At 56.4% G+C, this 274440-nt stretch overlaps 10 protein-coding genes and 3 long non-coding RNA genes across 20 annotated transcripts; 6 read left to right on the top strand and 7 right to left on the bottom strand.

The window, feature by feature from the left end:
• Nucleotides 1-3233: 3233 nt before the first annotated feature.
• Nucleotides 3234-15581, bottom strand: SARM1 (sterile alpha and TIR motif containing 1). Its single transcript, XM_067565954.1, has 9 exons — nucleotides 15017-15581; nucleotides 8057-8675; nucleotides 7592-7804; nucleotides 6908-6999; nucleotides 6114-6349; nucleotides 5861-5963; nucleotides 5211-5400; nucleotides 4961-5082; nucleotides 3234-3457 (listed from the first exon to the last, which is right to left on the bottom strand). Exons 1-9 carry the CDS (start codon nucleotides 15469-15471, stop codon nucleotides 3328-3330), a joined length of 2160 nt encoding a protein of 719 aa, XP_067422055.1. The 5' UTR covers nucleotides 15472-15581; the 3' UTR covers nucleotides 3234-3327.
• Nucleotides 15582-19853: 4272 nt separating this feature from the next.
• VTN (vitronectin) lies at nucleotides 19854-25218 on the top strand. Of its 2 annotated transcripts, XM_067565956.1 has the most exons (9): nucleotides 19854-19869; nucleotides 20052-20230; nucleotides 20814-20933; nucleotides 21478-21792; nucleotides 22248-22387; nucleotides 22725-22881; nucleotides 23436-23588; nucleotides 24309-24593; nucleotides 25024-25218. In XM_067565956.1, the coding sequence occupies exons 2-9, from the start codon at nucleotides 20173-20175 to the stop codon at nucleotides 25140-25142; spliced, it is 1347 nt and encodes a 448-aa protein (XP_067422057.1). In that variant the 5' UTR covers nucleotides 19854-19869; nucleotides 20052-20172; the 3' UTR covers nucleotides 25143-25218. The 2 variants fall into 2 exon arrangements, with proteins under 2 accessions (XP_067422057.1, XP_067422056.1); XM_067565955.1 differs by lacking the exon at nucleotides 19854-19869 and having other exon boundaries at nucleotides 19888-20230.
• Nucleotides 25219-25366: 148 nt separating this feature from the next.
• Nucleotides 25367-33293, bottom strand: KIF12 (kinesin family member 12). Its single transcript, XM_067565957.1, has 17 exons — nucleotides 33237-33293; nucleotides 32782-32847; nucleotides 32438-32516; nucleotides 32224-32345; nucleotides 31700-31775; nucleotides 31332-31466; nucleotides 31033-31168; nucleotides 30388-30479; nucleotides 29803-29944; nucleotides 29531-29649; nucleotides 29076-29180; nucleotides 28557-28692; nucleotides 28263-28392; nucleotides 26975-27107; nucleotides 26329-26465; nucleotides 26007-26149; nucleotides 25367-25678 (listed from the first exon to the last, which is right to left on the bottom strand). Exons 1-17 carry the CDS (start codon nucleotides 33284-33286, stop codon nucleotides 25572-25574), a joined length of 1908 nt encoding a protein of 635 aa, XP_067422058.1. The 5' UTR covers nucleotides 33287-33293; the 3' UTR covers nucleotides 25367-25571.
• A 1728-nt stretch (nucleotides 33294-35021) lies between these two features.
• On the top strand, nucleotides 35022-37414 carry SEBOX (SEBOX homeobox). Its single transcript, XM_067565958.1, has 3 exons — nucleotides 35022-35176; nucleotides 35277-35437; nucleotides 35601-37414. The coding sequence occupies exons 1-3, from the start codon at nucleotides 35062-35064 to the stop codon at nucleotides 36036-36038; spliced, it is 714 nt and encodes a 237-aa protein (XP_067422059.1). The 5' UTR covers nucleotides 35022-35061; the 3' UTR covers nucleotides 36039-37414.
• Nucleotides 37415-42759: 5345 nt separating this feature from the next.
• TMEM199 (transmembrane protein 199) lies at nucleotides 42760-48262 on the bottom strand. The gene is made up of 6 exons (XM_067565961.1): nucleotides 47963-48262; nucleotides 46360-46433; nucleotides 46092-46181; nucleotides 45506-45548; nucleotides 44749-44861; nucleotides 42760-44557 (listed from the first exon to the last, which is right to left on the bottom strand). Exons 1-6 carry the CDS (start codon nucleotides 48165-48167, stop codon nucleotides 44462-44464), a joined length of 621 nt encoding a protein of 206 aa, XP_067422062.1. The 5' UTR covers nucleotides 48168-48262; the 3' UTR covers nucleotides 42760-44461.
• An 8-nt stretch (nucleotides 48263-48270) lies between these two features.
• On the top strand, nucleotides 48271-56480 carry POLDIP2 (DNA polymerase delta interacting protein 2). Its single transcript, XM_067565960.1, has 11 exons — nucleotides 48271-48520; nucleotides 48668-48749; nucleotides 49400-49497; nucleotides 50360-50456; nucleotides 50973-51048; nucleotides 51744-51851; nucleotides 52116-52252; nucleotides 53250-53276; nucleotides 53475-53600; nucleotides 54017-54096; nucleotides 56008-56480. Exons 1-11 carry the CDS (start codon nucleotides 48366-48368, stop codon nucleotides 56120-56122), a joined length of 1101 nt encoding a protein of 366 aa, XP_067422061.1. The 5' UTR covers nucleotides 48271-48365; the 3' UTR covers nucleotides 56123-56480.
• Nucleotides 56481-56838: 358 nt separating this feature from the next.
• Nucleotides 56839-59027, bottom strand: LOC137164918 (uncharacterized). Its single transcript, XR_010923236.1, has 2 exons — nucleotides 58528-59027; nucleotides 56839-57871 (listed from the first exon to the last, which is right to left on the bottom strand). It is a non-coding gene; the product is annotated as an uncharacterized lncRNA (long non-coding RNA).
• A 167-nt stretch (nucleotides 59028-59194) lies between these two features.
• Nucleotides 59195-67306, top strand: TSR1 (TSR1 ribosome maturation factor). The gene is made up of 15 exons (XM_067565962.1): nucleotides 59195-59306; nucleotides 59401-59501; nucleotides 59646-59862; nucleotides 59975-60109; nucleotides 60764-61194; nucleotides 62016-62175; nucleotides 62722-62888; nucleotides 63234-63439; nucleotides 63914-64076; nucleotides 64382-64492; nucleotides 65033-65165; nucleotides 65699-65815; nucleotides 66084-66224; nucleotides 66677-66751; nucleotides 66898-67306. The coding sequence occupies exons 1-15, from the start codon at nucleotides 59201-59203 to the stop codon at nucleotides 67074-67076; spliced, it is 2442 nt and encodes an 813-aa protein (XP_067422063.1). The 5' UTR covers nucleotides 59195-59200; the 3' UTR covers nucleotides 67077-67306.
• A 2208-nt stretch (nucleotides 67307-69514) lies between these two features.
• SMG6 (SMG6 nonsense mediated mRNA decay factor) lies at nucleotides 69515-209440 on the top strand. Of its 5 annotated transcripts, none has more exons than XM_067565964.1 (19): nucleotides 69516-70131; nucleotides 73823-75593; nucleotides 78576-78768; nucleotides 81793-81903; nucleotides 82647-82753; nucleotides 84042-84120; nucleotides 86087-86197; nucleotides 86964-87161; nucleotides 104468-104529; nucleotides 109835-109980; nucleotides 139730-139846; nucleotides 140476-140644; nucleotides 150311-150512; nucleotides 189483-189659; nucleotides 193722-193868; nucleotides 200977-201130; nucleotides 204822-205033; nucleotides 205414-205495; nucleotides 207741-209440. In XM_067565964.1, exons 1-19 carry the CDS (start codon nucleotides 70008-70010, stop codon nucleotides 207869-207871), a joined length of 4293 nt encoding a protein of 1430 aa, XP_067422065.1. In that variant the 5' UTR covers nucleotides 69516-70007; the 3' UTR covers nucleotides 207872-209440. The 5 variants fall into 5 exon arrangements, with proteins under 5 accessions (XP_067422066.1, XP_067422065.1, XP_067422064.1 ...); XM_067565963.1 differs by having other exon boundaries at nucleotides 69519-70131; nucleotides 193719-193868; XM_067565966.1 differs by having other exon boundaries at nucleotides 69944-70204; nucleotides 193719-193868.
• LOC137164969 (uncharacterized) lies at nucleotides 134267-136134 on the bottom strand. Its single transcript, XR_010923251.1, has 3 exons — nucleotides 136053-136134; nucleotides 135146-135232; nucleotides 134267-134379 (listed from the first exon to the last, which is right to left on the bottom strand). It is a non-coding gene; the product is annotated as an uncharacterized lncRNA (long non-coding RNA).
• Nucleotides 209441-213860: 4420 nt separating the features above from the next.
• LOC137164923 (hypermethylated in cancer 1 protein-like) lies at nucleotides 213861-218625 on the bottom strand. 2 transcript variants are annotated; one of them, XM_067565970.1, is made up of 2 exons: nucleotides 218473-218625; nucleotides 213861-216430 (listed from the first exon to the last, which is right to left on the bottom strand). In XM_067565970.1, exons 1-2 carry the CDS (start codon nucleotides 218522-218524, stop codon nucleotides 214515-214517), a joined length of 1968 nt encoding a protein of 655 aa, XP_067422071.1. In that variant the 5' UTR covers nucleotides 218525-218625; the 3' UTR covers nucleotides 213861-214514. The 2 variants fall into 2 exon arrangements, with proteins under 2 accessions (XP_067422071.1, XP_067422072.1); XM_067565971.1 differs by lacking the exon at nucleotides 218473-218625 and adding an exon at nucleotides 216977-217042.
• A 2546-nt stretch (nucleotides 218626-221171) lies between these two features.
• LOC137164922 (hypermethylated in cancer 1 protein) lies at nucleotides 221172-227587 on the bottom strand. Of its 2 annotated transcripts, none has more exons than XM_067565968.1 (2): nucleotides 227230-227587; nucleotides 221172-225184 (listed from the first exon to the last, which is right to left on the bottom strand). In XM_067565968.1, the coding sequence occupies exons 1-2, from the start codon at nucleotides 227279-227281 to the stop codon at nucleotides 223248-223250; spliced, it is 1989 nt and encodes a 662-aa protein (XP_067422069.1). In that variant the 5' UTR covers nucleotides 227282-227587; the 3' UTR covers nucleotides 221172-223247. The 2 variants fall into 2 exon arrangements, with proteins under 2 accessions (XP_067422069.1, XP_067422070.1); XM_067565969.1 differs by lacking the exon at nucleotides 227230-227587 and adding an exon at nucleotides 225731-225796.
• Nucleotides 227588-227796: 209 nt separating this feature from the next.
• Nucleotides 227797-245158, top strand: LOC137164924 (uncharacterized). The gene is made up of 7 exons (XR_010923237.1): nucleotides 227797-227949; nucleotides 234893-235936; nucleotides 237941-238146; nucleotides 238791-238863; nucleotides 240957-241029; nucleotides 242766-242995; nucleotides 244909-245158. It is a non-coding gene; the product is annotated as an uncharacterized lncRNA (long non-coding RNA).
• The last annotated feature ends 29282 nt before the right edge of the window (nucleotides 245159-274440 follow it).

The following is a 274440-nucleotide window of genomic DNA, read 5'->3' on the forward strand; positions in this document are numbered from 1 at the left end:
AGGTTCTTGTATTGCCCTCATCACCTGAGCACCTTCTGCTCCTGCATTAAGCAACATGACTTAATGTTGCCGCCTCTGGTTTATTCTCTCTCTCATCCTCTTTCCAGGGGGAGAGTGTGGGCCGTGGAATCTTTGGGTGGAATTCCCCCGTCACTGTGTTAGAGAAGGCAGGCCAGAGCAGTGCCTCTGGCACTTGCAAGGGGTAGTTTGAGCTCTTCCTTAGCTCCCTGGGGAGTTTGTTCCACAGTCTCAGACCAGCAGGTGCCGTCTCCCATACACACCAGCTTTATCCACGGTGCCTGAGAGATGGAGTTGTTGACCACGGTCCTCACCCCATGCCTTTAGACCTGTACAGCTCCTTGACCTGGTTCCCTTGGCTATGGGAAGCCAGTGTAGAAGGTGGAGGACAGGCCTGAGGGGCTCACAGTAGCCCGTGTTGCTGAGGAGATGTACTGCAGCATCCGGTACTATCCTAAGGCCTGGTGGTTCATGCCTTCCCAAAGGACGAGTTCTGCTGGCTCAGTCTCCTGATGAACAATAGTTGCCCTCTTGCCCTGAAATCCATGCAAGTGGCACAGGGCCAGTGCAGCATACAACAGGCTCTGCCCCTGCATTCGCCATATGGGGAGGGGACTCCCAGGATCAGATGGCCTGAGTAGGGCCTGCAATGCTGCTGGAGTTGGACCCTCCAGTCCACTCCTAAAGTGACATGAGCTGGGCTCCTTACCCCACCCTCCAGGCATGGGTGACAGGGAAGGTGCAGGCCTTAGAGAGCAGAGCCTCGGCAAGCCATGTCCCTGTGCCTGTGGCCCTTTGTCTCCGTTCACATCAGCTGCAGACACACTGCTGTGCCTCCCCACCCCGTCACTCGCTCAAACCCCAGTGCCTCTAATTGAAAGGCATGCATAATTCAGAAACCCATCATCTACATCCATGAATAATGAATACTTGGTAAACGTTCCTTCCCCTGCATCCCATTTTCTTTTGACCCCTCTTGTGCGGCTGGATCCCACCAGTTTGTGGGCAGAGAGGGTCGGCCGATGTAACTGCACCGGCAGCATTGCTAGGACCAAGCAGCCCATTCAGCACTCAGTTGTTGCTGTACAGATAGTGCTATGGAGAGGCATTCCTGACAGGGAAGAGGCACCCGTGGCTTTAAATTGAGGAGGGCCTGACGCTTTCTACTTTCCATACAGGTTTAAAGCTTTTGCTTTGCCATCTGCTGTGGCTGCTACACAAGCTGCATGTGAATGGAAGCAGGAAAGAGCAGGCAGGAGAGCTGTATGTAGTAAGCACAGAACACGGCGATGAGAAAGTCCTGTCCATGGTTCCCTGAGCAGTGCCCCTCTGTTGGCCCTCTCGTCCCCCGTGTGCCAGCTGGAGCTGGAAGCGTAGCTCTCTGGGTGTGCAGGGTGGGGCGTGGCACTGCTCACTGACGGCTGGGCTTGGTGTTGCCCTGATTAGGCAGCTTCAGCCTGCAGCGTGGGGAACCCTTTGGCGGAGACGAAATCTCATCCAAGAACAAACCCTGGATGGTTCTTGCATCAAAAAGGGGCCTGCTCCGCAGCAGCATCCAGCAGGAGCCAACGAGCCTCAGGCACGGCGGTGGGATGAGCACCCAAGCTACGTTTGCAGAGCTGTGGGGCGAGGCACAGGCCCCAGCACAGCGTGAGACCATCTTGCACTGATGGCCGGACCCAGGGCTTCACTGGGCACCCGAAGGTGCCACAGAAAAGGGAAAAGTGAGGCAAAGAAGCCCCTGCGTGTGAGCTCCAGCTGCAATGCAGGCTGCTGAGCCCATGCCCCCACCAGTGAGCAGGGCCCAGTGTGCCCAGGACAACTGCTCCTCGCCCACAGCATGAAAGGTCCTGCTGTCAGACGACCCCCTCCCAGGAAACCCCATCTGTCTGGCAATGGCCTCCGTCCCATGTCCTGTAGGCGGAGTAGCTGCTGGCTGATTTTGAATGTGCAAAGTCTGGCTCTCGTGTGGAGAGGACATGGGGGGGAAGGTGAAGAAATGGCCTGTTACTTAACGCTGGAGCCAACAAAACGTAAGAGCAGCCCTGAGCTCAGAGGGATGCCCAGCCAGACCCATTGGGCTGTATGGCAGCAAGCTCCCTCTGAAAGGAGCAGATGCCATGACAAATCTGTAACAAAGAACAGAGACCACAGGAATAAAGCACAGCCACAGCCCACTGTCTTGCCAGTGTATAATGATCCCACGGGTACAGTACAGAGCTGACGTCCTTCCACACCCCGCCCAGCAGTGCGTCCTCAGGCTCCGACAGCACCTTTAAAATGGCACCAGAGTGGGGGCAAACATGGAGATGTCAGCTGAGAAAAACCAGATGCACTTGGTGAAGGCCCCAGGAAAGATTTCTACCTGCTCTAGAAGCAAAAGGCTACCCAGGCTTGACGGCGAAGGGCTGCAGGGGTGTCATACTGCTCTGTGTGAGAGGCCACAAGGGGCAGGCAGAGCTGCTGTGGGGCTGGCCTCAGGGGAGGTGGGGGAGGTCTCCACCATGCAGGTCGTAAGGTCCTGACATAAAACAAGGGGATTTTTCCAGGGCTTTGCTTTCATTTGGCCTCTCCTTCCCACTGGCACTTTGGGATGCCTCTCGCTCCCTGAGCTGCTGCCCTTGCTAACGCTGCCCAGACCCCCAGCAGGGTGCTTACGTGCAGTGGTGGGGCAGCCACCTGAGCTGGAGTCTCAGGGCAGCCTGTGCCGGCTGCATGATGCTCCCGTGTAAGTCCTCTGTGAATACACAGCTCATGGGCCACTTCCTTTCAACTGCCCCGTCTCCCCACCCACAGCGCTGAGCAGGGATCTGCTTCCCTCCTGCCTGCACACCTCTGGGCTGGCTGCAGCCCTCCCCTCCGTGCCTGGGCTGTGTCTGCGCTCTGCATCACCTTCTCTTCGGGCGGGGGAGGCACGGGCCTAGGGAAGGGGAAGAGCTGTCTCCCTGCCCCTGAGCATTGGGAAGGGCCCTCTCGTCTGCCCCGGGGGATTGCAGTGCTCACTGGCTCAATCTGTACCAGGCAAAGAGTACGACTGGCTATTGGTCTTAAGGAGAACATCCCTTTCCGTGCCAGGGGCTGCGTTCTAGGCGGGGAGGGTAATTATAGTGTATATTCTGCGGCTGCCCCAGCACCGCAGCCTCTGCACGGTGCCACTTCAGGGAAGTGGGCCAGGTCCTTCCGGGACGCGCCCAGTGGACAGTGCTGGAAGCAGGAAGCTCTGGAGGGAAGGATTTAACCCCACTTGAGGGGGGCGGTGGGGGCTCTTCTGGGACGTCCCTAGAAGATATGGGGCAGCCCTGCCTGGCTCTAGGTCTGCCCCAGGGGGGCTGCACACTCCAGGCTGTTCTCTGAGCCAGCTGAAGAATCCCGTGACGAGCGGCCTTGGAGGAAGCGGATGATCTTCTCAATCGTGGCCTCTTGGTACTCGTGGGACCACCTGCGCGCCGGGAAGGAGACGGACGACAGCTGTTCAGTGGACTAGGAAGACTGCAGGTGAGTTCAGCATGCTGGGCCGTGGGCGCCGTCAGATCCCTCCCCCCCCGGGCTGCCATTGTGAACTCAGTGCCAACTGGCGGAGGGCAGGGTGTGTAAGGATGACAAGGAAATCCTGGGTCTGGTATTTGCATAGAGCGTGTCATGGAAGGTTTCTGCTGAAAGCCTGTCCTACCCCAGGCTGTGCTGAATGGCCAGGTGGCCAGATCTGGGAATGACATACCTAAGGCTTGCAGGGAAGGCAGGTCACCCATAGGCAGTGTTCCTACCGTCAGGTGCCACCACCTCCCCCTGGCTGAGCCGTGTGCGTTGAGTGCCTGGCCCTGGGCGGCTAGCAGCATTCGGAGTCAATGCTAGCGCAGACCTTGCAGGGACTGCCGAAGGAAAAACCACAGGAGGTGACCAGTGGGAGCGGGGGCCTGTGTTCACGCGATCTATCTGGGGGTGCAGAAAGAGCCTGGCACCCTTCCCTGAGGGAGGGAGCTGCCGGCAGGCGTGGCCTCATGAAAGGAGGGGTTCAGCCAGGCCAGTGGGAACGCAAGGAGAACTTGGGGGCGAGCAGCACCGTAGCAGATGGGGCCTCGGGCTCTAGAATGCGCGGGAGGTTTGGTGGGGTGGGGGACCCTTTGTTTCCACCATTTCCACTGGCTGCTGTGAGAATCGCTGTTCTCTGCCAAATACGCTGATCTTTGCCCACTCTGTAAACGAGCCTAGGAGCCGGGTGCTGCAGAGAGCGGGGGGCTCAGGGGTCCCGAGGCGGCTGGGGGGGCTGGTCCTTTGGGAATGCTGCATGCCCCGGGGCTCAGGCCTGGCCAAAGCAGGGGGTGCCTGGAGGAGGCGGGGGCCAGAGTGTCCTGTTTCTCTAGTGGAGAGGGGAGTGCTTGTGTTGCCTGTGGCTAGTGGGGGCAGGGAGCTGAACCCCTAAGACATAGGCAAGGCTCCCTCAAGCTAACAGCAGGTGGTAGCAAGGGGCCTCGCAACCCTGGGCACCGCTGGACAGCATGGCAGCCATTCAATGCGCATGGGCCATGGGCACGGCTGGGACTCCAGCCCTTCCTGGGATGCCGTTCAAGGGGCCACGGGTGCTGCACCAATGGAAAGCAGAGCTCAGAGGAGAACACCAGGAGCAGTGCAGGCGCTGGAGGGACTGGGTTAGGAGGGGAGGTGTAGGAACTCAGTCCACCTAGCCTGCCTGAAGAACAACAGGGCCACGAGACCTGTCTGCAGGTAGCTGAGGGGTCAAAGAGCCACAGAGGTACAAGAATTATTTCAAGGGCGACCAGGAGAGCGTCCCACCTGCAGAGAGACCTGAACTCATGACGTTCCGGCGCCTTCATCTGCTCTCTCACCCGCTCAGCACCTCACGCTTGCATCGCCGCTGCCCACGCTTGACACAAGTCAGCAGCTACCACGAGAGCCTGGCCCTGGGACAGGGCCCCACACTTACTTGATGCCATTAAATTTCAGGACAGCCCGCATGTCCTCAGGAAGCTTCTGTGGATCAGGCCACTCAAAATGGTCAGCCACAGGGATGATGTTCTTCCCGCAGCTCAGGGCCGTCACGATCTCCTGATGGGAAAGCCCAGAGTTAGTCCATGGCTCCCGCACGCAGCCAGAGCCACCTCCAGCCCCTCCCACTCCTGTGGTGCCGCCCCTGGGGCATGGCAGCTGTGCCAATTCTCCTGGAGCGGTCTCACCTTGTGCACCCAGTCCTTGCGGTCAGGGTCCCCCATGCACTTATCCAGCGTGTTGGGCGACAGAACCAGCACGAAGTTGCGAGCACTCATCACGCTCTGGATCAGCTTGTCCTCAAACTTCCCTGCCTGCAGCTTCTCCACGTCTATGAACACGCTGAAGCCATGCAGCTGCAAATGGACCTTTAGCAGGCTGGGGGCAAGAGGGGCACAGGATCATCAGGGCACCTCATCTGGCACCTGCAGTTCCCCTCCTTCCTTGTCATCTCAGCCAGAGGCACCATGAGATGGAGGAGCAGAGACCAGGCTTCCACAGAGCCAACTGCTGCCCTCGAGATGGGCGTTGCTGGCTCCGGCCTGCAGAGGCTGCAGGCGCCTGGGGCTGTCCCAGAACTCACAGCTTTCAGCTCTGCCTCTGGCTGGCCCCTGGCTCCCCTGCCCACGTGGGGTGTAGAATGAGGAAGGTGCAGCTCAGCCTCAGCAGGGAGGCGGGCTGGGATTTGAGGGGCTGAACGCCCCTTCCAGTCTGCTCTGGTCTTAATGCGGACAGTGGGTGCAGCCTGCGGCGCTTCCCCTCCCTCTGTCTGCAGAGAGATCCTGGGTCATTCCTAAGCCATCGCGTCTCCCCCAGGACGATCCCCCTCCGCACCCACCTGGCGAGCTGGGACCCAGTGCTCCGTCGGTAGCTGATAAACACGTCGGGCCCCTCGGAGGTGGATTTGCAGCCACTGCACGGCAGGGGAGAGTGAAGCATTTCTAGATGTGAGAGTGGATGGCAGCGAAGAGTTAATGGTCAGGCAGCCGGCAACCAGACTAGCCCCATCCGGACCCCTGACCCCGTGGTCTGACCAGTGACCAGACTGACCCCCGAACATGCCCTCCCTGCTGAGGGGAGCAGAGCCTTACCCCTGGCGGCAGAGAGGATGCGGACGCGGTGGAAGCCCATGTCGATGTGGCAGTCCTCCTGCAGCTGCTCCTCCGTCACACGGTGCAGGAAGTTGCGGTCGATGCCGCACGTCACCAGGTTGTACGTGTACTGGCGGAACTTGGGGTCGATGCTGCCCAGCCAGTCGGCCAGGTTGCTGCGGTCACAGGTGGAGTAATTTGCATAGGTCTTCAACTCCGTCAGCTCCCGGAGAAACCTGGCAAGTCAGCGGAGGTAAGCATAGGGATTTCAAGGGGTCAGGCAGGGACTTGGCCCACGCGGGAAGAGAAGAGAGCATGCAGATGTCGTGGTGAAAGGTGCATGAGAGAGACGGACAGACAGACAGATGAATAACCAGTGGAACATCTCTGCATTGAGGTGTGAAGGAGCAGGACGTGCAACCAAGGGAGCAGAAGCCGGGGTCAGTCTGCAGCTTTCTGAGTAGCACACAGAGCCCCATCCCGGTCCTCTGCTGCGAGAGCCTCTCCCTGTCCCGTCCACCCACTCCCTGGGACATTGGCCACCCCCTGCACCCAGCTATTGCACAGAGCGGGCAGCAGGGGGTCACAGAGCTGCAAGAGCCCAGGCCGGTCTCAGTGCGGGGTCAGGACCAGCTGTCTCTGCAGCCCCTGTCACAGCAGGGAGAGGAGGAGAGAGGCGAAGGCCTTTGCGCTGGATGCTCATGCTTGGGGAAAGCTTGCAATTGTCGCTGCAGTGACGGCTGCCGGAGAGGCCAGCATGCCCCTGTGCAGCTTTTGGGACACAGGGGTCCTACCTCTTCCGGACAATGCTAGAAGCCATCCCCAGATCTGCCTGCAGATCCACCTCAGTCAGTCTCAGCAGCAGGTCGCCATCCACCTCGTGATCCTGCCCAGAGAGGAGATGTCAGGGCCGCCCGCCCAGGCCTACCGCACAAAGCGCGTGGAGCCGAGCCAGGGAGGAGGCTCAGGCTAGGGACAAGGATGAGATGGCCACGCAGTGTCCGGTGTGGAGCCCACACGGGACCGCCAGTGCCCTAACCCCAACCCATTATCTCTGCTCATCAAGGGCCATGCAGACCCCCGCAGCGACAATTACCCCTCCAGCCTACCACTCTCATGATTCCAACATGCTCTGGCTGTCGGGTCTGGGTGCGACGTGACACGCAGGGGCCTATTGCCCCAGCCGTGATTGGGCAGGAATTCTCCCTGGGACAGCAGGACAGACTGCAGTGCGAGGGGATGGAGCCTGCAGCCCTGGCGAAACCAAACACTGGCCTGTTCCCTTCCAGCTCTCCTCACGGCTGAAGGTGCCAGATGGAGATGCCGGCTGGCGTGGCCGGAGCCTTGAATTGCTCCATTGCTCTGGATGACAGAGTATCTGCAGAGCTCCTTACTACAGCCAGTTACAGGATGGGTCCTTTGTATGTTCCCGGGAAAGGGCCTTTGCACTCTCCCTCTCCCCGCAAGCATGGCCCTACCAGGAAGCTCTTGCAGTATTTGTTGAATCCAATCTGCTGCAGCCACGTCTGCACCTCAGTGGGTTTCCAGCTGGAGACGGTGGGCAGGATCCGTGGAGGCACTTCCTCACCCATCATGCGCAGCGTCTTCTTGGCCAGCGATGAGGTGGTGGTGTTGGTGGAGTAACACACGATCCTCTTCAGGCTCTGGGCAGCCCCGATTTCACTGAAAATCTGGGGACAGAAGAGCAGGAGCCATCACATCCTTCCCCATGTGCCTTCCCACTGAGTCCTGCCGTGCAGTCCTGGCACACGGGCATCCCAGGGCGAGCGCAACACCCTGACAGCAGAGCTGTGAGCGCCCAGGGGGACCAAGTGATGCCCATTTCCCAGAGGCTGCAGGGCTTCTCCGCTGCAATCTGTGTCCCTCCTCCTCCCACATCTGCTTGCTCCAGGTAACCCTCTCCCTCCAAACCCAGCCTTTACCTTGGTTTTCTTCTGTCTGGCTTTGATGGCAGCCTCCGTGCACAGGTAGAAGACAGCGATGCACTGTGCCTCCAGCCGTGAGCTGTCCAGCAAGGGCACGAGTTGCTGCAGGTCCTTTGCTGTCCTTCCCTGACTGTTGTCGCTGCTGTCCAGCAAGTCGCATGCAAACTGCTCGGGGTCCAGAGAGGCGATGAAGGGCTCCACCAGCGCCAGGGTTCCCGACCGCTCCACCTCCTTCTCGATCTCTTTGTTGGTGGCCAGCACCGTGATGGCCAGGCATGCGTGCAGGCGGATCAGCTCGTCTTCTTTGGAGAACACCAGTGGGAAGAGCCACTCTGCCGTCTTCTTCTCGATCATCAGCCGCTGGTTGGCCTGCCCCCCGTACATGGCGCAGTTGGCCAGGGCCATGGCACAGTGGCGCAGGACAACTGGGTCGGTCCAGCGGCACCAGTAGAGGATGGCGTCCAGGCCACCGTCAGATATGAGCTGGTAACAGGTCTCCTCGGTGTGTTTGAACATGTGCTCCAGGATGCCCGAGAGGCTACGTGCCAGCTGGGGGCTGTCTCGCTCCTTGGTCAGATTCAGAATCACCCCCAGCCCAATCCGGGCAATCCGGTCCCTGGGAGAAAGAGAAGCGAGGGGAGAAGGGGGTGAAAGCAAAGACACGGCAGTGCCAGGCCCAGCAGACGCTGAACTCAAGGTTTACACGGCACCAGGAGACTGGCGTTTACCCCAGGAGGGACAGAGGTTTCTCCTGGCAGTGGAATGCCTCCAAGTGACACCGTCTCCTGTGTCGACTGGCTGTCAGGAAGAGCCTTACAAGTCTTCTTGGAGCCCGGAAGAGCTCTGGATCCCCCTTAGGAAGCAAAGCCCAGAGTCCCAGCACCGTAGGGATCCCCTCCCCCATCCCAGGCCAACACATGAGCAGCAAGTGCGTTCACTCCTCACCTGACTCCTCTCCCCCAATAAGGTTTGTCCCTGAAATTCTCCAGGCACCCCCATCTTCTCAGCAAAGCTCCCACCAGCCACTTTCCTGCTCGCAGATTCAAACCCTCTTCATGGGTCCTCAGAACCCAGATTGCCCAGAAGGGCCCATTATGCCCCGCTCTCTTAATGTTCTGGAAGGGGACTGGATCCCCCCTGCAGCCAACAGGAGAGACAGCCATAGACACACACCCTCTGAGCAGAGCCCCACGCTCACCCACCCCTGGCCTGGGTCTCCCTGTCAGGTTAGCCGGATTGTCCATGATTCACTGTCCCTTGTGGATCTCAGTCTCCACTGTGAGCAGGAATCTGTAAGAAGGACACGCTCCCCTGGTGCCCACGGACCCGCTTACACGTCTCTCCTCAGCTGGTTCTGTCTGTCTGTCTGGCACAGGGGTTACAGCTCTCTGCAAAGCACTGTGCCCACCAGCTCCATCCCAGCTCTCCAGGTTTGCGACGGCAGCAGCGGGAGGGGTGTTCCAGGCCATTATGGTACCGCTAGCAAAGCCCTTATTCAAAGGCTCATGAGTTTGTGCTTCGCAGGCACATTCCCTGTCTGTGCTGCTTGTTTCCCGTCTCACTACCTCTGAGCCCACGGGGGCGTTTGCTAAATGAAAGCGGGGAGCAGCCTCTGTTAGCAACACTTGTTCCCCAGCCAGGTCCCCAGGACTTGTGCAAGGGCTGTCTCGCTACGCCACAGAGCCTGCCTGCTCCCCAGCACCCTGGCCGGATGGGTTACTTGAGGCTCGCAGCTCGTGCCCAGGGCTCATTACTGATCTCCATCCAGGAGCTGTGTAGCATGTAATGGGGTCACGTCGGTGTCGAACGGTGAGTGCCATTGTGTTTGTGACTCTGTGTCCGTGCCGTCTCCTGTTCTGTGTTCTCCTGGACGCGATCAGTCTGACAGGCCACAGTCCGACCTGGGGCCCAGCCCAGGAAAGGTTCTGGACACCTGGTTGAATGAGTGTGACTGAGGAGTCGTGACACGCGATCTAGGGCCATCACAACTGGCCGCTGGCCCAAGGACCAGTGAATTGTCTGGGCAGATGCCTGCCTGGGGGAAGGAGATGGAGTTTCTCAGCCTGGCCACGTGGCAAACGGACAGAGACTGTATTTCAGGTGGGAGGCCTTGCTATGGAGGGGGAGCCATCCCCCAGGACATGCTAGAGGAACTGGCTTGAGGGGGGCAGGAGGGATGCACCCTGCAACGCTGCCAGTCCTCAGTCTCCAGGAGGTGAGAGATCGGGTGGGGGTTTCAGGGTTTTTGGTACTTGCAAAGAGCTGCAGCTCTCTGGTGCGTTCAGGGTAAAGTCGATGCGGTTAGGAAGCTCCTTGCGTTCCTGCCACACTGTCCCTGAAGGGGTTAAATGAGGAGCCCAGAGCACCCCAGTCTTGGTGGAAAGCTGGGAGCGCACGTGTAAGCAGCCAGGGGCTCAGGAGGTCCAAGCTGCTGGTGCCAGGGTCTGGGGCAGCAGGACTCTGGAGTCCCTCATCCTAAGGAAGGGCTCAGACAAGAGGCCAGAAGCTGGAAGTGAGCCCTAGAGACCCCGAGCTGGACATGGGACAGGCTCTGCACAGCCCCTGTTGGCACGTGGGCCCTGTGTCTGGCCAGGCTGTGACAGAGCGCGTGGGGTTTGTGGTGGGCGGCACAGCCTCCGCCCCATGCCCTCAATAGTCGAGTGCCGGGTGCAGGTCCCGGACGCGCATGGGCTGAGCAGGTGGTGGAGCTGGAGCTGGGCAGTACTTATCATAACTCCGGCCAGTGGCTGGGAAGACCAGCACTGGGCTGCTGGGCTGGAGGCTCAGCAGAGTCCACCAGGGCTGGCACCTGTCTGTACGTTTACGGACAGGCAGTAAAAAATGTACAGTTTTCACACTGTCCATAAATGAAAATGTCCATGAAACGGGGTAGCAATGAAACACATCGTATTTTGACATTGATTGTCACCCTTCAGAATTCCTTCTTGTATCATAAAACTGCACTGACCAGGACTTGATCCGTTTCCTGTTCTCTGTCATTGCACAGGGTCAAAGACCCCGACTGATCAATTAACTGCAGTTAAAACAACTGCGTAATTCCAAATTCCTGTGTGCCGAGTATCGCAAGTGAGTACACACTTTTGTGACATTGTTTATGGTATTTTTAGTGATGTCAGTAAAAAGTTTTACTGTGTCAATAAAAGAAAATCAACTACAGATCTTCATGTCAGTAAAAACTAAAATGCAAAGTTGGCAACCCCGCGTGACAGCTGCTCTGCTGCTCCATTCGAGAGTTGCAACCCGGGCCCTCTTTCCCACCAGTGCAGGCGAGACGGGCGTTTCTGGGCAGCTCCTGTTGTCTGTGCTGCTCACAGTGACCTTGGGCTGAACTTGGCAGCGACCAGCTCAGATAGCTCTGAAAACAAACTCAGCCTGGGGCTGGGGTCCAGAGTCCAGGACCTGCCACGCGGTTTACAGGCTGCCCAGGTGCGTGGGATTCTCTGGGTCCTGGCGAGGGCCGGGCTGTCGCACTGAGCTTGTTGCAGCATAGGAACTGTTGCAAAGGATTCTGGGTAGGAACTGCTGCAACTGACGGCTTGTGTGGCCATGGCAGGAGGCAGGCTGAGAACCTTAGTTTCATTTGACGTGCTGGGCTCAGCCCTGGGCCCCCGCAGTGCCCCTGTGAGTATCCCCGGGGCTCGGCCTGGCAACACCCCCACAATGACATTCTCAGCCTGCGTTTGCTAGGGGCAGAGCACGGCCGACTGGGCTGCAGCCAGGGAGCTGGGAACGGAATGAACAGACTGGTCTCCCGGGCCCCAGATGCAGGACTTGTGGGGCTGGCTGAGTCAGACAGCAAGGCCACATGGCCGCTCCCTCTTGCTGGGAACCGAGGGGCCGAATTCAGACTCTGAGCTGACGTTTCCTCCCCCCTTAACGACATCCTGTGCGGTTTCCTAATTAACCCCTTTGCCTCTCTGGGCCTCACTAGTACCACCAGGCTCCGTGGAGGGAGCAGAATAGGCTGTAAATTTGGTTGAGCCCCAGCCTCCACCACAGGGCAGCTGCAACAGCTGCTGATGGATACATGACCACGCAGTGTTTGCAGAGGAGACATTGCCCTCCAGAAATGCCTCCTGCGCCTGCGCTGAATGTGATGTGTGTGCTGCAGCTGCCAGTCCCACCGTGCTCACGCAGATGCGTGTGCAAAGGACGTGCCTCGTGCATTCACTTTCTAAGCAGGTTACTATGGATCCTGCTGCCTGCGCTCCTGTCCCAGAAAACCGAGTCACTAGTGGGGTCAGCCAGCAGGGCAGACCCGCGTTGGTGGGAGCTCTGTGACTCTTCACAGCGTCAGGGTTTGCATTGTCCAATGGCCTGGACGGGTGAGAGCAGAGACAGTCCAGGCTGGGAGCAAGGAACTAGCCCTGAGAATCTGGGCAGCCAACACAGGGGTCAGGGAAAGGATTTGGGGATAATTGGGAGGGAACCAGGGAAACCATCAGCCTCGCTCACAGCGGGGGCAGAAAGGCCAATGGTAGCAGCCAGGTGGGAACCGCGAGCAGCGTTCTGGGCAGATGAGCTGAGGGCTGAGGCCGTGTGCATTTGCCATGGGCCTGTCATCTGCAGCACTGACACCAGGCCTGGGGCGAAGAGCACACCGAACGCACAGGGAGCCAGGGCTTACAGCCAAGTGCCCAGCCCCGCCATTCGGCGTCCAGTGGACAAGGAGAGCCGCTCTCTGGCTCAGGGGAGGTTGCTGTCTGTGCATAGCGCAGACACGGGGAAGTGTTGGCTGGCTGAGGTCAGTGGCTGGGATGAGACGCGCCCTGCGGGAGATGATATCACAGCCAAGCCTAGCAAGAGACGGTAACAAAAGCTGCAGCAAGCGAGAGGATGGTGGCACGTCTCACGCCAGGCGCAGAGCCCCAGCTGTGCCACCTGCTCCAGAAACCTCTGCTCGGCTAAACCCGCGAGCAGGCAGAGCTGTGTGACAGAGTGTGGAGTGCGGGTCCTTCAGCCCCCAGCTGGCATTTCACCCAAACGGGGGCAGCTGTCAGACCAACCCAGTACGTGCACTGGGCCATGCAAGAGGTGTCTGCTCCCGTTGCTACTGATGTAAGGGGCAGAACGCCTTGTCTCCCGCCTCGTTCCTGAGAGGGCTGAGAACTGTGAGACCCAGCTAGCTGAGCCCAGGATGTGTTCTGAGCATTTGGACCTGTAGCTCCGACAGCCAGAGTGTGAGAGCAAGTGTCAGCCGGAGAAGAAGCTTCAGCTGTTCGGGGTAACTCATCCCAATGAATGCACGATCCGCTGGGTGATGCAGTGCGTGTTCAGGGGCTGCGCAGATATGGGGGACAACACAGCGCCACCCAAGGAGCTGACACGAGAGAGGGGGTAGAGCTCTGAATGCACACGCTTAGAGAAGGGAAATCCAAGCTGTCCTGGATCCTGTACAAACGTGCTCCCATCGCTACATTGGAGACGATACAGCTTCACGAACTCGTCTGCCAAGCCCGCAGGACAGTCTAAGGACTGGGCTATGCTACAGTTTTCTGGACAAAAGTCTGTGGACCATGAAACTGACAAGAATGCTGGGCAGCCAGAGCCCAGCTGCCCCCCACTTGGCTGGAGAACTGAGCAGTTGGACCCCGCTCCCAGCTGGGATTGGCGCGAGACGCCCCAGGCAGCTGGACTGGGAAGCCCCCAGAGTCGGGAGCAGCCCGCCAGGAGACAGTGGGGAAGCCAGGCTCCCAGCAAAGAGCTGCTGGCGGAGCTGGCTCCTGATAAGGACACACTCCACCGACCCAAGGTGGGCCGTGTGGACATCAGCCACCACAGTAATTACCGCAGTGGCTGTGAGTCTTGGCAGTCCTGAGCATGGCCCTGCAGAGAGGCACTCCTGTCTCCTGGAGGATGTTCTCCTCCCACTCGCTGCGCTAAGACCCCAGCTAGGAAGCATCACCCCCAAAGGACCTGCTGAGCTTTGCTCCGGGAGCTGGTCGCCTGCAGGCCCTTTGTGCTACCGAACACACCTGGAGGCCTCCCAGCCAGATCTCTGACCAAGACAGAGTCCCTTGGACTTTGCCTCATCCCCTTTCTCACGACCACTGTGGTTGCCATGCCGTATCCTCGGTAGGCTCTGCATGTTCAGAGCTGCAGCTGGTGGTAACTGCAGCCTACAAATCTCTAGGGTTCGGACTCAGGGCCTTGGGAGGCTGACTCGATCCACCTTAGCGCAGGAGTGTCCTGTCCTCCAAAGCCAGCAAGGGCTTTGCACAGGCCTCTCTTGTGTGGCTGCCACCTCTCCAGCCTCGTGGTTAGGGCCTTCTGTTCAAATACATTGGCCCCTCTATCTCTGTGCTGCGTCTGTACAGCACCTAGCGCAGTGGGGCAAATGTGGTGTCCCTAGGCACGACCATCGTAACGCCTCTGCAGCATGTGTTGTCTCCTTCTCACCTGCCGAGGCCTGAACAGGGCCACCGGGTGTGACAAAGACCCAAAGCGGGTGACACACAAATGTGCCATGCTGCTGGGTTCACCCCTGCTGCGGGAATGACTGGCAGTTTGTATCCTGAGCTAAACACGGTCAGCAATAAAAGGGAGGGGACGGGGTGGAGGGAACTTTGGGGCTGAAGGGTGCGAGAAATGTGTGGATAGACATGGGGGTTTCTGCATTGGCTGTGTGCAGAAGCAGTGTCTGTTGCGGTGTTTGTTGGTGTACGATATATGCTGTGGTCTGTGTCCGAGGAAGGCAGTCCCCGCGTGTGTGGTGGTCTGTCTCGTGTGTTGTGGTGTGTCTCTGTTCTGTGGGGTGTCTGTGGAGTGTGCGTGTGTGTTTTGATGTGGCGGGTGATGTCTGTGTGTGGGGGAGTGTGGGTCTGCTGGGGGAAGGTCTGTGCTGTGTGCGGTGGGTGGGGAATGCTGGGTGCTGTGGGGTATGTGTTATTGGGAATGTGTTGCTGTGGGGGAGGGGGGTGCTTTCTGCAGGCTCACCTGTTTTCTGCCACCAGGATCTGCTCCAGGAGTTTCCCCGCCTGGCACTTGGTTTCCAGCTCTGTTGCCTGGAGCAGGTTCAGCAGCAGGTCCAGGCCCCCCTCCAAGCGGATCACGTCACACAGAGCTTTGGCCACGTCTCGCCCCAGTGTGGGCATCACCCAAGCTTCCTCCACCAGCTGGAAGATCTCTGTGATCCCCTTCCTGAGATCCTCAGGTTCGGCCGCCTGCTTCATGGAGGAGATGGCCAGCTGCAGATCAGGTAGGATCCGATCCAGAGCCACCTGGACATCCGTGCTCACCCCAGGGGACACTTCTCGGTGGTTGCGGGTGGCCCCCGCCCCTGGCCACCAGCATGCATGGCTCATGTACTCAGGCCCCATCAGCCTGTCCGAACTGGACATGGCAAAAAACCGGCACAGTTTATAGATGGAGACGAGCAGGGTGAGAACCATGGGCAGCCCCTAGCGCAGCATCTCAGCTTAGCCTCCACCGGCTGGGCCACGGGAGCCTCGGCCACCAGACTCCTCCTGAAGAGCAAGACGGTAGCTGCAAAGCCCTGTGCATGGGCCCCGGGGCAGGCCACGGCCAGAGGAGCCAGAGCAGGAGACGCTCCTTGCAACGGAGGGGAGCTGGAGGCGCTGGGAGGGATGGATGGAGCCGGGCTGGGTACCAGCCGCAGTGCTTGGTCTGTGCCAGCTCTTCCGCCCTCCCAGCCCCGGATGCTGTTGCCGCTGCCGGGATGCGGAGCTCTCAGGGCCGGTGAGTGAATGGCAGCTGTGCCTGCTCCGGGCACATCCGGGCGGGCTCCTCCTGCTGCCCCGTTCTGCATCCTCCCCGCTTGGGATGATGTCACCCGTCTCAGGCCCCACCCCTAAAAGGAGGGTCTGTCCCCATGGCAACAACACCCCTTCCTCCTGCTGCAACCAGAGATGCTCTGGCAATCCACTGAGCAGCGATGGCAGCCTTCCCTGCAGGCCCTCCTCACCTTCAGCCTCCCTTCTGCGCCCCCCAGCTAGCCGCCCACCGGCACCCCCTCTGACCACCCCATGCATGTCTCCCCCACACACTGGGCCCCCATCTTCCCCTCCCCATGGACTCGGGACCCCTCTATCTCCACCTATCCTGAGGCACCTTCCCAAAGCCCCTGCCAGCTCCTCTCTCAGGCCCATGGGAGCCGAGAGCGCTTTCCTTCCCCTGCACCTCCTTTGGCCCCAAATTACAGCCACCCTCCTCCAAGATGAGGCTGTGCAGCCTGGGCCAGAGCCCTGCACTCTGGGAGCTGTGAGGGGAGCCCAGAGTCCGAGGGGCCAGTAGGGGCTCCAGCAGGCCGACGTGCTGACAGGCCCACCCCATAAACTCTTCCGTGTGGAACCAGTCGAGCATGGTTCACGGGAGGGAGCGGGGTTGCCCCTTACTCCTGGCCAGCTTGGGCCGGAGCAGGAGACAGCAGATCGTGCTTACCTTTCCCTCTGAAACCCCCATGAAGCTGCAGGCAACAGCCCTGGCCCTTTTGTTTCCTGCTGCCCCAGGTACAGGTCACACCCGCTCTTTGCTGCAGCCTTATAGAGCCATGGGGAGGGATGGAGACAGCCCCTCCGTTCCAGTGCTGCCGTTTGCTGTTCTGTGCCTTCTCCGTACAGCTGGGTGCGTCACTCTGTCTGCCTGGCCCTGCACGTGGACAATTCTCTAAGCAAAACACTGGGCCAAGCTGTCCTCCTTCAGACTGGTGTAAATTGGGGTAACTCCATTGCTCAGGATTTACACCAGGGTAGCTGAGAGCAGGATTTGACCTGGTACCTTCTTTTCGTACCTAGCCCAGACACACGACAGAAAACACACTGGGTGTTGCACACGGGCAGAAAGGAGCTGTTCAAATCCTTTGCAGCTGTCTCAGTCTGAGACTTAAATTCGAGTTGATGTTTTGGTGCCACAGCGGTCACTGGTAATCCTCTCTGCACCGGCGCAGAGGGACAGAGCCGGGCGGGGGCGGGGGGTCACAGGAAAGGGCCGTTAACGTGTGGCAGGAGACAGTAAACGACGAGCTCTGGACATCACAGGCCTATGGGAACCGGTGAGTGCAGAGCCGCAAGGCGTTTCCTAGCTGGCGATTACTACCCGGCGCTGGCCATAGGTGATCTGAGATAGGGGGCCACAGAGCAAAGGGGCTGCTCCCTACAGTACGTGTCCCACGGGGGTGGCTGCCTGGTGTCTGCATGTGTGTGTGTCCATCTGTCCCTAGGGACTCACTAGCCGATGCAGTACTTATCCTTCTCTTCGCTATCCCCCTGGAGACGCTGCTTTCCCTGCCAGGCACAGGGCGTTGTGACAGCCGTGGGCTGGGGCTCAGCACCCACCTACACCCCGTGCACTCTCCAGCAGGGAGAGAACCTCAGGTCAGTCCCTTCGTCTGGACGTTTCCTCTTGGCTCTACACAGCCTTGCAGGGAGGACACCGGGCTGCCCGCTGGCAGGAAAGGAGCCTGGGTGCAGGGCTTGTCATCCGCTTTCCCTGCCTAGCATGGTGGGCTCCCGCCCGAAGGAGGAGAGACGCTCCTTTAGCTGAGTGCATTGCTTGCGTGTGTGCAGTGTCCCTACAGCGGGGCGGGGCGGGGCGGGGCGGGCGCTCTCTACCGTGGCAGGTGGGGAGGCAGCAGTGGCGATTGGGATGCCTGGTGCCTTTGCTTAGATCTGCAGTGCCCCTGGGCTGGCTGAAAAGACTCTGCGGTGCCTGCTCAGGAAATGGGCACCGCTAACGACGGGCCATAGCTGCCCGGGTCTTTGCCAAGTGGGGAGGGATTGCAAAGCCGCATTCGGCTCTTCTTAGCCAGGGTGACCATTGATTCCACCCCAGACAAGACCCTGCCAGGATCAGCATCTGCACCCTGCCTTGCCCAGCCCCTGCCCGGCACAGCTTTGGGCCAGGCTCCCCCAGGCAGAGGCACAGGCTAGAACCCCCGTTGCAGCAATGTGACTGTAAATCAGGCTCTGCCACCCGACGGGGAGACACCAACTCAGAGAGACTCGTTTTAATCATCGACTCACAGAAATGCCGGGCTGCAGGGGACCCTGAGACATCATCAAGTGCAGCCCCTGTGCTGAGGCAGGACCAAGTAAACCTAGACCCTCCCTGACCCGTGTTTGTCCCGCCTGTTCTTAAAAACCTCCAGTGATGGGGATTTAACCACCTCTCTTGGAAGCCTGTTCCAAAGCTTAACTCCCCTGAGAGTTAAAAAGGGTTTCCTGGTTTCTAAGACAGTCTCCCTTGCTGCAGACTAACCCCGTCACCGCTGCCCTGCCTTCGGTGGACAAGGCGAAGGATCGATCACCTGCTCTGTAGAACAGCCCTTCAGACGCGTGAAGACTGTTAACAGGCCTCCCGCCTCCTTCTTCTTTTCTCAAGACCTTTCCTCAGAGGTCAGATTTTCTAAACCCTTTATCATTTTTATCATATCACTTTTAAACCACGTGACGCATAGGAACATAATTAGCCCTTTATTGCTGAACTAAGAGAGAACCGGTGAACCTGATCCTGCCTTTCACTGCGTTTCCCACTGTGCCATCCTCATGGTGATTCCTGTCGTGAGGCCTTGCGAAGACCATTTGTCTCGTGGAGAATGCCTTCAGCAACCCCCGGGTTGACTGCCTTCCTGGTGCAGGACGGGAGGCTGGGGCAGATCTGTGAGTTCCCAGGTAACCTTGCCTCTGGCGCTCAGCCTGCAGGAGGGTTGATAAGCCTGACAAACATGACTTCAGGGACAGATAGCGCACACAGATCAGTCCCCAGCCTCTGCAATCCCAGCAGTTTCTGTCACTTATTAAAGATCAAAGTGTGCAATGGCTCTTCTGTAGCCACCTGAGATTCCCCACAGCGGGCGGAGCAGCCTGTCCCTGCTTTGCAAAGGGGGCGCTGCCCCATGCTCAGGCTGGGCCTTGTCAGCGTGCGGGCTGAGCCCAGATGGAGCCTGGAGCCTTGTGTCATTTTGCTCCTTGCCTCCCACTAAGTAAAGGTGGCTGGGAGTTGTCAGGAGCAGGAGGAAGAGCTGAGTTCATGTTAATTAGTAACAGAAGATCTGGCGAAGGGGGATTGTGGGAGCAGAATACACAGAGCTCTGTGTACACATTGACCTGGAGAGTGCAGCGAAAATGAGCCAGGGGCTGGACGTTGCCGCTTGGCCCCCGGCTCCAGTCCCGGGGAAATAGCGTCTCCCAGATCCTGCGCGTCTCGGTGGCTAGTGTCAGCGTCGCCAGTCAAAAATCATGAGTCAGGCCCAACGAATCACGAGACTGGCTCAAAAATCACCAAGAGATTTTACCAGTCTTGAATGTTGGGTTCTTTCTCTTTGCTTGCTGGTGTCTGGGCTTTTGGGGGTCACTTTGGTCACATTTTCACACTTTTCACTGCAAACGTGAGGTCTAGAAAGTTACTGTCTCTCCAGTGGAAGCTGAGATTCTCACATGAGCCCTTCACTGCAGGAGTGGTGTTAATATTGCCAGGCTGACAATCCACTGGCGAGTTGGTAACATGGAGGTTGACCCCTCGACCAGTATCTGAACTCCCTGTCCCCTGTGGGCTGCCATAATAGTGAGGTCTAATTTCGGTTGCTGGGTTTGGTGTGCGGATGGTGGTGGTGGCCTGTGACACACAGTCAGACGAGATGGTCCGATGGTCCTTTCCGGCCCTACACGCTATGACTGTATGAAAAGGCTTCTCCTGTCCAGCTGGCTCCAAGGAGAGCAAAGAGAGACTCGCTAGCCCAGCTGCTGATGTGTTTGGAAAAGGCTCCCAGGCCTGTGCCAGCCAATGGGTTGCAAACCTGGCTCTGGCTAGCACAGATGTACCACTGCTCGCGGGTTGGTGTGCGCAGGGATTTGATTTAAACCACGCAGGGTCCCAGCAGGCTCCACAGCACAGCCTGGGGCTGGGTTTGCCAAGGGCTTCAGGCCCCTTAGAGGTCTGAGTGTGAAGAGGGCAGGGGGCGTCAGTTCTCTGTTGCTACTTTGACCTTCTGACTGAGTTTGTTTTCTCCCTGGAGAGGGGCAGGCTAAGCAAACAGTGAGTTCCTGGGACTCGAGGCTGCAGCCCAGCTCCAGAAGCAGCCACCGCAGCCTGCCTGAGCAGTCAGCCAAGGTTGGCGCTCCCAGCCACTCACCGCGATGCTGCTGGTCCCCGCGCTGATCCTGGGTTTGTTCTGCGGGGCCTTTGCAGCTGAAGGTGAGTCTCTGCTCTGCCCTCGGCCTGGGCGCCCTGCAGACAGGCAGTGAAATTGCTCCCTAGCGCTCGCTTTTGAGAGAGAGCAAACGGGGGGTTGGGCTTCTAGAGCCTGGGGCTAGTGAGTCCTCCGAGTGGAACCAAAGGAGCCCAGGAAAAAGCAGCAGCCAAGCTCCCAGCCAGCCTGCTGGGTTCTCGAAGACGTCAGGGGTGCCAGGCACCTCGGGGAGCCTGGACATGTTCTGTGCACAGGCTCTGTAAAGGGGCGGGCAGCCGCTGAGGCCCTTTCCCCCCACGGCAGCATTAGTTACACAGCGCCCCTGAAAGCCGGGAGGTGAGCAGGAAGGGTGGGGGCGAGGGGCCAGTGACAGACCGGGGCAGTGCCCGGGGCTGGCCTGCCACATACATGCGGCTGGGGCACGGCAGCCCTGGTGACGGGGCTGAAAATGGCTGTGCCGTTTGCACCCGCATCCAACCATCCCTGGCTGGTGGGAGAGCCGCTGGCCGCCCCCGGGCGCGGGCTCGTTGCGCCGTACGGAGGGGTCGCTGCGGCTACGCTTGCCTTGCTAGTGGTTGGCTGTTGCAGAGTCGTGCGTGGGCCGTTGCCAGGATGGCTTCAATTCCCAGTGGAAGTGCCAGTGCGACGCCCTCTGTATGTATTACCAGAGCTGCTGCAGTGACTACGCCAGCGCCTGCAAGCCGAAAGGTACCTGCCCCCCTCCGGAGCCCGCACGTCCCTCCCCCAGGGCCCATTAACAAGCAAGTCTGCCCTGTCCATATAGGAGGTGGCAGCCCCTGGCTTCCTGCCGTCGCCAGCGGTGGGCTGGTAGCGGGAGGGGAGCCGGGCTGCACCAGTGCGAAGGTCCGGTTTACGAGCGAGTTTTGCATGGGGCGATGTGCCTGGGGTCTGGCAGCCCGGCCAGCACAGCACATGGGCACCTTGGCCAGACAGCTTCTAGCAGCGGTTTTGGTCAGTGGGAAGCTCCATGAAGGGGCAGGTTGAACCTAAGCCCCCTTCACTGAGGGGCCCTGGTGAGTTTCAAGGCTCTGTCCTCGGGGGCAGTGGGCCTGGGGGCTAGAGACTGATTCAGGGGGTGCGGGGGGGTATGTCCGCTTCTTCCCATGCTGAATTGGAACGCTCTCCCGGCAGCACGGCAGAGCCCCGGCAAGGGCCAGGATGGCCAAGTGCCCAGGGCTGCTTGCTGGCTGGATCGTGCTCTAGCGATGAGCCTCTCTTGCCCTGTGCGCAGTGACCCGCGGGGACGTGTTTGCCTTTCCCGAGGACGACTACCTGGACTACAGCACCGACGTGCCCGGGGGCAAAGACATGGTGGTGCCCAGCACTTGGACAGACCCCCCAGCCACAGCCCCAGACCTCGTCGCTGCTCCCACGTTCGATCAGATCACAGAGTCGGTGCTGGACGGGCCTGAGTCAGGCAGTGACGTCCCCCCACTGGGCCCGACTGGGCCGGCGGAGGAGGAGGAGGAGGAGGAAGAGCTGTGCAGTGGGAAGCCCTTTGATGCATTCACGGACCTGAAGAACGGCTCTCTCTACGCGTTCCGAGGTACTGGCGCATGCGCCCTGGGTGCGGAGCAGGGGCTGCTGGCTCAGCGCGCTGGAGAGGGCGACACTGGGCACGGGCTCACGTCTGTCTTGGGTCACTCCCACTGGCCGGGCGCTTGGCGGGGAGGGTGGGTCTCAGCCCAGGGGACGGGACAGGTGGCCATGCCCACCAGACCCACCCTCACAGCTGGCACCAGCTGGGCCCTTGTTGGCAGCCTGGACTGACAGGCCTCGGCGACGGAGCGCCCCGAACACGCAGAACTGGGCTGCGCCGGCTGGGCCGCGCCGTGGGGTTGCTTGTGTTGCCGTGGCTGTCCTGGGCATGGCGAGAGGCTCCGGGTTGGAGCCAGCCCCTCACACTGTGCGCTCGGGGCAGGAAGACAGACTGCAAACAAAGCGGTGCGGGGGCTGCCCCCACCCTCCCCCCCACAGCTCCTGTCTCCCTTGTCGTCTCAGGGAAATACTTCTACGAACTGGACGAGAAGAGCGTGAGGCCCGGCTACCCCAAGCTCATCCGCGACGTCTGGGGCATCGAAGGGCCCGTCGACGCTGCCTTCACACGCATTAACTGTCAGGGCAAGACCTACGTTTTCAAGGTGGGGCAGCAGGCAGGGCTGCAGCGGCCTAAAGTCCTGCCAACGCTGACTCACGGCCTGACCTGAGCGTGAGCCACGCCGCCCCATTGGTCTGTGGGGCGTGGGCAGGCTGGCGTTGTGCCCGGCAGCGGGCGAGCATGGGCAGGGTCTGGCTCAGCTGGGGTGGACGCGTCGCGCCAGGGAATTTACGCAGCTCAGGGTTGTGGGTTCACGTCCCAGAGTCTTTCTGGCTCTTGAATGCAGCTCCCCAGGGCGGGACGTGCTGCCTGCGTCTGCCGGCAGGCCCGGCCCAGCAGCATCGCCCGCTGATGACCCTTCCTCGGCGCTGTCCCCCCAGGGCAGTCAGTACTGGCGTTTCGATGACGGCGTCCTGGACCCGGACTACCCCCGCAATATCTCCGACGGGTTCCAGGACATCCCCGACGACATCGACGCAGCCTTCGCCCTCCCGGCGCACAGCTACCATGGCAAGGAGAGGGTCTATTTCTTCAAAGGTAAAGGAGCTTCTTCCCCGGCCTGGCCCGGCTACCTCTCCCAGCCGTGCTGCCCCCCCAGGCCCAGCTCTCCCCGTGCCCACTGGGGCATGGTCCCCCCCACTCAGTTGGTGCTGAGCCCCAGTTGCCCACTCGCCCCGCTGTTCTCCATCGCTGAGCAGCGCGCTGGGCCCAGTCCCACAGCTGTGGGGCCCTCGCCTGCGCACCCAGGCAGAGGGGTGAGGTTAGCGCTGCACGTGGTCCTGGCACCCAGCTGTTCTGCAGCCACCACGCAGAGCTGTATTTTGCTGCCGTGAGGCCACGGGTCTCAGGGAACCCCTGCCTCCAGGGGCTGGCGTGTTACTGACACACCCGCTAGCACAAGACTTGTAACAGAATGAGCAGGGCTGGCCAGCGGCTGCGTGCCGGGGCGCGGCCGCTGCTGTGCTGAGTGGGATGCATGGAGCTGCCTGGTGCCGACTGACAGCCGGCGTGGGAAGGAGGCTGTGCCCTGGGCCCCAGAGCGGGCCAGCTGGAGGGCCGCCCCCCTGACAGGCTTCACGTCTTGCTCCTAGACAAGCGTTACTGGTCGTACGACTTTGCCAACCAGCCCAGCCGTCAGGACTGCGAGGTGTCCTCCCCGTCGCTGGTGTTCGACCACTACACGTTCATGCAGGGCGACAGCTGGGAAGACCTCTTCCAACTCCTCTTTGGGGACACCACGGGCGGTAAGGGGGGGAGAGGGGAACAGCCCAGCCGAGAGGTCTCTGCACCCAGCGGCTTGGGACGGGGAACCAGAGGCCACGAGCAGCATCCCTAGCAAGTGTGAGCCACACGGGGTGGGGCTGTGCAGAGAGGAAGTGACACAGGTCGGGAGTCGGGCAACCCAGGACAGGCAGAGCGAGGCGCCTGCGCCGGCTCTTAGACCCCAGTGCTCCGCACGGGGACCAGCCCCACCCCACACAGAGTCACGGGAGCGAGGGCCTTGCAGCATGCACCCCCACCCCGAAACACCTGCACACCCCAACCCCATGTCCCCAGCCTGCCCCATACACCGCCCCCCCCTGCCCCCACCTGCTGCCCCACACACCGGGGTACTTCACAGAGCAACCGGGTCGGGCAGTGCTGCAGGACGCAGCTTGGGGCTGTGCTAGTTAAACAGAGCGCGGGAGGGAGCAAAGATGGGTGGGAACCAGTGCTAGGCTCCAGGCTGGCTCAGCAGGCTGGGTCCTGCCATCCCGTCTCTGCCCAGACTCGCCTTGCCCTGGCACGGGGATTGGGGCGTCTCTGCTCCCCAGCTCCTTTCCTTCCCTGTCCCGGAGGTGCTGGGGCCACCTCTCCGAGTGCTGCCTGTGGCAAGACCATTCGGGCTGCTGCCCTCTGGCTGGGCCCCGCACCCCAGGGAGCCGTGCGGCCAGGCCTCCTGACCACCCTGTGTCTTCTGCCAGGTGGGGCCAGGGGGCCATGGCCCATCAGCAGAGAGTGGAGGGGGGTGCCGAGCAGTCTGGATGCTGCCATGGCCGGCAGGATATACGTCTCTTCGAGGACTCCCAGCTGGTCTCGCAAGAGGAAATCTCGCCGGCACCGCAAGCGGTTCAGGAGCCGGCGGCCAGCGACTCGCAGCTTCTGGAGCTGGCTGCAGGATGAGTCCGACTCCTCGGATGTGGACCCTGACTGGCTGCCCGGCGGCTCCCGGTGCCAGCCCATCCAGAGCGTCTACTTCTTTGTGGCAGGTGGGTCCATGGCCGTCAGCTCACCCAGCTGCTCTCCCAGCTGACTTGAACTATCCCACCCAGGGCTTGGCTCTGGCTCTGCCATGGAGACACGGGGCTGCCCTGCGGTTCTGCGGGCCTGACTGTGAGCGATGGGGCCTGCGGCTGATTTGTGGAGAGGCTGATGCGAGCAGACGGGGCGCCGCACGGCGGGGAGGGGAGCCGGAGCAGCTGGGACCCTGGGCAAGGAAGTCTTCCCAGAGAGGCAGGCTGGGCTCTAGCACGGGAATCAGGCGGCCCTGGCCAAAGCTGGGCGGGAAGCTTGCAGAGGCCGGCAGGGCCCGTTCAGCTCCTGCTCTCAGAGCTGCGGGGATGGGTGGGGTGAGCGGTGCCTGGGCGGCTCTGGGGCCCTGTTCCCGGGGGAGTGACATTCACGCCTTCTCGCCCTCAGACAAGTACTATCGCCTCAACCTGCACAGCAAGCGCGTGGATTTCGTGCGCCCTCGCTACCCACGCCCCACCGCGCAGTACTGGCTGGGCTGCCCGTCGCCGGGAGAGGGGAGCGCCTGAGGGGACGGGCTGCCGCCGCCCCACCGGAGCCAGCGCGCCGGGTCTTTCGCTAAAGGCAAATAAATGGGGAGCTCGGTGTCCGCCCCAGAGCGCGTCTGTCTGGGGCAGCAGGAGGGTCCTGGGCATGGAGGGGCAGGCTGCATCGCCTCTGTCGGCATGGCATGGCCAGGCCTGCCTCCCTCGAGCCAGCCGGGCCCCGGGGCCCGCGACAGCTGCCGGCCATGCACCCAGGCGTGGGGCTGAAAGCGCTACCGGGGATGGCTCAGTCCGGGGAGGTGAAGACCCCGCTTAGGGAGGCCAGGGGCGGCCGGCTCCAATCCGTGCTCCTCCCTGTCCATGGCTCAGGCGCTTTCCAGGGCCCATCTCCCAGGCTCCAGGGTGTCCCGTCCCTGGCCAGCAGTGTGCCCCACCGCCCTGTCCTCAGCGTCCTCACTCTCGGGCAGCCCCCCTCCAGCCGGAGCCCTGGGGCAGCAGGCAGTAGTGTGGGATCTGCTCCTTCAGCGCCTCCTCCAGCTGCAGCCCGGGGCCAGCGCCTGCTGCTGGGCGCAAAGCACAACGGGATTAGTGCCAGCCTGCCCCTCGGCTGCAGGGGGCCAGCGGCCCAGAGCTGGGGGAAAGGACACGACGTTGAGCTGGGCCCCGCCCAAGCCTGGAGATTCATGGCCATGGCGACTGGGAAGCCCCTGCCCCACGTTTCCCAGCCTCCCTTGTGCAAAGCATGCTGGGAAAGACTCGCAGTCTCTGCCCCCGAGGTCTCCCTGTGGGGAGCCAGGACAGCCCAGTTCTGACCCCGCCAGCCCACGTGGGCAGGAGCCAATCGGGAAACCGCCGCAGCTGCCCGAGCTCCCCGCTGTCACTGCTTACCTTGGCACCCTGGCTCCCCTGGCAGGGGTGGGGCTGACGGCACAACCTGCCCTTCGGGGCTTGGGGGAGGCTCAGGGCCCTGCGGCTGGACTTCTCTCAGGAGCAGGTACGAGCCAGCAGCGCTCTTGCTTTGGGCCAGGCTCCTGCAGCGCAAGCGAGGTCTGTGCTGAACGCTGGGGCCAGGCCGCTTAGCCGAGGCTGCGTGTGCAGCGAGCCTGGGGCCACCTGTCCCCACTGAGCCTCCGCCCCGCAGCAAATCCCGCCACAGCGCGCCTGCCTCCCCAGCCACAAGCGCCGCCGGGCGCCATGGCCGCACTCTCACCTTCTCCTGCAGAGTAGCCCAGGGGCCACAGGGTGTTGCTGGGGACAGGGCAGAGCCGGCTTCTCCCAAAGGCTGCCCTGGCCGGCCCCCTGGAACCTGGACCGGCTCTCGGCAGCAAGCACCTCCAGCGATGGCAGCTCCAGCAGCAGCTGGAAAGAGGAGCAGAGTCCTTAGGCTGAAGGCTGCCCCTGCCTGTTCCCAGCCAGGCTTGCAGGGGGTCGCCCCAGACCTGGGAGCTTTGGCAGGGGCGGCCCGGGGCGGCAGGACAGCCCAGCAGTGAGGGCAGATGGACGGGGCACACAGGCGTGGACAGGAGCCAGTGCCTGCAAGGGGACGAGGGCAGCCGAGGGAACGTGGCCCAGGCCTCCAGCCGAGAGACCTCCCCGTGTGCTGGGGCTTAGCTCTGTGCCAAGCTGGGTGCACCAGGGCCAGGCTGGAAGCTGCAGCAGGTGCCCGGATGGAAGGGAGATGGGAGTTCAGGCTCCAGGGCCCGTCCGTTCCCGGCCCTCGGCCCTCCTGCTCTCCACAGGCACTGGGCGCAGGCTCGGAGGCACCCAGGCCAGCATGCAGGACATGAGCAGAGCCCTGGTGCTGCTGGGGCGGGCCAGGCCTCGTGCGCCGAGTCGGACAGGAAGTGGGGACTCACATGGCCCCCCGGGGCTGCGCAGGGGGCTGGGCGGGGGCAGCGCAGAGCCGGGCTGCTGCAGGAGCCGTGGACATCTTCAGGGGAGCGTCTGCCCTGGCCCCAGCTGCTGAGGGCCGGGGGTGGGTCGAGGTGCCTGGAACACAAACGAGGCAAGTGGGATGGAGCAGGCAGGATTCCTTCCAGCTCAGCTCAGCCCAGCTCAGCCCAGCACGGCACGGCTCAGCGGCAGGTGAGGTGAGTCTGAGTCCTGGACTGAGAGCAGCACCTGGCGGGCGGGGTGGGGCATGGCAGGGGTGTCCAGTTTTCAGCGATTCGAGAGGGGGCCCCCCGCTGCCCCATTGCCCCTCGCCAGCTCCGTGAGCGTCTGTGCCAGTGCACAGTGCCCCTCCCGGGCAAGGTCCCGGCTGCTCGTCAGCTGGAGCTTCTCCCTCCTTGGCCAAGCCGGAAGACAGGGAGGGGCGAGCGCAGTGAGGGCCCCTCGCAGCCGTGGGTGCTGGGCCCCCCCCGTCCATTCACACAGGCGCTAGCGGGGCACCCAGGACGGCACACGCACAGGCCATTGCAGGGCCCAGAGCTGCCCTGCTCATTGTGCCCCCCTCCCCCAGTAATGCGCTGGCCCCCCTTGCCGGGTGTGGGTGGGCAGGACAGCGAGCGCAGGCTCATTCGCCCTGCCTAGCTGTGCTGGCTTTGCGGGGTGCAGGTCCCGCTCTGAGCTACGCCTGGCCTGCACCCCCCTTCCTGTGCCTGAGAGCCAGGCCTGCGGAGAGGGGCAGGCGCTGGGGCTCTGCCGGGAGGAGGGAAGGGCCGGCGGTGGTGCCCGGAGGGCAGGGCACGGCAGGGTCCAGGGCCTGGGTGGGAGATGTGGGGCTGCTAGTGAGCCCCTGCCGGAGGGCTGGGGACCGCCTGGCCTGAGGCTGAGCCCCTGTGCCAAGGCAGGAAGCGGGACGGGCGAGTCTCTGGCTTGGGGCAGTGGCTCCCAGCCCTTTACTCCCCTGGCCCGGCGGGAGGTCCCTTCCCTGAGCCTGAGGCGGAGATGGGCAGGGCCTCGCTGCCTGGGAGAGTCGCACCCTTGCAGGGCAGCAGCTGGTTTGAGGGGGCTGGGGAAGATGTGGCATGGCCTGCCCACCCCATTGCTCTGCCCGCGACCCCCGGCCTGCGTCCCAGGAACCAGGCAGCACCCGGGGCTCCCCGCGCATCAGGCTGGGGGGCAGCGCGGGGCCGGCCTGCCAGCAAGGTGCTGCTGAGCCTCCCCCGGCCCAGCCCTCGGAGGGGAACATCCTGCGGCTACCTCAGCTGCTCGGTCTCCGGCTCGCACGCCTGCAGGAGGCCATAGAGGCTGCGCCTGGCCGCGCCGGGTGCTCTCCTCTGGGCCCCGCTCTGCCCAGGGGCATGGCTCCCTCCCGGGCACTCGGGCAGCCCTGCGAGGAACAAGAGACAGCTGAGCCCAGCCGCTGGGTCAGCACTCAGGCCAGCGCCGGGGGGTAGCGGGGCCACGGTGCCCCTCTGTAGCCTCCCCACTCCGATCCCCTCGGGTGGCCCTTGATCCCTCTGACCCTCAGCCCCGCCCCCCAGCTGTGCGCACTTGTGGGGGCTGTGTGGGTGGCCGTGCTCTCGCCCAGGGTCCTGGGCAGCCGCAGCTGCTGGCGTAGGGAGAGGTTTTCCACCCGCAGGGCCTGGATCTCTTGCTCCAAACTTTGCAGCAGCTTCGCCCGGGAGACCTGGGAAATGAAAGGCATGAGGCTTAGCGGGGAGGGGGGTCCCACAGCTCAGGGAGCAGGCCCTGGCCACACGGGGCTGCGCCTGGGATGTTTGGGTGGGGTGAAGGCCAGAAGTATAACTGGGTTCAGAAGGACTGGCTGAGTTCCTGCAGGACAGGTCCGTCGGTGGCTGTTAGCCGGGGGGGGGCAGGGAGGCAAGGCCGTGCTCTGGGTGTCCCTAGCAGGGGCCGGATCACGTGAGCGTTGCCCGGTTCTGTTCGTTCCCGCTGACGCACCTGGCACCGGCCACTACAGGACACGGGGCTAGGCAGACCAGGCACTGAGCCAGGGTGGCTGGTCTCCTGCCCTGGGACGTCCTTGTGTTCAGAGCCCCCTGGCCTTACCCGCTGTGCCCGAGGCGTGGTGGTGACCTGCGTGGCCCGGCGGGCGAAGCGCAGCGTGCTCAGTGTCTCTGAGAGACAGCACGAGGCGGGGGAGATGCAGGCGACCTGCCAGACAAGGGAAGAGGTTGAGGGGTAGCCGGACCCTCGGCAGAGGGCTTCTGGAACGTCTCCCCCTCTCTCCCCCCGTGGCCCCAGGAGCTGGGGCTGTTCCTTGCAGTGACGTGACAGGTTCCCCGCATACAGTGGGCACAACCACCCTTCCCTGGAAGGCGCGTGGAGACCCTGACACAAGCAGCATGGAGGCAGGCGTGGGGAACAGCGTAGGGAGCCCTCGAAATGGCACCAGGCACCCGGGACAAGGCAGGCTCTGGCCCTGCTCCGTCCCAGCTCTGCAGCTGGGGGGCTCGGGCTCCAGGCCTCCCCCTGCCCAGTGCAGAGATGGGCCAGGCTCCTACCATGAGCGTGATCCCGGATCCGCCCAGGGGCTCTGCCAGCAGCTGGGTGAGCCGGCTGTCTCTGTAGGGGATGTGACGCCGCCTCCGTCTGGGTGCCGCCAGCAGAGAGATGCAGTGTCCTGCCGGGAGGACAGGCCATCACTTGCCTTGGCTCCAAGCCTGGAGCGCACAGACCAGCTCCAAGGCACAGCCCAGCCTGCAGCCAGCTGGGGCTTGCCCCCAGCACCAGGCCAGCCTGGCCCCTCTCTCTGGCCCGGGTGCAGAGGCCTTACCCAGGGCCAGGAGACTGCGGTTGATGTTGCTGGCCTCCACTAAGCGCGGCCCAGCGGAGCCCGTGTCCTTCACCCGCTCGCTGCCGGCCAGGTCCACGAAGCAGAGTGCGCCTTGCTGGCGGGCGCTCAGCTCCGGACTCACCTGTGGGGGGGGAGGGGCCTTAGCTCTCAGGTGTCCTCCATGTGCCTTCAGGGACACGCCAGCCCTGCAGCCTGGCCCGCGACCTGGGAGCTGCAGCGCACCCCCACCCCCCGCCAGGCCCAGCCAGACCAGGGACAGGCAGAAGCACCAGGCAGGCATCAGCCCAGAGCAGCCTCCCAGCAGGTGCCACCGTGCAGCTGAATCAGGGCCAGGGCTTTGGCCGCCCAATATTCCAAGGGCTCCCCATGCTGGAGTCTGCCCCCGAACTCCCCGCAGAGCCCCCTCCGCCTGGAGCTGCCCTGCGAATCCAGGCCGTCCAGTGCCACATGCCCCGAGGACCCTCTCGCTAGCCCACTCGGGCACGGTGCTGCCAAGGCAGCCGGCCCCCATGGGCGCAGGGTGGGCCAGGCCGGGCCCCGTGGGCTGGGACACGAACGACTCACGGCCTCGCGGCGGATGTGGATGGTCAGCAGGGCGTGGCTGCGGCTCGAGTGCCGGTTCAGTGCGTGTGCGGCGCTCTGCCGTCTCCGGGCACCTGGGAGCAGGAGGCGCAGGCAGTTCAGAGCCGGGCGGGACGTTAAACAGCCCCTGCCCTTGCCCTGCTCCGGGGCCTGTGCTCCCAGGGGCCCAGATTTTGCTACAGGCGGCCCCTCTGCCGCTCCAGGGATGCGGGATGGAGACTCTTCCCTCGGCGGCTGGGTCTGAGCTAGTGCAGGCTTTTCCCAGCTGGCCGCTGCCTGTCCCCCCGGGCTGCCAGGCCTGTCCTGGAGAACGGCTGGTGGCCCAGGCCAGAGTGATGCCACGGTGCGAGCAGCACGCTCCAGCACCAGACAAGTCTGGGCTGTGCCAGGGTCTGCTCGTGGGAGGAGCAGGGACCCTGCGCCCAGCCTCGTGGCCCCCCATCACTAGCCACAGCAAAAGGGAAGTCACTAGCCCCCCAGCCCCCAGTCACCAGGGGCCCCTGGTGCACTGGGCTCATTGCCCACAGTCTGCAGAGCCCTGGGGCTCCACTCGCGGGCCGGCCGGCCTGCGCCCTCTGCCCTCCCCAGAGCCCTGCGGGGCTGGAGACCAGATGCCCCGTGCGGCACCTTTCTGCAGCAGGTCCATGATGCCCTCCAGGCTCTCGAACTCCACGGTGAGCAAGTTCTCCACGTAGAAGCCCCTCGTTTTGCTCCATCGCACGGGCAGGGGCCTGAGAGGCCCTGGGCTCAGCAGGTCCCTCACCTGGACAGAGGAGAGGAGCAACAGCGGGTGGGAAGGGACAGGGACGCCCGGAGGACGCGGTGAGTGTGAAGGACGGCTCGGCCTGGGTCTCTGTCTGTGCCCATTAGCCGGCCCTGCGCGTGGGTCGGGCCAGGGGCTCCGGGTGCTGCTGGAGGGGCCCTACCTGCTCGTTGTGTATCTCCACGTAGGAGGCGCTGAGAACGAGGCCGGGTCCGTGGCATTGGGTCTGCTCCAGGAGACACACAAAGGACCTTTGCATCAGCCCCAGGCGGCAGGGAGACACCGGCTGAACCTCGCTCTGCAGGGAGGGGAGGAGACCGGCTGGATAGGGATGCCCTGAGCTTCCACCCCTAGCCAGGGCTCCTGCCCCGTGCCTCACAGCGCCCCCTGCTGGCAGAGGTGGGCACTCCCCAGCCAGGCCCCGCCCCCTCCCCAGCCAGGCCCCGCCCCCTTCACCATTGTGCCCCCTGCTGGGAGAGGGGGGCTCATGCACCAGGAGGCCAGCAGGGCTCTGAATGGAGGGTCTCTTACCTGGGCGACGGGTCCCATTAGGGTGTACGTCTTTCCAGAGCCTGTTTGTCCAAACGCAAAGGCAGTGCAGGAAAACCTGCGTGGGGGGGGCAGAGGCGCTGCTGAGCTCCTGCATTGTTCCTTGGAGGGTGCAAGGGCGCTCTCTCCTGGCGGAGCCGGGTAACGCAGACATGCCCAGTGGTAGGAACAGCTGGTGGTGGCCTGGCCCCAGGCACAAGGTGGTGCCTGAGAGCAGGTGTGGGTGCAGGTGTGGCTGGGGTGACTCACTGAAGGCAGCTGCGGGTGTGGGCTGGATGTTGCTGGGGAGGGCGGCCACAAATGGGCGTGGGGGCTGGTGGCTGCATGCGCCTGGGGCCGGGGGGAGGCCGGGCTGAGGCGAGGTGCGTGGCGATAGACTGCTGCAGACGGCTGTTGGGGTGAGGGGAGCAGGGGGTGGTGCAGGGGGCGCAGCAGCACGTGCATGGCTGGCTGGGGGCTATGGGGGAGGGGGAGCACACTCTCCAGTCAGGGTTGCTCAGACTCACCCACTTGTTGCCAGCTCTATGAGGTGCTTCATCCCGCTGCCTTCAAACACCCCTTCCTGGGACGTGCCTGCATCGAACGCTGCACTTACCCTGAAGGCTGTCTCCTGCCCGGCCGCATTCACCTGGCCCAGGGAGAGAAGAACTGGCTCAGGATCAGGCCCACTCGGCCCCCTAGCTGCGACCTCTGCAGGGCAGGGCAGGGCAGGGCACTCACATGGACCGTGTCGTCCCCAAGGCAGTGCACCACGCTCTGGGCCCCTCTGTGGCGCTCTGGGCAGGTCAGGGGCCGAACCCTAGCCAAAGGGAAAGGCGTCATTCACTGTGCGGCGTGCAGGCACCCCCCTCATCCCAGGTGCCGGCCCTAAACCCGGCCTTTGCCCCTGCACCATCAGCCTGCCTCCTCCTTCAGCTCCCCCCCCCATCCTATCTGGGCCACCGGTGCTTTGTGGGCAGATTGCTGCTCTGCTTCCCGTAGCACCAACATCCAATGAGTGACCACACGTCCCTGAGCCCCAGGTCTCTGTCCCCAGCCTTCCCAGCCTCTTCCCCTGCCCTCACCTGGCCACCACCCGGAGGTGAGTTTCCGTCCCGGCGCTGGGATCATCCCGTTCCCCTGCTGGGCTCCTGGGGAAACAAACAGCGAGGGGAGCAGGGATGTGGCACCGTCCCTCTGTGACAAACAGCCCTGAGCCAGCGGGCGGCAGGAGCCAGGCTCACGGGGCCGTGCAGCCACTCAGGCTTTGGGCTCCTTCGCTCTGGGCTCCAGCGTCTCCCAGCCCCTCACCAGCTGCAGCACTGGCACGTCCCATGCGCCGGGGGCTGCTGCCCAGGGAAGGGGTTCGCAGAGGACTGCAGCACCAGGTGCAGAGGACTAGGAGACTCCAGGGTCCCTAGCGCCCTTTGCCTCCCCTAGGCTGAGAGGATCTGTGGTCCTTGCCCCCTGCCAGGACTGGTGCCCGTGTGTGGCCCCAGAGCGATGGCATGGCATCCCCGCAAGCTCCCGGGACTCTTACCGCTCAGCTAGCTGTCGTGGCTTGGCTCCTGCACCCGCCTTGGGCTCCATCGCCAAGTCCCACAGCTCTCCTCTGAGGGGAAAGCTACAGCCCTTCCCCAGCCAGAACCAACGCCAACCAGCCCAGAGCTGCCCAAGCAAAACAAGTGCCAGCTCCCCAGTTAAATATTCACCTGCTCGCCCATCCCCCAGGCCCTTCAGGCTGGGTCCTGGCTCAGAAAGCAGCCAGCTGCCAGGGAGGCGCCTTGAGGGGGCTCAGTCTGAGCCCACCTGTGGCTGGAAGTTGTCCGGAGCCAGCCCCTTTCACAGGTGCCCCGCCTCGTTGCTGTGGGGCAGGAAGAGGGGCCTGACCTCCAGCCAGTCTGGCAGCTGCAATCAGGCAGTGCCCGCGGGAGCCTCGCTGCACAGCTCAGGGCTGGCGGAAACGCAGCCGCCAGACAAGTGCCAGGGACATTGCAGAGCGCCGCGTGGCAGCCAGGAAGGGTCCACAACTCGCTGGCCCCTCCCTGCCACGAGGGCCCTGCACACTGGCGGTGCTGGGCGCCCAGCGAGTCCTGCCCGCCGCAGAGAGGCCTGGTGTCTCCCGCCCCACACAGACCAGGCCAGAAACACTTGGTGATGAGCTCTGCCTGCCCTTGGCTGGGAGCCCCCCCACCAGCTGGCAGTGCCCCACGCCTTCCCACAACCTCCCCGCTGGCACTTACACCAGAAGCCTTGCTTTGGTCCCCTTTCTCCCTTTCTCCCCTTCCCCATTCTGCTTCTCCGGCTGGTTGGCTAATTCACACTGAATCCACCTTCCATCAGATGCAGTGAGACGGGGTCCGGGGAGGGACACTAGTGGAATGGCGTAAATACAGAACAGAACTATTTCTTGGACAAGTCAGCCTTTTCTGCGTTATTATTGGTAATTCCACCACTTCCATCTGGTAATGGATCAACGCCATTGCTTGAATTCTTGTTGGTCCCAAGAGACCTAAAAAACTGACTCTTATTGTCCTTAACTCTGCTGGCCTTAGCTTCCTCTTTGGGTGCCTTTGCTTCCCTTATCAACTTTCTACACCTCCCAGTTTCTGATTTATGTTCATTACTGCCAAATTCCCCTTTCTTTTGTTTGTGCCCCAGGAGGTGAGGTGAGGTGAGGTGAGGTGGAAAGGGGGCACAATAGGATCTCCTGGGTCACACAATACATCACCCCTTCCCTCCCAGCTGCTCATACTGAGCCTCCTTCCCCCGCTGGCTCACAGTTTTGCCTTTTCTCTTTTTCTTTTAAAATCGAAACCCCGGTGCCTGCGCACACCAAGGTGGGAGGCAGCGCCCGGCTAATTCCCCCTGGGCTCAGAGGAAGGGAGGCGCTGCTGCCCAGTGCCTGGGCGCTGCGTTCCTCAGCCACCCTGACAGCCCCTGGGCCAGCTCTTGCTGTCCACACCTGGCAGGGCAGGGCCTGGCCGCACGCCCCGCAGGAGGAGGGAATGCAGCAGCTGAAAAGTGGCCTGAGCCCTCGGGGGCCTCAGGGCTGGGAGACAGCAGGCCAGGGGCGCTGGGCGGCTCAGGGCACCGGGGCCGGGCTAGCGCAGCCCGAGCCTGCGGAGCCCACAGACAGCCGGGTGCCTGGCAGGGGGCAGTGGGCAGGGGCCGGGCTGGGATCCCCGCCGGCTGTCGGAGCGGCGGGATCAAAGCCGGCTCCGCGCAGCCCTGGGCGGTCCCAGACACCTGGGGGGGCGGGCTGGGCTGGGCTGGGCTGGGGGCGATAAAAGGCCCAGGGAGCCGCCGGGCGGCCGCGCTGAGCCGGCAGCCACGGGAGGCAGCGCGGGGACCCCGGCAGGAGGATGAGCGGGGCTGGCCCCGCGCCCGGCCCGGCCCGCGCCCTCGGTCCGCTCCGCGCCTTCCCCGACGGAGCCTCCAGCCGCTGCCCCGCGCCCGCCCGGGCCGAGCCCCGCGCAGGTGGGTGCCGGGGGCGGGCGGCGGCGGCGGGGGGGGGGGTTCCCGGGACGCGGTCCCTGGGGGCCCGGGCTGAGCGCTCTGCCCCACTTCTGCCCCGCAGGGAGCCGCGCCCCGGCGGGGCCCCGGCGGAGGAAGCGAACCACGTTCAGCCGCGGGCAGCTGAGCGAGCTGGAGCGGGTCTTCGCCGCCCTGCCCTACCCGGACATCGGCACCCGCGAGCGCTTGGCCGAGCGCACGCAGCTGCCCGAGGCCAAGATCCAGGTGAGCCGGGCCGGGCCGGGCCGGGCCATGCCGCGCCGGGCGCACGCGGTGTCTGAGCCGCCGGCTCCGCGCCCGGGGTCGGGTCCCGCGGCCCCCCGAGGCGGCGCCCCAGGGCTGAGCCGCGGCCCGGCCGCCCCGTCAATCACGGCCCGTCTCTCCCCAGGTCTGGTTCCAGAACCGCCGCGCTCGCAGGATCAGGAGCGGGCAGCTGGAGCGGCCCGGCGGCAGGAGGGCTCTGGCCCGCAAACCGGCCCCCTCCCGCCCGCTGCAGCCCCACGGCCGAGGGGCCAGAAGCCGGCCGCTGCCGGAGCTCGGCCTGCCTGGCGGCTCCCCCCAGCAGTGCCCGGGCCAGGCGCTGCCGAGCCCGGCCTCCGCTTTCCAGGGGCAGCCGCTGTGGGAGGAGAGCCGCCAGCCCCCGCGCAGCCAGGGCGGAGCCCCGCGGCCTCTGGCCAGCCCCAGCCCGGCAGCGGGGCAGGGAGCGGAGCTGGTGGCGGGCGAGGGGCTCTCCTGCTGGGACGTGTTCCCCGCCCAGACCTCCCTCGGGTACATCTCCGACCTCATCTACAACGCAGCCATCGTCACCAACCTGGGCGAGCCCTAGGCCTGGCCCCAGCAGCGGGGGCGCTCCAGGGGCTGCGGGGGGGGGGCTGCCCTCAGGCCTGGACCCTCCAGCTCCTGTGGCGTTTGGCGCGGAGCAGCTGGCAGCAGGCACTGGGTGAGACCGTCCGACCCGCGGTGCCAGCTGGGACCTGCTGCCCACGGACATGGGGGCAAGCGAGGCCAGGGAGGAGATGCTGCCACACCTGGGAACCGCCCTGATCTGTGTCTGCTCCTACCCACCACGGCATCTAACCACTAGGCAGGGCAGCCATCACTGGCCTGGACAGCAGTTGGGCCCCGCATCGCAGGACATGAAGGGTTAAGGATCTGAATCCCTGCGGTGGTACCTGGCTGAATTAATCTGGAGGGAGGCTCTGTTCCCAGGGGTTAGCAGCGGGCTGACCTCTGCATCCTGGCTTTCTTGGGCGTGTGTGCTTCAAAAGCAATTCCGCAGCAATAATAAACGAGTAGCCATGCCCTCCCTGGCTTGGCGCTGTCATTTTCATTAGAACCGAAGTATTATTGCACTGACTCCTTAAGATCTTTGCAATTCCATCAAATATCGAAAGGCAGGTCTGTGCCGCAGGCTGGCAAAGCGGGGCTGCAGCCTGGGCCTGCATATCACAATCAGCCGTAATACCAACTAATCTGTCAGAAAAATACCTTAATCTCAGGCTGTATTTGCAGATGATTGTGGAGGGGCCTGGCCATGGAATTTATCCACATTACCTAATCCCGGTGCCATGTCACATTTCCAGGTTACAACATAGATTTGCACGTATCAGAAATATTAAAGCATGTTTTTAGAAGGGGCTTAGCAGACATCAGAACATTAATCAACAGTGTTAGCGCCTGGCACGCTGCCCACCTGCTGCCCCTCCTGGGCCAGGCTGGGCCTCTGGGAGCCACCGGCCTCAGCAGGCTGCGGACAAGGGGGAGGGGCGGCAGCACTGGTGAGATGGGGTCAAGGCTCAGGCCTGCCCCAGTGGGGCCAGTGTTGGTTCCCCATGGTCAGCAGCAAATCCAGCCTGTATGTGCAACGTGGCCTGCAGGGCATAGCGTCCTTCCAGCCCCCCTCGGCCTGGCAGCAGTAGAGCCCATGCAGGCTTGTGTTGCGCCTGGGAAGGCCCTTCTCTTTGCCTGGCAGGTACTGCAAATGGGAGCATGGGGTGGGGGAAGCCAGGTGCCTGCCTTCCTCTCTCAAGCAGGGAATCCCTCTGCTGCCTGGTAGCTTTGCTGCCAGCGATCACTGCAGGCCCTGCTGTGTCTGATACCTGGGTGCAGGGACATGTGCTGCTGCCACTGCTGCTGGCCCACGCTGAGCTGGGATTCTGGGCCAGGTTTCCAGCCGTTGGGGGCAGGCCTGTAAACTCTTTACCCCAAACCCCTGCAACAGCGGGAGGCCCCGGGCCCGGCCAGACAGGCACTGCACAGGGATCGTGGCGCTGACAGACCCAGCCCTGCTCACCTGTTGGGGGCTATGTGCAGGGTGAATTGCTGAGCCCCAGCGGCAAGTATTCAAAAGCCACGAATCAGGCCCCCAGAGTCACAAGCCTGGCTTAAAAATCCTGACATTCATCAAAATAACGGTGGGCGGGAGGGGTCTCGTCTCTGCTGTTGGGCTGCGTCGGCAGGGCGCACGTGGGTCACGTTTTCAAGCTTTTCTCTGCACCCAGGCGGGCTGGACGCTACGCCTGCTCGTTTGCAATGAAAGCCGAGATTCTCCCTAATCCCAGGCGCTGGAGCCTTAGGAGCAACATCCACTATTGCAAGCTGCTCCGCTTGACAACAGTCGCTGGGTCTCTCCTGCAGCAGTAGCGGCGTCTTTGATTCTGGTGCGGAGCAGGGAGCAGGATTTCTTACTGTGCTCAACAGGCTTGTGCTGCTGGGGAAACGCAGAACCCGGAACTCACAGCTTGGCCGCTACGGGCTAGATCCTGCACTGCTGAAGTTGATGGGAATGGCCCTGCACCCTGAGAGAGAGAGGCAGTGATCTCAGGTAGTCTGTACACTCTGCGCATAGCTGTGCTGTGTTTGCACTGAGGTGGCATCTCCGGGACTCCCAGTTGCCTGGTGAGTCACCTTTCAAAGCTTCATTTGTAACTCCAAGACTCCCAGGGCCCATCACGTCTAGGGAACAAGAACCAGGAACGGACTCACTGGGCGCCCTGCGTGTGCTTCCTACAAAGCCATACCATTGAGCCACTCCCTGGGGCTGCGAAGCGCGGGGGGCGGGAGCGGGGACCTCCCTGCAGAGCTGCACGGACAATTCTAGGTGCTTTTTGGAAGGTCAGGGAATAAACCCCCAACGTCACACCTGAAATAGAAGCTGAGTCCCCACACGCACCGATGTGGCTGTGACAGGTGAGCCGGGGTGGAGGGGTCAGAGCTCAGCTGGCTCCTGTGAGGGGGGTTCTGGGGCTCAGGTGCTGCGGGCTGCTAACAAAGCATGCTGGGTATAAAAAGGCCCATTTACCTCCCTGGGTCTGGGCGCGTGCAGGCAGGGGCTAGGCTTTGCTGTTCTCTTCTCTGCCAAGTGGTGACAGGGCAGGGCAGGCTCAGCTCGCCTCCCTCCAGGGAGAGAAGGGGCTCCACGTGTCATGACAGGAGCAGGACAAGGGGCCAGGTAGGAGCCTATGCAGAGTGGGGCATTACTGAGAGTGGGTCATCCAGCCCCTGAGGAGACGTGTAGGTCAGGGCTTTTGTTGTCCCTCCTTTTGGATTGTCTCAAATTACCCTGGAAGGGGGAGATTTTTGGTTCAGCAGGAGGCTAAACCACCCAACCACCGAAGAACCGGGCACCAGCTGCCTCAGACGATAGCCAGGTAAGTGCCCCTCTGCGGTGGGACAGGTGGAAGCCTCACCCTGAAGCCAGGGTCTACTTAAGATGGACTCAGGCAAACTGAGTGAGCAGCTGGGTGAATCCTACCTAGACAAGCGTAAGAGGGAGCTCAAACCATGGTGCGAGCCAACAGTCTGCCCGGCTTGTGACCTGCACGGAGCAGGTCTCACACGCCTTTTATTGTACACACGCAGGGCTCGTTTGCATTGCCTAGACTGGGTGAGGATCCAAGCTGCTGGAGCTCCTGTCAGACGGCTGCAAACCATTGCCCGGGATGTACTTAGAGGCAAACACGATGTTACGCAGCCGACCCTGCGCCAGCGTTTACAGTGCCAGCACTTGCGGCTCTTGCTGGGCAGGGCAGACGCCCATGGGCTTGGGCTTTAACAAGCCTTCCCTTTCGCCAGGGATCGTTCCTGGGGGCGGAGGCCACTCAGCTCGCTCCCCGCTGGGGGGGGGGGGGATGACAAAGGAAGGGAGAGGCTAGTCTTTGTCCCAGTGGCACCTGCTGCATTAGCCCCCCTTCTCCCCTGCCATGAAGTGGGGCTGACCAGAGCTGGGGTAGTTCATAGATTCCAGGGCCAGAAGGGCCCATTGTGATCGGAGGCTGGCTGCCTGTAGCGCACAGGCCAGAGAACTGCCCCAACTCTTTCCTCGAGCTGAGCTTTTAGAACAGCCCAGCTGTGATGGAGAATCCACCAGGACCCTTGGAGGAGGAGAAAGGCTGGTGCGTGGGTTGATCCCAGGATGACTGAGATGCCAAGAGGCTGCACCAAGCGAGGCATTTCCAGTGGAGCTAGGGACGTGTTAGCACCGTTCTACAAAGCGCTGGTGAGTGCTCGTCTGCAATACCGGGTGCAGTTCTGCTCTCTCGTGTTTTAAAGAAAGAAATTCAGACTGGAACAGGTGCAGAGAGAAGCTACTAAGCTGATCAGCGGAATGGAAAATAGCTGGTCTCTAACCACCGGAGGAGTGATGTTCTGGAACTGCCCGCCCATGGGCGCAGTAGGGGCAAAAGCCCTAGCTGGCGTCAAGGCCGAGCTTGGTACGTTTATGGAGTGGATGATGTGATGAGGCTGCCTGCAATGGCACGTGGCCCATCTGACGCTAGCAGCAAGTATCCAATGGCCAGAGACGGGCACTAGCTGGGCAGGTGCTGTGTTACTAGAGAATTCTATTCCAGGAGTGTGTCTGGTCGGCTTGCTGACATGATCAGTCTAACTGATGGCCAGATTTGGGAGTGGGAAGGAATTCTGCCCCAAGTCAGTTTAGCAGAGACTCTGGGGATTTTTGTTTTCCTGTGCAGTGTATGGGTCACTTGCTGGTTTAAACTAGAGTAAATGGTGGATTCTCTGTAACGTGAAGTCTTTAAATCATGAGTTGAAGATGTCAATAATTCATCAGCGGGGATGGGCCTGCTACGGAAGGGGGTGGGTGAGGTTTTGTGACTTGTGATGTGTAGGTCAGATGAGCAGATCACAGGGGTCCCTTCTCGTCTTAAAGTCTGAGTCTAACTTGTTCCAATGGTTAATTACTCACAATTGAACATGCACACCTTACTTCCAGTCTGAACGGCTCGCTTCAACTTCCAGCCACTGGAGCCTGTTAGACCTTCTGCTGCGGGCCTCGAGCCCATTTCTAAATAGCTGTTCTCCACGTAGGTACTTCTAGCCTGTGCTTGTCACCCCGACCCTTCCCTTTGCTAAACACCGTGACTGAGCTCTTTGATTCTGTCCCTACCAGGCATGTTTTCTAATCCTTGACTCTTTCGCGTGGCTCTTCTCTAAACCCTCGCCAAAGTATCACCATCTCCCCTGAATTGTGGACACAGAACTGGACACAGGATTCCAGCAGCGGTCGCACCAGTACCACATACAGAGGTAAAATAACCTCCCTCCTCCTACTCGGGAGTCCCCGGTTTATACATCCCAGGATCACATGAGCTCTTTTGTACAGCATCACACCGGGAGCCTGTGTTCAGCTGAGTATCCACCACAACCCCCAAATCCTGTCCAGAGTCGCTGCTCCGTGGGATCGAGTCCCCTGACTTGTAAGCATGGCTGAGTCTTTGTTCCTAGACCTGTATGTTTACAGTTAGCCACACTGCACACACATTGTTTAGTTGCACCCAATTTTATCAAGCGATCCAGATTGAGAGAGAGAGAGAGAGGTCGACCTATTTTTGGTTGCCTTACAGCCACTGCATTAATTACTGTGGTGGCTGATGTTCACACTGCCCTCCTGGGTTGGTGCTGCGCGTCCGCACCAGGAGCACATTCACCCACCTAAGAGAGGCCGTGTGGGGAGCTGACAACCTGATCGCTCAGCTCCGCTGGCAGCTCCCTGCCAGGAGCCAGGCTGCCCCACAGGCTCCTGGAGGACTGACCCTCCCCGTTCCCTGCCAGGAGCTGCAGGAAGCGGCCCGGGGCTTCTGCCCAGATTTCTTGCCAATTTCATGGCTGCAAATTGACAAGCATGATGGCCAACAGCCAACGTAAGGAACGCGGTGTCTACATTGACGCTGCGCTGCCCTGACTACAGCGACATAAGCCCTACACCTCTCGCTGAGGTGGTTTGATGTCAGCATAGCAGAGGAGCTCCATCCCTGGGAGGAGCATTTCAGGATGCACACCTCCACAAAACTCTGTCATGTAGCCCAGCCCTTGGTCTAGGACAGGCTGGGCTAAGGAGTCAGACCAAGGGTCCATCTAGCCCAGTATCCTGGCTCTGACAGTGCCCAGTGCTTCAGAGGGATAGCGCAGAACAGGGCAATTCTGAGCAATCCATTCCCCGCTGTCCAGTCCCAGTGTCTGGCAGTTTAGGGGCACCCAGAGCACAGGGCTGTACCCCTGACCATTCTGGCTAATGGCCATTGATGGACTTGTCCTCCATGAACTCCTCATTCCTTTTGAACCCAGTTATACTTCTGGCCTTCACAACATCCCCGGCACAGGGTGTATGCGCGTTGTGACGAAATACTTCCTTTTGTTTGTTTTAAATCTGCTGCCTGTTAATTTCATCAGATGACCCCTGGCTCTTGTGTTACGTGAAGGGGTAAATAACACTTCCTTATTCGCTTTCTCAATACCTGTCATGATTTTATAGACCTCTATCGTATCCCCCCTAGTCAACTCTTGTCTAAGATGAACATTCATAGTATTTTTAAACTCTTATGTGGAAAAAGTCCCATGCCGCTAACCATTCTTGTTGCCTTTCTAATAATATCTCTTGAGAGGGGACAACCAGACCCACACCCATTATTTAAGGTGTGGGAGTGCCATGGATTTATATAGTGGTATTGTGATATTTTCTATTTTATTATCTCTCTTTCCTAATGGTTGCTAACACTGTTAGCTTTTTTGACCACTGCTGCACATTGAGCACATTTTCAGAGAACTATCCACAATGACTCCAAGATCCTTCTTGAGTGGTAACAGCTAATTTAGACTCCATCATTTTGTATGCATAGTTGGGATTAGTTTTTCCAATATGCATTACTTTGCATTTATCAAGATTGAATTTCATCTGCCATTTTGTTGCCCAGTCACCCAGTTTTGTAAGATCTCTGTGTAACTCTTCACGGTCTGCTTTGGACTTAACTATCTAGAGTAATTTAGTTTCATCTGCAAATGTTTCCACCTCACTGTCCACCCTGTTTTCTAGCTCATTTATGAATATGCTGACAAGCACAGGTCCCAGTATAGATTCTTGGAGGACTCCACTATTTACCTCTTTCCATTGTAAGAGGTAAATTGTAGAACTGACAGTTTGTTCCTACCCTTTGTTTCCTATTTTGTAACCAGTCACTGATCCATGACAGGACCTTCCCTCTGATCCCATGACAGCTTAGTTGGCTTAAAAGCCTTTGGTGAGGGACCTTGTCAAAGGATTTCTGACAGTCCAGGTACACTATTACCTTTATCATACAGACATTTTTTTTGAGATTACTAGTTAGACAGCATCTATTTTTCATAAAACCATGATGATCTGCATTAATTACATGACCTTCTTTTTGTTCTCGATTAATCAAGTCCTGTATCACCCACTCCATTATCTTACCTGGTGTCAGTCTGGCTGACAGGCCTATAATGACCCGGCTCATTCCGTTTAGCTTTTTTAAAATTGGCACAACATTAGCTAGCTTCCAGCCTTCTGGAACTTCCCCAGTGCTCCACAATGTATTGAAAATCAACATTAATGGTCCAATGAGCTTCTCAGCCAGCTCTGATAAAATCTTTGGTTGCAAGTTATCTGAACCTGCTGGTTTAAAAATGCTTAACGTTGGTAGCTTCTGTTTAACGTCCTCCAGAGATACCAGTGGAATGGATTTATCACCACCATATGATGAAACTATATAATGTTTACTGAACACTTCTTCCTTTTCTGCATTATTATTGATAATTCTACCATTTCCACTTACTAATGGACCAATACCATTGTCAGGATTGCTTTGTTCCTTTTTAATTCTGCCGGCCATAGATTTTTCCTTGTCCATTTGCTTCCCTTATACATTTTTTACAATTCCTAACTTCTGACTTGTCCCTATCCACTCCCCCTTCTTCCATTTGTTATATTTTAAACCAAGTCAGTTTTTTAACCAATACAGCCTTCTTCCTTGATTGCATCTTTTTGGGCAACGTGTAAGGTGTTCTTAAATGTTTCCCAATTACCCCTTTCATTCTTCTGCTTAAATTGTTCCTCCCAGCTGATCTGGCTGAATAGTTTTCAGTTTTGTGAAACTGGCCATAGTAAAGTAACATATCTATATTCTTGGTCTGGCCTGCCTTCTGACTGCGCCTGATAAAAGTCACGATCACTTGTACCTAAGCTAGCATTAATTTTTAGTGCTGTGATCAGTTTCTCTTTGTGTTAAGATGAGGCCCAATAAAGAATTCCCGGTATTGGCTACAACACCTCTGGAGTGAAGTTTCCCAGTATGGGAGGAACAGTTTGGGATGAGGTGTTCTCGTTCTTCTGGGGAGCAGCTGTCTGCACAGGGGAGAACACACACAGCCAGGAGCACACGCAGTGCTCATCCCCTGCCCAAATGCTGCTCTAGCCTACAACAGCCCGCTAGAGCACCATGCAGGAGTGCAAAGAGCATTAAAGAAACCAAGCGCAATGGCTGCTGCAGACGCGGCTGGAGCAGCGTTTGGGATAAAGAGGACAGACACCCAGGCTGCTCAGCTACGCAGGGCAGGCATTTCACGCACAGCGTCTCCTCCGTAGAAATCTGCCTTGAGGCAGAAGTGAGATCGTTCTAATGCACACAGAACAGATTTATTTCTAACAAGGGGCAGCAGCTTCTGAGCTAGAAGATGAGGCAGCATTAAGCTCCCCACTCCTCCCCATGCCGTTCATGTTTGCGAAGCCTCGGATCGCTGCTGACTCTTCTGTTCTGTGCTGTGAAGTCTCCGTTCAGTGCATCTGGGGATTCCTTTCAAACATGGCAGGCAGGTAAGTGACATGGGGTGAGGGACCCGATGGACCAAAGTCAAACATACCTGTGGCCAAACTAATAACCCACAGGTGAGGAAAAGACCTCCAGCATAAGGATCACAGTCTAAGTGAAAGTACCCTGACTACAGTCCTCCGAGCTCCCCTTCCATGGTCCGCACCATCACATATAGTTCAGCCAAGCCCACCACTGAGGCCACGATCACAGCCAACAGCACACGCTGGGGGTGACAAGAAGAAATAAATGAGCTTTAAGTGATGCTGCTGGAGCATTCCCATCGGCTTTCCATTCTCAGGGGAAATGGCATTCCTGCCCATTCCTTCCAGTGTGCTCTGAACACTCCAAAGAAGGTTCAGGAAGGAGAAAACAAACATGGAAACTGTAAAGTCCAAGCTCTCTGCTCACACTCACCGCTGCCATTTCTGTGAAGATGTACTGGCTGCCCAAGTACGTGCAGGCAAATGCGGCCGCCACTGTGACAATGAAGTTGAGTATGGTGATGACCATGGCTTTCATGGACCTAACTGGAGGCGAGGGGTTGGAGAGGAGGGAGAAGAAATGTCAGCGTTTGCAGATAAAACCTGTTTGCCATAAGCAGCAACGTGAGAGGGTTTGAAGTAAGCTATAGTATCGCTACATGAATCTGCCAGTGCCTTCCCTACTGTTCGACAGAGAAACACTCAAGAATAAACACGCCGGGAAGTCTGAAGAAACTCCTCCTCTCTTTTGAAGAAGCAATTTCGATTTAAAACATTAACAAATTAACCCTTTGCCTGCACTGCTGGGCCCTCAAACTGCAGAGGGGAATAGAATCAGCCAGAGAAGCAAACTGGCAACAGAAAGCTGTCAAAGCTGGCCAACATCTCTTCTTTAGGCACCATAGTCTCCTCTTCTGATCCAAACTGCCAACCCCTGAGGCTTTTCAAAGTCCTTCAAACTCTGATGTGCCATATAATTTTCACCGGTAGTTATTTAATGGTTAGGGTAAATAGGGACCTTCTTTTTAAATTAAAACCCATCTAGTGAAGCACATCCTGCTATTCAGAGCGGGTGGGGCTGCCCTCAGTCTTTGAGGATGAGCAGATGACAATTTATTTAATTCTCACAACTGGTTTTTTGCCTGCTGGGCATACACTGCCTGGTTTCCCCTTGTGTTGATACAACTCACCTTGCCTTCCCAAGTCAGCCAGAGTCCCATACCGGTTCAGTTCCTAAGACAAGAAGAACAAAGTTTAAAAAAAAACCTTATTCCACACTGGAGACAATCACGACAGAACACGCTGCATTGCTACCCCAGTGAGACTAACACTATATTTGATTAACAAGCTTGTGTGGGTACCACCCTGATGTCCCAGGTTCCCTTGTTTACAATATAGATTTGGCAGCCCTGTTTCTATGAGAGGGAGAGTCTTCCAGCACTTCTCTATTTCTCCCTTCAAAGGCCTCATACTGCAGCAATCCTCACTCTAGTTGATGGACTCTGCAGCCCAATGATACTTGCGATAGGCCAGTTGGGAAAGCAATCTGAGATGCTCTCCTCAGAGAACTGAGTTACTTTTGCCTCTGAGCTACCAGACCAAAGAGCCTAGGACCCACATTCATCTCCGGCCATTGTCACCAAATAGCTGTGCTGAGTCACTTGTTACTTTAATATTGATGGTGATTTCACAGGGTCTGGTAAACTTGTATAATTGGTGGGGAACAGACTGGCCAGGTTTATTCTTATCTGGTATCTTCACTGCCTTTCTTCATACCTGGCAGTTAATGTTTCTTGTTATCCGCTTGTATTCTTCATTGGCTAGCTTAGTCTTTATCTTCTCCAGACGGGCCACCAGTTCTGGGTTCTGAAAAAAATTAACAAGAGAAACTGCAGTGAGAGCGGAGGTGCCATGAATTGATTCTGTACTTTTGTACATTTCTTGGCACATGGAAAACATCTAGCCTTAGCCTTCCTAGCTAAGAGATGGAGACAGTGTACCAGCTACAGTGGTAGCTAGCATTTATTCCATGCTTGTTACGTACCCTGGGAGGTTTTTCCACTTCAGGGAGATAGATCTCACTGCCTTCCAGTAGCTCATGCAGATACACAGGAGAACCTACAAGACAAAGAGTTCCTCTAAATCCTTTCAGTTGGGAAAAGCAGGCAGAGCAGTGAAATGTAATGGCCAGGTCATTCTCTGGATCTCTTACTGGTAACATCAAGGATGCAACATGGAAATGTCTTCAAGACATGAGGCAGGGTGTGCGAGACAGAGTTTAAAACAAAGTAAAAACTATTTTAAACAAAACTGTTTTCGTTAAGTTAAACAGACTGTCACTGAGAACAATAAAAAATCCTGAATATTCCAAGTAAAACAGCAGTCGCCTAGTACAGGAGTGAAACGAGTCAGGCTAGTTTCACAGGTCCAGGATGAATGAAATGCAACTAGTATTATAACTGGATTTCAAATTAGATTTGAGCTCAGGGTGAGCAATGAAGGTATTAATTCTAAAAGCTATAACTTTAGTTTAGTTTTTATAACCAGAAAAACTATAACTTAGGCCACATCATGCCCCATGAAGTCAGTAAGTATTAGCCTCATTTCACAGATGAGGAAACTAAGGGGTAGAGGTTACGTGATTTGCCCAAAATGGCAGAGCCATGGAAAAAGCCCAATTCATGCAAATAAATCCTGTGCAACTATGAGCCCATCTTTCCTCCATTAGGGTAAGAAACATGGAAGAGGTATAGACATAATGAGGTGGCTGTGATATAAAAAAGGTGCTGTGGATGGCAGGCATTGGAGAGAAGTCAGCTCTTGTACCAACACCGGCCACACTGTTGGAAAGGGCAGAAGTCGATGGTTCTAGACATGGGAAGGGTGGAGAAGGGAAAGACAAGATTCATTAGGGCAGATGAATCAAATCCATGGAGATTCTTCTAGACAAGAATGGAAGATAATTTGGAACTGGAGTCTGAAGTAACAGCGAGCAGTCTGAAGATCGTGTAATGAATGTGGTCATGTTTCTTTGTACGTGACAAATGGAGCAACAGCATTTTGCGGAAGAGCAGGGACTTGGGGAGACCACAGAGAAGCAGGGGATAACAGAGATGACAGGAACCAGGAGAAGGATTTCAGCAGAGGTGAATCAAGGCTGTGGCACTCACAGGAGACAGAAGCGAGGGTCAGTTCTAGGGTCCCATTATTGGGGGGGGGGGGGGAGTAGGTATTTTGGTGGCCCCAGCTGTTACTTAAAAACCAAATAACCTTCCAGGAGTCCAGGGGCTAGTTAAACCCCTGGACAATCTTAGATTGTAAGAGTTTGCAGAAGCAAAATTTGACTGCTGTCTTCTGTGTGGCTTTATCATTTACGTGACGGGCGAAGCCGGGCCAGTCGGCTGCTGTTCCACGGCGCACAGTGCATGACTTTGTACGTGTTTTGGCCTTTCTGACAATAATTTGGGGCCCCTTGAAGATAGCTGGGGGCGGGGGCAGCAAATGTCCCCCTTGTGGACCCTCCCCGCGCCGGGCCTGGCTGGAAGCTCCGCCAGGGGCGTTCACGACCAAGCCCAGAGACAGCCCTGAGCCGGCGGGACGGTCAGCCTCAGGCCATGGCGCCCGGCCGGCGGCGGCGCCTCTCTCACCTGCCTCGCGCAGGGCTCCCTGCAGCTTCCTGAGCAGGCTGAAGGGGACGAGGGGGCCGCGCCCGGGAGCCTCTGCCCCCAAAGCCGCCTCCAGCTCCGCCCGCAGCTCGCGGGGAAGCCGCCCTAGCTGCCCGCTGTCCAGGGCCCCCACCAGCCGCGGCCCGGCTCGCACGGAGGACGCCATCTTGGGCAGGACGGGGGTCATGTGATCAGCATGACACACCCGGTGCCAAGGGACGGGTCCCGGATGAGCCAAAGAGAGCGGCGGCCTCGCCCGCGCCGCGCGCAAAGGGCGCTGGGAAGGCGGACGTTGCCTAACGGGCTGAGGGCGGCCGCGCGCCGTCTTGTGGGCCGGTGGCGGTGTCCGTGTCCGTGTCCGCGCTGCTCGGGCCCGGCGGGCGGGATGTCGGGCTGCGCGGCGCGGCGGTCCCTGGCGGCGGCTCTGAGCAGGTGCCGGGCCCTGCCGCTCAGGGAGGCCCCGAGCCGCGGCCTGCGGGCTCTGTGCGCGGGGGGCCCCGGGGCCTGGCAGCTGCCCCCGCGCCGCCACCTCTCGTCCAGGTGAGGCCGGGCCCGGGGGGCGGGTGAGGCGAGCGCCGGGCTCCGGGGCTGCCCGGCCTCCTACCCCCGGGCCCCCTGCCCCGCCCCCCCTGGGCCTCCTGCCCCCTGCCCTGCCCCCCCGAGCTCGCTTTGCGGTTGTTTCCCCAGAAACCGGCCCGAAGGCAAAGTGCTGGAGACGGTGGGCGTCTTCGAGGTGCCGAAGCAGCACGGCAAATACGAGACGGGCCAGGTAGGTGTCCCCGGGCCGCGCCGCCTGCCGGGGGGGCCTGCGGGGCCGGGCTGGGGCCCGCTTCGGGGCGCCTGGCCTCGGGCCTGTCTGCGGCTGGCAGCAGCGAAGCAGGCAGGCCTTGCACGGTGAGATGGCTGCTGCCGCCGGGTCATTTCGGCGGCTCATTTTCCAGGCGAGAGGCACTGAGGCTGTGCAGGGACAGCTGGAACCTCCTGCCTCTGCTGGAGACGCTCAGATCTGGTCCTTCCTTCCTGACTGGTCTCACTGCATCCGAGCCCACGGTGCTGCCTGTGCCGCCGCCGACGTCGCCTGCGTATTTCGTTGTCAATTTACACTTACTATGGCCAAAGTTGAATGCCTTACCTCTCCTCCCAAGCCTTCCCCACTCCCTCCTTCTTTGTCACCACTGTCCTCTCTGTCACCAGATCATAAAACGGAGCCTATCTTAGATTCTTTCTTCTCCCCTGCCCCATCCGTCCAGGCTCTGTCCAAATCTTGCTCATTCTCCTTGCATAGTAAAAATAAAATGCTGCCTCTTTAGAAATGTGAGGTTGCTGGCCCTTTCCTTTCTTTTCCATGAGTTTTAATCTCTTGGCTGTGGTTTGCACAGGTCCGAAGTTTATGATTTCTTCCCCCCACCCTCCCTTCAGTTGTTTCTTCACAGTGTGTTTGGATACCGAGGAATAGTCCTGTTTCCCTGGCAAGCCAGGCTGTATGATCGGGACGTTGCTTCTCCGGTCCCAGAAAAGTAAGAATTCCCATTGTTCGTTTGCTCTCATGCTGTTGTTATATTTAAGCCTTTTTCTGTTCTTCCTGATCTGGGTCACTGAAATTTTTAGGAAAGAGTGGGGCAAAGCCTCAAGTGACTTGTGTGTGAGCACAAATCTGGGAGAGATCTGTTCATATTCAGAGAAACTATTTTGGTATTAATTTAGACTAAGTAAAAGAGGGGAGGAAAGTTTCAGGGAATGGTGTGTGTGTTGTAGAAAACAAAGAGGTGGTGGAGTTGCACGTTAACAAAAGAGACTCCTGTGCTCTCCAAGGTGGATTTAGATGCAGCTTGCTGTATAGGTTCCTAGTGATTTGGATTGGTTAGCATTGGCTCCAGTCTTGGCTAGCTAGGCTCAGTTCAGAGCCTCCTTGTCTTTCACTTCCACTCCATGCAGCTGATGAACCCAGCAGTGAGTCTTATGGGACAGGGGTAGGACTGAGGAGTGAACAAATAGAAAATAAGGGTGGAGTGAAAGCATTAACCCAGCTAGGAAGCCTGACTGAATAGCGAGACTCTTCTCAGTCTCTGTAAATGGGGCGATCATGCCACTGGCATGGATGTTTTTGGCATCTCACGTCAATTATTGCTGTATGTGCGGGTGGTGTGAAATAGGGTGATTGGAGATCCCAACGTGTACTCAGAACCCCCTTTCCTTTAAGAATGGACTTATTGCTGATAGCAACTGTTTGCACCCTATCCATAACATCAGAGACGCAACCTGATGTGTGACAAACCTCACTCCCACTCTATCAACTTGCTGCTGGCAGGTTTAATCATATTTGTAGGGTGCAGGCCAATGAAAGGAGTTCTTGCACTCAGAGTTTGTCTTTCTCTTTAGGAATGAAACTGCAGCAGGTCATGGATCCAAAGAAGTCAAAGGCAAAACTCATACCTACTATCAGGTGCTAATAGATGCTCGGGATTGCCCACATATAGTAAGTGTCTGATACCCTTGTTCTTGGTACCCAAAGGTCTCCCACTTCTATTCATTCCTTAGATGCAGACAGCAGCTGTCACGAAAGGCTGGGAGGGTGCAGTTACTGTTGTGCTTCTGTGGTGGCAATATTTGGAACGGGGGTGACTGATGCAGTTTTACCAGATCATCATTCTGCTGGGAAAGATGGTCAGAAGTGTTTAACCATTGCTCTTCTGAGCAGGTCAGATTTCTTCTGCCTAGGTTAACCTCTTCCCTGTGCAGGAGTATGGGTTCTGTGATGTTTGTATAACACAGGTTAGGTAAAAGCAATAGGTAGCAACAAAATCCTCTTTTCAGTTTGTTCAGATTGTGATTTACTCTAGGGCATTAAAACGAGAGAAATGTTTGTTCTGAGCTGACCTGGTTACATAAAATAAACGTACAACCTTGAGAGAAGAAGAAGAAAACTGCAGTCAGGCTGGAAACTGGCCCACTGTATTGTCCATTTGAAGCGCTAAATCCCCCTTATTTTCAGTCTCAGAGATCACAGACAGAAGCAGTTACGTTCCTAGCAAATCATGACGACAGTCGAGCCCTCTATGCCATACCAGGTGAGTAAATAGTAGCTCTTAAGCTTTATGGAGAGTGCAAATTTTCATAAGATCAGGCTAGAAGGATGTGAGAAGTATCGTCGCTAGGGTGGTCTAGGAACAGCACTTCATAGATCTATCCATGCAATGCCCTGTCCTAGCTGTAGTGTATAGGCCTGTTGGAGAGCAGTAGGGTGTCTGACATAGATACATGGAAGAGGTGTGTTCAACTGGAGTCAGTGGCCAGGCGAGTGCGAGAGCCTTGACTGTTGCTCAGATAATTTGAGCTGTTGACACCAAGCCCACTCTCTCTACTTAGAAGTAGATGTACTCAGTTCCTACACCCTGCATTTCTCACTGCTCCTTTAGTTCTAAGGCTGTTGGGTCTCTGTTTCCCCTTCTGCTTGTTCTCTACTGAAGTCCTTGTGTGATAGTATAATCCCTTCCACGGCCACTAGTAGTGTCTCAAGCAGAGAACTGGCTTTATGTAGGAAGAAGTATGTATCCGCTTTAGAGAAGGTGGTAGGAGAAGACGCCAGGAATTATTGCCAGCATCTGTAGCTGTAGGTTGAAGGTAATTGTGCTAGTTTAGATTTCCTCTGCCAGGCACTCTTTCTTTACTGCTTATTCGTGTTGTTTATTTCCCAGCTAAGATGCCTCCTGTGACTCTCCCTTTGCTGATGGCATTTGATGGCTTATTTGGGTTTCTTCTCCAGGTCTAGACTATGTAAGCCACGAAGACATCCTCCCCTACAGCTCCACGGATCAGGTGCCAATCCAGCATGAGCTCTTTGAGAGGTTTCTTATGTACGACCAGACAAAAGGTAACTTCACACCCCTTGTGCCTTGCCCTAGAGAAAGCCTCTACAGAGCCAAGTGCTATAAAGCATGTTCATAAGGAAAGACAAGCATCTGTAGCTCACTGTCTTGTCTGCAGTGTAATACCAGGCTGTGGTGAGTGAGCCAAGAGGGGCTTTGTTATAACAGAAGCATCCTAGGTTGACCTTTCTAACTATGTTAAAGCTGCTCTGTCTGAGAGGTGGCAGTTCAGTAGCTTGCCTATAGTGATCTCTGTCCATTCCCTGCAGTGCCGCCATTTGTCGCAAGGGACACGCTGTGTGCGTGGCAGGAGAAGAATCATCCCTGGTTGGAGCTGTCTGATGTGCACCGAGAAACAACTGAAAATATCCGTGTCACCGTCATCCCCTTCTACATGGGCATGAGGGTAGGGCTGGCTGCCATTGTTACCCTCCGACCCATTAAAACGCACCATCCTCTCTGACGGCCAGGGCAGGTAGCGCCATTTCTGAGAGGCATGACCTGCTGCAGCATCTTGTTTTTGTCCTGGGACCCGACTCCTTGTCGTCGTTTCAACCTCACTTACCATTATCCCCTGTGGTCATGAGCATGGAAACAGGAGGCAAAATGGTTATAGGGAACATCGCCCTCAGCCCCTGCGTGTTGTTACTTGAGCGCTGTGAAAGGCGGGGGTCTGTGGGAGAGGTGCTGCTAGAGAGCAGGTGAGAATTTCACACATGCCTGTATCATTAACACGGCCTGCAGGAAGTGTAGGTGGGAAATGGATGTAAAATGGCACCAGAGCAGTCTGCACCAAGCTGGTTTGTCTTCTCCCTGTGGCTAATAGGAGTGCCCTGATTCAAGCCTCTGGGCTTCAGCTGACACCTTCTGCTTCTTAAAGTTGATTAGGACTTTGCTGCTTGGGGTTCAGGTAGCACACTAAGGAAGCTTGTGTATTAGCCAGCTGTCTCCTGGGGTGGAGAGCTGGGAATTTACGCATACAGTTCAGTTTCAAAATGAACAGTGCCTCAGGACCAATGGGATTATAAGGCAGCCTTGGACCACAACAGGGGCAGGCCCCGATGAAGCCAAGCTTCTGGAGAGCCAGACTGGTATTATCCCATCTGATAACCACAGCATGTGGAGTTGGGCATCTCCTAACACAGCCCAGAGGGTGTGATGCACATGGGTACACGGCTGGTCAGTGCTCCAGTCACTGGTGGGTCACACGGTGACATAGGTGCTCTGGGCGGTGCCACGCTGGGAACAAAGACTAACTCCTGGGCGAATTTGGAGAGCGCCTCAGTCTGTGCTCCCCGTGGCTCGCCTGTGTCAGTCTGGCACTGCCAAGTCCGTGTCCTGTATGCTTGTGGTGTGCTCACGGCTGAAGGGCATCTATTAAAGTAGTTTGTTTCCCTTGACAGGAAGCCCAGAATTCCCATGTCTATTGGGTAAGTGCCTTTTGTTTCTGCAGAACAGCCTAAGGAGGGTGTTTCTTTGCTGTGGGATTCTGGAAGCCCCACCATTGCGACGGACAGATTCCTCAGGGTGGGTTCTGAGGGAGGGTGGCTCTTGGTTGGAGGCTCCTGGCCTATTGCTTGCTTGCAGCTGGCTCCAGCTCCTGGTGACTTTGTCTCTCGCCTCTCTAGTGGCGTTACTGTATCCGCTTGGAGAACCTTGACAATGAAGTGGTACAACTGCGAGAACGGCACTGGAGGATATTTAGCTTATCTGGCACCCTAGAAACTGTCCGGGGCCGAGGAGTTGTGGGAAGGGTAAGTATTGCCTGATATCTGTCCGGAGACAGCTTCAATTTGGGGCACTCGCCCCGGGTTGATTTATCAGTATGCAGCTTAATGGGCGCTTCCAGTGAGTGCAGTAAGTGTGCGCTATGAAAGAATCACGCGCACGGTTCCTTGGCTGTGTGCAGGACGGAGCTGCAAGCCTGATCAGCAGAGGATTGTTCTAGTTCACACAGTCTTCCAATCATCCTACTATGGAACTGAAATGCTGTGTAATGCTGGTGCTGCTGGTTAGTGTGTGCTTTATCCTGGGGTGGGGATGGCAAGGAGTGGAAAAGAGGAACAATTGCTAAGCAGCATTTTGAAATCTGAGGATCTCTGTTAATGGCTGGCTGTGGAGAAATCTAAAGGTATCTGACTTACACAGTGGGGTGTCTTTGCGTCCTTAGGAGCCAGTCTTATCCAAAGAGCAGCCAGCGTTTCAGTACAGCAGCCACGTCTCACTGCAGGCATCCAGTGGTCACATGTGGTAAGGAACATTCATTGTTGTAGTGCGCAGCAGCACCAGTGAGGGATTAGGACCCCACAGAGACAGTCTGTCCCAGGGAGCTCACCGCCTGTGCTTAGGACAAGACTCAACAGCTGGGTGGGTGTGGACAAGGTAACTAAAAATGGTGCATGTTTCTAGTGATAATCCCAGGTTAACTCCAGGAACCCCTGCTGCCCATGAGCCCTGGCATAAGCTCCGAGCTGGTTCCTTCTTCCTCCAGTTTGTATCAGACTTGTGAAAGAACTGGACTCTATCCAAATTCTCTGCTTACCTGCTCTGTCCCCTCTTCCTTGTTGAGTGCTAGATGCAGTGTTGTATTGGGTCAGGGTTTCAGCTTTTGTTCCCTCGGGCCTTCACTAGCATTTCCTCCAGTGGGCTGTGCGAAGGGGAGTGCAGTTTCCCTGTGCAGTGACTTTCTCCTGGAGTGAGTCTGAAATTCAGTGTGCAAAGAGCTGGCACTTGGGACTATTCCCAGTTTACGTCCCATGTGCGTCATCAGCTTCACCCGCATTAAACGCTAACCACCCATTCATTAAATCACTAACTATGCATGTTGTGATGTGAACGCTCAAGCCCTATAAAGGAGAGGTGTCACACGAAACCTTTTCCCCACCTTTGAGCATACCTTTCTCAGAAGCTGGGAGCTGCTTTGCAAACACTTTTCTCTGAGCTGGAATATGTACTACAGCAGATCTGTCTCTTTAGGTGAGCCCTTGCTAACTCAGGCTTTCACCTTGCATGCTTGGGTGTTCCCGACTGGTTGAATGAAAGCTCCCTTGGGAGTAGACTACATCTCATTGTAGAGCTCTCCCTCCCCAAGTCTGAAAGGAAGAGCCAAGGGCTCCAGAGCTGGGATGCCATTCCAGTAATGGGGAGAGGAAGAGGCTGGACTCCCCAAATCACCATGGCTTTCTTTCTAGTAGATGGTCTTCTCAGGTGCTGATGGATCTGACTGGGAGCTGCTGTTTTATCTGTCAAAACACCACTTCCTAGGTCACAGCCTGCATTACGCCAGGCAGTTTGCTTTCCTGAGGCAGTGGGAGATCTGCCGGGGAGTTGACGTGTCTTATCTGTGTACAGAAATGTGTGTTCAATTCTTAATCTTCCCCGTGTGAAGCAGAAACTTCATTTTTCCAAGCTGCCAGTGATGGGGATAAAGGAGAGATCCCAGGTCGCTGAGCCCTTGTGCTTCTGATGGCAAATAAGAATGTGAATTTGACCTAATTTGCAAACTAAATTTGGGCCTTGTCCACACTAGCACTTATGCTGGCAACACTTTCGTCGCTCAGGGGTGTGAAAAAAACACTCCCCTGAGTGACATAAGTTTTGCCGGCATAAGTGCTTGTGTGGACAGCGCTATGTCAGTGGAAGATGCTCACCCGCCGACATAGCTACCGCTGCTTGTTTAGGTGGTTTTATTACATTGGCAGAAGAGCTTTGTCTCGCCAACATAACGCGGCTACACATGCGCTCTTACAGCGGCACCGCAATTCTGATACAGGTGTGCTGCTGTAAGTTAGACTAGCCCTCTGATGGCCTACTGTCGTCTCTCTCCTGGTGCCTGGATTGAGGAGTGTTGTCCCAGCTATCTGGGGTGTATCTAGGCCTCAAAGAGCCTCAGACTTTTCCGCTGTAGGGTGCCTTGTACTACGCACAGCCTGTTCTGTGCTGGGAATACGTGAGAGATTGTTAGAAATTGCCTAGCCGCCTTGTAGAAGACAAGTCCCCTTGGCCCAGAGAGTCTTTCCTGCTGATGGGATGGGCGTGCAAAGACTGGCTTCAGGGAGTGCAGAAGGGTTGGTGCCTCCCCCAGGAGATGCCATTCCATTGCTGTGCTGGGAGGGGTGTTGATGCATTGGTCTCAGTCTGGTCACTGCCTTTGTTTTGCAGGGGTACTTTTCGTTTTGAGAGGCCTGATGGCTCCCACTTTGATGTCCGAATCCCACCCTTCTCACTGGAAAGCAACAAAGATGAGAAGACGCCCCCCTCTGGCCTTCACTGGTAGAGCAGTCTAAGCACGGTACCCAAAGAGAACAGTTGTGCAGGGCAGATTTCTGCTTCCCACCCTACTGCAGCCAGGGATGTGGGACTTTGGAAACATTTTAAACCATTTTGTTTTAACCATTGCTAAAGTGGAGCTTTTGAACTTTAACACTGGCTCTTCTAGGCTGCTTGTAAGCATCATAAGCTGTATTAGTTGATCCTTTCCTCCCCCTGCCTGGTGCTGACTGGTGCCTGAGTGTGGGGGATTTAGAACTGTGCTGCTGGGGAAGATGGGCCCACTCAGCAGGGTGGGACCCTTCCCAAATGTTTTGTGAATTCTCTGGAATGTGAGGTTTCTCTTTAATAAACTGGCCCTTCTAGTTGCAGCCCATCTTCTTTTGTGCGCCAAGGCATTGGTATCATGGCCTGCTTGCCCCAGCCTGGCACCTGAGTGTTGCTGCGCAAGCAGCGTCAGCCCAAACCGCTCTGCCTTGCTCTGCCTGTGGAGGTGTCAGCTGGCTGCCATGTGAGTGAGGTGCCACCCCTCACGCCCAGAGTGTGAACACTTCACTGGAGAAGCCTGTTAGCCAACCTGTGGAGCGCAGCATTTGCAGCGGTGTCACTTGCCAGGGCTCTGCCCTGAATGGCAGCCAGGCCCATTGGTTAGAAGGGGTGCAAAGGGGTGAGAAGCACTGAGTGTGGGCGGATGCCAAGCACACTGTGTCAGCTCTTTACATGTTCTGAGAAAGCAGCTGCACTCATTGTGGTCAGCACAGCCAGTTAAAGGTCACACAGGAAGGAGCCCCTCCCCCATGCCATGCATGCACTCTACCTAGCTTTGGAAATGTGCCTCTCACTGGCTGCTGCCGACAGCCACTTCCCTGCAGAGTTGTGACTGCGAGTCACCACACTGGGGGTGCCCTGGTTTCTGTCCTGGGCTAGCAACTGCTGCTTTGACAGACAAGTTCCGCTCTGGGAGGCAGGGTAGGTAGAAATCGGTCTGTAGTCTGGCTGCCATGAGGAGGTGTCTGATGGGCAGTGCAGAAAGACCAAGTTCTAGTTCAGAGCTTTATTCCCCAGTACATGGGTTTTGGGGTGGGGGTGACTCTCAAGCTGCACAGCTGAACAAACCAGGTGCTGCTTCTAATTCAGGTTGGCTGTAGGTCAGTGTGTTCTCTTTTTGCTGGTGCTTGTGGATAGCTGTGCAGGCTCCTCTTGCATTTGAAGGTCCCACACTTCCCCAGGAGCCAGAGGTTGTTTTTCTGCCGGTTGGGAGTGAGGTCTGAACAGCACTGAGAATCTGGAGAGGGACCTGCAGGAGTTGGGGATACTGTGAAGGCTTTTGATGCGACACCAATCCCCAGGACACTTGTATTAAGCCTGCAGCTGGTAACCTCAGTAGCTAGGCTCCTTCTCTGAACCTACCATGAGTAATCAAAGTGAAAGCAGAGGGTGTGTATGCAGAATATTCAAAGATCAATGGTTTATTGCTTCCCTGGCGTGTCAGGTGTTCTGGGTGATGAGACTTGTCCTATCTTCCTTTCTCTATGCAGACTGGACTCTCTGCACTTCCCAGTTTAACAGGGCTGTGGCCAGGAAATGAGCTTCTATTTCACAGAGACTTTGGATCTGAGCAACTAAAAAGCCATTTTTTCTCCACACTGTTCTTCCAGCCCCCAGGAACAGCCTTGTTCTGTGGATGTGAGGAAGGCGGACCGTTCATTTCACAATCCTGTCCAGTATGCCAGGCTTTGGTGTGTACTGTGGCCTCCTGAAAGAACAGAGTTAGGTTAGTGGGAAGGGCGTAGTCACCTTTGTGCAGAGGCAGAGAGGCTTCCAGGAAAGGGGTAAAGAATGGCCAAAGCCCTGACCAGCCAGCCTGTAGCTGCACAGCTCTGGTGCCCAGTGTGCAGTAGATGCTGTTTGAATTCACCTGTTGTTGGCTAGCTAATGTCAATGGGCATGAGCCAAAATGAGATTTCCAAATGCCTGGAGTTATCAGAGTAAAGGGAAAAGCTGTGTGAAAAGAGGGAGTTTGGAGCTGTTCCCATCTTTGCTAGAGCAGTCAAGTGCACGTGGTGCCTGGCAGCCAGACTTAATCTAAAACAGCTGCTGTCAGAGGGGGCGAGATGCACTCCTGGACACACATCTGCACAGGGCTGTGTGTCTGTGAGTTGCGATGGGAACTAGGCAGGTGTGACATGGGGTGCAGGGCATTTCCTGGGGGTGACTAATGAGGAGGGGTTGATGGCATTGGGCAGCACTTGAGGCGAGAGGGTCAGAGACATTTGCTGTGGGACTTAATGCTCCTTTCCTTGAAAGGTTCCCAGGGCTAGTCTGTCTGGCTTGCAGGGATTGTTGTGGGGGAGTGGGGATAGTTCAGGCTGAACTCCCGTCCCTGTGATTCAGGAAGGGCTCCGTCTTTACCATTCTTCTGAGGGGCGGCTGGGCAGTGTGTCGCTCCTGTCCTAGGCTCCTCTGCCCGGCTTTGCGCTGGGCAGTTACAGCTGATGGAGTAGGAGAAGGCAGTTCAGGCTGTGGCTGTGCCCCTATTCACAGAGCAGAGCTGGTCATGACTGCGCGGCCCCTTCCTCCGGATGTGCAGACACGGGCCAGGGCGTGTTTTCCTCTGGTCTCCTTTAATAAACCATCCAGGGATTGACTGCCCGAGAGATTCTGCCCGTGCGGCCCCCAGGGGGGAGGGAGGGTCCCTACAGCGTGGGCTGGCTGCTCCGTTCCCCGTGCGGCACTGTTGCCTCCCCGTGGCGGTGCGCTGGGCCCTGGGGAGCGGGGCGCCGGAACCCCTTGGTCCCGCTGTGTCTGTGAATGGCGCCGGAGGAGCAGCGTGCGGGGCCGGGGATGGCGGAACCGCCCCTCAGCCTGCGCGCGGCGCCCTCGGAGCCCGCCCGCGGGCAGGGCAGGGGTCGGTCTGTCTGTCTGTGTGTCTGTCACGGAACGGGGAGGGGCGGGGCGGTCGGTCGGTCACTGACTGACGGGACTCGGACCGGAGCCGCCAGGCCGGAAGTGTGGGGTGCCATTTCCGGTAGCGCCCGGCGTGTGTTGGCTGCTTGCCCTGGAAGCGGAAGTGCGGAGAGGCAAGATGGCGGCGGGCGAGGGGGCCACGCACCGGGCCGGGGCCTTGAAGCAGCAGAACAAGCCGCACAAGGGGAGGAAGCAGCGCGGCAGTTCCCAGCGCCGGGCGGGAGGTGAGGCCCTGCCCGGCCTGGGCCCTTCCTGGGGCCCGCCCTGCACTAACCGCCCCGCCGGCCCCGCGCTGACCGCCCCTCTTCTCCCCCACAGGACGCGTCCCCGCCAAGACCCTGAGCCGGCGGCGGCGGGACCTGACCAAGCCGGACCGGAGGCACCAGGCCCTGCAGCTCCGCAGGCAGCGCAAGGAGGCGGTGAGCGGCGCGCGCAGGGCGAGCTGTGGGGGTGGCTGGGCCTCGGTGAGGGGAGGGGCCGTGACACGCGGTGGGGCCCGGAGCTGCCCCCCCAGCAGTGATGGGGAGCGGGGGGGTTTCAGCGTCAGCTCCTTCTGTTCACAGGTGCTTACGGAAAAGCGGAACCTGGGCGGCAAAGACGGGCCGCCTCACCTGGTGGTGCTGCTGCCGCTGCATGCTGGGCTTGATGCCCAGGACGCCTTGAGGTTGCTTCAGAGTGAGGAATCTGCCATTGTGCACAAGGATGAGAGGAGAACAGAGGGATTTACGCTGCTCTGCCCCCGATTTAAGCAGCGATGGCGCTTTGTGACAGCACACGTGGGTAAGGGAACCCTGCAGAGATAGGAGGCTGCATGCTGGTTCCTAGTGATCCCCTTTATTCTGCTGAAATTCATCATGTCTCATTCTGCAACGTTCTAATATTGTGTTTCTAGGGAATCTTCATGCTGTGTTAGACCTGGCAAAAGTAGCTGATACCCTGCTGTTTGTACTGGACCCGCTCGATGGCTGGGACAGCGCTGGAGACTACTGCCTCTCTTGCCTCTTTGCCCAGGGGCTCCCCAGCTATGGTAGGTGAATTAAAAAGCACAGGGAACCCCACGGGGTTAGGAGGTGGGTGTCTAATGTGTTTTCAGAATTCCTGACTGGAAGCTGGTGCAATAACCAGGACCCCCATATAGCAGGTAGGTTGCCCATGGATCTTGCTATCTAGAACATTTGAGTGTAGATCAATTGATCTAATGTCATCAGTCCTCTGTAGCCTCACGCTGTGAGTGCACCCCTGTTGGGTTAATGCTGGTGGTCTAGAGACATAAGAGGCATCTCGGATCCAGGCTGCCACCTCCTTATTGAACGCTTGTTAGCATTTTGACCATTTAGCTATGCCACATGATGGGGTTTCTACCTCTTCCCTTGAAAGATTGACTATTCCACACATGAACCCCATCAGTACATCCCTTGTGGCTAATGCTGATGATCCCTGCCCCAGCAAATGCTTTCTCAGCGTAGATTGCCCTCTTCCCAGTTTGTAAGGTGATCAAATGTCTGTATTCTGAATGGATGAAGCTTCTTTTTTAACCTACAGTGTGAAAGTATCACCTAGTTGATCGCTTCTGGTTCTGAAAATATTTGAGCTCATCCATCTCGTTATTTCTTGGCTGTAGTCAGCAGAAGCATTTTGAGTTTTGACTATTAACTCTGCTGTTCTCTTTACTGTCTGCTAGCCCTTGCTGTCCAGGGAGTCACTGATCTCCCACAGAAGAAACAGGTGGATGCTAAGAAGAAATTGGGCAAAGCTATTGAGAAGCGCTTCCCGGAGGCCAAATTCTTCCCCCTGAACACTGAGCAAGAGTCTTTGTTATTGCTGAGGCATCTTGCTACCCAGAAGCAGCGGCATCTTGCTTTCCGTGACAGGAGGGCCTACCTGCTTGCCCATGATGCTGAGTTTGTGCCCAGCCAGGATAGTGACTTGGTGGGGACCCTGAAGGTATCTGGCTTCATTCGGGGACGGCCCCTCAATGTAAACAGCTTGATGCATATCGTGGGACATGGAGACTTCCAGATGAGTCAGATTGATGCCCCTCCAGACCCTTTCCCTCTGAACCCCAGAGTGGTTAAAGGCCAGCAGACAAAGGGTCAGGACATGGAAATACAGGTATGTGGGTGTTCTCAGCTCTGAGTGACCCACTGAGCATTGTCTGTTCCCTGGTAATCATTTAGAAGTTGCAGGATCTTTGAACCAATGTTATATGCAGTTCAGTGTTTGTTCACTTACTCAGCAGATGGGTAATAAATCTTTATAAAGGCAAAACATTTAGCAGGTAGTGATCAGTTACACACAAGTAGGAAGCTCATTGGGATGCTCTCATCATAGTTGCTTTCAGTACTGGACAATATAGCTCTAACCTCTTTGTTACACACACTTATTTATAACTTTTTGTTATCTTTATTTATACATATGTATTAGTCTTTCATTGCCATGTTAATTCAGTGCAGGTTTTGTGTTAGTTCAAGCTCATCTTTACTCTTTTTTTTTTTTAATTACTTTATCTTTTTTTGTTCTCACAAACATGTTTACTCTGCAATTTCTTACACGTGCAATTCTGCTTATGCTGTTAAACATTATCAGAACAGACTTAAAATCCACAGCAGGCTTCTGTCAGGCCTAAAGATGCCTTCACTCCCAACATTCAGCACCTGTGGTTATGCAGTCAGGCTGGTTCAAGACAGGGCTAAGCTTTAGTCTCTCAGTGACACTATGAAAAGCTATGGACTACGGAAGCTCTTTGGACAGAGCACAGTGTTTATAAAGGGTGTAAGATGTGCTCTGGGTCAGTACGTTCTTTCTCGCTAATGGGGGGATAATCTTGGGTAAGGAGTGGTTGTGGAGGGGCTAGTCTCTTGCTACAGACTGTGATCTGCATTTTGAAGTGGTGGGTTCTCACTTAATGACTGTCTCTTCCTTCTGTCTTCTAGGATGATTCTGTAAACGGTGCTGTTGAGATGGAGGCAGTCATTAAGGTCCTGATGACGGTGGATCCTAGAAGACAGGAATCTTTGCAGTCAGAAGTGATTCCCGACCCCATGGAGGGGGAACAGACCTGGCCCACTGAGGAGGAACTGAAAGAGGCAGAAGGTCAGTGCTGGCAATATTTCTCTAACCTTTCCTTAGATTATTGGTGAAGTTCTTACTTTTTACCATCTTTAGCTGAGACATTTAAGATGGGGCTTGGTATCTGGCTTTCAACCCAGGACCCTCATGACCCCTATTTCCAGCCTCTATGTCTGACCATTGGACTGAGTAGCTTTTCCAGTTTAATTCTGAATTTGGGCTGGCCAGATCATTGGACAGTATGTCACGGGGTCCTGAGCATCTGTCTACTGATGGCCGTAGAGAGCAGGATTACTCCTAACTGCTGTGTGAGAGAATGAACAGTGCTCTCCCATCGTGGCATTAGTGACGATGAATGGTGAAATCCCATGGAAGTGTGGGATGGATAGATGAATTCTGGTTACTGATTTTTGCCCAGGGAAGGTACACTGCTGTAAATCTCTCCACATGCTTAATGTAACTTGCTCTTCCATATGATTGTCCACATGGCTGTAAAAGGGAAATAGAGGCACTGTAGATAAAGAGCTGGGGAAGGCCTGTATGGTACTAACCACGTGGGGAATCTGGCAGATTCTCTGAAGGAAAGGAGAAAGGTGGTGAAGGTCCCCAAGGGAACATCCAGCTACCAGGCTGCGTGGATTGTGGATGATGGAGGGGATGGCAGCGAGGAGGAAGAAGAAGAAGAAGAAGAAGATGATGATATGGAGGATGAAGATTTGATGGAAGAGGCTTCCCAGGTAACAAGAGGCTAATATTGTAGGTTGTGTCCAAGTACTAGTGGGCTTGCCACCCTGCAAACCAGCTGTCTGTTCTTCCTACACCCAGACAGGCAGTGTAAGGACACAACATACAGCCATGCTGGTGTCTGCATTTCAAAAGAGTAAAGTCTGTTGCAGCCATATGCACCTTTGTATTACTCCCTCAGTCATAGTCAGCTACCCTCTGATCTAAACTCTGGTGGGGGCTGTGCTCTGCATGGTACAAGAAGCAGGCAGCCCCTGCAGTGTTTCATGGGGTGCCTGTATACGTGCACTAGCCTATGGACTCTGCACATCAAAAGCAGTATGTGCCATCTTTGGCAGGCTGGGGAAAGCAGTGAGGAGGAGGAGGAGCCTGGAGAGGATGAGTGTGAGACCATGACTGTAGGGGAGTCTGCACGGGACGACCTGTACGATGAGAAGCTGGATGAGGATGAGGAGCAGATGTTGGAGAAGTACAAGCAGGCGAGATTGGATGAAATGTTCCCAGATGAGGTGGACACACCCCGCAACTTGCCTGCCAGAGTCCGGTAAGAAACCTCATGCCAGGATGGAAGGAGCGAGTGTGCTGGTGACTCTCCCTGGAGCTGTCCTGGCTTTGAGTCAGGGAGTGTGGTAATGTCCCTGGTGCAAAGGGGAAATGGGACTGAGCATGCTTTAGTTTGCTTAGTGAAATTGGTGGGGTTTTCTTGTAGCAAGAACCCATGTGGGTGGGCACATCAAACTAGACCCTTCACCTGTGCATGTCTGGTCCGGTGAGCTGGTGCAGTGAAAGTCACCTTCTGTGACTCATTTGGGGTGCTGGTGGCATCAGCATGTTCCCGACTCTCTTCGTGTCCAGATCTCTCCCACGAGCAGGATGAACTGCCCTTTGCTCTCTGAGACCCCCATGTGCTGAGGGTTCCTGTAAAAGAGTCATGTAGATACCTTGCCGCCTGCAAGGACATTTGCTTGCTGGGGTGCTGTGGGATTTGTTGAGTAATCTCTGAAACTCTATCCTACAGGTTCCAGAAGTACAGGGGGCTCAAGAGCTTCCGGACTTCTCCATGGGATCCTAAAGAGAATCTCCCCAGGGATTATGCCAGGATCTTCCAGTTCCAGGACTTCTCCCGAACCAGGAAGCATGTCTTTCGGCAGATAGAGAGAGAGGAAACTGAAGGGGCTGCGGTACCTGCCTTTCTTTGGCCAATTTAGTCTCCATTTCTCCTCTGTGGTGTGGTCCACCTCTCACCCTTCCCTGCTGTGTTTCCTTGTTCTTGGGAAGGGAGGTTGGGTAGTGAAGTTGCTGCATTGTTGGTCACTGGCTAGGCTTGTTCCTGTGTTGTAGAGTAAGCCCGGATAGTGCAGGGGTCCTGTTTTCTCTACCCCACAGCCTGTGCGCTCAGGGAACTCCTCTCATATCCTCCTTGCTCCTTCATACTTTGACAGGTGGGAAGCTGCATTAACTGTTCTCTGTCCTTCTCTCCCGACAGGTTGGCTGGTACGTTACGCTTCACATCTGCAATGTTCCTGTCTCAGTGATGGAGAGTTTCAGGCAGGGAATGCCTTTGGTCCTATTCTCACTGCTTCCCCACGAGCAGAAGGTGAGTATAGCACTGGGCTGTAACCTGCTATCGCCCAGAAGAGCTGGAAAGCCACTCTGCCTCTCACATGTGGCTTTCCCTTCTGTGGCTGGTACAGGCTTGGTGTTCTCCTGGGCTCCCTGGGGCCTTTGCTGGGATGACAGGGTCTGAGTGCACAAGGAATCCAGTTCAAATCTTCTTGTGCTGGTTGGAGTTGAAACTGTTTCCTGCATGTCCTGGGGGTCATACCAGAATAGAATAGAGATGCCTGTAATTGTTTTAAGACAGAACATCTGAACCTGGCTGAAGTTTTGCTGATTAACCCTTTATGGCTCTGAGGCTTCTCTGGTGGGGATGGAGGGTGCCTCTGGTGTAAAAGGAAGATCTGGCAGCCTTTTTTGACTGAAGCACCTGGGCTGTGAGGTGTTGAGACCATCACTTCAGGCGTCTGGCCTTGTGGAGCTTTTCTGTAACATCCCTGGTTTCAGCCTCACAACCCTGCAGCTCAATGTGAGCTCGGCTTTTGGCGCTTCAGCGTCGCTGTTCTCCCTCTTTCTGCAGATGTCGGTGTTGAACTTCGTGGTGAGGCGGCACCAGGGCAATAGTGAGACAGTGAAAGCCAAGGAGGAATTGATCTTCCACTGTGGGTTCAGGCGCTTCCGTGCCTCCCCTCTGTACTCCCAGCACAGCTCAGGTGGGTGTAGGAATGAATTAAATATACAGAGGAGGGCCCTTGGCTCCCTTTGGCTGGGGTCTCTGGTAGGAAGCCTGTGATGTCTGAACCTGGCTGAAGGGACTCTGAAGACTCGTGTGTCTTGGCTCTCAGGTGTCAAGGGGAAGGGAACTGAGTCCATCTGTTTGAGCGGGATGGATTGGCCTGGCCAGTATGTGGTTCCCTGGGACTGTGGGAAGTGGTGCCGATAGGGCTCATCCTTGCTCAGGACTGGGCGAGGCTCCATGGTTTGAATTGGTGATCTCCTTTTCCAAGGCATTGGCACTCAACAGGAAGGGGGGCCTACGTGTGACCCCGTGCTGCTGAGGTGGCTTCCAAGGCTGAGCAGCAGGAGGAGGGAGGGACGGACCTGAAGAGGGTTCCCTGAGCAATGTGTTGATGGCCCAAATTAGTGTGCCTTGTGGCTGGCCTGCTGCTGTTTGTGTTGGATACTGGCGCTCCCCTGCGGGCACTGGCTGGTAACTGAGCTTTACTGGGTGCTTTCTCTTTTCTAGCTGATAAGCACAAGTTGGAGCGTTACCTGCGGCCTGATGCAGCCCTGGTGGTGACTGTTTATGCTCCCATCGCTTTCCCCCCCGCCTCGGTGCTGCTGTTTAAACAGAGGAGTAACAGTAAGTCAGGGAGGGCTGAGAAGGTGACTGAATGAGAAATGAAAGCTCATCCTAGCAGCAGAGGTTTCCAGCTTCGACTGACGGAGCTGGGTCCCATTCTCCAATACTGCATTCCTTAATCATCTGTCAGGGGCTCTGAGCGGGTTAGCATTCCTGTCTCCTCTCCCTCGGTCTCTGGAATAATGGCCCTGTCTTTATTCTTGCTGTGGGGATTGCCCTGCACTAGGACCATTGAGCAGTAGCCTTCATATCGCTCTGTCCTCCACAGGAATGCACGATCTCCTCGCCACCGGCTCTCTGCTCTCCGTGGATCCAGACAGAATCCTCATCAAGCGGGTGGTGCTCAGTGGTCACCCTTTCAAAATCTTCAGCAAGACTGCTGTGGTGCGGTACATGTTCTTCAACAGAGGTGTGTGTGTGTGTGGGTGGCGGGGGGATGGTCAGGGCGGGTCCTATGCGCCTCTAGAGACCCTGCAGTTCCATAGGAAAGGCTGTCATGATTTCCAGTAACTGGAGCCTTGGAGCCCTTGAACTGCAGAGCTGGGCTCAGTGTGAACACTCTGACACACGTTGACGTGACCCAGGTAGCTCAGCAAGGGTCCCCTGCCCTGCAGAGAGTCTCTTGTGCTCTAAGCGCACACATCCATGGAGCAGTGATCCTGTGTCTGTAGGTGAATGCACGTGATAGCTCTTTGCCAAGTGTGCAGCTGGTTGCCTGGTGCATGCTACGTCCTCTCAGCTGCTCTGGGCAGTAGTTCAAGCAGCCTGATTCCTGCCTGGTTTGCTAGTTGTGTGGCAGGGCGTTGGGAAGTTGGAGACTAGCGTCCTTTTTCTCACGCGTCTCTTGTCTTTGATCTGCAGAGGATGTGCTGTGGTTTAAGCCGGTAGAGCTGAGGACCAAGTGGGGCCGCAGAGGACACATCACAGAGCCGCTAGGTAGGCATGGTCTGACATGCAGCGTTGCACTACTTTCCTCCCATGGTGCTGGGCCATACTTGCTGTCACTGCTCAAATGCTGCGCTTCCCTGGGCTGGGGAACAGGCGAAATGTAGCTCACAGCTTCTGTTGCTTTCTTTGCCTAGGGACTCATGGTCACATGAAATGCCATTTTGATGGGCAGCTGAAATCCCAGGACACGGTGCTGCTGAATCTGTACAAACGTGTCTTCCCTAAATGGACTTATGACCCGCATGTGCCGGAGCCAGTACCGTGGGTGAGAAACGAACACCAGCTCCTGGTGCATGAGGTGGAGATGGAATAACCCTCCGGGCCTAGTGTGGCTGCTGTGATTTGCACCTCCTGTACTCCATGTGTGTGCTTGGCTGTTCCAAGCCTCCGGTGAGAAGCAGGGAGAACTGCCCTGGACGTGTTAGTGCTGTGCCTTCCTGGGGTTTCCGTGCAGCATCTACTCTGTCTGCTCCAGCCTCCCGTGTGCCTCATTTCAATGGTGAATATATTTTCAAGCCAATTAAAGTCCAAATGCCTAGCTTTCTTGTGGGTGGCTGGATTGTGTCCTTGTGCACAGAGTATCTGCCAGGCCTGCATGCTTTGTTCATTCTGTCCCTCCTGCCAGGCTAGAAGCTCCAGAAACTGCACCAGGGATTCTGTGTTTCACCCCCACCCCTGCAATTTGCATGAAACTTGAGAGCAGAGGCTGCCATGTGGCATCAGACCAGGGTCCATCTAGCCTATATCTTGTCTCCAACGGTGGCCCATATCAGGGCTTCAGGGGGAGTGTACAGAACAAGGCATTTGGAGTGACCCACCCACCTTCCCTTCCTGGCAATCAGAGGCTTAGGGTTGCCTTGGGCATGTGGCTGTTTCCCTGACCATTTTGGCTTATCTAGTTCTTTGCTGAACCCAGTTATACTTTGGCCATCAGAACATCCCATGGCAATGAGTTCCACAGTTGAATTGTGTGTTGTGTGAAAAAAGTACTTCCCCTTGTTTGTATTAAACCTGATGCCTATTAATTTCATTGGTACTGGTTTTTATATTGTGGGAATGGGTAAATAACACCTCTCTCTCTCCTTTTTCCATACCAGTCATGATTTATAGACCATCTGTTTTCTAAGACAACCAGCCTGTATCTTCTTAGTCTCCTCGTATGGAAGCCCTTCCATATCCTTGATCATCTTTGTTTTCCTTCTCTGAACCTTTTACGCTATTTTGTTTTTGAGATAGAGTAACCAGAACTGGACACTGTGTTCAAGGTGTGGGCACACCATGGATTTATATGGATCATGATGATATTTTCTGTCTTATTTCTATCCATTTCCTCACAATTCCTAACATTATTCTTTTTGACTGTTGTTGTGTGCTGAGCTGAAGTTTTCAGAGAACTATCCATGGTGACACCAAGATCTTTCTTGAGTGATAACAGCTAACTTCGAACCTGTTGTTATGCATAGTTGGGATTATTTTTGCCAGTGTGCGTTACTTCGCAGTTAGCAATGTTGAATTCAACTGCCAATTGTGAAAGCACCTTCTGTTACTCTTAATTATCAAATAATTTTGTATCATCTGCAAACTTTGCCATTTCACTGTTCTCTCCCTTTTCCTGATCATTAATGGATATATTGAACAGCACAGGGCCATGCACTGTTTACCTCTCTCCATTCTGAAAACGGGTAATTTATTCCTATATTGTAACCAGTTACTGATCCAGGAGAGGACCTTCCCTCTTATCCTATGCCTACTTAGTTTCCTTAGGAGCCTTTGGTGTGAGACCTTGTCAAGGGCTTTCTGACAAACCATGCAGGCTGTATCAACCTCCTCCACAGCCTCAAAGAAATCTGATAGATGGGCGAGGCATGACTTCCCTTTACAAATGCTGTGTTGGCTTTTCCCTAGTAAATTGTTTTATGGACTGTGGAGCCTGTGGGCAGGGCGGTTCTGTCCTAAGGGAGCACAGGCTCAGATTTTACCACCCCAAGCTCCTGCTGCTGAACTAAAGGGGGCTCTCGAGCACCGGCTTGGGCTCAGGCAGGAGACTCATTCCAACGGACTGCGTTAGGAAGGGGGTGTGACCAGGCTGCTGAGCAATTCTCTGGCTCCACCTACCGATATTAGGTTTCAAGGAGCAGCTGGTGCTGCTTGAGATTACCAGGTTCCCCCACTTCCTTAGAAATCACAACCCTTTTTGCTCTTGTTTTATTATTACAGTAATGTGCAGAGGCTCCACGGTGCAAACACAGCTCCAGGCTCTAAAGAACAGGCCAGTTTCCATTCGCTTTGCTGGGGGGCCTCCTGAGCCAGGCCAGGGAGCCTAGGTCCACATTTCCTCCACCATGTGAACGTTCATTGCTGGGAGACCAACCAGAACTGCTCGGAGAGCACAGCAGCCACTCCCATGCTAGCTGTTGGCTCAATGAGCAGCTTCATCCTCTCCCCTGCTAGCTGTGTGGCATGCTGGTGGGGCCGAGAGGAGATCAGTCACTGGGCTGGTAAATACTATTCCAAAGGTTCTCCAACGTTTTGCTGGGACCCTTTTGAAAATGTCAGGCTGTGATGACCCCCTCCCATGCCATGCCACCTTTACAGCATGAGTGGAGGCTGACAGCTCAGGACCCCCTGAGGGGTCATGAACTCGTGTGCACCCTCCTGCTTAAAGTGAGGGACTAAGTGTGCTATACCTCCTTTTCACACAGCTGGTGGTGATGCTGTGGGGAGGCAGGGCACAGCTGTGGGCATCTGTTGATACAATGAGGGGAAAAGGCTGGGACACTCCATTGCCCTAGAGAAGCTCTGCGTGGCTGGTCTGCATTTCACCTCGTGCTATCCCAGCTCAGCTGCCTGTGCCAATACTGGAGAAAAGGGGGGGAGCTGCTGCACTAGGGGAACGGGCTCCAGAGCCGCTCTGCGTCAGCGGGGCTAAGCCCCTGCCACCACTGCGCTCAAGGCGCCGGGTCCATCCCGCGTGGGGCAGGGACCCAGCCCGGCTCAGCTGGCCTTTACTGCAGCTCCCCGCCAGCGCGGCGCGGTGGGGCCGGGGCCGGCTCCTGAACCTTCAGCTCCTCGCGGGGGGCTGCCGTGCTGGGACCCCTCCCCCGGCCGCACGCCCCGAGATCCCGGGCCTGGGGTGACACGAGTGGCCGGGACTGTCACGCAGGTGGCACACGTGGGCCATCCGGGGGGGCGTGTCCGGGCGGCGCGTGCGCGCTGGAGCAGCCGGAGCAGTTGGAGTGGGCGCATGCGCGTCAGCTTTGGGCCCGCCCGGCTGCCGTCCGTCCGCCCGCCCGCCTCTCGGTCGGGCTCGGGAGCGGGGGGCGGGGCGGGGCGGGAGCGGAGCGAAGATGGCGGCGGAGCTCGAGCGGGTGCGCGTCTCGGCCGCGGAGCTGAGGGGGAGCCTGGCGGCGCTGGGGAGGGCCCCGGGGGGCGGGGGCCGAGGTGAGACTTCAGGGCCTGGCGGGCCGCGCCCCTCCCCGGCCGAGCCCCGCCGCGACCCCCGAGCAGCCGCTCCCCGGCCGTGCCCGGCCCCGCGCCGCGAGCGAGGGAGGGAGGGAGCGCGGCTAGCCCGGCTCTCCGGCCCGCCCGCGGCGCTCTCACGCGGGCTCGCAGGTCGCGTTGGCGCCGCCGGGAGCCGGGCCCTGGCCGTGACCTGCGGACTCGCGGGGGAGCTGCCGCCTCCTCGCCAGGACCTGACCCGGGCTGGTCGGCTCCGGGGCGGGGCGCCAACGGCCTCCTCCTGCGGCTGGGCCGAGCCCCGGGCTCCCCGCCTCGTGTCCGAGCCCTGGGCACATGGGCCAGCCGTGCTGGGGCGGCGCTGGCGGGCTGGCCTGAGCCCCAAGGGCGTCAGCGCGGGGTCTGCCGCGGCCTCCCCGTCACCCCGGCGCAGCCTGCCGGCCTGGGGCCCGCGTCAGTGGGGATGCTCGTCTCCCCGCTTTTGGTGCGAGCGCTGCGCCGGGCTGGGGAATGAGCTGACTGCACAAGGGAAAGTGTGAGACTGACTCTGGCCAGCGCGCTCCTAACTGCACAACGTGAATAAACTGACAACACAGAAGAATATTGCACCCGCGCACACACCCACTCCCCCCAGCTCTTTCCGCTTTAGGAGGCTGAGGCGCTGTGTGTAACAGCAACAAACAGCTCTCTGACAGAAGTTGATCACATCCCTCTCCAAATAAAGTCTCCTTACAGTGTTGGGTGCAGGGAGTTAGTTGTAGGGCCTCCTTCTGGATCGGAGTTGTTTATTTCCACTTCCTGTCTACTGGACTGTGTCTCCCCTCATTGTGTGCTGCTCTCTGTGCTAACTTCTCCCGGTCTCTGTGCAGTTTGGTTTTGTCATCCTATGTGAGGGCCACCTCTCCATTTTTGGAGTTCAGTTTACACCAAAGAAACATCCAGCAGTGAAATATGTAGGGCACAGAGAGGGTCTTGAGTTTACATGTTGCTCAAGTCCAGAAAACTTCTGTAAACGCTGAAAGGAGACTGTGTTGGGTTGCAGCTAGCCCTAAATGTGTGAAAACTGAGAGGTGCTTTCACCTTTGGGCCAGAAGCAGCTGCACAACTTGCCTCTGCATTGCCCTGTTTGAGAAACAGTGCATTCACGAGAAGGTCAAGTCAGTAATCCTTGTAGGGTACTCCGAGAGCTGCATGTCCCTGCAGTGGTATATCTGCATCCTCTTAAATTCCTTCTGCTTGCTTCCCAAGTGCAGGGCTGCTCAGGCCCAGCTGCAGGCCAGTGGTGTCCAGTTAGGTTCTGCAAAACACTTGGCCTGCACTTCCACCTTCTTTGCTGGCTGCTTATGTTGCACTCGTCACTACTGGTCTCCATTTCATTTTGCTGTATGGCCACCCAATAGCTTCTCAGTATATCACTGTGTTCCCAAGTACTTGTTCCCAGAGGTCTCCACTGATAAAATAAACGAATGCCAAGAATTCCAGTCATCCTCTCTGCCATTTGCTTCCCTGTCTGCAAAATGGGACTAAGTCTTACCTGACTCATGGGGACAGGTGAAGGGAGAGTGGGTTGTGAGGTTTAATTAATTCAAGTTTCTACAGTGCTTTGAAGATGGAAACTGCTAGCTAAATGTAAAGGACGACTAAAGGCCATCTGCCCCATCATTACTGCTTTTGGATGCCCTTCTCTGTTTGCTGCCCTGCAGGGTTAATCAGCTCTTGAAACTATTCTTGCCTTTTCCTATTTTCCACTGTCAGCTTGTGGGTGTAGCAGAACTTGAATGATTCTGTCTAGGCAGGTGCTTTATGTGTAGCCTGTAATGTCCAAAGCATCTGACAAATTGACTGTAGTTTCATCCTTTGTAAAGCACTTTGGGATCTACTGATGAAAAGTGCTATATACAAATTTGTTGTTATTAGCTGGATGGCATGGTGGCCCACAAGTCATTCCCCTCTGAATATCTAGACTGGTTTTGAGCCAACTAATGGGATCAGCAAAGCAAGTGTGTGTTTGTATTACAGAAATGGTTATCTCTGCTTTGCTCTGAAGTATTGTGAGCAGACTGGAGCTTTGAGACTATTAAATGTTGGCTTCATGAACGCTGAGTTGTTTTTTATTCAAGGCTGCTTGTGTTGGAGATGTGGCAGTGGGCTGCCGCAGCACAGAAAGCTGCACTTGCAACTTGTTGATCATGATTATATGGTGTAGTTTCCTGCAAATTATCCCAAGCATTGCTGCTGTCAAAGTTAAAGCAATGAGAGTCAGGACTGCTGCATCTCTTCCTCAAATTGTTAATCAGGGAGCCACTGAGATTCATTTGAGACTGATCTAGAAGTGCAGCCACTACCTTGACATCCTCATTTCTCTCTGGTCTCTCTGACAGCACTGTTGTCTGGTTAGAGTGAAAGCAATTTAATACCACATGGTTTTTATGGTGGTGCCACAGTAATCAAGCTATTATATGGAGTATGAAATCCTCCAGGGAGAAACATCAGGTTTCACACAGTTAAACAAACTCTGCCCAACTATCTAGAGTACAAGTATCTCGAGAAAAAGTCCATGCTCATCATTCCCATTTCAGAAGATTCTCCCATCAGCACTCTGTCGTCATGGATGCAGTTTACCCAGTGTTCTAATGACAGAAACCTCAGAACTGTCTCTGAGATTCCTTTGTTTGTTGCTGTCTATGAATTGGTGAGGCTGCTGGGAGTAGATTAGTGAGAAAGGATCTATAATCTTCATTATGTTTGCTTCAGAGGAAGGTGTGTTCTTGCTTTGAGTGATTTCTCTCTACTGGGTACTGCTGAGACCATCTGAGTGGTGGGTTTAGTTGGTATGAAGTAGAAACCATTCTATAACATGGTGTAAAACCCCAGCCCAAGATATAGATTTAGCCAGAATAATGTATGATAATGCCGCTGCATGCGATGACTTTGTTTTACACAGTATTTTTCATACCAGCCATGTTCTTTTAAGTACTTCTAGTATTAATATCATTATAGAGAGAGAAATTTAAAGAATTTGGGCAAGGGAGAAAAGAAGTCTTCGGTGTAGAGTTGAAATGAGATGTCGTGTGATTGAGACAGGGAAGGGACAGGAGCTGTTCTAAATGGCAAGAGCTGCAGAGGGGAAGGCACATGTACCAACAACAGGCAGAGCAGAGAGTGAAATCAGGAAAATAGCAGCAACAAAACTCTGAATGTGCACTCTGTTCTGAGTCTCCCAGTCTATGCTGTCTGTTTCTGAGCCTGTAAGCTGCTTGAGGCTAGGCCTGTTTTGTTTGTGTTCTGTACAGTGAGGGGTACATTTGAGGTGCTTAACAAATATGTATCCTGAAATAAGGCCGCAGGCTGAGTCATAGGTTTCCTCTCTGCCTCCTACTCTTGCATTTCTCACCCCCGCTCTGTGAGATTTCAAGTAATACCCAGATAAAGAACTTGGGCTCTGATAGTCTCAATTTTAAAACTTCTGCCCCTGTTGGAGCTACTCTGAGATCATTAAAGACTCTCTTCACATTTATCTAGCATTTCTCTGTGTCTAAGTCTTATCCTGCTTTGCTGTTCCATAGCAGGAATAACCCCCACCTTTTTATCTCTTCTTTACAGAGAACATGAAGGAACTAAAGGAGCCCAGGCATCGTAAAGATAACAGGCGCCCAGACCTTGAAATCTACAAGCCTGGCCTCTCCCGGCTCAGGAACAAACACACACTATTAAAACAGGAAACCTCAGGGTGTGAAGGGGCCAGATCTGAGGAATCCAAGGATGAAATTGCTAGTGACAAAGATCCTGCTGTTGTTAGAAAGGGATCTCAAGTAACTGGAGATCTCAGCAAAGGTGACAGCCAGAAGCACAATGGTCCTTCCCAGGGAAACGGAGAGATGGAAAGTAAAGCTGTTTTTCACGGCCAAGAGAATTTGTATAAAAACTCTGTCCCTGATGACTGGTGTCCCAGAATCATCAGGAGAACCAAGAAGCCAGACCAGCAGATCTATCAGCCTGGGAAACGCCTGCAGACTGTTGCCAAGGAACTAGCCATCCGGCCAACAAATGATGAAGTCATCAGTAAGATGGAGCAGTTGAGAGTTGAAGGAGATGAAGAGACTGAAAAGGACATTGGGAAAGGTAGCAAGAGCAGCAGAACTAAAGTGAACACAGAGGAGAGAGAGGGAAGCCTGACTAGTGAGGGAGTGAAAACCACAAGGGGAGAAAAAGGAAGGCGGGTAGAGCGGGCTGACAGGGTCAGGAAATCAAGTGATGACTTGATCCAGGGGAAACTGGGCTCTACAAAGCGATATTCCCGCTCTGACAAACGGAGGAGCCGGTACCGCACCTGTAGCACAAGCTCTGCAGGGAGCAACAACAGCACAGATGGAGCCCCACTGGCTGATGGGGGAAAGAAGCGACAAGAGCGGGCCAAAGAGAGAATCCATCCGAAAAAACAGCTGTCTGCTTCCTCCACTGACTCTTTGGAAGATGACAGAATTGGGGATACAGAAGCTTATGGCAACAGCAGACAACCAGAGAGAAAGCATCCAGAGCAGAGCCGAGCTTCTAAAAGTGAGAGCGAGTGGAGCAGCAATGGGAAGGAGGTCAAGGGAGCCCTGCGCGTCCCCTTCAATAGCAGGTCTGTGAACAGAGACATCTGTGTGGCAGACACAGACAAGAAAAAGCCTCCAAAGATTTTTAATGTAAGTGACTCCATAGAGGCTGTGGAGATGAAGGGCAGGGAGCCTCAAGGGAGAGGTCGTGGGATACTCATCCTTCCTGCCAACACGGACCTCTCTGCCAGTGCTGCAGCCTCTCCTGAATCTACTCACTCTGGGCCCAGGCTCCTGCTTGGTAGTGGTGGCAGCAAAGGTCCCAGAGGCAGGGGCCGCGGAGGCACCATCCGCAGGTTGTGGGATCCGAACAACCCAGACCAAAGCCCTGCTTTGAAGAGCCAGACCTCACAGCTTCATTTTCTGGACACTGATGATGAAGTGAGTCCCACTTCCTGGGGAGAGGCACGCCAGTCACAGGCCTCCTACTACAAGTTTCAGAACTCTGACAACCCCTATTATTACCCCAGTCCAAAAGGCCAAGGTCCTCAGTATCCCTATGGAGGATACTCTTTGCAATATCAGATGGGTCCCAGTAGCAGTGTTTACCCAGGAACTTACTACCCTGGCTATCCAGGCCAGGCAGGGCAGTATATCTGCAGTCCCCTCCCCTCTACCCCTTTGAGTCCTGAGATGGAGCAGCAGATGAGGAACATACAGCAACAGGAGCTCAGCAAACTCCTCCGAGAGGCTGGAAATCAGGAGCAGCAGCTCAGCAACCTGCTTTCCAGAGACCGCATCAGCCCTGAGGGTCTTGAGAAGATGGCACAGCTGAGGTTTGGAGCTTTCCCTTCGGGCTGTGCGGTCTCAAGCTGGGGGAGGGGATGAGCCAGCATTATTCCCATGGGGTAAATGTTTGCAGACATGTTTGATCTGTTCTTGGGCACCTGCCTGAGTGGGGCAGGTGGTCAGGCCACTGCCCAGCTACATGCCAGAGGGGTGGGAATGGCTCTTGTGACAAGCCATGTCAGCAGTTGTTATGCTAAAGGGTTTGTGTGTAACTGAGTGAAGAAAACCCAGGGAGAAGCTTTGGTTCCACTGGCTTTGCAGAAGCAGCCTTGTAAATGAGTAGGGTGGCCTGACGTTGGGAAGCAGCTCTCTGGGCTGGTGGCTGAGCCTCAGCTTCTGATAGTTATGTAATATCATTGCTGTGTGGAGAGGAGAGTTGTGGGGGGGCACACTCAGATCCTGGCTCCTGGGTGTTTCCTGGCGTGGTGACTGGGAGCAGAGGGACTCCAAGCCCTGGTGCGCTTATGTGCTCTCAGTTTCAGCCGTTCTGGTAAGACCACTGTATCCGTGACTCCTGTCCAGCAGGCGGTGTATTCCGAGCCCTATCCACAAGACAGTCTGTTATCTTCATTTCCTGTCTAAGTTTGATTGTGAGCGTCTCAGGGCAAGGACAACACATTGGTATCGTTTCTGGGAGGCTCTGGTGCTGTCTAATGCTGTGACGATGCTGGCAGTTTTAGAACCGCTGTCACTGTTCAACTCTGTGCCCTCCTGTGGGAATGGCCTGAGGCTGCCATGCAGTGAGGAAGAAATGAAATTGGTGTGTAGTTAGCTTAATGACAGCAACAGCTCCTGCTCTCCAGCTTTCATGTTCACTCTGTGCCCTCCTTATTTGCAGGGCTTCTCTGGTGACTTGTTTTCATAGCTGACGACAGCAAGTGAATTAATTTCTAGACCTGTTATCCGTTTTCTGGATTCACACAATCCAAGTTCCATGGAGGGATGTGACAGGACTTTGCCGTGTTTTCAGCATATGGGCCATCCTTGAGACAGCAGTTGCAGCAGCACCTTATCTGTTGTCAAACTGCCTGAAGATGCTAGTGGTAGTATTCACATATTTCAGGGCCAAGTGCCCCAGCTGTACAGCTCACTTGTGAAGGCTGTTTCAAACATATGATGGTAGAGTACAGTATGCACAGACAAATAGAAGTGTGATGTACTTTGCAGACATGAGAGCCAAGGGGGCAAACACTCGTGTGTCAAGGAGAACGAATACACATGAGTAGCCTGGGAGTGTGGCGGCTCAGAGCAGGATCTGATTGGGATCCTAGGCCAAGGAGAAGATGGCATGGATCACTCTGTCGCCGTTCCGGCTGAGTGTTTTCAGAGGGGTCCTCCCTGGGAACCCCTTGGACTGTATGTTGTCAGGCTTCCGGACTTGGCTGAAGTGTTGTAGCTTCATGTTTACCAGTCTCGGGACATGGTCTGAAGGTTGCTGCTGCTTTGTGGTTCAGAGGATAAGAAGGAAATGCTTTGGGAAATGCTGTACAAAGGAAGGATAGCCAAGAACTCTGGCCTGTGCTCTGTGGGGCGTGTGGAGGGGTCTGTGGCTAATGGGAGACCCTACCTTTTCTGCCTCCTTTGTTTCTTACTCACCTGTTTTTTGTTTCTGACTATTTCATAGATGTTGACAATGAGGGGGCTGGAGAACTTGTTTATGAGGAGAGGGAAAGCGGCTCAGTTGGTATAGATTGTCACTTAGCTAAGTGACAAGTTCTTGTGAGGTGTGTACTAGGGATGTAAAAATAGGTTAATTAAGAATCTGTTTAAACGTTCTAAAAATAGAATGTTTAAACAGTTAAATGCATTGGAGGAGGGATACTGGGCTTGGCTCCTCACTGCCAGGCGAGAGCTGCCTAGCTGCGGGTCCCCCCTGTGCTGGAATATCTCCCCCCTCCCCCCCCCCACCAGCAAGAGCTGCCCAGCTGCTCTCGCTTGCAGGGAGCCAAGCCCAGCTGCCGCTCCCTCTCCCCCAGTTTAAACGTTTAGGCTTTTACATCCCTAGTGTGTACACCTGGGAAGGAACAGAATTGGCAAAAGTGGTCCAAGAAGGTAGAACTAGGAGCAGTGGGATGACGCTGGACAAAGGAAATGCAGCCTGGACGTTCGAGCAACCTTCCTGACTGTGGGATGCATCAGGCTGTGGGATCATCTGCCAAGGGCTGCAGAGTCATTGACAGCTTGAGAGAACATAGTGGAGGGAACAGTTCTGCCCTGGCAACTGGGGAGATATGGAGGGAGTGTTCTGATTTCTATGGCTTTGAGTCTCTTTCTCTTCTTCCTTCCCGTTAAGGGGTCTAACTGGAAGGTGTAGCATTCCCAGCCATAGTTAATCACAGAGAAATGAAAGTGGGGGGAATGGAGGTAAAGGGAATAAAGTCTCTGGTTCTGTCATGTATTTGTGACTTACGTTTGGTTGGGAGGAGGGAAGATCAGCGCATCCTTCTTTCCACGGTAGAGCTTCCCCTGCCTTCTAGTGCCTTGCATTCTCCTTCCCTGACCTCCACAGATAAACTTAGAGCTCAGAATGATCATGTATTTCAGCACTAAGGCAGCAGTGGGGGAAGCTGCTGTGTATTGGATCATCATTGAAAGGCTGTACCTTCCCTTCTCAGATCTAAGATTCATGCCTGCCTGGGAGATCCCAGTAGAGAGGTTGTAGCAGAAGCACCCTCTCTCTCTGCCAGGCCCTACTCCTTTCAGATTCCTTCCTGTCCATAAGGAAGAGAGAGACTCCTTTCAAACTTGCCCTCTTGGACTGGGGGAGTCTGCAGGCGTGTGTGGATGAGGGGATTCATTTGCTGTGTGATGGAATAGTGAGAAGTTGCTGGTGTCTCATTCCTATGTTGGAGGGGAAGTAGCCGGCAGTTTAGCAAATGTTCCCTGGCAGCTCTGACTGCACTCATACTAGCACAGCAGGGCGGGTGCTTGAGTTGCTCTTGTGTCACCCATTGGCTCTCTCATTCTAGAGCGGAGATGCTCCAGTTGTATGAACGATGCATCCTAATGGATATTGAGTTCTCTGACAATCAGAATGTGGATCAGCTGCTCTGGAAGAATGCCTTCTATCAGGTGATTGAGAAATTCCGGCAGCTCCTCAAGGATCCGGTAGGGGAGAACACACTGGAAATTCGGAACAAACTGCTTCAGCTCCTGGATGAGGTAAGAAGAGATCACCTGTTTGAGCCTGGCTAGATCTTTGAGAGGAAGTAGTTTCTAGTTGGTAGGGCAGGGATGTTGTGAGTCAGTACCCGGAGTTCTGCTCTCAGCTCTGCAAGCGGCTCTGTATGACGCTGGCCAGGGCACTGCTTTGCAGGGTGGATTGATTTAAATCAAGTTTCCCACTGATACTTCTTCACATATTTCTTAAACAGTGGTGCAAATGTGATCACTAAAACATGTTCATTTACCACTCAATACAGCATTTTACAGCCTCTAGGAGGGTATACTTTGTGTCATTGTTTAGATAACTTGGTTTTTATTGTTTTAGGAAATAGTACATAATACTCATTACCTGTGTCAAGCTGCAGATGCAGCAGCAGTACATTAGGAATGGCAAGAACTAAATCACGCAAACACAATAGCACTTATATTTTATTAAACTACATCTTAAATGTTACATCCATGTTTCACATTTGCAGCAGTCTCCTGAGCTGACGGCTGTCCTTAAACTCTTTTTTTTTTAATTTTCAAATGTTATTAACTCTAACAGACAAGTCATCACAACACTAAACATACGATGTACTTAACACTTCTACAACTAGCTCTCATCTTCCCCACTCCCACTGTCATTTTTATTCAGAGACCAAAACAGAAATATGAATTTTCCTGCTTTTTCCACTCCCAGTCGATTTCTTAGCTTTGAGTGAATAATACCAAATGATAAAAATATTCTCTCTGTGCCTGCAGAGGAAGCTATTGCTGTGAAAAGTTGGCTTAGCAACTGAAGGAACTCTGTTTCAAGGTGTCTGGCTAATGATTTCCACCAATTCAGGGGAGTGACTTTTTTCAAAACATCATCAGTAAACATATACTGTTTCAATGGTTCCGCTCTAGCCCTGAAATGTATTATGACTGGCATAATTTAGGAATGATTTTGAGATGCCCATGCCATGCATATCCTCTATATTCCTCTTTAATCCAATGTTAGATACTTTGGATGAGATACTTCCATCTATTTTATCACGGTTTTCTTCACAAAGTTTTATGAGAATAGGCCAGTTCTTAACAAATTGTTCAAAACAATCAACCGCAGAATTCCATCAAACATCTTGAGGGAGAATTAGTTTGGATCCTCCTTCTCTCTTCAGTGAAGCTGAAGCAAAATGGTTGTTACGAAAGTATTTTGCGACTTCAACAACATTTTCTTTTATTCCTGGAGAAGACGTACTTAAGTCTTTGGCTAAAAGATGCATTAAACGGGCACTGCAGCCGTAAGTTACTAAGGAGCATCCTTCCATTTCTTCTTCTAAGTATCTTCTAAGTATCTTCTCATCTTTGCCATGTTTGCAGCATTGAATGAATAATACCAAATGATGAAAATATTCTCTCTGTGCCTTTAAGACAGTGTCTTAACTAACTCCTCTGCCTTGCTTGGCCCAGCTCCACCACCACATAAGCACAGAACAACAACAATCCTGTCCAGCCTGTGTCTGTCGTTGCACATGGGACTTTAGTCTGCTCAGAAACTGAAAGCCCAGAACAAGAGCTGGTAGTTAGGCTGGGCAGACTAGAGCCATTAATTCATTTTTATGAGACTGTAAGTGTAGGGTTAGCATGTTTGTGATGAGATTTAATTGTAACTGCTGTTTTTTAAATGAGAGAGAAATTTAGTATTTTATTGATGATTTTTAAAAAAAATTAAAAATCCGATTTAAATTAAAAAAAAAAATCTGATTAAAAAAATTTTTTTTTTAAAAAAATCATTGATTTTTATCTACCCTGCTTCTTTGCTTTTGGGCTTGTCTACACGAGACCCGTGCGCCAATTTAACTAAGGGTATGTCTGTACTGCATTCTTCTTTCAGCAGGGCGTAGTATACACATGCGTATTGCCTTACTAGCACTGGTATAAGTAGCAGTGCAGCCGCTGGGGCTGGTTTAGAGGAGTAAACACATGCCTGAAGAGTCTGGGTTTGTACTCAGATACATACCCTGCACCCCTCTATTTGCCCAAGCCACGCCTCCCTGCCTACACTGCTCTTTTAGCCGTGTAATGTCCTGCTGCCTCCCGCCTGCTAGGGCCTTTCCCCACTGCAGGAAAAGACGCTGTTAGTGGGCAAAGGCTCTGGCAGGGGGTAGGCAGCAGCTCCCCACTCCTGAAGCCAGTCTGTGCTGCACAGAGCTGCAGGAGCCTTTTCCTGGCCGTAGGGAAAGGCTCTGCCAGCTCTCCCTCATGACGTCTTTCCCTGTCGAGGAAAGGCTCAGTGGCTCTCTGCTGCTGGAGCCTGTCCCTGCAGTAGGACAAGTCTCCAGCAACAGGGAAAGGCTTTGGCAGGTGTGAGTTGCTGAAATCTTTCCCCTCTGCCTCCCTTCTTCCGGAGCGTTTCGCTGGCACAATATAGCTACACGCTGCAGTGTGGACTCAGCCTGTTTTCCAGGGTGGCGTGGTGTTATAGGCACCCTGCCCGCTGTAGTGTGTAGTGTAGTTGTACCCTAAAGGTGTGATTTTAAATTGATTTCGTTAAACTGATGCAACAACTGTGTGGACTGTCTTGTTTATTATGGTTTAGACCACGCTTATTTGGTTTTGCTTTAAATCAGTTAGGAATTAGTTTATGCTAAAGCAAAATAAGCCTAGTTTAAAATGAAATAAGAGCATCCACACAGGCTTTTGTACTGATTTAATTTAATTGGTTTAAATCACACCTTTAATTAAACCACTGCAACTTTCAGGTGGAGACAAGGCCTTCGTTTCCTCATCTGCACAGTGGGATAATACTGCTCTGCCTCCCAAAGATGTCATTGTTAGGAAGATGCTTTTAGATCCCTGGATGAGAGATCCTAGAAGAAAGGAATTTTTTTTTTAAAAAGAAACAAATCCCCCAGGGAATGGGGCTCCCTTCTGCCATCCAGCCAGCAGTGCTGGCTGTGGGGGAACTGGCCTCCCACAGCTGTGACTGGCAGACCTTGGTTTTGTGCACGTGATCACTGAGGGACATGACATTTGTCTGCTTGTTTGTTTCAGGGCACTGTTTTCTTTGACAATTTGCTTCAGAAGCTGCAGATGTCATACCAGTTCACACTGGAGGATTACATGGATGGGATGGCCATTCGCAGCAAGCCCTTGCGAAAAATGGTAAATGGGCTTCCCTTCCAGGACATGTTGCCCTTGTCTCACAAGAGCTCTGTGCCCGCCCTGATGAAATATCTATCATAGCATCATCAAGAGATGGGTGGCAGTTCATACAGATGACAGCTTATTCTCAGGAATATTTGCTTGGTTGTTCTGATCAGCCACAGTTAAACAACTCCAATGAGTTTATTGGTCTCATGTTTCTTTGCAACGGAGAAGAATTTTGCCTTGCCCCAGCACTCAGACCAGGGCTGAGAGAGGGAGTGGGTGTTAGAAAGACCCATAGTCAATTCCTCATTTATTGAACATCCTCTTTGTATCAACGTTGAGGCCAGGCCAATGATGGGAGTGACAGAATAGCAGAGCCGCTTCTGTGCGACCTGGTAGCATGTCACCCCTGGGCAGAGGAGCAGAGTGGTGTTCTCAGCCCAGCTCCATTTCCTAGTGGGTAGCTGCCCACATCACAGCTCACCCCTGATCGGCAGTCTCAGCAGAGAGCCCAAGGACTGAATGAGCCAGAACTCCCCTGACTCCTCCAGGGCAGGCCTGGGGTACGTTTTTGGGAGGGGAGATGGGAGCTTGTGCTGTCACTGCACATGCTGAACGTGTGCCAGGTGCTTTCTTGCAGCCCCTTTCTCCAGAACTCCATCTCCCCAGTGGTGTGTGGAGCCCTTGTGTGCTGCACACCTACAGATGAGCAATGGCTGCAGAGTTTCCATAGCGTGTATTGAATGTTTCTTTTCAAGGTGAAGTATGCGCTGATCAGTGCTCAGAGGTGTATGATTTGCCAAGGGGACATTTGCAGGTACAGGGAGCAAGCGAACGACACAGCAAACTATGGGAAAGCACGCAGGTACTGTACCCTCCCTCAACCCTAAGCAGAGCTCTTACCGTACCTAGCTACAAGGGCATCACCTAATTTCACACCCAGTTCTGCCTGTGGCCAATGCAGACCTCCATACGTCCCATTTTATTGCTGTCCAACAAGATGAAAAGATGCAGGGGATATTGGACAGACTAATCTACGTCCCTAAGAAGCCAGCTCGTTTAGTTGCTGGATTCTGTCCCCCAGCCAGGGAAGTGTTGCCGTGGAAGCCATGCTGGGCTGGTCTCTGAAGTGATGGTGGTACAGAATGTTGGCTCTGGCAGTGTGGCTGGCTTGTTTTCTGCTGAGCTCTGGCTGCCTGCTTCTCACTAGATCTACCCATGTGTTCTGGCTGCAGCACAACTTGGTGGCACCTGTTGCCTCTTGTCACTCTAGTTTTGCCTGTGATAAATGCCCTGTTGTGATCAGGGCTGTAGGCAAGGCAAAGCCCAGCATGCACTGCAGATAATGTGGCATTGGCAGTGAGGGGCACAGGCTGGAGAGAAGCCAGGCTAACGTGGGCAAAGGGAATAGAGCCGTAAAGCCTAGCCGGGTTTGTCTGTAAGGGAGAATGTGCAGAGCAGGGGAACCAGGTTAGCCACTGCAGCTTTCTGACTCGTGGTAACATCTGCCTCATGTTCTGGTGGAGTTCTTCTGTGCGGGGTGAGAGAGGGGAACAAGAGGCTCACCTCCTGTCTGACCAGCCCTCTCCCTGTGGACAGAGTGGTGTACACTGGTGAGCAGATACACCTGCTGAGGAAGGTAAAATAAAGGGCAAACTACTGTTCAGTCCAAGGCCCTTTCCTCCAGGGTAGCTTTACCAGCACAAAAGAATTCAAAATGAACAAAACAATGCAAAATGCATGGTCCCAGCCAGCAGAGTCCTTTCCAGCTTCCACTGGGTAGCCTTGCCTGGCTCCCTCCTAGCTCTCCTGCTGAGTCCCACTGGAGAGACTTTCCTCCTCATCTTCAGAATAGGCAAGGAGCATCCCTTGTCCTGATCTCCAGCAGGCAGTCACATGACACCTAGTCTTCTGGTCCCGCTCCGTCATGTGCCCTGTCTGGAGACTACAACTCTGCAAGGGCCTAATGGGACTGTACCCGATGTGCTGGCTGTGCATTCGCTCACAGGCCCTTGCCACTTGTGCAGAGGGCCTGCTCTTCTTGGCTGTACCAGGGATGAAAGGGAAGGATTCTCTTTGTTATTAACCGTGGTCTGGGTCTCTGAAGTGTCTTGCCAATCACCTGCTGTGTGTGTGTCTCTCTCCCCCCTCAGCTGGTATCTGAAGGCTCAGCACATTGCCCCCAAGAATGGCCGTCCATACAATCAGTTGGCTCTGCTGGCTATCTACACGGTAAGACCCTCTTGTTGCGTGTGGCACAGACACATTAAGTCTCCTGGGGAGGTGGCATGTGTGGGGGAGCACCTGCGCCATGCTTGTCACCACGTGATCGGCAGTGCTGAGAAGGGAGTGAGGGCACTGTAGGTAAAAGGGCCATGTAGCCAGATAGATGTGGGCAGCAGAAACTCCAGTCCTTGGCCTGTCTGCAGCTGTTGGGCTCGGGGTAGTTACAGCTCAGTTACATGCTGTGTTCTGAGAGCTTCTATGTGAGTCTGAGTTTGGTTCTAACCAAAGGAACCTTTCTAGCCGTATGTGCCACGTTTCTGTCCGCTGAGAGGGTTTACTGTGTAAAGGTGGCTGGCTGGCTTCTTTGCCCAGCTTGATTGCTCCCCTGAGGATACAGTCTCTGTCCTAGTGAGCTCACATCCTAACCAGCCCTGTACTGAGCCTGCTAGCAGTGGGCTACAGAAAGACACAGGGCAGCATGCTCACTGGGGACATTAGGGTGCAGTTCTTTAGGGCTGCGGTTGGGGCAGATTTTATGCAGGGCACCCCTGGCACAGCATCTTCAGTGCCCCCTGCCTACAGCTGATCTTTGTGTTTTCCCTGCGAGGGGGAGGAGAGGGGCTGGCTGGGCCAGCTCAGAGTGGGGGGAGGGAAAAGGGCTGGGTGACCAGCTCATCCAGCTCCAGGAGAGGGGGAATATGCTCACCCCTGGGCTCGGCTTCTGGCCTGGCCAGAGGGCAGGACCTTAGGGAAGAGTAGGAGGAGGGCAGTGGATCCCTGGGAGAGAGGAGGAGGAGGAGAAGCAGGGGGCAGGCCAGAGTCCCGGCACTCATGCAGGGCACCCAAATTGGCCATGGCACGAGCCTTGTTGGTCCAGGCAGTAATCTGCCCCTGTTGAGGTGTCCCTAGAACGCTGGCATCTCGGCACAGGAAATCCAGCCTGACTGTCTGTCTTGTTAATCCTTCTGTGAAAGGAGGCCTTTGGAAAGGGTGTATTTTAAGGAGCATTTAATGGTGGACAGTGGAAGTGTCAGGCCAGAGCATAGGGATCAGCAACCAAACATCTGCTGAAATGGGTGACTCCGAAAGATGCCATTTTAAAACAGACTGGCTGGAAATTGATTCCTCTGTCACAGAGCAGGTTCAGAGATGTGTTCCCCTGACAACCGCTGATGACCCCCCTGCCTCCTGGAGCAGAGTGCAGAATCCCTGAGTTCTCTGCTGTGCTGTGGGTGTCTGTGTGGCAGTCAGTGTCCAGGAGAAACTCTAACTCCTGCGTGGGTCTTGGTGGGTACAAAGCCTTTTGGGGCACCCTTTAGCAATGACCCACGCAAATAGCCCTGATCCCAGCTGCAGTAAAGGAGATGCTGACAGGAAGGATAGTCCAGTAGTTAGGGCTTTAGCCTGGGATTTGGGAGTCTTGGATTCAATTCCCAGCTCCGCCACAGATTTTCTGTGTGACCTTGGGCAGGTCCCTTAGTCTCTGTGGGCCTTGATTCCCTCTTTGTAAAATGGGTATAATCGCATTTCCCTATCTCATAGGGAGGTTGAGAGAACCAACTGCAGATTGTGAGGTGCTCAGATACACTGGTAATGGCAGGCACGTAAATCCCATAGACAGACAGACTTGCAGCGTGAGGGACAGAGTGAGTGTGGGACTTTAAGTCAATACTCGATAGGGTCACCAACTAAACGGGCCCTTTCAGTGCCAGCTTGGCTGGAGCTGTGGCCTTGGTCTGACGTTTTACTTGCACTGCCCACGGTGCACAGGGGCTTGGACTTGGTGCTGGTGGCTGCAGGTAAATGTGTTCTCCTGGGGAGAGTCCAAGGCCCGATGGTGTCTGGGATGTGCCTGCTCTTTCTTTAGATCCGAATGACAATCTGCACTTGTGGGTGTGCCAGGAGGCACTGGGGTTGGGCTCATGCTGCATGCTCCAGAGTGATGTGGGTGTGTCTGGTTGTCCTTCTGCAGAGGCGGAAGCTGGATGCTGTCTACTATTACATGCGCAGCCTGGCCGCCAGCAACCCCATCCTCACAGCCAAGGAGAGCCTCATGAGCCTGTTCGAAGAGACAAAGCGCAAGGTGAGTCCTGGTGCTGGGCTGCCTCCTTGGTGCTGCTTCCTGGTGCGCCTGGCTGACGCTGCGAGTGCTAGGGGTGTATTGTCCTTGCTCTGGGACATACGGATACAGTGGTTGGTGTGGGGTTGGCACATGGCTCTTGGACCTGGATTTGGCTCTTGCATAGTTCTGAGACATTCATGTTAGAGGGTGGGAAGGAGACTCAGCTCCTTTCCTGTTTCTTTCCAAAGAGTGGGGAGTGGCTCAAGCGCTCACAGATATGCTCTGCAGCTTTTCCACCTCTGGGTGACTGGTTAAAGTGCATCTTAGCTAAGCAGTGACTGAAAGTTGCTTCAGTTCCTAGTGGGCCAGGGACCCACCTCATGAAAGTCACCACCGCACTCTGGCACGCTAATCGGTGGGCTTATCCAATAGGTCAAGTGTTGAGATGGGCCATGGAGACAGAGCACCCTTCCTGTCGCTAGAGGTGGATGCTCCGGATCAGAGGTGCGACATGTTAGTCCCTGGGGAGCTTACCAGGCACTGCTCAGATGGTGCAGGTGTTTCGTGGCTAGATTAACCCTTTCAGACTCCAAGGCACTCGGTCTAGCATCTTTCACCAGCTCAGCACCAGCAGCCAAACAGCGGAGCAGGCAGCGAACTGCTGTGGTTTGCAAGCTGGGGGAACAGCTGGCCTTTGACAGATTCTTTTCTCTGTAAACGAAATGACGACTTATTTTTCCTGAGCCTTGATCCCAGAAGTTTCTGAATCTGTGTCTTGTCTGCACAGGCTGAGCAAATGGAACAGAAGCTGCATCAGGTGCTGGAACTGAGCCCCAGCCGATGGGGGAAGGGCAAGAAGTCCACATCCCGACAAGTTGGAGAGGATGCCACGCGGCTGGAGATCTGGATTCATCCCTCCCACCCCCATGACTCCGGCAGGGATTCTGAGCAGGACAGCAGTCTTGGGAACCTCAGCCCCAGTGACGTGAGTACTGAGGAGCACTGCAGTTGGCTTTGGTGTCATGTTTGGAATGCAATGGAATGACATCGGATCCGTTTTGCTTTCTTGTTGCTAAATATTCCAGTGTTTTGGCTTCTCTTCCAGCTGTGCCTGGGTTAGTCTAGGGAGCTGGTGACCTCGTGCTGCTTGTGTTGAAGGCATGTTATCATCACCTGTCCCTTGGTAATGTGTAGTCATGTTCTGTTCATGGAATTGGAAAGAGACAGATGGAAGAGGCATCAAAAAGCTTCCACTGAAGGGTGGCACAAACGGATGGGAAAGGGAGAGGTCAGCCATTGAGGAGCTGTGGATTGCTGGTGATCCTCCAGTCTTTGTGACTTTTCCTGGGAATGGGACATTCCCCTAGAGCCAGCTGGTTGGAGCCGTTCTCAGGAGGAAGAAAGCCAGGGACTTAACTTCTATTGTGGGCATAGCACGTATGTTGTTTGTACTGCTGGAAGCTGGATGTTTTCCTTTCCTCCTGCACGGGACGGCTTCTCTCACAGGTCCAGTCTGTGTCACTAGCCAGGGCAAATCTGGATGAACGCCTTTTGTCAGTATGGCCCGTGAACGTGTCAGCTGAAGAAGGCAAGTGTTAGGAGGACACCTGCTTGGAGCTTTTCGTTCCTCTAGCAATGCCAACGTTTGCTTGGCATATCTTGCATGCAGGAGACCAGGCCTAGGAGCACTGAGCTGCCTCTCCTGAGATGGTTGCTGGGGGGAGCCCTGACTAGGGGTGGGAGACACTTTCTTCACACAGTCCGGGGCCAAGAGCTCCACAAAGATTGTTTAATTGCTAGAACTGGTTTGCTGTCTTCATCTGCACTAGGCATCCTGAAGTCTCGTTGTGCTTAAGGAGTTGCTATGTCCCTTCTGAAATGCAGTTTGCTGGCAATGTCAGCACAGATTGGGGGCCTGTTTTTCTTATTAGACTGGGACTGATCCATGTGCTTGAGACACAAGGCCTGGGAATGGCTTTTCCCATCCCACTGCGCTAATGCAGGCCTGTGCTCGTTGTTGCTGCCAGAGTTACGGAAGTGAAAGCGAGGAGAGCTGAGACGGCAAGAACATATTACACCTGGAGCAGTGCATGACGCTCTCCTCCATTCGTTCCCCTGTCCTCTCTGTCACCCTCTCCTCATTCATCTTTTCCCTGTGCTCCTGCTCTTTCTGCTAGCACAGCGGTTGAGGAATGCTCTGTCTTGCCACTGTGTGGCGCTGTTTCTCCGCCTAATGAGGTTGTGCCAAGTACAGCGAGTGAGTGAGACAATGCTGATCTTAAGAGAACCTCAGCCCTTGATCACATGAAGCATGAGCCCAAATTAACTGGAGGTGCGGGGGGCAATGGCTGTCCTGGGGGAACATGTGCCAGTATTTTGGATGCTCTTTTATAGACGAATCTAAACTGTTTCATTGCCTCCGTGTTGCCTTCCCCACCAGCTTTAGCACTTGGCCAGGTCGGAGCTAAGCAGCGCTCTCTGTCCTCTCTGCTGACTCTGGGGTGCTTGGCCCTGCATGCACAAGGCAGCTGCTTCACCAGCTCCCAGTCTGCACGGAAGCTGCATTTCATTTTTGGACAAGAATGGGATAGGGCCAGGGCAGTTTTATAGGGAGTTTAGAAAAGCAAAGTCTCCTGACTCCAGAATTGAATGTAGTCCTGTAAAATAGCTATTGTATTATATTATATAAGCATATTCTACATGGCTCAGGGAACTGGGGAAGAGATTCCGATGCCTGAGCCTTTCTTGTCTAAATTGTTACTTCAAATCAGCCCAAGGCAATGGTGACTAAAAATGGTTATCCTGAGTCTGTTCCCTGGTATGCTGCTGTCTGCATCATAAAGCCACCACTTTTGGACCCTTGTTGGCATGCTTGGCAGAGAGGCCACATACTGAATGTTTGCTCTGTGGACAGAGGCCTTCGCCCCAGGACATGCATACTAGCGCTGACGTGTGTTCTGCATGTTGTTAGTGAGCAGGGGACTCTGCTCAGCTCTGCACTTCCTCCCTGCGTGGCCTTGGGCCAGCCACTTTCCTTCTCTGTGCCTTCCTTTCCCTTTCTGTAGAGTGTGGATAATGGCACCGTTGTAGGGTTAGTAGAGCACTTCGGCTGAGCCCATGAGATGAAAGGAGCTGGAGAAAGACACATTGCTATACTGATGATCATTATCGCTAAGAAGGGTGACGTGCAGTCCTGTAATTTGCCTATAGCTCTGTATAAATAGCTGGTTGGAAGTTTGGTGTGGTTTCTTCTCCCACTATTTACCACATGACGTCTTCCGGTGGGCAGCAGAGCTCAGCAAATGCAACACCTCTTCCTTCTGAGTCCCAGGCATCCTGGATTTGGCCCCTTTCTCTGTTGGCATGGAGGCCTGCATCCTGAGGGCAGCCTCTTGCTTCAGGCTTTGGCTGCTGTTGGCAGACAGGACACTGGGCTGGACGGACCATTGGTCTGACCCAGTGTGGCCATTCCTATGTTCTTATATTACAGAAGGCAAAATCCGTGCGTGGGTTATAATACTGCCTTTTCGTTTGAGTGGCTTTTTCTGGGCGTGCAGCCGTCTGGTGTTTAGGTCTCTGTGTCTTTCATTCTCCAGCTGCACAGAAGTCTCTTGGAAATGTGTAGCATGGAAAGGTGCATTGACACTGTAGCCCATGGCGAGCTGGTGCACTGGCCCACTGATGGCTGGGTTGCCATGTGCCTAGTCCTATGCAGGGAAGCAAGGAAGTGGCTGACCCCATGAACAGTCCCATTGATTTTAGGTTTTTACAGCGAGGTAGTGCACAGTGAGCCCCAGGGCTGGGTCCCTGCTTCTTGACTGCACTTGCCTTGCGTGTGTCGATTGATTTAAAACGAGATACTCAGGTGCAGCTTGGTGATCACACGGCATGTCAATGGAGCGCGCAGGCCACGCTCTCTCCATCCCTGAGAAAGTGTTAATGTGACTCTGAGCTGGAGATTTTAATCACCCCAGTCAGGAAGTGTGGAGTTCCGGTTCCCACAGTGGCCTTGCCTTCTGGTTATGCATTGCAGGAGACTGCTCCTCACATTATCATGCAACATGTATGCAGAAATGCAACATGCTGCATAGACGCAGCTAAGGTTACAGCAGAGAGGCATTGTAATAATAATTCTTTGTCCCTCTCTCAGAGGCCTGACTACTTTACAACCAATAATGAATTGAGCTCTTAGACCCTTTGTAAGGTAGGACAGTATCATACAGCTGTGAAATGTGAAAGTTAAGACCAGAATCCTGGTTCCCAGTCCGTGCTCTAACCACAAGGCTTTTCTGTCCCTGGCACAATATTTGAGTTATTTCTTGACTAATGTGTCCCTTGCCCAGTGTTGTGGCCCTTGTAATGAGAGACCTTTTTGTAGGAGCACATACGTGCAATGGGGCAAAGTTACAGTTGCAGAGGGAGTTCAGAGCTCTGTGCAAGCCTAGCTCTTCGCACAAGCCTTCCTCCTCAGCAGCAGCAACTGAAGAACAATTCAGCCTCCTTTCTGCAGACAGGCAATAAAACAGCAGCAGCAGCTGATTAAAGGAATCGGGAGAACTGATGCCTTCTTACAGTCTAAATGGAGTGGGATTCTTACCTTTGTACTCAGTGCCAAGAAAGATACTAAGGTAACGGGCACATTGGAAATACCTACGGAGGGTCCTCATTCTTGGGGATGAATGTCTCAGCTTTAACGCTGCATTAGCATAGCTCGTTGCACAGAATGTCCTTGATTTTGCTCTTAAGTCTCTAAATGACTGTGGTGGGTGTGAGTGCTGGTGGTGAGGGAGTGAGAAGGGTGCGTGAGAGCTGGGTGCGAGGGGAAGGGTAGCTGTCAGAGCATGAACTGCGCTGAATGTCAGATCTGCAGGTGATACCTCTCTTTGTAGTGCCTCACACAGTCACCTACAACTGACTGGAGATGGGCTCTGGGCCCTTCTACCCTCCTGACCTTTCCCGAGTCTCTCTGTACTATGCTTGATTGGAAAATCAGCTCGTTGTAAGGTCATGAGGGAAAATGCTGATCTGAAGCTGGAAATGGTGCTTTACGAAAATGCATCATCACCCCTTTGTCCTTGCAAGGCAGTTGAGGTCAGATGGTTTGTCCCTGTACCCCATCCTGAGACCGTGTCTGAACTCCACTGCAGGCAGGCCTGCCTTGGCTACTGGAGCTTGCCAGAGCTCGCTTGTCTCTCTGCAGCTCTCTTCCTGGCTGGGTACAAGTTGTTTCTGTTTGTGTCAGGACATCTTTGACTGTTTTGATCTTCCCTCCTTCACCAGTGCTTCCTTTCTGAATTATTCTCTTTTACCCACTTTTATTTCTGTCTATGCTTGTCTAATCCACCCATCACCGTGGTGTCTAGACACCAGATGCATCCCTGCAACCATAACAGTAATCGAAGGTGGGAGGAGGCACTTCCTGTGACTCGGGCTGTTTGTCCAGGAGCAGTGAAGAGTCCTGTAGGTTGCCGGGGCTGCATGCTGCTTTCATCGCAGGGCAGATGCCCTCAGCAGAGAGCAAGGTCACTTTCCCAGTCAGCTCCCCTGTGTTTCACATCCGTTTTCCATGGGTTCCATTTGCTGTTTATCTCCATGTGCTTGGGCGCTGGGTCATTTGGGTGACTGGGGCTGCAGGGCAGTGGCTGGTTTCCTAATCTGTTCAGTTTCAGTCTAAAGTCTGTTCGGAGTCCTAGGTTCTGTGTCTGGTGATGGCAGTTCATAAAGCCGTAGAATAAAATCCTCTTTGAGCCTAGTTGAAGAGTTTGGCAATACTCCTGTGCCCCAGATCACTGCTTCACTCTCACCTGCCACCTGGACTCAGCTACACACCGCTGTCCCTCTTGCCTGTTTCTCAGTCCCACCCATCCTGTCCACACTCAGACTGGGGATTGCCCTCTTCTCTCTCTGGGAGTGTTTTATGTTTCTGGGAGCTTGTCACCATATTAGCCAAGAGCCTGTTGAAATGACACCATCATTGCACATACGACTATACCACAGAGAAGTACCCCCTTGCCTGTTGAAGTAGTTGTGTGTGAAGGGAGCTGCTGTTCTCATCTGCACTGTTTCCTGTAGCTCTTTTCCTCTACACATATTTAGAAATAAGTGACAGACAAAAGTCAAAATGGCGTGTTATTCAAATCCTATAGCTGCCCCATTGCAGAGGCACATGAATGAGAGCTCCACTAGGGAAACACATCATTTCTGACGGTTCCCTCAGCAGTCTGTCGTCAGGCTAACAGGAACTTGTCTTCTCAGTCCTAGTGCTTGTGCTAGTGCGACTCTGTACTACCTGCACAGTTCCCAGTGGATGAAGAAGAATGAAAGGCGAAGCCTGAAGTTCCCAAGCCACTAAAGAGAGTGGTTAAATCTTAGGGTGTTGGACAGACAGGAAGGTGAATATAAGCTGAGCTTTTGGATGGCAGGAGGAAGCAACTCAGCCAGCCATGTTCGAAATGGAGCTAGCGGGACGGCTAGCAGGAAGCTTTGGGGTCAGCACAAAGACCTGAGGTCATGGAGATGCTGTAATACTCACTGAGTAGAAGCATTAGAGGCCGTCCCTCTCAGGAGCAGAATGACTGAGATTTAGAATTTTGGGCACCGTAGGCAGAATCTTCTCCAGCTCTTCGGTGCTGCTGCCATAGGACTCGGAGAGACTCTGGGCCACTGAGTGTGTCCTGGCTTCAGGCTGTTAGTATAGCTTCCTGCTGCGTGCCGGGCTACATTGAGAATCAGCCTGTTCTGGTTTCTACAAGAGCCTGAATGGAGCAGGATAATACCTACTGGCAAAGGTGCCAGGCTCCGTTTTACTGCCTCTGGGCTCGGGTGGGGAGCCTAGGAAAGTGTTTAGGGAGCTGAGATCTGGACAGTAAGTTGAGGTATTTCCAGTTTAAACGGTGCAGTCAGGAATTGAGGCATTAACCCTTTGATGCAGCAGGCTCTGTGCATTCTCCCCATGCTGTTCTCTTGGAGTACAGCTCTACGCGAGGTCACCCAGCATGTATGCACTGGGAAACCTCCAGGTTACACTTATCTCTTGAGTGACTGCCCCAGATACCGTTCGCTCAGTACTCATGCTTTTTTAATCCTTGTAGGATGTTCACCCACAGCCCTGTGCTCCATCTCTATGCAAAATCACAGCGCGTGATGGGTTAATCAGTTAATCCAGCTAAGCCTGGGCACTTACCTAATAGCTTGACAGCTGTGGACCCTCCTATTCGTGCTGTATGCTGAAGCGCTCCAGAGAGGTGGTATAAGTTTGTCCCCCAATGTGGATGGCTCCTGGTTCTTTGACAGTGCATGAGCCAGTGTTTGGGGTATATGCAGGGGTTGTGCTCCCCACAGCACAGCACCTGATCCAGATGACCACAGGGCCTTGTAACAGGTGCTAGAACATTAGGGATAGAAGTGAGTCTCCGGTGGATCAGGAATTCTCTCTCCTGTGCATGTTGGCCCTGAATATCTCCAGCAAGGGTGACCCCTGGCTATGCTGGTTGCCCAAAGTATTGCTAGATTTATAATGCGCTCTCTCATATCTGATTTGGGGGAGCTCAGCTGTGGCCCATGCATTGTGTTGTGCTCTTGCAGACAAATAAGAGTAATGTTCCCTGTCCTCCTAACTGCATTACATTTAATTATATCAATTATATTCAAACTCCTTGAATTCTGTTCCCTCCCCACCACTAGAGACCTGCTTCCTTATTTTCTTCTCTCCCACCCCAAGCAGACTTCTGTCTTCACCCCTGCAGGCTTGCAGGAAGCTGTTGGGTTTTGGTTACTCACTTGTGGAGGTCAGATCAAGGTCTGGGGTTTTTTCCTTTGTGTTTAGGAAACGGTTTACAAACTGTGTGTCAGGAACAGGGGAACACGCTTAGTGTAGGAGGCGTGTGAAAGGGGCTTCTCAACCAGTTATTTTCTGGACTTGAATTAGTTTTCTTCTCTGTCTCCCTACTGTAACTTTTTTCTTCATTGGCAGCGTGAGCACCTCTGAGTGCATCCCCCAGCCTGCAAACTCTCCGTCTCCTAATGTGACCTCGGTCACCAAACCACCTTGGGCTTTATTTTTACTCTAGCCGTTTTGTTTCGAGCTGTGATGTTGGTTTCTTTTCTCTAACAGAGAGAAGCCTTCTCTCGGGAGGAAGCAGAGTGTGCCAGGCTGCAGTTGAGGCTGGTTAAACACTAAAACCACATTCCTAGCCTCTCTGGGCTTGAGACGTGACATAAGCCATGCAGCGAGCACTGGCTTCTGCTCCTTCTCGCCTGCCAGTTACACACCTTCCCATGCTTGCACAGAACTCGTTTTTGTTGTTGTTCTTTTTATTTGAAAATATTTTTAAAGCCCTCCTCTCCTGTCTCACCAGCACTAGAGATCCCCTCAGAATCAACACCATTTCCCCACCTCTGGGTTCTTGATCTCTCCTAGGGGCTTTCTCCAACGTGCTGCTGAAAGCTGTCTCAGCTCGCCATGCTTGATTACCAATATATCCTGTGCATGCATGTCAAGTGGAACCCACATGTTGCTTTCCAGCCCACTTGACCTTTTGTCACTACCCAGAAAGTGAAGACTCAGTTACCAGTAAGAATTTCCAGAACTGGTATTGATTTTTCAGACCATGTTGGTGGATTTTTTTTTAAATGTGAGAAGCAAGGTAGGGACTAACATAGCTCGAAGGGGAGAGATTGTGTGACGTGCTTTCCTTCCAGCGGTGGGCATCGGCTTCTGCTGGGTATTCTGGGACATAATGACGGCTTGGAAGGGTGCCATTGGGAAGGGTTTTTCTTACATGCCCAGAGCTCAGAAAGGCTTGGACAAGCAGGTAAAGTTCTAACAAGCCCTTGCTAGACTTGAAAGCCAAACACAGTCTTCTTGAAAGCTCCTTTGCCTTGATTCACTCTGATGCCATGTCTTTCCCATCACTGCTGATTAGCCAGGGATTTGTGTGTGACTGAAGCCCCACCTTCTGCTGCTGCATGAGTCCATCCCTCTGCTCTGGGCTCTGGAGTGTGGCATTGCTGAGGATGGGAGGAGGAAGTTTGCACTTTAGGGCTAGATGGGGTAGTATTTGGCAGTGTGAGAAAGGGGCTCAAGGGCAGAGTGGGCTAATGGGCGTGTCGGGAGATTGGTTTGTACATTTCCCAGAATGGGGCAGGTGCTTGTAGGCGCAACAATTCTTCTGATGATTGTTTTCGTTAGTCTAAGAGCTCGTCTACATGGCGCCAGCAAAGTGCACTAGAGAAGTGGGATTTGTACAGCACACTAATGGATTGCACTCTAATCGCCCCAGGTAGACCCTCCTGGTATGCTCTACTAGGTATCCAGTTCGCATTAACATAGTCCTGTTTCAGACCTTTTCAGCAGCTAGGACAGACTGAAACCTGGTTTTCCAGAGACTTGGTCCTAACAGCTTGTTTGAGTCTCATATGATACATGTTCCAGTGTGTGCTCCTGGCTTTCACAGAGGATCAGTCTTTGAATTGAACCCCCTCCATACCACGCTGTCATTGTGTTGCTACCTGGACAGGTTTCACACCCAAGGAAGAAGTGAGCCTCACAGCTTGACCTCTCCTGACATCATCCAAATTATTTGTCACAATGTTGTTTTCCTGGACAGGTTCTTACCCTGTTGCAGGAATGAGTGAGAGTCCTGTCTCCTGGGGTCCCCTTCTGTTCCTTTTTTGTGACCCGTAACAGTGGGACGCTAACTTAGGATGGGGGACTCTGACAGCCACCCCTTGGAAATGGCCGCTCAAACATCGGTTTATTCACTTGATTGGCTTTCCTTGGAAATGTCATCCTTGTTTTCTCCCTGTCAGAAATTGGGTCACCAGCTGAGCAGCACCACATGGCAGTGGCTCTTCACTCTAAGAAGTGCAGGTCCAGCACAGAGCTCACAAACAAACAGGTCAATCTGTTTAGCTTATTATATAGAAGGCTAAATAGCAACTTGGTCACAGTCTGTAAGCATGACACGGGGAGAAGATGTCTGACTATAAAGGACTCTTTCGTCTAGCAAAGGCATAACAAGATCCAACTGCTTGAAGCTGAAGGTAGAAAAATTCAGGCTGGAAGGAAGTAAGATGCACATTTTTAACGGTGAATGTAATTCCTCAGTGGAACAGCTCACCAAAGGTTGTGATGGGTCCTCCATCACTTGGAATCTTTAAATCAAGATTGGATGTCTCTTTTCTGAAAGAGCTGCTCTAGATCAACCGCAAAGGTAGGGCTGGGTGCAGGAATCATTGGGCAAGGTATTCAGAAGTTCGGATGGGATGGTCACAATGATACCCTCTGATTTTAAAATCTAATAAATGAGTCCCTCCTGCTTCTCAGAATCAGTGTTCTCTGAACGATCATTTTTGTATCTGCTGAGTTACAGGAAGGGGGACTCCTGCTCACTGCTGGTGAAAGTCAGGTGGTTTAAATAGTGTTTGCTTAGCAGTGAGCCATGAAATCTGTCGTTCTGTGCCCTGCCCTCCACTCAACACAAAACATGCAGACTAGGACAAGGAGTGGGTCCGCCTGGGTCACTTGTCCTGCTGATGTCAGGACCCACTGCTCCATCCTGGACAGTGCAGCCATATGCAGCATCGAAGTCCCGAACAACCTGCAACACCAGCGCCAACTTGTAAAGAGCTTCTGCATTGACAAGGAACCTGACATCTTATCTGAGGAGTCTCTTTGACATATTTGACAGAGGCCAGTGCTGGGAAGGAGAACACTGGGTACTATTAGGACAGTTTTCACTGATACATTTTGTACAATGTAGGTAGTGGTCACGTACATTTGGTTGTTCGGAATTGGCGAGAGCAAATGGAGTCTCCATTGGCTGGTGTCATTTTACAAATAGTCTGTGTACAGGGTTCTTGCTCATTATCCCACCAGCCTTACAGCAGGACCGGAGGGTGCGCTGCGAGTGGGACTGGAAGGCTTGTTTTTTTCACTGCAGTTTCTCTAAGTGTTTCTGTTTCCTCTGCTGAGATGCTAACTTGTAATTTTCTTACAACACTAAAATCTGCCATAGAATCATAGCCTCCTGCAGCTGCAGAGCTGTGGGGCAGGTGAGCGTGTCAACATTCCCTTTGCCTGTAGGGTATACAGGTGTGTGTCTGGGACTTTTGGGCTATGGGCCTCTTTCCAGTGGTGCCATAAGCCCCAAGAAATTGGGTTTTACTTTTCTGTGTAATTTCTTATCCCAGATAGTCAAAGTTCTAACCAACTGTGTGTGCACACACATTTTCACATAAGGATCACTTGTGCCAACACTGAAATGCAGCCAGTTCTGGGGTAGGACATGGAAACAGCATTACAGAGTGACTTAGGACAGGAAAGGAAGGAGAGTTCTGTCTCCATTTGATATTGGAGGAGAATTTAGTCAGAATATAATTACCCAGATACTGGAATTTGGACACAATGGGAGGTGCTGCAGATACTGTGTTGCTGTTATAAGGGATGGATGGGCCAGCGCTAGCAAAGGAACTGACATGCTGAAGAAGCCACCTGTGGAAGAGAGAATCTTATGAGGCGTGATGGAAAGCCTGGCCATGTGTCCCTGAGCAGGCAGTCACATCTCCCCAGCCTGCCTGCAAGGAACACTGCATTTTATTGCCCAAGTTCCTGAGCAAGGATGCTGTGCCTGAAAATGGACTGACTCTACTAATGGCTGGTCACCAAATAAATCCGCCAGGCACCAAATGTTGGGGCAGATGTGGTAAATGTTTTGAAGCTGAGCTGTGTCGTTTAGTGGTCTGCATCCCAAGCCCCTCACCATTGAGGACACCCTAGACCTAGGAGAGCTGCCTGCCATGCTCACAACCTCCCAGTGGAGATGATGTGTTCTCTTCATGCAGTCTTGCATCTGGTGTCTCTTGATTAATGGACCTGTCTTTTGCAGCCTATTGTGATTCTGATGCTGCTTTCTGCTCCACAGAAGCTTTGCTGCTGTTGAGGAAAGTTTGCTCTACTTGATAAAGAACAGATACAGAAATTTAGTTCCAAACCTGAAGTAACAATTTTTAACTTGAAACAGTTTTTCCTCGGGAGTTGCTGGACCAGAATCCTTCCCTTATTTGGTGCCGTGTTCACAGCTGGGGCTGACACTCAGGTGCCAAAGCTCTGCACTCATTCTGGCTCCTTGCAGCAAGCCTGATAGATCTTTGTTCATGTAGAGAACTGGATCCTCTGGTCCCAGATTCGTTCTCTCCACTTCCTTTTCTGTGCACCTGGATGATGTTCATGTGCTGCCCTGCTGGGTGGGAGACATCTTTTGGTGAAAGAGACAAACTTACCAGCTCCACAGACCTGACCTGCAGGAGAGCTCTGGGACCTTGAAAGTTTTGTCTTATTCACCAACAGAAGCTGGTCCAATAAAAGCTATTACCTCACCCCCCGTGTCTCTACTAACACTAGGCTGTCTGGTAGATTCTGTGCATCACCTGGATATTCTCATTGTGCCGTCTCTGTGATTTCAGCTGGCTAGTTTAGCATATCTTGTATCTGTTCTTGGTTTCCTTAGCCCCTCTTCCAGCTGTTAATGAATGCTGGTTCCTTCCATGGTAACAAGTCCAGTTTGCTTGGTGATGCAGTGTGTAAATGCTGCATGGACAGGAGTATGCAGCTTTGTCTGGTGGTGTTGCCTCTTCCTGGGAAGGTTTAATATGTCTTCACATACTGAATGAAGACAGCTGAAGCAGCTGTTTTCAGCTTCAGGTCCTAGCTGTGTGTGAGGTCCTCCCTCTTCTGCCTGACTAGGTGGTTTGTATTTATAACTGGTACCTTCACTATCTGCTCATAACTTCTTTGGACACCAGCGTTTCTGAGATACCCGCTACCGAGTTGCCAAACCCCTGCTCCATGGTAGCATTCCCTGAAATGCTTCTGGCTCCAGCATTGGGCCAGACAGATGGGCAGAGCTGCGGGTTTCAGTGCATGGATGAAATTATTGTATTTGGAGGAGGGAATTACGTTTATTAGGAACCAGGGAAAGGGGAAAGGAGGAGCATCTATAGGAAGGAAGAGCTCCACCTAAACCAAAATGGAACCAGATTGCTGGCATGTGAAATTAAAAAGTTCATAAGAGTTTTTAAACCAAGGGCTGGGGGAAAGCTGAAAGATATGGAGGAGCACATGGTTTGCATAGATGCATCCCTTAGGGGAGTATTTATTAAATGGGGTACTTTGCATCCTACTGAAGAGAAACTGTCAAATGAAAAAGAGTCCAGTTTAGTTACATCATGTGTAAGGAGACAGATAAATATTGACACATTTTAGAAGTGCTTGTCTACAATTGCAAGAAACCTAAATACTAAGATGGGTGAACTTCACTGTCTGGTATTATATGAGGATGTTGTTATAATAGGCATCACAGAAACTTGATGGAATGATGATAACCAATGGAACACAATAATTCTGGGGTACAAAATATATATGAATGACAGAGTAGGTCATGCTGATGGGGGAGTAGCACTATATGTGAAAGAAAACATAGTGTCAGGTATAGTAAAAATCTAAAATGTACCATAGAATCTCAGTGGATAGAAATTCCATGTTTGAATAATAAAGGGTATAGCAGAAGGAATATACTAACTAGTATTAGAGTTGGAAGGGACCTCAGGAGGTATCTAGTCCAACCCCCTGCTCAAAGCAGGACTGGCCTCAGCTAAATGAACCCAGCCAGAATGTTAGGAAACATTAGGAAAGGCATAGATAATGAGACAGAAAATATCATAATACCACTCTATAAATGCATGGCATGACCACATCTTGAATACTGTGTGCAGATCTGGTCACCTCATCTCAAAAAAAAAAAAAAAAAAAAAAAAAAAAAAAGAATTGGCAAAGATACAGCAAAGGGCAACCAAAATGAATAGGAAACAACTTCCACATGAGGAGAGATTAAAAAGACTGGGATAGTTCAGCATAGAAAATAGACAAGTAATGGGAGATATAATAGTGGTCTGTAAAATCTTGAATAGTGTGGAGAAAGTGATCAAAGAAGTGCTATTTACACCTTCATATAATAAAAGAACCCTGGGTCACCCAATGAAATTAATAGGCGGCAGGTTTAAAAGAAATTAAAGGAAATACTTCTTCATACAACGCAAAATCAATCTGGAACCCCTTGCTAGGGGATGTTGTGAAGGTTACTCTGAAGGCCATTCCTTACATCTTCCCCAGAGAGTTCTGCACTCCCAGTACCACTTCACTGTGACCTGGCTGGGAGCTGCCAGGACCTCAGTTTGAGTGGGGACAGTGCCTGTCTGGTCACCCATGGATGGAGCCTGCTGCAGAGTGCAATAATCTGTGTGTTCAGGGACCTCTGTTCTTCCCTTGAAGTGCATGGCACATACCAGATAACAGTCCGTCCTCACGGCCCTTCTGTCCTCGCAACTTGTTGGGCCTTCCCTTCCCTTCAGCATTGGAGGCTGGTGGAAGGTTTGAGGAAGTTACAAGGAAGAGGATCCTTTCCCAGCTCTGCTAACTGTGATTTTCCTTTGCCTAGGGCCCTGGGCTGCATTCATTGCCTCAGGGTAACAAGCTCATTACCACGGGTTTGGGGAAGTGTTCCCCTCCCTCACATGAGTGCAGAGTAGCGGGTGATGTGACTTCCTCTTTCTCCAGCCCCACAGCTCGGGCTGCTCAGTGGAAGTCACTGTTCCCTATTGCTGTGAGAAGCAGCTTTTGGCTGGGGAGCAGGAGGGCTCCCAGGGACTGACTGGCAGGTGAGTCACAAGGGAAAGAGTCATTCAGAGAGGAGCCCAGTCAAAGCAGCCCGTGGCCTTAGCGTGAACTTTGGAACTTTCATTTCAGTGACAAGGGATTAGCTCATCAGAAGCTGGAGCTGGGGTAAAAGTTGTGTTGAAACAAGTGAGAGAGGTGCTGCCCATGTGTGCAACTACTGCGCAGGGTGTGAGCTCTTCTCTTCCCAGGCCTGCCAGATGGCTGGGGCTGCAGATGCTGGGTAGCATGAAACGCGCTGTTTTCCCAGAGGTACTCTGTATGCGTTCTTGCTTCCACTTCCTAGAAACAGTCACCATGTCCACAGGGCTCCCACTTAACACATGGACTGTCTGCAGCCATCCATCCCTTCGGGGCTGCCGGTGGGAGAGGCCCAGCATTGCACTGGACTGCAGCTTGCTGCTCCCTGTGGGCGGGACTGGAGCTGGGGTACAGCTTACCCCCTCCTCTGCCTCCAAATAGACTGGTTCATTCTGCGTGGGAAGAATCTGGTACATGCTTCCCCAGGGTATGCATGTGTCATTTTCCACTCGCGGTGGAGTTTTGCCACCCCCCCACTGCCAGGAAATGGGTGCTGGCTGAGAATTCTGTGGGGCTGGAGGAAAAGCGCTTCTGTCCAACTCCTCCTCTGTTCCCCACCCCCTTCTCCTCACACACATGCAGCCTGCAGACAAGCTCCTGGTAGAGGGTCGGGCACGGGTGGGCTCATGCAGAGGGAAGGGCAGGTTGATGGAGGGAGTCAGTCACCCTGGTCCTTATCCCTCCAGCAAGGAACCTGGAGGCAGTGTATGCCTCTCCCAGGCCTCCAGCAGCCAAAGAAAGCATGCAGGATGCGTCCCAGCCACTCAGGAGGGATTTTTACCCATTTGTGGTCTGGGTAGCGAGACTCACTCCAGCAATGGGCTTTCCTTAACTAGGGCACATGGTAGGAGCTGGGAGGCTCAGTCCAGGAAGTTGGGGTACCCACCAGCTGTAACACTCCTACAAGCCTTCTCCTGCCCATCCAGTTACCTTGGCTTAAATGCTATAAATACATGGTTCTGGTCTTAGCATCCCAAAGCCGTGTTGCTTCCCCTCAAAGAGGCAATGGCTAGGCTGTGTCATATTTAAAGTTGGCTGGCACAATGAATTAGGGTCCTCACTGAAGGTTGTTTCCTGCTTTGCTCTGCCAGTCGCTGTGTAACCTTCTGGCCCATCCTTAAGTCACTCCCGGTTTTGTCTGCAGAGTTCATAAAATGGTGGCAAGTGAAGTCAAGTTCCACCGCAAGGGGCTCTTCAGGGCTGCAGTAACATAGCTAGTGAGTGTGTGAGAGCCCCTGGCTGCAGAGGCCAGTTTAATTGGTCTAGAGTTTTTTATGAGCAGATTTTATGGTTAAGCTCTCCCATGGTCCAGGGGCGACTGCAGCAGGGCCTCGTTCTCCTGCCTGGGTCCTGGGGAAGTCAAGTCCAGGCTAATGATACCTTCCTGAGCAGCCCCACTGTACATAGCTTGCGAAATAATGGGCATAGGCTGGAGAAGAAAGCAGCCAAGATGACAGGTGATTAGTGTTGGAGCTGGGACCGTCAGTGTTGGAGCTGAGTCTTTACAGACTAGGGGATAGGGCACTGGACTGGGACTCAGGAGACCTGGGGTTTAATTCCTGTCTCTGCCATGGCCTGCTGGGTGACCCTGGACAAGTTGCTTCACTCTCTGTGCCTCAGTTTCCCAATCTGTAAAATAGGGACAATGAGATTGACCTTCTTTGCACAGTGCTTTCGATTTAAAGGGCTATAGAAGAGCTAGGGATTTACTAGCGCTGCCATCTCCTGCAAACGGATCTGGGTTGTTGTTGGTTTCCTGGTCAACACGTCTTCTCTAGACAGTTCTCCAAGGGGTGGGTATTTTGAGTTGATTTCTTTGTCTCGTGTCCTTCTATAGTCCCTTTCATCCAAGGATCTGAGTGCTTTACAAACAAGCCTCACAACATTGCTGTGAATAAGAAGTGTGTAAGACATATATAGGGTTCCGTTTATCCTGCACTGTATTGCAGCCACTTCTTGGGTGAAGCATGATAACTGTTTAATCATGCATAGCATTATCCAAAACAGTTTAGAAGAGAAAAATCTCACTATCCAAATGAACTTGCAGGGAGAATTTACAGCAGCAGGATGTGATTACCTGTGCTGCTTCCTGCGGGCACCCAGCTTTGAGGCATCTCGCTACCACCTGCCTTGTCTGTGCCTGCTGTGGATCAGCTCCCTGACTCCACAAGCCCCAGACAGCACAAGCCCTCCCTCTCAGCTTACTCAGGATTCTCTGTCTCAGTGCAGGCATCTCCCTGGAGTGTCCAGGCCCAATCCAGTGGACATTTTCAGAATTCACAGATCTGCTACTCACAAAGGAATAGTACACACCAGTTTACCAGTTTCACCTCAGAATCACCGCTCGGTTTAACACACTGCACTTAGATATGTTTATAGTGGAAACAAGTATAAGTGTATTTAACAAAGAATGGACATTCAAGAAGAATCAGGAGAAGGAATGGAAACAAATGGTTACATATACAAAAAAATCGTAACACACATTCTAGAGTCTAGACTTAGCTAGCAAGTTACGTTCAGATCCTGTAGAGTTTAGCTCACCCCAGAGTTTTTCTCCCAATGTTTTACAGCCTGTCTGGCTGTGACCTCTGTTCATAAGATATGGGTGCTGGCAGGCTTGTCTTGTAGGTGAAGGATACTGGGTACACCCCTGTTTAATCCATGGTCTGTACTCATAAACTCTGAAACAATTCCATAGTGACAATTCCATACTGACATAGAGTGTCTAGAGGATGGTTGGATGGAAGGAGAAGTGTCCAGGGAGAACACCTGTCTCGGCTACAGCCCCATGCAGCTCCTGAAATATCCTCCTAAGTCTCTCAGAATGAGGGAGGCCTGTAGACATGCTGTCTATCTTGCTGTAGCCTTTTCTTCATTTGCCCTGACTCTCTGGTAAAGATCTTTGGTGCCTGAACATGGCAAAAGTGCCTTTATTTGGGCAGAGAAAACCCAGCAGCGGGGACCTTGTTTCAGACGGGGCTAGAGGGTGTGAAGGTTTTATTCAGGTCAGTGATAGGGATGTTTTGAGCAGTTGAGCAGTTTTGAGCAGTTGAGCAGTTTTATTCAGGTCAGTGATAGGGATGTTTTGAGCCGTTGCTGCTCCTGGTGCCACAAGAATTCCTAGCACTGAGCGGAGTCCAGGAGAAATGTATACCCAGTGTAGTAAAGTCAGCGGCACCATCTCCTGTGCGTTCACGTACCTCGTCCAGCAGGAGGTGGGGCTGTGATCACTGCAGGTGGGCACGGTAGCCAGCAGAGGGCGCTGTGTGTCCACCCAGCTGCTCACCCCGGCTTCCCACTCCAGCTGTTTGGCACTTGCCCCTGGCCTGTGTTTGTGAGCCTTAGGGCATGACCATTTGGTTCCCATCTGCATGCCCACCCCCACACCCAGGCCAGGTTATCCTGTCACCAGGGACTCTGTGAATTCACAGGAAATCAGGGAGAGTTTAATTGTTTTCTCCTCTCTTTTTCCCATGCAGCTGAACAAAAGGTTCATCCTCCGTTTTCTCCATGCCCATGGGAAGCTGTTTACCAGGGTTGGGTAAGTGTGCAGGATGTTTATTTTATTTTCCTACATTACAAGTCTTTTTGGAATTTAATATTGTTAGCAACTAGGCTGTGTTTGTAACTGAGGGCACCGGGTGTGAATTTTTGCAGGCCTATCCTCCTGGTTCTTATTCTCCTTAGCCGCCCTGAGTCTTATGCTGGTTATTGTTTGGGCTTTTTCTCTTTTCACCCACCTCGAGGCTGGATCCTCTTTGGCATATAGGCTTGGCCTGACACTGTGGGCTCTGGGAATTCCAGGAGCTGCCTTGCATTTCCCATCTCTCCCTGATCCCCTTGCCAGGTCCCCTCCTCCATAGGACTGTTTCCAGATTTGCCCACCACATTCTTACCCAGCAGAGAGGCTGCTCTGCTGGCTTCTCTGGGTCTCGCTGACTGTGGTTTTTTCATGAGGCCTGCTGTCCAGAAAAGGGTGAGACAAGCTTTATCCCTTAGTCGCCTTATCCCCTTTTTCCTGCAGGCCTGTGAGTTAAGAGCTACCCTGCCAGTGGGAACTCATTCACAAAAAGTACTCTGAGCATGTCTGTCAGAATGGGGGGTCAAATAATTGAATGGCCCTCCTTGAAATAAAGCGAGTCTCATTCAGGCCTGGGCTGAGATCCCAGCCTGGGGGACCCATGTCCGATCAGGGAGCATGAGTGCAGCTTTGTGGCCCGCAGGCTTCCCATGGTGTCCTCTGGGTGAGTCATCGTCAGGTGCCTGTGGTGCTGAGTGCTTGCGTCTGCAGTGTCTGGTGTTGTGGTGAGACCTGTTTCTCAATCTAAGTGCCCGAGTTACTCTGTGTAATGTACCTTTCAGCACAGGAGCTGCCCACTTGAGCAGTGTTCTCAGTCTCCACTCTTCCCTGCCAGAGTCCTAGAGGATGGGTTTGTAATGAGGGTTCCCGTGGCTTCTGCAGTCCCTGATAGGGTCATTTGCTACAGTTACCAGAGCACCTGAGTGAACACAGCACTGGCCTGGCTGGCTCATGGTCCTTTCTGAATGGTGAATTCTTTTCACCCAGGCAGTATAGTGCTTGCCTCTAGCAGGGCCTGTCTTTCACCCCGTTCCTGGGCAAAGGGAGTGTGTGTCTTACGGACTGGAGAGCATATTGACCAGCAGTAACAGGCTTGGCTTGCTGTAAAGCCACAGTTCCTTCCCCAAGGAGCTCACCGTCTAAGCTGGCTGATCTAACCATGCCTTTGAAGCCTCGGGTGCCTGCAGTTTCTCTTGTCTTTCAGTTTGATTTCAGGGTCCTCCCATCTCAGTGCAACGTATGAGCCGCTCTGGCTAACTCAGCAGACAGCTACCCCTTGGAGGGTGGGTGGGAGGGAGAGCTGCTCATGGCTAACATTGAGAACCCCTATCTGTGGATGAGGCACTGCTTATCGGAATGTGGGCAGCACGTTGGTCTGGAGTGAGGAGTCAAAGAACTAGATGTCCTGGATAGAGAAAAAAGGAAGACAGCTTTGAGGACAGATGGAACTTTTTGTAACTGAATCATGTTTCTCTGCCTGAGGGTATGTGTCCAAGGACCTGCCTGTCCTGAGCTCTGCTGTGGCTGTGCTCATGGCTGAGTTATGGTTTGAACACTTGCCAGCAGAATGGATTAATGGGGATGTTGTGGTGATCGCTTGCAGATTTATCTCCTGAGACTTTCATGAAATTAAGATGCAGCATTTTAGCAGGTCACTTCCCAGGACAGTCATTTAAAAAAATCCAAGTATGTTTAATGACAGACTCTCTCCCTGCTGTTCTTATTAAGGGAACTTGAAAGTACCATTGAGCCCCAGGAAGGGAAATCAGCTGGTGGTGCTAAACAGCTGTGCTTAAAATAGGTGAATGGTGAAAAATAGATCAGACCTACTGTTTGTTCTTCGAGCACTTCACTGTGGATGGCATGGACCGTCTCACCACTAACGACCAAAGGCAGGCGGTTCAGTGAAGGCTTCCACTCCCCCGCTAACCTGCTGGGCTCTGAGCTCAGTGGGCTTACCTCACATACTGCCAGATGTGCTACAGTGTCAAAGCTCAGCTGCCTCGCTCCTTCGAGCCTTTCCCAATCCAAACATGACAATAATGTTCATTTCCTTTCTTAAGAAAGGAGAAAATAGACTAGAAAACCACCCTGCCAAGGGGCCCTTCGCCTTGATGAGGCCCGCGCCTTATCTGCACTAGGAGCATGTTGGATCTGTGGCGACTTGTATACGGTCTGAGACTTTATCAGAGTCAGGAGGCCCTTAGAAACAGTCAGCTCCCAAACACTAGGAACAGCGCTTCTTCAAGGGGAGCTGCTCACTGCTGAAAGAGGCCAGTCCCATCCTGCCAGGCGACAGAATAGCAGGGTGGTGGGAGCAGCCAGTACTTGCTGCATCAGATGACTTTGTGCTGCCCTAGCAGACAGTGCCGAGGACGTGGGCTGTCCTGCCGTCGGGTTTTTAAAAGGCATCCGTGAAGCGCAGTTCGGAAGTCGGAGCTGCCTGTAAAAGTATAGCTGATTGCACTCGGAAGAGGTTGTTGGATCTGTGATGATCCAACCAGCCTGAAAGTATGTTGGGGAAGCCCAACAAAATTGTCCTTGTGGGTTACCAGAAGTGTCTCATTAATCCAGCCTGTAGCCTTTTGACATTGCAAGTCTGAATTTGTTTGGAGGAGGGTAAAGGAAATCATTATGTTTGCGGAGTGTGACAACTGGTCGTGTCACGGAGGCCCCTGAGCTCAACTGCAGTAATGCTGAAGGCTGAACCTGCTTTTTCCAGTACGGATTTCAGCTTTCCTGTGCGTCTCTGGAAGGGCACACCGGTGTCTTGTGTCACTGATGACTGGAACTGGCAGTCACCTTGGCACACTGCACGGGTATTGGCTCTTCACCAGGACAGAACCACTTACTGGAACAGTGTGGGGTTTGCTGGGGGAGTTCAGCATTAAGGGGTGAGGAGTAACACACTTTCCCTTCCACTAGTATGTCTGGAGGATGTTAACAGAAGCTGGTAAAGCTAGACATTTTTAAATCAGCAGGTCCAGATAACTTGCATCCAAGAGCTTTAAAAGAGCTGGCTTAGGAGCTCACTGGACCATTAATGTTGATTCTCAATAAGTCCTGGAGCACTGTTAGCCTCACATTGATCCCAGGGAAGATACTGGATAGGTTTGATACGGGACTCAGTTAATAAAAAATTAAAGGAAGGCAGTATAATTAATGCAAATCACCATGGGTTTATGGAAAATAAATTCCATCAAACTAACTCAATATCTTTTTTTGATGAGGTTATATATTTGGTTGACAGAGGTAATAGTGTTGATGTAATATACTGAAACTTCTGCATGGTGTTTGGCTTGGTACTGCATGACATTTTGATTAAAAAATTAGAAATATATAAAATTAACTTGGCCCATATTAAATGGGTTAAAAGATTGCTAAATTGATAGGTCTGAAGCTGTAATTGTAAAGAGGGAATCATCATCATTGAGCAGGTGTGTTTCTACTGGAGTCCTTCAGGGACTGCTTCTTGGCCTTATGCTATTTAACATTTTTTTCAATGAGCAGGATGAAAACATAAAGTCATCACTGATAAAGTTTGCCGACGACACAAAATTGGGGGAGTGGTAAACAATGAAGCAGAGAGGGTCACTGATTCCGAGCGATCTGGATCGCTTGGTAAATGGGCCACCAGCAAACAGTGTGCATGTTAATATAGCTAAATGTAAATGTACACATCTGGGAGTAATGACTTACTAGGCCATACTTACAGGATGGGGGACTCTGGGAAGCAGTGACTGAAAAAGATTTGGGAGACGTGGTGGATAATCAGCTGAACATGAGCTCCCTGTGTGAAGTTTTGGCCAAAAGGGCCAATGCAATGGTTTTGGAAGCATAAACAAGAGAATCTCAAGGAGCAGAGAGGTTCTTTTCCCTTTGTCTTTGAGGCTGGGGTGACTGCGGCTGGAACCCTGTGTCCAGGTCTGGTGCCCACAGTTCAAGAAGGTTGCTGATAAATGGAAGAGGGTTCAGAGAAGAGCCACGAGAATGATTAAAGGGTTAGAAAATGTGTCTTGTCGGGATACGCCAGGAGCTCAGTTCGTTTAGTTAAACAACAAGAGAAGAGGTGATTTGATTACATCTGAAAGTGCCTACGTGAGGAACAGATATTTAATAATGGGCTCTTCAGTCTAGCAGAGAAAGGTCTAATACAATCCAATGGCTGGAAGCTGAAGCAAGACAAATTCAACTGGGAATAAAGTGTACCTTTTGAAAGGTGAGAGTAATTACCATTGGAACAGTATATATCGTGCATACCGCGCGTACTGTGGGTTCTCCGTCACTGGCCATCTTTAAATCAAGGTTGGATGTTTTCTAAAGGATTTGCCCTAGGAATTATTTGGGTAAGTTCACTGGCCTGTTTGATACAGGAGGTCAGATGAGATGATTACAGTGGTCCCTTCTGGCCTTGGAATCTATGGAAATACCCTCGGGTAGCCATCCCTGCAGAAGCAGAGAAGAGGCAGTGCTGAGGGATTGAGCAGAGACTGGGAGAATGTGGCTGCCTCACACAGCTTCCTGTCTCCCATTGTTTGTGGATCCTCTGGAGGCAAGGATCTGCTTTACTCATGGCTGGGAAATACCTAACCCACTTTCGGTGCTATATAAATAGTGATACTAACTGAAGAGCAGCATCAATGTGTTGGGTTCCCTTGGCCTGCAAAGACCTTTGGTGTTGAAAGGACTCCTTGCTTAAAGCCATGGCATTGCATCTGGTGGCTGGTCCTGCCTGGTGAGTGATCGTAGCTGTGTGTGTTCCAGGAAACAGCTGTGGTTTTGACACTAGTTTTCATGCAGTGACTACCGGCATCTAAGTAAGACTGATGGCTAATCTGCAGGGGGACCCAGATCTCTCTTCCACGACCAAACTGGGGCTCTCCCAGATGAGACACAATGCCAGTGCTGGGTAATGGGGAGGGTCCTCACTGCCTCATGTGACTAGGGAGCTGGGGCTAGTGTGAGAACCCGAGCACTGGGAGCACTTCCTTCGTCAGGAAGTGGCTCTCTCACACAGACGATGTTTGCAAAGTCATTTGCCCCCTGACTCCATGTGTAGGGCAGGCTGACTTTTCTGTTCTGTCTGCTGGCTCCTGCACTCCATTGGCTGCTGAGTGGGAGTGGAGTGGGGTGGCTGTCCCAGAAATGCAAGAGCTGTGAGGGTCTCTCCTCTCCCCCGCCCCGAAATGGACGAGTTGTGCTGATACCCTCACTGTACCCTGAGGACATGGTGCAAACATTACCGCTGTTCTCTTTCTGTCTGCAGGATGGAGACGTTCCCTGCAGTGGCTGAGGAGGTCCTGAGGGAGTTCCAGGTTCTGCTGCAGCACAGCCCGCCTCCCATCGGAAGCACCCACATGCTGCAGCTCATGGCTATCAATATGTTTGCAGTGTACAACTCCCAGCCCAAAGGTACCATGCATTGTCAAGGGGCTGGGCCCGGGGATTTTGTCCCTGCAATGTGTGGAGAATGGGCCCCCGGTGATTAAATCCATGGGATGGAGAAGAGCATGGGGGGGGGTTACTGAACTCATTAGCTTCAGGGAAGTAGAGCCGCCCCTGAATTCCTGCTGTGGGGAGGCCAATAGAAAGGGCCGTGAGATGCCAGGCCTTTCCCCAGAAAGTGTGGCTCATGTTCACTGCTCATTCTGGCTAGTTCTGAGTTGGCAAAAGCTTAAAGGAGTCTTCCTGGAGTGCTGTGGAGGAGAAGGATGTGATACCGTTATACCTCACTTAGCGCCTGAGTCACCAAGAACTGAATGCACGCAGAGCGATTTCCTCGCACCCGTCCCTAGCCCCACCTGCTACCTTACACTGGTGCTTAGAACGGGCCTGAAGACAGCTGCTGTCAGGAGGCCTCCTGGAGCCCTCTGCCGTGGCATTCATGGGACAGTTCTTGGGGAGCATGTCCAGTCCAGTGGCTGCCTGTGACTGCTAAGCTCATTGCTGAGCCTGTTGTGTCGGTAGCTGATTGATGCTAAGGATGGAGGCGGTGTCTGTCTGAAGGGCCAGGAAATGAGACTTGCCTCACCCAAAGCCAGCTGGGAAACAAAGCAGGTGTTTTCAGGGGGGGCATCATTGCTTCTCTCCTTGCACCTCCTCCATTCACTCTTGGGCTGTGTGTGTTGGCTCCTCTGCCTCTGCAGCCTTGAGTCTATTGAGCCAGTGGCTGTCCCCCAAGCCCAGTGTTCGTACTGAGCCGGAGCTTGGGCCTCTTGGGTTGAGTGCCCTTCCTCACGCCCTCTGCAGAGAGCTCAAGTGCAGTGGCAGTGGCTAGTCTTTCCCGAGGTGCCTGTTTGTTCCCAGCCATGGGGTTGGACATGCACTGCCCGGGCAGGAGGAAGCACCAGCTGCTTCATGTTTTGGTTATGGAGGAGGAGAGCCGCTCCTGCATTGCTGGTGTATTGAAGTCGTGCCCAGAGTGCTGGGTTCATACAGACACAGTCTCTGTGGTCATGAGTGCCTGGAACCACTGGCTGTGTTAATGAGAGGCCTGGGAATGGGAGGCTGCTGCACTTGCCACCCCACGGTCAGCACTCGGAGCGGGTTTATTGGGGGCCCTGTGCTCTGCTCAGTGTTCGAGGCCCCGGACATGGCTGAGAACATTCCTGTGGTAGAACTGCTGTGTAAAGTGAGCCCAAACACCCCTGCCATTTCCAGGACGTTCGTGGGTTGAATGCTGGCAAAGTCCAGCATGAGTTTGGAGCAGATTGCATGGTACTGAGAGGTACTAAGAGCTGGATGCTGAGGAGCAGCGAAAGGCTTTGGGTTTAAAATGTATGCAAGAGCATTTGCTGCATTGTTGCCAAGTGCCCAGTGCATAGCTGAGGCATTGGCTCCACGCCCTGGTGTGTGGGTTGCTGTGGGCAGAGGGCTGAGTGGAGCTTACTGCAGCGATGGCTGGTGGGAAGATGCACGTTTCCATTTCCCAGCGTATGAGTCACCTTCTCTGTGCTGCACTTGCACGGACAGCGGCAAGAGGGGGTGTTGTGGCTGATCAGTGTTTGATGTATGGGGGAAGCTGATAGGCCTTAAAGCTTTCTCTAATCATCAGCCACACAGTCCGTGAAGGGAGTGGTAAATCACGAGTGATTCCATTCAGCGGCCGTCCCCAGGAGTCTCTGCACTGCCAGGCAGAGTGTCAGCGGGGAGCGCACCCATCTACATGCCCATGTGGGTGGTCTCTGTCGGTGCAGTCTGACTGGGCTGTGCTCACAGCAGGAGTTATGCTCTCTCTAGGGCAGAGAGGGACCACGTTCTGTAGGCTCCCTGCACTGCCCCGGGTCTCTGCTGGGGATGGACCTGCTGCCCGTAATGTTACTGGGCTTATGAGTCTCCCTTTGCTCCTGTGGATTTCCAGGCCTCCAAGACCCTTGTCTGTACTAGAAAAACTTTTCAAAACTTCCCTGCCAGCTGCTGCGGCAGCGTGTCACTTAGCCCTCCTCTCACTGAGATTAGACTATGTGGCTCCTCTGCATTAGGGCTCCCCTCGCTGCTCATACTGGGGGAGCTGGACTGGTGCTAGCAAAGGGTGGGGTAGTTGTGCAAAACCCCTCTCACATAGGTAGGGGCAGAGGCACCAGAGCTGGTGTCAGGCTACCTGTCCCTGTGAAACTGGCTGAAAGGCCTTAAACCTTTGTCTAATCATCATCTCTGTTGCTTTCCTTAACAGAATATCACCTGACTCCTGGTGGAGCCTAGAATCTCACTCAGGGTCTTTTCTCCTTGGAGCGCCCGTTAGCCAGTGAACCAGCCCCTTGGCCTGCCATGTGGCAGTGGGGTTAGGAAGGGTCTGTTTGCCCCAGCTGATGCCCATAGCAGAGCCATCATGTATGTGAGGGTGTCATGGCAAAGAGACTGTAGTGCTATGGAACGGGAGGAGAACTGGGTGCAGGGTTTGGAGCTGATTGTATCTGAGGCTGCATCTTGGGCAGTAGCTGGCCTGGTCCAGCATGAGTTGTCAGTGGCTGCTGATACCGTTAGCCAGCCTGGGCCCTCAGGAAAGGGCAGGGACCTTTTTGGGGTGGTCATGTTTAACAGTTCGGTAGCCATCTGCACATGTGACTCTCAAGGAAGTTTGGATCCCTCTATCCAAACCACAGACACTCCAAGAATTTTAATTTTTTTAAATTCTGTAATTTGGTTTCTGAAAAGGCTAATTGAAGCCGTGCTTGCAGCAGGGGCATATCGGTGGGGAGAGAGAAACCCCCTCCCAGCCCATCTGTGCCCAATTTACTCCAATCTGGCCTCTCTGGGGCTTTTTTCTTTCTCTCTTTCTTTAATAATTTGTTTTATAATTCCTGGAATCAAACCCATCTCAGACACACTGTTTTATTTTACTGTATTATTGGATTATACTTCCTATAAATCACTGGATGTTATTCATAGGCCACCACCGGAATAACTTCCCCTCTCCCCGATGGGCCTGCATTCCACACAAACGCACACCAACCGGGGGCTCAGCAGAGGGCACCCTAGAGACACTTCCCGGAAATCCTAGCAAATTTGCCTGGCTGCGGGTGTGAGGCATTGGCCTGCAGCACCTGGCTGCCTTCTGGCACTCAGTCCTGTTGCATTTGTTCTTTGGACTGTGCTAGGAGCTTGGACTGGAAGGGAGGGGGTTGCCACATGTGCATCCCAGCATATGTTGGGAATGAAGTGCATCTCTGGGGGGTTCGCAGAGCCAGGGCTGGGCTCTGCTGGCCGGGCTAGTGCTTTGGGCTCATGAATGGGAAGACAGGCTGGTCTTTAATCAGGAGAAATGTCAGTGGAATGTGGTGGCTGGCCTGTGTGACCTGCTGACCCACTAACTAGGGGTCTTGCTGTTTGGATAGCAGTCGCACTGGGAGGTGGCTTTGGAGCATAGGACCAGGTTCATTAGGGCAGCTTACAGGAAATCAGTCCCTAAGGTAGAGTCACACTGGTTTGTGGATAGGACTTGGCTCACATGGGCCCAGCCCTGGGCCCATTCTCCCATATGGGCCAAAGGTCTCACTCCCCTCACTGCAGAGGTAGGGCCTGGAGGGCAACAGAACTGGTGTGGCAGTGCATCAGAGGGTTGGGAGTGCAGGCTGAGGAGAGCTTGCATGGAAGGGGAGAGTCCCCATCACCCGTTCTCCAGGGGGCCTCTGGAGCACTCTAGCCTCTAGCCTCTGCTATGCACATGCATGGCTGCTGTCGGGTTTCTGCTGTATGAAGAGTCGCTGGTCAGTACTGTGCGTGCCTGTCTGAACAGGGCTGACACTGAATGGACATAGGCTTGGAGAAAGGTGTGCATCTTGTAAAGAAACAAGGTAGTGCTTAGCAGATCTGTCTGGTGCACAGACCTTCTCTGCGCCAGTTTCTGCCAAGTTGATTTAGCCAGAGTCCCCTGACAGACATAACCAGAGAAAGGGGTCTAGACGGTAGTGCAAAGGGCCTGTGCCCCCAGGTGTGTGAGACACTTCCCCTTCTTCACAGAGTGCATGTTCAGCAGCTGTGCACAGCCAGAGAAGGAAGCATCACTAGTAATTCTCAACTGGCTTCATTAGGAATTTAGTCTATTACCCGACAGACAGCTCCCCTGCCATCCTGCTCCGGTGTGTGGCTCTGTTCTGAGCTGAGTGTGTTTCACTTTGGTGACCGCAGATACTCTAACTTGCGAGCTAGACCTCTGAACCCTAAAATAACCCTTGAGATGTTGGAAAGGCTAGCAGAGTCTGCCCTTGGCGGCAGAGCCAGGCCCGTCTCTGAGTGTCTCTTCAGTCCTCGCTTAGTTTCCCACACGGGATCAAGCTTTGCTTGAAGAGCTAACTGCGGCATCGGAAAAAAGGCTCAGCCAGAAATATTTACTGCTCATCTAGCGCAGCCCGCATCTCAATGGCTTCTCATGAGGGTCTAACCACATAATGCGTATTGGAGCATGCACAAGGTGCTGGGAGCTGAACCCAAGGGGGTCCGGTGCCTTCGAGCTAGTTTAAAAATAAAACACTGCTGCAGACAGCAGCCTTGGTTTGGTGGAGTTTTAAAATTAGGTTTAAAACACGGCTTAATGAAACCTCAGGTTCCAGTTAGCAGAAGCAGCAGTGTGATCTCCCCTGGCTCAGACTTTTCTCCTAATTCCCCCTCTGTGTGGTACAGCTCAGCCAGCCCCTCTGAGCAGGGAGCCATGTTCTCTGAAGGAAAATACTTGGCGCAAGGGGAAAGTCAGAGCAGAGATTCTGTCAAGTGGGTCAGGGTTTGTGGAGGCTGGGCTCCTATGTCCAGTCTGGAAGCCCAGCGTGGACACATCTCTGCTGCATGTTTTACCCATCTCTGGGCATGATTATGTTATGTGTGGGTCCCCCAACGTAGCAGGGTTTCCATGCCTAAAAAGGGCCCTGGAGGAGTCCGCTGCTGGTTCCCTTTAAGGCTGACTGGGTGCTGCTGTCCGTAGGGGGCGAGGGGTGGGGTGGCGGGTAGTTCTGAAATGACACTCCCAGAGTTCTCTTTGGAGCAGATAGTCATTCCCCTCCCCCCTTCCCCTTCGACCCCTCTTCTCCTGGGCTTGGACTAGGAGCTGTAAATGCAGCGGCTGGGAAGGAGTGTCCCAGACTTGTGACCGAGCCCACAAGAGGAAGGGGGCCTGTCTGAGAGAGTTCCTGGTCTGTTTTGGCCTGCTCACCCTACCTACAGCTGTGCCGAGCATGCTGTGGAGATTGGGCTGGGAAGAGCACGCACTGAAGGGCACCTGGGGATTGCTGTTTGCACGTGGGGCTAGATTTTATCCTCAGCCTAATATTGAGGCCACTAGCAGCCCAGCCGTGGACCCAGCACCCTACAGTGCTAAGTACCGTACAGAAAGAAGGTTCCTGCCCCAGTGAACTTACAATCTCAGCAGTGCCTTAGCCTTTGTACACGTGTGTGTACACATGTGCTCAGTGCCTGGGCTGCTCACAGCCCTCTGCCACTTCCATGCCCTGTGTAGTTGGCCCCTCTGCTCAGGAAAAGCCTTGCTCTGGAATAGCAGAGAGCATTGCAGGCCAGGATGGAGGGCATGGCAGCGCCCTGAGAAGGAAATGTCGGGGCTGGACTCCTGAGGGATGCAGGACTGTCTGGAGCGGATGGCAGACTGTTAGGCTTTGCTCTCTCTCAAGTAGCTGCAAGGATGCTGGGAGCTCCTTCTCTTTCAGGGAGGGAAATCTGTTGGTCTCAGCCACAAGACACCTCAGTAACGTTCAGGTAAACTGCAGTGGTCTTAACTTGCTTTCTGAGGAGCTCTCCTGAGCTCGTGTGGCTGGTGGTGGCAATATTTAGACTGAAGTCGTCTTTGCTTATTCCCCTCTGTTTCCTGTTTAAAGGGCAGATTATCACATCTCTGGGGATTTATTTACCGGAATTGGAATTATTTTCATGGCTTCTGGCTTCCACCCTCTGATGCAAGACTGCAGTGTAACATGTCCAGAAAGCCATGTGACTTTCCCCCTTGCCACCAGGGCCAGCAGACGATGCAGTAATCAGCATGCGGCAGGGAATTTCCATTTGCAGTTCGGGTTTCTGAAATTTAGACTTTGGCTTCAGAAGCAGTGCCTGGAGCAGGACTTTGTGGCAAGGAAGGAAGAGGTTTCCAGTGTGTGCCGAGTGCCTGCCGTTGTGTCAGATTCTCCTGGCCTCCCCTCCGGCTGGAGTGGAGCTGTGCAGCAAAGGTCCCTCTTTGGCAGCCTTATTAGGTGAACTCATTGGGGCCCTTCTGTCAGGCCTGCCTGTGATGTGAGCACTTCCTCACTGTCTGCTCTCCAAGCCCTGCTCAGGATAGGGGGTGACACAGTGAGCTGAGGAAACTGGTTTGTAATCACAAAGCTAGACTGCTTTGCAGCCGAGGCTCCGCTGCCTGGATCCAGTGGCACTTGGAGTCTCTTTGGAGAGCTTTTCTGCTGTAGAGTGACACTGAGGCCCAGGCTCGCTGTGGGAAGTGCCCCACTGACAGATTTCAGTAGCGGGTGGAACAGTGGGCATCACAGGGGGACCTGGTAAGAAGGGCATGTGCAGAAATGGCATGGCGGTGTAAAATGAAAGGCAGGAAATTCTGAGCTCTGACAGACACTGCATCCCTCAGTCCCGGCACTATGAGACAAGCAATGTGCAGCTGCTGTGCTGTGCTTCACCCTCGGTGTGGGGGTGTGGCGGAGGGGAGTGCTTGTACTGGAAGTGTGGGGACTGGAGGGGATGCTTGAGTTGTTTGCACCCTGACAGGAAATCCTCTCACTTTTAAGGAGATGTTTCATAGTCTAAATATATCTCTTGATTGTATATTGCACCTTTGATTTCCTCTTGGTTCTGTGTAGGACCGAGTGAATGACTGCGTTTTCAGTTCATTCCATGTGGAGAACGCGGTAGAATTAGGCTCATTATGATGTTTTGTGATGTGCTAATGAAGCTTGATGAGCTGCTCTGCAAGGCTGCCAGCTTTCAGCAGTGAAAGCCCCTGTCCTGCATCGTTGTGCTCTGTGCAGGCTCGAGGACAGCGGCCCAGCTGTGGAAGCTTGAGCTTTCCCAGTCTCCATTGTCAGCTCACCTCTCACCACCTTATGTAAGAGCCAAAGCCCACTCACTTCTTTCTCATCTCTTCTTGCATTTGTAAGGCACCAATTCTGATGGGAACTAGGTGCCAGGTCCTGGAGGGGAGGTCAGCACTTGGTGTGGAGCCATCTGGGCCCACAGGTAATGATGCAGTTGTTCCTGAGGCAGGGCAGCGTTAGCTCTGTCTGTGCTGATTCTGTGGGCTTCTCTTCACAAGAAAGACGAGGTTAAACACAACCTTGAGGAATCATGTTAGCTAACGTGATGTTAAATCCAGCTTTGCAATCAGTGTAGACTGGGACAAGTTGTGTTTAATGTTGTCAGTTGGTCATGGGTAAACCTCTATAAACCCAGCAGTTTCCCCTGAGCCTGCTGACACAGTGTTAAACACGTAGCCTCTGTCTACGCTGATTGCAAAGTCACGTTCAGCACGCTGGTTCCTGGAGGTTTTGGTGAACATGACCCAGGGAGAAGCCAGTAAGTGCCACGGAAAGAGGGTAAGTGACTCCCAATGGCAGTGTTGTGGCTAGAGCAGCCCTCGTGAGCGTCTGGCTTAGCCCAGGGCTCTGACTCCACTGTCGCTTTCTGCAGCTCCTGCCTTGTCCTTCATCCTTCTGTTGCCGACCTTATCATTCTCCCTGAGCTTTGGATTGGTCTCGGATATGTGCTAGCGTTTCCATAGCGCTCAGCACTAGGGCCGAGCTCTGTGTGGGATGGGGAAGCAGTGGTTACCTCCGTGTTGGATGGTAATGCAACAGCCAGTGGGATACTGGAACATGCAAACCAGGGAGATAAATGCAGTTTGCTGGCTCTTCTCACACACTGGGGAGTTGTGGCTGTGCAGTGGGATTTTGTTGTAACCTTCTTCAGATACCTACTGGGAGCTAAGTTTGCTGAAGGCTCCAGCCTTTGCCTTTCCGCGGACTCCTGGAGCTTCTCTGCCTGAGCCAGGATGGAGACTGGGAGGCTTGCGTAAGCAAAGGCTGCTCCGCAGATAATGGCACAGACACAGAAAGGAGGCCGCCACTGCCAAATGTACATTGGGAACAGCATAAACCCTTCAGAGCGAGTCCTAGGAGCCAAGGGCTGATGAGACCTCGCGGTTGGTGCTGGGAGCAGGCCTCACCCTTTTCTGGGGCCCCAAATGTACGAGCTCCATGCTGGAGAGGGGAAGAACACCGCCACATGTGCTTGTGTCTTTAAAAGTAGGCAAAGCGGAAGTGATGCTCTCTGGCCCATCTGCACTGGGGCTGCACACAGAGAGCTAGACACACTGCAGCTGGTGCGAGGCCCTGGCAGTGCGAGGAGCTGCTGTCTGTTGGGGTTTACTGCTGTCTACGTTGAAACATGGCTTGGGAGGGGGTTGGTGGCACAGTGCCAGGCCCTGTTAGCCTGGCCTTCTCTTTCCTTTCTCTTCCTCCTCCTCCCCCTCCCCCCCATGCTTTAAAGTCACATTTCCAGGCCAGACATAGAATTAATCTCTGGGCACTTCACATTGCTGGCAGCACAAAGCAGGATGTGGGATCTTTTTTTCTCTCTCTCTGCGTCTTGGCTGACTTTTTTACCTCTCGAAGAATTTGGAAGGGCCGTGAGATTCCCCCCTGCTCCCCCCTTGCCTCAGTGCCGCGCAGTTTTTCGGCAGGCTGATCACCCTGCTGTGGCTTCACCCTAATAGATTTCATATGTTGATGCAGTTGACATCAGTATCAAACTATTTTACATGTGATCTGGTGTATTTCCTGAGGAAATCTGCAAGATATTTATTAAGAACTAATAAAATAAACCTCTCCATGAGCTTTTAGGTAGTTTTCAATTTTTCATGTCTCTCTCGTTTCCTCTTATCAATGAGTTTCTATTTTTTCCCTCCTCTCTGACCATTACAAAAGGAAACAAAAATAAATGTTTTAAACCATTCCTGAATGGACCCTGAGAATATTTCTCCAGTGATGTATCAGCAAAATTGTATTTCTAGTGAAGTGCTGTCAAGATCAGAAACATCCCACTGTCGTGCATCCTTCTGCTAGGTCTTTGTGTGTGTGTGTTTTGAGTGTTGTTCAAGCTTGCACCAGGCTGGAAGGTCTGCCTTTGTATGACTGCAGCTTTGCCTCCTATCACAGCTGGAGTCCATTAGGCCTTGAAAATTAAAGTGATCCTGGTTAAGAAAGAAAAATTAATCCATCTAGCAGAGCTGCATTTTCCCCAGCTAAGCCTGGATACCTGCATGGCAGCACTGGTTGGAAAGACTTCAGTGGACCAAGAATGTGTGGGTTGGGAGTGTGTTGTGGTCCAGTGGTTTTGCTGCTGTGTTCTTGCCACTGAGGGCGTTCCCTGACCAGAGTTAGCTTGCACAGTACAGATAGCAGCAGTTTTCCCTTTCTTGGTGCATTGTGGAACATCCAAACCAGCAGGATCTGGCTGCGGGTTGTAGTCACCTGATGGGCTCCTCCTCAGTGTCCACTCCAAGGGAATCCTCTGGGGGCTTGGTGCCTAACTGATCGGAGACTGGCATCTCCCTGGGAGCTGGGGTTGTAGGCTACTTACCCTAATGCCAACTTCGTATTTTCCAAGGAATTTCCTGTATGTGCTTTTTTGACTTCTAGTTCTGCCTCCAGTGACCTTTGTCCCTACTGAAAAGAGCTGAAGGTCAGAGCTGAGCTGAGCAGTTGCCTTCCCCCGCCCTACCCCAAAAGTAAGGGCTGGCCTGGGCTAGTGAGAGACTCCCATGGCCCAGTCTGTAACCAGTGTTCTGGGATGAGATGTACTGCTGTCTGCTGCTCATTATGGATACTCCTCCTGTACAACCATTTCCAAGATGTAATGTCACTGCTGGTGAGAGTCTGCAAACACTCAGCGGAGAGGTGGGGGCCCTGCACTCCGGTTTCCTGTATGTCACTGATGGCTGGTGCTGTAATCAAGAACGGCAGAACTCGGTCTGCAGAGAGACCACAGAAAACATGATGCATGAAGCTAATCCAGGGCCCCAGTTTAGGCACTGGTGTCCCTCAAATTTTAGCCAGGGCAGTAGGGCCTCTTTCCCTAGCAGCCTGTGTTCTCTGAGTCACTTGCCTGGTGCACTCATGGGTGCCCAGCATTACTATCTGCTGCTGTCTGGAGATCTGCAGTGCTCAGTTTCCTGTCGAGCAGTTCAGCGAAAGCAGTAATTAGGGCTTGTAAAAATGTATTTTATTAGCAAGGCGTGTTGGTGGGTAACTGACCATAGTTCGAACCCAGCCAGCCTGGAGATGAATCAAGAATCACACCGATCTTTTTACCAGAACCCCTAGGCCTGTTCCTTCCAGAACTGTTTACAGGCAGGTGGGGCTGGGTGGCTCTGCTGGTGGGGAGGGCAGCAGGCTGCTAGCGCCTGTGTGTACCCGTCCTTGAGGGTGTTTGGCGCTGGCATTGGAAGAAAGGAAACCTTGTTTTCCAAGAACTCTGCTCTCGCTCAGCTTGATAAGCGTTTAAAATGAAAGCTGCACAATTGGAATTGGCAGCGCATCCTCATTCTTCTGTCTGTCTGTTTATTTTTTTCCCCTCATCCCTCGACATGTGTGCTACAGCCCACGGTTACTACGCCCCAAAGAACTGCAGGCCTGGAGCCCTGCAGCCTCACACCATGCTCTGCCCACCCCCAGCCCGGCCAAGTTGCAGAGCCCTGGTCTGCAGACACGAGTTCCATCTCTGTTCCCAATGTCACTCCTCAGGGCTTGGTGCTAGGCTATGACCTTGGCTGCCTCATGGGCCCCTTTGTTATTTCACAAACCCTCCTTCCATTTCTGTTTGGTTCCGTGTTAGAGGGCAGCAGAAAAGAGGCTTTGCCAGGTGTTGGAGCAGGCTTTCTGTCCCCAGGCTGTGGTTCTGTGGTACCAACAGAGCCAGTTTAGCTTTTTGAGACCTCCTCAGTGTATATGGCGCAGTGTTTCAGCCTGACCCATGAGTAAGGCACAGACATTCTTTATATTTTTATAATTTTTCATTTTATTTGTTGGAAATTTCATATTATCCATTTTATTTATGGGGGACGGGGGTTGGGTCTGCCTCGGGGGTTGGGGTGTCGCAAAGCAAGTCCACCCTGCACTCACCCCACAGTGACTGCTCCTGTAGTGAGAGATGGGGCAGCCAGGCCAAATTTGAGTGAGCGGCGCTGCAGTCCTGTGTGCCAAGTCGCATCACCCAGGGCAGGGCTGGGCCCAGCCCCATGGGAGAGGAGCCCGCGCTGCAGGGTGAGTTTTTCTGGTGTATTTCATTTTATACATTGTTTTTATTTTCTGTCGTGTTATTTCACATTTGCAAAAATCACGGGGCTCTCCCCACGAATTACACTGTGAAGCTGGAACTGTTTCTCACAGCTTGGTAATTCTGTGTCTGGGATTGTGATGGCTGCATCCTGTGTATTCATCACTGTGGCTTGTCTCAGTGATTGGTGAACGAACTGATCCAGTCAGGGAGTAAGGAAGAGGCAAGCCCCTGCACACTATGTCATATTAGGTTAGTAGTGCTGGGTGACTCAGAACAGGGTGTTACTTCAGTTTACTAGTCCTGGTTGTTGCTTGGTGTAACTGAGCAGGGTGTTACTTCAGGTTAGTAGTGCTTGTTTTTGCTTGGCAGCCCGGGTTGGAACCTGGTGTAACGGTTTCCAGAAGAATATTTTTGGTTTTAAAACTGAAGGTCAGCAGTTCGCAAGTCCCGTGCTTGCAGCCAGCTCTGTGGTTCGCCTTGTGCCACTGGGCCAGCAGCACTGAAATCCTGATCAATTGATCTGCAGCAATATGAAACCACGAACGGTGACTGCCAGATAAAACTCTGTCTCACCCCATTTTCCCCACCCAATGTGTCTTTCTGCCCAGATCCCCTTTCTCACCGCCTGTCTCCCGCCTTCCCTCTCGGCTGTGTATTGGACTTTTTGTCTATCTTTTTCCATCTCTCTGTCTCTTTTCATAACAGTTTTTAATAATGTTTTAGTTAGTTCCAGCCTTTTCCCTCAATAGATCCCATTGGAAAATGCATTTGAAAGGAAACAGTTATACACTTCCCTTCCTTTGAAACTCTGCTGGCACCTTTTCCAGTGCAGTAAACCATACAACATGGATTTTCAAAGTTTCCAAACACAGACATGCTGGCGTTAAATTTATGAAAAAATATTTTATTCGGCTGTATAGTAACTGTGAGTCTCTGAGCTGCTGGTCGCAGTGAATCGAAGCGCACTTTGGGACTACAATGGGTTTTCAAATCTCTGCAGGAAATAGAGCAACACTGGCAATAGAGACGCTCCCAGCTCCCTCAAACCTAGCCTTTCCCAGCAGGAGACAGAGAGGGGACTGGGATCAGAGCTCTGCTGTCAGGGGGAGCTCACAGCTCCCTCAGTCCCAACTTTTCCCAGCAGGAGGCGCTGTGGGGAACCTCACAGCCCTGCCAGTGCTCTCTGAAATCACTGGGGGGGGGGAATTTGACGTGAAATTGTGATGTCCTATAATTACACTAGTACATGGGAGGGTTAATTACCGCAGGCCAAGTCCCACTCAGAACTGTATAAGATGTGGTCTCTGCCCCCAGGAGCTTACAGTCTAAATACCCAGAAAGCTCAAACACACTGGGAGACCCAGAGGAGGGGTCTACCTTAGAGCATCTTGGCTTTGGCATGTATCTGTCTGTTTATTTAGGTATTTGATACATTTCTTTAAAAAATAAAGAATGTTAAGGTTGTAAAGTCGAGAATTTAGAAGTTAGGAAATGCCATTTTTATGGTTGTCCATGTAACCTTAAATCAGCCCCCTCTTTAATTACATGACCATATACTATTTTTTCCAGAGGATCCTGCCTCATTCAGTGCACAGGATAGACAGTGCTCTCTGAATGGGGAGTTATTCAATTTTTTTTTTCATCCTCATCATCCAGTATGTGGCTCTCGGTCTGATTTACTACTTACCATCCAAACCCAGCACCAACTACAGAATTATTAATTTCATCATGGGCTTTCTAGTGTACTGGTATCTGAGCGCTTCACAAGCAGCAGTGAGTTTACCTTTATGATTCTCTGATGAGGTAAGGTGCTATTATTCCCATTTTACAGATGGGGAGCTGAGGCACAGAGAGACTAAGGTTAAAATTTTCAAGTGTCCACTAATTTTGAATGCCCAACTTGAGATGTTAGGGCTTGATTTTTCTGAGTGCTTAGCATTATATAGACCTTATATGTTCAAAGCCCAGCTCCAATTGGCTTCAGTTGCAGCTGTGAGTCCTCAGTACTTCTGCAAATCTGGCCTCAAGTGTTTTAAATTGGATACCCAGAAAACGAGGAACATATAAATTAGTGACCACCTGTGAAAGTTTGGCTTGGGTGACTTGCCCAGCATCACATAAGAACTCTGTGGCAGAGACAGAGGTAGAATCTAGTTCTCCAGGGCATCATTTATCTGCCTTAACCATGAAGACCATCTTTTCCTCCAATCCCCTGCCTCATCCAGTGGACACCTTCCAACAAATGAGGCAAGGCCTACAGACAACTGCCTCCTTCACTACCCAACCCTGATTTATCCCCAGAGTAGGTCCATCCTGTACACTGAATGAGGCAGGGATTCTGTGGGGGGGAAAAGTGTGTGATCATGTAGTTAAAGACTGTATCATGATGTGTAGACACAAGGGGTCTGAATTAAGGTTACACAAGCCATCCTAAATCTGGATTTCCTAACTTCTGAGTGCTGGATTTTGCAGCCTCAGTGTTCTTTTAACATAGTTGGTTTATGTATGTCATTTTTCTGTAGATTTGTAAAAAGCAAACTGGAAAATTCTATCATGCGGAACCATAATGTTCTCCACATGTATCATCCGCAGGGTTGGGACCCTTTTGATCTACCCTATGCATTTCTATCACTGGAGCTAATGAGTAACTGATAGCAGTAGGTTGTTATCCTCGCTGTGGACAAGCCGCTATAGGGGAATATGTCACTGTTTGCCACTGGCTTTCACAGCTGTTCCAACAGCACAGGAATGCTGGGACTCCAGAATCCTAAATTCTGTTCCAGGTTCTGGAAGGGAGTGTATTTAGCTGTTGCAGACCCTTCTGTCCTATCTCCCCCACCCTGCCACATCTGTCCTTGCCCTGTTCTGTCCGTCCCTCTCTGCTCCTTGAGTCTTCCATTTATGTAGTCTGTCCCTGCCCCCTCCCCTTCTCCTCACCTCCCGGCAGTCAAGCAAATCAGGCAGCTTCCTTCTCCTCTGCCGTGCCTGAGCACCCTCATTGAGGATGTTGAAAGCACCAGAGACAGTCTCCCTGCTTTCAGAGTCTGGAGCCAGCAATCCCTGGCAGCCATGAGGTGCAACTGCAGGAAGGATCCTGTCCAGACCCTGCATGCTTAGTGCAGACAGAACTTTCCCAAACGAATGCTGCCAGCCTCCAACAAACCTCTACTAGAGAGACAAGATGGGTGAGGTAATAACTTTTAGTGGGCCAGCTTCTGTTGGGGAGAGAGGCAGGCTTTCACGGTAAAAGATATTTCCTCACCTGCCTTGTCTCTCATCTCCTGAGACAGTCAGGGCTACAACAACACTGCACACAACAATGGAAACCTGCTACCAAGCAGATATGTATGAACGGCAGTTTTCAGAGCGTTAGATCTTGGCCAGATTCGGGATTTTTCATGGGACTGACAAAGAAAATGTCCTGACACCAGAATGTCCCCCCCCACCACCAAATTTCAAGTTCCTGCTGCAGAGCATGGCCGTGCTGGATCTTCCTTCTCAACTCCATCTGGGAAGTGGCCAAACCATTTTACCTAAAACTTACCCCAAAAATTCAACCTGCAGGAGACACTTGGCATGGAGAATTTCAGCCTGAATGCTTCAAGTTTGGCAAAGTTACAAGCAACTGAAAACAGGGTCTTTGATTGGAAAGTGTTAAGCAACCTTAACTATAGGCATGACTGCTAGCCCTGTTGGACGATGGCTCCGTCACCATCGTGTCTGAGCATCAGCGATGGGGCAGCAGTGTTTAAGGGCTGCATTGCAGAAGGGAGCACTGAGCGGGTTTCGGGAAGGAGAGGGAGAGTGCCTGGCGCCCTGGAATGGAGAGAGAGTTCCAAGCCTGGGGGTTGGGATGGGGGCCATGAGGTTGCCGCCTCTCCAGTGGGGCATAGGATTCATTTGACTTTTTGGCAGTTACTTGGCAAACTCCGACAAGCTAGTGCGTACTGATCCCTCAGGAAGCCATAAAAAGAAGAGCAGCAAATGAGTATGTTGAAACGGAAGCTCCTCACTTCACTCTGCCTGCCCCATCAAAGGCTGCTTTCTCTGAATCTGCCTGTCTGCAGGCACTTTCTCTCATTAACTTCTACTCCAGGCTCAAAGCAGTCCCGAAAGTTCGCACCAGAGAGGCATGTTTTGAGCTGTCTGCATTTGCTACAAGAGACATGCCCACCTCCAGCACAGGGGGAAAGAGCTGCCTTTCATTTGTTGTGATTGTCCTGGTAAAACTTCACTGCGGGCTGGAATGAATCTCTTGGGAAGCCTTGTTCACACCTCCTCCCCCATTGTAAATAACATCTGACACAAGTATGGTTGGGAGCATGCAGCTCTGTCCTGGGTGGAATGCTAGTAGCAGCTTGCCGTGCCTGCTGTGAAATGCTGAGCAGCTGCGCCATGGCAGCATGTCCCTCCCAAGCAGGTATGGTATTGTGCGTGCATCCTCATGGGCGGCTTCTGGTGCCATGGTGAGAACTTGGTGCAGACTCTAGACCAGCTGTGACGTTTTATCCACACCCTGTTCAGAGCAGGTCTAGTCATGGTGGTTAAATCGCTGGTCGCTGGTCTGCACTAGGGCTCCCATCAGTGGAGCTGCACTGGCCCCAGAGCAGTGGGGCGGGGGGCGTTTCCTAAGCGTTGCCTGTATGGATGAGGCTTTGGTGAGTTTGGTCTTGTCCATGCTTGGGAACAGAGCCATAATGCCTGCTTGCCAGCATGCTTGCCATGGGCATATTTTGGTACTGTTGTGCAGACAGGGACTATTTTAAACAACCAAGCTAGCAGGAGCTGCCCTGCGCTCAGTCTCCTGAGCCGGGCTCTAAGAGGGAGTAGCATGCTGCTGGCACTGTTTGTGGCAATGCACACCATGTTTGGAAATGGCTCCAAAGGCTTTTCTGCAGGGTGGATTGATTTAAAGCAAGGCCATTTAAATCACCAGCTGGAAAGCCTGGATTTAAATCATTGATTTTAATCAATGTTTCTATTTGTACTTCAGTTGTTTTCTAAAGAAAGGTGCGTTCTCATTTCTTGATATAACCATTCAAACGTTGATTTATGACTAAATAGAGCCTTTACGCTCACTAAATGCAGTCCTTCTTTTTGCTGCCTCGGAGGATACATAATATCTATATACAGTTATTTAAGCAATTATATAGATCAAGATTTCAGAATCTTATTAATGGTACATTTTTAGTATATTAGAAAATGGTGAATGGTGGGTGGAGTCTAAATATTCCTAAATTGAAAACTGAGCCGGTCAGAGCTCAGGCGGGGAGACGCTATGAACAGGAGCATGAGATCACCCATGTGGGCTCAATGGATGGTCCTGATGAGACACATGATGGTGTCTCCTGGAGTGAAAGGCCAGGTCCCAGTGCCTGTGATGACTTTGCCAGTCTCTTGCGCTCAGTAGCACAACCCCTGGTTTCCCACAGGATTAAGCCCTTAACACCATATCTGACCTTTTGTGCCATATTTATAAAGCTTAACCTCAAAAGTTAGATGTTTTCCTCAGATTCTTTTTTTATACAGAGAAGCAGCCTTTAACTCAGAATTCTTGGTAGAGGCTCATGGATTCAGCGTATTTATTTTGTATTTAAAGGTTTTCAGAGATTATAGGGCTTAATTTGTCTTGTATTAAATTCAGATTTCATTTTATTTTTCAAAAGAAAAGAATTCTCATTTAAATAACAAAATAAACGAATGGATTTTATGATGTGTTTGTAAACGATTGTTTTTATCCGCCATGCTCTGCCGGGTGCCGACCGGGAGCCTGCCTCTGCCAGTAAGCTGCCGTGGGCTGTGCTGGTGACCCAGGCAGAGGACCCTGCAGGGCTTCTCCCTGCAGGTGGAAATGGCTGGAGGCCGTGTTTTGACTGATGGGTCTTTTCAGGAAATTTCTGAGAATAACATTTTCTAAAAACGGCTGCTTCTTTCCACAGATATTTCCTGGAAAAGGCTGGAGTTAATTTTAAACCTTTTCCCTTTTCAGGGTGGAAGCGCTCTCTGCTTGCCCTCAAGGCTAGTGTCAGTTCCTTCTCTCTGGGATTGGAGTGTTGCCTAGAAAGGTGCAGTGGAAAGAGAGCATAGTGCCCCTTCTTCTCACAGCTCAGCAGCTTGCCTCCCGGGGCTGCCTACAGAGTTGTTGGGTGCCCTAGGTAAACACTTCATGCATATGGATCTGCATCCCCAATGAAACCAGAGAGAGCGATTCTCTCCTGCGATGCGCCTTGCTGCACTGCTTCTGATCAGCCCCCAAAACACATTCTGCTTTTCACTGACACTGTCTTTACAAATGTTTCCTCGCCTACCCTCGAGCTGTGTTGTCCAACAGCCTGGGAAGCTTGGCTCAGCCGGTTTTCACACTCCAGCTAGGAGGGTCCATCCCAGCGTGTGAATTCCAGCCCCGGGGGGCAGTAGAAGCCCAAGGCAGCGGGGTCCTGAGGTGAGCAGGAGTGGGCTGGCCTGGGCGAGCAGGTCCCTCTGTGTCAGTGAGAGCACAGCTTCCTCTGTGGTGCCCGGGAAGGCTTGCGGCTCCATGTGGGAATAGGTCATTAATTTTTATACTTTCCCCTGTAAACCATTGACCCTTTTTATGATGTCATGAGGGATTCCTTAATTTTGCAGCTGCTTCCTGGTTACGTCAGAGAAGAGCCTCCTGTCCTGGAGCCCAGCGCTGCACTCCACAATGGCTGGAAACAAATGAAGTGTTGAATATCTAATGGCTTCCACAGGGAGAGCTGCTTGATCCTCCCCAGGCCCCAGGCATTCCTCACCTCACAGGCCTGCCTTCCTTCCTCCCTCCCTGAGACAGGATGGTATTTCAGCAGAATGCAAAGGGGGCTGAAGGCTCCTGAATGGCTGTGGCTGTCTTGGGAGTGCGTGCTGGCCCTCAAATGTACACAGCTGTGCATCAGTCAGCTGTCCTGCTGGGTCTGTCCTCCATCTTCCCACCTCCCTACGCTGCTGAGCACGGCTAGGGTTAGAGTAGCCAGCATCTCTCCCCACAGCAACTGCTCCTGCCCATTCCCTTCGGTACCCCTGCTGGGAGAGGCTGGAGCTCCCCACAGCCTGGGCTTTTGCACATCCCCTGCTGGGAGACTGGAACTGGGGCAGTTGAGTTCCCCACAGCCAGCACCTCCTACTGCACTGAAGTCAGAGCTCAGCTGTTCTGTAGCTGACTGAAGAAGCTGGGGTATGCTGTGTGCATCTCAGGTCTTGAGCGTGATCCCTGTAGGATGACGCGTGGCCTGCCAATGCAAAGGTAGGGTGTTTACACCCAGGAAAGTTGCCCTGTGAAATTTGTAAATTGCAGGGACAAGTGCCAAGATTCCCATGTTCTTTGGGGGGATGAGGGAGTGTGACTCGCACGTGCTTGTGAGAGGGCAGTGAGTCTGTGACTCAGCTTCTCCACGGGAACCGGGGGTGAGGGCTGGAAGGGGTGTCAGGAAAATGCCCTGTGACCATGAATCTCTCTCTCCTTTTTGTTGTTGGTTTGTGTTCCTGTTTGCTTTGTGTGCTGGCTCCACGTTCTCCTGCAGCCAGCTGCCGCTGTGGGGAGCCCAGTGCATCAGTGGTCAGCCCAGCTGGGCTCTCCTCTCCTTGCCCACTTCCTGCAGACAGACTGGTTCTGGTGGATTGTTCAGGAGCTGTGCCAGCACTTTGTCTGCCTGGGGAGTGACTCATGAAGAAAATGCTCTTATGTCTGAGAGATAAGAGAGCAAACAAATCGCCCCCAGGTGGTGTCAGCTTGGAGATGACCAGCCTCTGTCTCCTTCCCTGCAGGGCAGTGGCTGGCTGGGCGTGGAATGAATCAGTTGTCTTGTCTGTGCTTTCCCCAGCTGTTGCTGGAGCAGCTGACATTGGCTACGGGGCCTGTGGCTCAACTCACTGAGCAACACTGTGCGCTCAAACCTCCTGAGCCTCACTGGCCAGTGCATTATGTCGTCTCCCCAGCAATGCATCAGGAGACCTGCTCTCTTTCTTGCTTGTCTCCACGCATAGTCCCTGGGCGGTGTCACTCGGAAGAGGTGGTGTCAGCTGCTGCTTCCTGGGAACAGCACATCACTGCTGCTCTCTGTGCTCCAGTGTAGCCACATGCCACCTGTCACGGGATCCATCCCCCAGGAAGGTCTCCTAGGACCAGAGCAGCAGCTCAGGTTAATCATGACAAGCCCACATGCAAATTGTCTCACTGTTGTCCGACAGCACCCACTTGCCTGAATCAAAGGAATCCGGTCCCTCTTGAGTCTGTGCGAACACTTGTCAGCCTATCGTATTTTAACTGCTAAAGACTCAGGGACCTATTGATTAAGATTGACAAGGACAGAAGCTTGAAAGTTTCAGGATAACCGGGTCTTCTTTCTACACTGCTGCCTGCTCCAGGCTGGGACTGGACCAGCCGAGTTCTCACGTCCAGTTCTCCTCCTGCCATGTTCCCTACAGTGCCGCCTACTGGAGGCGACTGGCGATGGAGTATGTTAGTTGTGCACTGCTAGTGCCTCTGTTTGATCATCCCTTGCAGGATTTTCTCCTGAGGTTGGCACTGGAGTAGCGCTGAGCTTCCCCAGTATATGACTGTTCCTTCCATTGCCTGCTCTTTTCCCGTTCCCATTTCCTGTGCCTGGCTGCATTGCCCTCATGGAGATCTGGCAGTGCCGTCCTGCACACCCTGGTGGGAGAAGGGATGTGTTTATCACTTTTCCTGGAGATTATCTGTTTAAGCACTCTCTGACAGTTACAATAACAAGGGCAGTGCGCTGTGTTTCCCAGCAAAAGGACACTTGCTGCTGAAAGATGTATAGCACTAATTAGAAATACATAACATCCGGCCACATGGCAGCCTTCTCCCGGCCGCTCCATTTCCTGAGCTCAGACGACTTTGACGACAGTTGGTTTATGTTTTCCATGAATATAATGTTCTCAGAGAAACAAAAATGTATTCCAGTTACACAAGGCCCCCATTACCCTCCCCAAAAACCAGGTGGATTTATGGCTGCGGAAAACTCGGGCTGGATCCTGCCTGACAGGGAAGCCAGAACAAACCTTTTAGTCCTAGAATGGAGAGCAGCCGAGAGCCCAGGTAGGTGGCTCAGAGGGGGCTGCTGGAGTCAGTTCTGCACACTTCTGTAAAGTGCACTGGTTTGTGGGCAGGGAAGATTGCTGTTCATACAGGGTTTAGAACTCCCCCTTCCTCCCACCCTGCTGCAGGAGAGGGACTGGGAGTGGACTGTAAAAGACCTGCGGGAGCTTTGTGTATTTCAATACTAAACACAAACATGATGTTAGAAGATTAAGAAGGTTGCCCAGTCAAGCATTCAACAGTTAGAATAATGCTAGAATGAAGGTTTCCTGTGCAACCTCAATTCATTCTTCTTGTGCGTGTTCATTAGGAGGCAGTCGTTAATTAGATGAAGACATACTGTTTTTCCACTAGAGCCCTGCCTGATTCAGTGCACAGCGTAGATGGTGTCACTTCATGAGCAGCTATTCCATGTTTTGTTTTTCCTCATTGTTCCTCAGTGTGTGCCCCTCACCTTATTTACTGTGCTTTGGTCGAACCCAGCCTGGATATTAATGTCCTCGGGCTTTGCTGTGGCACTCGTTACTACAGTGTCTGAGTGATTCCCAGACTATCGTTTATCTTGACAGCACCGCTGGGCGCTGCAGGGGGATTATCCCCATTTTACTGATAGGGAGTTGAGGTACAAAGATTAAGGTAAAACGTTTTCACTAACTTTGGGTGCCTGGTTTGAGACATCAGGGACCTGACTTTTCAGCGTTCTTAACCACAACTCCTGATTGTTTCAGATGCAGGTCTGAGTGCTCAGCATCTTTGCAAATCAGACCCAGAGGTCTCAAGTTGGCTACCCAGAAAATGAGGAACACACAATTAGTGGCCACCTGTGACAAGTTTGGTTTCAGTGACTTGCCCACCAGTGCGGCATTCAACCATGAGGCTGTCTTTTCTCGTCCTGCAGTCCCCTTCCACACCTGCCAACTTCTGTAACAAAGATCCTACAGACAACAGCCTCCTTTGCTACACAGCCCTGGAGCAGGTCCATCCTATGCACTGAGTGAAGCAGAGGTCCTGTGTAAAAAGTAGTATGTGATCGTGCAATTAAAGACTGTATCATATTGCATACGCACAAGGAGGCTGAGTTAAGTTTGCACAAGCAACTGTAAATCTGGCTTTTCCTAAGTTTTGAGTGCTTGACTTTGCAACCTAAATCGTCTTTTAATGTATTTTTGTGTGTATAATTTCCTGGTTTTTTTAAAAAATGCAAACAAAAAACCATCCTGGGGCATTGCATTGATACACCTGCTCATCAGCAGGATTGGAACCTTTAATCGATGGCACAGACCTTTGCCACTCGAGCTAATGGAGTGAATGATCGCAGTAGTAGGTTGTCATCCTCTATGTGGACCAACGCTAGGGGGAGGAGGTGAGACACACACTTTGCCAGTGAGCTTCACAGGTATTTGCAGACGCGAGGAATGGCTAGATTCACTAATCTTGGGCTTCATTCCAGTCACTGAAGGGGAGTGTGTCTGTGAGACACAGACTCTTCCGGCTCTTCTGCCCAGGCTTGAGTCCTTCTGTCCATTTCTGTCCCTTCTCTACTCTTCTCTTTGCCTGCCCAGTCCCAGTCTCACTCCGCAGATCTCTCATCTCAGCCCCAGGGTCAGTGTTGGCTGTTTTTACTTGCCAGGGCTGAGAATGGAGTGAGTCATGGGCGTGGGGCCAGGCTCTTGCGATTGTGCTGCGTGCTGCTGCTGAAAGTTACCCTCTCATTGTAACCATTCCTTTCCCTTAGGACGTCACTAGTTTTGGAAGGAGCATTGGAGCCCAGGCCTGGCTAGCGTGTGGTTGCACATGGGAACCAGGTTTCTAACCATTTTGGGGCACTTGACTAAATGACAGTTCTTTGGTCTGTGGATCCTCTTCCACTTTCCAGAGTTGATTGACTGGTCCCCTCTTGGCTGCATTCTCCCCCCACCCCTGTGCGTGCAGGTTGGGCTACACTTCCCCCCAGTTAAAATGATGTGAGGGAGGATTTTCTGCACCTGTGAGCAGGAGGGTTGATCTGAGCGCCGCCTAAATTGGGATTTCTAGCAAAGAAAAGAGCTTGAGCTAAGAGCAGCTTCAGCTGGTTGGGTGCTGGGACGAACACCTGGAAGTGCCCCCTGCACAAAGTATTCGAGGATGCCTGATGGGTAGGAAACAACTTTCCCCTGCTTATTAGGCAGCACATCTGGCTTTGGCGGGACTTTGGCCTGGGGGAGTTTCGGGGGGAGCTGCATCTGTGACTTTCCCCTCAGTTTATCCTGGAGCCCTTTGGTTTGTCCCTGTGGTGGTGGCCCAGCTTGCCTTATACTAATACCATTCTGACTGCTGGGAATGAACGAGAATAGGTGAGGAACAGCAAGGCAGAAGGTTCCCCTGATTTCTACCTCTGCTCCCAGGAGGGAAAGTCTCCTTATCTCCAGGGAGTTTAAATCTCGATGTAGTGTGCTTCACCGCAGCAGAGCCCATCATTCAGCTCAGAGGGACTCAACAGCTCAGTGTGCTGCAAAGCCCAACACATCTATGGCTCCAACATCTGTTTCAGCAACACTTTCGCTAAAGGGAGTTTTCTCTCAGCCCAGGCAGTCAACCACATTGTGCTGGATGTGTGGGGCCATGCTGGGGAAGTGCAGAGGAGGTCTCTAAACACTCAGCACTCACCCAGCACTTTGCAGCTTCAAAGCACTCTACAAACTTCTACCTAATTAACCTCCATTTCCTGGGCACTCTGAGTCTGCTCTGCTCTTTGCTTGCTAACTTACCCTGTCCATTTCCCATTGCATGCTAGGCTCCTTTGTTTGAGATGGGCCCCCACAAGCCCCTGTGGCATGCGGCCATGGCATCTTGGTACGCAGCTGCAGGTGCCCAAGCCAGTTTGAAGTTGTGACTTCCTCTATCTTGAGGAAAATGATGAAAGCATCTAGTAGAAAGTTTCCCCTGATTTTCAGACCTTCCTCTTTGTTCTAGAATTGAGCCCCTAGGGCTGTGATGCTGGAGCCGGGGTGGTGGGGTAAGGGCAGGGTTCTTGAAAAGCCATGCACAACCTGACCTCTCCCTGCAGAGTGGGGCTGGCTGGATTGCTCTGGGGTTGGGGGAGGCGGGGAGCTTCCTGTCATTGGCCCAGTTTCTGAGCCCATTGCATGAAGTTTCAGGGCCATGTGGGTCCTGTTTACTTTTAATCATTGTCACCAGGCGAGATGGTGGTGCCCCTGCTGCCATCTCTGGTGGACGACTTTAAACTGTTCCCAGATTTGGCACAGAGGGTGGCAGAAGCACTCCAGATACCTTTACAAGAGGTATCTGTGTTGCACCACAAGCTAGTGGACATTCTACATTCCTCCATCTTCTCCAGAGTGACCATCACTATCGATGAGGCTCTGCTGGTCCCCGCCAAGGTGATAGGGCAGACCCACGCCTACATCCCACTAAGTTGTAAGGGTGCAGAAAAGAAATATTATGTGCCAGCAAAGGACACAGAATTCCTGTTCTCACACCCGCCTCCCAATTCGATCATTGTGGACGCAGTTAACGCTAAAGGCTGCCAGTACCACCCCTGTGAGCGGGACTGGATACTCCTGGATCTGTTCAGCAGGAAGGCCTACTCCTCGGCCGCCCTCTAATACAGTGTGGTGAACTATCAAGCCTTGTGGGCTAAGTATGATTCACATAACTATGTGAAGCTTAGTTCTTTTATTGAACAGCTCCCTGATTCTCACAAGGACCAATTTAAAGCCTTGGTTAACAAGGACCAGCTGGTGGTGAAAATGTCTCTCCAGTCTGCAATTGGTACAGCTGACACAACAGCATGTTCTGTTTCGACTGCCTTTGTGATGAGATAGGCCTCGTGGCTTCATCTCTCTGGTTTTCCCAAGGAAGTCCAACTCCCCTTTGAGGGGCGAAATTATTTGCTGAAACGACTGATGCCTCCACATGTTAAAAGATTCAAGGACCACTCTTTGATCCCTCAGGATCTATACACCGGGGTATAAAAGAAAGTACAGCCCTCAGCCACCATTCAAGCCTTGCTCTCAGTGCTCATCCCAATAGTCATCTCCATATGCAGAGATCATATGAATCCCAGAGGAAGAAACCTAGGTTTCCCAGGCGGAAGATGTCAGGATCTCAGCAAACTTCCTCTCTGCCCTCCACCTCGAAGATTCAGTTTTGATGGGTTGGTCGAAGTGCCCGCAGAACACTCTTCTCATTTCAAGCTGGAAAATTCCACCCACCCCTTTGGAGACCATCTTGCGCCATTCAAAAGCACCTGGGAACATATAACCCCCAACTAATGGGTGCTGGAGATCATCCAAGATGGATAACTCCATCCATTTCTCCTTCCTTCTCCACTGCAAACATCCGTCCCTGTCTCTCTTCAGGTACCCTTCTCATGAGAGCCTGTTACATCAGGAGATAAACCACCTTCCCAGCATAGGAACTATAGCTGGAGCTCGGAGCGCTCAACAAGTTTGTCAAGGCTCAGAAGTTCCAGGTGGTCACGTTATCAACGATCGTTCCAGTGTTAGAAAAAGGAGACTGGTTCTCGACCTCCAAGATGCATATTTTCATATCTTGATCATACCAAGCCACAGACGTTACCTCAGGTTCACACTAGGCCAAAACAACAACCAATGCAGAGTACTGCCTTTTGGTCTCTCATCGGCCCCCAGAGTATTCTCCAAAGTCCTCTCGATAGTGGCGGCCCACTTACACACTCAAGCCATCATGATTTATTCTTACCTGGATGTCTGCCTTCTCAGGGCATGGGCTTTCTCAGAGGCCCAACAAGTCATTCAGATCATACTGAGCCTGTTTGAGAATCTGGACCTACAGATCAATGAGCAAAAGTCGACTTTAACACCGGTACAGAGGCAGGAATTCCTAAGAACTGACCTCTGCTCCATTCAGGCGAAGGCGCTCCTCCCACATCACAGATTTCTCACTCTCCCCTCATTGACACAGTACAATCCAGCCCCAGATTTCAGCCAGACATTGCCTCCAGCTCGTGGGGCACATGGCTGCGGCACATCGGTTATTGCCTATTCCAGACTACGCAGGAGATGCCTCCAAGCACGGTTTGGTCCGGTTTACAGGCCAAACAGAGACAACATAAGCAAACTACTATCGATGCCCACCAGGGTCAAGCAATCCTTGGACTGGTGGAAGAACCCAGTAAATGTCTGTACATGAATCCAGTTTGTTCAGTCTTCCTACTCCTGACCACCTATGCCCTAATAGGATGGGGTGCACATCTCAATGGTCACACAATACAGGGCAAATGGTCTCCAACAGAGACATGCCTCCACATCAACCTGCTTGAACTCGGAGTGGTCAGAAAACACTCACTTTCTTCCGCTGATCAAAGACACGCACGCAAGGGTCATGATGGACAATATGGCCTGCATGTATTACATAAACCATCAGGGAGGAGCCAGGTCTCACGCTCTGTATGTAGCAGCACTAGAACTATGGAACTGATGCATCTCCCACAATATCCCAATATCAGCGGCCTACTTGCCGGGAATACATAAGACAACAGTGGACAGTCTCAGCCACAAATTCCCACACGACCACAAATGGGAGATATATTTGGTGGTACTCCATGACATATTCCAACAATGGAATAATAGACCTATTCGCTACTTACCAGAACAAGAAATGTCCATGGTACTGCTCCAGAGCGGGGATGGGACGACTATCCATAAGAGATGGTCTCCTCCTTCTATGGGACAAGGGCTTTCTTTATACCTTCCCCCCCATCCCCTCTGATACTGAAAATCCTGTTGAAAGTGAAAAAAACAAAGAGCAAACATTATATTGATGGCTCCCAGCTGTCCCAGACAGACCTGGTACCTGTACCTGTCACAGCTGGCACTGCATCCACCAATGACTTTCCAATCACTCCTTATCTTCTATGGCAGAGCGAGAGATGCACTGTCCATCCCAGCTTGCGGATTCTACGGCTCAAAGCCTGGCTCCTTCATGGTTCCAGTGCATAGCGACATCTTACTCTGAAGAGGTGCAAGAAGTGTTATTGCACATTAGGAGAGGAGCTACTTGCCGTACCTATCTACAGAAATGGAAGAGATTTCAGATCTGGTGCCAGCCCAAAGGGGTCATCCACCCTACCGGTGATCCTACCTGTTGACTCTCAAGAAATCAGAACTGTCTCTACCAGTTTACTGAAAGTTCATCTAGCAGCACTTGCAACCTTCCTTGAGCAGGTAGCAGGATACTCAGTCTTTTCAAATCCAACTACGAAGATGTTTCTCAAAGGCATAGCACACCTCTTCCCACAACCCAGGCTTCCCACTCCTCAATGGGATCTCAAGTTAGTATTAAAAAAACTAACTAGGCCACCCTTTGAACTCATGGCCACTTGTTCATTAACTCACCTTTCCATGAAGTTCCTCATCACCATCACCTCTGCAAGAAGAATTGGGGAAATAGCAGCTCTGATGGTGCATCCCCCTTTTGTGGTTTTCTTCCCTGACAAGGTCACACTTAGACCAAATCCAAAGTTCACTCCCAAGGTGACTTCTGCATTTCACATAAATCAGCTTACTCAGCTTCCAGCCTTTTATCCCAAATCCCATCAGGATAACAGGGAGCCATCCTCCAGATACTGGACATGAGGAGAGCCTTGGCCTTCTATTTGGACAGAACGAGAGCCTTCAGGAAATGTCTGAGACTCTTCCTCTCCATTGTAGATGGGTCAAAAGGTACAGTGATTTCAGCTCAGAGGGTCTCCAAATGGGTTTCGGGCTGTATTAAACTCTGTTACCAGTTGTGTAACATAACTCCCCCATCTTCAATACGCATGCATTCTACGAGGCCAGTCTCTTTTCTCTGTTGCTTCTCCAAGGGGATACCTATATCAGAAATCTACAGAGCAGCTGCCTGGGCATCTGCACCCACCTTCACAGAACACTATGCCATCTTGTGGGATTTGGCTGCAGATGCCAAATTCGGTGCCACTGTCTGTCATCCATACAGACTCGGCTCTGAAGTCCCAGCCTCCAGTGGTGGGCACTGCTTTGGAGTCACCTATAGTGGAGTACCATAGGGACACTACTCGAAGAAGAGGTAATTATTCACCATGTGCAGTAACGATGGTTCTTTGAGGTGTGTCCCTCTGGGTGCTCCACAACCCACCCTCTTCCCCTCTACTTAGGAGTTCTAGCACTTGACTCTGCGATAGAGAAGAACTGGGGAGGGGTTGCCCCTGCACGCTGGCTAGTCTCGTGGCAGGCGGGGAGCAGGACGAACTGCTACCAAAGTTCTCCGGTCAGCAGCATAGGGATGCAGACACACCTACAGTGGAGCACCCATAGGGGGACACATCTTGAAGAACCATTGTTACTGCACAAGGTGAGTAACTTCCTCCTCCTCCAAAAGTTGGCACTCCCTCCTGGCGTGCTGGAGGATGAGTTCAGCACAGACTCAGAGATAAGAGCAATCCCTACTGAACTGCCAGCCTCCACTGAATGGAACACTCACGGAGTCCTCGGAGCTCTCCCATCCAGGCCCTGCACTCGACAGCCTCTGCTGGGGATGGGAGATGGGACAACAGCAAGGTTACGGGCCTTCCTCGCAATCTGCTCTGATTTTTCTTATCCCTCTTCCCACCCCTTTGAAATAATTTTGTCTCCTCTGAAAATCCCCAGAGTCTGCTCCCTCGCCCACTCCTGGCCTCTTCCCTGATCCCTGTAGGAAGGGGCTCTCGGTGTCTGTGGGTTGAGGCTCCTGCACCTGGCTGAGATCCGCAGCATGCCATGGCTTTGGAAGTTCAGCTTAATGTCCCTTCTCTTTTCCTGATGCATTATTATTGTTGTTGTTGGTTAGTTGCATTGGGGTAGCACCTAGGAACACCAGTAACGGAGAACATGTCTGTGTTCAGAGGGCAGATGGGGAGAGGAGTCTCTTAGCTGCTGGTCCCCTCTGCTGTGGCTGGCTCGGCTGGTATCACTGTGTAGCTATAACACAAGCCTTGCCTGGCTTGTGTCAGCTTCTTCCATGATGCTTTGCATCACACTTCGCCCTGGGTGTGCTGAGAGAGGCTGGTGGGCTCTGCAGCTGGGACTGAGTGAGCCAGTGGTGTGCTAAGGCAGAGGGGGCTACTGCAGTGTGACTGGCATGGTCTTAAACATGGAGCCATGTGGAAAAATAAAATGGCCTTCAGCATCCTCCTCCCCTCTCCCTGTCGCTCACTCTGTCCCTTGACAGTGGATTCTCTGTACCTTAAAGTCTTTACACCATGATTTGAGGACTTCAGTAACTCAGTCCTAGGTCAGGGTCTATTACAGGAGCGGATGGGTGAGGTTCTGTGGCCTGCGTTGTGCAGGAGGTCAGACTAGATGATCATATCGGTCCCTTCTGACCTTAGAGTCTGTGACGCCATGAGACCAGACGGCTTCATGGTTTGTGCCCTCTCTACACTTCCTCAGTGGGGACTGGGGCAGGAGAGGGTGGTAAGCCACCAAAAGGGGCAGAGAAATAATTCTGGGGGCAAAGGTTGCCAGTAATGCAATGCTAAAATGCCTGTTCCCAGCCACTCCTGCAGTGGCTGACTGGACTGGAGAGCGGGGCAGTGTCTGTCTTGCCCTGTGTGCGCCAGGCCTCTCCAAAAGTAACCCATGCCCGGCCCATGCAGCCCTTCTAGCTAGCTCCCTGCCGCTCTCAGCAGCCTCCGAAGTGGTTTCTGGCTGGGCGTAGATCTGCTATGGCTCTGAGGCAGCTCTGTAATCGGAAGAGTTGTGGTCATGTGGCATCTCCTTGAGTAACAGCTTCAATTAAGCCCCCTTGACAAGCTGTTGTGTGACTTGTGCGCTGCTGGGAGGAGCCTGTTCTCAGCTGTCGAGGTGCAAATGCCAGCAGGGACAGAGATCAAACGTGCAGCTAATTATCCTTTTAACACTTCAGAATTCTCCCCTCCTTCGCAGGAGGAATTAGGGAGTCTGAGTGGCAGCTTCTGTGCCGGGAGCCTGCTGGTCTAGCCCAAGCTGGTTCCTGGTGCAGCGCTTCTGCATGCTTTGCAGCCCCCCTGGGCAGTGGCTGCCAGGAACTTGGGGTCTCTGCCCTGCCACTTCCCCGTTTGGAGCCATGCTAACTCCTCTCCCACCTGGCGGAGCTGGATTGGAGGGAAGAAACATGCTGGGTGCTTGGCTTTCCCCCTGCAGATAGCCCCAGTCCAGGCACGGGGGTGAGTTGGGCAGGAATGTTGCTTGTGTCTCAGGCTGAGTTCAGGTGAGGGGTCCGCGAGCATTTCTGGCCTGCCCTTCCTTCCCCACTGCGAGCTGATGGCTTCTCTGCTTGTCTCCTCAGAGTGCCTCTCGGAGGACTGTCGCTCCGTGCTCCAGGAACAGGCCACAGCACTGGGACTCTGCATGTTCGCCCTGCTGGTGAGGCGCTGCACCAGCTTACTGAAGGAGTCTGCCCGAGGTAAGCGGCGCCATCTGCACTGTGCGGGGCAGTGACTGCTACGCTGCCTACCAAGACTGCAGATGTTGATCCCTGTGTCACAGTAGCTCACAGCCTCCCTGTCCTGGCCCAGCCCCACTCCCAGGACTGGCTCACCAGCTGCTCCAGTACACACCACCTCTTGTCTCTCCAGGCCTCTGGGTTTTGTCCTCGTTTTCAGACCATTCTTCCCTCCTCCACCCTGGGATCTGTCTCCCTTTGCACTCCAAGACTTGCATGTGGGGCCCCCGAGCTGGAGAGCCCGTGGTGTATGTTGAGGGCTCAGGCAGAGGCAGGGACATCACGGACTTTATCCTGTCACGTGAGAGGCTTTCTGGTGCCAGCGGGTGACTCCTGGAAGTCAGGACTTCTTGCTCTGCCACTGACCCGCTGCGTGGCCTTGAGCAGGTCACCACTGCTCTGTAAAAGGGGGCGATGCTGCGTCCTGCCTTCCCTTGGACCAGCCACTGCACCTGGGGTGGTTAGTGGGGATGCGGCGCTCTGCCTTTCGCACTCGCTGTGCACCTCCCTCCCCACCACCCCTGCAGCCGTTCTCAGGAAGCAGGCGAGTGCAGCGGGCCTGGTTCAGCTTTTCTTTTTTGTCTCTGCAGCATGGCCGCAGGAAGCGGAGCAGGAGGACGGTGAGGATGATATCAAGGTCTCCTCCTTGCCCCAGGATCTGAAGGAACTCCTGCCCAGCGTGAAAGTCTGGTCGGACTGGATGCTCGGCCACGCAGACACCTGGAACCCCCCTCCCACCTCCCTCGAGCTGCCCAACCAGTATGTGAGCTCTTCCTGCTCTTCCAGTGCCTGCCCACCTCTGCAGGCATCTTTCCTCTTCTCTCATTCCCTTTCTCCCCATCTGGGTGTCCTGCTGTCCGGACGCGGTGTGCTCCCTCCGCCCTCACAGCATGGCTCTGCCCGAGCAGGGAACGTCGCTCGCTGCCCCTTGTTGTGCAGGGGGTGTTTCCAGGATGCTGACCCAGTGTCCTGTGCGTGGAGAAGGGTGTTACTGACAGAGGGATCTTCCCCAGCAGTGGGAGCTGTGGGGTATGTGGCTCGGGGTGGTGGCAGGCATCAGTAACCCTTCTGCCTAGCTCCCTTCCGCGCGGCAGTGTGTCAGTGAAGGATGGGACGGATCTCTAGCCTGCACATAGGATATCTTTCTTCGTTTTCTGGGCTGCATCTCCTGGGGCCCTTCGCCTGTCCAGCCAGCTGGACAAGAGGGGCCGTGCTGTGTCTGAGAGAGTGGAGCCCACTCCCGCTCGCTTGTTGTGTTCTCTTCAGCCCCATTCAGACCGGGCCAGGCCTGGAGCAGCCTGGCTGTGCTTGTAACCCCCGTCTCCTGCTTTGACAGCAGTTTTTCTCTGCCCCAGCCATTCATAAAGGGTTAATTTGCTAAACTGGCTGATTCCAGACCATTAGTCCATAATGTGGACTAGGCAATTTACATATTTTTGGACAGAAAATCATGTGAAGGGGCCAAGTATGGAGTATGCAAAGCAGCGTTTGAGCATGCTCCGTAACTTGCTTTCCCGCAGGATTTTCCATCTGCCTCCGGTACTCTGGATCCAGAGCCTGAAATCACGTCTTATTGTTAATCCAAAGGAGCCAGAACCCAGGGTGATGGGAAGGCGCATTAAGAGTAATCCAGCAAAGTGGCTTAACAATTAATGGGTCCCTGCTCCAATGCGTCAGGTCCAGTCCCGCTCTCCGGTTTTATTGCCTCCACTCCAGTTCTCTTTCATTTGGCTGAGGAAATGGAAATCTCACACAGGAAGTGCTGGGCCTCATTTTGTGGAGATGGAGTCTGTTTTCTGTTTGTCGGCTGCTCGATGTGGGACCGTTGCCTGCTCATGTGAACTGCTGCCCATCTTTGGGCAGGAACTCAAACTCGGAGCTGTCATGTGAGCACGCGTGCACCAATCCGGAGCTCCCTTTGCGCTGCCTCTGCAGGGAGCTGCTGAGCTGAGCCGAGCCGAGCCTTCGGCGATGGTCTTGCTTCGAGATGGAATTTCTGATTGGGTTCACGCGGCCAGCGCTCGTCATGTTCCAGGGAGGAGCCACCTCCTCCCTTGTTCGGGGTGCAGACTGAGATCTCTTTAGAGGCCTTCGGCTGCCGGGAACTGGTCTGGCTCCCTGGTGGGTTTAGGAGCAGGTGCAGGCTCCCTTTTTCCCACCAATGCGGGAGAAGGTGAGGGTTGTGACCCAGCCCCTAGCCGAGACTGTGGCCATGGTTCCACCAAGTGCCAAGGAGCAGCGGGAAAGGCAAGTCCTGGGTGACAGAATCAGCTGGGCATGGGCCTTCGCATACTTTGAGCAGAGCTCCAGAGCTGGGGGTGAACCATCGGCACCATTTGCTGAAGGCTCAGGAGGCCCAGCCGCTCCCCTGCCTTGCTCTCCTCATGCAGTGCCTGGGGCTGCGCCTCCTCCCACTGCTCAGATCTTTCCCCTGCAGTGGCTCAAGCCTGTTCTTCCGCATTGCCATGCTGGCCAACCTGCCCCTCAGCCTTGGGGAGCTGGAGTTCACGTGGAATTTCTCTAGTTCATTTTGGGGATACAAGAAGATGTTGGTCTAGCATAAGAGTTCTTTGCCTGGTTCCCGCCCCTCTTGTGTACCTCTGTGTGGTGGAGGCCCATGACGGCACGGTGACAGTAGCAGCTGAGAGATGCAGCCCTCCAGGCAGGAAGTGAAGGAATGGCAGAGAAGCAGCTCCCCTCACTTCCCCAGTCCCAGCATGGCTCCAGGTAGATCAGATAGGAGTAGGGGTGACTCTGGCTTAGCATTTCTGCTTTGTACTGATGCAGGCCTGCCTCTAGTTCTGGGGCTGTTTGCTAACAAGTCCAGGGGCCTTGACAGGAACTGTTTAAAGATGGTTCTAAAAGTAAATCATGGGCCAGAGCGTGAGTGAGTGCCTTGGGACGGGCCCAGGACCACGGGTAGGATGATCTTGGACAGGGAAAGAATGTATAAATGTTAAGTGCAGAGCTCAACTCCTGGGGCTGGGCGAGGAGAAGGTGTAATATTCCGAACGCCATGTTCCCTACTGCTGGGGTGGGGTAGCTGTGAGCTCTCCCTCCATGGCATGCTCTGCTCCCTCCGTTCCCTTCCAGCCCCTGCGCGGAGGGGCTGGGAGCTGCCCTTCTACTGTGCTACTTTGTCATTGCCTTCAGGGCTGCACCCAGCACCAACACAGCAGCTCAGGCTGGGTGTGGGGCCTGACCCAGTGTGACACTGTTGCCCACCCCAGGGCTGGGGCCAGGACTCACACCGGCCTGGCGGCTCATCCCAGGGCCAGACCCAGTACCAGCAGCAGCCCATCCCACCTCAGCCTGGCATGTAGGCTGGTGAGGCGGCCGGCCTGCCCTGGGGCAAGTGAGATGGCTTGTTCCAGAACCTGGGGCCTGGGCTGGTGGGCTTGCCCATCCCAGGGCTTCTGCTCTTGCTCTGTTCTCCACATTCGTGATTGCTATTTCTCCATAAGTGACAGAGTTGGGGGACTTTGAGAACGTCTAAACTCAGCCCAGATGTGGCAGTTGGTTTATTGCTTTCAGCTGGTACTTGAACCCAGGTCCTGGTCTTGGAGTCTTTCCCAGGTTTAATCCCCGGAGTTTTCTCTGCAGCTGTATGACACTGCGCTGACCCCGAATGAGGATAGGAAAATAGAACCGGTGCCAAGCCAGAGTCTCTTTTTCATTTGGAGTCTGGCTGTCTGCCCATGACCAGGGTTACATAATGGGAAACATAGCTGGGGCTCTGGAGAGCCCGCGTTTCACCACGCTGCCCAGCCCTTCGCATTCTGATGCTATATATCTTCCTAATTGTAGCTCGGATGCATTTATCACACTGCTGGATTTGAATCCTTACAATAAAAAAACACCAAATTCCTCAGCTTTCTGCTTTCCCTGTTGGACAGAGATGGAGGAGAAGGTGTGAGAGGTAAATGCCGCGCTGTGCTCCGGTACGTGGCACTGAGTGGGGCTCAGAGAGCGGCATCTCCATCTCCCTGACAAGTGCTTGGGAACATGTATAGAGAATGAACCCCAGCATGCGGAGAGTGTCCTCTCCACATCCACAGGAGTTCAGGGGCGCCTGTGTGATATGAATGACGGGCTGCACCCTTCCCCAGATTGCACGCTTAGTTTTAGGGTGTTTTGAGCTGACCTCCAACCATAATAGGTCCACAGATGTTTTGGGGAAGCTACGGGTGATGTATAGCCCTCTTTGGGACACTGTGTGTGGGTGGGTGATGTTCCTTCTCCACCTGTCGGGGGAGGTGCCCTCTCCGTTTTGGTGGGAGTAGCAGGGCCTCCTGAGGATGGCACAGCTCCATCCGGGTCACCGCTGCTTGGATCCAGAGAGCAGCAAAGTGCTGTGTGGTGGATCCCCTCCTGGAGGCACTTTTGTGAGTGACTCACACAGTCACACCTCGGGCTGCAGAGGGGGCCTGCCTCTGAATAGCAGGGTTCACTCCCCTCTACACACAGCACATGGCAAGGGTAAATGTGCTAGTTACTGCTCCATCCAGTGGTACCAAAGAGAGTTTCTGTGGCCCAGCTGTGAAAAGCAACAACCCCACAACACAATTTCCTCTTGCATAGCATCTCTCATGTAAACTGCCCCCAAGTCCCTTACAGAGAGCAGCTGGGGTGGGGGGATGGATGAGGCACAAGCAAAGGGGAAGAGAGTTGCTGTGGCAGAGATATCGCTGATGCAGACGCAGATGGCGAGAGGCTGGAGATGCAGACAGTGGAGGCATGGGTTGAGAAGGGAGCTGGGGGAGCCAGAGCTGGAGTGCAGGAAGCTGCTCTTGCCTAAGAGACGCATGTCTGCCTTTGAGCAGAGGGCTGAGGAAGTTGAGCCTGGCAGAGAGCAGTGGGCAGGGATGTCAGAGATGTGCTTGCTGCACCTCATTGCCCCGATGAGGACATCAGTAACCCAAACTCTGCAATGTGCAATTGGGTGGAGAAGCCCCCAGCTGTTCAGCGTGAAGCAGGGTCGGCCTGTGGGAATCTCCGTTCCTGCTAGGCTGGGAACTGGGGGCGCTGAGCTTGCTATAGGCTACACGCAGCCAGTGAAAGTGGTTCATTTAACCCAGCTATTACATTACACACAAAGCTTTGAAAACGCTCTAGAACCTACTTTACAGGAGCGTGGCAGAGCCTGTCAGGCTGCCCTGGTCACACCAGGCCTGCTGGGAAGCGTCAGCTCCCAGTGAGTGAGACAGCCCCTGAATATAGACCCCAAGACATTGCTAGGGATTGCTAAGGGCTGAACTGAAAACCCCTTTCTTAGATCTTGTCTCCTTTAGTGAATGCTGATCATGGGCCTTTCCCTGCCCAGGTATCCAGAGAAGGGCTGTTGTGTCGGCAGGGTAAGAATGAAGGTAGAGTCGAGATAGAAAAGAGCCGAGGATCAAGAATTAGGATTCCATGGAGAAGGGGTTTGGAGCAGCATCAGAGCCCTTAGCCCGGGAGGAGCAGGAGCCTCTGGAGAGATCAGAGGTGCCCTTGTGGCTATGGAGCCAAGTCCGTGTGGCTGAATGATTAACAGTCTCGCTTGCTGCCCGGAGACCAAGGCGCCGTGGAGCAGGGGCATGTTGTGGCTAGCGACTCTTCCTGCACCGTTGCTGGCAAAGGGAAGATAAGAGCTGGGGGGTAGTCCCTGGGGGCAGCATGGTTAAGGAGGGCAGTGGGGGGTGTGATGAGGCAGGAAAGGTGCCAGAGGCCAGGGAGTTGTGTAGAGCGGGGGCTGAATGGGGAGGGAAGGGGCTGGTGTCAGTGGGAAGAGGTTGGGTGGGGAAGGGATTGTCTGCTACCAGCTGGGTGCTCTCTGTGCAGCCTCACAAAAATGCTCCTCTGCAGGGTTCCAGATTCATTTCTCCCCCTGGGAGCCGAGCCCTGGCGAGGGAGATGAGAAGCTTCAGCTGCATTTTCTAACTGACAGAACTGGGGGAAGGGCCGAGGGCTCCACCCCTGGAGCCGTGAGGTAGATTCTGCATTCCGGGGCGCAGCACAGAGAGCGGGGCTCTTTCTGATGGCGCTCTGACGGGGTGGGTGCCTGCGTGTGCAGGAGGGCAGATGAGCTGATCTGGATGGTCAGAGAGTCTAACAGAGCGGCTGTAGATCAGCACAGGATTGCTGTGGGCGTCCTCTAACCTGGGATATGCAGGAGGATGTCAGAACCGGCCCTCCTGCCCTTAAAATCTGGGACTCCAGCTCCGAGACCCTGGGGAGTTTCTGCTTTTCCCCAGGCCGTCCATTTCCATGAGTTACCTGACTTGCCTGTCAGCTCAAGAAAGCTGAGGTTAAGTGGACAATCCCCCCCGTGACTACAAGGCCCTTCAGTGCCTCTCAGCAGCTGTGCCCCTCCGAGCAGGAGCAAGGCTGGTGCCTGGCTCACGTGTCTTTGTTGCCTACAGAGGAACTGCTTTTATTCCGGTTTCCCTTGGACTGGAACGGGGGCTGCGAGGTGAGGAGGAAGCTGGGCAGGGTAGTGGGACTTAGAAAATATTAGTGCAAAGACCGTGGAGAGCCTTGGATTGAACTATCTCAGCCTCCTGCTTTGGACTGGTTAACTCTGGCTGCCTTCTCTGGGCCTTGCTTGCCTGCTGCATTCGCCTCTTTTAGCCCTGCTCGCCCCAGGAGCAGAAGGGCCCAAGCCGTTTGCCATCTGTGCTGCGGTTCTGCTCCGCCGGGGCTCTGGAGCACAATGCAGGGCTTCTTGCAGTGCACTCTTTCCTGGTTTGTTCTGCAGCTGTGGTGTGTGAATGTGAGTGTTTAAACAAACTGGTATTACTCAGGAAACGGCCGCCCTCACAAACCCCCCAGGCTTGGGACATGGGGTCATTGTACTTGCTGTGAATCACCAGGCCGCCGGCTCCCCCAGTGAAGATGGTGGCTTACGTGAAAGCACTGCACAGCTTTGACCCTTTTCTGGTGGGTGTCGGGCTTAATCCCTTGCCTGGGGTCCCCAGTGCTGTCTGTGCTCACCAGACAGCCCTTGGTAGCAATGCCTGCCTAGTCTGGCTCCACTGTATGTTTGGGGCGCTGGCCTCTGGAGGCAGTAGGCCCAGGCGTTGTCATTGCACAGGCCCTGGTTGTGGGGTGTGCTCTCCATCCGCTCACGCTGACGCTGCATTCAGCCTGCATTCGGAGGTAGTAAAAAGTAAAACAAACTCTTTATTTTCCCCCTGTCCTTGTGGAATAAGCAAATGTAAATGAATAAACCCCACTTCTGCAGAGAGACCTGGGGCTAGCCCCCTGTTGCTTGCTCCGTTAAAAGCCCCAAGAGCCTCAGTCCGTTTGCCAGGATCTGCGCGCTCAGGGCTCCATGTCAGGCCTCTTGTTGCTCTGGTGGGGAGTCTGCAGCGCGGGCAGATGGTTGGGTCGCTGAGAGTCTGCAGGGAAATGCCCAAATGACAACGATCTAGTCATGGTGACACAAACCAGCCAACCCAGAAACCCTGCGGGCCCAGGGGGAAAGCAACTGCCCAGGTTCCCGAGCACTGCCTGTTCCTCCAGGTGCTCGCTACAGAGCAGAAGCTCTTCAGGGCCCAGGCAGTGAACTTGATTCTTTGGCCATCACCTGGCCCTGGTGATGGGTGGCTGGAGTCTGGTGAACTCACCGATCCCATAGTGGCATACATGCCAGCACACGAGGCTGCTGCACCAAAGGAAAGCGAAAGATTCTGGCAGATGCACTCCTGGCTAAGTCACCTTCCTTGTCTTGGTGTCGCAGGAGGAAACCAGGGCAAAACCTGCGAGGAAAGGCCTTTCTCTCTCCACCCGTATTGCCAGGGTTCCGTGCACTAAGTGGCGCTTCACCCCTAATGGATGCAGCCCACCTGACCACTGCAGCAGACCTGCTGTGAATTGCACAGAGCGATAGCGACACAATTGCCCTGACCCTCAGTCTGATTGAAGGGGCCAGTGTGAAAATCTAACATGTGCAATGGAAAGGATGAAGCCGCTGAGCCGCTGTAGGGAACAGGGAGGATGCTGCGGGGAGCGACGCCAGCAACTCCTGTCTTGGTGAAGAGTCTGGGGGGCCCAGCATTGGAGTTTGGGGTTGGAAGGATAAATTCCTCATCAGTGGGGCTGAAGCACTAATGACCACGGAGGGGCGTGAGGAAGAGGAGGGGAGGCTGCTGTGCAGAGCTGCTAAGCCTACAGGAGGGGGACACCGCAGCTCTGCCGCTTGCGTGGTTAGAGAGGTCTTTTGAATGTAGTAATGTGAATTATGTGACCATTTGTGCGGCCTCGTGATGGCATTGGACTCTGAGCTTGTCGCGGGGCAGAGGGCACGAACGTCACATCAAGAGTGTTTCCTCAGCCTGTTGATATGCCTCTGTCTCCCCCACCCCAAGAGGGGTGCCCCCTGCCGTGTGCTCCGTCCTCCCCACACCCTGGTATGGGAGTGCTCCCTGCCGTGTGCGCCTGTCCCCAGCACCCTGTGTTCTAGCCACGTCCCCCTATCCCTGCTGGGAAGGGAGCCGTGTCCCCAGCCCATGCCTGAAGCTGTTGCACCTCCTCCTGTTCTGTAGCTGTTCTTGCTGCTGATCCATGCATGTGGCGCAGCCCGCTCAGTCTGAGGCCATGAGTGCCATGTGACCGGATTCAGGCAGCAAAGTCAAGTTGCCAGCAGGGCACTGGGGGAGGGCTGAGCCTTCAACCCTGCGTGTCTCCCATGGGCAGAGCTCACGTTGGAGGTGGCCCAGAGCAGCCCTATCACATCCGGTGCTTGTCTCTGCAGCCCGGGCCGGAGGATAAACTATCAGGGCTGTGGGGCAGTGGATCATTCCTCTTATTATTTTCTTCTTTGCAGATAGGGGTCGTGGAAAGTTCAGTTCCTTTTAACCCTCACAGCTCTGTTTATTTTCCAGCTGGTAGCACAAATGCAGTGTTTCCCATTACATCACAAAGGGCCTCGGACAGATCCCTCGAAAAACGTGGTGCAACTGTTTATTTTTTTCCATATTTAAACATTTCTGACAGCCAGACCTGGCCGAGCCAAGTGATGGAGCTTTGTGAATGAACCCAGCTCCTGGTGCCTGTGCACAGAGGCCTTCGAAGGCCCTCTTCTCCTCTCTAGTGTGTTTGCCGGGGCCAGCTCAGGGATGTGGGCGACTCTGCGTTACATGTGTGCTGATTATGTGCCGGGCTTTGATTAATGGCAGCTCATTCCGCCCGGCTCCCAGGACACTCTTGAAAACAAGATGTTTCATTTCAGCGCGCTTTCCTGGTACAGTGATTGCCGTAAATACACGAGCGCAGACTCTGTCCACCTGGAGCAGGGGGCCTGCTCCCGCCCCTTGGCTGCCCCTGGCTGCAGGGATAGTCACTTACATCCCCCTTGGCATTTGTCTCTGTCATGCGCCTCACTGTTCATCAAGGGCGGCACAGATGGATGCAGCACAAGGCTGTTGTCTGGTCCCTAAGGCATGGGGAGCCCAGCACGACAGGCCCCAGAAGCAGCTCAGTCTGCTGCTTTCTCTTCCCCATCTCCCTGCACGTCTCCTTCCTCACTCTAAAATCCCCCATTTCTCTCTCCAGAAGAAACCCTTGGCAGCTAATTACCAAGTGGCAGTCGGCTGTCCTGGGCAAGGCAGCGAGCCAGTAGCTGTGCAGTCGGTCTGCTGTCCACGTGTGTCTCAGGCCCTCTGAATACCTGTTCTATCCCCGGGCCCACCTAGCTCCTTGGGGCGCCGGGTTTTGAGCTGCCTCAGCGGAGAGCAGAGGCTGCAGGCCGCTGTGGAAGCTGCTGAAGCTGCATTCACACTCTGGGCTCTGCTGTCGCTGGTGCTCAGAAGGTGACACACCACACAGCAGCTTTGCAGGGCACCCCAGAGTGTTGAAATTGTGACCAGACATGAAACAAAGTGTAGCATCTAGTGACTAGCGTTTAAAGACAGCCCCCGAGCTGCAGAATCTGGCCACAGCAGATACTGGTCGCAGGCTCTGTCTGCACGTTGCGAGGCACTGGGTACCTCGCTCACACAGGGCCTGGGACATCAGCTTCTGGAGGGGCTGGAGAAAGCAGGCCGCATCCCCGAGCTAGAGCCTGGGCTGCGTTAGAGTAGAGACCCTCCCCCAGCTGCCCAGCAGCATCACTCCCCTCGAGGGAGCCGCATTGTGTTCAGCGTTGCCTGGGGCACATGCTGCCCTGCCTCTCGTACCAGGTTGAGGCCTTCAGGGGTGGGCTGTACAATGGAGGTGGGCAGTCTTGGTCCAGGGCAGGGGAGCAAGAGGGGCTCTTGCCTGTCCTCATCTGCAGAGTGGAGAGGGCTTGTGGTAGTGCGTGGTGGGCAGGCGGGCTGGGCTCCCTGATGGGGGTAAAACCCTCTCTGCAGTTTGGCGTCTGCATGCCTGCCCTGACGGTACCTTTGCTGTGGCGATGCAGAGAACATGCCAGAAAGCTCACATCTCTTCCCTTCATTCTCCCAGGGTCTCAGTGGATGTGTGGGCGACGCTGGCCGACTTCTGTAACATACTGACCACAGTGAATCAGTCGGAGGTGCCGTTGTACAAGGACCCCGATGATGACCTTTCCCTGCTCAGCCTGGAAGAGGACCGGCTCCTTTCGGGTTTTGTCCCCCTGCTGGTCGCCCCTCAGGAGCCCTGCTACGTGGAGAAAACCTCGGACAAGGTCAGCACTAGGCCAAACATCCCCCCTTGATCCCTCCAGACTTTATTCTTGGGAAGGTTTCTGTGCAAGCGGAACACGATTAAGTCATTGAGAAGGGTGTTAAGGGAAAATATCGACCTTTTAGCCGCTGACATCCAGCTCTGTGTCATGAAAACCCCTCTCGACTTCCTCTGGTGTGTGTGTGCTCGCTGGCATGTTGTATATACGATCATTTCCTCACTTGTTTAAATAGTGCAGCTTGTGTTGGCAGCGCTCTCACTCCACTCCAAATGGTTTGCATCATGCTTAAAGCACCCACCCCCTCCCCGGCCACAAAACTCTGTGCTAGGAAAGCAGCCAGGGCTTTTTTCCTTCTCTAAAGAGGAGAGTGATAAATAGGTGACTAGAGAGAAGCAGACACCATGTGTTAACGCACAAAAGGCTTTCAGGAATATGAAGCATTCCCTGCTGCCCACTCTCTATTTTCCTTTTTTTGCTCTAGGAGCCCGGTCTAGCCTGAACTTTCCTTGGCTGTTTGTTTTTAGAATAATGAAATCAGGTCCTTGTTGATGTGGGGCTGAGGTTCCATTCTCTGGAGGGACGTGGCCGGGGCTGTGGCTGAGAAGGTGCCTGCATTGTCCATGTACACTCGGACAATGGGGAGAGGTAGCGTGCCATTGGGTTTGGGGAACGCAGGGCAGGAATAAGGAACGGAGCTTGTCAGTTCCCTGCATGTGGTACCTGGGTGAGCCCCTTGGGGCAGCATCCCAGAGCTGGGGCTGTCACTCTGACAGGAGGATGTTGTGGTGTTTCCCTGAGCAGAGAGGACTCTAGGAAGGGAAGTGGAGCTGCTGGGACCAGTTTCCACTGAGAGCAGTCTGTGAGAAAGGTGGGTGAGCTGGAGGCTGGCCAGGGATGTGCATTTCCAGGTGTCACTTCTTCATGACCAGTTCCTGAGCTGACTGTGAGAAATCTGGGACCCTTGTGAGAAGGGGAACCCGAGAGGTGCTGATTTCTGTTTCACTTCCCTGTCTGCCCCGCTGCTGCTGGGGCAGAGTGGAGAACACATTCACTGTCCCTGTTTCGGGAAGCACCTCGCTCCAGGAAGGGGCAATCAGAAGATGGGGTTTGGGGCCCTGTTCCTGGGCTTTAAAATAGGACCCCTGCAGTCACTGTTTCTTCCCCAGGGAAGCTGCCTTGTGTTGGAGGCCTTGCAGACTGGTTTGGGCTTGGTACTTTTGGGCCAGGCTGGGCGGGAGGGGACAGCCTGACTCCGTCCAGGCGCTCAGCACTGACGACAGGTCCAACGCTGCAGTCCCAGAAGTCCAGTCCTACCACTGAAGCACACAGCAGATGTGTCGGACAGCCAGGCAGGCGATCTAGCCAGAGAGCACAATGTACTCTGCTGGGTCAGTATTCCCTGGGCTTTGCCATTTCCTGCAGTGCACCAGAGAGATTCAGAGTGTCCCCCCTCCCGGAATACTTACATACCCAAAGAACAGTCGGTGTCCTCCCTTAGGTCTCACTGAGCTGCCAAGCAGCCCCAGAGCTACGGTTTTCTCTGTTCTTGGTCCCTTCTGGTGTTTAGCACTCTGGAGGATGTGAGAGCGCTGTGGAAAAGGGGGGGGAGTTGCGATGTGTGTGTCGCAGACAGCTAAGCAGCATCCACCCGAACATCAAGGGTTTTCTAGGTGGTGGTGGTAGGAAATGTGAAACTGCCCCTCTCAGCACTACATTCTCACGCCTGGCTCCTTAGGAGCCATCTCTTTGTTTCCTTTAAGGCCAGTTCTTCACTCCCCCCGTTTCAGTCCCACAGGTGCTGAGCACATTGCCCTGTTCCTCAGACTGTGAATGTGACAGTTCTTTGTAACTGCATCTGAATACACCAAAATACCTAGAAAGAGGCACACGTTAGGATACAAACCCTATCTTTATTTTACCCGTCTCTGATAATGCCTGAGGTTGGACTGCAAGTCTTCAGCGCAGGGTCTGTGTCTTTATCTTAAATAATAAATTATGAGCATTGCGATTCCCAGTTCTTCTGTTTGTTCCCTGACTCTCATTATGTGGTAGAGTGCTGTAATCCATCAGAGCCTCTGCGGCCAGCATTTCTCAGCAGGTCGTTGGACATTTGTCCTCCGTCTTGTCTTGGATGAACACGTTTCATCACCTTCCATTGCTGGGAGCTCTGTGGTGGGATTCATGCTGGAGCCAGCATGATCTTTAGATTTTTCTGTCTTCTCTTGCACTACTCTTGATGTTGTCACCTTTTCCCTTATAAATCCAGTTTATCACAAGCTCAAGCTCACAGTAAATGTTCGTTCCAGGCTGAGTATTGTCTGGCGGTGTTTTAATGTGGTATGTGTTGGGCAGAGCTCTTACCTAGCTTTGCTCCCCAGAGCAAGTGCAGAGTGTGATGGTGTGGTTGAATTAGGGTGCTGGCAGAGGGGAAGGTAAAGCAAGTGGATTTCATCTGTGCCTGCATGGTGCTGGTGGTGAGGGCTTCTCATGGAGAACGCTTGGATTGCACTGAAAATAAAGCAAGGCCGGGTTATAGTCCATCTGGTCTGTGTGTCAGCCCATTCCCCTGGAGCACTAGGGGCATTCTCCTGGGAGTCTCGGGCACTGGATGGTTAATTCAGCTCTCGCTAGCCATTGGTTGAAACGGGATCCTTCTGTCAAGAGGGCTCCTGTGGAGTTGGTCATAAGGCTGTAATTGGGTGTGGAACTCCCAGGTTGGGCAACTGGCAGGAGATCTCCTCTGTGGCGATTCTGGAATCGCTGTGTGCGCATTCCTACTACGTCTGCATAGGCTGGGTACACAGAGGGAGAGTGCTGGCAGCTCAGCCTGTAATTTCAGTGTGAAACTCTGTACAGTACACACACCTGTATGCCCAAGCATGTACCAGCTTAGCGGATCCTGTGTAGAGCCCCAGCCAGAGAGATGTGGAAGAGAAAGTGTTAATGTCCCTTCCCACAATAAATCTCTGTGAATGGGGGGTCCTGAAACCTGAGCCTCTCTCTCCTCCCACAGCCCTGACACACGTTAATAAAAGGTTTTTAAACACCAATAAAAAGGCAACAGCCCCAGCTCACTGGGGCCCGGAGCCCTGTGTCCTGGGGAAGGCACTTCACAAATATGGTTTTTGCATTTTCACGTTTTTGGCTGGTGAATAAGATTGAGGAGAAATGCTCCTTCCCCTGATAACAATACAGCGAGACGCAGGATCAGCAGTGTGTGGATTAAAACCAGACGGTGAATGATTAATACTCGTGCTTATGGAGCTAGTCACTACTGCTCCCTCCACTGAAACAAAAAGGAGCCTTTCTCTGCGCGTGTGCCCGGAGGAGCATGCTCTTTGTACATGTCTCGTGAACTCTTTTTCAGACATTCACCCCTGGAAACACCCCAAGTGCTTTGCCTCCTGCATGGTCCTGGAAAGGAAACGAAGCCCTGCCGTGTATGGCTCCGGCTGTGCTGCACTGCCCGTCTAGGGATTGCCCCGTGCAAAGCGGGCATCACTCCTGCAGCTAGAGGGGGCCCATTGAGTTTTTCACACTTGCCATCTTCCCTGCTTCACCAACGCTCAGCTGCCCGCTACGTGCATGGCCGCCTGTCGCCGGGGAAATGGTCAAACAATTGATCCTAAACCTGGTTCCATTAAGGGCCTTTGTTTCTCTTTGAAAAGTACGAGCCTCTTTTCTCTGCTTCCAGTCCAGAAATGGTTTCTGAACTGTTCATCTCTCTCTAGCTTGGCTCAGGTGTTCTGGATTTCTGAACTGCCTTGCAGGAGCTTTCTTTGTTAGGCTTGGGCTAATGTTAGCCCCCTTTTATTATCCCAGTTAGCCAGCAGGGCAGCGAGATGCTTATTAGCAAGAGCCAGTTTTCTAAGGACTTTCTGCTCTCTGTGTTGTGGGAAGTAGCGTGTCTGTCTGTGCCCAGAAAGAGAGTCTGTGCAGAAGGGCCAAAGGGACAGGCACTGGAATGCCTTGTGAAACCTAGGCCCTGCCCTTCCTGAGGTGACGGACCTATGGCCAATCTCCTGGCAGCCTCCAGGGGCAGAGGCAATGACGTTTACCTTAGTGAGAGTGGCCCTGAAATGTGTTCTCTTGATCTAAAATAAAGGTGGTGCCTGTGGCGGGGGGAGCCTGGCAGGAGGGACGGTGGTAGAGTCATGTGGGTAAGCTAGGTCAGGATGAGTCTAAAGGCTTTGAGCTCAGCTTGCCCCACCCGTATGTTGAGTAGCATCTTCTCCACAAGTCAGTAGGACATCTCTGAGAGCAAGGTGCTGCCCAGCAGGAGAGTAAGAGTGGCAGAATTGGGCCCTCTGTGAGGGACAACCTCATCCCACACTAAAAAGAGAACCGAGGCAAACTGAGGTACCAGCTTCCTCAGCGACCTCCTTTGCATGTCCCCCAGCTCTGGTCTGTGCCTAGTGCTGCTGGAATGCGTGCTCAGCCCATGAGAGCAAGAGGCCTGCAGTGCACTGCGGAGGGGAGCAGTGAGAGTCAGCGTGGAAGAGTCCAAGAAGGAATCGTCTTTGAAGAGCTCCTTTCATCTCTGCACAGACAGAGCCCTGCCGCAAGCAGCCGTGTGGCAGCAGTGGGCAGCCCCTGGGCGATGGAATTAAACCCTGACATCCTTGCAGACCAATAACTGAACTCCATCTTGACTCACCCTTCCCTTTCCTGCGGTATCTTTGGATTGCAAAAGGCAATGCTGCTGAGCTGAGCTGAGCTGCACACAATGATGTCACTGGTAATAGAGAAAAGACTGGGTTTTACCCCACTGAGAAGGGAACACGCAGCGCATTGCCTGGCTTGAACTCTTGATCCCATTATCCGCGTTTCCCTTGAACCTGAGATGCCAGTGACTGGCTAGTCACCAGCTGAGTTGCTCCGGCATTCTGAATTTGCCATGCACCATTGACATCGTCTGTTTGTGGTGGGAGTTCTCCGGGTCTGTCCATCTCCCTTGGCCCAGTGTGGCAGTGGAGACATGCTGACCTCTGATTGTGGTCCGTGTTTGAAATATTCCTGTATAGAAATGGGCATGCTGGAGTATTCTCATGACCCTTGTGGTCCTTAGCTAGACTCTGCAGCTCTGTGTTCCAGAGGGATTCAGACCATCTCTCATTTAATCTGACCTGTTAGTTGCTGCTTAAGATGTGCTTAAGCATATGTTTAAACCTCCGTTTTATTGTGGCTGAAGGTAAAGGTAACTTGGTGCAAACAAGCTGTAACATTGCATGAGGACACTAAATGCAGCCCTGGAGAAATCTGCACTGTGGATAATAGTTCAAACTCTGAAAAAGGGGGGGGTGGTAAAAAAAATCCTGCAATAAATCTCCTGAGTGGAATCCAAGGGAAATGAACCCATCTGGAAAACTCCAGCGCTGGTGTGCTGAAGGCTTCAGGAGCGATGCAGATCGCAGAGAGAAAACCCTGCAGTCTGAGGATGACAGGCTCCTTAATTGATGTCCATTGCAGCTGGTTCTCTGCCAGGTTGTGCTGGCCGTGTTCCAGCGTGCTGTAATTTTGGAGCCAGGTGTGAAGCGTTTCTGTTCCATCTTGTTCCCAAGCACCTACAGAAGCCTCACACGTCTCTGTTGAGGCTGCAGCCCTGTAGGAACCAGCTGTACAGGTACAGGTGGAAGGAATTGTCCCGGCTGGGTTTGGAATACTCCCCCCGCCTGGCCTGAGGTCTGGCTTTGGGAGGGGGCACCCCTGCAGCTACACCAGGCTTAGGGAATGTGACCACTGTCATAGCGGCCCAGATGTCTGTCTGTCTGTCTGTTGATCAGGCACTCTCAGTAGCAGTGGGAACCGGGGAGAAATGCACAGATCAGCAGTCCCACGTCAAAAGACATTCCTTCATGACCTGCATTAGCCAATGGAATAGCCAGATCTAGCAGCAGAGATTCATAGAGTGTGAGGTCAGAAGGGGCCACTGTGATCATTATTTGACCTCTTGTATAACAGGCTGTGGGACATCCCTGAATTAATTCCTGTTTGAACTAGAGCCGATACTGTCAGGAAAATAATCCAGTCTTGATTGAAAAATGATCAGTGATGGAGAATCTACCATGCGCCTTGGTAAACTGGGCCAGTAATCAAAGACCCTCACTTAGGGTGGATAAAAATAAATGTTTTTAAAAATAAAAAAAGCAGATTTTTCAATTTAAATTAAATACAGGAAAGCTTGTTTTCCTCTCCCAATCTGTGAATTAAAATGTGGTTTGAGAGGATGAGATTTAGTAAGTCTAAAATCTTGAAGGACATGTGACCAGAACCAGTCAGTTCGGTTCACTTAACTACTTTGGTTAATAAAATCCATTAGTTTTAAATACAAAACAAGTTTTGAGAAATGATTTTTTCTTATGTATTTTGCATATTTAAAGTAGTTTTATGTAACTATTAAAAGGGCTGGTTTGTGCATTTGAATGCAATTGTTTAGTTGAATTCTGATTTCCATCTAAAGAATTGTGATACAATCCATAAGTAAAAACTGAGTCATCATCTAGTAACTAAGAAATGCATCATTCACTGTTTTCTAACATCATAAAAAAAGTCAAAATTAAGAATCTGAATAAATGTATGTCAAGATAGATAATAGTTTAAATAAATGTGTATAGACACAGTGTATCCTCCTGGTTATCAAAAAGAAGTACCAAATTTAGTGTAAAGGTTATATTTAGTTGCAGATCAACATATTTTAATGGTTACCAACCAATGAGAATCAACCTACCTTTAGGAAAAGAAATAAAAAGAATAAATGCAAAACAAGATTAAAATAGACCTTTAAATAAAGATTTTCCCGTGTGCTGATTTAAATCATTATTAAAATCTGTGATTTAAATCACTTTGATTTAAACTAATCCACCCTAACCTCACTGTTAAAAATTTGCACAATTTTTTCTTGTCTGAATTTGTCTAGCTTCAGTTTCCAGCCATTAGATCTTGCTATACCTTTGTTTGCTAGAGTGAAAAGCCCTCTATTATCAAATTTAGTTCCCACATAATTACTTGCAGACTATGGACAAGTCATCCCTTCCCTTTCTCTTTGTTAAGCTGAATAGATGGAGCTCCTTGCGTCTGTCACTAGCAGGCATGTTTTCCAGTCCTTGAATCATTTTCATGGCTCTTCTCTGAATCCTCGCCAAATTTTCCCACATCCTTCTTGATTCTTAAATTGTGGACCCCAGGATCGGGCACAGCATTTCACTTGTAGTCACACCAGTGCCAAATACTGAGGTCATGTCACCTATCTACTCCAACTTGATGTTCCCCTTTTATATGCCCCGGATCTCATTAGCTCTTTTGACCACTGTGTCACTCTGGGAGCTCATGTTCAGCAGGTTTCCATCATGATCCCTACATCTCTTTCAGAGTCACTGTTTTCCAAAATATAGTTCCCCATCCTGTGAGACCTGCACATGGTTCCTAGCTGTATAACTTTACATTTGGCTGTCTTGAAACCATATTGTTTGCTTGCGCCCATCTTATCAAGCTCAGTATCAGTGACCTGTCTCCAGTATTTACTACCACCTGAATCTTCATGTCATCTGCAAACTTTCTCAGTGATTATTTTATGTTTCCTTCCAAGGAATTGATAAAATGTTAAATAGCGCAGGGCCAAGAACCAGTCCCTGTGGGACCTCACTGGAGACATACCCACTCAGTGATGATTCCCTGTTTACAATTACATTTTGAGTCTTACTGGTTAGCCAGTTTTGAGTCCATTTAATGTGTGCCATGAGCTGCTATCTTGATGCTCTGCTTGCTGCATATGCGATATATTCAGGAGCTTGAAGCCTTTCATCTTGGCTCATCCAGCTGTGCAGAAGATCTGTGTGAGAATGGCTGCCTGCCCGCTGACACGCAGTGATGGTATTAAAATGTGGGTTAGGCATCAGGCACAGGGCAAGACGTCAGTGCTGTAGTCCGGGCTGTGCCCCAGACTTGCCCTCTCTGGTCTGACATTAACCCAGTCCATGGGGGATGCAGAGTATTATGCATCAGGGGTCATGAGCTCTGCCTCACAAGGATGGAAGCTGGTGAATAAAATGCTGTTTAATCCAGTGCCCTTGGGTAGACCCTGAGTCTTGCCAAAGTTCAGCTTTCATGCCCTGCCGTGCAGTCTGCAGGAGCTGGGGCCTCCCTACATGTGCGGAACCAGCTGACTCCATCTGGGAGTTGGGACCCAGCCAGGCATGTTGAGGAGGCGTTCCGAAGGCATCCTTGCTTTGAGAGTCTCCTTTGAGTTCAGAGAGACCTGCCCAGCTCTCCCTCCCAGGAGACACTCCTCTCCTGGAAGCCCTGTCTCTGAAGTGGGTGAGAATAGCTGGCATGTGATGGCACTGACGGCTCAGTTTGTAGGAGGTTAACATACCTCAGTCACTGGGAATAGTTTCCTTTTGGAATTCACCCCTCCTGGCACAGATGGAGCCTGTTACGTGGGGGAAGCAGTGACCTTCCTGCTCGTGGGCCTGTTCTGATCCTAGGCTGTGAATTATGGGCAGCCTGGCACTTCCCTGTGGTTGCAGAACACCTTGTGCAGCACCTGGCAGGACCCGGGCTGTGGCTGTGGCTGTGGCTGCAGGGTGCAGTGGAGGGGAGGTGGGGGTAGGCACGTGTGCTCTGGAAAAGAGGCGCATTAAACAGCTTTGCCATGAGTGTGGCCAAACATTTTCCTGTGACCCACTGACATCCATCTCCCCTGCCTTTGCCTAACAGTCCCCTGGCCCAGCCTTCCCTCACCCTTGGTTCCACCATAACCTTGTTCCTGCTCTGATGTAAGCCTGGCCTGGGCAGGACACAGCTCCAGTTCTCAGTGACGCAAACAATCTGGATACTACTCACACGTGCCAACATACGAGCAAGTCCATTGCCTGCGGTCTGTTTTGAGCCCCATTGCACTGACGCCATGGTGTAGGTGAGGGGCTTCTTCAAAGCATAGTTTCTCAACCTGTGGTACGCGTACCTGGGGGTACGCGGCAAAAAACCCAGTGAAAGGAGGCAGGCAGCAGCCGCCCGCATCCCACCCAGTCCCAGCTCCCAGGTGGGAGCCCGCCAGCAGCCTCCTCTGCCCTGCGATCTGGGATTGTAGCTGGGTGGCTGCCACCAGTGCCCTGGCTCTGAGCCAAGAGACAGCCTCCCGCGCCCTAGCTTGCGGCAGGCAGCTGCTGCCCATCTTCCTGCCCACATCCCCAAGTCCCAGCCTGCGTGGAAGCCCCAGCTCTGATTGGGTGACAGTCGCCCATCTTCCGGCTGGCAGCCAGATGGCAGCCACCTGCAACTTGCCCAGGTGGCAGCTCCCCTCCCCGGTTTAAAGCCCAGAAAGCCAGGTGGAGAGCCCAGCGGCTTGCCCAGTCCTGGAGCCGGGCTCTACCCACAGGTTTGCTTGTCAGTTTCACTGCTCTAGCTGGGCAATTATGGCAGCCCCAGATTTTACCAGTATAAAAATCTTAAGAGGGGCCCACACAGTGTGATTTGCCCCAGGCCTGCACCCCCCTGGGGATGGCCACAAGGAGCACTGCTATCCACTCTGGTGGGCCGCTACTGCCTGCTCAGACCTCACAAGTTCCAGCCTGTGTGAGAACACCAGGTGACCCCGCCACCAGGCCATAGTGATTGGCTGGCATTGACCTTTGCTCCTATGTGGAGGAAGAGGAGGAGGAAGGAGGGGAGAAAACAGCAGGGGGTTTGTGATCTGCCACAGCCACACAGCACTGCAGAACTCAGAACTCTCCTGCTGTATGAGAAATACAGTCGTCCAGCGGTAAAGGGGGAAAAGATTGTGTTTCTCAGAGTGGAAAATGGAGTGTTGGGCACTTATTAAAATGTTCAGAAGTTAGGGGGTACTTGCTACTTAAAACATGGCTTTAAACATTGATTGGAGGTATGGCGTGACCATCACCTGAAACCCTAAACTCTCAGATTAACTGTTCTTGGTGGCGAAGAGGAAAATATTGTGGTCAAAGGTGCATGGCTAGCTCCACTCACTGACGTTGAGAATACAGAATAAATCGGATTCACCCCATGGGTGTTTTCAGCCAGACGGTATTTAGGGAACTTTTGGTGGAGCTCAGATTACTGCCCTCATCACACATCACCACCCTAGCAGTCAGGCTTCGTTTATAGGAAATTCCTCTTTGTTCAGTCTTGTGGTAAGTGGTGGATTCAGCATGAACACTTGGGAAGTAGGAAGCTCTTTTCTTTTCAGATATCTTACTGAGCACATGGGAGGCACCAGGAAACATCAGGATTAATTAGGGGAGTAACCTAGGAAGGGAATCCAAGAGTGAGGTCTCCCATACAGCGTCTTTTGGGGAAATAGTAATACTGGGTCTATTCTGATGGGTGTATTCTGCTTGCAGCATGCATTTTCTTGGGATTTAGGCGTGGCTAGGAGGCCAGCTGCAGTTGTTTAAGTGGTACTAAAGCTCCATCCTGGCAGCATATCAATGCCGGGTATTCTTCACCACGTCTTTAATGTAGTAAGAAGTGAAATGTTGAGAGTCAGATCTTTGGGAATTGGCTGATTAGCCTGTATGTATATCAAAAGAAGTCATTAAAATCCAGCTAGTGCTAGATCCCTTCCCCAGGAGCCATTGCTCATTGGTGCCCATAGAAACTTGGAGCAAATAGAAGTGATCTTACTTGGCTGTCTGAGCCATTCCCTGAGCATGAGGCGTGGCCTCACCTCTGAGAATTTTTGTATTGCTCCTGGACTTGATGTGGCCCCTTTTTTTGGTCATGGGTGAAAGTCTTTTGGCCTGGGTCACCCCTTTGCTTTATGGCTTGTCTTCCAGAACTTGCTCTGAGCCAGTGAGACTCCTAATTCAAGTTCTAGATCATGCCCTTAGCCAGATTGGGCCTCACACTTTGACCCTCTGATCATGCCTTAGCCATTGGGCTTGAGCCTTGTCGTGTTTCATGTTTTTGATGTTGGCTCTTCAGTCATGTTCCTTGCATTAAAGTGCCACACAGGAGCAACAGCAGGATTCAGTATCCATCAGTGAAGCTTTTCAAAGGAGCTTCAGGACACCTGGAGAAAGACCCCAATAATAGGAGAGAACTTCTCAGCCACTGTAGTTCCTCACTATTAGCTTGGCCAAGAAAGAGCCACATTCCGGGAATCTTGCCAACGCAGTAGAGACTTCATGAAATGTAGGGAGTGGTCAGCCCAAATAACAGATGTGTATCTACTTCGTCTCTATGGGAGCCAGAACACGATCTCCTGTAGCTCACTTCAAGTCTGCTAGCCATATTTCTGTCTGCAGGAAGGCCTTTTACGTCTTTATATGGGTGCAGAATCTGTCTCCGTTTCATTTAACGTTGTTAGGCTCACCATCTTTGTGTCATGTATTCCTCCAACACTCCAACACATCTCATGTTAGCTAGGAGGCCTGGTTAGACCAGGGCAGGGTTGTATGATCGTGGAGACTTTGTTCTTCAGTGGTCAGAATGAGAAGATTAGGGCACTTGTCATGGCCACCTTTGTGGCTTTCTACTAGTCTTATGGCTTTTCTATCACCATCGCATATCTGAGCATCTGACAAACATTAATGACTGTATCTTCACAATACCCGTGTGAGGGAGGGAAGGAGTATCCTCATGTAACAGATGGAAAATTGAGGCACAGAGAAACTTGCTCCAGGGTCTGCAGGAAGTCTGTGTCAGAAGCAGGAACAAACCCCTACATCTCAGTGTTTCAGTCCAGTGCCTGAGCTATCTTTCTCCCGTAAGGAGGCAGTGGAGCTACTAAGTGTGGGCTCACCGGGAATGCTACACTCTTCCCAGACACAGACTTTGTTGGCATAGAGTGACAGCTGCTGAAGGAAGTAGACTCATCTGCAAACTACAGCATTGCAATGTTGCCGTTAAAAAGGCTGGTGGTGACCAGATAATTTAAAATAATTATTTCTCTTTGGGCCTCATACATTTGGTTGTTGACGATATTGACATGTGAAATTCTCCTTACGAATTTCTGTAACAACCTTAAAACGGAATGTCTCTGTTTGGAAATCACACACGCCAAAAACTTTTTTAAGCAACACAATTTGACATAAAATGTTGCATGTCAGCATTTTACAGAGAAAATGTTATCTTTGACGACTATTTGTGTCTGTCAGCTTTTGTAGTATAAATAGAGACAATAATAGTGAATAATAATAATAACTTTGTTCTTTTTAATTTTTTCAAAGCTACCCTATGCTTGAGAGAGGTAGATACAGATCTAAAACAAAGTGTGGTGTGGAAACAAGGCCATTTGTAAATTAGAGAGATCCAGAAAACGTTAGACACAAGCTCCTTCCAGCTCCTAAATGACTGAATGGATTTTCTTGTGGCTTTCCAGAAAAATCAGTCTTTACCCCAAAAGTAAGTGGTATAACTGATTCTGGCCAACATTTTTTCACCTAAAGCAGGGATTTAAAACCCCCTCTGTAGCTGAATTAAGTGGATGTCACCTTAACTACAGACTCACTCCCATTGCCTTCCTAACAATGGGTCTATGTGTATCGTACCCGATACCTATGAGTCACAGGGGACACCGATTTTTTTTATAAAATTGAAAAAGCAGCTGTTGGGTAAAATTTTCAAAAGTGCCCAATGACTTAGGAACCTAGATGAATTTTCAAAAGTGACTTAGTGACTTTCCATGAAGGCCCTTAAATCACTTTTGAAAATTGGACTTTGGCTCCTAAGACACTTGGCACTTTTGAAAATTTTAGCCATGGCTAAATGAGTTATTTTGCTTTCCTCCGCTTGTAGAATGTTTCTTTTACATATATATATATTTTTAGAGAGTTCAATTTCTGTCCTAAATATCAAATGAATTGTGATCCACCGGATTATACAAGAACCTCACACAGTCAGAGCTCTCATCAGTCCAGTCTGTGCCAGAAGTGGTGCCAGTCTGCTTTTGCTCAGAAAGCTGTATATGTTCTTGAAGGCCCATAGATGGAACCTGATCTCAGACACAAACATTCGGACTGATTTCCCTCTGCCTGTCACTGGTGAAATATGTTCACTAGTGATTGCACTGGTGTGAGACAGGCTAAAGGCTTCTCCTGCTATCAATGTCCTGTGATGACTGTGAACATAAAGTGTCTCTGATACCATGGTGGTGGATATACAGCCTGCTAAGCATTCTGTAGACTAGCAGTCTGAAAAACGCCAGTGTCCTAAGGGTTAACGCACGTAGAACAAGGAATGGGTTTTTGGATGGATCCTGCTATGCATCAATAGCTGGATTTCTGTGCTGGTGTGTTATACTTAATAGATTATTATGAATACTGCTAATTTGTAAACGGAGTAGCAGCCATGAAGGTGTGGAAGAGTGATTGCTTCCTGTCAGCACATGAAGGCTGTTCCACATGGCCATGAAAGAAGAAATACTGGCAATGGACAAGTGGGTGTTTGCGTTACTCCAGCTAGACCAGCCAACCATGACATGCTACTGATCTCTCTGTGATCATGAACTGTCTCTGGTGACATCTGCAGCTCTGACCTCTGAGTGAGAGATTGGGGACCAATGCCCAAATAAACCATTGGAACCCAAACTTCCTTTGTTTTAAGTGAGGGTGTTGTGAGGCTGTTGAGTATTTCAGTCCCCTGGAGCATCCAGGCCAGTATTTCTGAAGGTTTGCCCCCTGCGCATCCCAAGCTGGGAACCACAAAAGAATCTGAGATTTTGCTTGGAATGAGAAAGATAGAGTCACTGCACACAGAGTTCTCTGCTCGTGCTGTGCTCTTTGGAATGACCAGATTACCCGCTGGATCCCATTCCAGATCTTGGTGCCGGCTGCAGGGACAGTACCAGCTCTGTGCTGCTGTTGGAGATAGCCCCTTTCCTCTGCGGCAGGCGGTGATACTGAGTTGTTACAGGGAGGGCACTGAGAGATCTGCCCCTTGTGGTGATGAGTCCCTTCCTGGTAAAATCAACAGCAGGAGTGAAGCTCTAATGGACTCCACAGCATCTGTGGCTCTCCTGCCTTTCTGGGTACAAATTCCATTTTGGGGTGTGTTTTGTTGGTTGGTTGATTGATTTGTTTGTGTGCTTTGGAGGCGGGGTATGTGAAATAAACACTTGGAAAGCCTGAACTGTGTCCTCGTGTGGAGAGGAGTGAAGCGGTTGGATTCGTGAGAGGTCTGCTCTGCTCGACAGAACCACATCACCTCCTGGCAGATATTAAACCGTGACTTTGGTTTGTGCTGCCTCTGTGGTGATCTCTTGTCTCCAGCTCAGTGCTTGTGGGTAGTCTGATGTCGTCCCCAAAGCACTAACGCTGAGGAAAAGCCTGACATCGAATGGCATTGTTCTCATCCCTCCCTTGGGGTGGGGTCATGCCCTTCGGGGGGCACGCCCACTCCTCCTCTAGCCAGAGGGTTTCACGTCCCCGCTGGCAGGCTCCCCATTTTTTAGGTCTTCCCAGATTCCACCTCCGCTTTTGCCTCTTCAGTTGGAACGCTTGGCCTCTCGCTCTGTCTCGGGGCAGCGTGGCTTGTTCTGTAGCTGGCCCAGGGCCAGGTGTCATCACTTCAGGCAGTGCCACGCTGCACATCTTCAGCAGTTTGAAATGGAGAGAGAGAGAAACACAGATAAGATCAGCAGCTTTAGGTGATGGCATTGTTTCAAATAAACCATGCATGACCCAAAGCTTCCACTTCAATGGGGAATGAAAATTGCTTCATCCTTTGACAGCTTGCTCCATGAAAGAAATTTATCTCCACTTAATTGCTTTGGATCCCAAGAGACTGCCTACAGTAATTTCTAGGAGATAATTATATCAAATTAAAAAAATATGTGACTATCCGCCTGCTGAGCGGAATGCACTGGCCAGAGAGCAGGGAGGCAGGAGGCACCACATCTGACTGACACTCGCAGGTTATCACTTCCTGCTCTGCTCATGGCCCACAGACATGGTACTTGCGGAGACCACAGGAGTCAGAGCCTGGGCTGAGACTGGACTCTGGTCGGATTACACAGCCAGCCTAGAAGAGCTGAGGGTGGTGTTTGGGAGCCCAGAGCCTTGTGTTCTGTTTAGCTCATCCCCTGGGCATTCACTTCGGGATGCTCTGTGTGCAGATCATTGACCTTCTCTTTGTCAAGCTGGGCTGGGCCATCAAGTCAGGATGACAGAGGGTGGCAGGGCAGTTACCCCATTTCTTCTCCTGTATCGTCGTCATGATAGAGCTGGGGAACCAGAAGGCTTGTTGATTTAAAAACATGTATATTTAGAAGCCAAGTGTAAACTTCCTGCCTAGACTGAGACTGGATTCTTGACCGTGTCTGAGTGTCCAGGTTTAATTTCCTTTGCCCTCCTGCTTAACGTGGTTTGTAGTTCCCAGTTTGTTCCCCTCCCTTGCCCCACATTTTTCTCTGGTTATTTGAATATTGGCTCTGATCCCAGTGTCACTCTGGGACATAGGGCTGGGCTATGAAAACTGTGTTACCCTCATGCAGGCCTTTGCACCTGGGTCTCCCCCTGCAGTTACTGGCTCAAAGACCTTCAGCGTAGAATCAGAGGGCTTGATGTCTTGTGGACATGGGACACAGAGCCTTTCCCCTCGACATTGCTGGTTCAGCTCCACTTGGAGCCGTTCCCATCTGAACTGTTTGCTGACTAATGAGGGTGGCAGTCCGGCACCTAGGGAAACAGATCTCCACATCCCCTAAATCACCACATTTCTGATTGGCTGGCCTCCTTGTTGGGGCCGAGGACTGAATGGGCCACAGAGACTTACCTGCCCTCTCCCTGCTGCAGCTGAGATACCCTGACCAAGGACAGCGTTGGGGGAAGCTTGCCCTGCCTTTTCCTGTGCTGTAAGTGTCCTATGGAGGAAGAGAAGTTCCCTCCCCAGGTCTGTGTCGGCCTTTATACAAGCAACACAATTCATGCACAAATATTGAATCGTTGTTGACAATCCCAGGACAGAATGAAACCCTGCGTTGCTGCTGGTTTGAAGTTCTCAGGAAGTCAGGCACTTTGAGGGGGGAACTGGGTATGCATTTGAAAGGGAGAGTCCCCGTGTGTTTCTGGAGGGGATCAGCACAACAGACGCTTTGATGTCCTCTCATTCTCTGGATTCACATCAAGATGCTTTCCAAGACGTTAAACCTTTTGGATGAGTCTGGAACATTTGCTGCTGAGAGGTGGATAGCAGAGTAGTCAAGTGTCCAGTAAGTAATCCATGGCCTCTAAAGCAGAGGTGATAGGCTCTCATTCCAGCGGTTGGTTTCAAGTCCTCTCCCTGGTGTGTTGCAGACGATGAACATCTCAGGCAAAGGAATAGGGGCTGCACGGAGACAAGAAAGCTGTCACTCTCAAAACCCCTCCTCAAGGGTGTGGCCTGAACACCAGCTTTACAACAGTTCGTGGACCCTGGAATTTAGCATTGCCCCTTTGGATTGTTGAACATCCCCAGCACAGGATGTCACTTCCTGTCCTTTTCAGACCTTCCTCTAAGCAGAACTCTTCCCCTTGGATGTTTTCTAGTGTGTTGTGCCATCTAGGAATATGCCATTCCCTTGGCAGATGATTTCACAGCCTGGGATAGCTCACGTTGTCAGGAGGATTGTCCTGAGATTCAGCCGAGTTTTTCCCTACATTTCATCTCCTCATACTTAGTCTCACTTACTTTAACTCCTCAGAGCTCCTGCTCACCCTTTTAGCAGCCTGGTCCTTTAGCCAGGACTTGGCCAAGTGCCTGTCACATTTCCAAATGAAATGAGCCTCCTGATTTTTTCCTCCTCTCTGAACCTCCCTTTGGTTTGTTGATACCTTTCTGGTAAGGAGGCGTGCACAGCTGACCTTGGCCTTCTCACTACAGCATATAGAGAGCAATTACCACTGCTTGGTGATGTGTGCACCCCAAAGCCCTTTGGTCTTTCTGGGACTATGCTGGATAGGATCCTCCTGGGTAGGGATGATTCCAGGGATGCTTGGATTTTTGACACCTTCAGCCCTGAGCACTTAGGGCTTTCGCTGCGATGACCTTTTGATAGCCTGGCCTGGCTGGAATAGCCATACGTCTTTGCTCTGTCACTGCATGGTTCTGTGCTGCACAGCTCAGTGAACCCCGTAATGCATTGGCTGCAGAGAGTGTTGAAGATAAGTGAATTGAAAAGAGAATGCACCCTATACAAAGGCGAGGCTCCCCTGTTGGCTGCTAGGGAATAGTACTTCGCAGCCCCAGTCCTGTTGTCCAGGTTGTAAGGCCACTCCTGGGAGCGGGATATGGAGTCTTTCACTTCTAGGTTGCTTGTTTTCTCAGACTTCACTTTCTCTTGACCTCCCTGAGTTGCCAGATCTCTCTGTCTTGTCTCTTTCCTTCTAGCCTTTTTTCCTGTCTTCTTTCTTGGCCTCTTTCTTCACTTAGTCTCCTCTTTAGCTGTTAGCTAAGGATACCATAGTTGAAAGCCAATTCACATAGAGCCCAAGTTCTTCAGTGGTTCCAAAGATGGATTCCCATCACAGCCAAAGCAAGGAACCCAGCAGAGCCAGCTGCAGTCTGGGATCTGCAAGGGCCAGGGTATCTTACTGCAGGAAGTGGGGAGAAGCATATACCAGGATCTGAAAATACAAGCAGCTCTCGGCAGGCTGGAAGCTGCTGCTCTCAGGGAAATTGAGTTTCTGTTTCAGAGACCATTAATTAGTTCCTTAGTCAGCAATGATCCAGACTGCTTTAGATTTTGTCCCTCGCCACCCCCTCCCCTTCCTGCTCCCCCTCCCCCAGGATCTCACGCTGTGGCAGGAGATGAAGTAAAACACTAAAGTTTATTGCAAAGTTCATCTCTGAATCATGCTGGAACTTGTGTGTGTTGTGTTGGCAACTTCAAGGGGATGCTACCTGGTAATTAATTAGATGTCAAGAGACAGCCCAGAGGTTCCAAGTCTTATATTCTTGCTAACAGAAATTGTCTCCTTTTACATTATTCCCCTCAGCTTGCCTCTGTTTCCACAGGGCTGGAGAGAGCCCAGACCCATGAGTGTCTAGATCACACCTTCCCTTGGCCTCCCTTCTGCATACGCTAGCTCTTGCCTTTGATGGAACATGAACCCTAAACACACGCAGTGAGCCCAGTCCTTTTCAGCCATGCCAGCTTCTCGCTCGACTCCTCACCCTTGCCCTGCCAGTGAGTCCTGCCTCACTTCTCCCTTCACCTCCTCCTCTCACTCTTGTCTTTGCACTTGCGCCCTCGCTGGCCCCTGCACCTGGAACCCCCTCCCCATGCCAGAGCGCCAGGCGTCCGTCCTCTCATTTATAATGCGTGCTCATGTCTGCCATGCAGCCCTACACGGTGCTCTCCCCTGCCTGTAAAAGTGCAGCCACCTGCCCAAACCCAGCACTGGGTCACCCAGAGCAGTTGAGCTGTCTGGCTTAGAGTGTAAGCTCACAGGCCAGAAGCCAGCTCTTCTCAGCGTCTATAGAGCACTGAGCATCAGCAGTCATCCTGTGTCCAGCCTTGTGCCATGCAGGCACTTGGCACAGCACAGCCTTCCTCACCCCCAGCCCGCACTGCTGTATTAAATGCACACATCCCCGCCCAGACCCCTTGGCTCCTTTCCTCCAGGCTCAGACGTGGGGTTTCTTGCTTGCTGTCCCTTCCAGTGCCCCCATGGCCCCATCCCCTCCCAGTTACTGACTTCCTCCTCTATTCCTCTCGCTCACCTGCCTCCCTCCTTTCAGCACAGAAGCATGCACTGCTCTCCGCATCCTTCAAGGAACAGTCACCTTCAGCCCCATCTGTTCCTGCAAGTACTGTCATTTCCCTTCTCTCTTCCACAGCTAAGAGCCTGGAAGTAGTCATTAACTCGTGCTGCTGGCCAGGGGCTTCTAATGCCCTTCCAGGTACACCGCCCCCATCTGGCTTCTGCCCTCTCCACCTCAGTGAAAGGGCTCTCGCTAAGGCTGCGTCTCTAGTAGAAAACCTGCCCCAGAGTAACTAAAGACATCAGCATGTGCACACCAGCCTGGGTCCCCCCAGGATTGCCATCCTCGAGCTTTGTGTAGCCTTTAGTGCATCCCTAGGCTGCCTTGGCCCTATACTCTCCTGGTTCTCCTATCTCCTGTACACCCGTATCCCCTTTGCATAGATTCCCGTCTCTCTATGCTAATGACTCACAAATGTACCTCTGCCCTGCCCTGCCCTGGCCTGGCCAGTCCTGCATATCTGAGTGTCTGCAACATCTCATCCGGAGTGACTCACTGCTAGCCCGCACTCATTGTGAGATACAGCTCCTTCGTCCAGCCAGGCCCTCTCTGTTCTGCAGTGAGCAGCAGCACCATCCGCCCTGTCACTCAGTCCCATAACTTGGAGGTCAGCTGTGACGCTTGCCTCTCTTTCCCCTCACACATCCACACCATAGTCAACTCTTGCTGCTTCTATTTCAGCTACTTATGGAAAATCAAACATCCCTTTTTCTCCCAGTGGCTCAGACACTTATTCATGTTCTGCTCATCTCCTGCCTGGCTATTGCTGTTTTATCCTGCCAGGCATGAAGGCCGAGGTGACTTAGCTCAGTGGAGCTAGGGGTTATGCTAGTGAACGTTTGGAAAGCCCTGTGGGGAAGGAAACCTGTGTCCTCGCAACGTAACCAGTAAAACTCCTGTGCTTGTGTCTCCCTGCCTTTCGTGTCCTGGTACCTGCGCAGGGTCACAAGGCTTAGAACAGAATTCACTTCAGCTCCCAGACTGACCCACCTACCAGTAGAGAGACGTGATGGGGAGGGAATATCTTTTATTGGACCAACTTCTGCTGGTGAGAGAAACCAGCTTCCGAGCCACACAGAAGTTGGTCCAATAAAAGATATTCCCTCTTCCACCATTTCTCTCTAACGTCCTGGGATCGACACATCTACTGCATGCTCATACCATTAAGGGTTTAAAAGAGCAGGATAGTTGTGAGGCGCTCTCAGTACCAAGTACAGCTGAACAGACACCAAGATGTGGTTTTCAGATGTGTGAAGGTGAAAAGAATTGCAATTCTCACCCTGCGAAGCCCTCTGCACAGGGAGGGGCCTGGTTCTGGGGACGCAGTGCTACAGATTTGTGAAGTATTGCGTCTGCTAAATATACAGATAAACTCCTCCCCTTCGGCCCCATGGAGAGTCCTGTACAACATCACTCGGTGTTAGTAAATGAGGCCCAGCAAGTGGGGTGCTCTCACATCTCTAAAGCCTGCACCCTTCCTTTGCCTACCCCAGAAAGCACAGGGAGCGTGTTGTGCCCACACGTCACTGCTGCTTTTAAAAGACACGGCCACATGTTTTGGTATTTGTGTGAGCGTAGGAGAGATTCATGTTAAAAGTTCCTATTGCTTCTAAGCTATTGTTATTGGTGCTATGGCCCTGTGCGTGTCTGTGGCATTTTACAGGCAAAGGTCATGCCCCAAGTGTCTACACCGTAGAACATAACCTGTCAGGACCTTGCGCTCCTGGGCTGGGGCACGGGGCACGGGGCGAGGGCTGGGAGTGCTCTGTGAAGGTTAGCTGCTGCTTTATGGTTCCATGCTGTTTTAAATCCGCTGCTGGTCGGGTACAGGCAGCACCAAGGGTTGTTGCTGAGCAAGCTAGAGGTGCCCAGGAGCCTGTTCCAGGAGTCAGGAGTGGACTGAGAAAGGCACGTGCTAGGGCAGGAGATGGAGACAGGGAGCTCAATGGCAAGCAAAGGCTGCATTGCACAGGGCGCCAGTGGAGACGATCAGAGATTCAGGCAGGAGCAGAGCTGTGAGATCCCAACAGACGTGAACAGCATGGGAGGCAGATGGTGACAGGAAGCCGCCGCGGGCAGCATGTTGGATTGGATGGGGTGAGAGATGACCATGGGGGGGTGAAGGGGTTAGGGTGTGCGTGGAGTGGAGTGGAAAAGATGGCTGGACAAGAAGAAACAAGCTTTGGCAATAGTCTGCGGACGGGGGTGACGGCGGCGAGGAGCGGTGACAAGCGGGTGATGGGGAGCTTGGAGGAAGCAGGACATGCTGAGTTTGCAGCAGTGGTGGAGATGTGAGATTGAACGGCAGATGAATACCTGAGATGTGCAGGTATGTACAGGAGAGTGGGCGAGGCCAGCTGAGCAGAGAGGAAGGGCTGGGGGAGGCAAGCAGGGTTGTGCATCGGGTGGTTTCTGTGGGGCAGGTTGGGAAGCCTGTGACCGGCACAGCTGATGCTGTTCTTGGTGCTCGTGGATCCCTCGCAGCGCTTGACTTTATAAACATGTGATCTGATTCAAGATGAGTTGGTTGTTTGAGGCAATTTCCGTTATTTTCTGTTTTAGCTTCTACAGCTCCTCATTGCCAGGGAAGGGTTGGGCAGGCGCTGGATTGGTGGCATCCCAGCCCCCTGCCTTCCCACTCTCAGCACTTTCCAAACCAGGAGCTTTTGGAGGAAATGCTCCAGACTGTGATCTCTGGCCTTCCTGGCTTAGTTCAGTTGTTCAGTTGTGCTGTGGTTGTGTTACAGGAGAGTGAAAGACATATTTTTCCCATTTAAAAACTTCTAGATACTGGTTTTTAGACATGGATGCAGCAAAAGTGGTGGATGTTTGAAATCTGAAGGCTGGTTCCCTAGCTTGGCTTGAAAAGAATCAGTTTTGATGTAACGAAGTTCTGACTATGGAACAACTTCAGCGTGAACATGCATCCTGAGCAGCTTCCTGCTGAGCGTGTCATTGTCTGCAGGTGTGTGCTGGGCGTGGCAGGCACTCAGACGCTCCGCTGGCAGGCGAGGGAGCGCTGGACTGTCTGTGACTCAGGCTGAGTGACTCCAGATTGTATTTGTTTTTTCCTTTTTCTGTTTAAAACGTAGTAAATAAATGCTAACAGTTCATTTTCTGACTCCACACAAAGTGTCAGGAGAGCGCAGGTTCCCCAGCAGCCATGAGTCAGGCATACTGCACTGACGCACTGTTTTCAATTCTGTTTTCTCTCCATCGAATGTGGAGCTGTGTGTGCTGTTGTGTGTTGGAAGATGTATACCCCCTGCTGACAGCGTGCGCAGTGTCCCTGCCGTGGGAGCCGTACCTGGGACATCTCCTGATTCATTTTAATCGTATCTTGGTAGTGTTATTGTTGCATTAATGGTTTCTTTTGCATGGAAGAAATGAACCAGTAATGTTTGATGTGGCAATGAGCAGTGCAATGAGCCTTTTATTGTTCCCCGGCCAAGCTGCCCAGGTCTCACCAGTCACAGCTTCCCTTCATTCTGTTGCTTGTGAACTTGGGGTTCCCCTGGCCCATCTCTCCTTATTTGCAGCACCCTCCCTCTCCGCTTTGAGTCCGTGCGGTGCTCATCGGGTGGGACCTGCTCTGTTCACACCAGGGCTGGTAATGTCTGGCCTGCAGCTCTGCCAAAGGCCAAAATTGGCTCCCAGCACACAGCTGGATTGCAAGGACAATGTTACATGGCGGGTGGAGCAAGTACATACCCCTCTCTTCCTACTGTGCTTTCAGGAAATGTATCTAAAGCAGCTGTAAGTGTGAATGAAGTCAAAGCCTGGATCGGTGCCCCCCAGCTCCCCACTCATCCAGTCCCATCCAGTGTCCGCACCCCTATTGTTCTGGTGCAGCTCCTCTGTTTCAGGGCAGGGACCCAGCAAATGCTCTCTGCCTCTGGGTCCCTTGGAGAAAACAGAGAGAAAGAATAGTTTTTTCCTTGCAGACGAGCTGTGAGTTCCAATTGCTTGTTCCCCTTCCTAGGTGTGTTTTTAACACACAACACAGCTGGAAACGAGTGATTCGGAAACCCAAGCCATTAATCGTGAGCCAGACGAGCTGAGTGTTCAGTACAAGTAGCAGAGCTGTGTTTGCTGCTGCCTGAGACAAGGCTGCAGACCAGGATTCACATGGGCTAGAACTCCAATCCAGTTCAGAAAGTTACCTCTCTGGCACGCTATCGAAGCATGTCCTGCTTGGAGCAGCCCTTTCCCGCAGAGGACGCAGGCTTTCAGGCACACGACTCCTACTAACGTCAGTGGGAGTCCCCTAAGTGGCAGCATTTCACTGTAGAGAAAAGTACAGTGCAGCATTTGTCTCTCCCCAAAGTGAGTGTGCTGCCTCCCTCCCTCCCCTGGCCATGCTGCCAATGTGGTTCTTGTGGTGACTGGAAGTGCCAGTAGCAGCCAACCAAGTTGTAGAGGCATTTTACTCCCTCCCATAGCCTCCCACCCCCATTTTCAAGGAAATTCGGGGTTCCAGGGAGCTTGTCCCCACAGCCTGCTCCCTGGAGACTGTAGCACCTCTTCGCAGCACCTGCATAATGGTGCCATTCCAGCTCTGCTTTGCTGGACCGATGCATGCCCTTGCCTGGAGCCTGACACGCACATTGTCTGCCCAGCTGGACAGTTACTATTTGCAAGGAAATATTTCAGTTGCTTTCAGCTGCTTCTCATTTAGAGATTGTCCAAACTCCCCACAGTCCCTGAGATTCAGACGCTCGGGCGGACTGGAGCAGTGGTCCGGGCGGCAGCAGATGAATAGGGTTGTGTTTTGCAGAGTCCTGGCTTTGGTTCTGGGAGCGGAGACTTTACATCATGTTGCTGTGACTCAGGTACCTGTTTCCTCTAATGTGGGCAGCCTTGCTGAGGTCCCAGCTCCAGGCGCAGATTTGCTCTGTCATTCATTGAGCATAATGCAGTTTTGCTTAATAACACTGATATGCCTTGCTGGTTTGCTAGGGGCGCTGCCCTCTGGCAGTGTGATCTCTGCGGTGATCTCTAGAGCAGCGTTCTGGGAGCAGTGCACTCGGCGCTATTTGAACTTTACAAAGTCCCATTAAAATCACTGGGCAACCATCCAATTCATGTACTAGCCTAAAAACACCTGAAGGAAATGAACACAAACAACCTGATAGAATTACTCTGGGCCTGACTCAAGTCTGCCAGTGTGTGTTAACTCAGATTTCATGCTGGCTCTCCCCATAACTCACCCGATATGCCTGAGTGTCAGCTCACAGACCCTTGGCTCAGACTCTGATTTGCACCCCCTGTATTCAGTGGGGTGAAATGACAAGGCTGAATTCCCTTGGTTGGGGGGGCTGAAGAGGGACCTTTTATGGTATGGGACTTTGTTTTTCCTGGCAGAGTGGCTTTTCCTGTATTCAGTACCAGTCCGTCTGTCGCTGCAAAATACTTCAGTTCTTTTCAAATGCTACAAGTTACTGAGCAGGGCAGCCAATTTCCCCAGGGTAGGCTTCGGTCCAGTGAAGTCTGGATTCAAACCTGTGAGAATTGCCTGTATCTGAGTCGCGGAGGATAGGAGCAGAGTCACTCTGAGCAGTAGCCAGGTGGTAGCCGTTTCACTGACTTTTGTGGTTTTGAGCTGCTGAAGTTAAATGGTCTCATCAAACCTCAGAAGTTTTCTGATCCCAAGTTTCCTAAAAGAGGAGCAGAAAATTCCAAAGTCTTTCATCCCAGTTCAAATATCAACCAGGGCAAGAAACTATGGAACTTACAGTGGAATCTCAGATGACATTCTCTGGAAAGCAAAGTTAACAGAGTGTAAGTATGAAATGGCTTAGCCTAGCCAGTGCCCTCTGCAGGGATTTGGCCTGTGTCTGCACCTCTTCCCTTCCTGGGCAGATTAACAGAGGCTGGGGAGGGTGAATCACAGGGTCTGCCTGAGGACCCCATCTACTTGGAAGCCTTTGGCACTCTATGAGATATTTAAATGACAGACAGACAGACATCTAGAGATCTGTGAATACGTACTTGGTGCCAGCTAAACCACAGAGAAGATACTGCTTTTGTGGTGCAGGGAGCTTCAAATATTTGTGGTCAAACTTAAAATTTGACATAGAACTCCCATCTGTGATGGAAGGCATCCAGGAACTGCACAGAGGACGCACAAGCTGTGCAAACTCACCAGACTGCTTCCAGCTCAGCTCTGCCAGTATGAGGCAGAATGTTCTAGCTCCTTAACTGTTGTTTCCCTCCCACTGCTAAGGTCGTGAGGCAGATCTCCAAGGGATGCAGCAATCGGTGTCTGTTTCCCTGGGCAGAACTCTATCGTGCTCTGGTTGTTACTGACACTGCTTTGTGTTCTGCAAACTGCAGAGAACCTGGAGGCCCAGTACCCCTTTCCTGCCCGACGGAATGTGTGCATTCCATATTGCCCCTGCTGTCTTCCTCAGGGCCTGGCTCACTAGTTCACTATCAGAAGATGTTTGGAAACAGCTTAATGAGCTACTTCATTTCCGGCCAGCTCCACACGCTCCTTTACCAGGCAGGCCACGGGTGGCAGCTGGGGACCTTCTGAAACCATTCCAAGGTTGAACAGGTTTCTCAGCCTTCACATGAATCACCTTTTCTAGCTTTAGTAAGTCACCCAGAGGCTGCAGAGGAAGGGCAGCAGGTGTCTGTCAAGGTGGAAAAGTCCCTTTTCCCTTCCTAAGCAATACTCCATCCACCAAAGAGCTGCTAACCCTCAGTCTGCATCAGGGTTCCGATAGCACAGGCGGGCTTTTGAAGGCTTTGTTCTTCCAGCTTAGCATGGACAGTAGGATCTGAAGGGAGGACTGGGACAGGCTCCATCTGATGGCTTTTGCTATTACTTTATTTTGCTTGAATTCTCCCCTCTTCCTCCTAGAGCCCTAGACTGAAAGTTGTCCGGTCCCATGGAAGTCTGCATAGAATTGGTGCAGATTGGCATCAGGGCAATGCAACCTGGTGAATGCAGAGCTTCCTAAAGCTGCGGGTAGGGCATCTGGAATGAGAGGAGAAGAGCTGGAGAGCTCTGAAATACTCCCCCTTGCTGAAAGGATACAATGGTGGGGAGGTCTGTTTAAGTGCCATGTGTCTGATCATTATACAGAAAGGGAACCACAGGGATGCAGTGGGGCTAAGGACAGACGTATCCCTGCAAGTTCTGATAGGAGGTCCCCAGCTGCACTCTGCATGTTCATCCAAATGTGCTGTACCAGTTCTCCACGCTCCCAAAATCTCTTCTTCAGGCCCGTTGGAAGACCATGTTTTTAGCTTAACTATTATTGTCATAGCCACTGGTTTGAGAAGCGTGGTCAGCTGAGAGAAAGACTTCATCTTCATAGTGAGTATCCCCAGAGCCTTTGCAAACTACAGGAATCACTTTGCCCACCACCCGAGGTTGTTGTGGAGTGGAAACCGACTGCTGTCTAGTGAGCACACTACACCAGTTACAACGGAGTTCACATGAGTACTGGATCCAGTGGGAACTGTAGGAAGAGGTTGGAAATGTTGGAATTTGGTCAGGATGCCAGGCTTCTCTGAGCTAGCAAAAGACCGTAGAGGCAGGCTTACCCCATACACAGCTTTATTCCCTGAAATCACAGGAGGAGAACTCAGTCCACGGGCAACACAAGGCACTTGGAAAAACATCTCCCTAGCTATCTAGAGCCCCCACCTCCTGCACTGCAAGGTCTGGCACTGTGCTCCCACAGGACCTTGTACCCATCCAGAGGATCTGACTTAGTTCGAGTGGGCCTGAGAATGTCTGAGCTGCTGCTGGTAAAGAACCACACTGTCGCGTTTAGCAACATGACACTGACCTGAGCCTGCCAGTGGCTACCAGCTGACCTACACTGCAATCCGTTTGCTCACTGAGGATGAGTTAGACAGTGGAACTGACTACAAGATTGTTCGGAGCTCTGACCAGGGATTAAAACACCAGGACAAGTCTTTCCAAATGTCGGTGACAGCCAACACCTCAGTTTGGAAAGTCGGAAATATTCCTCTCTGGAGCTGTGTAAACGGGTCATGCTTCTGTCTCCAGCTTCTGTGGCAGATGGGGAGCGTTGTGCTAACAATCCCTGCAACCCTCCAGTTACCCTGAGTGACACGAGAGCCATTTTCCATCAGGCGTCTTCTCGTGTCCGCTGACTAGGTCAGGGGCTGACTCTTCCAGCAGGTCCAGCCACGAGGCACCCATGGGGCTCACACTACGGTGCTCCTGCAGTGCTGCAGTGTGGACACTTCCCACAGTGACGGAGGGTTTCCGTCGACGTAGGTGATCCACCGCGCCGAGGGGCACTAGCTAGGTCTACAGAATTCTTCCATTGACCTGTTCGCATCTACAGCTTGCTTTAGGTTGACCTCACTACATCACAGAGGGCACAAAATTTTGCACAGCCCTGAGTGATGTAACTACACCTAAACCTTCAATTGCCTTAGACCCAAGCCTTAGATCTGTGCCTGGGGAATTACCTCCCCCAAATCCATAAACCACGGAAGGCCTAGCCCTGTGGCATTGCATCCTGCCAGTGCAGCAGCTAGCCAGGCAAGCTGCAAAGTCCAGAGGCAGCAGAGATGTGGAATGACCAGTGGTGACGCTCCATGAGAAATCTGTCATGTGACTCTCCAGTCCGAAGTGGGAATGTCTAGGGAGGATGAACGGCACTTGTTCTACTGACAATCTGGGATAGCTGTGAGAACATTCTGCGGAGAGGGGCGCTGCCATCGCACTGACGTGTTGGCTGAGCTGTCTCAACTGGGACCCAGAGGGATGGAGATTTTTCACAGGCAGTTTGTGTATTTCCTTCTGCCGAGATCAATGAAGGTGCAATCTGTATCCCTGCTTCACCCTCACTGGCTGCTGGTCAGAGGAGAGAGATGTGGCCCTTAGCATGCATCGTGTTTTGGAGAAGGCTTGTGGCTTGCTGTGACTACGCAGGGATTCCAGCCTGTTGGGAGAGCTGCGTTCTGGTGCGACCGCTCAGCTGGGGCAGTTCGGCTGCAGGAAAGCCACAGCTGGCCATGTACAGAATTCACTGTTAATAGCTAAATTATGCTCCTCTTTGCCGATCTGGGAGTCACAGTTTTCCATTGCTAGGGTGGAAAGAGGCAGGGCAATGGGTGAGTGCAGCTGCTGGTGACTCTGGGGCAGAGACACTGGTTTTGTCTTGTTTATTCCTTGTATTGCCGTAGCCCCTTGGAGCCCCAGTCACGGACCAGGCCCCATTGTTCTGAGTGCTGTACAAACACAGAACACAAAGATGGTCCCTGCCCCAACGAGCTTGTCTTCTGCATCAGCTCTGCTCTGACTGAAGTATTTAGAGCCATTGGGGGTTGGGAGAGAGGCTTTCCTTTGGCTTTGGGAGGGGAGGAAGAATTAAAAATTTCACAGTGCTGTGGAGAGCCTCAAAGCAGAATGAGACAGCAGAGGAGCTGTGGTGTTCTCAGCCGCTCTGCTTTACCTGCCTCTTGGTCCAAGTGCTGCTGTGCTCTGAGCCCAACACAGGGATCCAAGAAGTATGACACAGACTCTCTCCCTTTGTACATGTCCGTGCTCCCCATCTTTTACTCCTGCTCACTTCTCCGATGATGCAGATTGCTAGGCACGGGCGTTACCTGGATCTGCCTTATCCACTGTGTTGCAGCTGTCTCATTTCTGTCAAGTCCCCCTGCAGCCAAGCCTCCCCTTCTCCATTGGTTTTGGCTGCCTGGGATGAACTGTCAATGGATTAGCAGGGCAAATAAGGCAGAGACATTCAGACAAAGACGTTTTAGCAGTGGCAGATGATTGGCTCCGGTGTTGTGCTGCCTTCCAGTTGTGAACCAGATGAGGCCAGTCAGGGCCTTGCTTACACCACACGTCTGGGATTGGAAAGACAAAGTGTTCACCGGGCTTAAACTGTGTCTGCTCCGTTGCCTGGCTGCTTTGGAGTTTCTGTGATCCAGTGGAGAGTGAAGCATGTCAGATGGCTGGCACCTTGTCGCTCTGAGAGATCGGGTGTTGGGGGAGACATTGGGCTAGGACACTGCCTCAGCTGTCACTGGTAGAGTCACAGGTTCTAAAGCCAGAAGGGACCGCTGTGCTCAGCTAGTCTGAGCCCCTGTAGAGCACAGCCAGACAGCTTCCCCGCAATAATCCCTAGGCCAGAGCTTTTCAAAAAGCAGCCAGTCTTGAGTCAAAAATGGCCAGTGCTGCAGAATCCGCCTGGCCCTTGGTAAATTGTTCCAGTGGTTAGTTACTCTCAGTTAAAATTTTGTGTTTTATTTATGCCAATCTGAATTATTTCGCTGCAGCTTCCAGCCATTGGATCTTGTTATAGGCCTTTCACTGCTTGATTGAAGAGCACATTATGAAATATTTGTTCCCCATGTAGGTACTTGTAGACTGTGATCGTTACTCCTGAACCTTCTCTTTGTTAAACTCTATAGATCGAGTTCCTGGAGTCTGACGCTATAAGGCAGTGGTTCTCAGCCTGCGGCCCAGTCAGCACACAGCTGCGGCTCGTGTGACATCCTCAGGGCCGTACCGGTAGTGTTGGATGCGGCCCACATAACACATTGTGGGCTGCACATGGTAAATAGGCTGAGGACAACTGCTATAAGTATTCTAATCCTTTAACCATTCTTGTGGCTCTCCAATCTATCATCATCCTTCCTGAATTGCCGACCCGAGAACTGGACACAGTATTGCAGTGGTGGTCGCACCAGTGCCAAATGCAGAGGTAAAATAACCTCTCTGCTCCTATTCAAGATTCCCCTGTTTACGCATCCCAGAATCGCATTAGCTCTTTTGGCCACGGCATCACACGGGGAGCTCATGTTCAACTGATTATCCAATCTTTTTCACAGTCGCTGCATCCCAGGGTATAGAGTCCTCCATCCTGTAAGCATGGCGACGTCCTTTGTTCTCAGCTGTAGACATTTACATTTAGCTATATTAAAAAAAACAGTTTGATTGCGCCCAGTTTACCATGTGATCCACATCACTCGGAATCAGTGACCCTGCCTGCTTCATTGTGTACCACTCCCCCAATTTTTGTGTCATCTGCAAACTTGATCAGTGCTGATTTTATGTTTTCTTCCAGGTCATTGATAAAAATGTTAAGTAGGAGCTGCTGCTTCTCAGACAAGTGGGATCTTCAGCAGCGGTAGTGAGAGAGGGTGTTCCCTGCTTCTGTGTTCTTCCTAGCCTTGCTCTATGTTAGGACTTCGCCAACAGGCACAGCTCCACTAGAGGTAGCCCTGATGGAAGCCGTAGTGTGGATATGATGCAGGCCTTCTTGCACCATGTTGGCTGTGTGGTTAAACGCTGGTGGGCTTGTCAACACTAGTGCTCTGACCAGTGGAGGTGCACCAGTGCAATGGTGGGAATTTAAGAAACGTGCTAGTGTTGGCACAACCTGCAGGGCGTGTTCGTAAACACGGTTATGCTCACTCATCCTCACAGCCAGGGGAGTTCTAGGCATATTAGACTTGTGTCCAGGAAGCCTGCTCAAGGAGCTGGCCAAGAGCATGGCTTTGGCTAATACTGTTTCTTTCCTTGTCTTCAAAAATAATCCTGCCTAAACCCAGCTGTGGAATGTCCTTTGGGCCCCAGCTTGTCTTGTCTGGTGGCCACAAAAGCACCAGACTGTTCCTAACTGTCGCCTCAGTGCACACCACAGGTGAAGACCTGCCTGGCTATGGAACTGGTTGCCAGAAGAGCTTAGACTGAGCCCAGGCTGGCCTGCATGTAGCTCCAGTGTTAGACACGCGTTTCTGAAAGAGCCTGACCCCAGGAATGACACCCAGAAAAGAGCAATTCCAACCCTCCACCCTCCTGTTCCCAGCGAGAAATAACCTCACTGCTGTTATAGCCACTGTTTCTAAAGGCTGCTCTGAACCCGCAGTGTTGGGTACCCAGGAATATGGGGATGGGGGAGTCATTTTGTGATGTTTAAACATGGCCGGAGCCAAGGTTTCAGCAGGAACCCTACCTCCTGATTAGGTCACTGTACAGTGTGGACAGGAACCATGCTTCATGCACGCCATGTGGCCCCATCTAGACGGGTTAATGCCACATTTGCCAAAGTAGCTTGACATGGTGTAAACATGGTTTGGCCCAGTTCACTCTGGCTGACCAAGCCGTGTTTTAAAACCCACATGGCCAAACCAGTCAGCCCTAGTGTGGCTGAGCCTGGACCTGTTCCTGCTCCAACTTGGCTCTGACTCCAGACCCTCTCCCATTCCTGTCTCCTGGCCGGGGCTGGGATCTCTTTCCATGCTATGACTCAGGCTTCTTGTGTCCATTTCCCCTTCTGAGTCCAGCTGTCAGGACACACTCAGTGTCTCCCTCTCACACGCAGGAGTGTGACTCAGAACAGTGGCCCATTCCCTTAGGATGTCTCTCCAAAGACACCCTGCCTCCTGCTTGCTTTTGGATTCGAATGTTCCATTGACAGAAATGTCCACGATCCCTCTGCATGTGACACAAGGTGCAGCTCGCTCTTGAGATTTCAACATAACCTGGTAGCTAAAAACTTGGGGGAAACAGTCACTGGACCAAACCTATCCCGCCACTCTAGGCTCAGCTCCCCCTTTGCTAATGGAGGCTTTGTAAGGCCAGCCCTCAGGGCGGGGGTGTGGAGTAGCTGAAGGAGACTTTGCATTGCTGCGTCCCGGCTATTCGCTCTGTTGGACACTCTGTAAAATCATGCTGTAGAAGTTGATTGAAGGCATCAGTGGGTGTGACAGCAATTTGCTTCGCTGAGGAAAAGCTGTATGTACAGCAGCCTGGTCAACAGCACTCCCGGGCAGCCCAGTCCAGCACAAGCAGTGCTGCCCGGAGAAGCTGCCCCATAGCCAGCCCCATAGCTCGGAACATCAGGCTACTCCAGAGCAAGAATCTGGTTAGTGTCTGGTGATGTCACCCCTGAGCGCCAGGTATAGCACTGCATGTGCAGCTCCTAGGAGGGGGTCCCTTTCCTGCCCACATGTGCTGTCTTTGTAGCTGCTTGTGCTTCTGGTTGGCTCTTGGCTTCCTATGCTCATGGCTTTGAGCAGTGCTTCAGAGCAGAACCCTGTAGTAACAGTGCGAAATAGCTACTACCACTCAGCAATTGTTAGGGCCTTTCCCTACAGTGTACCATGTACTTCACGCCCCACCCTGGGGAAAGTGAGGCAACGGCCACAGAGGGAAGCAGTTGGAGCAGGAATTAGACTTGCGGCGCTCTGGGGCCCTGTCCTGTGATCTTCTGTAAAAACAGCACGGCTGGGCTGATAGTGAGAGACCTGCAGACCTGCGTTGAAAAGGCAGCAGTTGGTGTGATTAACACGCATGTCTCTGTGGGTGGTTAGCATGTTAGCGTATGTCCTGCTGTGTCTGCGAGTGGTTAGCATGTTAGTGTATGTCCTGCTGTCTCGGCGGGTGGTTAGCATGTTAGTGTATGTCCTGCTGTGTCTGCGAGTGGTTAGCATGTTAGCGTATGTCCTGCTGTCTCAGCGGGTGGTTAGCATGTTAGCGTATGTCCTGCTGTCTCAGCGGGTGGTTAGCATGTTAGCGTATGTCCTGCTGTCTCTGTGAGTGGTTAGCATGTTAGTGTATGTCCTGCTGTCTTGGCGGGTGGTTAGCATGTTAGTGTATGTCCTGCTGTCTCGGCGGATGGTTAGCACGTTAGTGTATGTCCTGCTGTCTCAGCGGGTGGTTAGCATGTTAGTGTATGTCCTGCTGTCTCGGCGGGTGGTTAGCATGTTAGTGTATGTCCTGCTGTGTCTGCGAGTGGTTAGCATGTTAGTGTATGTCCTGCTGTCTCGGCGGGTGGCTAGCACGTTAGTGTATGTCCTGCTGTCTCGGCGGATGGTTAGCATGTTAGTGTATGTCCTGCTGTCTCGGCGGATGGTTAGCATGTTAGTGTATGTCCTGCTGTCTCGGCGGATGGTTAGCATGTTAGTGTATGTCCTGCTGTCTCGGCGGATGGTTAGCATGTTAGTGTATGTCCTGCTGTCTCGGCGGGTGGTTAGCATGTTAGTGTATGTCCTGCTGTCTCTGTGAGTGGTTAGCATGTTAGCGTATGTCCTGCTGTCTCAGCGGGTGGTTAGCATGTTAGTGTATGTCCTGCTGTCTCAGCGGATGGTTAGCATGTTAGTGTATGTCCTGCTGTGTCTGCGAGTGGTTAGCATGTTAGTGTATGTCCTGCTGTCTCGGCGGGTGGTTAGCATGTTAGTGTATGTCCTGCTGTCTCAGCGGGTGGTTAGCATGTTAGTGTATGTCCTGCTGTCTCAGCGGGTGGTTAGCATGTTAGTGTATGTCCTGCTGTCTCTGTGAGTGGTTAGCATGTTAGTGTATGTCCTGCTGTCTCTGTGAGTGGTTAGCATGTTAGTGTATGTCCTGCTGTCTCAGCGGGTGGTTAGCATGTTAGTGTATGTCCTGCTGTCTCGGCGGATGGTTAGCATGTTAACGTAAGAGCTGTGAATTAGCAGGCAGCAGGTTTGGGCTGTGAGTGTCTTACTGGGTATTTGGTATGTCTGCCTTCGCACAGGCTGAATGTCCTCACCTCTTTAAACCCAGCCTCTCCCCAATGAAAGCAAGGCCAGTGACCCCTGCAGCTACTGCTCCTCCTTGTCTCTGACACCCCGGCGGCATGTCCCCCTGTGGTGGTGTGGGCGCTGTTATCCCTGCAGCACCAGGTCTCTAGGGAACTGAGCAGGTCACACATCAGGGCACCAGACCACTTCACCAAAGCTTGGTTTCAGTTTTCCTTTGAAAGTGGCTGTGTGCGTGTCAAGCTGACTGGCGTGCTCGGTGACTGCTTGTAGCCAGGGCTTTCGGTTCCTGCTGCCTCACTGCACAGTCTGGGGGAAGGGCGCTGTCTGCTGGTGAACTCCTCTCCGTGGGCCAGGGCTGCTGCTGCACCTCACAGCACACTGACACTCTTTCGTTTTGCATTTCAACTTTCGGTTCTTTCTGCAGTGTCAGAGAGCTCCCTGAGCTCCAGCGTCTCTGCTCCTTCCCAGCCGATCTTGCCTGAAGAGCAGCTGGTGGTCCCGAGCTGCCCTTTTGGGGCAGATAGTCTCGCTGGGCCTGCAGCCCAGTGGCTTGGAACGCTCTTGGCATGCTGCTGCTGATATGGGCACTTCCGTTTCCATCCTGAAACAGGAAGTTTCCAACACGCGGTGTGGCTGCATGTCACGCAGCCAGGGCGGTGCAGTGCCAGCTATCCTGGCGCGAATCAGGGTTAACATGCCCCAGAGGGTATCGGAGAGAGGCCACAGTCCCTGGTGCCATCCTGAAACAGGCCGTGCCTTGCCAGCTGAGCTTCAGGAAAGCCCTGCCTGCTGTGAGCCGTGGGCTCTTCGTCCTGCTTTTCCACGAGATGGGGATGCAGACGTTATTTGTTGCTTTCTCTTTTATTGATGTAGCCTGGAAAAATGTGTTCATGAGGCAAGTTACCGTGGGGATTATGTCAGGGGCCGTCAGCTGGGCTCTTCTCTCCCTGAGCAGATGAACTGACTTGAAACACGCACAGCCTTTGTTAGCCTGGCAGGAAATCATTTGTTTCCTAGCTGGATTTTTTGTCAGAGGGGGGTGAGAGGACATGCCTTTTCTGCAACATGGTTGGTCACTCTCAAGGCTGAAGCCCCCGAGCTTTGTTGGGTATTTTGCAGTTAAATCTTGTGCCCTCCTGTTTCCTCCCAGCCCCTTCTCCCTTCCTCCCTCAGGTACACGAGCTCACCACCGCTCAGGCTGGCTAGGGAGAAGCATATCTCGCAGGGGGCTAGGAATGTGTCTCAGTGGCCACATTGCAGGAGCTGGGGTGGCACTGAGTCCTTTCTGTGTAGCTGCTGAATGAAGCCTCTGGGATCCTTAACGAGGCAGAAGCTGCAGGCACAATTGCCTTTGATTTCAGAGGTGCCTCCCAAAAATCCCATTCGGAATTGCCTCAGTAGTGGGCTGGCCCTGAACTCAGCTGCGTAGCCAGACTGTGCCCCTTGCCCCAGTCCTGTCTCTAGGATGCGGGGCTGTATTGCTGCCATCATGTGCCTGTGTTCTAGACCTTGAATGGCTGACTAGAGACTCCAGCTTCATGCTGCTAGTGACCAGAGAGGTGGCTACACTTACCACTCGGTCATAGTCTGTGAGTATCCTCCCCAGCAGGGCCCCCTTCGCAGGCCTGTGAGTCCTTCCTCAGTGGGTGACACAGTGCTTTGTGCCCCCACAGGACCTACTCACCCAACCATGTGCACACCCACAGTTACTCCTGCACACACGTGCAGACCCAGGCACTGCACACCCAAGTATTCACACATCTGTGCTGAACTGCAGGAGCTGGGCATGCCTGGCTGCACTCACACAGCAGCCTGGGCCCCACTGAACTGCTGATATTAGCTGGAAAAGCTCTGTCACTGAAGTCATCTACTCTGGGCCTAGGCAAGGCTGGTCCCTAGGCACCAGGGACTTAGCCAGTCTAGCTTACAGTGACCCAAGCAAGAGGCTTCCCCCATTTCCCCAGTGTCTCCCCAGCCTGCTGGCTCTCATGGGAGGAAGTTCCCTTTATATTCAGCCTAGCTCTGCCCCTCCACAGAATCATTCATTAGGGCGGAGTGTTGCCTCCAGGACGTTTTATACAACTGTGTCGAGTCTAGATTTAAGGGTGTTCTAAGCAGTGAAGTACCCACTCTTCCCTTGAGAGACGATCCCCAGCCTAGAACATAGCAGTCACACTGGGTTAGACCAACGGTCCATCTACCCAGTGTCCTGTCTTCCGACAGTGGCCAATCCAGGTGCTTCAGAGGGAATGGACAGAGCAGGGTAATTATCAAGTGATCCATCCCATCATCCACTCCCAACGTCTGGCAAACAGAGGCTAGTGACACTCAGGGCATGGGGTTGCATCCCCGACCATCCTGGCTAACAGCCATTGATGGATTCATCCTCCAGGAACTTATCTAGTTCTGTTTTGAACCCTGTTATGGCTTTGGCCTTCACAACATCCTCTGGCAAGGAGTTCCACAGGTTGACCATGTGTTGTGAAGAAAGATTTCCTTTTGTTCGTTTTAAACCTGCTGCCTATTAATTTCATTGGGTGACTCCTGGCTCTTGTGTTATGTGAAGGAGTAAATAATACTTCCTTTTTCACTTTCTTCACACCTGTCATGATTTAATAGACCTCTGTAATATCCCCTTAGTTGTCTCTTTTCGAAGATGAAAAGTCTCAGTCTTATTAATCTCTCCTCATATGGAAGCTGTTCCATACCCCTGATCATTTTTGTTGCCCTTCTCAGTACCTTTTCCAATTCCAATATATCTTGTTTGAGATGGGGTGAGCAGATCTGCAGGCAGTATTCAAGATGTGGGCGTATCATGGATTTATAGAGTGGCATTATGATATTTTCTCTTATTATCTATGCCTTTCTTAATGGTTCCTAACATTCTCTTAGCTTTTCTGACTGCTGCTGCACATTGAGCAGATGTTTTCAGAGAACTATCCACAGCGACTCCAAGATCTCTTCCTTGAGTGGTCACAGCTAATTTAGACCCATCAGTTTATACGTCTAGCTGGGATTAGGTTTTCCAATGTGCATTACTTTGCATTTATTAACATTGAATTTTATCCGCCATTTTGTTGCCCAGTCACCCAGTTTGGTGAGATCCCTTTGTAACTCTTCGCAGTCTGCTTTGGACTTAACTATCTTGAGTAGTTTTGTCTCATCTGCAAATTTTGCCACCTCACTGTTTACCACTTTTTCTGGATCATTTATGAATATGTTGAACAGCACTGGTCCCTGTACAGACCTCTGAGGGGACGCCACCGTTTACCTCTCTCCATTCTGAAAACTGACAGTTTGTTCCTACCCTTTGTTTCCTGTCTTTTAACCAGTTACTGATCCTGGAGAGGACCTTCCCTCTGATCCCATGACAGCTTAGTTTGCTTAAGAGCCTTTGGTGAGGGAACTTGTCAAAGGCGTCCTGACAGTCCAAGTACACTACAGCCACTGGATCACCCTTCTCCACATGTTTGTTGACCCCCTCAAAGAATTCTAATAGATTGGTGAGGCGTGATTTCCCTTGACACAAGCCATGTTGACTCTTCCCCAACAAATCGTGTTCGTCTGTGTGTCTGATCAGTCTGTTCTTCACTCGAGTTTCAACATTCCTGGCTGTTTTCCCAATGTTCCCTTCTCTTCGTCTGACACCGTCCCCCGGCTCTGCCCCTTGTGCCACTCTCTGCTTCACATTATCGGGTCCCCCTCTTCCCCTGAATCATTCTGTAGCTCAGCTGAAGGCATTTCAGCTCAGATCTTCAAAGGTATTTAGGCACCTAACTCCCACTGAAATCAGTGTGAGTTAGGTGCCTAAATATCTCTGAGGATCTGGGCCTTAGTCCTTTTCATTTTCCCTTCTGGTTGCCTCTCTCCCACCACCCACAGAGGCCTCTGCCCAGGGGAGTCAGGGGCAGGTTTCTTTCTCCTGCTGGCTTGATGCACTTAGCAATGTCTATATGTTTGGCTCTGAGGAGAGGCAGCCTGACGGATGGGTCCTTTAATTCTGTGTTGCTTCAGACACAGAGGAAAGCCCTGCTCTTGTTACAGAAGGATCCTAGTTCATGCAGTAGCTGGGGCATGGGGTCAGGGGTCACCGTGGGGTCAGGTGGCTGACACACTCTGTAACAACAAGGTGGTTAAAATTAGCCCACAGAGAGGAAACTGGCAGCATTGTGGAAGTGCAGGAGTTTCCTCTGCGCCGCAGCCTTGTGCGTGGGGGGGTACTCTGCGTGCCGCCTGCCAGCCCTTCACTCACTGTCGCTCAGCCCTTCGTGCTCCCTCAGCCCTGCTCTGGGTTCCTGCTCTCCCCACTGCACCCGCGTATCCCATAGCAAGATGGATCCTGACTCTGCACAGATGGGACACACTGCGCTGCACTGCACTGCTGCCTCTCTGTGTGGGGTGGGCTTCTCTTCCCCATGCCCATGCTGTGTGTTGAGCCTCCCAGTTGCTGCCCCATTTTGTGGGGTGCCCCCATTCTTCCTGGTGTCCGATCCTTCTGCCCTCCCATGGCGTGCTGGGCGCTCGGGTTCTCGCATTTCACTGTGCTCTTACTGGAGGGAAGTCAGCTAGGACCCATAAATGAGCCACCGGGTTCTGGTCCTGACATGGGGGGAGCAGGCTGGGGCCTTCTGACTTGGGAGCAGAATGTGGGCTCTGCTGCCCGTGTAAACGGAGTCAAGTGGAGGCAGAAGCACTGCGGTGAGTTCATGTGACACAGGCACAAAGAGAAGTCCAGTGAGCGTGAGAGTGCAGGGCAGAGTTAATGCGGGCGCAAGGTAACTCCTTGCTGTGAGCTTGGCCATCATGGCCTCGGAGCCCTTGGGCCCCAGTTTGCAGTGGACGGGGAAAACGTCACCAGAGGGTTCGGCTCGCCAAGGCCGCGGGCGCAGTGCTCTGCTAGCTGTCAGGGAGAGAGATTCTGATCTGCGCAGGTTCGGGGCTTGGGGCCGGCAGAGGGGCTGGTGCAGGTGGGGCTGTGGGGTACCAGGGGAAGAGTTCCAGGCTCTGGTGCTCTGGAAATGCCATCTGAGAGTCTCATACACTTGATAATTACCCAAGCTATTGAATTTCATCCTGGCTAGATGAGCCCAGCGTCCCTGGCAGGCTCCCCAGTTGTTCTGTGAGATGAGCTCCTGGGATGGGGCAGGATTGGAGTCTGCCTCGGAGGCGCATGGATTTCGTGCAGTGCCTCCCCACCCCACCCTGCTGGCTCTCAGCACCGGTATCCTTCCCTGCTGTCCCCATCTATCCGCCTGACCCCTGCGTTTGGAGCATTTGAACCCTCCTGCTTCCATTGATTGAACTGAAATGAAACAGCCAGGACAGTCCTCATCATTCCTCTCAGCCTTGAGCAGGACTTCCAGCTCGCGGGCGGGGGAAGGGGGCCCCTGCCTTCCCTTCAGCTCCAGACCAGGTTTGGGGCTGCAGGGGGAGGCTGGGGAGGGAGGCCCAAGCCGTTCTGCGAGAGGTGTCGGTGACGATGCTCGTTGGCTCAGCCCCACGAGCTCGAGGGCAAGACACCAGCTGAGCTGGCATCGGCAGTTTGCGTCTGTCCTGAACCAAAGGGCTGCGGAGCCTTCTCACTGGGGCTCACTTGGCCCTCCTTGTGCATCTGCCCTGCCTGCAGCCGCTGGGCCCTGTGAGCCGAGCCGAGCCGAGCCTTTCCCCTGGGCCAGCCTGGCCACCTCTCCTCCCAGCCTTCCCTGTGCACTGACTTGTTTTGCTTTCTCTCCCGACCCCGTCGGACTCACCCTGTAGGTTATTGCCGCGGACTGCAAGAGGGTCACGGTTCTGAAGTATTTCCTGGAAGCCCTTTGTGGACAAGAAGAGCCTTTGCTGGCATTCAAGGGTGGAAAATATGTGTCAGTGGCACCCGTCCCAGACGCCATGGGAAAGGAAATGGGAAGCCAAGAGGGAAAACAACTGGAAGATCAGGTACCATGCGGGAAGAGCGCGCCTCAGTGAAGGAAGAGTCGCCCCCGTGGGGCCCAGCCGCTGCTGGCCCTGCAGCTCCCGCTATTTATAGCCCCCGTAGCTGTGTGCGCCTTCACATGGGCTGGGGGCGGGGGTGGTAAATGGGGAGCAGCCCTTGTCTCTCGAGTCTACGTTGCTCATGCCCCTTCCTGCCAGTCCCACCCATGTGCCTCTATCTCGCTCGCTGCTATGAGTTCCAGATGCTGCTGTTTAATACTTGCAGGGGAAGAGCTTTCATACCGTGCGTCTCTGGAGACCCAGCAGAGGGGGGCAGGGTGAGGGGGTGTCAGGGTTCAGACTCAGGATCAAGTTTATCGCCATGGAGCTCAGTGCGGCCGAGGTCTGAACTCCAGTCTGCAGCACACGTACAGGAAGAGCTGACATTGGCACCCCTCCCTCCCCTGCCTCTCACATCCTGATGTGATTAAGGAATTCTCCTCTTGTTTTTCTGCCCTTGCTTGTTCCTGTAGCCCTTGTTTCACTCCAGGCTCCGTGTGTGTGTTTAACGGCCCTGCCAGCCACGCCGCAGGTCGACTCTTCCTTGTGTTTAATCTTGCGGCTTGAAATGCCAGGGAAACAATAGAGAAAGGCAAAGGCATTTGGAGCTGGGGGCCGAGTGGCCCTCTCTGCCCATCCTCATCCTTCATCTGACTCCTCATCCATCAGGGCTGGAAAGACACAGCCGGGGGTAGACTAGGGGAAAGCCCTGTATTGGATATCTTGGCTGTGGGTGGCCTGCATTCAGAGTCCACTTAGCTAGTTAAGTTGTCCCCAAAGGAGCCAACGGCTGGAGGGATCGGTGGAGCCTGGGCGCCCAGCAGGAGAGTGCATTCAGTTCCCCTAGGTCCCCTGCAGTCTCAGCATGGCAGCAGACTAAGCACTGGCTGAGCACGTGGGAGCTGAGATCCTGACCTGCAGGGGCACAGAACAAGACTCCAGCGGGGGGGAGGGACAGAGTCAGAGATCCCCAGGAGCGGTGGTCATAAGCCACTGCGACGCGCAGAGACTTGAATCCTTCTGCCCGTCCATGGAGGCCATGCAGGAAGCCCCCTCTGAGATAAAGACAGACGGAAGAGAGAGAGCGACCCATCCAGAGTTCAGTGTCTGCCACTGGGCACCCTCAGGGCTCTCAGCGGGGATTTCCTGGGCTCAGGGTACCAGCTCCAGCCTTCTTCCATAATGAGCCACGGGGCAGAGACTGGCGCCCCTCGCCCTGCCACTTCCTGCATCTCTGGGCTAACCAGTGGGACACCCAGGCTGGCTTAGCTGTGGGAACCTCTCTGAGAGCTCATTACGTAACCCAGGAGCTTCCTCATTTGGGTCTGAACTGAGCCTCAGGCAGGCCAATGTGACCACCCCCGACCAGGGCGAGCTTATTCCAAACCTGAAAGCGACCCTGCAGACTCCCAGCGCCCTGCGCCCTGCACTGGGGCGTTCATCTCTCGCCCTCTCTCAGTTGCTCCCTGTTCGCTGTGGTCTGGGCTGTCCTGAGAGAAGGAAGTTAGTCTGGGCTCTGTCTTCCTCCTTCCCATGGCTCCAGGTCACTAGGAGGGAAGAGCTTTTCAGCCTGTGGCCAGGCATGGTCTCACTGGTTTCACAAGCAGTCATTTTACTAAGTACGGAAGTGCCCAGTGCATGTGTGAGCAGGGCTGCGCTCCCTGTAAGCCTCTCCCAGTTCTCAGAGCTGCACTGAGGCTGCGGCTTCCCCAAGATTTACTGCTCTCTGTCCAGCTTCGCCTCTCTCGCCAGGCCAGTGCTTCGTTGAGACTTGAAAGCCTCCCCCCTCGGCCTGGGACTTGTTGCTGACACTGGTGCTCTGCTGGTGTCCTGGTTCATGGGAAAGTCTGAGGCGGCCCAGGACCCACAGGGCACAGTCCTGAGCAAACCCAACTGACCCCCGAACACCAGTGCGGCTATCTGCCAGCACAGGGACTTCCATGGCAACTGGAACACAAAGACTCACACAAAGACTTAAGGCTGTCAGGGACCATCATGCCATAGTCTGCCCTCCTGCACATCGCAGGCCACAGAACCCCGCCCACCCCGCAACAGACCCCTGACCTCTGGCTGAGTTACGAAGGCCTCAGATCATGATTTGAAGACGTCAGGTTACAGAGACTCCACCGTTGGCACCAGTTGAGACCTGTAAGTGAGCCCTGCCTCACGCTGCAGAGGAGGGAGGGGGGTCAGGTTTGTAGCTGTGGAACTCGGCCTGCCAGAGGCGCTGCCATTTCCCCCTCAGCTCCAGCACAGCAGGAGTATCGCTGTGGCCTGCCAAGGGGATTTCCTGAAACAAAGCAAGAAGCCCCCGGTACAAGCCCTTCCCACCCAATTTCCTCAGGCAACTTCACACCCTTAATGGCCTGAACCAGCACCTGCGCTGGGCCCGCTGCAGCTGCCAGGAGCATATCACAGTGCACAGGACCTAGTCAGACGTTTAAAGGAGTCGACTTACTCATTAGCGATATTCTCCTGCAAAACCCAGAGGCTGAGGTAGTGCCGGCCTTGGACCCGTGCTGAGGCCAGAGTCCAAGTCCAGCACAGTGTTGTAGAATGTGGAATTCTCCAGCCAAGGCCCTGCAGTGTCTTTGTCAGTGCGGTGGAAGAAAGATAGAAAGTTTGCAGCAGAGGCTCAGACTGGTGCAGTGGTAGATGGCGATGGGACAGGTCACTTCTCGAGAGCAGTCTGGATCACCGGGGAAGCTGGGCGCCCTTGACCAAGGTGCATTTTAATGCAGCCAATGCTGGGTCCTCCATCTAGGAGCCATGAAGGCAGGTCTCACTGACTGGGTGGGCGCTGTGCGCTGGGAAGCGGCGACTCTGGTCGGGGCTTATGGTGGAAACCGGCTGAACACGAGCTCACGTGCTGGGCTGGCTGGGGGTGAATGTATAAGCCAGAGAATATCGAGCAGGAGTAGGGAGGGGTCCCCCTGTGTGCGGCGTTGGTGAGCCCATCACTGGGATAGTGCTCGGTGCTGGTGTCCACACTTCAGAAAGGACGTTGGCCAACTGGGAAGGGCTCAGCAGCGAGCGGGAATGATTCAGGCTCTGAAAAACCCGCCGTAGGTGACAGGAAGGGAGCTCAGTCAATTCTATCCAAGAGTCAGTTAAGAGGCAACTGGATTGTGGTATAAAAGGACCTACACAGGGAACTGGTTTCTATTCGTGGAATCTCTTTGATCAAGACCCGATAGCTGGGAGCTGAAGCTAGACAAAATCAGAGTGGAAATGAGGTGCAAATGTTTAAGAGTGAAGATAATTCACCAAGGGCCATGATGGGGTTCTCCACCGCTGGGAGTCTTTAAATCCAGATTGGACTTCCCTTTCTAACGCTCGGCTTCGTTCAGGCAAAAGGCACAGGCGTGATGCTTGTCCCACTGGGGTGAGCTCTCCGGCCTGCATTACACAGGAGGTCAGACTAGACAATCTGGCCTTGGAAGGTATGAATCTCTAGTGGAGAAGGATCAGTTTGTGTTTCCAGCCTTTATGGTGATATTTTACTTGTATTACGGTAGCACCTAGAAGTCTCAGCTGCAGCTGGGGCCCATTGATAGGGACATGTGATAGGAAGCAGTCTCTGCCCCAAAGAGCTTACAGCCTAAATAGACCAGGCAGAGGAAGGGTGAGCAAAAGGCAGCTGCATTCTCCCCATTTGCAGATGGGCGGCTGAGGCCCAGAGAGTTTAGGTAACATGTCCAGGGTCATGTCGGGAGTCCTTGGCAGAGCCCGGAATTGAATGCAGACCAGTGCTTTAACCCCAAGACCATCCTTATGCTAAGCTCAGCTCTGGATTTCCTGGCCTTTATGGTGTCACTCACTTCCTTGTGTTAGCTGAAGGTCGGTTTGGGGGTTCATTTCCCTTGTTTTTCTGTTTAGTTTTTACAGAAATAGACTCCAGCCTCCCCTAGGAGCAGCATGGGCATTGTCTGCTGGGAGGGGCACCGATGGCATGTTCCGTGTTGTTGACTCTCACCTACAATGAATTCTCTCCTGTTCTTGTTTGTCTGGACTTCCCATCAGAAGGAGGATGACTTGAGGATCGAGGCATTTGAAGATGATTCTGAGGCTGAAGTCAGTGGAGAAGAGTTTGACATCAGGGAACTCAGAGCCAGGAAGCAGGCGCTGGCCAGGAAAGTAGCTGAGCAGCAGCGTCGTCAGGACAAGATTCAGGTAGGGGAGGACCTGCCAGGGCAGCCTTGGAGAGTGACCCGGCTCCCCAGGGCACGGGCAGAGTCGCTGAGCACTTTGCTCAGAGGGTGAACAGCTGCTTGCACCCGAGGCACTTGGATCCCCACTGGGTGGGTTGGATTCAGCTCTTCTCCGTGCTGCGTTCCGTGGGAGGGAGCCGCGGTGCGGGGAGTCTTGCAAAGGCCTGAGCTGTTCCCAGATCACATGGGGCCCAGTCCTGCTCCCATCAGCAGGAGCGGAAAAGCCTCCACTGGCTTCAGAAGAAAGGGGCTGGGCCAAGGTGAAGCCAAAGCTGTCTGTGCTGCCTGCCGGGCAGTGATCTGCACAGCCAGGCCTCATGCTGTGTGTCAAGGGTTGGAGCTGGGCTCTGCCTGCCTGTGGGCTGCGTTTCTGCCTTGTGTGGGGTCTCCGCAGTCAATTAAAGGGCCCCCCAGGGGAGATGCTGCTGCAGATAGGGGTTCTCTGACTCTAACCCCATTGAGCTCCTTGGGTTCCCCAGTGGCATCTTGTGAAGTAAGCTGGGCCCTGCTTGTGAGCATGCTGGTCCTTTAAGAGCACGCCCATATGCATGGCTATTGGCCACTTTGCTTTCTCTCGGCCTCTCTTCCTTTTCCACCCTCACAGCCCAGATGAGGATTTCTTAGCAGAGGAGAATTCTCCCTGGCTCCCCTTCCCCCTCACCTCCGCCCTCTCTAATGCCCAGGGCCCTTCACTTCCATAATTCTTCATTTTCCAGCCTTGAACGTAAGCCAGACACATCTGTCTGGCCATATGCGTGAACTCTGCAGTCTGTGCCGAGGTGGTTGTAAAACAGGGCCGCTGAAGGCCCTACTGGGAGAGCACACACATGTGTACCCTCCGGCTATTGGCGGTGGGCCCAGAACCACTGCACTGCACTTTTCCAAACCCACCCGAACCTTTCTGGATGCTTCCCCTGTTCACAAATCCCTCTCCAGGCAAAAGTCTGAACTGGGCTGGGAGGGAGGGGCTGCCCTGCGTTAGCCAGTCCGCTGCTGCTGGCAGATATCTGGGGCACATTAATGCTATAAGGAAGAAAGCAGCAGCAAGTGAGATCGAGATTGGAGAGATGGGCTGTAAATTAAAGCAACCTGAAGCCTTCCGGCCTCCCAGGGTTGTTAAGTGGGAGGTGTCGGTAAATTCCCCACTTCCCAGCGCCTTGTTCAGACACAGCAAACAGGCACTGCAGGTGTTCAGGGAGGGCAGCGCTTGCAGAGCCCCGACCGGCCCACTGGCACAGGGCAGCGAGGCCAGGGCTCTCTGCATCTGTGGATAGCCTCCCTGGGTGCCCCAGAGATCTCCATGTCCCATTCCATGGGGAAACCTGGGAGCTGCTGGAGAATGTCATGGGTTTTCTTTGCAGTGCACTCCTCCCTTCTGGACCTGCCGTGGGGCCGGTGCTTGGAGGTCAGCATGAGGGTGCGGGCAGCACTGGGGGCTGTGCAGCTGGAAGCTGCTGCTGAGGTGTGCTTGGAGCCTGGTTTTAAGGAGTGGTGGAGAGCTCCTTGGGGTCTGGGTGAAGTAATTCAGCCCAGAGTCGGCAGGGAAGAGAGCAAAGCAGGTCAGTGCATGGCCCAGCCCTCGTGCTGCAGTGGGTGCTGACTAGACAACCTGAGTCGGGGACCTGGCGGAGCTAGCAATGAGAGGCTGTGCTAGATGGCACCTGGGAGCAGGACAGGATTGTGCCTCACCAGCCTTTCATCCTGTCTAGCTCTCAGCGGCCTGAGCAGTGGGGATTCTGGGCCTGCTCTTGGAGAAATCCCACAGCCTGAGATCTCCCGGCCCCGACTTTCTGCTGCTACTCAGCCGACATTTCCTTCTTGACATCCTCCCATTTCTCCTAGTTCTATCTCCTGGCCTGTCCTAACGGGCGGGTCCCTTCTGTGGGGGGGGCTGTCTCCCAGCCTGTCCCTTTTGCATCTGCCTTCCTAAGGCGACGATGGCTCCCTTCACCATAGTGTCTGTCCCACAATCCCGGTGCGGCGAGGCAGAGCAGGCAAGGCCGTTACCCCACGTTACAGATGGGAACTGAGGCCCACAAGATGTCTCTGCTGCAGCAAAAGACCAGCAGCATGGCCGTGGCTGGCCCAGGTCAGCTGATTCGGGCTCGCGGGGCTTGGGCTGCCGGGCTGTACAATTGCCGGAGCCTGGGCTCTGAAACCTGTGGGAAGGGTGGGGGTCCCAGAGCCCGGCTTCCAGCCCGAGCGCGAACGTCTGCGCTACGGTTTAGCCGGGTAGCTGACCCGGCCTCTGGGACGTGATGCCATGTGTTTTTACTGCAGTGTAGATGTGCCCTGAGGGACTTGCCCCGGGTCACCTAGGGAATCTGTGGCAGGGCAGGGAGTTGAACCCACCTTGCAGGTTAACACCCTGGCCACTGGCCATCCTTTCTCTTCCTTTGCCCTCTCTCAGTCCCTCCAGCCCTGACTGGTTCTGGTGCTCCACACTCCCGGAGAGAGGGGCTGTCCCCTCCCGGCCCTGTGGTGCCAGGCCCAAATCCCTTCAGTTTCCTTTGCCTTTGCTCTTGCCAGCCCTTCTCCGTCATTCTGTCCACTCCTGCCCGCAGGCCAGGCCGCCATTCCTGCCCCAGGTTCCGCCCTCCCTGGGGGCTGACTGAGGTCGGATTAGCTCTCCCCACCCACATGGATTAGCTGCATCCTTCCCACTTCAGTCTCCTTGCACTTGCTGCCCATTCTGCTCTCGGTGTCCCCTCTGCTGTGCTCCCCATCTCCCACGTCATGGCTAGTGAAGGCCAGCCCCAAGCCCTGTGGGGCCCGCAGGCCTGTGCCCTGAGTAGGATACCTGGTCATTTGCCATTGCTTCAGATCCTTCAGCCAGCTTTGTCCCGCACGGGTGCCCAAGCGCACCGCATGCAATGGCAGGTGGTACCCAGAGTTCATGGCCCCGCCCTCTTGAGCTCGTTCTTTGTTTAGCGGTTCTGTCGCTCCTGGCCCGTTTGCCGCTATGTGCTCCAAGAAATGGCTCCTGTTCTGTTTCCCGGGAGGGGGCAGACTCCTTCCCTTAGAAGATCCGTGCCCCTGAGGAGGTAGGCCCTGTCCTCTCTGCCTTGGGCTGACGTCCCCTTGGCCCGCCTTCCCTGGCAGGAGCAGAGTCCTGGGCTGGGGCCCCTGTCACCCATCTCCTGTCACTCACCCTGGCTGGCATGTCTGCCCACTCCTCCCCATTGCCCCCAGCCAGCACAAGTGCTGCTCTTTAAACTTAGAGCAGCTGGCTAAATTCAGCTTTTGGGGCTCTTCCTTTCTTCCTACACACTGCCTCGACCATTCACGTGTCCCAGATCCTTCCAGTCAGGGCCCCTGGGGACCCCCAGTTCTCCTGTTGGGGAAGGTGGGACTCCCACAGGCTCAGTGATGGCCGGGTGAACTGCTCCAGGGAAGAGGGAAGCAGCTGGGCCTGGATGCAGTGCATCAGCCGTAGGGCCGGGGAGCAGAGTTCAGCTCTCCTGGAAGAGCACCCGGTTCAGAGAGGTGGTTGGCAGGTGGCATGAATCTAGCCCTCTGCCAGGAGCTTTCATGGGCACTTGTCGCTGTCAGGGAAACAGTCTTCTCAGACATGGACTTCACTGACTGATCTGACGGGCCAGAGATCTGCTGCTCCGCTCCCAGTGTGCCAGGCACAGTCTTTCCTCTATCTGCACATCCTAGCGCCCAGCACACAAGTCTCCCTTCTCCTCTTGTCCCCATGTCACCCCAACATTAATGACGTGGAGGTGAGAGGCAGGGACCCTCAGCTGGTGGGATGCAGTGGGGGTGAGAGGCCCGGTGCCCCATCTGGGGTGTGACTGGGAACGCTATGGATGGAAGCTGGCCTGTCCCAGGCAGCCATGTTTTCTCTTCCGAAGTGCTGGCTGCTGCCTTGGTTCCCAGCCTCCCCACCCCTTGGCCGAGCCTTGGTCCATGCTGCTCCGACTCCCCTGTCCTTTGTGCCACTGCTGTGCGCTGGGAGCGGTCAGGTTTCCTGAACTGTGGAAAACATCCCACCTGAAACATAACAGGCTCTTCCTCTGCATGCTGCTATTGTTTTGCTCGGCATTACAGAAGCAGCTTAACTGGGCAGCCAATTATGACATGTCTTCCCGAAATAGCCTCCCTCCTGTCCCTGCTGAGCACGCAGAGCGGCCGCCCCCTTAAGATGCAGCCGCTCCTTTGTGGCGGCAGCGTGAGGAACTTTCTAAATATAGCCACATCCCATTCACGCTTTCCAGCGAGGAACAATGCGGCGGGAGCACACGCGCTGACACGCACCTGCCTGGGAGCGGGTGCCTGCTGGCGCGGAAGGCGCACACCCAGCCACGGCGGCTCCGCCACGGCGGCAGCCCCAGCTCTCTACCAGGCACGGGGCACGTTTACTGCTGAGGAAGACGCTGCTGACAAACCTTGGAACTAGGAAACCCTCGAGCAGCGTCTAGGAACAGGCATTGTTCTCGGTCCCTTGGAAAATCCACCTCCTGCCCCTGCGGAGCAGACAGAGCCGGAGCGGGCAGTGGCGCCTGGGTGTCCCTGCCACGGAGAGAGCCGGCATGGCGGCGGTGAGCCGGCCGGCTGGCGAGTGGAGTGGCTGTCGTGCTGATAACGGCCCCATCTGCCACCTCAGCGCTGCCCTGCAGGGACTCCTCGGGGATTCATGGCTCCCCGGGGCTGTAGGCCTCTCTGCCCAGGTGTGGCAGTCAGTGGCAGTGTGAGCCCAGGAGCCCCTCAGTCTGCACCGGGTCTGACATGTGGCGCCCTGCACCATGGCTGTCCACTGGCTGGCTCCCACTCATAACGGGGACCACTGGCAGGACAGCTGCTGCCTGGCGTGTCCCAGGGCGGCTGCAGCTGGTTTCGGTGGTGCTGACATGGAGGGAATTGGGGACATGAATGATCTCTGTGCTGTACCAGCAGGGGCAGCTGAAAGATCCACCCCCTACCAGCCCCTTGTGCTCCCTGGGAACATAGGCTGAGCGTTGCAAGGGGTTGGCTGGAGGTGGGACGTGCCTACAGACCAGCCTGGAGTATCCCCTTGGGGCAGAGCTTAGGGCAGAAGCCTTGGCTCCGGGCCGGGCCGTGTTGCCTGGTCCTCAGCTACCTCCTTCCCACTGGCCCCTCTGCCGGAGGGGCCGGGAGCCCCAAGGGCTCAGTGGGAGCCAGGCCCCAAGCTCTGTCTCATGCAGCACAGCTGTGTTATTCCAAGGCTGCTGCCACTCTGCTCCGTCACACACAGCCCAGCTCCGGAATGGGGGTTATTGTCCCCATTCCAGTGATGGGGAAACTGAGCCCAGAGAGCTGACATGATTTTCCAGAGTTACACGGCACACAGGAACCCTAACGCCCAGCCCGCTCTCTCTTCCGCTTGCCCATGGGGCAGGCTCCTGTGTCCTCGGTACCAGCTGAAGGGTTAATGTGGTTCCTCACACAGGCGCTCTTCCATCTTTGGCAAAAGGCCAGTGAGCGTGGTATGAATCACAGGCCTCGCCCCGCCCCCCCCCCCCCATGCCCCTTTGGCCAGAGCCTTCTGCAGCCTTTTACTCACACAAACAAAAATAAATCTTGCTGCCGGCCTCTGAACTCTGCAAAGGCGAATTTCCCTCTGGCTCCCTGCGCGTCCTGGAGCAGCAAGAGGGGACTTGGCACAGCCCCCACCGACCTCGCTCTTTCACTCCCTGCGCATCCTGTGTCCTTCTCTCACCGGGCGGCCGGGGATCGGAATGGGACGTGACAACCAGCACAGGCGGTGCACACAGCTGCCAGGAATCTGACGGGTATAGTCTGAGACCTGGGAAGGCAAATGCCACACGCAAGGGGGCAGACACAGTTGGCGTGTACACAGGGTCACACGCAGGGCCTCTCACAGGGCATCACCCCGGTGCATACAGACACGGGGTCTCGTGGGCAGTGGTCTGTGTGCTCAGACAGCCTCCTCCTGTAACCCTGAAACCTGCTCTCTGGTGGGGCATGACCTGTCACCCGCAGAAAGCAGCAGCGTGGCACTTAGCCCTTCTGCACCCACGTGTGGGGAGCTCTCTCTGCCCTGGCCAAGGGGCACGTTTTACCCAGCATGCAGAATTAATGTGCCAGCCACTTCCCTGCAGTCCCTTGCACGGCTCTGAGCGCTGAACGGGGCTGCTGCACTGACCTCCTCCCACACAGCCATCCAGAGGATGTCTCGCGTCAAAGCCGTCCCCAGGCTCCACGTCCGCCTGCGCTCCCTGCTGGGGCCCTGCCCATGGGAGCTACTGCTACCTCTGAGTGGGCTCAGACAGCCCTCTGTGCGGCTGCAGTTCTACGGGTGTAAAGGTGCTTGGAGCAGCATGGCCGTTCCTGTGCAGGAATGGACATAATCGCTCCCCGTAGCCGGCACTTTATACTGGTATAGCGTGTCCAAACGAGGGAGGTACCAGTAGAGCTGTGCTGGTAAGAAATCACGCCACCGCCAGGTACAAAAACCTGTGCAGCCCAGGCCTGCGGGACGCCAGCGAGTCCTCTGCTCAGTGTGCTGCTGCAGGCAGGAGGCAAAGGCAGCGTTCTGGTGTGTAAGGACTGGGATGGGCGTGGCACTGTGAGCTAGCTGAATCTCAGCCCCTGAATGCTGCATTCTGGCCCCAGGCAGAGAGCGCAGCACGGGAGGGCTCTGAGGCTGGTGGTGAATATTACTGCTGGGAGGCGGCGGGGTGGCGAGACTGCCAAGTTTGGGCTGCTTGGTTTGAAACTGGAAGGCAACACATTTAGCACTGATCAAGGGCAAGGCTTTGCCGAGCACACAGTTAGCCTTGGAACTCCCTGCCGCAAGGCAGTGCTGGGGCGGACAGACTACGGTTAGTCAGCTTGGCCATGTTTGCTTTGGGAAGTGCTCTCCACACCGCCTGGGGAGGGGTGCGGCACGTGGCGCGTTGCTGAATGCCCGGGGAGGTGAAGGGCTGGGGATGAGATGTGGCTCCCTGCCGCGCGTCCCATTAGCTCTCTGCAGCTCAGCTCTCGCGCGGGGTGTCCAGAATCCGATCCTGGTGGATGCTCCCGAGGAGGCGCTCCCTGTGGCTAGGCCCCTACTCACTCATCGCTCCGGGCTCTTCTAGGCTGTGCTGAAGGATCAGAGTCAGATGCGGCAGATGGAGCTGGAGATCAGACCCGTCTTCCTGGTGCCAGACACCAACGGCTTCATTGACCACCTGAACAGCCTGAAGAGGCTGCTAGAGTGCCGGAGGTTCATCCTGGTGGTGCCCCTGATCGGTGAGTACGGCCGAGCGAGAGGCCGGCTGTCTCCAGGCCTTTGCCTCGCGTGGCCCTGTGCGGACTGGTGGTGGTGCTGTCGCTGTCGTGTCCATGCAGGGCCTTGGCCCGCGGCGGGCAGCGTGATAGGTGACTGCGTTCGCGAGCCAGGAGGTGAACCCACCCGAGTTCTTGATACTGGTGCTGGGCGGGAGGGGGTGGGACAAGGTTCCCCCACTGGAGCCACGTGCCTGGGCAGTTGGGCACTTTGCCCACGCGTGCCCTTTGGCAGGTCCCTTGCAGACACTCCTCTGGTCCTGTCACTGTTCTCCCTTTCTGCCAGGTGTCTGCCCACAGCCTGCTCCAGGCCTTGGTTCCCCCCCTTCTCTCCCTCCCGGTGCCTGTGGGGTGCCAGGGGCACCAGGTCTGTGGGAGGCAGGAGGGTGTTAAACGGGATTTCCAGGGAATTTGGAAAGGAACAGGGTGGGGGAATTGTTAAACAATCCAAGCAGACAGCTTAGCCTGGCTGAGCCAGGGCTTAAGCAGCAGAATAAATGGCCAGCCTGGGTCCCAGTGAAGCCCAGCCCTTCTTTTTCTCCTTATAAAGCTTGCAGTAAAACACAAGCTGGTTCCTGTTATTGGTAAACACTCGCCCTGGCAGATAACGGCTGTGCTGCTGGGTGGTCTCCCAGGAGGGCGGGAGGGTTTGGGTCGATGCCGTCGCTCGGATTGTCGGATGGCTCGCTGGGTTCGAGCTATCATTCCTCTGGCCGGGTCATTCGACGGTTGGGTGACTGGAGCCCTCGTGGAGGTGGCCCAGGCCCAGTCGGCACTAGTCGGCAGCCCCCATTCCTGGAGGGACAAAGAAGCAGGAGCAGAGCTAAGTGTCTCCGGGCCCAGGGTCTCTGTCTGTGCCTCCATCCCCCAGTCCTTGGGGCCTGGCGCCCCTTGGCTGGGGTCCGTGTGCGCCGCTAGGTCAAGAACCCGCGTTCCGGTGAGCAGGACCATCCTAGCATGGTACCAGCGCGTGGGCAGTGGCACAAGCATACTGGTGGCACAGGCGTTGGCATAGTGCACTTGGCAATGCAGGATTCCTGGCCCGGTCCCCTGCTGCCACATGGCCTGGGAGGAGCATTCCTCTCTCCTCCTCCTGTTTGCAGGGGAGGTGCCCCTGCCAGGGCATGGGAATCCAAGGACTCGCTGCCCCTGAGGATGCTGTGCACTCCTGCCCAGCGAGGGGCACTGTCAGCAGAGGCGGTAGAGCAGGAATTGCTGTCCGGAGAGGGCAGAGGGGGATCCATCGCCTGGCTGAGTGAGGCTGGCTGGCTGCCCAGCTCAGCAGGGGAAGCCTAAGGTGCGCAGCAGTGCCGCATTCCAGCTGCGGGGTTTGGAGGCAAAGGGAAGGAAGCCGTCCGCCCCAGCAGAGCTTACAGAGCCCTGGGGGCTGTGAGACCCACGCTACCAGCACCTGGGAATGCCGGCATCCTCCCTGCAGCTGTCAGCTTGTCTCCCTGCTGCTCTTGGCTGGTTTGACTGAAGCCCCAGCTGGGGACATGGTTGTTCGGGAGATCTAGAAGCCGTGTGTCACCACCCTGTCGAAGGAGCTCCCGCCCCACAGCCACAGCCCAGCTCAGTCCCTGGGAATCTGGGACTGCTGTGTGCACTGCTGGGCCCCACCCGATGGCCTGAGCCAGGAGCTTCTGTCCCATTTGTGCCTCAGTTTCCCCCAAGTTAGTGGGGGTGATAAAGCTCTGTGAATTACTTATAGGAGCCAGGGCTGGACTGGGGAAATCTGAACCCCTTGGCGGGGGGAGCTGAGCTGAGCTGGCGGGAGCGGGAGGCAGAGCATTCCTCTAAGAGCAGAGGCGCTCAGCGCAGCATCCCCATTCTTGGACTCTGCACAGGACCCTGGGATGTAGCAAGGGGTTAAGTGTGCAGCTTTCCCTTCGGTTTGTTTCTCTTGTTCTTTAACCTGCTCCATGCTCCTTGAGCCGGCCCTGCCATTGAGAAGCCAGGCCTGGTGCAGAAGCACAAACAAGCCTCCCCTTTGAAGCCTGTTTAGTTTGGAAGCAGGAAGGCGGATTTCAGGGTGGAATACCAGCTTTTCCTGTTTGATGTTCCGGTTTTGCACCACTCCCCCCACCCCAAATCCCAGCCGTGCATTGTATGGAAATGGCAGCAGCGGGTCTCTGGAGTCAGGAGTGAGAGGAGTAGTCTGAGAGTGAGGAGCAAAGCAGCCCCTTGTAGCGTTCACTTGAATCCCCAGACAGTGAGTGCCAGCCTCCCCTGGAACAGAGTGATCACACAGGCTCGATCCCTGCAGAGTGATTCACCGCACTGGGGAGAGGCGTCTGACCCCGAACGCTCTCCCCAAGCCCCCGAGGAATGCATACTTCCCACTTGATCTCAGGGCTTTGGCTGGGAGCTTGGAAAGAATCTTCAGAAATGAAGCCATGTCTAGAACAGACTGTGTGCACAGAGGCTCGCTCGTGCGCGCGCTCAGAAACTTGCTCACGCATGTGCACAGAGAGGAATGTCACACTTGCAAATACCCACAGTGCCACTGTCTCTCTCACACACGTGCTGTGTCTGGGTGAAGGTGCCTCCAGGGGTGTCTCTTATTGGGAGAGGCTGTAGGCCGAGGGCGCCTGGGACTCCTGGGCAGGGTGTTCTGTAACAGAGCTCCTGTGGGCACTGCTGTGGTCTCTCATCCTGTCAAGGGCAGCCCCCGCTCTGCCCTCAGGTGCTGGGAGGCTGCCGTTCTCCTGTCCCTTGACATCAGTACGGCAGGCGCTAGGATTTAAAAATCCTCAGCCAAGCAAAATGAGCAGCAGGCCAGGAGTCTGCCTGCCTGCGACCCTGGCCTGCCTTGGGGCTCCATGTGCCAGCAGGGCAGCATGGCGTGTCTGCCTGCCTGCCTGTGTCAGACGCGGGGCAGCCGAGAGGACTCTCTGTCCCACAGGTTGGGTATGAAGGGTTTCACTTCTCCCTGCCTCAGCCAGCCCTGCAGGGAGAGTGGGGATTCCAAAGCCACCTAGCACTCTGGGCTTGCGTGCATGGTCCTGCCTAGGGGGCCAGAGCCAACTGGAGGCAATCCCACTTCCCCCACCAGCCTGGGACAGTGGCTGCCGTGAGGTTCGCTGCAGGGGAGACAGTAGGGCCAGGAGTTCTGCAGGCTACAACAAAGATGCTAGAGTCTGGAGGTGGGAGATGGGACTGGCTGGCCCAGCCTGCACTCTCCAGGTGTGAGACATGGTCCCGGTGTTCCCAGGATCGGAGGGGAAGGGAAATGGCTCTCTCCCTTCCCTGTCTCCTGAGCCATGGGACAGTTCAGTGAGCTCTGAGTAAAATGTGGCGCTCGTGTGCGTGTGACAGGAGCACCTGGACACCCCCGGGGATCCAGCCTCTTTGTGTTGTGCACACTCAGTCAGAGAGTCTTCATGCCCTGCAGAGCTCACAGTCCACATAGCCAAGACAGTCAGGGTGCGAGAAAGGCAGCCGCATTCTCCCCATTTTACAGGTGGCAACTGAGGTCCAGGCATGAAGTGACTTGCCCAGGGTCACCTGCAGAGTTGGTGGCAGAGCCAGGTATTGAACCTGAGTCTCAGTCCAGTGCCTTAGCCATAAGGCAGCTCTGTGGCATGCTTTGGCTGCAGTTCCCAGCAGCATCCTGCTACCTACTAACCCCGTTCCTCTTCCCTTTTATTCCAAGTGATCAATGAGCTGGATGGCCTGGCCAAGGGCCCCGAGACGGAGCACCGAGCCGGGGGCTATGGCCGCCTGCTGCAGGAGAAAGCCAGGAAATCCATCGAGTTCCTGGAGGAGCGCTTTGAAAGTCGTGACAACTGCATGAGGGCTCTGACTAGCCGAGGCAATGAGCTCGAATCCATCTCCTTCCGCAGTGAGGACACCACCGGCCAGCAGGTACCGGGAGTCACAGCCCCAGGACACTGCCAGGAGGAAGCTTGCAGCACCGGCAGCCCCGTTTCTGGAGGGAGGAGGGGGAGCTGGTTCTGGTTCTGGTACTGTCTGAACAGAGAGCACTGCAGCTGGGCAGCACTTCCATGCACCAGGCCAGTGTCACGCCCGCCCATTAGCGTAGCAGGGAGGAGCCCTCTTGTCCAGCAGGGCTGGGAGAGGAGGGCTGTTCCCCTCTGCGAGTTGGATGTGTTTGGAGATGCCCTGCTGACCGTCTGGGCGCGAGGCAGTTGCCCTGAGCCCCGTGGGGTCAGTGCGGCAGCTGGGGCCAGGCGCTGTTTAGCAGTCCTCTTTCCTGACGCGGGTGATGTTGTCCTTCCTTCCAGGGCAACAACGACGACCTGATTCTGTCCTGCTGTCTCCATTACTGCAACGACAAGGCCAAGGACTTCATGCCCACTAACAAAGGTACAGGCACCCTGCAGCCTGGGCCGCTCACAAAGATGTGAGGGCCACACGCTGTGCCAGGCAGCTGAGGCGGATCCCTGGGGCCTGCACGCCATTTCTGGCAGGGATGCAGAGTTCATCACGCTCCCCTCCCAGGCCGGTATCGAGTGCCGTGCACCCTCTGTACGGAAGCCCTGAGTCCCTCAGCACAGGCCAGGGCCTGGAGCCGTTGTGCTGCAGGAGCAGCCTGTGCTCAGCCCGTTCTTATCACCATGCTGCCCAAAAGCCTCCAGCAGGATAGGGGAGCCGTGTGCTGGCGGCCAAGCACGGCCTCTGCTCGGGGCAGCTGAGAGTTGAAGGGCTGGTATACTCTACACAGTTAGGTTGGCTGCCTACATCGCTCAGGGCTGGGGCGCGTCACTCCCTGTGTGATGGAATTAAGCTGACCTAAGCCCCAGTGTCAGCAGCACCGGGCTACCAGGAGATGTCTTCTGTCACCGGAGCTCCTGCCCCTTGGGGAGGTGGATTTACTGCAGGGATGGAAGAGCCCCTCCCATCGCCATGGTCAGTGTCTACACTCCGGTGCTACAGCGGCACGACTGGTGCAGGCCTATCCCCAGGGCTGTCTGCACCCTACTCCGGTGCACAGCTCTGCTCTCTCTTCAGTCTGCCCACTTGGCGTCTGACACTGCGTACCAAGATCAGACAAACCCAGGGCTCTTTGCAGAGGCTGCTGGGATGGAAATTACATCAGCAGCTGCCCAAGAAATCAGCGCACATTTGTCAGCGCGAATTCTTAGCAGCTTAACTTGTCAGATTCGCAGAGAAACCATCACCAAATGTTTATGCGTAAATGATGCTGAATTTTAAAATCATGTGGATTATGGTGGATGCGGCCTGACAAGCTGACAGCCTCTGGTTTGTAACAAGGAGCTGCGTCCCCAGGCTCAGAACAGAGGATGTTTATTGTTACACATTTCTTAACGTGTCCGTGCAAAACCTCCTGATCCTGCTGCCAACAGATCTTGGGGCCCTCCCCTCCCAGCGCCGCAGATCCCAGGGCACCCTCCTGTGGGCCTGGCCTTCCCAACCCACCCTCACAAGACGGCACATCCCCAGACAGCCTCCCATGGGCCTGCCCCTACCAGCGCAGCAGATCCCGGGCTTCCAAGGGCTCATTTTTTCCCATTCAAGCCCTGGCTCAGAGACACTGTTTCCGATGCTCAGGGGAGCAGTCCTCTGGTCCAGCTGCTCGCATGCAGCCCGTTCACTTCCCTGCTGCACTCACGGAACCAGAGCTCCCAGCTCAGCAGGCTGGATGCAGGAAGCTCACCCAGCTGGCGGGCGAGACCATGTCCGTGATTTCTCCGGGTTCACTTTTCTGTAGCTATTTCCAAGCCAATCTGCGCCACCAAAGCCCTTGTGCTTGTGGCCCCCTCAGAAGGAAAATGGCTGCTCAGAATAAGGCTGGGTTTAGATCTTACCGTGATATCCCAGGGAACAACAGCACCAGCTTCCTGCTGGGATGCTTCTGAGGCTGTATCCCTGCCCCTCTGAGCCAGGCAAACGCACTGCCTGCTCTGGGGTTCTGCCTCGCACATGGGCCCAGCCTGGCATAATCAGGGCCTCTCCAGGGGGCGAGCAGGACGGGCATGCATGCTGGGATACTTCGGGATCAGATCCGATCTGTGCCAGGGACACAGCATGTCTGCCCTGCCTTGCCCTGGAGCTGCCTCTGCTGGGTTCAAGGTCAGTGTGCAGAAGTGATGAGGCTCCATCAGAAACGATCCGGCATCCAGTCAGGAATGGGGGGTGCTTCCAGGCAAGTATCCTCATGAGCCGGAGCCTGGCCTGGCAGCTGAGCCAAGCCCCCAGGTGTCAGGAGGGGTGAGGGCTGTGCCCAGGGCACCGGCAAGGCACTGTCTGCATTGAGTGCGTAACACCTCACACCACAGGTAGAATAGCCTCACCAGAGTGCCCCGGGCTGGGGCTCGGCAGAGCATGCGTTTGCAGCAGGCGGGGTTTGAGGAAGGGGAGGTCACGTAGCGCACGTGGGGAGAAGGGGAGGTTGTGCCAGGCATGGGGGCAGCATGAAGGAAGGAACCAAATCGAGAGGGAGAAGCAAAGAGCGGGCTGGGGGCTGCGGGCCAGCGTTTGGTGGAGCAGCGCCGGGTGGCTGCCCAGCCTGTGAGTGCTGATAGCATGAGTTCAGTGGCTGGCAGCAGCTTCCCCAGGCACACGTCCATTCTCTGGCATGTTGTTTCAGATGATCCGATCCGTCTGCTCAGAGAGGTGGTGCTGCTCACGGATGATCGGAACCTGCGTGTCAAGGCGCTAACCCGCAACGTGCCCGTGCGGGACATTCCCACCTTCCTGAAGTGGGCCCAGGAGGGCTGAGCGGGTGCGAAGGGGAAGGAGATGTCCCCGAGTGAGTGACGCAGCGTGTTGCTGGTGGGAAAACGGCTTTCGAGGCAGCCCTACACCACCGCCACTATCTCCTGACCCGCCACTGAACAATAAAGACCACGTCTTCAAACCCAACCCCGAATGGCCGTGTGCAAAGGGCCCTGCAGGCAAAAAGGTCGTTGCTGCGGATGGGTCGTGTGGAGGCTGGAACTCGGCGGGTTCCTGTGGTCGTTGGGAAGGGGGGAGGCAGAACAGGAGGGCGCTGGTCCTTGGTGGAAGCTTTGGGCAAGCCCCATTGTCAGTCTCAGCCTCTTGCCCATGTCAGCTTCCTTGACTGGAGAGAGCTCCCGGCGGAGGTCAGTGTTATGCCTCGTGCTCTGCGTGGGCCAGAGCACCTGGGCAATGGGAGTCTCCTGTCTCCGTGCGGACAGGGGCAGGGACCTGGGATTGTGGCAGTTCCTGCTGGCAGGTGGCGCAGCCAGAGGTTTCCAGAGGGGCCTGAGTTCCTGCGGGAGCCCTGGCTGTCAGCCGTGGAGACCCTGTGCACTTGGAGGTCAGGCTGTGTCCTGCATCAGCCATCACCGCGCTCTGGCCTCCTCGCTCACACCTTTGCTTTTCCTCTGCCCTTCCCCATCCCTGCTCCTTCCATTTTCCTGGCAGCTCGTGGCTTAGTGCCCCTCATCTGAGCCCCAGTTGTGTCCCAAGGGAGCAGGGCCGGGGCCGGCCCAGCACATCAGCCCCTTTACTTCCTAGCGATGGAGTCTGGCTGGAGACTAACTTGTTTGCGGCTCCTTTCCCCCGTTTGGAGATGCTCTTATCCCCTCTGCAGCAGTGGGGAGCAGCTTCTGGTTTGAGCGCATCATCTCGAGCATTAGGGGACTTTATTCTTTGGGATCGTTTGCTGCTTTCATGCTAAGGAAGAGCATCAAGTACCCTGGCGCCATTGTTCCTTGGTTGTTTTTGTCACTCTGCCCCACACCCCCTGTCCCATGTACCGCCTGATCTCCCTGCTTTGCCCCTCCACCCGTCCTGCTCTGCTCCCCCAGACCAGATGCACACCCTTAGCTCCTGCCCCACGCACTCCTTGCCTTTTGTCATGCTTACAATTTGCTCTTAAGGTTTTGACGTTCCAATAAAACTCGGTTGAGTCTGCCTGAGATCACATGACAGGCCGTGCTTTGGGGTGCTCTGTGCCCCCCCTCACAGGATGGGGCAGTCACAAGGCGCCACAGGGACCCGAGAAGGGGAATGATTCCTGTGGCCAGAGGGCAGCAGGAGCTGGGCTGGGCGGGACCGCTAACGAGGCCCTGACACCAAACTGCCGGTGGTTGCTGCGTGAGCAGCTTTGTGTGGCCTGGCTGCCCCTTCCCCATGGCTGGGCAGCCCTGGAGCTGACCCTATTGCCCCCCTCTGCCTCCCTGAGTGGGCAGATTCCCACGGCACCAGCCTCGGTGCAGGCTTGTGTGGGCTGGGCAGGCAGCTGTCACCCCCCGCTGCCTAGGCCCGTCTAGTCTGCGTCAGAGCGATGGGGCGAGCCACGGTACAGCGGGCGAGGGAGCTGTGGTCACCTCCATCCCCATGGCCGGGCAGGGCTTTGCCATGTCCCCGGGCAGTTCTGTGGCCGTGCAGGTGCTCAGCACCTTAAGGAAGGCGCGATGTTGCCCTCTCTAGGGACTTCACTGTACTCCCAGGCCTTCCCCAAATGGCCGCAGGTGCCCAGCGCGCCAAAGGAGCTGCCCCCTGGGTGGGCTGGATCAGAGAGAGGGAGGGAGGGAGGCAGCGGTGAGGGCGCTCCTGCCTTCCTGGGGTGGGTGAAGCTGGCTGGCTCGGGGGAGGCGGGCAGGGGACTGCTGGCTCTGGAGTCACTCAGCAGAGAGGGCAGTTGGTGCTGCTTTTGCCACGCACAGATCCTCCAGCCTGCCCCAGGTGCTGCCTCCCCTGGGGCCGGGGCATGGGAAAGCAAGCGCTAGGGACTGAGGCGGGGTTAGAGCTGGGCCCCCAGGCGCTGCTGTGCAGCGTTAGAGGCCGTGTGCGCTCCCAGCCGTGTTAGCCAAAGGGCCTCTCAACCACTGCAGAACCTGACGTCCTGTCACCGCTTGCTCCAGCAGCTGGCTGGGCGAGGGGCCACCGCGCAGCGCTGCGAAGCGAAACCAGGGCGCTGAGGCTGCTCCGGTACCAAGTCCAGCTGCCAGGCAGGGCTCCTGCAAGCAGAGCCGGCCTGCTGCTGCTCCTAAGGGAACTCAGTCCTGAGCACTGCCGCCTGTTGCTGGACACCCAACCCGGGACCTGTGGGGCTAAGCCCGCTGAAGCCACCGGAGCCCGTTGTGGAACAGACGGGGTGTGTGCTGCTGCTGGTGTGAGCTGTGCCGGGACCCAGGAGCTGGGGCTGTACGCGACATTCGTCCATTTTCTTTTCCCTAAAGCCTGTTGTATTTGAAACGTTTCTTCTAATGAACCCAGCGAGCTCCGCCATTGACGGCCCGCCTGAGACACGGCGCTGGGAGCGAGCTGGCCCAGCCGGAGCCCAGGAATGGGGCGCTCCGCTCTGAGCTGGCCACCCAGTGCCCGCCCCCGGCACCCTGGTGATGGGAGGATTGCCACCACCATGTCCCCTGGACGCAGCTGGCGCCAGCTGCTGCTTCTCAGACCAGACTGAAGCTAGGGCTGTCTGTGATCTGACTGGGCTGATGGTGCTGGTAGCACGAACTACTGCAGTGGTGTGAAAGCAGCTGGACACGCTCACCCACTCATGATGGTCCAGAGACACATCCAGGTATCACAGGCTCTGGGGTCTGGCTTGCCCTGCCCTGCCCAAGCCTCATGTGCGGGTCACCCAGTGCCCGGGAGGCCGCACCGTTCCGAGATGTCCAGGCTTCCGGCTGGTTTGTTCGGATGTTTTCGTAATCATTTCTCCTGCAAACGCCTCGCTGGGTCTCTCTCGTTCTGGTCCCTTTGCCGCTGGGGGCGAACCGGGGCTCGCGGGCCTGCGGCAGCTGCAACCCTGGGAACCGCTGTCGAGTTTGCGAGCGGAAAGCAGCGGGCCTCCCGCTTTTCCAGCCGGGGGAGAAGGCTTCCCGGGGACCCTGGCGTCTGGCCACTGACTTCAGTGGGGCCAGGATGGAACCACTGAGCCCAGCCATGCGCCCTCCTGCCCAGCCCCGGCCAGAGCATCTCCCCCTGCGTCCTGCAGCCAGCCCAGAACTGCTGGAGCTGAACTGCCCATTAGCCCCCTTCACCCGGTGCTGTTCTCCCCGCCGGGGCGCTTGTCACCCCCACGCCCAGCGCTGTGATCCAGCAGAACCATCCCCCTGCCTGCCCCCAGGGCTGCCCGTCCAGCAGCACCCCCGCCGTAGCCCCCCCCCACTGGTGCCCCCAGGCTCTGCCTAGAGTCCCCGTGCAACTGCATTACAGCCCCTGCCCCGGGCTGCGCAGCCGCTCGCCCCAGTGATCTGCCCTCCCCGGCTCGGCCAGTGCCTGCCCCGCTCCCAGGCCTGCCCCTAACGCTCCGGCGCACAGCTCAGCGGAGCCAGGCCCCACGGCGGAGCTGGGCCCATCCAGACGAAGGAAGGAGCTGGGCCGCACGTGTTAATGTCACTTTATTGCTGGTTGGGTGAGTACAGAGAAAGGCTGGTACAAATCAGAACCATTTACACGCCGGGCGGGGGCGCGGGCTGAGCTGGAGCCAGGCCCGGCCCGGCCCTGCCTTGGACACGTTCCCCTCCCCGGGCGTTGCTCACAGCTGCCGCAGCTTTGTCCCTGATGGCTGCAAGGGGCGCAGGGCAGCCTGTGTCTGACGCTGGCCCAGGCCGAGCCCTTCGGTCGCTTGGGGAGTCCGTTTGTGCCCAGGCTCCTGGGGCACCGGAGCTGGGTGGGCCCGGACCCCGGCACGGGAGATTTGCACCCCACGGCCGCTGGGGCTGTGGCGGGCGGCGCAGCCAGGCAGGCTGAAGGCACCATTGGTTTGAGGCCGGGCACAGTCGCCCCGTGTGCAAAGGAGAGAAGAGAAGGAAGGGAAAAGGGTTTCACATTATCCCCAGGCCGGAGGGGTGGGCTGGGACAGCCTCGGGTCGCCCAGGCGGGGCCTCGTGGCCTGCGCCCCGCCCGACGCCTTTGGTGGCTCAGTCTGGCCCGAGCAGGGGCGGCCCACGGCAGGACTCCAGGCTCGGCAGCACCTGGCTCGTGTGGCCCCTTAGTCCAGGCGTGTGGGGCGGATCTGCCCGCTCAGTGCAGCCCCGGGCCCGAGGGGCGGAGGTCAGCCCACTCCTATCGGCCGGGCGGCCGGGCGCCCGCCTGCCTGCAGTACCCCCTCCTGGCCCGGCGCAGAGCCCAGCCCGCTGCCCGTCCGGGCCACTGCCCCCCACGGGCTGCAGCACCAAGCCCAGCCCCACCCGGCCTGGGAACGGCGCAGCCCAGGTGGCCGCTGCCTCTCCCTGGCTGCGAGAGCGGCTGGTGCCCGGCCCAGCAGGAGACGGCGCCAGTGTGTGTCTGTCACAAGCTGGGCCCAGGACTCAGCCTCCAGGGAGCAGAGGCGAGGGCGCCTCACACCCGACCTGCTGCGTGGACGGGACGGGCCGGGGCGTCTGCAGAGACACAGCCCTTCGGTGCAGAGCGCAGCCCGGCTCCTGGCCCTGCACTCACAGCCTGGCCCCTCTGCCCTGCACCAGCCATAGGCGGGGGGGGGGGGCCCAGCCCCAGGAAAGCCGCTGGGGGCGTTAACAACCCCCTCCCGCCAGTGCTTTATTTGTGCTGAAAGGGGCCGGGGCTCAAAACAATCCTTGTCCTTTCATAACTGACTCCGCAAACCCAGAGGCCGGGCCTGCACTGCCGGGCCAGGGGGGCCGGGTCTCAGCCCTAAGAGGCCCTGGCACAAATCAACCACTGACTCCCATGGCCTCACGTTGCCAGCCCCACCCCCCAGCAAAGACCCCCCCTCCAGGGAGACAGCAGCATTCACCCTTCGTCCCTACCGCGTAGGGGCCCCTGTGACCCCAGAGAGTAAAAAACTGCTGCGGGGGGGGGGGATGTGTCCCAGGGGCTCAGTCTGGGGACAGCCGTGCCCCAAGCCCTGCGCTCTCCCACCAGCTGCTGGCGAGGGCAGGGGGCTCGCTCTCTGGGGTCAGCTTCCTCAGGAATGGCCAGGGGCAGGAGTTCCCTGAAGCAGCTGGGCCGGGCCTGGCTCAGGCAGGACACGGGGGCTATCCCTGAGACTGGCCGGGGGAGGCTGGTTCTCCTCCACAGGTGGTTGCTTTGGTTTCTGCTTGCCAGGCAGGGCCCAGGGCCGGAGGATCTTGGCGAGCCAGGCCCATCAGTGGGAGCTGGGAAGTTGGAGGGCTCAGGCACTGGGGATCGATCTCGTGGGTCGTTCTCCTGACCCTTCCCCCCCCCAGGCCCAGCTGCAGCCAGAGCCGGGAGAGGCGTTGTCATGCACTGGCTCTGGGCCGTTTGCTGGGCCAGGGCACAGCGCTCCCTGCAGAGCATCCAGCCCGTCTGCTGCTCCTCTTACACCCAGGAGGGGCCAGCGACTGGACAAGGCTGTGCCCACAGGCCCCGCCCTCCTCCGCGTGCCTGCAGCTCCTCCGTATCCAGCTACAGCTGCTGAGCCACGGCCTGCCCTGCTTCACTTCCCTCCTGCCCTCCCCAGCCCCCATGACCAGTCTAACAAGGCTGAGGGCGGCAGAACCGGCTCCTGTCCCCCACCCCCGGCAGCCGGGGCAGACAGTGCCACATGGACGTGGGAGCCCGGGCGACGCGAGGCGTCCGTGTGCGTGTGCGGAGCACAGGTGGGTGAGCAAGGGCGAGGGGCAGCTGCAAAAGCCAGTTTTGGTTGAGGCACAAAGTGGAGCTGCAGCAAAAGCCTGGCCCCCTCCCAGTGCCCCCGGCTCCTCCTAGCCGGCCCCATGGGGAAGCTGGGCTCCAGGCGGCCAGAGCCCGGCGGCTGCCCGGGGCTGGAGTCAAACAGTGGGCCCAGAGTTGGATTATTCTGCTCCTGCTGGGCCCAGCTGCTGCAGGGAGGTAGCGGAGCCACTGCCACGCCCCTCCTTGGGCCCAGGGCAGGGGACGGCCAGCTCCTGAGGTAGGAGGCAGCTTCACATTGTCCGCAAGGGAAACGTCCTTGTGCTGGGAGGCACCAGGCCCTGCTGGGCATTTGGCAGCTGTGCCAGCTATGGCAGAGGGCACAACACGGCCCCTTGTAGCCAGGCACTGGCCCCTTCAGGCCCCCCACCCCCAGGAAGCAGCTAGGGCAGGAAGCCATGGGATGGCTCCCACGGGCGAGTAAGGGGCTTGATCAGTGCCCAAGCAGCCCCATCACCAGACCGGAAACAACGCCATGGCCCAGCTGTAACCACGGCCACAGCCCACCAGCAGCACAACTCGTGGGACCCGGTGCCAGGGCCGTGCCCCCCCTGCGCTTTGGTAGCTGCAGGCGCTCCCCACGTGCCGGGGCAGGCGGAAGAGCTCCATCACGGCACATTTCCAGGGAGAAAAGTTACTCAGCCCCAAGCGCTGCCGAGGATCCAGCCGGGGAGGGGGCCACGGGCGCTGGGCGACCCCGGCCATGCAGCCGCTCTGGCCCTAGCTGGCGTGGGCAGCCCCGGGGCGCCAGGCAGGCCCCGTTAGGTGGGCGAGTAGCACTCTATGCTCCGGCCACCCTCGCCGTGCAGCAGGGGGCCGGCCCCAGCACCTCGGCCGCCTTCTCCTGGCTCAGCCCCAGGTGCTCGGCCGTGAACCGGGCCAGCGGGTAGAGGCTCTCCATGCTCTTGGGGTCGCTGAGGAAGTGCGAGGTGTGGGCGAGCAGCTCGGCCGCCTTCTCCTGCTTGAGGCCCAGCTGGTCGGCGGTGAGGCGCGCCATGGCGTAGACGCTGTCGGGGAAGTCCAGCTTGGCCTTGCCCTCGGGCCCGGCCGCGTGCATCTTCATGTGGCTGATGAGGTTGCGCTGCTGCGCGAACTTGCCACCGCACACCTGGCACTCGTAGGGCTTCTCGCCCGAGTGGATGCGCATGTGCTCGGTGAGCCGGTACTGCCGGGTGAAGCGCATGCCGCAGGCGTCGCAGGCGAAGGGCTTGAGGCCCAGGTGGCTGCGCATGTGGCGGGTCATGGTGCCGCGCTGCGTGAACTTCTTGCCGCAGATGGTGCAGGGGTAGGGCCGCGTCAGCCAGTGCGTCTTCTCGTGCTGCCGTAGCGTGGCCGGGTCCTTGTAGGCCTTGTCGCAGGAGGAGCAGCGGTAGGGCCGGATGATGTCGCCCAGGCCCTGGCCGCCTTTGTCCAGGAAGGGGACGGCCTGCTCCGAGGCCGCCTTGTGGAACAGCTCCTCCTCCGTGTGGGCCTCCACGTGGGCGTTGAGCTGCTCCGAGCTGGGGAAGCCCTTGCCGCAGGGGATGCAGACGTACAGGTTGTCGCCCAGGCTCTCGGGCTCGTAGCCCAGGTGGTTGCAGTACGGGCCCAGGTTGCTCCCGGGCGACGGGCCCTCGCTGCTGCCCGTGTCCTCGCTGGTGCTGTTCTCGTTCTCCAGCTCGTTGCTCTCCACGCTGGGGTAGCGGGACTGCGGGGCCAGGGGGGGCGACTCGGCCTTCTCCTCCCGCTCAGACTCCTTCTCCGCCTCGCACTCGTCCAGGTAGCTGCCCAGGGGCTCGTGCTTCATCCAGCGGTAGAGGAAGTCCCGGCCTTCGGCCCGGCCCAGGGGCTCGGCACAGGGCGGGCTGCCCCGGAAGCGGTCCGTGTGGTGGATCACCGCTTCGCCCGCCGGCGCTGCCTCTTTGTAGCCGGAGCCGTGGTTGGCCAGCAGCGAGGCGCCGAGCGGGGAGCTGTCATGCCGTGAGGGCAGCGAGGGCTCCCTGCTGTCCCCCGGGTGCAGCCTGTCCGTGGGCAGCAGCTGGGAGGAAGGGCCGTTGGGGCTCTTCTTGGAGAGGTCCAGGCCGCAGGGCGGCGAGCAGTGCCTCTCGGGCGGGCACAGCCCAGGCTGGTGCAGGGGGTTGCCCTGCGAGGCAGCGGCATAGAGCTCCCCGCACTGGGTGTTGAGGGGGTTGAGGGGCTCCCCGGGCTGCATGTCCACAGGCCGAGGGGGCCCCGAGTAGCAGGCCTGGATGACGGGGGTGGTGGCCCGGAGCCCCCGGCCCACCTTGCCGTAGGGGGGATAGCCCCCCCGCATGTGGCAGTACTTCCCCGTCCGCTTCAGCTTCTTCTTGCACAGAGTCACCAGGCCGGGGATCTGCAGGTAGCTGGCGGCGGCCAGCACGGCCCCCAGGCTCTGCTCCCCGCCCGGCTCGCACTCGCCCAGGCGGCCGGTGTAGATGAAGTCCAGGACCAGGCGGAAGATGCCCGGGCTCACCATCTCGTGGTCCAGGTTGAGCAGGTTGTCGTGCACCACCAGCGACTTCAGGTAGACGCTGCTGGCCGCCAGGACGTTCTTGTGCGCCCGGAACAGCGCGTTCTGCACCACGATGATCACGTCGCACAGGAAGCCCTTGGTGCGCTGCGTGTTGAGCTGCAGGAGAAGCTGCCTCGAGTGGCTCGGCACCTCCATGGCCTCCAGCATCGTGCTCAGCCCGCCACCTGCAAGAGACACGGCGTGAGGGGCGCCCGGCTGCCGGCCGCGGCCCAGGCCAGCGCGCAGCCTAATTTAGGCAAAACATCCCCGCCCGCGCTGCCGCTGCGCACGGCCTGTGGAATGCAGCCACGGGCGAGCCGGGAGGCAGCGGGGCCCAGCCGGCCGCCCGAACAGCACCGACCCCGGCCCCGGCCCCGGCCCCGGGCCGCCCTGCCAGCGCCCGCCCTCCCTGCCCGCCGCAGCCTGGGCTTCCCGGGGGTGCCGCCCGCACCCGGCGGCCCAGGGCCCGGCAGGGCGCGCAGGACGGGGGCTCCCGGCGCCGGGACCCGCTCGCGGACGGGCCTGCCTGGGGCGCTCCGCGCCTGCTGCCCGGGCTCCGGGAGGGGGCTCGGCGCTGCCGGCCGGGGGGATCCAAGGGGCGAAGCCGGCGCGGTCGCGCTCTCGGGCAGCGCCGCTCAGACGGGGCGGGAGGCAGCGGCCCGGCTGCAGCGGCCAGGGGAAGCCCCGGCCCCGGCAGGCCGCGTCCGGAGCTGGCTGGGCCCCGCAGCTACCTGAGGAGGAGACGGCGAGTCCCGGCGGGGAGCGGGGGCTGCGCGTCTGAGCCGCCTCCTGCCCGGCCCGGCCCGGCCCGCACTGACTGCGGCGCGCCTGGTGCCAGCCCTTATATCGGGGCTTCTCTCCGCGGGCCGGGCCGGGGGGGCCAAGCCCCTGCAGGCGCTGTAAGGAGGTGACATCACTCCCTCCGCTCCAGCGCCGCCAGCCCGGCCCCCACCTGAGCGCAGCGCAGCGCAGCCGGGCGGGGAGGGTCCGGGCCACCTGCCGCCCCCCGGGCCAGGGCCCGGGCCACCCCGCCCCTCGCCGGGCCCCTCCCCCGCCTCACACCCCCGCTGACCTGCAGCTCGGCTCGGCCCGGCCCGGCCCGGCCCGGCCCGGCGCCCTGAGCCCTCGAGGCGAGCGCACAGCCCCGCTCTGCTGCTGATGCCAACCCGAGGAGCGAGGCCGGGCTCCAGGGCGAGCCCCGAGGGCCAGGGGCGCTTGGCGGGGCCGGCAGCCCCTCGCCACCCGGCCCCCCATTCTCCCCCCTTTCCGCGGCGCCCTAGGTCAAGCCGCCGGCGGCGCTTTCGGCACCACGAAGCCCAAAGCCCAGAGGCCGAGGGAAGGAGCCGGGCCGGTCCCCGACTCGCCCCGCTGCCGCCCCCGCCTTGGCTCGCTTGCTGGGGGGAAACCGCCCCAGCCGGGCCGCTGCCCTGTCCCCGGCCCGGGCCGCGCTGCCGGGGCCGCCGGAGCGAGCCAGAGCCAGGGCGGGGAGGGGAGCGGAGGGGAGGGAGGGGAGTGCTTTGCTGGCCGGATCGGGCCGTCCGGGACCCGGGCAGGAAGGTGCGGGCTGGGCCGGGCTCGGAGCCAGCGGGGCCCGGCTGGCGCAGCTGCTGTGGCGGGGAGAGCGGGCGGCGGCTGCCCGCGCAGGGGAAGGAGCTTTGGGTGCGCCGGGACCAACGGGCTCGGCTCGGCTCGGCTGGCTCCGGGCAGGGCGAGCGGCGGCGGGCGGGGAAGGCAGGACAAGGGCTGGAGGCGGGAGGGAGCCCGGACCGGCTCGGGCCCGGCGGGAGCAGCTCTGTGCCCGCGGGGCTCGGGCCCTTCCTGCAGCCGCGGCTGGGCGAAGTTCGGGGCCCGGCTCCGCTGGTCGGGAGCGGGAGCCGCGAGGGCAGCGCCCGGCGCCCTCCAGTGGGGCGAGCCCCCGCGCTGCCCCTCCCGGCTCTGCGGTCCCGGGCACGCAGGGCCCAGGCTCGCTCCCCCCGGGTCGTGGCCGGACCGGGGCCCTGGACTCCCCCGCGGAGCACGGACCGTCCGTTCCCGTCTGGTCTCCGGCGAGCGGCCACCAGAGCCGCGCCGCGCCGCGCCCCCTCCCCGGTTCCTCTCTCCCTTTGGGGCATGACAGGCGCCAGCGACCGGGGACACCCCGCTCAGGAGCGCGCCCGCCTGGCCCGGGTCCCCCTGCTCCCGGCACTGGCAGAAGCTCCGGCACAGGCGCCCTCCCGCCCCGCGTTACCTGCGGGCCCGGTCGCTTCCGCCAGCCAGTCGAGCTCTCTGCGGACTCTCATGGCCCCCGAGCAGCAGCCTCAGCCCCTGGGTCTCCGCCGTGCGCTCCCCGCTGCCAGCCGGCGCCTCCGGCCCATGCCAGCTCCAGGGCTCTGCTGCCAAGGCGCTGCCTGTCTCGGCGCTCGCTGCGCGCTGCGCGCCAGGCCGGCGGCCGCTCCGGAGTGCGGCGCGGCGCGGCGCAGCGCAGCGCAGGAGGCAGCATGTGCAGCCGGCCCGGCGCACGGCTGGGCGCAAAGGTAAAGCCCGGGCTGCGAACTCCCTCTGACCCCGCTCTGAACTCTGCTCAGCGCCAGTCACTGTTAAAGGGACAGCAGCTGATTTCCTCCTCCCCTCGGCTCCCCGGGCGGGGCAGGGCCAGCCGGGCCCCCGGCGGCAGGAGGAGGAGCGGGGGCCCTGGACAGCTCCCCGAGGAGCTGGAGCGGGGCCCCCTGCCCTGCCCTGCCCTGCCCTGCCCGCGGCGGGAAGGAAGAGCCCCGCTTCTCTCAGGGAGCCGCCGGCCCGGCTCAGGGAAGTTAACCGCTGGGTCCGCCTGCTGGGCCGGGAGCTGTCGGCCGAGGGGCCCCGGGCTGGGAAGGTGAGAGCCGGCCGGAGCACACGAGCTCCCCGCGGCCCCTTCCCCTGCGGGCGGGATGGCGCCCCGCAGCCCGGCCCCCCCCCCGGATGAGCGGGTGAGTCTCTGGGGAGCGGCGGGCTCGGGGCCAGGCTGTCCGCATCGGGCCGCGTGGAGGCGGGGATGGGCTCCGCACTGGCCCGGGGGCGGGGACCTTCCTGCACCGGTGAAGTTTGGGGCTGGCAGCTGGATTCCCCCCTTTGCGCCCCGCCCCGGCGATCTGAGGCTCCGGCTTCCCCGGGGCTTGCTGGGTGCCCGATGCGCTGCCCAAGCCTCATGTGCGGGTCACCCAGTGCCCGGGAGGCCGCACCGTTCCGAGATGTCCAGGCTTCCGGCTGGTTTGTTCGGATGTTTTCGTAATCATTTCTCCCGCAAACGCCTCGCTGGGTCTCTCTCGTTCTGGTCCCTTTGCCGCTGGGGGCGAACCGGGGCTCGCGGGCCTGCGGCAGCTGCAACCCTGGGAACCGCTGCCGAGTTTGGGGGCGGAAAGCAGCGGGCCTCCCGCTTTCCCAGCTGGGCGGGAAGGCTTCCCAGGGACCCTGGCGTCTGGCCCCTGACTTCAGTGGGGCCAGGATGGAACCACTGAGCCCAGCCATGCGCCCTCCTGCCCAGCCCCGGCCAGAGCATCTCCCCCTGCGTCCTGAACTGCTGGAGCTGAACTGCCCATTAGCCCCCTTCACCCGGTGCTGTTCTCCCCGCCGGGGCGCTTGTCACCCCACGCCCAGCGCTGGGATCCAGCAGAACCATCCCTCTGCCTGCCCCCCAGGGCTGCCCGTCCAGCAGCACCCCCGCCGCAGGCCCCCCCCCCCCCCACTGGTGCCCCCAGGCTCTGCCTGGAGTCCCCATGCAACTGCGTTACAGCCCCTGCCCCGCGCTGCACGTTTAACGCAGCCGCTCGCCCCAGTGATCTCCTGCCCTCCCCGGTTCGGCCAGTGCCTGCCCCGCTCCCAGGCCTGCCCCTAACGCTCTTGCGCACGGCTCAGCGGAGCCAGGCCCCATGGCGGAGCTGGGCCCATCCAGCCCGAAGGAAGGAGCCGGGCCGCACGTGTTAATGTCACTTTATTGCTGGTTGGGTGAGTACAGAGAAAGGCTGGTACAAATCAGAACCATTTACACGCCGGGCGGGGGCGCGGGCTGAGCTGGAGCCAGGCCCGGCCCGGCCCTGCCTTGGACACGTTCCCCTCCCCGGGCGTTGCTCACAGCTGCCGCAGCTTTGACCCTGATGGCTGCAAGGGGCGCAGGGCAGCCTGTGTCTGACGCTGGCCCAGGCCGAGCCCTTCGGTCGCTTGGGGAGCCCGTTTGTGCCCAGGCTCCTGGGGCACCGGAGCTGGGTGGGCCCGGACCCCGGCACGGGAGATTTGCACCCCACGGCCGCTGGGGCTGTGGCGGGCGGCGCAGCCAGGCAGGCTGAAGGCACCATTGGTTTGAGGCCGGGCACAGTCGCCCCGTGTGCAAAGGAGAGAAGAGAAGGAAGGGAAAAGGGTTTCACATTATCCCCAGGCCGGAGGGGGGGGCTGGGACAGCCCCGGGTCGCCCAGGCGGGGCCTCGTGGCCTGTGCCCCGCCCGACGCCTTTGGTGGCTCAGTCTGGCCCGAGCAGGGGCGGCCCACGGCAGGACTCCAGGCTCGGCAGCACCTGGCTCGTGTGGCCCCTTAGTCCAGGCGTGTGGGGCGGATCTGCCCGCTCAGTGCAGCCCCGGGCCCGGGGGCGGAGGTCAGCCCACTCCTATCGGCCGGGCGGCCGGGCGCCCGCCTGCCTGCAGTACCCCCTCCTGGCCCGGCGCAGAGCCCAGCCCGCTGCCCGTCCAGGCCACTGCCCCCCAAGGCCACTGCCCCCCACGGGCTGCAGCACCAAGCGCAGCCCCACCCGGCCTGGGAACGGCGCAGCCCAGGTGGCCGCTGCCTCTCCCTGGCTGCGAGAGCGGCTGGTGCCCGGCCCAGCAGGAGACGGCGCCAGTGTGTGTCTGTCACAAGCTGGGCCCAGGACTCAGCCTCCAGGGAGCAGAGGCGAGGGTGCCTCACACCCGACCTGCTGTGTGGACGGGACGGGCCGGGGCGTCTGCAGAGACACAGCCCTTCGGTGCAGAGCGCAGCCCGGCTCCTGGCCCTGCACTCACAGCCTGGCCCCTCTGCCCTGCACCAGCCATAGGCGGGGGAGCGGGGGGCCCAGCCCAGCCCCAGGAAAGCCCCTGGGGGCGTTAACAACCCCCTCCCGCCAATGCTTTATTTGTGCTGAAAGGGGCCAGGGCTCAAAACAATCCTTGTCCTTTCATAACTGACTCCGCAAACCCAGAGGCGCTGGGTCCTGCACTGCCGGGCCAGGGGGGCCGGGTCTCAGCCCTGACAGGCCCTGGCACAAATCAACCACTGACTCCCATGGCCTCACGTTGCCAGCCCCACCCCCCAGCAAAGACCCCCTCCCCTCCCCAGGGAGACAGCAGCATTCACCCTAGCTGCGTAGGCGCCCCTGTGACCCCAGAGAGTAAAAAACTGCTGGGGGGGGGGAGGGGATGCGTCCCAGGGGCTCAGTCTGGGGACAGCCGGTCCCCAAGCCCTGCGCTCTCCCACCAGCTGCTGGTGAGGGCAGGGGGCTCGCTCTCTGGGGTCAGCTTCCTCAGGAATGGCCAGGGGCAGGACTTCTCTGAAGCAGCTGGGCCGGGCCTGGCTCAGGCAGGACACGGGGGCTATCCCTGAGACTGGCCGGGGAGGCTGGTTCTCCTCCACAGGTGGTTGCTTTGGTTTCTGCTTGCCAGGCAGGGCCCAGGGCCGGAGGATCTTGGCGAGCCAGGCCCATCAGTGGGAGCTGGGAGGGTGGAGGGCTCAGGCACTGGGGATCGATCTCGTGGGTCGTTCTCCTGACCCTTCCCCCCCCAGGCCCAGCTGCAGCCAGAGCCGGGAGAGGCGTTGTCATGCACTGGCTCTGGGCCGTTTGCTGGGCCAGGGCACAGCGCTCCCTGCAGAGCATCCAGCCCGTCTGCTGCTCCTCTTACACCCAGGAGGGGCCAGCGACTGGAGAAGGCTGTGCCCACAGGCCCCGCCCTCCTCCGCGTGCCTGCAGCTCCTCCGTATCCAGCTACAGCTGCTGAGCCACGGCCTGCCCTGCTTCACTTCCCTCCTGCCCTCCCCAGCCCCTATGACCAGTCTAACAAGGCTGAGGGCGGCAGAACCGGCTCCTGTCCCCCACCCCCGGCAGCCGGGGCAGACAGTGCCACATGGACGTGGGAGCCCGGGTGACGCGAGGCGTCCGTGTGCGTGTGCGGAGCACAAGTGGGTGAGCAAGGCCCGGGGGGGGGGCGGGCGAGGGGCAGCTGCAAAAGCCAGTTTTGGTTGAGGCACAAAGTGGAGCTGCAGCAAAAGCCTGGCCCCCTCCCAGTGCCCCCGGCTCCTCCTAGCCGGCCCCATGGGGAAGCTGGGCTCCAAGCGGCCAGAGCCCGGCGGCTGCCCGGGGCTGGAGTCAAACAGTGGGCCCAGAGTTGGATTATTCTGCTCCTGCTGGGCCCAGCTGCTGCAGGGAGGTTGCGGAGCCACTGCCACGCCCCTCCTTGGGCCCAGGGCGGGGGACGACCAGCTCCTGAGGTAGGAGGCAGCTTCACATTGTCCGCAAGGGAAACGTCCTTGTGCTGGGCGGCACCAGGCCCGGCTGGGCATTTGGCAGCTGTGCCAGCTATGGCAGAGGGCACAACACGGCCCCTTGTAGCCAGGCACTGGCCCCTTCAGGCCCCCCACCCCCAGGAAGCAGCTAGGGCAGGAAGCCATGGGATGGCTCCCACGGGCGAGTAAGGGGCTTGATCAGTGCCCAAGCAGCCCCATCACCAGACCGGAAACAACGCCATGGCCCAGCTGTAACCACGGCCACAGCCCACCAGCAGCACAACTCGTGGGACCCGGTGCCAGGGCCGTGCCCCCCCTGCTCTTTGGTAGCTGCAGGCGCTCCCCACGTGCCGGGCAGGCGGAAGAGCTCCATCACGGCACATTTCCAGGGAGAAAAGTTACCCAGCCCCAAGCGCTGCCGAGGATCCAGCCGGGGAGGGGGCCACGGGCGCTGGGCGACCCCGGCCATGCAGCCGCTCTGGCCCTAGCTGGAGTGGGCAGCCCCGGGGCGCCAGGCAGGCCCCGTTAGGTGGGCGAGTAGCACTCTATGCTCCGGCCACCCTCGCCGTGCAGCAGCGGGGCCGGCCCCAGCACCTCGGCCGCCTTCTCCTGGCTCAGCCCCAGGTGCTCGGCCGTGAACCGGGCCAGCGGGTAGAGGCTCTCCATGCTCTTGGGGTCGCTGAGGAAGTGCGAGGTGTGGGCGAGCAGCTCGGCCGCCTTCTCCTGCTTGAGGCCCAGCTGGTCGGCGGTGAGGCGCGCCATGGCGTAGACGCTGTCGGGGAAGTCCAGCTTGGCCTTGCCCTCGGGCCCGGCCGCGTGCATCTTCATGTGGCTGATGAGGTTGCGCTGCTGCGCGAACTTGCCGCCGCACACCTGGCACTCGTAGGGCTTCTCGCCCGAGTGGATGCGCATGTGCTCGGTGAGCCGGTACTGCCGGGTGAAGCGCATGCCGCAGGCGTCGCAGGCGAAGGGCTTGAGGCCCAGGTGGCTGCGCATGTGGCGGGTCATGGTGCCGCGCTGCGTGAACTTCTTGCCGCAGATGGTGCAGGGGTAGGGCCGCGTCAGCCAGTGCGTCTTCTCGTGCTGCCGTAGCGTGGCCGGGTCCTTGTAGGCCTTGTCGCAGGAGGAGCAGCGGTAGGGCCGGATGATGTCGCCCAGGCCCTGGCCGCCTTTGTCCAGGAAGGGGACGGCCTGCTCCGAGGCCGCCTTGTGGAACAGCTCCTCCTCCGTGTGGGCCTCCACGTGGGCGTTGAGCTGCTCCGAGCTGGGGAAGCCCTTGCCGCAGGGGATGCAGACGTACAGGTTGTCGCCCAGGCTCTCGGGCTCGTAGCCCAGGTGGTTGCAGTACGGGCCCAGGTTGCTCCCGGGCGACGGGCCCTCGCTGCTGCCCGTGTCCTCGCTGGTGCTGTTCTCGTTCTCCAGCTCGTTGCTCTCCACGCTGGGGTAGCGGGACTGCGGGGCCAGGGGGGGCGACTCGGCCTTCTCCTCCCGCTCAGACTCCTTCTCCGCCTCGCACTCGTCCAGGTAGCTGCCCAGGGGCTCGTGCTTCATCCAGCGGTAGAGGAAGTCCCGGCCTTCGGCCCGGCCCGGGGGCTCGGCACAGGGCGGGCTGCCCCGGAAGCGGTCCGTGTGGTGGATCACCGCTTCGCCCGCCGGCGCTGCCTCTTTGTAGCCGGAGCCGTGGTTGGCCAGCAGCGAGGCGCCGAGCGGGGAGCTGTCATGCCGTGAGGGCAGCGAGGGCTCCCTGCTGTCCCCCGGGTGCAGCCTGTCCGTGGGCAGCAGCTGGGAGGAAGGGCCGTTGGGGCTCTTCTTGGAGAGGTCCAGGCCGCAGGGCGGCGAGCAGTGCCTCTCGGGCGGGCACAGCCCAGGCTGGTGCAGGGGGTTGCCCTGCGAGGCAGCGGCATAGAGCTCCCCGCACTGGGTGTTGAGGGGGTTGAGGGGCTCCCCGGGCTGCATGTCCACAGGCCGAGGGGGCCCCGAGTAGCAGGCCTGGATGACGGGGGTGGTGGCCCGGAGCCCCCGGCCCACCTTGCCGTAGGGGGGATAGCCCCCCCGCATGTGGCAGTACTTCCCCGTCCGCTTCAGCTTCTTCTTGCACAGAGTCACCAGGCCGGGGATCTGCAGGTAGCTGGCGGCGGCCAGCACGGCCCCCAGGCTCTGCTCCCCGCCCGGCTCGCACTCGCCCAGGCGGCCGGTGTAGATGAAGTCCAGGACCAGGCGGAAGATGCCCGGGCTCACCATCTCGTGGTCCAGGTTGAGCAGGTTGTCGTGCACCACCAGCGACTTCAGGTAGACGCTGCTGGCCGCCAGGACGTTCTTGTGCGCCCGGAACAGCGCGTTCTGCACCACGATGATCACGTCGCACAGGAAGCCCTTGGTGCGCTGCGTGTTGAGCTGCAGGAGAAGCTGCCTCGAGTGGCTCGGCACCTCCATGGCCTCCAGCATCGTGCTCAGCCCGCCACCTGCAAGAGACACGGCGTGAGGGGCGCCCGGCTGCCGGCCGCGGCCCAGGCCAGCGCGCAGCCTAATTTAGGCAAAACATCCCCGCCCGCGCTGCCGCTGCGCACGGCCTGTGGAATGCAGCCACGGGCGAGCCGGGAGGCAGCGGGGCCCAGCCGGCCGCCCGAACAGCACCGACCCCGGCCCCGGCCCCGGCCCCGGGCCGCCCTGCCAGCGCCCGCCCTCCCTGCCCGCCGCAGCCTGGGCTTCCCGGGGGTGCCGCCCGCACCCGGCGGCCCAGGGCCCGGCAGGGCGCGCAGGACGGGGGCTCCCGGCGCCGGGACCCGCTCGCGGACGGGCCTGCCTGGGGCGCTCCGCGCCTGCTGCCCGGGCTCCGGGAGGGGGCTCGGCGCTGCCGGCCGGGGGGATCCAAGGGGCGAAGCCGGCGCGGTCGCGCTCTCGGGCAGCGCCGCTCAGACGGGGCGGGAGGCAGCGGCCCGGCTGCAGCGGCCAGGGGAAGCCCCGGCCCCGGCAGGCCGCGTCCGGAGCTGGCTGGGCCCCGCAGCTACCTGAGGAGGAGACGGCGAGTCCCGGCGGGGAGCGGGGGCTGCGCGTCTGAGCCGCCTCCTGCCCGGCCCGGCCCGGCCCGCACTGACTGCGGCGCGCCTGGTGCCAGCCCTTATATCGGGGCTTCTCTCCGCGGGCCGGGCCGGGGGGGCCAAGCCCCTGCAGGCGCTGTAAGGAGGTGACATCACTCCCTCCGCTCCAGCGCCGCCAGCCCGGCCCCCACCTGAGCGCAGCGCAGCGCAGCCGGGCGGGGAGGGTCCGGGCCACCTGCCGCCCCCCGGGCCAGGGCCCGGGCCACCCCGCCCCTCGCCGGGCCCCTCCCCCGCCTCACACCCCCGCTGACCTGCAGCTCGGCTCGGCCCGGCCCGGCCCGGCCCCCTCAGCCCTCGAGGCGAGCGCACAGCCCCGCTCTGCTGCTGATGCCAACCCGAGGAGCGAGGCCGGGCTCCAGGGCGAGCCCCGAGGGCCAGGGGCGCTTGGCGGGGCCGGCAGCCCCTCGCCTCCCGGCCCCACTTTCTCCCGCCTTTCCGCTGCGCCCTAGGTCAAGCCGCCGGCGGCGCTTTCGGCACCACGAAGCCCAAAGCCCAGAGGCCGAGGGAAGGAGCCGGGCCGGTCCCCGACTCGCCCCGCTGCCGCCCCCGCCTTGGCTCGCTTGCTGGGGGGAAACCGCCCCAGCCGGGCCGCTGCCCTGTCCCCGGCCCGGGCCGCGCTGCCGGGGCCGCCGGAGCGAGCCAGGGCCAGGGCCAGGGCGGGGAGCGGAGGGGACGGGAGGGAGGGAGGGGAGTGCTTTGCTGGCCGGATCGGGCCGTCCGGGACCCGGGCAGGAAGGTGCGGGCTGGGCCGGGCTCGGAGCCAGCGGGGCCCGGCTGGCGCAGCTGCTGTGGCGGGGAGAGCGGGCGGCGGCTGCCCGCGCTGGGGAAGGCGCTTTGGGTGCGCCGGGACCAACGGGCTCGGCTCGGCTCGGCTCGGCTCGGCTCCGGGCAGGGCGAGCGGCGGCGGGCGGGGAAGGCAGGACAAGGGCTGGAGGCGGGAGGGAGCCCGGACCGGCTCGGGCCCGGCGGGAGCAGCTCTGTGCCCGCGGGGCTCGGGCCCTTCCTGCAGCCGCGGCTGGGCGAAGTTCGGGGCCCGGCTCCGCTGGTCGGGAGCGGGGAGCCGCGAGGGCAGCGCCCGGCGCCCTCCAGTGGGGCGAGCCCCCGCGCTGCCCCTCCCGGCTCTGCGGTCCCGGGCACGCAGGGCCCAGGCTCGCTCCCCCCGGGTCGTGGCCGGGACCGGGGCCCTGGACTCCCCCGCGGAGCACGGACCGTCCGTTCCCGTCTGGTCTCCGGCGAGCGGCCACCAGAGCCGCGCCGCGCCCCCTCCCCGGCTCCTCTCCCCCTTTGGGGCATGACAGGCGCCAGCGACCGGGGACACCCCGCTCAGGAGCGCGCCCGCCTGGCCCGGGTCCCCCTGCTCCCGGCACTGGCAGAAGCTCCGGCACAGGCGCCCTCCCGCCCCGCGTTACCTGCGGGCCCGGTCGCTTCCGCCAGCCAGTCGAGCTCTCTGCGGACTCTCATGGCCCCCGAGCAGCAGCCTCAGCCCCTGGGTCTCCGCCGTGCGCTCCCCGCTGCCAGCCGGCGCCTCCGGCCCATGCCAGCTCCAGGGCTCTGCTGCCAAGGCGCTGCCTGTCTCGGCGCTCGCTGCGCGCTGCGCGCCAGGCCGGCGGCCGCTCCGGAGTGCGGCGCGGCGCAGCGCGGCGCAGGAGGCAGCATGTGCAGCCGGCCCGGCGCACGGCTGGGCGCAAAGGTAAAGCCCGGGCTGCGAACTCCCTCTGACCCCGCTCTGAACTCTGCTCAGCGCCAGTCACTGTTAAAGGGACAGCAGCTGATTTCCTCCTCCCCTCGGCTCCCCGGGCGGGGCAGGGCCAGCCGGGCCCCCCGGCGGCAGGAGGAGGAGCGGGGGGCCCTGGACAGCTCCCCGAGGAGCTGGAGCGGGGCCCCCTGCCCTGCCCTGCCCTGCCCTGCCCTGCCCGCGGCGGGAAGGAAGAGCCCCGCTTCTCTCAGGGAGCCGCCGGCCCGGCTCAGGGAAGTTAACCGCTGGGTCCGCCTGCTGGGCCGGGAGCTGTCGGCGGAGGGACCCCGGGCTGGGAAGGTGAGAGCCGGCCGGAGCACACGAGCTCCCCGCGGCCCCTTCCCCTGCGGGCGGGATGGCGCCCCGCAGCCCGGCCCCCCCCCCGGATGAGCGGGTGAGTCTCTGGGGAGCGGCGGGCTCGGGGCCAGGCTGTCCGCATCGGGCCGCGTGGAGGCGGGGATGGGCTCCGCACTGGCCGGGGGCGGGGACCTTCCTGCACCGGTGAAGTTTGGGCTTTGGCCTCCCTCCTGCCATCGAGGGCTCCAGGAGCCCGGGCTGACACCCCCGTCGCGGACTGGGCCGGCCACGCTGCCCCCTGCCCTGTCCGGTCCGGTCTCAGCACCGCCCCGCAGGCCGGGCCCTGGGGCTCTCCGAGCCCGGCACCTACCTGGGGATCATCCCTGAGCCCAGGTGCAGCGGGTCTCCCGCCGGGGGGGATCACGGCTCTGCCGCCCGGCCGGGCGCAGCTTGTCGGTAGCTGCTGCCATCTAGCGTCGGCGACCCGCCGGGCAGCTCCGCGCAGCGCAGGTGCGCGCCCCGGGCGCGGGGAAGGTGGCGCGGAGGGCAGGGCTCGCCGGCACAGGGGAGCTCTGCGCGGCCCTAGCGCGCAGGGACTGGCAGCTGGGCTCGCCTGGAGCGCGGCCGGGCGGGCCCGGCTTCCCCTCTGGAGCGAGGAAGCGCTCGGGGTGCCGGGGTCGAGGAGGGCGCTTAGCTCGCGGGGAGGGTCCGGCTGGGCCCCGGGGGCCCTGCCGCGTGCACAGCGCGTGGGGAGCGGAGCAGCGGGGCCGGGCCGGGCCGGGCCGGGCCTGGGGAGGCTGGGGCTGCGCGGGGCGGTGCGGTGCGGGCCGAGGTACGTCCAGGCGCTCGGGGCGGGGCGGATACAGGGATGGAGACCGAGAGCCGGTCTGGAGCCATCTCCCGGGCCTCGTCTGTCACCGGGCCCGGCGGGAGCCGGCTGGCGAGCGGGCGGGGCTGCCTCGGTGACTCCTGCCCCGCCACGCGGCCCCTCCCCGGAGTCTCTTGGTCGGCCGGGCCCGGGGCTGGTGGCGCCTCCGCGCGGAGCCGAGGGGACTGCAAGCCACTCGCCTGTCGGCTGCGGTGGAGCGCCCGACGGACGGACGGACGGACGGACGCCTCTGGCCCAGTCGGGGCTCAGCCTTTCCTCCCCCCGGTGCCCGGACGGACGGACGGACAGACCCGGCCCTGGCACCGGTCCCCGGCAGCGCAGTGCGGGTGACAGCGGAGCTGCAGGGAAAGCCCCGCCGGGCCGCGCTGGGGACCGGGCCGCGCAGGGACCGGGCGCGGGGCGGGGGGCGCGGGGCGGCTCGGTCGAGCGGGGTCCCGGCTCCGACTTTACGGGGGGCGGAAACACTTCGGAAATGGAAGTTGTGGGGTTTCTGGGGGGTCACCACGTGACTCACATTGACCAATCGAACAGGAAAAGCGCCCCCCAGGCCAGGCGCCCGCAGGGACCGGGCAGGGAAGCGGGGCGAAGCCCCGGCGGCTGAGTGCGGCCGCCAGCCCGCGGCGCTGCGTCCGGGTGTAGGTCCTGCGGAAACCCCCGGGTCCAGCCCCCCAGCCCCGAATCCAGCTTCTCCCCGTCCAGCCCCCCACACCCGAGCGCCCCCGTCCTGCTCCCCAGAGAACCTCGCCGCCTCCTCTTCTTTTCTTTAAATGTCTTTTTCTCAGTGGAAAATCCTGCCCTTCGGAAAACCTCCGCCCGCCTTCCGGATCTGTGCCCGTGAGCCAGCCCCAGCCCCAGCCCCGCCTGGAGCCAGCCAGCGGCAGGCCCACGGCAGGGGTGGGACAGACACAGCGGCAGTGCAGCCTTGTGCAGACCTTGTGCTACACCGGGGGGGGGAGGGATGGTTCGTTACCATGACAACGAAGGGTTTGCCCCGGCCAGCAGCCCTAGCTGGCCAGTGGCCCCCGGCTGTGACCCGGCCCCTCCAGAGCACACTGGCCAACGCCTGCATGTCCGCCAGCAGCTCCCTCCCCGGGCGTTATGGGGCAGCTGCCCACATTTCCCAGCCTGCGCTGGCTGACTGGAAAGTGTGGTACACAGGGGGCGGACCCATAGCAGTGTAGCCCTGGCTGGGGAGGGTGTCATGAACCGGTTGTGCTGGTAGCATTGAAGGACCGGAGTCTGCAGGCCGTGCCGGGGGCTGGACAAGTTGTCACGGACACAGCCTCTGTGCTGAGGCCACGCCAGCAGCAGCCTGATACTGAGTTCTTGGGCCAAGTGCAGCGGTGGGTGGAGGCGCGTCAGAGCTGGTGTAACTTGTACTTTCCTCTGGCCCCTTCGCACTGAGTGAAGACTGCTCCCTTCCACTTAGACCGGGCGATTACCAGCAGGTGACACTCAGGCCTCCCCACTTCAGCTCTGCGTTCGCCCCGCTAAGTCTCAGGCGGTCTAAGCTGGTCTAAATAACTCGCAGGCTGAGGGCCCGAAGAGAGGCGCAGAGCAAGAGAAGCAGCCGTGGGTGGGGAGGCTATGTCTGTTGAGCACCCCGCCTTTAACGCAGCCGCTGTGCCAGAGGCGTGTCCGGGCATGTTACACCTATGGCTGCCTCGTTTCTTGGTGCCTCTCCAACGTGGGGGCCCTGCAAGATCTCTGCGTCACACTGGGACTCGCTGTGTGTGATGGCAATGGCAAGCGGTGTGCATGGAGGCGTCTGAGACGTTGTCGGGGTGAAGCATCCCCTGAGGCGGGTGGGTCTCATTTAACTCAGCCAGGAGTGAGAACAGGCCGTGTTTACAGCTGGCCACTGACAAAGCAAACGAATCCCAAGAAAAGACTCTGACTAGGGGCCGTGGGGCTGAGCTGGGTCAGTTAAACACCTTGGTTATGAACAGAGACAAAAGGTCTGGGGCTGGATGAAAGCTGACAACACGTCCCACGTTATTCTCCATTACAGGCAACGCGCTGCCAGCGTGACTGGCTCCCACGAAGTGGCTCCTAACTTGTTTTGATGTTTCTCTTTTCGCTGTAACCTCCTTTCAAAGTGACTTGCTTTTATTTTAATCTTAATCTGGAAGGTCGTTAAATAAAGGTCAGTTTGGTTTTACCGGATAGGCTAAGTGCTCTGTGCTCAGGAGCGGGCTGAACTGAGGCGAAGCCAGTAAAGTGGGGTGCATTGCTTCAAAGGAGGGGTGCATGCTGCAGGAAGACAATGGACTGGGCACTCGAGTGTAGCAAAACGGAATGTGTAAATTCCTAGCCTGCCCTGGAAAAGAGCAGGGCTTGTGAGAGCCTGGAGTGCTTGTGTTGTGTTGTGTTGTGTTTGTTGTGGTAGCTTTGGAGAACTTCCCCTGGAGACAAGACTGCCTCACACTGTAAGCAGGTGGTAAAGAGTCACGTTGGTTAACCCTGACAAGTATCACACATACCAAGAAGCCTGAAGGTGTAAATTACACCAGGGTTAAGCTGCTTTCACAGTTTCATAGATGCCAAGGCATGAATGGACAATTGCGGCCGCCCAGTCTGACCCCCTGTAGAGCACAGGCCCCAGACCGTCCCCAAATAATCCCTAGGGCAGAGCTTTTTGAAAAGCAGCCAGTCTTGATTTAAAAATGGCCAGTGCTGGAGAACCCGCCTGGCCCTTGGTACATCATTCCAGCGGCTAATTACCTTCATTGTTACACGTTTTGTCTGTAGTTCCAGTCTGAATCTGTTTAGCTTCAACTTCCAGCCATTGGCTCCAGTTAGAACTTTCTATGCGAGCCCTGAGCCAATTACCAGCCATTTGTTCCCATGCAGGTACTTACAGCCCATGATCAGGCCACCCCTGGACTTTCTCGTCGTTACAGTAAATAGCTGGAGCTCCTGGAGTCTATCACTATCCGGCAGGTTTTCTAATCTTTGAATCATTCACACGGCTCTTCCGAACCCTCTCCCATTTATCAGCACCCTTCCTGAATTGCAGACCCCAGACCCGGACACAGTATTGCAGAGGTGGTCGCACCAGTGCCAATGCAGAGGTAAAATAACCTCTCTGCTCTACTCCAGATTCCCCTGTTTATGCATCCCAGGATCACATTAGCTCTTTTGGCCACACATCACACGGGGAGCTCATGTTCAACTAATTATTCACTATGACCCCCATATCTTTTTCAGAGTCGCAGCTTTCCAGGATAGAGTCTCTCCTGTAAGCACGGCCGACATGCTTTGTTCCTGGATGTGTATATTGACATCTAGCCATATTAAAATGCACGTTGTTTGCTTGCAGCCAGTTTACCAAATGATCCAGATTGCTCTGTCCTCTTCATTATTTACCACTCTCCCAATTTTTGTGCCATCTGCAAACTTGATCAGTGATGATTTTGTTTTCTTCCAGGTCATTGATAAAAATGTTAAATAGCGTAAGTCCAAGAACCAATTCCTGTAAGACCACAGTAGAAACATACCCGTTCAGTGATGATTCCCCATTTACAATTATGTTTTGTGACCTATCAGGCAGCCAGGTTTTAATCCATTTAATGTGTGTGATGTTAATTTTATATCTTTCTAATTTTTTAAATCAAAATGTCATGTGGTACCAAGTCAAATGCCTTATAGATGTCTAAGTATAAAATTCTACTGCCTTTATCAACCAAATTTATAATCTCATTTAAACATTTATATCTATCAACTTAGGTTGACTGGATCTATTTTCCACAAACCCATGTTGAATGGACTTAATTATGTTACCCTCTTTAATTCTTTATTAACCGAGTCCCATCAGAGCCATTCCATTATCTTGACTGGGATTGATGTCAAAGTGACAAGTCTATAATTATCTGAGTCATCTCATTTCCCTTTTTAAATATTGACACAACATCAGTTTCCTTCCTGTCTTCTGGAACTTCTCCAGTGTTTCAAAACTTATTGAAAATCAACAGTCCAGTGAGATCCTCAGCCAGCTCTTTTAAAACTCTTATATGCAACTTAGAAGGATCTGCTGATTTTTTTAAACTGTCTAACTTTAGTAGCTGCTGTTTAACATCCACCAATGAGTAAATTCTAAGGAGATAATTTTTCACCTCCTTCCACATCACATCTAGCTTTGTATTTGATAATTGCCTTATAGTGGCTCAGAATTAAGCTGAACATTAGAATCACAGAATCCTAGGACTGGAAGGGACCTCAAGAGGTCTTCTAGTCCAGTCCCCTGCACTCAAGGCAGCATTAAATATTATCTAGACCATCCCTGACAGTGTTTGTCTAACCTGCTCTTAAAAACTTCCAGTGATGGAGATTCACAACCTTCCTAGGCAATGCATTGCGGTGTTTCACTACCCGGACAGTTAGGAGGTTTTTCCTAATGTCCAACCTAAACCACCTTTGCTGCAATTTAAGCCTATTGCTTCTTGGCCTACCCTCAAGGGTTAAAAAGAACAATTTTTCTCCTGCTTCCTTGTAACACCCTTTTATGAACTTGCAAAGTATTATCCTGTCCCTGCCTCCGTCTGCTCTTCTCCCGACTAAACCAATCCAATTTTTTCAGTTGTCCCTCACACGTCGTGTTTTCTAGACATTGAATCATTTTTGTTGCTCTTCTCTGGACTTTCTCCAGTTTGTTCACTTCTTTCTTGAAATGTGGCACCCAGAACTGGACACAATCCTTCAGCTGAGGCCTGATCAGTGCTGAGGAGAGCAGAGGAATTACTTCTCATGTCCTGCTAATACGTCCCAGAGTAATGTCTGCTTTTTGTGCAGCAGTGTTACACTGTTGACTCATATTTAGCCTGTGATCCACTATGACCCCAGATCCCTTTCTGTAGTACTGCTTCCTCTGCAGTCATTTCCCACTTTGTACACTTGCAAGTGATTGTTCCTTCCTATGCTGAGTACTTTGCATTTGTCCTTCCTGAATTTCATCCTATTTACTTCAGACCATTTCTCCAGTTTTTCCCAATCATTTTGCATTTTAATCCTATCCTCCAAAGCACTTACAACCCTTCCCAGCGTGATATCATCTGCAAACTTTATACATGTCCTATCTATGCCATTATCGAAATCACTGATGACAATATTGATCAGAACTGGACCCAGAACTGATCCTTGCAGGACCCTGCTCAATATGCCCTTCCAGCTTGACTGTGAATCACTGATTACTCTCTGGGAATTGCTTTTCAACCAGTTCCGCACCCACCTTATAGTAGCTCCAGCTAAGCTGTATTTCCCTAGTTTGTTCATGAGAAGATCATGTGAGACAGTATCAGAAGCCTTACTAAAGTTGAGATATGCCACATCTACTGCTTCACCCCATCCACAAGACTTAAAGCTATTAGGTTGGTTTGACGATTTGTTCTTGACAAATCCATGCTGACTGTTACTTATCACTTTGTTATCTTCTAGGAGTTTGCGAACTGATTGCTTAATTATCTGCTCCATTATTTTTCCAGGTACTGAGGTATGCGTGCTCTGAGGATGATTGGTTTGAACTCTGAGTGGGACATAATATACTTTTGGTTAAATGGAGGCTTAAATACTTGGGTAAACACAAGAGGAAACTTGGGTGCTTGTTGGCTACTCCCCTGGTTGTAGACAGTCAGCTGCTTTGCCAAGGGGGGCTGGCAGTTCATCAGGAGACATGGCAGAACTTTCTCCAGGTCTGGAGCGCAAACGTCTTTATGTGCTAGTCAGACGCCAGCCCATCATGAACGGGCTGAAATCAGATTGCCAGGAGACAAGCCCAGGCCACGTTAATGAGCATTCTGATCAAAGATGTTCACGCCCCAGGGCAAGTTCTAACTCCAGAGCTCAATCTGTTACACTCTGCCGTAAACGCTCCGGGCTGGACACAGAGCCTGGCCTGCTGCCCCTCAGGTAGCTGCTGGGCCTTCCCTGGATGGAGCCAAGGGGCCGTGAGTTAGAGATTTACTGAGCCCTGGCTTAAACATTTCCAACTGTGACTCCCAGCATAGCTGTGCAACCGCATCCTCCCGCCTCTGCCAGCCAAATGTGTTCGTGTCATAATGACAGCCCGGAGAGGAGACGGAGGGGGAGGGGAGATTGTTGTGTGTTTTCTGCACTGTATAATTTTGCATCTGATTCGTGCATTCTAACTTCACAGTCAGAGAAGTTCTGCTGGATTCTGACGCCACCGTGCTGAGGAGGAAGAGACCATTAAATGTAAGCGAGCAGCAATTGCTTGGAACTTGAGAAAGCAATTAGGGAAACCTCAGGCAGATTCTTCCAAATTAAGCTGATTCTGGAAAGAAGGAATCCCCTATAATTAGCTCTGCAGCTTCCCAGCAGCCCGGCCCCTTCCATGTGCCGTGAAGCAGAGAGGAGAGTTTCGTGATCAGAACATGTCGGCAGCGGTTCTTTGAACATTTTTCAGCTCCAACACTTTTCAGGCTGAATTTATTTCCGTTTGGCAAAGGCCTAAAGCCTCAATATGGAGACTCCAAGAGCTTCTCCGAATAGCTTCTCTGTGGACAAGTGGTTTGGATCTATTCTGGAGCCCAGAGAACAAGGGCTCCCCGGACCTGGATGTCGTGTGACAGACACTTAGCACCACCTGCTGGTCCCATCAGGGGTGGGAGTCTCACACCAAACTTGGGAAGGGTGTGGGACAGTCCCTGGGAGCATGCGTCCTTGGACCTGACAGACGCTGTGCCCGCTGGTCTCGGTCTTCTCTCGGGATGCTGCTGCCCCAGCACAGTTCTTCGGATCGCCCGGCTGTGTCCATGGGATGTTGCCCTGCATTACCTTGGTCTGTTTATTCACAATGAGCAGTGGTAGGAGGTGTGGAGCCTTTCTGCCCTGGGCTGGCCGCATAGCTGCCAGCACTTTTCACAGCTTCAGAGATTTTAAGCCAGACGGGCCCACTATGATCAGCTTGTCTGAGCTCCACAAGCCAGGCAAAGTCACCCGCTGAGTGAGAGCAGATCTTTTAGCCAGTGACCCCCAATCGTGATGTGAAGACACCAAGGGATGGAGAATCCACCCCCCCGGGTAAATCGGTGCAGTAGTTACTTGCTCTCCCTACAAGACGGGCTCGTCCTTGCTGGTCTGCACTGATCTGGTTTTTAGCCCCAGCCATTCTGCCGCATTCTGCCTATGCTTGCTAGACTGAAGAGCTTGCTCCTGTCAGAACGCTACTCCCCACAAGGTTAGTTATAGCCCACCTGACCTTCACTGCCAGGCAGGCCGGGACATGCTCCTGCCCATTGACACACGTGGGGAAACTGAGGCAAAGCATGGGCGTGAGTTGCCTAAAGCGGTCAGTGCCAGAGTTGGATTAGAGCACAGACGTCCCTTGTGCTTAGTCAACTAGGTCGTGCAGCATCTCCCATTGCTGAGTGGCCAGACAGTCCCCGCTGGCGGCAGCGCAGGCCAATTAGGTGGCCCATGGCTCTGGGCAGGCTTGTGCTAGCCCTCGTGCCACCCATGCCAATCCAGGTGGCAGCTCCCTGCATGGCTATGAATGGGTCTGGGACACCCACTCCAGTGCGGCACCCAGAGCTTGGGCGCCCTGCAGCCTCTGTGTTTATTTGTTCAGGAGCCAGGCTATGGGGCGAGCCCTGCAGCATGGGGCAGCAGGAGCTGCCTGCAGTGTGTGCCGGGGGTGGCGGAGTGAGGGGGTTAGTGTGGGTGGCTGGAGCTGGGGTGACGGTGATGCATGGGGGGGCAGGGAGCAGGCCTGTGGAGAGCTGGAGTAGGTGGGGCCAGGGGTTGGGTTGGGGTAAAGCGTTAGTGGGGTGCGGGGGTCACTGGTAGTGGGGAAGGCAGAGCAGCGCAGAGCACCTTGTGTTGCAATTGACAGCCATGCTGAGTGGATGCTCCATGCTGTGCGCTGCAGGCCCAGGGACTGGCTAGTTGCAGGGCAGTGGGTGCGGTTAGCCTGGCTCCCTATTTCTGCTCCTCTCCTTCCTGTGTCCTCCCCGCACCTGAGCAGAGCCAGACATGGCTACTAGGCAGAGGCCTAGGGGCATCTTCGGGTGACGGCTCCTCGGGGGGGGGGTAGGGAGGGGGTGTTGCTCCGGCCAACGGGGGTTGGTGGTTGCCTTGTTTCTGACTTTCACTTCCTCTTTCCCACATCCCAGAGGCTCTTGCACAACCCCAAGCCAGGCTCCAGCCAGCGCGTCCCATCTGTTCACAGTGGCAAGGACACATCAGCCTCTGCCGTTGCTATGGGTGAAAAATGCCCCAACAAACCCGCTGAGGAGAGACCCGTGAAATAACTAAATGGATGTTCCTTACAGCACTACCTACTGGCCGGCCCCGTGCACCCTCTGGACCGGCTGCTCATATGCACGCACATGTGTTCACGCCTGCCTGCTCACTCACGCTGTGTGCGTGCCCACACAGACACTGCCATGTTCGCGCCCATCCAGTCTTTATTTTAGGCGGCCTCCATGCAGACCCTCAGGCCTTGGCTGGGAGGCACGTTCTGCTAGCTAGCAGCAGCTTGCCTCTGTGCCACTGGCGTCCTGCTCGCCCCGACTTGTCTGTTGGGGTTTTGGGGTGAACCACATGCTGTGGGCCTGTTTACATTTGGGTTTTCCTCTGCCCTGTAATCAGCTACTCGTTCCTTCCCACAGCGTGTCCCACGCACTGCGCACCGCTGGAAATGGCAGGATACGCTGGCCACCCGCCCACCCTGCGCCCGTGTTTAATTGGAGAGCGGGCCCCTGGCATTCAGACCTGCTGACGTCAGTGTTGTTCACAACTGAGCAGCTGGAAAGGAGGGCCCGGGGCGTGCCAGCTTGGGCACGCTAAGGGAGCGGGTTGCCATTCAACACACAGGCTCACCCTCTCCCCAAGGACACAGACACACGGGGCTCACGCCAGCCTCCACTGGCAGGCCTGTGGAATGGCTGCTCTGTTACCTGGGCCCGCGTGCTGGAGACACAAACACCTGTGTGTCCTTTGTACCACATCAGGCTTGCTGCAAGTGGGAGAGAATTGATCTGAGTCCGGGTCCTGACCAGGTGCAGAGCGGTGTGCGCACGTGTGAGTGTGTGAAGGCGCTGGTGCAGAAGTGGAAGCCAGGGACTGTCACTCGTGCTCTTACGCATGTTTATGCCTGACTGGGAGCTGGCTCCTGTTGTTTCAGGGTTCTGACATTTAGCTACTTGTAAATAACTCGGTCTGTTTCTGTCCTTTCCAACAGACCTGTGCTGCACGGGGGCCTGTGGGCTGAGCCAGCGTGGCCTGCTGTGTGATGGGCCAGTCTGGCTGGATCAGACCCAGGAGCACCGGTGGAGACGCGTCTATCCAGCGCCGCACGTGGAAGCTGAGTGCATGTCTGCGTGAGATCCCTGCTGTGCAAAGCAGGGCCTGAGGCATATATGGGGCAGCTGTAACCTCAGGTCTCATGTGAGGGCTGGCACACCACATGCATAAAAACACGCCCCCTTCTCTACTGGTCTGTGCCCATCCCTGCCCCCTCAGGCACTGCACAGGATGGCGTGTCCCTGCCATGGGCTAGCAGCTGCACCGTGGCCGAGGCGAGCAATGCACTCCCTTTGCAAGGCCACACCTGAGTGCAGCGCCCGGTGGGTTGGCGGCTGCTGGCTGTACTGCAGCCTGCCTCTCTGGGATACCTGGTGGATCCGGAGAGCCGGGAGAGTGTGACCCGCTCGCTACGGAGACGCGCTGTCATCCCAGCTCCCTGGGCGCTAATTTCCCTCTTTTCCTGCTCAGTTAATGGCTGGAAATGTTTTGGATTCTGGCAGCAGGGCCTGGAGGTGGCTGTGAGGAATCGCTCCCGCGGGCTCCATCGGGTAATTTATCGGCTGTGCTGCGTAAATCAGCCCAGGAGAGGCTCAGAGACAGCTGCCTCCCTGAGGCCTAGGAGGCACCCTCTGCTGCCGGGTGCCTGGTGAATGATGTAGCAGCTTCCCCAGGCTGGGCTCAGCCTCCTCCCAGGGCGGGGAGGGGGGCAGAGAGCCTCAGGGGTCAAACAGGCAGGGTGGGGGAAGAGAATGACTCACTGCTCAACTTTTCTCACTCTTTTCCAGCGTCCCTCCTATTTCTCAGCTGTCAGTGGAGACACGGCACACGCCAGCCAGGGCCAGGCTGGGACAGGTAAAGGTTGGTGTCAGAAATGGAGATTTCACAGGGGCGCCCTGCCCCTCCCTCGCCCTGGAGAGGGTCGGGGACTTGCTTTAACTCACCTCCTGCCCACGTCTGGGACCCTGCACTCAGCGCACTGCTTGGCCACGTAGCCCCAGGCCAGGGTGTCCAGGGGGCTCTGGGTCACAGCTGGCACGAGTCCCTGTGCAGAAAATGCAGCTGGATGGGCAACATCCCGTCACACAGCGTGAAGGAGGCTGCCGCCATTCCCAGCCGCCGCCCGCAAGGGCTGAGAAAAGCCCCCCCCGGAGAACAGTCACGTTAGAAACTGCTCTGCTTAGGAGGGTTTGATCTGGCTGCGTAACCTGCATGTTGGGTGGGGAGCAGAGGTCAAAGGTCAGGCTCCCCTAAGTCCTGTGCGTTATCTTCACCCTGAGACTGGCCAAGATACCCTGGGCTGCCTCCGATGCCCTGAGCCCTGTCCCGAGACCCCAGCCACGCTGATGCTAAGCGCGCCAGGCCGGGCAGAGCGCCATGTGCTTCACACAGGTGGGTCAGGGTCTTGGCCCCAGGGAGGGGACGTGAGCTGCTGAGGTCACCCAGCGACTCAGTGGCTGAGCTGGGACTGGAGCCCGCTGCCGTGTGAGGTGGCAGGCTGAGGGAGCGGCTGAGCTCCTGCTGCGAGCTCGCCAGCGCGGCTCTGAATGCTGGAGCCGCAGACGGAGCGAACGTCTGCGAAGAGGCGAGTGCGGGAAGGGGCATTTTCGCCTCCATGTGGTGCGCAGATTGGAAACAGTCTGGTTAAGTCGTTGGCTCTTTTGGGAGGTCTGCTCTGGAGCTGCGCCTGTCTGTGCCCCCTCCCCACGATTCATCAACATGCAGCAAATACGCCCAGATGCTGGGAGATTCGGTTCACATCCAGCTGTGGCTTGGAGCTGACTTGCATGCCTGGCTTCATGTGGGACCTGGGCTCTTGGACAGGATACAACCCCCTGGTCTCCAAAGGGCCCTGTTTCCGAGATCAGCCGCTCCCTAAAGCCCGCACACATGTGTTCAATTAAGCAGCACTTTGGCCAGCCGAGCTGCATAAGTCACTGCGTGGAATGAGGCTGGAGCCCCTGGTGGCAGCTTGCAGTTAATTTTCCTGGCTCTGCTGTGCCACGCCAGCGCACTGAGCAGCCCCAAGCGGGTCCCATGCGCGAGGCAGGGCTTTAACCCTTGTGTAGCAGCCTGGGCCTGGGCTGGGTCTCTGCACTTAGCCGCCTCCCCGGGAGCTTTCTGGCTGGAGCAACTGCAGCTTTTCCGACTTTGCTTCCTGACCTGCATCCCACATGGCTGCCGCACGGACACGACCCACTCCCAGCGCGCGCTGCCGTGGCCAGAGCCTGTGCCATTGCAGCACCGCCCGGAGTCACGCCAGGCTGGGCACATGGGCACCTCTTTCCAGGGAAGGCAGGGGAGGGAGGGACAGGACGGAGGAAGGTGCTAATGGCTGTGACGAGGTCCCCGCTTCTAGCATGTGCTGCACATTCCAGCAAAGTGAACAAAGCGCTGGAGCCCAGAGACTTCCTCACAATCCTGCTCCATGGCCCGTGCCTTCCCTGCAGCCAGAGCCTGCACCCCCCAGGGAGGCTTTGGCACTCGGGCCTGAGAAGTACCCGCTGCAGGGCAGCTTGACTCTCTTGCCGGAGCCCCTGAAGCACATGGAAACTGATCTACACTGAAGACAGCCCAGATCTGGAGGAGTTTCTCAGGGAGGAGCATTGGGCTCCCACTGCCTACCCTGCCCTGGGAGCAGCTGGGACTGGGGAGAGGCAGATGTTAATGTTTGTGATTCTCCATAGCGCTGAGGGGCCAGCTGGCTGGTGAATCAGAACCAGAGTCAGTCTGAACACAAGGGAGCTGGGGCTGGGGCTGGGGCTGAGTGTGAGCACAGGAGGTTTTTTTCCAGCCAGACAGAGTAAGCAGCTGCCTTCAGCCAGGATAACCCTTATGTCATAGTGAGAGGACAAGCAAGACTAAAACAAAGTCTCTGTGGGAGAGCATGGTGTAGGCCTCCCCTGTGGCAGTCTGCACTGAACTCACCACAACATGGCTCCCTGTCTCTGCAGAGAAGGATGGCTTAGAAACGTAAAGGTGCGGGGCACGGAAGGTGGAAGCAATCACACACTAAAGACACCAGCGGTGAGTAAAACAATCAGCAGCAAAGCAGAGAGTCTGGAGCGAGATACTCCCCCTCCAGGTGGGCACAGGCCAGGCTCTGCGTGCGTGTGTGTGTGTGTGTGTGTGTGTGTGTGAGCAGAGTGGGATTTGGCGGACAGGTGCCTTGAGGAGCGCTGCATGGGGAACACCTGCCGTGCTGCTGCGCACACTGGGCAGGCCCCGCCCAGCCCCTCAGCTACCAAGACAACGGCCACCCTGTAAAGCCCAAAGATTAAGGCTGTGGTGCTGCTGGGCCAATCAGAGACATCCCAGCAGAGTGGGGAATAGGAGCCAGCAGGAAGGGGTTCAAATGGAGCCTGCTTGGCAGAGATTGCTGCTAGCACAGCCTGGGCCTCGCCCGCCCTGCCTGCGAGGAAGCAGGACAGGCCGTGCTACTGCAGCACTTTGCACTGCGGGTGCTCCCCGGGCGCTTGACCTTTTGGCCCTGGTGCCATCCAGACTGGCCAAGGATGCGGGGGCGTGAGGGGTCCCAGCCCCAACCCGGAGACTTCTGCGCTCCAGAAAGAGGCGATGTCTGCAGACGGGGCAGTCACGGGAGGTGGCGCTGAGGTCAGGGAGCTTCGTCCGCACTTCACCAGGGAAGTTGGGCTCTGAAGAGTGCGTTTGAATGCCGGAGCAACTCCTGCGCCCGGAGGGGCTGCAGCTATAGGCACAATCTCTGCTCCAGGCATGCAGTGGGATGGGGGCGAAGGGGAGTTCTCCACAGCACCGCTGGGCCTTCCTCATTGCCAGGCAGTCGATTGCTGTCCCGTTTGGCCCCTCCTTGGGTTCCCCAACAGACGCATGGCCAGCCACCATCCCACCTCGAGCCAAGGAGACGCTCGCAGCTCCCAAAACATGAACACAAAGAGCCAGGCACGCACACAGGTGCTCACAATCACGCCCCCTGGAACATGCCCACATCTCTTCAAACGCCCCTGTGCTAGGTACTGTACAACACAGAACAAGCCCCAGAGACAGACCAAACAAGCCAGACCCCACATCGGTCAGTGGCAGTGGCAGGGGCGCGTGGATAAGAGCACAAACGGGCAGATTAACGCTGGAGGGGGAGCCCCAGAGCAGAAGACACCCTGGGCTTGGGTCAGGCCCCTCTGATCACCTCCCCCTGCATGTGGGGTCAGTGTGGGGTGCAGCTGTGAGCCCTGCCCCTGCCAGCCACTGCCTCTTGCCGTGTGCTGAGTGCCGGCATGCCCCAGCCTCACTCTGCAGGACAGGGAGGGGCTGGTGGCTGGCAGGAGTGGGACATGAAGCTGCTGTGGTGCCAGCCCCAACAGGGGCATGGAGTAGCCCCACTGGGCTGGGGCCCAAAGATGAGGTGGCAGCCCAGATGCAAGTTTGGAGGGAAGGGTCTGACCCAGGTCAGGTTTGGGTTGGCTCTTCTAGGGCTTTAAAACTGGGCCTGCAGAGACTCAGAGTCCCTCTGCGATCACCTTGGGGGGCCCTGGGTGCTGTGAGCCAGTGGCAGGTGTGCAGCCCCCTTCTCCTGCCTGGATGAGCAAAGGCTGCAGCCTCCTCTCTGTCCCTCTGGGTCACGTCTTTGTTGGGCAAGTGTGGGCCAGTCCAGCGCAGAGGGGAGACTGGCTTTTCTCTGCCCCTTGCCCCTGCAGCACCGCGTATGTGCTCAGGAAGGTGCCGCCCCCAAACCTGGACTGGCATCTGCCAGGCTCATGGAAAAGCTGCCCCATTTCTCCCAGCAGGTCCAAGGTGCCTTCGACAGCCTGTTGCCTTTGCAGCAGGTTCTGGGAGCTGCTGGCGAAGACACGTGGGGCTGTTGCTTTTGCCGTGACAGTGTCTCTTTGGACTCCCAGGGAGGAGGGGCCACGGGGCTGGGATCCCAGTGGAAGCTGTCCAGAAGCAGGCACTGAGGAATCTGGCGCTCTTCATGTGACAGTGCATGCGTGGCACCTACCCTCTCGTGTGCACACAGGTAGTGGGGCTCGGGCGGGGGTTGGTTTTACCATAGTAAACAGCATTCAGGCCACGTGTGTTGTCATGGCCCCACAGAACCGGTGCTGTGACCGCACCCAGCCTGGGAACAGGCTCTGGGATGACCCTGGCAGACCCCCAGAGGGCTTCACCACCTCCTTAGGCCGGACCTCTGGGCCCTCAGCCCGCCTGCTTCCCACCATGCGGTCCCCTCAGTGAGTCCCGCTGAAGCAGGCCTCGGAGAGAGACTTGTGCAATCTTGGGGAGCAAGGCACCTCCCACAGCAGCTGCAGGGACCCTCGCGCAGCACCAGCCCGGACAGAGCAGCAGGTTTACACGCTAGCTGCACCCAGCACAGGAAGCCCTGGGTTAGCACCAGAAAAGAAAGTTGCAGAATAGTCCGTTGTGGTCAGCAGGAAGCGCCTGCCAAGCTGCAGCGTCCTTTGTTCTCCAGCTGGTCAAACATGGCTGGTTTCCTGCAGGGGGAGGGCCCTCTAAGGTCGTTAGTTGCTAGGTACCAAATATCCTGGTGATTGTATTTGCCTTTGTCTCCACAGACTCTCCATTGACCTGGGCCCCAAACCTGAGGTAGTTAGGCATCAGTCCAACCTGCCATGTCTGGGCCTCTGCAGACAGTAAACAGCCCTTTCCCACCGCCTAGCTAACAATGCAGCATGGAGGGGAAACCGAGGCACACAGCATTCCTATAAAACATTACAGAAAATTCCCAGCCTGTCCTAGTGTTGTGCTGAGGAGATGCTCCTCTGTGGAAGGTGGTGAGTGCATGGCCTGGAATCCCTCACCCATGTTCCCTAGGGCTCAGGCCACGTCTACCCTATGGGGATGATGCTGGTGTTAATCTACAGCGAAGGTGCTGCAGCTATGCTGCCATAGCCCCTAGTGGAGCTGCAGCCCACGCTGACAGAAGAGCTTGTCTCGTGGGTGCAGGTACCTGCCTCCCTGCGTGGTGATGGCTGGGCTGCTGAATGCATGCTTCCGCTGACTAAGCTGCACCCACAGCTGGTTAGGGTGGCCTCGCCGCGGTGCTCAGAGGTGTGGAGTGTTCACATCCCTGAGCGATATCGCTGTGGCAACCTCACCCTTTAGCTAGAGCAGCCTCAGTTGTCTTCTCTGTCTGTCAGCGAGTGCTCGCACCCCGCACAGCCCAGCCGTTCCCACGGTGCCGCTAGCTTCCCCGGGCTGCTGGGCCGGGCCGGGCCGGGCTGCTGCTAAAAGACACCAAATGGCTCTCCTGGCTGCACAGAGCAGATGCTCGGCAGGAGCGGCCAGCCCTGACTCCTCCCGAGTCACTAGTGCACTTCATCCTGGGCTGGGCCCTCCGGTCCCCGCCTGCTCTCCTGGCTGGCTCCCTCCTGCCTGCCTGAAAGTGTCTGCCCCAGGTAGCCTCTCTGAGGAGGAGGAGGAGAGCAGAACTGGAAAGAAGCCTGAGCTGAGACTGCTCCTCCCCTGTGCCTCACTCCTGCTGCTGCTCAGCCCAGGGGGCTGGCTGGGGCAGGCACTAGGCTCATGTTCATTTCAGAGGCACTGGGTTGCAGCTATGCTGCGAAGCTGAGACACCTCCTGCATTGCACTGCCAGTGGGGCAGCCCCTGCCAGTGCAGGAGGGTGCTACAGCAGTGGCCAGTGCCTTAGCTGCATGTCAGGGCGCTCTGCAGAGTCCAGTTTCAAGCGATCAGGTTGCGTGGATCTGCATGACCCTCAAAAGGAACTTCTCAAACGTTCGGAAACACCAGCTCCATGGGTGTCCTGCGCACAGGGAGGGAGGGGGTGACTCAGGGTTTATGTGCAGTGAGATGGGCAGTAACAGCCCGCCTCTAGTGAACCTCTACTGAGCATGTGCAAATGGGGCTCTTTCAGAGGCTTGTAACCTGGCCACATTTGGATGCATTTTCAGCGGGATGGCGAGAGGCTGGCCCTGCTCCAACAACCAGAGGTGCTGCTGCTGCCAAGGGACAAGCTGAAAGAACTCGTAACATAGAATCCTAGGGCTGGAAGGGACCTCGCGAGGTCCTCTGCGCCACGCCCTGCACTCGTGGGGGGAGGAACGTTGTCTTGCCCAGCTTCATCCTCCAAAGTGACTGACCTGCGTCTGCTGAAACTTTCCCCAAAAAAGCAGCCTTCAGCAGACACCCAGCATGGAACACTTCAGCCCGGAGGGCTCCGTTTTGGCAGAGTCTTATGATAAAACATATTAAGCAACTGTAACCCCTGGTGTCAGTACCTGTGCCACCTACAGTCATTGTGGGCTGCACATATGGCCCTCTGAAAAGCCCTGAGCAGAGCAGCACCCTTAATTAGCTTAGCAGTCCTTGCATTCCTGGATGGTAGTCTCAGCTGTTTCCACTGATGTAACCAATGATACACAGGCTGCAGGCTAGAATATTAGTTGTAACAATGTGTTAAGGTCAGTCTGTGTTTCCAGACCCTTTTAGCAAATAGGAACCCTTCAGTTGCTTGATTACAGCACTGTGCAGGGCACCTGCTGTACAGCACCGCGCCTGCAGACGGCTAACACCGGGTGGGTCTAGGCAGCCAGAGGCCCACAGCATGTGTCACTAGCTACAAGCAGAGGAATGCCAGGAGCACCGTGCCTGGGGCTGACCTGCTGCCGTGGGGCCGGCCAGCCTCTGGGCGCCCCTACCCCATCGCCGCAGCCCGAGCGAGCCGGACCTCGCTACTGACACCTGCTGGCGAAGAGGGGGACGAGCGGCTCCGCGCGGCGGGGAGGGAGCTCTTTGCTGCCATCTGTTGGAGAGCGAGTGGAACTGACTGAGCCGGCCCAGCCCCATTTGCACTGCAGTCTTGGCACCTGGGGCATGGTGTTTGGAGCACAGCTCACCTCGGAGTTTGGGGCACTACATGTGAGTGGGCCTCTTGCACTAGGGCAGGACAGGAGCCACAGACACCAGGTGTGCCGGGCCGCCCTGGCTGGAGTGGGGTCACCCACGGGGGTGGGGGGAGTCTAGGATCAGGAATACGGATATCATCAAGGGAGTGTTTCTTGAGGGAGGGTCCCGCTGAAGGGTGGAGGGGCTGGTCCTGTCTGCAGCGGTGCCTGGAGGCAGCTTTGGGATGCTGGATGGGAGAGAGAGAAAGCCACTTGGAAAGGTGGAGTGGTTTTGAGGTAACAGCACAAAGCTGGGGGCTTGAAGCTGCACAGAGACACAGCCTGCCTGCAGAGCGAGCAGCCCTGGAGCAGCCCACATGCCTGGGCAGGCGATCGAGCCCTGGCATGGCCCAGCATCCTTGGCTCCCCCGACCCAGGACAGCACTGTGAGCGGGCAGCTGGGGAGAACTCACCAGCCATCCACAATGGCCGAGGAGGATGGAGGCTGAGACTATGGTGAGAGCCCCACGCGCCAATACAAAGGTAAACAAGACACCTGCCGGGGGTCCAGGGAAGGCGCTTCCCCCATGGCCAGAGGGGACCATGGTGCAGGAGGGTTTGAGCAGCCTGGGAAGAAGGCTGGGACCGTCTAGCTTTGAGTCAAAGGGTATTTTATTTGAACTGGCTGAGCTCGCCAGGCCCTGCGCTGCCTGGGCTGGTGTCTCGGTGCTAGGGTGACGTGACTGCTGCCGCTGGTCATGGCCCGAATGTCAGGGAAGGGTCTAGCTAGAACCCTACTGAGCTGGGCGAAGCTAGGGGAGTCGGGGAGACGCAGAGCCCTGGCAACTGGTTTGCAGAGCCGGCCGCTGTAATCAGGCCTGCAATTGTCTATAGATTAAAGAACCAGCTGATGGAGCCATTAAGACCTTCAAGCATAACACCCCATCTCAGCTCTGCCCATCCTCCCAATCAAGTTTAATGTTGACACCCGGACTTCTCTTCCAGCCGAAAAGAAATCAGACTGGCAGTGGGGACAGCTAGCCAGGGCACCAGCGTGAGGAGTATGATGTAAGCTTTGCTCCTTCCTCCCTCCAGGCTTAGTCTCCCCAAAACCTGCTCCATTGGGGGGGGGGGAGGAGAAAAAAGGGCACCAGCCATCTGCCTGCCCCCTGCCCATTTGGGAGAGGAAGAAATCGGAGAATCCCAAAGAGCCCGTGGCAGGGGGCGAGATGGGAGATTGCAGAGAGTCCCTTCATTGGCAGGGGAGGGAAGGAGGCACCCAGGGAGTTTATGGGGTGGGGGTGGAGTGCAAGAAGCCCTGCAGTATGCAAGGCCCACTGCCTTGTCCCCAAACCTCCGCTCTCCCCACTTGGCTCCTGCGCTTGGGCCGAGCCTGTGTTCTCCGCCCCGGGTCTGTCAGACGAGTGCTCAGGGCAGGGCTCCTGGCTCCCCAACTCTCTGCTGCCTGGGTCCTCCAAAGGGCCCAGCACGCTGGGTGCTGCCTTGCAGGAAACGTGGCGTCCGTGTCACAGTGGGAGAGGCTGGGTGCTGAGGGGAGACGGGTGCGCACTGGGCTTCGTTATCGACCCTCACTGTAGCGTAGCGTCTCCCTGCCTGCACTAGATGGCAGCACCTGACCCTCCTTGTGGACATGGGTGTTTGGCAGGGGCTGGCGTCTGTAAAAGCAGGCCTGAGCCGAGCGGGGCTGGGAGTTGGCAGCACACGAACGCTGTCCTGCCTGCCGGGGGCCGGGCAGTTCCCAAACAACAGGGCGTCTCTCCAGCCAAGAGCCAGGCCGTGTCCCAGGATGGGGCACTTGGGCCCCAGGACGTGCTGTTATAGACGCGGCTCTGCACAGCTGGCCCTAACGTCATTCTGCCCCCGCTCTGTGGTGTTGGAGGCCTGCACACCGGGCTGGGCCTGTGCTCCTTGGCTTGGGGGACCTGGGTGTCCTACTGCAGGGCCTGGTTTGCGGCAGGGTCTGGGGACCGTCCTGCAGAGCGGCCACAAGAGGAGAGGAGAAGAGATTCACTCTGGGGACAGCTGGGGGGGGGGGACACTTGAGTGTTGCCCCTTCCTACGGGCTGCCACAGGATGGTGTTAGGGCCCAGCACGAGCGCGTAGCAAGAGTCAAGGAGGGACTGAATGTGTCTGGCTGATGAGCACAGCCAGCGTTACCTGCGCTGGGGGAGGGAGATGACCCTCCGGCTGCAGCACTGGAGCCAGTCTGTAATGATCAGAACCCAGGACGGGCTCCTCCTAGAGAGCTGATTAGCCACTTCTCTGCGCTCAGATGTCCTGCACCTTCCTCAGGGCAGCTGGTGCTGGCCACCGGCAGAGACCGCCGACCGGCCTTCATGTACCCCAGCCTGGAGCCAGCCTGGCGGTTCTGTGCTGTTCTGCCTGGGACCTGCTCTGCACCACGGTAACACCGGGATGGGGGGGGTCCGTGCAGAGTGCAGGCTAACGGGGCCTTTGCGGGGCTCTCCTTGGCGAGAGCGTCTTGGGGCCTGGCTTCCTGGGACTGGATTCCTGTACCCTCCGTCCTAACACGGCCTTCGCTGGTTCCTGGCAGGAGCCCTGGGGGCAGCGCCTCCTCGCCCCCCTCACAATGACATGTGTCACTTACCAGCAGAGCCCGAAGAGCCTCCGCTGAGCGTCAAAGGGCACAGTCGCTGTTGTTGCAAGTACCTGTCACCTCATCACGTCATCTCCCCGCCAAGCACTGGTGCTGTCACAGGGCGACGCGGTGACTCAGCCAGTCCACACTGGGGGGCTTCCAGCCAGCCGCAGCGCCGGGAAATGAGAAAGACCTGCCCTGAGCCACCTCTTCGCTACCCCCCTGCCCCTGCCCGCCCCTCGCACCCACACTGCCGGGCCATTAACCTGCTCCTGGCCCCGCTGCAGCCTGGCCCCGAACGACTCTCACTCAAGGCTGCTGCGGAGGCTGGCACCCGGCAATGCGGCCCTGGGCACTAGGCCGTGAGCTGCTCCTGTGGCCCGGGTAGGGGGTCTCTGGCCGCTGGCCCTGGGGGGCTGGGGACAGATCCCGGCGCAGCACCGCAGCCCGCTCCACGCAGCAGCCTTAGCTCCGAAGGGAGTTTCTGTTGCCTGCCTTTGCCTGTTCGCCGCCTGTCCCCGTCCCTTCCTGGGCCCAGCCTGGCTTCTCGCCCCCGCCCCGCCCCGCCCCAGCGGCTGCATCTCCTCCGCGCCGCTCAGGCTGGCACGGGCATGTCCCGCACAGGCGGGGGGGCAGGTTTCGGTGGGTGTGCGCAGAGCAGGGGATGCAGGCGGGGGCGGGAGCAGGGGGCGGTGCGCGCGCGGCGCGGGAGCGGGTCCGGCTGGAGCAGCAGAAGCCGGGGGCGGTGCTGGGGGGCTGCGGGGAGCCAGGCGGGCCGGCCTGAGCCCCCCGGGGGCCTTCCCGCCGCTGATTGGCTGCCGGGAGGCCGGGAGTTGCCATGGCAGCGAGCGAGGCTGTCTGTCTGGCGGCGGGGAGCCCTGGAGGGACAGCCGCGTGCGCACCGCAGCCCACGGCCCCCGGCCCCGCCGCTGCAGGGGGAGACGCTCCGCGCCGGGCCGGGCCGGTGTCCCGGTCTGTGCTTTGCAGCCGGGGGCCGGGCGGTCTCTGCGCCCCGGCAGCTCCCGCGGCGCGCTCCCGCCCGCAGCTGCGGCCCGCACGGGGACCCCCCTGGGCGGGGCCGGTCCGGCTGCAGGAGCTCGCGGAGCCCCCAGCCCCCGGTCACTTCGTGCCCGGCTGCCGCGTGTCCCGGGACGTGGGCGGCGTGGCGGGGCGCCCGGGGCGCAGCGCGGCTCCCGCCGGCCTGGCCCCTTCGGGCTGCGGAGCTCTGCGGGGGCCCAGCCCGGCCGCGGGGCAGATCCGCCGCCCCCTTCCCTCGGCTGCTGCCCCGCCTCCGCCGCAGCCCCCCCGGCCCCCCGCGTGTGAACCCCGCGTGTGAACCCGGCCGGCGCGCGGGGAGCGGTTGCGCAGATGATGGCGTCCCCGCGCTGGGCTCCCCAGGCCCCCCCATCCGGTGTCTGGGAGCCTGCTCCTGCCCCCCCTGCGCGCCGCCCCCAGCCCGGGCCCGGCGCTGCGCGCTGCGGGCGCTGAGTGAGAGGCAGCCCGGCGCCGCTGTGAACGCGCGGGACCCTCACGGGGCCGGAGCTCGGCAGGGGCGGGTCGGGCCGGGCCGGTCCGATCCGAGCGCAGGGCTGCGTGGGGCTGCGGCGGCTGCTGGCCCGACCCCAGCTCGGTGGTTGCGCCGCCTGCCCGGGCAGAGGGCAGCGCCGTGCACCCTTCTGCGGGGCCGTCCTGGAAGGGGGCTGCCCTTCCCCCCAGGGCAAGAGTCGGGGGGCCGCCACGTCCCCAGCCTCTCGGGCCACACCTGGGACGATGCCTAGGAGCCAGTCCCCCAGCTCCTGGGTGGGGACTTGGCCTGTGGGGCCTGGTGCCCACGTGGAACCCCCAGCCCAGGGCATTAGCTGCCTTTTTCTGCCTGACCAGCATGGCAGCCCCCACCGGCCCGGGCACCCTGTGCTGGCCATCACCCGTCTGACCTGGCCTGACCTGCTGTGAGTGAGGGCAGGTGAGGGGGTCCCAGGATACTGCAGATAAGGGCTCCCCGCAGGCACCCCTCCCCGGATGCATGGCCAAGGCGCTCAGCTCAGTCCAGGCCCTACCCGCCGAGGTTCCTGTTGGGCTGCCAGAACCCAGGCCCTCTCCCAGGGCTCTGTCTGACTGAGCCCAGCCTCCTGCCGAGGGCCAGATTTTCAGAGGCACTGAGCATGTGGGGCGCCGGCTGTGGGCTGATCTACCCTTGGTGGTGCGCTCTCCACAGCTCCAGCTGTGCAGCCTCCTGGCCTGCGCTGAGCCCGGGCTGTCTTGAGGCCCCGGCAGTGGCGCCAGTTCTTTCACTTTTCTCTTCAGTCCTGCGGGAGCTGGTGTGTTGCTGGGATTTCTAACCCTGCTGTTTAGTGAAACCTGACGGCAGGAGGCAAAGGCACAGAGCTGAGAAATGGGTCAGTGTGCAGGGGCGAAGGCGGGGAGCCTGCCTGGCTCATTAGCTTTGAACAGGTGGAGTTGCAGAGACTGCTGGGGCCATGCGCGGGGCCCAGCTCCTGGCTCGTGTAGGTAAGCAGAATCTCAGCTTTGGGTGTGTGTGTGTGTGGTGTGTGGTGTGTGGTGTGTGTGTGTGTGTGTGTAAGTCACTCTCTCGCCCTCATGGTTGCAAAGAGAATTTGAAAACATGACCTGAGTGTCCGAGATGGAGGGATATCTGCCTGAGTCTGCAGGCAGCCTGAAGCAATAGCTCAGACAGGTGTGCATGGCCCCAGCCAGCGCTACAGGACGTTATTCCCAAGACCCACTGCTGGGGTGGGGGTGGGGGAGCTCAACAGACTGTGTGTGTAGTGGGAGAAGCAGGATGCAGCCGGCCCAGCCCCACACCCAGCTGCTGGGAGAAGTACTGGGAATCCTGCTGCTGCCGCAGTGGCTCTGGGAGGGAAAGGTGACTCCTCTGCTGCCCCTGCTGCTCTCAAGGCGGGGGGGGGAGATATGCTGCCACTGCTAGAGGGGAAGAAAGAAGCTTCAGGAAAATGGGCAGCTCCCTGCAGCACAGACCCCAAGCAGGCCCGAGTCGGGGGGGCCAAGAACCCTTACATCTGCCTACGCACAGGACTAGAGCGAGATGGCTCCCTGCTGTCCTGTCCCTGCTGGGGGAGCCAGCCATCCCCTTCCCAGACGTGTCAGAGCAGGACGAGGAGCCTTCGCCAGCCTTCCCTGAGTAGGATTCTTTCCCTCCTGCCTTCAGCGATCCTGCGCTGTGCGAGCGTCTGCGCCTCCCCCGAACCATGACACACGAAGCCTCTGGGGGCTGAAAAGCCAGGGCTGCTGAGTGGGCGCATGCGCTGGTGCCTGGGGAGGGCTGGGGGTGCGCGCGTGCCGGCTCTGCCAAGCTGCAGCTCACGCCGAAGCGGCATTGACTAAGCAACGACGCCGAGCTCTGTGCAGAGCGGCAGAGAAATGATCCCTGTGCTGAGTCGGGGGGCGGGGAGCTGCAGCGGAGGCAGCGCTAGACAGAGGCCAGCTCCAACGGCCAGGCTGCTAAGATTTACAGCCAGTCTTTGCATAAGTGGCCACTGAGTGCCTTGATTTCTGGGCACCACCTGGAGCCTGACGCGCTGGGCCGAGCACCCCCACCTGAGCTGGAGCCCACGGGAGCGAGGGGACCAGCTCCTCTGACATGCAGCCCCCGGTGTCTCCGGAGGCTGAGGCACCCGGGCAGTGCCTGTTTGGACACGGGGGCTGCAGTGCACCTCACACAGCTGCAGAGGCCAGGGGAGGCGCGTCCCCAGTAACGTAAGGCAGCAGCACAGGCAGGAGCGCGGGGTGGGCTGGGGCGGAAGGCCTGCGCCCCGCAGGATGTGGCCCCCATGCCTGGCTTGGGCCCAGGCTGCTTGCCTGGTCTGCGCGGCACACAGGGCTGCGTGAGGACAGCGATGCGGGGGGGTGTGCAGCTCTCAAGGCGCGTGGCAGCTCTTGCTCTCTGGTGGCACAGCGGGTCCCGCTCCATGGCTGGGGCGCCTAGGCACGTTGTTAATACTAACGGCCACTGTAGATGTAGCTAGACTGGGGGGGGGGGGCAGTTCCTGGCCTAGCAGGTCAGCAAAGCTGCTGTAGCGCACTAGGGCCCAGGACAGCTTCCCCACACACGCTGCTCACCTCACGGTCACGGCCCAGCTTGGGGGTATAATGTGGGGCTGTGTGTGGGGGGGGGGGGAGCTGCTTGGTGCTGATGGGCTAACAGGCACCTTGAGAGCTAGCCCGTGTCTGACGCGAGGGGCCCTGTGCACACGCCAGCTGGGAGGCTCTGGCGCAGGCTCTCCTGCGAGGATACGGAATCTGGGGCAGGTTCCTGTGGGTGTGCTTGTGCGTGCGTAGGTGCCCATACGTGTGTGTGCGTGTGGCGGGGGGCTCAGGCCTGGGTGCAGCATGTAGAGGCCTGTGAGGGGACATGTGGACGGACAAGCCTGTGTCACTGTATGCCAGGCGGCACCAAACCTTATCTTACTCAGGACCCACCAGAGGGGTCCCCGGCCCTCGCCAACCTTTCCCCTGCGCCTCTGGAGACCAGCGACTAGCTCCTGCCTGGGAAATCCATCATGTCCCTTTGCCTGCTGGCTTCCTTCCCCCCCATGTCTTGCACCCACTGTAGGGCAGCTGAGAGGAACAGGGCCTCCTGCTAGCGCCGCCTGAACGGCTGCAATTGCACTAATGCGCTGCCTGCTGCGAACGTGTTGGGTGTGGAGTGGAGACTGCAGCAAGGCGTTCATCGCAGCCGTGAGGCGCATTGGTAGAGCAGGGGAGGGGTGGGTGGGAGCTGGAATAGCAGGGGGCAGTGGGTTGGCAGAGCCTGGGGCTGTGGGTCAGGACTGAGTGGCACCAGCAGAGCAGTGTGGGGGGCTGAGGAGGGGGGGCTCACACAGCCCCTGCTCTAGGGGACACCCGGGAATGGCCCCGCCATGCTGCCAGGGTCTCACCAGGGCCGGGGCGGGGGGTGGCTCTGTGGGGCCCCAGCTGGACAGAGGGACACAGTGTCGCTCCTGCAGCGGATACCCCCCTCAGTGGCTGGGGCTGGAGCTGCCCCAGCTCTGCACTGAGATCTGCGGGGTGCCGGCTGGGGGGTCTCAGTGGCTCTGTCCCCACCCCGCCGGAGCGACGCAGGTTCGCTCCCAGCCTCCCGCAGCCGCTGCCAGTGACAACGCAGCTGTTGCCATGGAGACCACGGTGATGCTTTTACCAGAACACGCTGTGAGGTCAGAAACCTCCAACGCAAACGGGGGGAGGCAAGCCTGCACTGCAGACCCCCCCAGGCCTGGGCACAGCCCCCAGGGTGACCGGCGCAGCCTTTGCAGGTTGCGCTTGTAGGGCAGGACTGAGGGGGGCTGCAGTCTGCGGGCTGGGCCATCCCCACCTGCCAGGAGGCTGGGCCTGGAATACAAAGTAGGTAAATTCCTACGTAAACGGAGCATCTCCCCTTTCCATAGGCCCCCCCCCCTCCCCCACACACACACTTTTATTGCTGGGGCCGGGGCCGGCGGCTTGGTGCCTGTCGACTAAACGGTGTTGATAAGGCCTCATCCGTCCCCAGCTGCCAGCCCTGGGGATGCCCCCCCGTGTCCCCAAAAACACCGTTCCTCAGGGCTCTGCTGCCCTCAGCCGGCTGCGCTCCGTGCACAGCAGGGAGCTGGCTCCGCGGGGCTAGCAGAGGCGATGAAAACATGGGGCGTTGGCTCTGCTCTAGATTTGTTTTGCAGCGCAGGCTAGGTGCCCGCTGCCCTGTGGCGTGGAGTTAGGCCCATGGTGATTACACATGAGCCCCCCTCTGCCCGGGGAGCTGCAGTTCCAGCACTGGTGAGCAATGCCTCCTGCTGCCCAGCTGTGACGGGCACCAGTGAGTATGAGGCCCGTGGGTCTGTACAGTCTGCACGTCCCCTGCCTTGAGCACTCAGCACAAGCTGGGCTCAGCCAGCATTACACTGAGGCACCAGGGTCCGCACCCCCTCCCCCCCAGCCTGGAAACGGAACCGGCGTTGCTGCATTGTGTGGGCTTAGACTCCAGCCCGCCTGTCAGTGCTTTCTCCCCTGCTTCTAGTTATCTGCAGGATAATGGGCCTTGCCACCCACATGCATTTAACAGCCACGTCTGAGCGCCAGCAGCACGGAGAACGTTTCCAGGAGAAGAGCGAAGAGCTGCAGGAGGGCGAGAGGGGAAGGCTGAGGACCCGCCGTGACCTACATCCACTCCCCTGGCCCCCATAGAGTCCTCCTCATTTCTGTACCAGGGTCCCCTGGCCAGAGCCTTTGCTCCCAGTTTCACCTCCTGCTGCCTTTCATAGTCCTTCACATCCTGCCCCTGGAATCCTCTTTGCTGCCCCTCAGGACTGGAAGTGGCTGATCTCATGCAAAGCCCTCGCTAGGTTCCCTTCCCAGCGGCCTGGCTCCCTCTGGAGCACGGCTGTCCCGCTTGAAGGGTGATGGAGCCAATGCAGGTGAGAGGAAGGAGGCTGCACACAGAGCTCAGGGGTGCACGTGGGGCGGCTACTAAAGGGCGCGGCTTGTCCAGCATGCTGTGCTGTGCTGTGCTGCTGCCTCAGAAACACCCCTTCCTCCCCTCCAGCTGCCAGGAAGTATGCATGGGTTGGAGTCGCTTTGACAGCGTTGACCCCGAGATCCTGCCCCCACAAGGCGGGTTGCACCCCATGGGGCTGACGCTCTCCCTAGGACTCCAGTGGCCCCCGTGGTGCAGGGATGTGTCGGGGAGGGGGCAAGCGTGGCGGAGGACACTGCATCTTAGCTACTCTGGGCCGCCGAGTCGCCTGTAGGCAGGTAGGTGGCTATTCAGGGGCTAGGCCCAGACTTCAGCAGGCCCAGAGGTGGCGCCTTTGCCTGCCTCCTGGCATGCGGGCAACACAGACCCTGCCTCTGCCCTGCACCAGCAGCAGGTGGCTCAGCCACCCCAAGCCCAGATTCACGTTTATCCCAGACGGGGTGCACTTCTCATGGCCCCAGGCACCTCCTCCAGGGGCGCAGTGTCCTTTGCAGGAACGGGGGTGAGGTCGGGCCCCGTGACGGAGAGCCAGAGTTTCTCTTCTCCAGGGGCTGGAGGCAGGCGGAGGTTTGAGCAGGCCCAGGAGATCACAAAACTCATGTGGGCTGAGGTGCCAAGAGCAAGTCTCCAAGCAGCAGGAGGCGTCCCAAGAACCTCTCGGCATGTCACTGCTCTGCCGCCAGCCTGGCATGCAGGCGCCCCAGCCCCACCTTCAGAAAACGCCCCTCAGCCCAGCCGGAAAGGCCAAATGCCCGTTTCTCTCCGATCGTCCCCGCTTGCACCGCTGCCATAGCAATACTGTTACTCACTAGCACAGGGCCCTTGGCCACACGCACAGACGCGCACAGGCCAGGCGCAGCCTCCTGCCTTGGCCCCTTGCCTGCACGGACTTAAACGCACGGCCAGGATCACGCTCTGTCTACAAACGGGGAAACTGAGCCCCAGGGGAACCACTTGCCCAATGAGTCAGGGACAGCCAGGTGCAGAACCCACGTCTCCTGATTCCTCAGCTTAGCCTCACACTCCAGGGGACTAAGGCGACTAAGCTTCCCACTGCTGTCACGGAGGTAAAGCTGGGAGGGTCGGCCTCAGGGGATGGTGGGGGGCTAATGGCAAGGGGCTGTGAGTCATAACAAGGCAAATCCATGCTCCAGCTTCAAGCTGTTCCAGACCAGGACAAGGCAGAGGAAAGCAGGGACAGGACGGGGGCAGGCAGAGCCTCTGGGGGGCCAGGAGTCTCCCCTGAGATGGTGCTGCCTTAAGCGAGAGGAAAGGCCGTGCGTGGACTGGCTGTTGGCTGCAGCGTGGCTCTTTTGGGGGATGCGTGTTTGCAGGTGGAGGGACAGAACTCTGATCTGTCTGCCTCAGACCCTGCCGAGCCACCACTGCCGGGCTCCGTGACTGTGCCGACACGGCCGGCAAGCGCTGGGCAGACCCACGCCCACCCGGGAGCTGGTGCCACACGCTGCACTCCCGGGAGCAGGAGCGGAGGGCTCTCTGCACGGGGAATGTGGGTGGGAGACCAAAGGAGGAGGCAGTAGAAGGGACGTGGGCTGGAAGAGGGTGGGGAGCAGCGTGGAAATCAGCAGCAGGACAGCTGGTCAGTGGAGGCAGGGTCTGAGCCGCCGCGCGTGTGTGTGTGTGTGTGTGTGTGAGTGTGTGTGTGTGTGTGAGAGTGTGTGTGTGTGAGAGAGAGAGAGAGAACGAACAGGCTGAAGGAGCAGGGGGATGGGAGCTGCAGAAGTTGGAGCCGTTCCCTGCCAAGGCTTGCGTCTAAGTGGCCCTACTTCAGTCACACCGCACAGGCCCAGGGCATGGGGCGGGTACAGGCGGCCCAGTCTCTTAGCCCGGGCAGGGCTCAGGCTGCCGCTGGCCCGTTAAAGCCCCCAATGCGCTGGCAGCTGAGGAGTGAGAAGCTGCTGCTGTGAAGCAGGTGGCGGTGGGTGGAGGGGGTGGTGGGGAGGCAGACAGCTGGCCTGGGCCTGCGGCTGAGTAGCCGCGCGTGGCGCTGTCACCGCACGCTGCAGTCAGCCTGCGCAGGCCTGGCCAGCGGCGTCTGGCTGACTGGGAGCAGCGCGAGGAGCCGGAGCGGATTCACGCCGTGGGCACTGGAGTGAGCAGTGCGGCGCCCCATGGGCCGCCCGCTGCTGGGAGGGTTTTCAGCCAAGAGTCAAAGCCCACCTGGGCAGGAATCGCTGCTACGCGCAGCTTCCCTTAGCCTCTCCCGCTGCAGCTGGGGCAGCCCGGAGCTTCTCCCCAGCCAGCACCCCTGCGCTGCTCCTGCAGCCACCCATGCTGCGCAGGTGGGGGGACTGGAGCAGCCTGGATCTCCCCCACAGCCAGCGCTCCTGGCCCAGCCCCTCCAGTGCCTCCTGCTGGAGACACTGGGTAGAAATGGCCGCGGGCTACCCGCTCTCCACAACTGCTCCTGCGGGGAAGGAGATCGCAGCTGGAGCAGGCAGGAGCCCAGGCTGGGACGGCACCAGCTGCGGGTTGGGACCGAGGGGCACCGGCGGAGCTGGGGGGGGGGGGGATGTTAGGGAGGCTCTACCAGGATGGGGGCCAGCTGAGAGCAGGGCTGGGGGAGGGGGCAGGACAGGTGAGGGCAGGGGCTGGGGCAGGGGGCGGCACAGGTGAGTGCAGGGCTGGGGGAGGGGCCAGGACAGGTGAGAGCAGGGCTGGGGGAGGGGCCAGGACAGGTGAGAGCAGGGGCTGGGGGAGGGGCCAGGACAGGTGAGAGCAGGGCTGGGGGAGGGGGCAGGACAGGTGAGAGCAGGGCTGGGGGAGGGGGCAGGACAGGTGAGAGCAGGGCTGGGGGAGGGGGCAGGACAGGTGAGAGCAGGGGCTGGGGGAGGGGGCAGGACAGGTGAGAGCAGGGGCTGGGGGAGGGGGCAGGACAGGTGAGAGCAGGGCTGGGGGAGGGGCCAGGACAGGTGAGGGCAGGGCTGGGGGACGGGGCAGGACAGCTGGCGGGGGGCTGCCCAGCCAGTGGGGTGCAGGGAGGGACTAGCGGGGGACAGAGCGGCTGGGGCAGCCTGATCCCCGGGAGGCACCTGCCCCTGCCCCTTACCCCTGGCCGGCCCGGCCGGGGCTCGCTCGGGGCTCGGTCCAGGCCCCCGGCTCGGTCCCGCTGCCCGTCATCGCCCCTCCCCCCCGCTATAAATAGCCGCATCTCGCCGTTTCCTACATCTCCCGCTGACGTGGCGCTGACGTCATTGTGTAGGTTGATGCTTTTCTATGAATGAGCCGAGATCCCCGCTACTACGAGCCAGACCCTATAAAAGCTCCGCGGGCTGCGGCCGGGAGCGGCTCCGGCGCTCGCCGGGCAGGCGCCGGCCCGGGGCTCGCGGACGGACGGACGGAGGGACGCTGCGCCGCGCCGCCAGGTAAGCGGGCACGTGCCCCTCCCCCGGCGGGGGGAGCCTCGCGGCTGGACACGGCGGCGCGGCTGCAGGGCCCGGGGGAGGCGCCCGGCGGGGGGAGGCGAGGCCAGGCCGGGCTGGGCCGCCCGGAGCGAGCCCGCCGCGCTGCCGCCGCCGCCGAGCCCAGCCGAGCCTCACGTGGCCTGGCCGCAGCCCATTGGCTCCCCCGAGCACGTGCGCCGCGTGTGCGGGACCGGGGAGGCGCGGGGGGGCCGGGCTCGCAGGCGGAGCAGCCCTGGGGGCGCGGGTGGGACGCGGCTGCTGCGCCCCGAGGGGGCGGGCCGGGGCAGAGCCGCGGCTTCTCTGCCTGCCCGGGACCGGCTCGGCGGGGCGGGGCGGGGCGGGGACCCCCGCAGTGACCGGGGGCTGCGGCCGCTCGAGGGGAGCGTGGCCGGGTCAGGCCCGGTCCTGGTCTCCCGTGCAGCGGCGCTGGGCCCGGCCCGTTACTACCTGGCGCGGCTCGCCCGCCCCTCCCGCCTCTGCGCTACTCCGGGATGCGGACACCGAGCCGCTTGGCCCGGCCCGGCCCGGCTCGTGCTGATGCGTCGTCCGCACGGGCCAGCGGCTTCACCTTGACGCGGCGGGAGGCTGGCGCGGCGGGGGCGGTCCCAATCCCCGTCACACGTCAAGGCTGCTTCGCTTCGCTTCGCTTCGGCCCCTTGCGGAGGCGGCAGCTGGACCCCCCCGGCCCCTGACGCAGCCGCTCTCGCGGGCCGGGCGGGGGGACCGGCGCTGCGCGGGGCTGGATCCGCTCGCTCCGCGCTGCTGTGCGGGGCAGGACACCTGGGGCCGGGCGGCTCCGAGAAGCGGGAGCCGGGACTGGAAAAGCCCCGGGCGGTGTTACCCGCCGGTCGCGCTCCCGCCCCGCGGGGTTCCTGCTGCCGGGCACTGCTCGAAAGGCGCCCTAGACATGTGGGGCTGGACGGGACCTCACCGGGTCACCTGGACCGGACCGGACCCAGCTTTATCTGGACCGTCCCTGACAGGGGTTGTCCAACCTGCCCTTAAACATCTCCGGTGCCAGCCATGCCACAGCCTCCCTCGCCACTTGGTCGGTGCTTAACGGAGCGCGAGGAAGGTCTCCTGCTGCATGGTTCCCTCTGCCCTGCTGCGGTGTGACCCTAGGGCTGCGCCCCGTCCCGGTGGGTGAGGAGAATAACTCCTCACCCTCCACTTCATGGAAACCTTTGAAGGCTCTTACAGCCTCCCTGCATCCCCGCTTCTCCCGAAGAAACAAACCTCCTTTTTCTAGTCCCCTGTAGCTCATGTTTCTCCACCTTCCCTATTTCTGTTGCTCTCCTCTGGACTTCCCCCAGTTTGTCCACATCTTTCCTGACCTCTGGTGCCCGGAACTGGACACGTCTCCAGCTGAGGCCTCCCCAGTGCTGAGTGGTGGTAGAATTAGTCTGTGTCTGGCTTACAAGGTTCCTGCTAGTGCAGCAGAACCCAGACTGCTGGGGTTGTGTTACGGCAGTGTTACATCGCTGACACGTGTTTAATTTGCTGCACTATAACCTCCAGATCCTTCTCTGCGGTATTCCTTCCTAGGCAGTTCTTGCCCACTCCGTATGTGTGTCACTGACTAGACCTTCCTAAGTGCAGTGCTTCGCATTGACTCAGCTGATGTAAGAACATAGGAACTGCCAGACTGGGTCTGGCCCAGGTTCCAGCTAGCCCAGCCTCTGCCGGAGGAAGCCCCAGGGGCAAAAGGGGAAGGGTAAGAACCGCACAGCAGAGAGATGTGGGGTAAACCGCCCCTCAAGCTCTGCTCCTGGTCTCTGGGGTATGTCTGATCTGATTTCAAACCAAAACGCAGCCATGGCCCCCAGTCTCAGCGCTGACAGACTCACAGACTCGGGCTGCAGGGCTGTGACCGTGGGGTGCAGTGGAGGTGTTGGAGTATGGACTGGAGCCAGAGGTCCAGGACCAGGACCCTCCCCCTGGGCTCCCTCCTGCCTGGGCTCCAGCCTGAGCCTGAATGTTACTCTGCAATTTGATAGCCCCAGTCGCTGCCGTGTAGACGGGCTGCTTTTATCTCCTTTTCTGTCGGCGAGCCGTGTGATAACGCTGGATGTTCTCACCCCTTGGACTCTTCTCAGGTCCTCGCTCTCAGCAGTGTCTGCAGTGTCTGCAGTGTCTGCAGCCCGAGTGTGATATTCAGCCCGGCGTCCCCTCCTCTGAGGGCTGGTCTACACTTAAAACTCCCCAGTGGAGCAACTGCCCCGCTCCGTGCAGTCTCCCCCCATGCTGAGAGGAGGGGTTCTCCCAGCCCCACAGGTGATCGACCTCCCGGAAAGGCGCTAGTGGGGTCTGCGCTGGGGTTAGGTCAGGTAACAGCATTGCGCAGGGGTCTGGACTTTTCACACCCCTCAGTGACCAGTCGTACGGCTCGAATTGCCTAGTGTAGACCAAGCTTCAGTCTCTCCCAGCCCCCTTTACTTCCCTACACATCCCCCGGGGATTACATCTGTCACATGTTCAAAGATGGAGCATGTTCCTCCCATGTGCTCCTTAGCTATTGACCGTCGAGCTGTGATTTATTATCCCAAAACTGCACTGGGCATTTCCTGGAAGAAACCCAGAGCCGGCTGTGACCAACTGCCCTGGATTCACACCCTGCACACTAGGGCAATCCTCTTGGCATGCAATAGGCCTTGCGAGAGATCCTTTGAAAACGAAGAACTCACAGGCCAATGACATGTTCGATGCACGTTTCTGAGCACAGCTGCAGATATGGCTGAACTGTGGTTACCAGACAAGTCTAGGGAGGAGCGAAACCTGTTCCCCGAAGATAAAGGACAAGCTGCTGCCCCTGACTAGATGTCGACAAAGCTGCTGGGCAATGGCTGGTCAGGAGGCCATTCTTTGGCAACTGAGGGCGGCTGGCACAGCTGTCTGCATTTGAACAAAGGATGACATGGAACCCCTTTCAGCTGGAGACTCCATGGCTCTGTCTTCATAGCAGGAGGGAACTTTGTCTGGGAGTGACTGGACTGGACTAGACAAGTGAGGGGCAAAACACTCCAGGGTCTCTCTCCACCCTCTCTACCCCCTAAGGAGACAAAGGAACCGGCCTCTGAGAGGGATCCTGATGTGGAAGCCTGGTTGGCAATGTTACCGGGGCCTGGGGTAAGGTTTTACCTGACCCACGTCCAGTTTTAAGCCTTAGCTACTAGGAAGTGTTTTACCTTGGGTTCTCTTGTAACCATTTCTGACTCGAATACCTTGTACTCGTGCTCACTTCAAATCCCTCTTTGTAATGAAATAAACTCCTTTTATTTTTTAATCAGAGCTATGCCCAGGTTGTGTTTAAACTGACCTGTGCGCGTGACTCCGGCTGAAGTAGCGAACTGGTGCATGTGGAGGGGCAATGGACCTCTAATATCTGCCCTGTCTGGGAGCGGGCTGGCTGGTGCAGAATGCCAGGTGGGGGGGGAGGGACTGGGGACTAGGAGTGCTGTCACCCTGCAAGTAGTAACAGGCTGCTGGAAGTTGGAGTATGGCCGGGGTGGTGTTGACGGGCTGCAGAACCAGGGCTGAGGCTATACACAGGCACTGAGTGTGAGCTGGAGGCTGTGTATGAGTGGCCAGGCTGGAAGCTACAGCAGCAAAGTGTTGTGAAATACCCCATGGGGCCGGGCAGGTGGTGACAGCCCCTCACCGGTCTGGGTTGCACCCCAGATGTGACAGCAGTGTTCCAAGATGCCCAGGCTGTGCCCCTGACTGATGTGATGAGTGGGGGGAGGCAGAGCCAGGAGAAACTATTTCATTCTTCTCCAGTTTCTTCTAAAGGCGCTCTCTGGCTCCCCAGTCATTTTGAACCCCTTCTAGGTCTCCAAGTATGTCTGGTACTGACGTGCCTGGACTATTCCTGTTTGCAGAGTTGGAACTGTGGCAGCCCCAGGACATCAGGGAGACAAAGGCGGTGAGGTAATATCTGTTGGACCAACTTCTGTTGGGGGGAGACCAGCTTCTGAGTAGAGTGGTTGCTTTGTGACAAGGGCTTGCCCCCCACCGCTAGTGTTTTCCTTGTAGCATTGTTTGTGTGCGTTCATTCAAGAGCTCCGTGCTTGTCTGGATTCACCCATGGGGCGTTGTTGGTGCATTCAGTGCACTGGCTGAGGTACACTGTGGGGTGTGAGAGGCATGTGTAGGACCCAGGGCCCTGCTAGGTGTGGTGTAGGGGTGTCGATCATTTTAGCAGTGGAGATATGGCTGCAGACTTTGCATCTGTTCTTCGGGCAGGGCCTGGTGCCGCTTTGCGCTGGTGGCTCTTGGTCTGTAGGGAGCCTGCTACTGATTGAGTTTGGTCTGAAGGGCAGAAGAGGGGGCTCGGGACAGATTTGTTTGAATATGTGGCAGTGTCCCAGGAATCTAGGAAGGGGCCGTGAAAGGAGCCAAGTGGGGAGTGTGATTCTTCAGATCAACCAAGCTGTGATGTCACCACGTGGCCCTCCCTTTACGCTCACTGCCTGGTCCTGGAGTGTCTGGCGCACCCAGCCCCGTGTGTGCAGGGGGGAGGCCCAATGATAACCTGAAACTCTGCTCCCGGGGGAGGGCCAGGCAAGCCATCTGTCCCCAGCGATCGAGCCTAAAAATGCCAATCATCTGATCCTTTTCCTTCCTCCTTAGGACTCCCCACGGGCCCTGACCTCTACCCTGCCGCAGACTCTGCTTCCCCAGAGAGCTGGGCTGGGCACTCCAGGCAGAGGATGGGCTGGTCCCTGGGTACCTGGGCAGCAGCTAGAAGTGGAGGTTGCCAGGGGTTGGGGAGGGGGAGTCGATGTTTCCCCTTCTCAAGGCCAAGTTCTGCTTGCCCAGCCCCATCACAGCCACGCAGAATCCGTCCGCGATGCAGGCGTCAGAGCCTGGCTTTGCCCTCACGTCCCGAAGCTGGCACTTAGGAAATGGATCCTGTTGTTCGTGAACTGATGTGCATTTGGTTTGCAGTCGCCCAGAGATGATTACCCAGCCCTGGACGTTGGGGCTCCAGGGCCAGGCCCTGCGAGGGGAGATGGACCAGCCCACCAGGCCTATAGAGAACAGGCAGAAACTGGGTGGGGTTGGGAGTGTCCCAAAAAATGTTCCAGGAGAGGCGGGGGAGGTGTCCGCTGGGCAGAGGCTCCTGAGAACTGAGTCAAAGCAACTCCTTTCTGAGGCAGAAAATGGACAAAGCCTGGAGACGGCCCCGGCCCCCAAAGCTGTTCATGTCAGCACGCCACCACTGCGGTGTAAGAGCCTGACCAGAACAGACACTGCCCCCCGTCCCGTCTGCCTGAGCCCAGCCATAGCCTGTGCAGCGATGGCTGGCTTCCCCCCTGCCAGCTGCCCCGGTGTCCCTGCTGCAGGCAGACACCGCGCAGGGGATGGGTGCCGTGGGGCCAGGCTGTCCCTGGGGGGCCAGGCATCTTTCATCTGGGGACAGAGGAAATGTCTCCTTCCCTTTTTCAGCACCTTCCACTGTCACAGTCCCTGGATGCTCAGAGAGTGACACATCAAACCAGCTTAATGAGCCAGGCCATCAGGAGTTGGGCTGCTGACTGCCACCCCCAGGCACCGTCAGCCGCTGAGATCCTGCCTGGAGGAGGAGAAAGAGAGAGAGTGTGTGTGGTTGGGGGGGGAGGAGCTCCTCTCTCTACTCCGTCCTCTGCCCTGGTGGGAGGCAGTGACTCAGTGACTGTGTCTGGGAGAGGGACGCAGTCAGGTCTTTCTCTCTTGGCTTTTGGTCACATTCTTCAACAGCTGTTTGATTGGTTCCTCCCGGCCATCCTGCCCCCCACATCCCATGCACTGCCAGGCCAGGCTCTCACCGCAGAGGCTGCAAGTCGTGATGCAGACATCAGAGTCCTGCCCTCCTGAGGCAGGAGCAGGAAGAGTCCCCGTTTCCCCAGAGCTGGTTTCTCTGGTACTGACGCTCGCTTCACCAGCCTGTAATTGCCAGGATCGCCTCTGGAGCCTGGAGGATGGCGTGGATCACCCAGAACCACCCTGTTCTGCTCATTCCCTCCGCAGCACCTGGCACTGGCCTCCATCAGCGATGGGACGCGGGGCTAGACGGACCATGGGTCTGACCCGCTATGGCTGGTCTTGTGGCTTAACTGGCCAGCATCCAAAGAATTTGGTAGGAGCTGGTGCCCGGGGCCCATCCCTGGAACACCCAAACCTGCCGTTGGCTTTATAGTAGGCCCCTGACTCCTTATGTTTGGAGAGGCCAAGCCCCATGTACCATCCCCACCCACCAGGAGGACTGGTCTGCAGAAATCACCCTGCCCCAGGCTGTGAAGAGCTGCTTGTGGAGACACTGGCCAGCGCGTCGGCACCTTGGCTCTAGACTGCTTACTGCTAGCCTTGCCCCAGACACAGTAACAGTCCACAGTCATGGCTACCGAAGCATGACCACTACAGCGCCTGCGGCCGGAGTCAGCCCAGCCAACGGGAGCGCCAGGCCTGGGGAAGGGGGCGAGTGAGGCGAGCAGGGTCTGCTGCTCGCCACCAGCCATTGCGGGGCACAGCGGGGCAGGGGCTCCGTGGCCGAACCCAGGGAGGGGCCCTGGCAGGAAATGTTCGCAGGGAGGGGCAGGGGCTGCTCTGCTCTAGCCCCACTGGCAGGCGGGGCTGTCAATAGCTGCTGGAGCGTGGCCCGTGTTTGCGTTGGCAGCTCCGTGTGCAGAGAAGGGCGACACAGGGCGAGGGGGTACGAGGAGAGCTGAAAGACGGGGACGGTGCTCCTTGGTCAGCTTTTCAGGGGGTGGGGGATGTGCTAGAGGGGGCTGCCCCCTTGGCCTGCAGCTTCAGCGATGCCTTCGGATGCCTGCCGTTGTTCATCGAACCTGATGGGGAAGAGCAGCCAGCACTGGCAGAACTTAAATCCAGCTGCCGCCCGCCCAGGGCCTGCCAGCCAAACTACCTGCAATGACAGCCCTGCCCTACGGCCTGTCTTAGCCCAGTGCTAGCCAGACTAGTGCCAGGTCCTGTGGCTACTGCTGGGCAGTGGAGGCCAGGGAGTCAGCGGCCGGCTCTCGGCTATGCATGGGATGCACAGCGCTAGCACTCATGGGAGTGGGTGTGGCTGAACCTGAAATCAGAGGTTTGGCTCCAGAGGGACTAGGGGGCAGAGAGAACTGGCTGTGACAGTCCCCTTGCTGAGGATGGGGTGTGTGGAGGGGGTCACCGGGGTGGCTGGGGGCTTTGACATAAGAACATAGAAATGGCCACCCTGTCTCAGATCAAGGGTCCATCCAGCCCAGCATCCTGTCCTCCCACAGGGGCCAGGGCAACATTCTTCCGAGGGAAAGAACAGACCAGGAAATCAGTGAGTGATCCAGTCCATCCCCCATTTCCTGCCCCTGGCAACCAGTGACCCCTGCCCAGCCTGGCTACTGCCATTGATGGACCTGTCCTTCAGGAATGTCTCTAGCTCTTTTTTGAGCCCCATTCTAGTCTTGGCCTTCACAACATCCTCTGGCAAGGAGTTCCACAGATTGACTGTGCCTTGTGTGAAGAAATACTGCCTTTTGTTCCTTTTCAACCTGCTGCCTGTTAACTTCATGGGGTGGCCCTTGGCTCTTGTGTTGTGAGGAGGAGTAAATATCACTCCTTGTTCACTTTCTTCACACCAGCCATGATTTGACCTTAGACGCTGCTCCTGTATCGAGTGGCCCCATAGCAATCGGCACTGCTAGACCCCATCCAAAGGGCAGCTCAGTCTCTGGGCTCTCGGTTCCCTCACCCCCCCCTTTGTCTGTCTGCTGGAGTGTGGTGGGCGTGCATGACAACTGGCAATGCTGCCGGGTGCAGCTGGCTGCGTCATGCTGAGCCTGAATCCAAGAGCTGCTGCTCCAGTGGAAGGGTTGCCATAGATGGGAGCACAGCTGTCCATGGTGCTGAGTGGTAGCCGGGGTGGGGGTGGGGAATGCAGTCAGTTTAGAGCATCCCTTCTGCAAAGGGCCTGACCAGTAGCTGGCTTGGCCCAGCTCTGCCCGCGTCCAGCTCCCTGCACAGGTTTGGAGAGGCTCCTTCTGAACCGGCTGCAAAGCCGGGACCGCTCCATACATTAACTCTTTCCTGTGCAATTCCACTCACACCCCAGCTCTCCGGGCCCTGCGTCTGCAGAGACTTACTGCTGTTAGGGGACAGGCTGGCTTTGCTTTGTGCTTCCAGGCTGAGCAAGGGGCTGTAAGGAGACCTCTCCTCTGCAGCTGGCCATTGGCTGCCCCTATTAATCCTTCAGTAGCTGCTGCTGTGGGTGTGAAAAATCATGGAGTCCAGGCTGGTCTGGCTGGCTGCTCATGTCTTGAGTGGCGCATTCCTAGACTTCGGTGGGGCTGAGCTTTCACCCTGGAAGTCGGTTGGCTTGAATGGAGCCAGGAATTCACGCCATTTCTGGTTTGAAAGGAAATAGACTTGTATACCCTTAAGTGCAGGCTAAGGAAGCGTTCGGCGCTGTGTGTGTGTGTGTGTGTGTGTGTGTCCTCTCCCCTGTGTGGGCTGCTCCAGGTGTCCTGGATGAATCACTACCACCTGCGTGCAGTGTGACTTGATCTGGGCCCACCGGGGGAACCCTCCCAAACCTGCTGGCTCAGGCTGTGCTCTGAGCGCCACGAGTTCCACATGCACACGTACATTTTACCAGCACTGGGGTTTTATCCCACACCCCAGCCCTTATTTCATCAGTACAGGATCCAAGACCAGCGCTTGGCAAATAGGTCTTGTCATCACCCTCCACCCTTTACCCCGTATCCATTTCCTCAAATAATCACACGTTTATCAACAGTCCCTGGGACTGAGCGCGGGTCTCTGAGGTTCCTGAATTCCAGGCAAGATGCCGCTGGGGTGACTTGAAAACTTTTCAACAGTTTCCTTGACCTGCGCAGCAAGCATGGCCCATCCCAAAACCATGGAATTCCACATGCGTGGGGCGTCCCCAGACGCTCACTTCCTGTGGGCCAGTGATCTGGTGCACTCTGCCTATCCTCACACCGCGAGTCAGCTATTCCTCCATGCAGGCCCAGTCCCAGCAGCTCAGGCATGGTTTATCATGGCTGGTGACGCAGGGGACGATGACTCACGGGAGGGAGGCTTTTACTTAGTAATTCCAGCATGTGGGGCACAGGCTTCCGCTTTGCACTTTTGTTCTGCCTTCCAGGCTCGACTTGGTGGCCGCCTCCCCTGCCTGTTTCTCTGAGCTGCTGCTTTCTCTTGGGCTCCCTCCTCCAACCCCCTCAGCTCTCTTGTGCCTCTTCCAGTTTCACAAGCTTCTGTCAGACCTCTCCAATCATCTGGCCTCACTAAAAACTGTGCCTGGCTGGCTCCCCTTAGCTGGGGTGTCGCCCCCAAACCCTGGACTCCCCCCAGCCTCCTACCTACCCAAGGGATTTGGCCACCCTCTGTGCAACTTGTCTTGTTCCAGGAGCATAAAACTCATTTCCTTGACATTTTTCCCTGCAGTGTCTAATCCATGCTCTGTGCCCGGCTGCTCAAACGCTCCAGTTGGTCCGTTTGCAATAAGGTTTTTCGTGCTCATTTTGCACGCCTTTTGTTCAATTTCTCACCCAAAATAAAAAGGAAACAACAAAATGGAACCTCTGTTTCCAGCCGTTTACTTCTGACTCTGCTGGTGTATGTATTTGAATGTATCGTGTGTGAACTTTGCTTACTATTAAACAGGGTGCAGATCCTGCTGTGATACTTGTGGGGTTACCTGAGGTGTGCAGGGGGGATCACTACCACCTGCTTACAATGGGGGAGTTTTGTCTGGGCCCGCTAGAAATCTTCCCAGCCAGCTGGCAGCACAAGCACTGCTCTGGGCTCAGAGAGCCCCTCTCTTCCCCTTGCAGGCTAGAAATTAGCACAGACCCCTAGCTAAATGCGAGCGTCCAGCCCCCAGTCTTCTGGCCAGCTGTAATGTGCATCCCAGGGCACCAGCCTCTTTCGCACACGATGTGGCGTCACGGTGCTAGTGAAAACCACGGCGACGTTTATTTAACAGCGCGTCAGGTGGAAGGGTTGTAAACAAGGGTAAAATATACAGTGCAGAAGCTGTTCCTAACAAGGTATTTCTCACCCAGCGGTCCATCCTCCCAGCGAGCTGGGCCCCACTTCTCTTTAAAACGCGCGTATGGGGAGAGCGCTTCTGTAATGCAGGACACCGTGGCCCTTTCTTCTTTTGCAGGCCCAGATTTGTGTCTTTCCACAATCAAAGCATTTCCTTAACTTCAGCGCGGTGCTGAGGGTCCCCATTCAGGGCTTTTCCTGGGGGGCTCTTGTCTGTGTCAGTGCTCAGGCCTGCCTCTGTTCTAGACTGGAAAACAATCCCGAGCGAGAGATGTTGGCGGTTCTCACTCTTGCGTGAGTTAGCCGAGAGCTGCCCCAACGCGGGGGCCCTGCTTCACCTCCCGCAGCTTTGGAACACACCAGTCCGCACTTCACGGCTCCCGAGATACTTCGTACCAACAGCTCAGCAGCCCGCAGGAGCAGCTCAGTTGTTGCTGTGGGTGAAGATCACACGTGACCCACCCCCCTTTGGTGGAAGGCGGAAGATGATCGGACACAGACGTACCAGGCCTGCCAGCGGCACCGTCTGCATGTAACGGGGAACTACTGGTCAACACACTGGGGAGGGGGCAGGCCAGCAGTGAGGGGAACTTGCACACGCAGGTGCTCCAGGTGCTGCCTGCCCCAGCAGGGGCCATGACACAGCTGCTGGGATTATTGCCATCCAGTGACTTACACAGCCCAGGCCCTTCCCAGGGCCGGGCTGTCTGGCTGCCCAGTTCATTGGTGTTTTTCTGAATGTGCAAAGCTCTTCCTTGCAGCGGAAGTGAACGTAGTGGAGAGTCTTAATGGCAGCAGCACCTAGCCATGCCTGTGGGGCAGCTCCCCTGCAGAGAGGCCAGTGCAGTGAGCAGCGCGTGAGCTGGGGCAGCATCAGCAAAACCTGACCAGGCCAAATGCCAGCAGCGTTCCATCCTGGCAGGAAACGTTCCCTCCTCCCCCATGAAGAGGGGGAAACCCTGGTGAAGCCCAGACTAAGCAGGTAGGTTTGGGGGGGGTGGGGGGGGGGGAAGGGAAGGACACCTGGCCTCCACCCGCGCTGGCTTCCCAGGAGCTTGTATCTCCGTACACATTTTAGCTTTCAGCAACTCCCTCTTTTCTGGGCCCCCTGTGTGGGCTTCTGGCAGTGGTCCGCCCGGCCCCAGCATGCAGGGGCTGCATGCACACCAGGGGCACTGCACACCCAGCTGCAGCACGCTGGGCCGCAGGGAAGTCAGAGCAAGGGTGCTGGACAAGGCCCGTGTTCTGCCCCGTAGCATCGCCAGCGTCCCTGACTCCCCTGGCGCCAGGGGCACTGCCCGTGCTGGCTGTTAAGGGTGTGGGCAGGCAGGTAGCATAAGGGCCTCTACAAAGCCCAGCTGCATTTTTTTCCCATTAGCCACCCCAGCCTCAGTCACTTCCTTCTGCCTGCCCCAGGGACCGGCATTTGAAGCCCGAGGAGATGTGGGTGTGGGAAAGGGATACCGGGGCCCCAGCTTGGAGGGGCTGCCGGCTTGAGCCCTGGGTGATTCGAGGCAGAGCCGGGAGCTGCCATTGCGCGGCTCCCTTCTGCTAGGAACTGAGAGCGTTTCCTGGCACTCGCTGGGGGGGGGGGGGGGCAGCATTAGAGGAGCTGATCTTCACTGGGGGTGAATCTGCCCAGCCTGTTCAGAGTTTCCTTCCTGCCCGAGCAGGGGGGCTGGGGCGTGGGCAGGGGGATTCCTTCCCCCCGGTAAAGTGCAGGGGGTGATGCTGAACTATTCCACCCCTTGCCCTCAGGGGTGGAGCGCAGCAGCCCCGCCTCTCGGTCCTGCATGCGTGACCCTTACGCTGAAGTGTGGACGCCTCTTCTGGGCCCTTGGGCCCGTCAGCTCTGGCAGAAGGTGCCTGCGCGGCTGCAGCTGTGCAGGGTTCGTACCTTCTTGCAGAGCGATAACCCAATGCCGGCCCTGGCAAGCAGCTGCAGCCTAACCCTGAATGCCCCAGCAGCGGCACCCAGCCTCGGCGGCTTATCCCAGGCAGGAGCCAGGCCACTAACCTACCAGGGCAGCGCAGGAGAGGTCAGGAGCAGGGTGTGAAAAGGACCCCTGGGGCTGGTGAGCCTGAGCCCAGGGCAGGTCGGGTGAAGCTGCACCAGGCAGCAGCACGCGCTCCCTCACCTCCTGCTGTTCCAGCCCCTCCACCCCCTTTTCCCAAGACGTGGGGCTGAGAAGCCTGTGCTGTGCTACATGCGGCCAGAGGGGGACCTAAATACAGCTGCGGGGGCGCGGGGGCCCGGGTCCTGTACTGTCTGTGGAGTGAGCTCCAGCACCTCGGAGCTGGCCGGGGGGCCCCAGGCACTTGCTAGGTGCTGAGGTCTGATGCCAGTCAGGGCCGTACCTGCAAGGGGCAGGTGCAGAACTAGAGGCCGCTGTGAGGGCCTGGGCTCTTCCTCCCTCCCCCCCGTGCCACATCCTCACTGGGGGCCCTCAGCACTGGGTTTCTCTGCCCAGAAGAGGGGCTCACGGGGCGGGGATCCTCATTGCCAGCTGTGCGGGGGCAGGGGAGAGGCGAGAGATGCTGTTTGTGCTCATCTGGGGACCCTGTGCAGGGGGGGGGGGGCAAAGGGTGACAGGGCGGGTGCTGCCTGCTGGGGTCTGTGCAGGGAGGGGCTGATCCTGCTGTGCTGGGCTGGGCTGGGCTGTGCTGCAGGGGCTGGGGTCCATGTCGTCTCCTGCACTGAGCCTCCCTTAGCTGTCACCACGGTACCAGCGTCTCCTGCCCGCACCCCCATGTCGCCAGGGCAACCGTGGCTTTAGATTGTTACTGTGGTTGTGTGTTGGTAACAGTCTACAGCCATGGTCGCTTGGGCCAGACGCACACTCGTCACGGGGCAGGAGCCCTTCCCCAGCACCTGCAGCGGGGCAGTCCTACCGGCCCTACTGGGCAGAGCCAGCCCTGGCCGGCTACTGACCCCCCGCAGAGCTCAGGCCAGGAGCGGCTGTGCCGCAACCCCTTGCATGCAGGGGCTGGCTCTGCAGGCGGCAGGGAGCCTGGCCGGCGGGGGGCAGCGGGTGCAGCACAGGGAAGGCAGGCAGTGAAGAGCGGTTCTTCTCAGGGAGCAACTCCGGCCGGGAGGCCTGGGCATGGGCACTGGCGGGAGAGCAGGACAGGCCGGGCTGCCAGGGCAGGGAGGGGCTGCGGTGGCACAGAGGTCTTCCTAGCCTGCCACCAGGAGTCAGTGGAAGGTCCGAGACGTTCACCAGCGCGATCCAGCCCCCAGGCACCCCCCATCAGAGCAATGAGTCACAGCCCGTGCTTAGGGGACCACTCCACGGCCAGGGCCCAGGCCCGGCCCCTTGGGGGGGTTCTGCTGCAGAGCCCACCATGCGGGGTGGATGGTGTGTGACCCAAAGGGGGGGTGCGGGACGCTGCGGTCCCAGGCCAGCAGCTGAATAGGGGCAGGGGCAGGAATCCCCCCCCTCCCCCCCCCAGCAGTGGGCAATTCCCTGCCGCTGAAGCTGCTGCTCTCACCCGAGGCCCATTGCTCAGTCCTGGAGGCCAGGCTCACGGCTGGAGCTGGCAGCGAGGGGCGGGCTAGATCCCGCAGAGCCTGCCCGGCGCCTGTGCACTGGTTAAAACAAGTGCTGCACATCTGCGGGCGGCCCCGCAGTCCCCCGGGCCCAGCCCAGGCCTGCAGCTTCCCTTGGCTGCGTTTCTGTGCGGCCTGCTCCCAGCGGTAGCATCCCAGCTGCGGAGGGGACGTCTTTCTCCCTGGCTGTGGAGCAGGCCATGGCCCTGCTGGTCTCTCCATTCGCTGCTGCAGCGGCAGCAGGGCGTGGCCGGGGCTGCTCTCGCCGGGGGCTGGAGCCTGGTGCAGCCGGGGGGGGGGGGGGGGGTGGATTTGGAGGCTCTTTAACCCTGGGGTTCCCCCTTTCCCCTGAAACTGTCTGCATGGCCTTGCCCTGGCTCTCCCCCTCCCTGCCTCAGCCGTGCTGGGTGCTGGGAGCAGAGGGGGTCCTAGCCCCTGGCTCCTGTGCAAGCTGGTGTGGCTGGCTGAGGATGGGCCCCGCCGGTGGTTCCTCAGGGGCCCGGGGCACCGGGCTGGATTCTTACCTGGCCTCCCAGGGGCTCTGGTGAAGGCAGCAGGCTGGTGCTGGTGCAGGGCCAGAGGGGAGGGGGCTCGTGTGCAGTGGTGCTTCCAGCCTCCCGGAGCAGTAGGAGTTCACATGCAGATTCTAGCACGCACCGCACATAAACTCTTACTGTTGGGGGAGACCCGAGGGGCCGCTGGGCGCTGCTCCGCTCTGCTCCCTGCTGCCGCAGGCCAGGCTAGGGCGAAGAAATGACGACTACAGGTGAGGTGCTTCTCTCGCCTGCTGCCTGCAGCGTAAGGCCAAGCTCAGGGGCACCATGGGGCATTCAGCCAGTGCTGGACGAGCAGCTGGTCCAGGCCTGGGGCAGTGCTGTTCTCCTGGGGCGGGACCCCCTGCTGCTCAGCTAGCCCGCAGCCCACCCCAGAGACTCGCAGGTGCCCACCAGGGGTGGCGAGAGGGGCGGTGGCGGCTGGGCCTGGGGTTTTGTGATAGTCCCTGCACAGCGGAGCAGCAGGGAGCCTGTGGCCGGATCCAGGCTAGCGCGCTGGGGGCCTGTGGCAGCAGGGGACAGCCCCCCCGCAGGGAGAGGACCAGGCTGTCCTGAAATCCTGCTCCCAGGGCTCCAGCACGCTGACGCCCCGTCCCTGCCACAGCTCAGCACAGGGCCAGCGTGTCGCGTAGCCACACGCTGGCCGCGCAGCCCTGTGAAGACACCACCCCGGAGCCCGGCTCCAGCACAAATGCAGAACCGATTAGGGCTGGGGTGGCTGCCACGGCCTCAGCCCTGCACCTTTCACTGTAACACCTCTCCGGGGCAGGCAGCTGCAGCTGCAGCTGCAGGAGGGGTCTGGTCGCCCCCAGCCGAAGCTGGAGGAACCTGAGGGGAGGCCCCTGAAATCCGCTTTCCTCCCCGGAGGCGGTTCTGGCTGTGGGTGGCAGTAGCCCAGCTATGCAGGGCCGGGGCCTGGCGTCCATGCGATGGACGGTCAGCCCACGAGCAGGCCGAGCAGGGGGAGCCCTTCCATCTGAGCTGGGGGCGGGAGCAGGGGGGGGTCCCAGGGCCGGAGCTGCTACCTGCTCCTAGCGGGGAGAAGGGCATGACTCACGGCCAACCAGGGCGCCAGCCAGCCCCGGGTCCCAGGAACGCAGCGCGTGGAGGTGGCAGACCCTAGGGCTCCGCTCCCACTCAGCCGGCGGGAGGGTCTCCGATGCCAGGGCTCAGCTTTCCTCCCGCTGCAGCTGCAAGCAATTCCCAGCCCTGCTGGAATGTCAGGCCCGCCTCCTCCCCGGGAACAGGCTGTCCCGGGCACAGGAAGTGCCTGCTCCGCTCCGTGCCGGGAGCCAGAGCTCGGGGGCTGGGCCTGGCCACCTGCCCCCAGCGCAGCCCGGCTGCCTCTGGCAGGGGCACGGCTTGCTGTGCACGGGGCTGCCCCAGGGGTGCCCACCCCATGGCTGGGAGCAGGGTGCAAGGCGCTGTACGGGGGGGCAGGAGCCAGGCAGACGGGGCAGCAAGGGGGAGATGGAGGCGAGCCAGGCTCAGCCCTACCGCGCAGTGCTGCTGTCCAGGGACGGGGGGCAGCCCCCAGTGCCAGGGGCGCGGTTCTGTGGGGTCACGAACTGCTGCAACATTGTCACAACCGCCCCGCCCCCCCCAGCGGCCTCCCCCCAGCGACTCCCCACCCCCCCCCCCCCCCGACCGCCTGCTCCTGCTCCAGCAACGGGGCCCCCCGGCTGGTGCTGGCCGCCCAGCACCGTGCACAGCCGGGCCAGCGCGGGGCCCTGCCACGGGCCATGCAGCCCGGCCCCGCCGAAGCAGCCGCGCTAAAGCGGGGGACGGGGGGGGGGGCATGTCCCTGCCTCGCCAGCCCCGCTGGCGAACGCGCCCTGGCCGGGGGGGGCGGGGGGGCAGGCGCGTCCATCCCGGTCGCTGGCCGGCACGGGGTGGGGGGGGAACCTGGCAGC

The sequence above is a fragment of the Emydura macquarii genome, unplaced genomic scaffold (genome assembly GCF_026122565.2).
Source record: "Emydura macquarii macquarii isolate MOO-44397 ecotype Brisbane River unplaced genomic scaffold, CSIRO-AGI_Emac_v2 contig_2699, whole genome shotgun sequence".
Taxonomy (NCBI): domain Eukaryota; kingdom Metazoa; phylum Chordata; order Testudines; family Chelidae; genus Emydura; species Emydura macquarii.

Coding starts and splice junctions, on each gene's coding strand:
- SEBOX (XM_067565958.1), top strand. CDS start 35,062: ATGAGCGGGGCTGGCCCCGCGCCCGGCCCGGCCCGCGCCCTCGGTCCG. Junction 35,177..35,276: donor CCGGGCCGAGCCCCGCGCAG/GTGGGTGCCGGG, acceptor TCTGCCCCGCAG/GGAGCCGCGCCCCGGCGGGG. Junction 35,438..35,600: donor TGCCCGAGGCCAAGATCCAG/GTGAGCCGGGCC, acceptor GTCTCTCCCCAG/GTCTGGTTCCAGAACCGCCG.
- KIF12 (XM_067565957.1), bottom strand. CDS start 33,286: ATGGAGCCCAAGGCGGGTGCAGGAGCCAAGCCACGACAGCTAGCTGAG. Junction 32,848..33,236: donor CCACGACAGCTAGCTGAGCG/GTAAGAGTCCCG, acceptor TTGTTTCCCCAG/GAGCCCAGCAGGGGAACGGG. Junction 31,467..31,699: donor TAATGGGACCCGTCGCCCAG/GTAAGAGACCCT, acceptor CCCTCCCTGCAG/AGCGAGGTTCAGCCGGTGTC.
- LOC137164923 (XM_067565970.1), bottom strand. CDS start 218,524: ATGAGAGTCCGCAGAGAGCTCGACTGGCTGGCGGAAGCGACCGGGCCC. Junction 216,431..218,472: donor GGAAGCGACCGGGCCCGCAG/GTAACGCGGGGC, acceptor TGTCTCTTGCAG/GTGGCGGGCTGAGCACGATG.
- POLDIP2 (XM_067565960.1), top strand. CDS start 48,366: ATGTCGGGCTGCGCGGCGCGGCGGTCCCTGGCGGCGGCTCTGAGCAGG. Junction 50,457..50,972: donor CTCGGGATTGCCCACATATA/GTAAGTGTCTGA, acceptor CCTTATTTTCAG/TCTCAGAGATCACAGACAGA. Junction 53,277..53,474: donor AGAATTCCCATGTCTATTGG/GTAAGTGCCTTT, acceptor TCGCCTCTCTAG/TGGCGTTACTGTATCCGCTT.
- TMEM199 (XM_067565961.1), bottom strand. CDS start 48,167: ATGACCCCCGTCCTGCCCAAGATGGCGTCCTCCGTGCGAGCCGGGCCG. Junction 46,182..46,359: donor AAGTGGAAAAACCTCCCAGG/GTACGTAACAAG, acceptor AATTTTTTTCAG/AACCCAGAACTGGTGGCCCG. Junction 44,862..45,505: donor GGCTGACTTGGGAAGGCAAG/GTGAGTTGTATC, acceptor CCTCGCCTCCAG/TTAGGTCCATGAAAGCCATG.
- SMG6 (XM_067565963.1), top strand. CDS start 70,008: ATGCGCGTCAGCTTTGGGCCCGCCCGGCTGCCGTCCGTCCGCCCGCCC. Junction 87,162..104,467: donor GGAACCTCAGCCCCAGTGAC/GTGAGTACTGAG, acceptor TTTCCCATGCAG/CTGAACAAAAGGTTCATCCT. Junction 193,869..200,976: donor GTCGTCAGGACAAGATTCAG/GTAGGGGAGGAC, acceptor GGGCTCTTCTAG/GCTGTGCTGAAGGATCAGAG.
- VTN (XM_067565956.1), top strand. CDS start 20,173: ATGCTGCTGGTCCCCGCGCTGATCCTGGGTTTGTTCTGCGGGGCCTTT. Junction 20,231..20,813: donor CGGGGCCTTTGCAGCTGAAG/GTGAGTCTCTGC, acceptor TGGCTGTTGCAG/AGTCGTGCGTGGGCCGTTGC. Junction 23,589..24,308: donor CTTTGGGGACACCACGGGCG/GTAAGGGGGGGA, acceptor GTCTTCTGCCAG/GTGGGGCCAGGGGGCCATGG.
- TSR1 (XM_067565962.1), top strand. CDS start 59,201: ATGGCGGCGGGCGAGGGGGCCACGCACCGGGCCGGGGCCTTGAAGCAG. Junction 65,816..66,083: donor GTTTAAACAGAGGAGTAACA/GTAAGTCAGGGA, acceptor TGTCCTCCACAG/GAATGCACGATCTCCTCGCC. Junction 66,752..66,897: donor ACACATCACAGAGCCGCTAG/GTAGGCATGGTC, acceptor TTCTTTGCCTAG/GGACTCATGGTCACATGAAA.
- SARM1 (XM_067565954.1), bottom strand. CDS start 15,471: ATGGTTCTCACCCTGCTCGTCTCCATCTATAAACTGTGCCGGTTTTTT. Junction 7,805..8,056: donor CCAGACAGAAGAAAACCAAG/GTAAAGGCTGGG, acceptor TTCTGTCCCCAG/ATTTTCAGTGAAATCGGGGC. Junction 5,964..6,113: donor CATCCTCTCTGCCGCCAGGG/GTAAGGCTCTGC, acceptor TCTCACATCTAG/AAATGCTTCACTCTCCCCTG.
- LOC137164922 (XM_067565968.1), bottom strand. CDS start 227,281: ATGAGAGTCCGCAGAGAGCTCGACTGGCTGGCGGAAGCGACCGGGCCC. Junction 225,185..227,229: donor GGAAGCGACCGGGCCCGCAG/GTAACGCGGGGC, acceptor TGTCTCTTGCAG/GTGGCGGGCTGAGCACGATG.